Source organism: Vulpes vulpes, chromosome 2 (genome assembly GCF_048418805.1).
Source record: "Vulpes vulpes isolate BD-2025 chromosome 2, VulVul3, whole genome shotgun sequence".
Classification (NCBI taxonomy): Eukaryota; Metazoa; Chordata; class Mammalia; order Carnivora; family Canidae; genus Vulpes; species Vulpes vulpes.
Window position 1 is genome coordinate 153,723,220 of NC_132781.1, and position 273,260 is coordinate 153,996,479.

A 273,260-nucleotide genomic window follows, 5' to 3' on the forward strand; every position below is an offset into this window, starting at 1 on the left:
TAAGTTGTACATTTATGATTTAGTAAAATAATTCTAAAGGAAAAATACTAAATACTAAATATTTAAAAATATTAAAAAGTTTTAAAAATGTGTGTCAATTATACCAAATAAAAAAGTTTAAAAAAACGTTTTAAAACACTTGGTCAAACAGGACTATAGGTCACTGTGAAATAATACTTAGTTATGCATTTAACCAAAATGACAATTTGTAGGCAAATACAGAAAGTTAAATATTTGTAAAAAGCCTTAGTTCTTCTACTATCTAAAAGACTCAGGGGCCCCAGCCTGGCTGGCTCTGTTGGAAGAACATGTGACTCTTGATCTCAATGTTGGGAGTTCCAACCCCACGTTGAGTGTAGAGATTACTTTAAAAAAATATAAATAAGCTTTTAAAAAATATTGAGAAGACTCAGTTTTTTAAAAAATTCTGTATAACTACAGACCTGATAAAAGCAAAACATGAAATCTTTTTCTTTCTAGGCAATTATATAAAAGGTAAATCAAAAACTTTGTTTATAGTTTCTTATGAAGAGCAAACTAATAATCTAAGAAAACTTTGTCCTTGGGGCACCTGGCTGGCTCAGTCCATGGAGCATGCAACTCTTGGCCTCTGGGTTGTGAGTCTGAACCCTAGGTTGAGTGTAGAGATTACTTAAAAATAAAATCTTTATAAAAATTTACAAAAAAATTTTCTTAAGAGAAAACTTTGGCAGCCCAGGTGGCTCAGCGGTTTAGTGCCTGCCTTCAGCCCAGGTGTGACCCTGGAGTCCCGGGATTGAGTCCCACATTGGGCTCCCTGCATGGAGCCTGCTTCTCCCTCTGCCTGTGTCTCTGCCTCTCTTTCTCTCGTGTCTCTCATGAATAAATAAATAAATAAAATCTCTAAAAAATTTAAGATAAAACTTTGTCCTTTATTTTTTAAAAAAGATTTATTTATTTAGGAAAAGAGGGAGCATGTGCATGGGTAGTGGTGGGGAGTGGGCAGAGGGGCAGAAGGAGAAGGAGAGAGAGAGAATCTTGAAGCAGACTCCTCACTGAGTGGAGAGCCTGACTCAGGACTCAGTCTCCCAATCCTTGAGATCAGGACCTGAGTCAAAACCAAGAGTCAGATGCTCAACTGACTGAGCCACCCAGGTGCCCCAAACTTTGTCCTTTAAACGGAGAGAAAAGTCAAATTCTAATTTTGCTCTAGTATACTTTGCATATTAACTCTTTTTAAAAAGATTTTATTTACTTATTTGAGAAAGAGAGCACAAGCAGAGAGAGGAACAGAGGGAGAGGGAGAAGCAGACTCCTGGCTGAGCAGAGAGCCAGATGTGGGGCCAATACCAGGACCCCAGGATCATGACCAGAGCCAAAGGCAGATGCTTAACTGATTGAGCCACCCAGGCGCCCCTAAGTTATTCTCGAATTAATTCTAATCCTAGCCAGCTTAACCACACATTAAAATTCCCTTTCAAAGGTTCTTTTTCTAGAAACTGTCTACAACTTTCTTTTTTACACTCAGATCCTTTTTTTTTTTTTTTTTTTTTAAAGATTTATTTATTTATTCATGAGAGACACAGGCAGAGGGAGAAAGAGGCCCCTCAAGGGAGCCTGACGTGGAACCTGATCTCGGATCCCAGGATCACACCCTGAGCCAAAGGCAGACGCTCAACCGCTGAGCCACCCAGGTGTCCCTACACTCAGATCTTGATCTGTATTTTCCCTCTTTAAGTAACCAGTCCCACTGCAGGACAAAATTACTTTCTTTCCCCTCAATAAGAATCCATTTCCATTGCTCGTACCTTCTCTCACAGAAAGCATCCATTCTACTTTTCTGACAGGCAATCTGTAGGCAGATATGTTTCCCTTATTACTTTCAATAGCTTTAATTACATATATTAATTAAAATTCCTAACTCTTGGGAACTTTAAGAAGTAAATAATTATGAACTATTTTTTATACAAGCCTTCTTGTAAGGCAGACTTACAAGTACTTTTTATGATTTCTAGATATGTGCTTTTTTGATAGAAAATTTCTCAGTGTGGGGTGCCTGGGTGGCTCAGTCCATTGGACAGATTTCGGCTTGGGTATTTTGGGATGAGCACCCCATCAGGCTTCTTGTCCAGTGGGGGATCTGCTAGAGATTTTCTCTTCCTCACTGTCTGCCCCTCCCCCCCACTAAAATAAATAAATAAATAAATCTTAAAATCTTTTTTTCAGCGTGACATGAAACATGTTTGCTAATAGACATAAATATCTTCAGTTCTTCTGTAAAAGGAAGCAAAAAGTGTTAAGCTTATGTTCAGTAATTAATGTTTCAGTATTTTATCTTATTAGAAAATTATCTGGATATTCAATAAATTTAACTTACCTCATCACTTAGTTTAGCAAAATACTGAGGTCTGAGGCTACCAAAAAGATTTGGGGAAAATACCTAAAAACTTTTTACCATATTTGTATCTATTCAATTTATTTATTCTTTTTTTAAAGAATTTATTTATTTGAGAACTTGAGCAGGGAGAGGGGCATAGGGAGAGGAAAAGAGAAATCTCTCTCTTTTTTCTTAAAGATTTATTATTTATTTATTTAGGGAGAGGGAGAAGCTCAACATGGGGCTCTATCCCAGGATGCTGGGATCATGACCTGAGCCAAAAGCAAGCGTTTAACTGAATGAGCCACCCAGTCGCTCTGAGAGGGAATCTCAAACAGACTCCATGCTGAGTAGGGAGCCGGCTGTGGAGCTCAGTCCCACACCCTGATCTCACAGCTCCAGCCAAAATCAAGAGTCTGATGCTTAAATGACTGAGTCATCCAGGTACCTGCAATTTATTTATTCTTAACAATTATGTTTAGATTATCCACAAAAGCTTTGTGAGACATTAGACAAAATCAGCTATTATTCTAAGTTACTTATTTTTTTTGCTACCAGATTTTGCAACATAACGTGAACTTATTTGATTAGTAAAACTAGGTAAAATAAAAAGTTGTATGCTTGCATTATATTCGATGTTGATAACTCTAAGACATGTCCATTCTAATCAAACTAGCAACTTAAAAAAATTTTTTTATTTACTTATTCATGAGAGACACAGAGGCAGAGAGAGAAGCAGGCTCCCTCTGCGTAGCCTGATGTGGGACTCGATCCCAGCACCTCAGGATCATGCCCTGAGCCAAAGGCAGACGCTCAACCACCAAGCCACCCAGGCGTCCCTAAACCAGCAACTTTTAAACTAATTTTGAGGGACACCTGGGTGGCTTGGCGAGCCTCTGCCTTCGGCCCAGGGCATGGTCCTGGGATCCAGGGTTTGGGTCCTGCATGGGGCTCCCTATGTGGTGCCTACTTCTCCCTCTGGTCTGTGTCTCTGCCCCTCTCCCTCTGTGTGTCTCATGAATAAATAAATAAAATATTAAAAAAAACTTTCAAACTAATTTTGATACAGAAGAATATTTTCCCAGATTACATGAATCTAGAAATTCATTTGGATTAAATTTTTATTTTATTTTTGAGAGTTTTTATAAATACTAAATTTATATAAGCACCTAAGTTTCTTTAAGCTGATTAAATAGAGCTCTTTACCAACTAATTTTAGCAGTAACATTCAGCGGTATAAAATGCTGGTTCTCAAAACAAGGTTGCTACATTAAGATATTCATAAAGGCCTTTGCAAAATTAGGTTAAACCCCACTCATCTGAATATTTATCTTAAGTAAACTTTTTTAACAGTAGTAGCTAGGTACATACTCTAAGTTAGGTAGGCATGCCCTACAGTTCAAGGTTATCATACAATTTAACAAAATGTACAACCTCAAGGCTCTTTACAATTAATATAAAAACTCAAATTTTCAAACCAAAACTACTCACTTGAAAACACTCTATTAGAATGTTTACCTAAGAAATCAAATAACGGGGGATCCCTGGGTGGCTCAGCGGTTTAGCGCCTGCCTTCCGCCCAAGGCATAATCCTGGAGTCCCGGAATCCAGTCCCACGTCGGGCTCCCTGCATGGAGCCTGCTTCTCCCTCTGCCTGTGTCTCTGCCTCTCTCTCTCTCTGTGTCTCTCATAAATAAATAAATAAAATCTTAAAAAAAAAAAAAAAAAGAAATCAAATAACAAAGGGGACTTGTATCACCAATGTAAAATTTATATATATATTTTAAGATTTTATATATTTATTCATGACAGACACACACACAGAGAGAGAGAGAGAGAGAGAGAGAGGCAGAGTACATAGGAAGAGGGAAGAGAAGCAGGCTCCACGCAAAGAGCCCGATGCGGACTCGATCCGGGGACTCTGGGATCACATCCTGAGCCAAAGGCAGATGCTTAACCGTTGAGCCACCCACGCGTCCCTAAAATTTATAGTTAATTGTAGGTTCTGCCATTCTTAATTCTTTGAAATGCTAAATGTTTCAATTCATGCTTAATGATACATAAATTTTGGAATTTTAATGTTCGTTCCAAAATAGCAGAAATTGTAAAAATTGTGAATTATTGGAGAAAATACTGATATTACTTGTATATCTAATATGTAACCTTTTAAATTAGGGAATGTACATACTTTTGTGGTATAATATTAATACAATAGGGTGCCTAGCTGGCTCAGTCAGGTGAGTGTGTGACTCGGGATCTCAGGGTTGTAAGTTCGAGGCCCGCGTTGTGTATAGAGATTATGTAAAGATGTTAAAATCTTTAATATTAATATTAATACAATGATTAGTCTCTTGTAAAAGAAAAGGAAAAAACTAGTAAAATTTGTTTTGAGTTGATGCTCTCTGCTTGTGAGGATCAATTACTTAGTATTTCAAACTGTAAGGCATTGCATACTTTTCTTTAGAAGGTACAAGTTCTTCTCTGTGCCTTTATTTCTGTGGTAGAGCAATAAAAGACTGAAGAGCTTATTGATATGTTCAGGTTTATTGAATTTAAGAGTTAGTACCAAGAGCTGGAGAGTCTACTTTTTGGAGGGAAATGCTATTTAGAATATGTAGAAATAAGTGGTAACAGTTAATTTAGAAAAATTGGATAACAAATGCTTTTACTGCCCATAGTAAAGATGTCCTGTTATCCCTAAGACAAAAGGGTTCAAAAGCATGCATGTGTTTCTCATTGTCCTTGAATGCTGTCAGAAGCTCACCTTGGATCCCACTGCTGCCACCAAACCTGTTAAAAAAATTTAACGGAGTAAATCTGAAGATCTCATTGGCTTTATTAGACAATTTACAAGTATAGCAACATCTCATCTAACAGGTAGAGGGGAGTTCCAAGGAGCTGTGCAGAATGGAAGGTTTTTAAAGGCAGAGAAGGGGCAGAAAGAAAAAAAAAAAAAGAATTTATTTGCAAGGAATGCATGGTTTTAGGCCAGGTTGCCCTCCTAAGGGGAAGAGTAAAGGTTTATTATGGAGTAACCTCCTGGTGTTGACCGGGAAGTCCCAGTTGGGCTGGTTAAAAGCTATATTCCTGAGTCATTGAAACTGTCGTTAGGTATTAAGTCTTGGTTTGCTAAAATAAGGCCTTAACATTAGTGACACCATTTGGGGGCTATGATTTGCTTTCTAATAGAGTCCTATGGCATTTTATGAAATCACTTCTAGTACAGTCTTGAAGTATAGGATGTTGACACCCTCAAAGTTCTGTATGCCTATGAGGTATTGTCAAGGTACCCACAGAATGCAGGACAAAATCAAGCCGGGGCACCTGGTTGGCTCAGTCAGTTAAGTGTCCAACTCTTGATATTGGCTCAGGTCTTGATCTCACAGTTGTGAGTTTGAGCACCATGTTGGCTCCACACTGGTTGTGAAGCCTACTTAAAAAAAGAAAAAGAGGGGGATCCCTGGGTGGCTCAGAGGTTTAGTGCCTGCCTTCGGCCCAGGGCGTGATCCTGGAGTTCCGGAATCGAGTCCCACGTCGGGCTCCCTGCATGGAGCCTGCTTCTCCCTCTGCCTGTGTCTCTGCCTCTCTCTCTCTCTCTCTGTCTCTCATGAGTAAATAAAATCTTTAAAAAAAAAAAAAAGAAAGAAAAAGAAAATATAGCCAACAAAGAGGGCTGGGTGATGAAAAGATGATGAAAAGGGTGAGAAAGATCTCCTGGGTGATGGCTTCCCTGCAGTCTGCTCTTTTCCCCTTCCTGCAGATGCAGGTCAGGGGGCCTAGGAGGATGAGTCAGGCCCACCCACGGACCTCTGCAAATGCCTCTGGATGATGTAAGTGGATGCTATTGAACGCGTGAGTTCACTCCCAAGTGTAACTTTGCCCTGGCCAAACATAACACATTTATGCCTCTGGTTGTGAGATATATATCAGCCCCGGGTTGTAAAGTAAGTAAATAAAACAAACACACAAACAGGCTAATAAAATGTAAGTCAGATCCTGTCACCCCAATGCTCAGGAACCCCCCACAGACTCCCCATAGCACTAAGCATAAAATCCAAAGTCCTCACCATGGGAAGGCCACCACAGGAAACTCTGATCTTGGGACTTCTACTCTCCCCTGTGCCATCCTCAACACGCCAGCTGAGGCCCGGCTTTGTACTTGTTGCTCCCTGTGAAAATCATACAATGTGGCCTCATCGACCGTGAGGGCTTCCCCGATCACTTCATCTAAACAAGCTGCCTCCCTGCCTCCAGCGCTACTCCCTGCCTCCAGCGCTACTCCCTATTTCCTTACCCAGCTTCCTTGTGTTCACAGTATTCAAGTACATATCTTCTCCCCATTAGGAGACAAGCTTCGGGAGGCTGGGACTCTCCTGTCCTGCGTCCCTGACACCTGGAACGGGGCCAGCACACAGTAGGTGAGGTGTTCTGTAAACCCTTGTTGCAGGAGTTGACCCTGGGTGGCCTGTGACTAGGTCCTGCCCGCCTCTGCCACCCATTGCCAACGAACTCTGATCTGTCTGTCTCCAGCTCTGAGGCAGTCTCCCACCAGCTGTCAGGGTGAGAGTGGAAATTTCCACCGGAAGCCTGAGGGACAGCCACGTTCCCCAGCTGGGCTAAGAGGAGCTATTGGGAAATTTCCACAAACTGTCTCTGGCTACGTCATAAAGTGGCCAGGGAGTGCAGGGAGGGGCCAGGGGGCTCCTGAACCAGGAAGGCCATCTGGGTTTACTGTGTACCAGGAGGTGCAGCCTGCTGGGACGAGGTAGGGCTGCTGGGGCGCATCCTCCAACCCTGAAGCCAGAAGAATCATCAGTCAACGTGAAGTTCAATCCCCTTCTCTTCCAGGTGGAGGAACTGAGGCCAGAGAGGGGAAGCAATTCATCCTGGTCACAGAGGAAGTTCATGACAAACATTGGACTCACACTCACTGCACCCCCTGGGGGTTTGGCTTCCCTTCTCTTTCATTCTTGCCCTCCTGCCTTTCCCTCCCACAGTTCTCCAGCTAACCTTTCTCCAGTGCCACTGGGGCCAGGTCATTGCCACTCTGAGCAGACCCTCAGAGCTGCCTGCTTCTCCTTGCACACCCTGTCCCTGCCACAGGCCCTGCTACTCCTCTACAGCTCACCATGCCCACGCTGCCCCCACACCAATGAGATCAAGATGTCTGGGGATGGGGTACAGGCCCCAGTATATTTTAAGGATCCTGGGGTGTTCTCATTCATAGCAGGGTTTGGGAACCACTGGGTCAGCTTTCATTAATGGCACCTCCACCTCCTGTCCAGAGCCCAAGGCTGCAGATCACCTAGTGACTCTTTTCTTTTTTCCAAATTTACTTTCCAGATTCATGGGTCCCATGAGCAATCCTATGTCCCTCCTGCTCCTGCCCTTTGCCCAGACCTGGGCCCCTACTCTACCTGGATTGCCTGGGCTGACCTGCCTCACTATCACTAGGCACTCACTCAATATTTGCAGTTGATGTTGGCCAAGAGGATCCTTGGCATAAATGAAGGGAAAGGGCAGCTTAACCGACTGTGTTACCCAGGACCTCCAAATTGTTTCTCTTTTAAGAGAATGTGTCGAGGATCCCTGGGGGGCTCAGCGGTTTAGTGCTTGCCTTCAGCCCAGGGCGTGATCCTGGAGTCCCGGGATCAAGTCTCATGTTGGGCTCCCTGCATGGAGCCTGCTTCTCCCTCTGCCTGTGTCTCTGCCTCTCTCTTTGTGTGTGTCTTTCATGAATAAATAAATAAAATCTTAAAAAAAGAGAGAGAATGTGTCTTTTGGGTTCCTGGACCCAATTCCAATGTCTTTCTCTCTTTGTGTGTGTGTGTGTGTGTGTGTGTGTGTGTGTGGTGACTTCTTACACAACAACGAGCAATTCCCAGGAACCAGTAGGGTAGTGAAAATTCAACCCAATTCTGACACTATCTAACCAGAGAGAGCGTCAGATCCCACAGCTTTAGGGCTCAGTCCCACGGACTGCTCCCTTTCCTACGTCAGATGCCAGTTGCAAGCTCAGGTTGCCACCTGAACTTCTGACCAACCAGCTATAGATCAGAGGTTCCAATGACCCCCTCTTTGGGTTCAATTAATTTGCCAGCAGCTCACAGAACTCCGTTTACCAGTTTATCAAAGTATATAGATGAACACTCAAATTAAGAGATAAACAGGGCAAGGTCTGGGTAGGTCCTAGGTACAGGAGCTTCTGTTCTGTGGAGGTAGAAGTATGTCTGTCCTGTACTTTCAAGATTTTATGGAGGCTTCCTGTGGGCCTGATCAATTATTCCATTTCTAGCCCTTCTCCCCTCTCTGGGGAATGGAGGGTGGGGCTGGAAATTCCAAGCTTCTTAAAATGATTTGGTTTTCTGGTGACCAGTTCCATCCAAGAGCCATCCAGGAGCCCACCTGGAGTCCCCTCAATAGAACAAAAGATGCTCCCAATGCTTTTATCACTTAGGAATTTACAAGGGTTTAGAAGCCACCTTTCAGAGATGAGGTCAAAGATAAGTATCAGAATAAAGATGCTCTCAGTGTTCTTACTGCTTTGGATTTACAAGGGTTTCAGGAGCTCTGTGCCAGAAATGGAGCTGAAGACCAAATATATATATATCTTATAATAAATCACAATTTTGCAGTGTACCTCCTGGTCTTCAAACACAGATTCCTTATAACAAAACAATCATAAATGTCAAAAGACAAGATTGGGTACATTCAGGATGGTATGGCCATAGACATACTGGGACATTACTAGAATCTCAATCATTAACACTTATCCAGTCCATTATCATATCATATGACAATGTGTCCCAGGGTGAGGCCACTCAGGTTTGCAGGCTTTCAATTCCATCTTGTCAGGTTCCAAAAGCAGGACAGCAATACTAGTCTAGCAGGTGCCTCACCTCAGTCGCTTCCTGTTCATATAGGGTCAGGTTACACAGACCCAGAACTACATGGCCGCTTCACCACCAGGCAACACAGCTGCATTCACTGTGAGCCCCAATTTGACAGATGGGGTGAAGGCACATCTGTCCATTCAGGCCCTTAGGAATTTTGACATAAGATTAAAAGCACAGTTACTTTCTTGCTTAGGAATCAGGGGTACTTGGGTGGCTCAGTCGGTTAAGTGGCTATCTTCAGCTCAGGTCATGATTCTGGGGTCCTGGGATCAAGCCCCGCATAGGGCTCCCTTCTCCCTCTGTTGCTCCTGCTGCTTATACTCTCTCTGTGTGTCAAGTAGATAGATGATAGATAGATAGATAAACAGATATAATCCTAAAAAAAAAAAAGGAATCATCCCTGCTTCCAGCTCTGGTAGTCAAGCCCTGGCCCTATGCCCACTGTATCAAAGAGAGGGAAGAAACAGCTGAGATGATGTGGAAAGAGAGTACCAGCACCCTTTAAACCCCTTCTTGCCCAGATCTAGGAGAAAAACAGAGAAATCCATCCAGTGGGGACACTCCTTGGGTCCCTCTCATACTGTGAGCCAGCCCTTCATGGAAGCCACCCTCATTTTTTATAACCTATCTTGCAACGGCCCATATTCCAATTCTCTATCAAACTAGTACTCTGACCAGAATATCTCTCTGCCTGTTATTGGACATTATCGGCTGTAAAGTGTGTTCCTTGGTCCGAAGAAATGGTGATCAGCGTCCAAATGGGTGCACTGCCTTCTGTTTCGATTCTTTTACCGTATTCTGAGCATTTGCATCTACCACCGAGTAAGCCAAGCCTCCTTCATAGCAGCATCTATTCCTGTCAGGACCCGTCTGTAGCCCCTCCCTGCCCCACCAAGCCAGGCTGCCAGCATCACCTCCCCTGGCAGATCTGATCAGGGTCTTCCCACCAGGGAATCGCCCACACGGCCACCTGCAATCTCTGCCTCTTTGGTTGGTGGACAGGACCCCTGTGCCTCAGAGGATGCAAAGGGAGTATGTGAGATTCAGCCCATGTCTGCAGCTTCCTCAGGTCCACTCGAGCCATGGATCCAGATGGTCACCCTAGGGGAGTGCACCAAAAGAGCCACTTGGTTTTTCTTTTCTTCTTTTCTTTTTTGCCACTTGGTTTTTCTAATCACCTTTTGAACCTGGGAAGGTGGCTTTTCTGATGGGCATTGACATGTTTTACTTCAGTGGGCCTCTTAAATTCTCAGAGTGATTTTCATAGGCCTGAGCCCCCGGGGGCACCCCCTTAACGGTCCAGTTTTCCATTGCACATCTCCCCAATTCTTCCATCACTGCCAGGACCACAGCGTGTAGTTCAGTCTATTGAGCTGATTCATTCTTCCCTTCTTCCATCAGAGTCTATCTGCTGGCCTAATGAGGCAGCTTTCCAAACAGGATGCTATATATTCACCTGGGAGCTGCCATCCATAAACCAAGCAGCATTTTGTTTAATCAAGAGCTATTTGTAGGGCACTGTCCACATGGCAATAGATCCTGGCAGGTGGTTCCAAAGTTGGTCCTAGGGGAAAAGAGGCTACCCTGGTGTAGATGGTGCTTACTTGCATTCTCCCATTGGCGTGCTCCTGTAGAAACCATTTGCATTTTATTTTGGGACTCTTCTGGGCTCTGCCTTCTTTATTAGTGTTTGTCTGACCTGATATCACCCAGACATTATGAGTATCTCAGGCTTCATGATTATCTATTATCTTATCAATGTCCTGCAGTCATTGGGGTAGCTTGAATTGATGATTGATAGCAAGGTTGTAAATATCCCTGAAAGGAAAATTCTCTAATCCAAAGTCCCAGTAGTCATTGCTGGGAGGCGTCCACAAGCTTTGGACAGAAGGCCTAAGGCCGGGCTCCACAAGGGTTATCATACAGAGAATTTGTCCTTATGAGCATTCCAGAGCATCCCACACCATGTGGGCTCGGGCAATCCTACTAATCCTCATTTAATGTGACTGCTTAATATTGCTTGAAGGGCAGATTTACATGCCTTTCTGTTTTACAATCTAGATAAGGGAAATGTTCCCCAGCCAGATGCAATGTCCATTCCCAGAATATAATCAGGTGAGAAAGACATTTCACCTAAACCCTTTTTAAACATTCCCATTTTTGTAGTTTTATTGGCTATCACATTTTTCTGTCTCTCAATTTAAATGTGGCTCACACCAGGGCTTCTGGACCACAACATGTGGAGCTCCCGTGTCAAGGAGTCCTGAAAAGTTTTCTCCAACACGCCCTGACCATTTTGCCTACTTTTTGTGCAAAAGGCTTTGGGTCTCCATTGAGGGGTTGAGCCAAGGGACCTTGGCCCTTTGGCCAATCTTTAACTTTTTTTTTTAACCTTTAACTTGATTAATCTGCTTGCCCACAGCCATAAGCAAATGCGATTGCTGCTCATTGGTTTCTCATTGTAATCTCTGCCTTGAGGCTTTTATTTTTTTTTAAGATTTTATTTTTTATTATTTATTTATTCATGAGAGACACAGAGAGAGAGAGAGGAAGGCAGAGACACAGGCAGACGGAGAACCAGCCTCTACGTGGGGAGCTCGATGTGGGACTCGATCCCAGGTCCCCAAGACCACATCCTGGGCTGAAGGCAGCACTAAACCACTGAGCCACCCAGGCTGCCCTGCCTTGAGGCTTTTAATGTTTTTCCAGACTGGGATAGACTGGACTTGTTTGAAGTACCTTAATATTGAGGGACCAAGGGGGGTCTTTTTGCCCACCCAAGCTAAAAGCTTTGTTTCAACCCCATCAATGTCCAGTTTGTTCATGCCATTTGTTAATAACCATCCAAACATTTCCACCCTATGGATGAGTCCTGCAACTCTTCCCTCTCTGTTTCCTCTTCATTTTGCTTCTCTACCAAGATTCACTTTATTCACCTTTTTTTTTAAAAGATTTATTTATTGAGAGGGTGTGAGTGGGGGGAAGGGCAGAGAGAGAGAATCTCAAGCAGACTCCCTGTGGAGTGTGGAGCCTGACATGCGACTCCATGCAGGGACCCTGAGATCAAGACCTGAGCAGAAGCCAAGAGTCAGACCTTAATAGACTGAGCCACCTAGGCTTTCTTATTCTTTTCTTGTTCTTTCTTTCTTTCTTTCTTTTTCTTTCTTTCTTTCTTTCTTTCTTTCTTTCTTTCTTTCTTTCTTTCTTTTTTCTTTCTTTCTTTCTTTCTTTCTTCTTCTTTTTCTTTCTTTCTTTTCGTTCTCCTTCTCCTTTTTCTTTTCTTTCTTCTTTCTCTTTCTTTTAAAAATATTTTATTTATTTATTCATGAGACAGAGAGGCAGAGACGTAGGCAGAGAGAGAAGCAGGCTCCCTGTGAGGAGCCCAATGTAGGCCTCGATTCCAGGACCCCAGGATCACGACCTGAGCCAAAGGCAGAGTCTCCTCAACCTCTGAACCTCTGAACCACCCAGGTGTCCCTAATCACCTTATTTCTTTTTCTTTTCCTTTCTTTTTTTTTTTTTTTTTTTAAGATTTTATTCATTTATTCATGAAAGACACTGAGAGAGACACAGAGAGAGGCAGAGCGAGAAGGAGGCTCCATGCAGGGAGCCGACGTGGGACTCAATCCCGGGTCTCCAGGACCATGTGCTGGGCCGAAGGCAGCACCAAACCACTAAGCCCCCCAGGCTGTCCAATTTCTTAATGAAAATCTAAAAATTTCCATTTTGTTGAGAAGAGTCCTGGACTTTCCCTTCTCATCCTCTAATTAACCTACTGTTTTGATTAGCATCTAGAAGACCCGTAAGGGGAAGTTGAGACAGAACATTCGATAAGGCTTCATGAAGTGTTTGTCGGTTTTGCAGCAGTTAAGATTATCTGAAGTGCCCATGTGAAAGGGGCCCCCATAGCTACAGAATTCACCATGACTTGGGTAATGAGCATGTTGGGTAGGTAAATATCCAGGTGGTCCTAAGTTGTTCCCAAATGATCATGTGAAGCATGTCAGCTGCTTCATCTGGGGTATTCCACTGGCATTTATTGGGCAAGATGACAGTCTCCCTTCTCAGGGTAAACAGACCTTACAGCGGCTTGTATCCAGTCCACCAGGTTGGCTGTTCCCTCAGGAATAGCCCCCCATGTACAGCTGTCTGTCATGTTCCATACTGAGCCAAGGCGTTGCATAAACGCAACGTGCTCTCCCACTCTTCGGCATCCAAACCAGAGATACTGCCCTGAAATAAGCTACACTCATAATCCATTTTGCTAAAGCTTCCACAGGGACCCAACAGTACAGATCCACAAAACAAAGCTCTCTTTTGTACCGCACCCTCTGTTTTCAGTGGTTTCTTGGTTTTGTCCTTCCCCCACATTTGTTACCTTTTTGGTGACCCGAGGTCTGGGAGGTACTTTCTGTTGTCCTTTGTGGGAGTGGAGAAGGGTGGGGGGTCGGGGGTTGAGGCTTGTGGCCAAAGCTCAAACAACAATAACCAAAGAATATTTTGCCCTTTTTCCTATTAGTTTGCATTTCTTTAGGCATCAAGTGAGCCAACCCCTAAGGAGCTGGATCCATCTCCAAATTCCGTTGGTGACTTTTACTTTTAGTAATGGAGCAGGGCACAGCTGCAGCTCCAGCCCATGGGTGACCACGTGGCCACCCAGGAATCAAAGGTTTTTCACCCCCAGCCTTTCATCTTTCTCTTTGCAAACCACATCTTTCAAAGAGCCAGGGATGTTCTAGCAAATCCCACTTCACCACCACCAGCTCTCTTGGGCTCTTGGACCCAATTCAATTCCAATGTCTGGAGGTGGGAGGGATTTTCCACACACACCAAGCAATTCTCAGACACCAGCAGGGTGTTGAGAATTCAGCCCACTATCTACCCAGAGAGTGTATCAGACCCCACCGTTAAGGGCTCAGTCCCACAAGACTGCACCCCTCCCCCACTTCAGATGCCGGTCACAAACCCGGGTCATCACCTATGCTTTTTTTTTTTTTTTAAGATTTTATTTATTTATTCATGAGAGACAGAGAGAGAGGCAGAGACATAGACCAGCAAAATAGGTTTATTCAGAAATAACAGAGAATTTCAATTTGGGACATGCAAGCTATGGCAAAACCATAGGCAAGTTCAACAAACAAAGAGAGGAATGTTATTTTGAGAAGAAAGAGGAAGTTGAGAGGGGCTGTTTTGAACAAAAGTCCATTGGAGAAAAGCACAAGGGTAGGGAGATGACCATTTCTTATTGGCTGAGTTGCTGGGGTGGTTTCTCCCGGAGATGCGATCTTCATCTTTCCCCTTGGGGCCTGTTAATGATGATTCTTTCCCCTCCGTGATTCTTCTAGGGATGTGTAATTGGCCTGAGTGGTGGGGCTTCTCCTTCTATTTTCCTTACTCCATTTAGTGAAGTTTCCTCTTTTTTTTTTTTTTTTTTTTTTTTTAAGATTTGTTTATTGGAGAGAAAGAGAGAGAGAGAAAGAAATAGAGAATGAACAGGGGAGAGGAGAGAAGGAGACTCCCCCACTGAATAAGCAGTCCAGTGCTGGACTTGATTGATCCCAGGACCCTGAGATTATGTCCTGAGCCGAAGGCAGACACTTGACTGAGCCACCCAGGCCCCCCAAGGTTGAAGAGTCTTTCTGGAGGTGTCTTTTCCAATAGACAAACTCCCCCAGTTGCAAGCTGTGTTAAGGTCTTTGTCTAAGGGCTTCCTCTTCTATTTTTCTTAGCCCAGTAAATGAATAGGGGTGGAGAAACTAAGGAGAAAAGGGTGCATAACTCTCAAAGAGCCTAAACAAAAGGTCCAGAGACAGGAACTTGTTGAGGCTTCTCAGAGACCCCTCCATCTGAGCTGTTTTAGTGCTGCCTTCTAGCAGGGGGGGTTGAGCCCTGAGACTGTAGCTCTGGTGTCTATAAGGACAGAGAGATTCACTCCCAATCTGGAGAGTGGTTTCTCTGGGCTGAGAAAGAGGAAGGGCTGGGCAGGGCCTTAGAACCCCCACACTAGGAATTGGGAGGACGTTGGAAAGACTGGCTGGGGGGCTGAAGGTGCCCAGAGCACCAGAGTGTGTAACAATCTTTTCTCCATTGTCCTGGCCCTTTGCAATAATAGCAGAAATGGAGCGGGGGGAGGGGGGAGGTTATTTTGTTTAGGGGCCTTGATTTACCAGAGTGAAAGTTAACTTTAGCCATCTTTTTTAAAAAATCTGTTTAATATTTTTAATCATTCTATTACTTCTAAATTCTTCCACAAAAGGGCATTGCAGTTCTTCAGTTTATTGCAAACATATCTTTAAAAAAAAAAAAAAAAAGCCAACCGTAATATTGAAGCTATAATACAAATTTTTAATTACTGGCACTATACTATAAAGCAAAATGAACATTTTATTTAAGTAAAACAAGGATAATATTTCACTGGGGAATATATCCAACACATTTTCTTTCTCTATAGATCTACACCCAACGGTGGTATTTTATAGGCTAATTTCAAAACAAATGCATTTTTTAAAAAAATAAATGAAAGGCATGTTTTGCTCAGGAATACTATTTGTACACATACCATATGGGTTGTTTTTACAGCAGATACTAGTTTGTCAAACTTCAATGGCCAAACACTATGCTAGGTGGTATTATCCACCTAGTTGTTTCTTGCTGCCCTAGATAATCTGGCGGTGAGTAATATTGAGAAACCACCTTGTTGCCACCATTTCTCTTCTTATAGGTGACTCCACTGTGATAGGCATTCATCTTCTTAAGATGCAAGGCCTAGCAAAAAGCCTCCTTAATCTGTCTTTTCGCTTTGTTTACATCTTTTTCAACTCTCTTCCAGTCAATCTGCACATAGTCAGTGTGACTGGCAATCTGAAGAAGAAGAAAACCACCACCTACTGCAGTCGCTGCAAGCTTTCCAACTTTCAGGAACAAAAATCCTGCACACCAGTCAGTCACTCCACCCATTACAATCTGGGTGGCTACCGAGTATTTTTCAACCATAGGTCCGGAACTGTGGCCAAACACTCAATTCCACCAATGGTGTCTTCTTGCATACTCAGTTAAATCCAACACTTCATAAGACTCGTCATCGCTTTCATACTCTTGGGGAAGGGGGGTTCCGGGTGGCCATGATACTGGCCGCGGCCTAGCCATTTTCTTTTAAGTGACTCATCTAGAGTGCAAGTGAGCTAGTTTACTAAATTAACTAAATCTGGAGTGGACATAGTTTCTCACTTCATCTGGGTCTTTTTACTTATTTATTTTTTTAATATATATTTTTAAAGATTTTATTTATTTATTCATGATAGACAGAGAGAGAGAGAGAGAGAGAGAGAGAGAGGCAGAGACACAGGCAGAGGGAGAAGCAGGCTCCATGCAGGGAGCCCAACATGGGACTTTATCCCGGGTCTCCAGGATCAGGCCCTGGGTTGAAGGCAGTGCTGAACCGCTGAGCCACCTAGGCTGCCCCAAGGCCTGCAGGTTTTAAACACAAAACCAAAGTGTTAGGCATCCAGGTTGGATGGGGGCTGGCAGCATGGGCGGTGAAAGAATTTACTCAAGGCAGAACAAAAGAGATATAAGTTCCTTGCGTACACCGCAAGGGAGTGGTGGACATGACAGCAAAGGAGAGACTGTCTGCCAGGAGGCAGTGGTGGTGGCGAGGGGCTATAGCTACAGGGCAGAATGAGAGAGTATGGGGATGCTTGGGAATTGTCCTTCTCTGGTACCTGTGCCAAAAGTAAGTAAGTAGCTCATGGGTCAGTTAGGGCCTTGTGGCTTAATGAACTTGTTTGCATCAGCTTGGTGGTTGCTGTGCTTCCTTCTGCCTTGCTCAGGTTTCCATTGCTCAAGGCCGTTGCCTAAAAGTGGCCTCTACACACGGGTCCCAGAGGGGGTTGCCCTCAAAGCATTTTGATAACTGGGATCTCATTTCTTGCAGGGTATTTTTTGGTTTGTTTGTTTTTTTTTAATATTCTAGAGAGAAAAAAAAGGGCGGGGGTGGGGGGAAGAAAAGGAAAGAAAAGAAAAGGAAAAATTTCCAAACAACACCGTCTCAACAGAAACAGCCTGTTCCTGATTCCTGGTGGAATCACACCAAAGGCCAGCACAGTTCCAGTAGAAATTGTTCCAACAGGAATAGTGTTTTCCTGTTGGCCAGAAAAGAAGTCCGACCAAAGGCCAAAGGAGTACTCTCAGAAAGGACAAAGCCGTTAAAACATCCTGAATAGGGCAGCCCCGGTGGCTCAGAGGTTTGGTGCCGCCTTCGGCCCAGGGCCGGATCCTGGAGACTTGGGATCGAGTCCCACGTCAGGCTCCCTGCATGGAGCCTGCTTTTCCCTCTGCCAGTGTCTCTGCCTTTCTCTCTCTATGTCTGTCATGAATAAATAAAATCTTAAAAAAAAATCCTGAATAAGAGCCCTTTCTTACTCCCACTGTATGTACAGTGTATGTACAGTGTATGTACAGGAATGTTCAGCCGTAAGTAAGAAGGAGGAAGATGTTCATGGACAAACAAGCAATGGTCTCCCGGACGATTAAGGAGGAAAGGAAGGCAGCAAACGCTGAATGGTACACTGCATTTGTGTACAAGAGAGGGGATTTGTGGATGTGTGTGGAGTCAGCACATGAGAGTCCCCCAGGGAGGACTTGTGACTTTATTGGATCAAAGAAAACAGCTCCCATCATCCATTTAAACATGTCTGCAGGCTGGGTCTTCTTGTCTTGCCCTTGGTGAATCCAAGAGCATATCTCATGATGTCACTGGACACTCAGATAAAAGAAAAGTTTCCAATCTCTGTAAGTCATGAAAGAGTAAGAATCACAACTTCAGACTCCAGATTTCCTCTCCCCCTAGCCTAGGCCTGTCCCAGGGGGGAAGACAACTTCTTCCCTCTTTCTTTCCCTCCCTCTTTCTTTCCCCCTCTTGCATTATTCTCTGTTGAGAACCTGCTGTGTGTAAGGAACTGTTCTCATCCTATTTCAGATCATATGTCATGGGGTGCTGAATGCTCTGAATATATGTCATGGGGTGCTGAATGCTCTGAATGTATGTCCTGGGGTGCTGAATGCTCTGAAGGAAAATATGGCTGAGAAGGGTTCCTAAAGTCTAGGAGGATGGGTTGGAGGTAGGGTTGGGTGCCAATTTATGGAGATGGTCAGGGAAAGCTTCTCAGATAAAGTGACATTTACTTATTTTGTTTTAAGTTTTTATTTTTTAAGTAATCGCTACACTCAAAGTGGGGCTCAGACTTACAACCCCGAGATCAAGAGTCACATGCTTTACTGACTAAGCAATCGAGGCACCCCACCAGATAAGGTGACATTAAAACAAACAGGCTCAAGTCACCATGCATGGAACCGTCCACCCCTGCTGAAGCTGAAATCTGACGAGCTACTCTTGTGTTTGCCTTGCTGGGGACAGTCACTGTGGGGCCTCATCTGGGGATCCCTTGAGGAGGGCCAGCTGTTTACAACGGCTCCCCTGGTCCCAGGACACCCCAGGACACGTTCGGTCTCTATGCTGAGGCTTCCTTGCCCCTGCAGGAGACCTTCTCTGGTGGCATAGTTCTGGCCTGGAGCAGCACACACCTGCTGAGGCCTGCTTTCCTGGAAATGCATTAGCTCCCTCCCACCACTGCCCTCTGCTCTGCTTCTACTGGCAGCCTTTCCCCCTTGGGATTCTTGGGCAAAAGTCTCATACCTGGCCATGGAGTCCCAGGGGAAACCCCTCACCTCTTGGGCTGCTCTCCTTGAAGCACCCTCACCCTATCCCACCCCTCTAATCTCTGACTCCAGGATAAAGCCCTCCCACTTAGGCAAGCCTCTCCCTACCTTTCAAATGCCATCTGCTGCCCTGAGACCCCTATGCTCCAGCCCTAGAACATGATGGTTCATTCCCTACACTTACCCCACCGTTCACATCTCTGTACTTTTGCACATGCTGTTCCTACTGCCTGGAAAGTTCTTCCCCTCCTCATGGCTCAGAGAACCCTTCCTCATTCTTGTAAGGCTCACTCCAAGTGGACTCTAGGCAAAGAGTTTCTGTAGGCAATCCAAGTCCCCTGCACTGTGCCCCCACAGCAACACGCACAGGCTGAGATTGTGGTCTTGGGTCCAACCCCCTTGTTTGAATCCTGGCTTTGCTATGCGTATGAGTCAGGAATGGCTGCAATAATGCTGTGTAACAAATCACCTCAATATTCAGGGCTTACAACAAGCCTTGATTTTTCTCCTTTATTGGCAAGGGGGCGGGGGGAGTGAAGACCTGAACCAGAGAAATTGTTGGCATTTGTTGAGCAGGCACAATATGTCAGGTGCCGCGAGTACTTGACACAAAGGATTTAACTTACTCCTCACACCAACCCTATATGGAAGGTACTGACCTGTATTAAGGTGCATGAACTAGATATCCAGAGAGGCTACAGAACTTGCCTGGGATAAGTGGCAGAGCTAAAACACACTCAGGTGCTTTACCACTTGCTGCCCCCAATGAATGGATACTCTTGTTTTGGGGAAAAGATAAGAATGAGGGATCCCTGGGTGGCTCAGCGGTTTAGCACCTGCCTTCAGCCCAGGATGTGATCCTGGGGTCCCGAGATCAAGTCCCACATCGGGCTTCCTACTGGAGCCTACTTCTCCCTCTGCCTGTGTCTCTGCCTCTCTCTCTGTTTCTCTCATGAATAAATAAATGAAATCTTAAAAAAAAAAAAAAAAAGATAAGAATCAGTTCAGAATCATTCGGGGCCCACACCCTTCCTCTTACTTTGGGTGCACTGAAGCCCTTCCTGATGGCCTCCTAGCTCAGAGCCTGATTTTGAGGCCTTTTGACTCTCTAGGCCTACCCAGGAACCTGGTCTCCCTGGAGACCCCGATCCTCTGACAGCTGGATGATGCTCAGCCTGCTGGCTAGGTTCCCCACCTTCCTTTTCTAGGTCCAGACTCAAAGGATTACAGGGCTCTGGGCTCTTGGACAGTGGAGTCATTGGGCCTCCCTCAGGTGGCTGAGCTGGGGGAGGGCAGGAAAGGGAGCTGCCCTGGGGCTGTTCTCACCCTGCTTGGGCTGGAGGAGTTGGGGCACAGCAGGGGAGGGAAGGAGTCGTCCTGGTCCCACATCTTCACTCCTTGTCACCAGTACTGTGCAGCAGATAAGAGCTAGGCTGGATCCAGGCCTGCCACTAGCCAACTGGGTGGCCTTGGGCAAGCAGCATCTTCCTGAAGGAGTTTTCTCATCCACGAAATGAGATTATGAAAGAACACCCTCATGGGCGTATAGCGTGTGGAAGGGGCTTTGCCTTGGGTCAGGCACTTTTTAAATTTTAATCATTCAGCTCTCAAATATCCCTAGCCAAGTTTCAGGGTGAAGTGATTCCTGCCCACCCTCCACCACCCCCCAGCACACCTCCAGATCCATTTCTCAGAGCCTAACTGCACTGGGAGCTATGTGACCTGGAATACATTATTTCTCCCTCTGGGCCTCAGTTTTTCTGTCCATAAAATGGAGGTCATCACACTCAATTTGTAGGAAGGGATGAGGCTAAATGAGATAATATAACCGTCCTATGTTCCCTTTTTGATCCCCAGGCTCCCAATTTGTATGATGGGTCAGTAGGGTTGTCTGGCTCAGGGGAGATGGTTTGGCAACTATTTAGTGCACATAGCAAGAATTTAATAAACTGTAGCTTTAAAACTTTATTTTTTTAAAACCATTGCTTTAAAAACGTGTCCAGTACAGAGCAGGTGTTCCAAAACTGGAAGCGGAGACTAAGTCACAATCCAAGTTTTAAATTTTTATTCACTATGATAGAATATATTCCATCATATAGAATATAATTTCCATGATATCCTTACTTGTTGTCATTTCCTATCCCCTCCCTGTTCTAAATGATTGGATCCTTTATGCCACTTTTTCTAGCTACATGGATCTTAAAGATTTAACTAATTCTTAGGGTGATTATGATTATACATATTTTGTTATGCTATAACAAGGAAATATACATTCCTCTAGTATTCATTGCAGTTGACAAAGAACCTTCATACCCACTGTTTTAATTGTCCTAACAACCTGTCAGGTATTATTATTTGCATTCCAGACGTGATAAACTTGAGGCAGAGAAAAAGAGACATGCCCAAGATCACATGGTGAGCTGGGGGTGGCCCCAGGACTTGGATCCCCTCATCATGCCCACGCCCTACACAGTTTCTCTGAATGGACTTAAAGCTCCCTGAGGGCAGAGCAGTGTCCCCTCTTAGACCCTCCCCTCTCGGCTCTGCACCCATCAGGCTGCGTGTGGCCCAGATGGGGTCACAGGTCCAGAGGAGTGAACAATCCCTGCCGGGGTTTGCTGAGGGATCCTTCACCCTTTGGGTGCTCCCATCCTGGGCGGGGGATGTTACACTGGGGAGTAGAAAGGGGGGGGTTTAATAGAGGTTCAAACATCACGCCTTGCGCTGGCCAACCGGGGTAGCGGCCCACGGGGAGGGCTGGGGTGGGAACTTGAAGAAGACGGGGGTGCAGAGGCGGGGTGGGGCTCCCCAGGCCAAGAGATGAAGATGGGGGCGCCAGGCCCATCGCAAGCACAGGAGGCCTCGCGAGCCGAGGCGCGGGGACCCGACGGCTTCGGGGGGGGCGGACCCGCGGGCGCACCGGGCGCTCCGGCCACACCCGCCCGCGCCGCCACCCCGACTCCGGAGCTGGGGCTCCGCGGCGGCGGGAGCGGGGCCCGCCCAGCGGGGGGCTCGGGCGAGAGCTTCTGCTTTCCTCCGGCACGTGGGCCCCCGCACCCCCGCGGCGCGGCCCCCCGGGTGGGGACCCTCCAGGCCCCGCCCGCCGCCCCGCCCCCTGCGCGGCCCGGGGCGGGACCACCGCCGCCCCTTTATCTGCCGCAGGTCCCGGGGCGCTCACGGCCGGGATCGGAGCCGGCCGCCCCGCCGCAGGTACCGGGGTGCTCGCGGGGGGCGGGGGCGGCGCCCCGGGTGAGAGCGGGAGGCTGCGGGGGCCCGCTGGAGCCGAGCACCGGGGGCGGGGTGCGCAGGGCCACGGCGGCCTGGGCGGGCCGTGGTGGCCGCGAGCGGGAGAGGCCGGGGGCTCGCTGCTGCCGCTGCGGGCGCGTCTCGGGAGACTCCGGGGCGCGAGGGGCGCAAGTACCTGGAGCTGCGTGGTGTGAGGGAGGGGCCCCGCTTGGGGTCGCCTAGGCGGGTCGGGATGCGGAAGCCTGGCTCGGGGTCGGGGAGCAGGGAGGTTCCCCTACCCGGGAGGGGGAGGGGGCCCCCACATCGCCCCTAGCGCTTGCCCCGAGCCTGCAGGCGTTGGGGACCCCCAGAGGTCCCGGGGGCCGCCGGTGCAGGCCTGGCCTGATGAGGGGCCTGGGCAGGCCACGCCGGGGGAGGCCGAGAGTTAGAGGATCCCCAGAGCCTGGCTGCACCTGGTCGGATGGCCCCGGCAGGACCTTAGGTTTTAGCTCCTGCGGGACAGGGTTCCAGCCCCAGGCGGCAAGGGGCTTGTGCCACCTCTGAGCCTGTTGGCGAGAGGCCGCCGCACTCCAGCCTCAGTTTACCTGAGCGGAGGGGCTCTCACTGGCCGGTGGTGGAAGCTGACCCCCTTTCCCATCCCGTGTGCTGGGTGACTCCAGGCAGCTCGCCCAACCTCTCTGAGCCTGCTTTCCTCTCACTGGTTCCTCCTTGTCCTCAGCATTAGTGAGTCTCAGTTCCACAGAGGGCTCCTTTGAGTTACTGACTCTACTCTGATCACAAACGGAGGCCCAGAGCGCAGTGACAAAAAAACAAAAATGATTTCCGTTCAGTTTTGGAAGAATTGGAAGGACTTTTTTTTTTTTTTTTTTTTTTTTTTTTTTAACACATTCTGCCGAGTTGGGGAATTGGTTTGCATTGAGGGAGGTGACCCAGTTGCTGGGAGATCGGGAGGCCAGCCAGGGATGAAAACTTTGTGTAATCTGTGGCCACCCACTGGATGCCTGGGAGTTGACTGCAGCGGATGAAGTGCAAGAGCACTGGTTTGAGAGTCAGATGATGTGCCTGGCCAGTCTGCTTCTTGGGCTGTGACACCAGCTTACGTGGAGGTTCAAAGGTGATTTGAGGGAGACATGAAATGTGTGTGAAAATTCTTCGTAAACAGCAAGCCACTGTAAATTACTAATGTCAGTGCCTAATCTTATTAATAATATTTTGGGCTCTTACATGACATTGTCCTTGCAGGACCCCGCATGAACATTTATCTCTAACAACTCCTGTATTAACACAGGTCTAGTTTTGCTATTGTTGTTGTTGTTATTATTATTTTTAAGTAGGTGCCACGCCAACCTGCGGCTTGAACTCACAACCCTGAGATCAAGAGTCACAGGCTATTACCCACTGAGCCAGCCAGGCTTCCCTGCTGCCTTAACTATTATTTTTATCTGAGGTTAGACTTTGTCTTTTCTGGCAAGATAAAGTTGTCTTTAAGGGAGTGTGCTGAAAAATCAGGGCCCAGAGAAGCAACAATGGATATTTTGTGTGCCCAGATGGAGGCAAGAGAGAAAGTGGAATTATAAACAGTTAATACTCCTAATAGTTAGGAATTTTTTCCTTAAGCTATTATGCTCCAAGTGGGCAGGGTATTAATATCCTTAGTTCTTACTCTTAGATGTTAATTGTCTGGGCTATTGGTTCCATGAGGGATTTTTTTTTTTTTTTTTGAAGATTTTATTTTATTTATGAGAGGCAGAAAAAGAGAGCGAGAGGGAGAGGGAGGGAGAGAGAGAGGCAGAGACACAAGCAGGCTCCATGCAGGGAGCCGGATGCGGGACTTGATCCCGGCCTCCAGGATCCGGCCTGGGCCAAAGGTGGTGCTAAAACCACCTTTGGTTGGTTGTGCTACTGGGGCTGCCCCCTGAGGGATGTGTTTTAACTGCTTTGTTCACTGCTGAAGCTCCAACACCTGGCACACAGTAGGCCTAAAACAATTAGAATGTCTCCGGGTCTGATGGGCCCTTTGATGTTGCTGATAAATTTATTCTCTCCTTTGATATTCGGAGAAACAGGGCCAAGAGGGGTATCGAATTGTGACTTGTCCTGTGACTTGTCCGAGGTCACACAGGGAGTGAGTGGCTGAGCCAGGACTAGAACCCAACAAAAATAGCAGGGTCGTGCTGTGCCAGAGCCAACACCTTCCATTTAGAACTTTGTTTTGCTTTCACAAGAGCCCAAGGGGTAGCTATTACTCTCCTTCGATTATGAATGAGGAACTAGGCTCAGAGAGTCTAAAGGACTGGAAAGCAGAGTCACACAGCTGATGAGTTTCAGACCTGAAATCCCATCCTCACATAAAAATGGGGACCTGGCTTCTCTTGAGATAGTCTGCCGGAGGTGAGTGACACCCTCTCTTGGGGCGTCAGCTGTCTACACTTCTGCACAGTCAGCACCTGGGTGGCTTCTCTGGGGCTGGGTTTTCCCTGGCCCATAAGGCATTTCATTTGTGTGGCTGAGCCCAGTCGGGGCAGGGAGTCTGCTTCCTCCACCAGCCCTGTAGCGTTTTGCCTGCCACGTGCACTAAAGTCTATGGGATGGATATAACCCAGGGCTCTCCCACTTGGACATCTGTTTACGGCCCCATCCCCATAACCCTGTCATCTGTTTTGCCCCCAGGAGTTTAGGGGACTCTCTGACTGTATGTCAGGTGGAGACCAGGAGAGAAACTGGGGCAAGCCTTGGTTGAGGAGCTAGATGAGGAGGTTGACCTTGTGTTTAGGGAAAGAGGAATGTGAGGGGGGAAGGCAGAGGAAGACAGAGCTTCTCTGACAGGAACTCCCACTTGGGCCCTGGAGATCTCAGTTCTGAGGCTCAGCCAACCTGGAAGCCTCTCGAACCTGCAAGACCTGCCCTGGCCAGGCCACATGCCTTTTGGATCACCTGCTAGCGTGGTCCACCCCCTTTACTCTCCTCCTGGGGGATGGAGCAGCTGAAATCGAGACCCTTTCCCTGGTGGCTTCTCTTCCCAGCGCTTGTCTTGGGTCTGTGCAGCACAAGTATGAATCTTTAGGGCTCTGTGAATCTAGAGGGGTTACTCTGAATGGGCTATGCTGAGGAGAATTCAATTATTAAATAAGATCAGTGCTCCCAGAAGTTCAAACTCTAGCCAGATTTCCTGGTCCTTACATGCATCCTCGGAGAAAGGAAAACGTCACAAGAGACACAGTTAACTCAACACCCCAAATCCAGTGGAACCAGCTGTGAAGGCTAAGAAGAAGACAGTTTTTTTTGAGGATGTCAACCAAATCTCTTGGGCTGGGGGTAATTCGAATACTACTACCATTAATAATAGTTAGTTACTACTACTATTAATAACTAACAATAGTAGCATATTTATCCAGTCCCTAAACTGTGCTAAAACTTTATTCTAATGAGTTCAATCTTTACAACAATCTGTGCTGTAGATATTATAATTCCCATGAGGGAGCTAAAGATCAGAGAAGGTGAGTCACTTGTCTTAGCATGTCACAGCTAGCATGTTATGGAGACAGGCGTCAAACCTGGTTTTTCCAAATCTGAAGTCCCATCTCCTTCGTGAGCCTTTACGGTGTCTGTTTTCTCCTTTATTTCTAACTTCTTTCCATTATGATTCTTGGTGAATAGGGAACAGAAGCCAATCCAGTTTGCCTGGCCTCCATCAACCAGGCCCTGGTCACCTGGTCTCAGCCCAGCTTTGCCCTCCTTGCTGTGTGAACCTTGGGTAAGTCACAACATTTTAGCCAGCCTTGGGTTTCCCCAGATGCTTCATGTGGTGAATGCTGAGCTTCCTTCTGCAGCTGAGGCCGAGGTAGGAGGACAGTGTTTAGCTGGGGATTTGACCAGTGTGGGAATGGTGTTGCGGGGGAGGGACAGGTAGAGGTTTTCTTCAGCCCCACCCTCTGGTGACATCACATAAGACACCTCCAGTCCTTGGAAGCCCCGCCCCTAGGGACCCTCACCTGTGGAAGTGCCACCCATTGCTTGGCATCTGGTGAATTTGCCCAGTCCCACAGCGGAAGTCATCAGTCCCCAGGCTCGAAAAAAACCCCTAGGTAACCTAGGTTTGGAGGGGGCCATGGAGGGTGGCCTGAAATAGGCAGGTCCTGGCAGCCTGGAGGGGCAGATGGCTCAGAGGATTCTCTGAGGGTGGCCGGTGGATACTTACCTCCTCCTTCCAGCTCATGCTGGACCCCACATCTGTTGCTTTCCCCTGGACTCAGAGCCCCTTTCCATGGAGGCAGGAGATGGGAACCAGTTCTGAAAATAGACCTATCCAGATGGGATGGGGCCTTGGGGTGAGGTCTAAAGGAAGTAGGGAGCAGGATCTCTATCCCAGTATGTAGCCTCTGGGTTCTGTGCTTAGGCCCCAAATGTGTCTGGTGGAGGAGGAGGGCCCTGAGTAAGCTATCAGCACCTGAGGAGTAGCTGTGAGCTAGGGCTTCATTGGTAGAGAGCCAGTGGATGGCTGGTAACGTGGGGAGACTGAGGTCCCTGGATGCATGTCAGTTGCTAGAAGACTAAGGAGATAATTTGTGGAAAGGTGAACACCAATAAAAAATAAATTTATAAAAAAAATTTGTGGAAAGGGCCTTGGCTACCTGCTTTAGACTATTATTTTCTTTCTTTCTTTTTTTTTTTTTTTTTAAAGATTTTTTATTTATTCACGAGAAACAGAGAGGCAGAGACATAGGCAGAGGGAGAAGCAGGCTCCATGCAAGGAGCCTGACGTGGGACTTGATCCCAGGTCTCCAGGATCATGACCTGGGCTGAAGGCAGGGGCTAAACCACTGAGCCACCCAGGGATCCCCTAGACTATTATTTTCTAAAGTAGTTCCATGGAATACAGATTGGCATGACAGGAGGCAGGGTAGAGTGTGTGTGTATGTGTGTGTGTGTGTGTGTACACATGCATGTGTGTGTGCATATGCATCTTGGGGAAGGAGCGCCTCTAACCTCTCTGAATTTCAGTATCCTCCAAAATAAAATGGGCATAATGCCTACCTCAATAGGCTAGTTATGAGAATTAATTACAACAAGGTTATAAAAAGTGAGCATATAGTAAACACTTACATTGCAGCTGGCTTTATAATATAATTATCACCAGGAAAAGAATCCTTGGTCAGGTAGGCTTGACAAATGTGGGTTCAACAAAGTGAAGCGGCTTTCTTTGCTGCAGGACTTCTCAGAGCCTTTAATAGGCTGTTATGACTTGGGAAGTTTTGAGTGGGGTATGGAGCCTTGGACTAGATTTGATGGATCACAGGGACCCAGGAACTAGGCCACCATCACACATTATCATTCCAGGGTCTTTTCCCTTGTCGTGGAATGGGAACCTTGCTGGATTGGGCAACTCCGTAGGAGGCCTTCCTGTCTCTGGACTCTTATTTCCTATGTGTAAAACAAAGGTGCTGCATGAGACACTTTCAGAGGCCTTTTCTGGCTTCCCGAGGTTTTGAGTTGGAAGGCCAGAGTTGTAGACAAGGGTAGAGGCTCCCCAGTCTCTTGGGGAGGAGAGGGCCTCCAGAGCTGGCTCCTCCATTAGCAAGGCAGGCTAGGAGGCTGTCATGGGTGGAAGTGGCCAGCAAGGTCTGCTTTCTAGCCCTGACCTCTGCCAGGCTGTCTGGGGAATGAGAAGTGGAAGGGCCCTGCACTCCCCTGTCGGAAGCATCCCCTGTGCGTTATTGTGGTGACTTGTTTAACTACTGCCTCCTCATTGGACTAGGAGAGGCCAGAGACCAGAGCTGACTTGGGAAGTGTAACGCAGGGGGGCTTAGGGATGCAGGTCAGGCTAGGGTGAGGAGGAGGGTGGGCTGGGGGCTTGACTTGATAGTGCCTTGGCATGGCAAGCTCCCTGCGTTTACTTGGACTGTGTATAAATTATTGCGGGGGCCTTGGGGGTGATTATGGTGCTGCTGGTGGCAGAGACATGAGTGCTCTGTCCTGCCTGGATCTCCTTGCCTCTTACAGTGACTGGTGCTAAGGTATTGCGATAAATATCTGATGAAAGATGGACAGAAAAAAAAAAAAAGAAAAGAAAGATGGACAGAAAACCAGGGTGCCGAGCCAAACGAGCTTGTTGGAGGGAATTTATTGGAGGGGTGGGAGTTGTCTGGGCAGGTGCTAGTGTTTCAATAGATATTTACTTTTTTTTTTTTAAGATTTATTTATTTGAGAGAGAGAACATGAGAGAACACAGAAGGGGAGGTGGGGAGAGGGAGAAGCAGGAAGCCTGATGTGGGGCTCTAACCCAGAACCCTGGGATCATGACCTAAAACAAAGGCAGAGGCTTAACCAGCTGAGCCACCCAGCCACCCAATAGATACTTGATTTAATGAATGACACAGTGAATGATGATAAGCCTGAATTAAGCAACTGGTTTCAGACAAAAGTATCTAGAGAGTAACTATGAAATGGTTAATAGCACTTGCCACCTTGTCTTACAAAGGGCAGTTTATTTATTTATTTATTTAAGATTTATTTATTCACTTAAGATTTATTTGTTTGTTTATTTATTTATTTATGATAAACATAGAGAGAGAGAGGCAGAGACACAGGCAGAGGGAGAAGCAGGCTCCATGCCAGGAGACCGACGCAGAACTCGATCCCGGGACTCCAGGATCGCACCCTGGGCCAAAGGCAGGTGCTAAACCGCTGAGCCACCCAGGGATCCCATAAAGGGTAGTTTAGTTAAGATTGCAAACTGAGTTCAGATTGTGCCTCTGCCACTTCCTAGCTACATGGTGGGCAGGGTCCTTAATGTCTCCTTGCCTCAGTTTCTTATCTGCAAAATGGGAATAATGATAGTACCTATGTACAGGGTGTTCTGAAGTAAGTGAGTCAGTTATATATCAAGTGCTTAAAACGGTGTCTGGCACAGGGGTGCCTGGGTGGCTCTGTAGTTGAGTGTCTGCCTTTGGCTCAGGTCATGATCCCCAGGTCCTGGGATTGAGTCCTGCATTGGGCTCCCCGCAGGGAGCCTGCCTCTCCCTTTGCCTATGTCTCTGCCTCTCTCTCTGTGTCTCTTGTGAAAAACAAAAACAAAATGGTGTTTGGCGTGTAGCAAGTACTGTATAAGCATTTGCTATGATTTGTTTTCCATCGATAATCTCCACCATACCATGAAGTTCCTGGGGGCAGGGATCATTTTTTTTAAAAGGTTTTATTTATTTATTTATTCATGAGAGACACAGAGAGATAGAGAAGCAGAGACACAGGCAGAGGTAGAAGCAGGCTCCATGCAGGGAGCCTGATGCAGGATTCGTTCCTGGGACTCCAGGATTATGTCCTTAGGTGAAGGCAGATGCTCAACTGCTGAGCCACTCAGGCATCCTGGGGGCAGGGATCAAATCTTTTTCCTCTCTGCCCTTCCCTGGACCCAGCACAGGACCTGAGGCAGAGGAAGGGCTCAGTAGGTGTTTGCTAAATCAGCAAATGATTGAATGAATGAATGAATGAATGAATGAATGAGTGAATGAATGAATATGGTTTATATATATACTGTATAACCTATACAGGAAGAGTGCATGGGGGCAGTAAGGGGATCCCCCGGAGGTAGCAGTTTGAACTGGCCCTAAAGGATTTCAGTGGCAGGAAAGGAAGTTGGCAGAGGGTGTGATATTTGGGTTAGGTGGGAAATGAGGTAGGAGCAGCATCTTGAATGCCTGGGTGAGGGATTAGATTTGATTTCTTTGAAATTAGCAACCATGGGTGGGAGTGGAAAGGCTGGAGGAGGGCTCTTTAGAGTGGAGGTGTGGCTGAGGGAAAGGGCTGTTTTTATAGAATCAGTTGTTAACTGGGGACTTCAGGAAAAAAAGTGGCTTTTTGAGTTGGGGGCTTTACGGGTGTGAAGTGTTACCGAGATGTTATTGTGTTCTTTGATTCAACAAACACCGAGTGCCAGCTGCCTGCTAAGCCCCTGGGGTTCAGAAAATAATGAGACTAACTGCCTACCATTGGTGGGCTCACATGAACGATTTTAATGCCCGTGAAAAATGTTATAATGGCCAAAGGATGGGTATCTCATGGTAGGCACTCAAGTAGCAAGGTCATTGTCAGAGGTTCAGGGGGCCAGGGAAAGGATCACAGAAGAAGTGGGTTTTGAAGGAGGATTAGGAGTTTACCGAGTAGGCAAGATGAGGAAAATGTCTCAGGCAGAAGGAACAGCTTGGGTAAACCTAAGCTTGTGTAAACCTAGACTGGAGTGGAAGTGGCTGAGGTAGTGAGTCTCCTTAGTTCATCCCTCAGGCATGGATTGAGCACGTGCAGCATGCCAGGCACTGTTCTAGGCACCTGGGACGCATCAGGGAGCAGAACAGTCGTAGGGGCAGAGCTGTGATCTTCCTTAGGATGCCTCCTCTCTCCCGAAACTCAGTGTAGGGACAAAGGGGGCGGGAAGGAGGGAGTAAGAAGTGGGCTCCAGAGCCTCCCAGCTGTTGCTCATGGTGGGCGAGGGGCAAGGACACCAGTGCCCTGAGTCTGCTCTGGCCTCTCCCCCAGCTCCCTGCCTGGCCCACAGCCATGGCCACGATGGTGGCCCAGAAGCTCAGCCATCTCCTGCCCACCTTGCGGCAGGCCCACCAGGAGCCGCAGCCGTCCGGGCAGCCGGAGCCTGTCTTCACGGTGGACCGAGCCGAGGTGCCACCCCTCTTCTGGAAGCCGTACATCTACGTGGGCTACCGGCCGCTGCATCAGACCTGGCGCTTCTACTTCCGCACGCTGTTCCAGCGGCACAACGAGGCGGTGAACGTCTGGACCCACCTGCTGGCCGCCCTGGTGCTGCTGCTGCGGCTGGCCGTCTTTGCGGGGACCGTGGACTTCTGGGGAGACCCACACGCCCTGCCCCTCTTCATCATTGTCCTGGCGTCCTTCACCTACCTCTCCCTCAGTGCCTTGGCTCACCTCCTGCAGGCCAAGTCCGAGTTCTGGCATTACAGCTTCTTCTTCCTGGACTACGTGGGCGTGGCCGTGTACCAGTTTGGCAGCGCCCTGGCGCACTTCTACTACGCCATCGAGCCCGCCTGGCACGCCCAGGTGCAGACCATCTTCCTGCCCACGGCCGCCTTTCTCGCCTGGCTTTCTTGCACCGGCTCCTGCTACAACAAGTATAGCCAGAAACCTGGCCTGCTGGGCCGCACTTGCCAGGAGGTGCCCTCGGCGCTGGCCTACGCGCTGGACATCAGCCCCGTGGTGCACCGCATCCTGGTGTCCCCCGACCCCACGGCAGATGACCCAGCTCTTCTCTACCACAAGTGCCAGGTGGTCTTCTTCCTGCTGGCTGCTGCTTTCTTCTCAGCCTTCGTGCCTGAGCGCTGGTTTCCTGGCAGCTGCCACGTCTTTGGCCAGGGCCACCAGCTCTTCCACGTATTCCTGGTGCTGTGCACCCTGGCTCAGCTGGAGGCCGTGGCCCTGGACTACGAGGCCCGGCGGCCCATCTATGAGCCCCTGCACACCCGCTGGCCTCACAACTTCTCTGGCCTCTTCCTGCTCACGGTGGGCAGCAGTGTCCTGACCGCGTTCCTGCTGAGCCAGCTGGTGCGGCGCAAACTCGACCGGAAGACCCAGTGAGGGGGGTGGCGGTCGGTAGGGAGGGAGGTGTGGAGGGAGCCCAGGGGTCCGGGCTTGGCTCCAGGTGGGAATAAGGGCCTGGTAAAGTTGTTTGTGTCTGGCCTGCGGTGACTTTCTGTGAACGCCTCAGCTGCCGATGACGGTACTGGCCAGCCCTTGGATTTGGGGATTGGCTAGGGTAGGGGCTGCTGGGCTCCACTCCTGGGCCTGCCCCAGCCCTCAGCCCTGGGAGGAGAAAAGAGATAAAGATGCAGGCCCACCTGGTTTGCCTCTCCCCCCAGTGCCTCTCACCAGGGGTGAGGATCAGGGACCAGCTGGGGCAGGACCCTGGTTTGGAGCTTCCAGATTAACTGAGAGGACAGAGTGAGGGTAGAATTTAGGCCAGAACCAGGTTTGAGCTGAGAGGCAGAAGAGGGCTCAGCAGCTCCCCCTCTACCCAGATTTCATTGGTGGATAGGGAATGAATGGAGGATCTTAACATTCCTTGAGCTCCAGCCTGGAGTTTTGGAGTTCTGGAGAGTCTCCAAAGGTAGAAGATTGTGCTAGGTAGAAATGGATCCCCCCTAGTACCCACACTCAGTTACTGTCTCACTTGGGGAGCCCCCACCTTTCTAGCTCTGGCCTCTATGTCCCACACATCCTGTTCCTAGCCTCTCTCCTGGTTTCCTTGTTCTTGATTCAGTTATCCTTTCAGTGTTTCCTGGGCCTCTGCTCAGAGGCAGGCTACCAGCTGGGTCCTGTGGGTTAATGCAGGATGATGAGAGCTTTAAAATTGGAATGACCCCATCAGGGGAAGTACTGAGGAGGGAATAATCAGTGCTGCTTGCCACCTCACGAGCTTGGGTTGGAAAGTGTGAATAGGAGTTTGCAGATGAAGAGGGGGCATTCCAGTCAAAGGGAAAAGTCTATACAAAGGCCAAAGAGGTACTGAAGGGAGGAGGTCATTGGGGTTGGACATAGGGGTGGTCTGGACTCTGATATGTCCTGGATGCAATAAAGTGACTGATACAACAGCCTTTTTGCTTTTTGCCTCCTGTCCCAGAAATGGGGCCTTGGGACCTCCATGGACCTGCTCACTGTGTTGAGGAGGTTTTCCACGGGAAGCTGGGGTCCCCAGGGGTGGGAGCAGGGAGGATGAAGGCAATTCCTGTTTGGTCTTGGCCTGGGGGGTGGTTGTGGGCTTTATATACTATATATGTGAACTTTCTCTTTTTTGCAGGGAAGGGAGGCAGTTTTATACTCAATAAGTTTTAGAAGTTAAAGGAATGAAATTTTACAGAAATCCACTTTATAATTTGACAAAGATTTCATTTTTTTGGTCTTTCCTTCAATCAAGAAGGGTTTTATATGTAAACTTATAATATTGTAATATGTTAACTTGTATAATATTGCTTTTCCATTGTACATAAGTAATATATGTACAGTGAAGGAAAATTAGGAAGTACTGATAAGACAAAAACCTCAAGTGAATAAGAAATATCACTCTACTGCTAACATATCCTGTTTATAGAGGCGCCTGGGTGGCTCAGTTGGTTGAGTGCGTTGGACTCTTGATTTCAGCTCAGGTCATGATCTCAGGGTTGTGAGCTCCAGCACGATGTGGGGCTCCGCACTCAGAGGGGCATCTGCTTGAGACTCTCCAACACTGCCCCCCCTTTCTCTAAAATAAAAAAAATCTTTAAAAAATATTGTTTGCATATATAGTTTATATACATATGTAAAGAACATCAATGGGGACTGTGGCTAGGGATGGAAGGATGAGTGGGATGCCAGCACTTCTGCATTTCTGAGGAGCTTTCACAGTCTGCAAAGTGCTTTCACAAAGTTACCTCACTTGATCTTTAAAATCCAAGGTCACTCTTAAGGTGTGAAAGCAGGATTGGGAGATAGTTCTGGAAGCTGACAGGCCTGGGACTCCAGATTTTTAGTTTTCATTTTAACCTTTTTATTATTATTTATTGTAAAGATCTTTAAAATTTATTCATGAGAGACATACAGAGAGAGAGACATAGGCAGAGGGAGAAGCAGGCTCCGTGCAGGGAGATGGATGTGGGACTCCAGGTGGCACTCCGGGATCACGTCCTGAGCCGAAGGCGCTGAGCCACCCAGGCATCCCCTATTTTTTATTTTTTAAAGATTTTATTTAACAGAATGAGAGAGCACAAGCAGGGGGAGCGGGAGGGGGAGAAGCAGACTCCCCACTGAGCAGAGAGAGGAGAATGTGGGGCTTGATCCCAGGACCCTGAGATCATGACAGATACCACCCCCTCACAGAAGGCAGACACTTAACTGGCTGAGCCACCCAGGTGCCCCTTTTGTAGTGGTTTCTAAATCCTCTCCTTTGTATGTTTTATAGGTATGCTTAGGTTTTTTTGTTTTTTGTTTTTGAATTTCAAAAGTAATTCACGAACTCCAGTGCACGGTTAGTGCTGGTGACCCTGGCTTGGACTTGGCCACCGCAGCCTGGGCTCCGCCCTTTTGGGATGGCTGTAAGGATGCAGCCGGGAGACTGGAAAACCCTGAGCCCGGGGTAGTTCTGTTTACAAGAAAGTGCAACTAACTTAGCGAAAAGAAATGCATGTTCCTTGTGCATCGTCGCGAGCACGTTCACACAGCCTCGGCGCGGTAAGCAACTCCGGAACCTCTGGGAACGTGAAGACCTGGGGACACGAAAGGCGCCCCCCGGAGGAGCCGAGCGGGTGGGGCCGGGCGCGGAGACAGGGGGCGGGGCCGGGGGCCGGGGCGGGGCCGGGGGCCGGGGCGGGGCCTGCGTCGCGGGCCGCCGCGTAGCCCCGCCCCCGGCGTTGGCGCGAGATCCGAACGTCGGCGGAGGCCGTTACAGTCCTTCTGTGAGGCGGCGGGAGCGGGAGCCGGGCGAGCTGTCGGCCGGGTCGCGGCAGCGGCCATGAGGCGGAGGGGCCCCGAGGAGGAGGCCTGTGGCGTGTGGCTGGACGCGGCGGCCCTGAAGAGGCGGCGAGTGCAGGTGGGCCGCGGGCGTGAGAGGGTGTCGCCGGAGGGGTTGGGGCCTGGAGGCGTGAGAAGGCCGGTGCTGGAGGGCCGGTCGCGGGGAGGAAGGAGCGGCGTGGGGAATTCTGAGGCGAGGGGGGTTGGAGCTTGCAGAGGGGAGAGAAATGGGGTTTGGGAAGAGTGGAGGCCCCGGGGGCGGAAGGCCGGCGCGCTGTGGACGGGTGAGGATGCGACTGGGACACTAGGCTCCCGGGTGTGGGGAGAGGACGGAGAAAGAATTTGCCCTGAGGAGTGTTGTTTTTGTTTGTTTTTTAACGGACAATACTGGACATTCGGTATCTTGTTAATTTCAGTCTTACGTCATAGTGATTTGATATTTTTAAACATTAAGAAATCCACTGTGGTTGCCATGGTCACCATACAAAGTTACGATAATATTATTGACTATATTCCCTAGGCGGTACTTAGCCTCCCCGTGACTTATTTTCTAACTGGAAGTTTGTGCCTCTTAATCCTCTTCACCTGTTTCTTCCCCTCCCCAACCCCTCCCCCCGCCCCCAACAGTTTGTTTCCTATACCTGAGAGTCTGTTTCGATTTGTTATTTAGATTTTCCACATACAGGTGATGTCATCATACATTGTTTGTCTTTTCCCGTGTAACTTATCTCACTTAGCCTAATACCTACTAGGTGCATCCATGCCGTCAAGAATGGCAAGACTTCGTGCTTTATGGCTGTGTAATATTTCACTGGATATATTTACCACATCTTCTTTACCCGTCCCTCTATTGATGGACACTTGGGTCGTGTCCATATCTTGCCTCTTGTAAATAGGGGCACATATATCTCTTCCATTTGGTGTTTTCATTCTCTTCAGATAAATACCCGGAAGTGGAATTACTGGATCATATGGTATTTTTAATTTTTTGAGGATCTTCCATATTGTTTTCCATAGTTGCACCAATTTACATTTCCCAGCTAGTTTATGAGGGTTCCCTCTTCTCCACATCCTCTCCAACACTTGTTATTTTTGTCTTTTGGTTGATAGCCATTCTAAAAGGTTTGGGGTAATATCTCATTGTGGCTTTGATTTGCATTTTCCTGATGGATAGTGATGTTGAGCACCTTTTCATGTCTCAGTTGGCCATCTGGGTGTTGTCTCTGGAAGGAAGTCTTTTCAAGTCCTCTGCCCATTTTTAAATTTTTTTTTTGATATTTATATATTTTGGATGTTAACCCTTTATCAGATGTGTGATTTTCAAATATCTTCTCCCATTCAATAGGTTGTCTTTCCGTTTTGTTGATGGTTTCCTTTGCTCTGCAAAAACTTTTTAGTTTAATGTAATCCTATTTGTTATTTTAGCTTTTGTTGCCCTTGCCTGAGGAGATTGATTCAAAGAAATACTGCTAAGACTGATGTCAAAGAGCTTACTGCCCATCTTCTAAGAGTTTTATGGCTTCAGGTTTTAACATTCAAGTCTTAAATCCATTTTGAATTTATTTTTATATATGGTGTAAGATAGTTTCTTTTGCATGTAGTTTGTCCAGTTTTCCCAGAATCATTTATTGAAGAGACAAGACTGTCTTCCCCATTGTATATTCTTGCCTCCTTTGTAGTAGATTAATTGACCATATATGTGTGGGTTCATTTATCGGCCCTCAGTTCTGTTCTATTTATGTATGAGTCTGTCTTTGTGTCAGTACCATACTGTTTTGATTATTATAGCTTTGTAGTATAGTTCCAAATCAGGGAGCATGATACTTACGTAAAGCTTTGATCTTTCTCAACATTGCTTTGCCGATATGGGGTTCCATACAAATTTTAGGATAATTTTGTTCTAGTTTTGCAAAAAATGGTATTTTGATGGATTGTACTGAAATTGTAGATTGCTTTGTCTAGTATGGATGTTTTAACTATATTAATTCTTCCAGTCCATGAGCACAAAGTATCTTCCCATTTATTTGTATCATCTTCAATTTCTTTCATCCATTTCCTACAGTCTTTATAATAAAGGTCTTTCACCTCTTTCATTAAATTTATTACTATTACTAGGTATTTTATTCTTTTTGATGCAGCTGTAAATGGGATTATTTTCTTAATTTTTCTTTCTGATAGCTCATTATTAATGTAGAGAAATGCAACCCTAGTTGCATAGCTGTCGGTGGTAGTAGCTCCCTTCCTGAAACAGGTCCTCTAAATTTTTTTAGGTAGTTCGGGGAAAGTCAGCAGTTGTTCTTGAGCCTTGTGTTCCTTAAAAATGATCAGCCTAGGGCAACCCCAATGGCTTAGCGGTTTAGTGCCGCCTTCAGCCTAAGGCGTGATCCTGGAGGACTGGGATCGAGTCCCACGTCAGGCTCCATGCATGGAGTCGGCTTCTCCCTCTGCCTGTGTCTCTGCCGTGCTCTCTCTCTGTTTCTAATAAATAAATAAAATATTAAAAAAAAATGATCAGCCTAAAATAATACATATGCCAAACAGACACATTTTGGGGTGGAAAATTTCGCTCCCCTACAGTGGCTACAACCTCCTGCACAAAGTAATTGAGGGCTATTAAAAAGCATCTTACAACTAAAGTCATTTTTTGGGAAAAAGCAAATGAACCACCTGTTCCTTTAAAAAAAATTTACGTTTTTATTTGACAGAGAGAGCAAACATAAGCAAGGAGAGGGCAGAGAGAGGGGGAAAGCAGTCCCATCACTGCCCACAGCAAGGAGCCCATTGTGGGGCTCTATCCCAGAACATTGGGATCATGACCTGAGCCAAAGGCAGCCAGCCATTAGCCGACTGAGCTATGCAGGTGCCCCCCAATTTTTTTATTTTTTATTTTTTTACTTAAAAATGTTTTGGGGTAGATACATTCATCTGGTACATAATTTAAAATGTATGTCAGTGATAGGCAGCAAAATATCTCCCTAATGCTTTTATTTATTTTAAAGATTTTATTTATTCATGAGAGACAGAGAGAGAGAGAGAGAGAGAGAGAGAGGCAGAGACACAGGCAGAGGGAGAAGCAGGCTTCACCCAGGGACCCTGATGCGGGACATGATCCCCAGTCTCCAGGATTAGGCCCTGGACTGAAGGCAGCGCCAAACTGCTGAGCCACCCGGGCTGCCCTCCCTAATGATTTTAACCTTCCTTGGCCCATCTCAGAGGCCACAACTTTCTTGGGCATTCTTCCAAGGATAGTCTATGTTATGTACAAGCAAACAGTATCTATTCTTATAAATAGCATTTTCTACATTGTTCTGCAACTTGCTTTTTCTCACTTATTGCTTCTTATGTATCATTTCATATGCATCCACAAAGAACTCTTTTTCTTGCTTTTTTTTTTTTAAGATTTTATTTATTTATTTATTTTTAATTTTTATTTATTTATGATAGTCACAGAGAGAGAGAGAGAGAGAGAGAGAGAGAGAGGCAGAGACACAGGCAGAGGGAGAAGCAGGCTCCATCTCCATGCACCGGGAGCCCAATGTGGGATTCGATCCTGGGTCTCTAGGATCGCGCCCTGGGCCAAAGGCAGGCGCTAAACCGCTGCGCCACCCAGGGATCCCCAAGATTTTATTTATTAATTGAAGAGGGAGAGAGAACACAAGTTGGGGAGAGGGGCAGAGGGAGAAACAGCACTCCCCCTCCCCCAGCAGGGAGACGATTTCAGGGCTCCATCTTAAGACCTCAGGATCATAACCTGAGTCAAAGATGATTAACTGAGCCACCTAGGTGCCTCTCGCTCCCAGTGGTATCTGCTTGAGATTCTATCTCCCTCTCCCTCTGCTCCTCTCACTCATGCTTTCTCTAAAATGAATAAATAAATCTTTTTTTCTTTTTTTTAAAGATTTTATTTATTTATTCATGATAGTCACAGAGAGAGAGAGAGAGAGAGAGGCAGAGACATAGGCATAGGGAGAAGCAGGCTCCATGCACCGGGAGCCCGACGTGGGATTTGATCCCGGGACTCCAGGATCGCGCCCTGGGCCAAAGGCAGGTGCCAAACCGCTGCGCCACCCAGGGATCCCTGAATAAATAAATCTTAAAAAAAATTTTTTTAACTTTGTTAAAAATTGGTTAACTTTTTAAGGCTTTCAGCCCAGATCAGAATACTGAAGATTCTCTTTCACAGAATGTAGAAACCTGCCTTTTCCTAGAGTAGCTATCAAGTAGGCACACATATGTTTTGAGTTAATAGGCAGTTGCTAGTGGCCAGTGTTTTAGAAAATATGCCCCTTCCCACTTGATCCTAAATAGAACTGTGCTATTTTGAGGTGAGTAATGAGGTGGTTCTAGGTCTAGCTGGAAAATAGATGCTTGTGTTTGAGTGAGTTTGCTTCTCTCTTGGGTACCACAGAGGCATGGCAAGCTTGGCCTCATTACCTAGGCCTTGGTATGGAGGATACTCTATTTATTTTCATTTCAGCTTTTTTAGTAGGAGAGAAATATATGTTTGTAAAAAAAAAAATCAGTATAGAATTATACTAAATAAAAAAACAGAAGGCTTCACTGGTAGTAGCTACTTTTAACAATTTGGTATGCTTTGAGACATTTTCTATGTGTATAAATATATTTATTTCCCCCATAGATGAGATTATCTCGAGCATATTGTATTATTCACCTTTCACTAAATATATGATGGAGAACTTCCCATGTGAGACATGAGTTTTAGTATGAGTTTTTAAAAAGGCCATTTTAGTTTAAATGATTTTCAAATTTTGTATTTTAACTTTGCTACCTCTTTATTAAAACACTGAGAAATATTTCTGAGATGTTTTTCTACACAATAAAGAGGTAAAAAGGTTTAGTATGTGTTTTGTATGTTTGCTGTTTCCCAGGTGTATTGTGTTTTATTCATTCATTCATTCATTCATTCATTCATTCATGAGAGGCACACACACACATACACAGAGGCACAGACACAGGCAAAGGGAGAAGCAGGCTCCATTCCATGCAGAGAGCCTGATGTGGGACTCGATCCCCGGTCTCCAGGACCACACCCGGGACTGAAGGTGGTGCTAAGCCACTGAGCCACCCAGGCTGCCCTAAAATATCATTATAACTCAAAAATAATTTCTATTTCGTTTTCACTTGTAATGCAATTTAGTTTCTAACCCTTGAAATATATGTAGCAGAGAAGTGGGACTAACTAAGAAGGGGACAGAAATAAGAAGATAACAGAAATCTTGGCTGAGTCATGAATGGTTTCTGATAGCCTTGGCAGAATAATGAATGCCACCGTGACATTCTGCACCTTCACCAACATTCAGTCCATCAGCATTTTGGACTATGCCTTCACATGTGTTCAGAATCTCATAATTTCCTACTTCTTCTGCCACTGTTGCCTGACCCAGAATGAGAGTGACCCTTTGCTCACTGTTAATTTTAAAACTGTCTAGTGGTTTCCTATCTTCTGGTAAAAAACAGAATCTCTGAGGCCTGCAAGGCACAATTTGCCCATGTATGTTGGCCCTGTCATACATTTTAGACCTCATCTACTACTCTTCTCTCTCCCTCACTCTGCTCTTGTCATACTGGCCTTCTTGCTAGTCTTTAAGCCAAGTACACTTCTGCAGGGACCTTTGTACACCTTCTAATACATAGGGATTAAAATTGCCACATGGCTCTGCTCTTTCATTTGTTCAGATGTGAACTTATCATTGAGTCCATTTCTTAACCACCATAAAATAGCCTTTTCTTTATCCTCTACCCCCTATAGTCCCTAACACCTTAGTCTTGCTTTATTTTTCTCCATAGCCCTTTTACTATCAGGTATACTACAGACTGTATATTTACTTGTTCATTTATGGTGTTCCCCTACTGGAATGAAAGTTCCATTAGGCAGGCCTTCAAACAGTGGCACGTGGTAGGTACTCAGTACAAATTTATTGAATGAGTGAATGAATTAGTCCAACTGAGCTTTGCTTTCAGAAAACCTTTTAAATGTGGTCATAGTTGCTTATTCTGTCTTTCTCACTCTGATGAGAAGATAAGTGGGAGGACTTAGAGCTTTTTAGAGCAAAGATGGACTGGAAAAGACCTCTAGTAAAATGGCAGTTAAAGCATGTACTTAACATGGGTACTTGGGTGGTTCAGTTGGTTGGGCCTCTTGGTTTCGGCTCAGGTCATGATCTCAGGGTTGTGAGATCAAGCCCCAAATTGGACTCCTTGCTCAGCAGTCTGCTTGAGATTCTTTCTCTCTCCCTCTGCCCCCTCTCTCAAATAAATAAATCTTGAAAAAAAAAAGTGTGTACTTAACAACAAAATTATATTTAAAATATCATTATAACTCAAAAATAATTTCTATTTCTTTTTCAGTTTGTAATGCAATTTAGTTTAGGATCCTGTTAGGATCAGTACTGTAAGACTGATAAGGGTCTGTAAATGTAACTTAACAAATGTTCATCAGTATGATCTTTAGTGGCTTATGGTTTATAAAACTTTTTACATGTATTATTCACTTTCTCAGTAGCTTTGTGAGGGAGGTGAGATTAGCTCAATTTTGCAGATGGAGAAATTGAAGTTTGTAGATTTGCTTCAGATCACATCAGAGTAAGTGTAGCTTGGTCCAGTGTGGTTTTTTTCATAATGTGTAAGGTGTCTTCAAATGATAAAAAGGTGAATAATGAATAAGATAGTTCTAACTCTGGCAGCATGGGATATGATAGGTACCCAAATAACTCTTAGACTATAAGTGCCTTTAGAGGCATAAGAAAGTTCTGTGTGTTTAGAGGAAGAAGAGATTACATTTTATTATGGGTGGAGGGGTGGTGGTTTTAAAATATGTCCACAAATTTGTTGCTACACCTCTCTTTAAAAGATGGATGCTAAGTCTCCCCATCCCCAGAAGTGTGGGCCATTCTTAGTATTTATTGACTCTAATGAATAGAATGTGATGGAAGTGTTAATCTTAGAATTTCGAGGTTAGGTCAAAAACAGCATTGCAGCTTTAGCTTCATTCTCTCTTTAGGGGAAGTCAGCTGTCCTGTTGTGCAGACATGCAAGCAGCTCTATGGAGACATTCATGTGGTGAGGAACCTTACTGTGTTTGCTAACAATTGAATGAGTGTGCCACCTTGAAAGTGTATATTGCACCTTTGTTGATGCCTTAAATGCAACCTAATGAGACTGCTAGAACCACGCAGATAGGCTGCTCTCAAGTTCCTGATGCATAGAAGTTGTGAGATAATAAATGTTGTTTTACGTTGCTAAATTTTGTGGCAATTTATTAATGCAGCAGTTGAGCTAATACAGATTTTGGTTTTGGCTATGGAGTGCTACCTAACATAAACCTAAAATGGGGAAGTGGCTTTAGAAGGGGGCAATGGCAGCTGGAAGGACTCTAAAGAAAGTGCTAGTGAAAGTGTGAAGAGCCCCTCTGCCCTAAGATTTTATATATTTATTTGAGAGCGAGTGCGAGTGAGAGAGCACAAGCAGGGGAGCAGCAGAGGAAGGAGGAAAAGCAGATTCCCCACTGAGCAGGGAGCCTGTTATGGGGCTCGGTCCCAGGACCCTGAGATCATGGCCTGCTCCAAAGGCAGCCCAGCCCCTTAACCAACTGAGCCACCCAGGTGCCCCACTTGAAGATCTTTTAGGAAACTATTTCTAGAGCTAGGGTGGTCTTTGAGGAGGCAGTGGATGAGAGTTTAAAGTGAGAGGGATCCCTGGGTGGCGCAGCGGTTTGGCGCCTGCCTTTGGCCCGGGGCGCGATCCTGGAGACCCGGGATCGAATCCCACGTCGGGCTCCCGGTGCATGGAGCCTGCTTCTCCCTCTGCCTATGTCTCTGCTTCTCTCTCTCTCACTGTGTGCCTATCATAAATAAATAAAATTAAAAAAAAATTAAAAAAAAATAAAGGAAAGTGAGATAATCTTACTGGAAACTAGAGGAAAGGGGATCCTTGTTTAGTGACAGAAGATTACTATAACTATTGTTGGCTGTAGTAAGGTGGAAGGTAGAAATTGTACCTAAGGAACTGGGTGATGTGATGTAGCTAGGGAGATTTCTAGGCACTGCTGAAGGTGCTACCTGGTTTCTTCTTGCTGGTTATAGCAAAGTGCCAGAGGAGAGAGAGAAGCTAAATGAAGCCTGGTAAACAAAAAAGGAGCCTAGGCTTGCTGGTTTTGAAAATTCTTAGCCTCTTCAGGTGGTACACAGTTGACTTTACTTTGCAGGAAGTTTCCAAATTGTTAATCTCTTTACTTGTTATAGGTCTATTCAGGTACACACATGGAAAGATAGTCAATATTAAATAGTTTTTTTTTTTTTAAAGATACTCATTTATTCATTCATTCATTCATTCATTCATGAGAGACAGAGAGGTAGAGACACAGGCAGAGGGAGAAGCAGGCTCCATGCAAGGAGCCCGACCTGGGACCTGATCCCGGGTCTCCAGGATCAATCCCGGGGCTGAAGGCGGCGCTAAACCGCGGAGTCCCCCGGGCTGCCCTAAGATTTTATTTTTAAGTAATCTCTACACCCAACTCTTAAACTCACAAACCTGAGAGCAAGAGTTGTAAGCTCCAGTGACTGAGCCAGACGGGTGCCCCTTAAATACATTTTTAAACTGTGACTTTGGTCCAGTTATTTGCATCCCTTAGTATCTCCTTTTTAAAAGGACCTTTGCATTTTTCCTTTAGTTCCATTTACATTTCAGAGCCAGAAATTGGGACCGTAGTAAGTAGACGATTAGTAGAGAAAAAGTAAAAAATAGCTCTTGTTTTGAAATTGAGAGAATAGATATAATATAGGCCGATTGTGTGTATAGTTGAGCCTTGAACAAAACGAGTTTGAACTGCGTGGGTCCACTTATATGGGATTTTTTCTGGTAAATACAGTTAAGTACTGTAAACATATTTTCTCTTCCTTATGATTTTCTTAATATTTTCTCTAGCTTTATTGTAAGAATACATATAATGTACAAAGTATGTGTTTATCGAAATATGTGTTATCAACAAGGCTTTTGGTCAACAGTAGGCTATTAATAGTTAAGTTTTTGGGGAGTCAGAAGTTATATGCGGATTTTCAACTATGCATGGAGGTGGTGACCCTAACATTGTTCAAGGGTCAACTATATATTGTGTGTATGTGCACACACAGACAGTACTACTTTTCATAAAGTTGACACCCTCCAGGGGTACTTGGGGATTTGCTCCAGAGTAGAGGTTTCTATTCCATTGCATTTTATTTGAGGCTTCTACTTTCCAGTGTAAGTGAACTCTTCTTTCTTGCATGGGACCATTACCTTTCTATTGAGGGGGTCACATTTAGCTATTGCTGTATTGGAGTAGTTAAAATTGGGAGGTTTAAACAGATCTTCAATACATAATCTTATCAGGGCAAAACTGATGGCAAATGTCTGAAAACACTGTACGTGATCTTTGACATGTGTGACATCCTTTAAGAAAAATTAGCAAGAAATACCCATTTATAAGACTTACTAATGAAATGGTAATGGATGTAGACCTATCTGGTCTCCAGATTAGGAGTTGTGATACTTGGGACACCTGGTGGCTCAGCGGTTGAGCATCTATTTGCCTTTGGTTCAGGGCGTGATCCCAGAGTTCCGGGATCAAGTCCCACATCGGGCTCCCTGCATAGAGCCTGCTTCTCTCTCTGCCTATGTCTCTGCCTCTCTCTCTCCCTCCGTGTCTTTCATGAATAAATACAATCTTAAAAAAAAAAAAAAAGTTGTGATACTTAAAAGGAATTGCTTTTTTCTCCTATTCCTCTTGAGTTTTCATTAGGTTTGGATGAAAAATCAGTGCCAAGCGGTTCTAGAGAATATTCTTGCAATAAATTTAGTATTGTTAGAGTACTTTGGGAAGAAAGCCTTCAATTTTCAGTGGGTATACCACTCATCTGTGCTCTGGACCTTATGTGTGACATCAATTACAGTGACAGGAGCTCATCTTCACTTTGATCACAGTACTGGAAAAGCGTTAATGTTTTCTGAGAGCTTTGTTAATGTTGAAAATATGAGTATATATACATACACACACACACACACACACACACACATATGTGTTTTAACCAGACTGTGTCCTTCCTGTGTATCTACCTTCTTCCTAAAATATTTATTGAGTTGAGTATTAGGTGTATTAAACTAGTTCTGTGGAGGACAGGATAAAAAGTATGTGAATCAAATGTTGATACCAGGATTTTGTTAATAAGTCTTGAAATACCAAGTGATAAATGTCAAATTTAGAAAAGGAAGAGATCACTCTGTGCGAATCAGGAATGGTTGGGGCTTAGCTGAAGTAAATGTAGCATTTCAGACTTGTGTAAAAAAGGCCCTTCTGTGTGAGGCACAGAAATGAGGAAGGTAGAGGCCATAATAGGGACTGGAATGTGGATATTATGCTATAGTATACATGAAGAGGTTTTGGTAATGGAGAAAAGGGTAAACTGGAATTGTACTGTTGTGTGTAGTCTGAGAGTCAGTACTTTATAAGGTAGTAGAGAAACTACTGACACTTTGAGCAAGATGGTGTGCTCTCAGTTGTGCTACAGGGAGGTTAATCTAGATATTAGTGTGGGTGTGGGACTGATTGAAAGGCATTGAGTGGGGGCCTGACCAGTTAAGAGACTATTGTATTAGTCTAGGACTGGGCAAGAGTTTATGAAGTTCTGAACTAGGTTAGTGTGTCATTTGTTTCGCAGGTTTGGAGAGTTTGAGACAAGTTTTGGATGAATGCTTTATTTCTATTCATTCAGCAAAGCTGATTTATGTTGTTGGAGATGATGGGAATCCTGACTGTTTTTCTTGGTCAGACTTCTTAAACAGTCTTCCTTAGGGCATCCTTATTAGGTAATATCATCCTTTTAGTGTGACTTGATAAGGCATGATAGTGACTGACTGGAAAAGGTTTTCTTTGAGAGACTGAGGAGGATGGGCTATTTGGAGAAGTGGGAAGAGATGAGTATGGAACCTCAGAAGCATAAGAGAGTACAAGCTGGGTAGGGGGAGGCGTGGAGCAGAGGGAGAAGCAGACTCCCTGCAGAGCAGGGAGTCCAACAACTCGTCTTGATTTCTGGACCCTGGGATCATGACTTGAGCTGAAGGCAGACACTTAACCAACTGACCCACCAAGGTGCCTTGTCCTTAATCAGTTTTGAGGGGTTTTTTTGTGTGTGTGTGTGTGTGTGTGTGTATGGTATAATTAAGTGGTCTGGTTTCATTCTTCTGAATGTAGCTGTCTAGTTTTCCCAACACCATTTATTGAAGACACTTCTTCCCATTGCATAGTCTTGCCTCTTTTGTTGATTAATTGGCATATTTATTTCTGAGTTTTCTATTTTGTTCAGTTGACCTGTGTATCTGTTTTTATACCAGTACCATACTGTTTTGCTTACTACAACTTTGTAGTATTTGAAATCTGGAATTTTGATACTTCAGCTCTGTTTTTCTTTTTCAAGATTGCTTTGGCTATTCAGAATCCTTTGTGGTTCCGTACAAATTTTAGGATTGTTTATTCTAGTTCTATGGAAAAATACTGTTTTGTATTTTGATAGGGATTGCATTTAATTTATAGATTGCTTTGGGTAGTAGGGACATTTTGACAATATTTGTTCTTTCAGTCCATGAGCACAGAATATCTTTTCATTTGCTTGTGTTGTCTTCGATTTCTTTCATTAGAGTTTTATAGTTTTCAGAGTACATGTCTTTCATCTCCTTGGCTAAGTTTATTCCTAGATATTTTATTTTGCTGCAATTATAAATGGGATTGTTTTCTTAAGTTCTCTTTCTGCTGTTTCATTATTAGTATATAGAAATGCAGTGGGTTTCTGTACACTCATTTTTGTATTCCTTAACTTTGTTGAATTAATTTATCAGTTTTAGTTTTTTGGTGGAGTCTTTAGGGTTTTCTATATATAGTATCTTGTCATCTGCAAATAGTGAAAGTTTTACTTCTTCCTTGCCAATTTGGATGTTTTGTATTCATTTTTCTTGTCTGATTGCTGTGGCTAGGACTTCCAATACTATGTTGAATAGAAGTGGTGAGAGTGGACATCTTTCTCTTATTCCTGACCATAGGGGAAAAGCTCTCATTTTTTTTCACCATTGAGTATGATGTCAGTTGTGATTTATTCTCTTGAAGTATGTTATCTCTAAACCTACTTTGTTGAGGGTTTTTGAATAGATATTGTATTTTGTCAAATACTTTTTTGGCATTTACTGAAATGATCATTTAGTTTTTATCCTTTCTCTTATTGATGGGATAGATATGTCGATTGATTTGTGAATATTGAACCACCCTTGCATCCCAGGGATAAATCCCACTTGATTGTGGTGAGTGATTTTTTTTTTTTTTTAAATGTATTGTTGATTGGGTTTGCTAATATTTTGTTGAGGATTTTTGCCTTCATCAGAGATACTGGCCCATAGTTCTCTATTTTTGTAGTATCTTGATCTGGCTTTGATATCAGGGTAATGCTGGCTTCACAGAATGAATTTGGAAATTTCCTTCTTCTGTTTTTGGTAATAGTTTGAGAATAGTAGATACGAACTCTTTTTTTTTTTTTTAAGTGTTTGGTAGAATTCACCTGGGAAGCTGTCTCGTCCTGGACTTCTGTTTGTTGGGAACTTTTGATTACCAATTCAGTTTTACTGCTCTTAGTCTGTTCAAATTTTCTATTTCTTTGGATTCAGTTTTGGGAGGTTATCTGTTTTTAGGAATTTATTCATTTCTTTCGAGGTTGTCCTGATTGTTGGCATATAATTTTTCATAATATTCTCTTAGAATCCTTTGTATTTGTGTTGTAGGACTAGTATTCTTGTAGTCATTTAAATAACTATTATTAGTCTGTCTTTTCCCTTAAGCTGTAAGCTTTACCAGGGCAAAAACAATCTGTTTTGTTCATTAGTATATTCCAAGCACCTAGCATATAGGTGCTAAAGTATTTGCTGGCATTCTATGTTCAGGTAGTTTCACATATCTAGGATGTGTCTCATAAAATTTAGAGATTCATGTGCCTGCTTGGGCTTCCTCATGGCATGGTGGCCAGGTTCTAAGAATGAGCATCTCAAGAAAGCAAGACAAGAGTACATGGCATTTTTATGACCTAGTTTTGGAAACCATGTAATGTTACTTCTAATCACCTTTATGGGTTGGACAGTCACAAAATTCTTCCCAAGTTCAAGGTGAGGGAATATGGACTTCACAACTTGAGAGAAGTGGCAACCTCAGTTTCTCCAAATTCCAATCTCAATGTATTCATTTAATCCAGAGTACAGTGCCTGAGTACTTTGTCTGTATATTTTGGTCTGTCAAGTGATTCCAGGCAGAAAGCTAGAGTCATCGTAGGGCTCACCTCATTTGTTTTCCTTCTTTCAGAGCTCACAATCTAATGCAGTTCCTGTTGTCCACCATCTAATACCAGTTGTTCCATGTATTTTACCCAGTTTTCTAGTTTTGCATGGTTGAGGGAAAAGTTCCACACAAGTACTGCAAATCAAAGAATGAGTTTTATACCAAGGATTTTTCTTTTTTTACCCACTTAAGGTACATTTTAATTTCCAATGTAAAAATGATGTCAACTTTGGGCTAGAATTAATAATCTGAGTTCAAGTTTCAGACCTATCTCCAACTTGCAGCATGAATATTGGCAAATCTCATTCTTCTTTGGCTCTCACATAAACTGAATTGAATATAAATTACCCTGCTCTCAGGGTTACTTCTCAGGCATTCCATAATAAGTAAGTGGAAATAAAAACAAATCACACTAAATAAAGATTAGGTTATATTTATAGTCAACAAAACTTACTTCCCAAACCTTTTCTGGTACAAATTCATACTATAAAGTATAAATGGGCTATAAGTATGTAAGACTGTTGTTTCTCTGCTCTTTTTCCTAGTAATAACCAATTAGTATTGAACCTCGGGAACTGTATAAACCTTTTATGTGAATTAACTCACCAAATCTTCATAAAGCCTTATGTGATAGATACTTTACTGTTCCCGTTTCACACCTGAGAATGAGACCTAGATTAAGCAACTTGTGAGGGTCACACAATAAGTAGCAGTGGCAGAATTGGGATTGATTGGAACCCAAGCTGTGTGAGCCATGCTTTTAACCATATGTGACTATTTGAAAACCACTAAAAATGTGTCAAATGCAGATGTAGAATCATTGGTTCTCTTTAAATGTAAGAGAGAGTATCATCCCTGGAATCACTCTAACAAATCTTGTTTCTTTAGTCAGCGTGACTGATTTCTGTGGGGAAGCAGAAAGATTGTGCTATAGTTGGAATATGTGATTTCCTGAGAAAAACAAACATCATCATTGTGGCAGGAAATGGTAGATGATGATGTACAGCAAAAACTACTCAGAGAGTAGTATAGGAGTAGAATCCAAAGGATCTAGTGCGGTTCCATGAGGGTTGCACGTATATTCAATCTCTTCTGTTTGGCAGTTGTTTTGATATTAACAGATTCTATTATTCTTTTTCTCCCCCTTCTCAGACACATTTAATGAAGCCAAGCACCCAAATGCTAAAACTCTTTTCTGGAGAGAAAAAGGCTAAGATTTCTTTAACTCAAAGAATTCCACCTACAGGCATTCGGCAGACCAGCATTGCTTCCTTCTTCACCTTGCAGCCAGGTATGATGACCCGCCTGGGAATATCCAGGGAGCAAAAGGGAGTGTGTGCATTTTTCCATGCTGGAAAATTTATGAGAAGTGCGACACCAGTTAAACTTAGCTAACTTCTTAGAAGAGGATATCAAACAACAGAACATCCTCTTCTGCAAAACAATATATACATGCTTTTACCAACATTTTCTAATTCTGTGTGCTCAGTCTAATATTAAATATTTGTATTCCCTGACAGAGCAGTGAGGAGAAAGTATGCTTGGGGAGTTAGGGGATATAGGGGAGCTGACCTGCCATTAGTAGTTAGATAAATGTCTTGGATTGGCCATAATGAGCAGTCTATATAGGATTACTTGATAACATATTTCTGTATAATGCTTCTCAAATTAGAGTTCAAAGATTTTTTTTTTCTTAGAAAGGTTTGCATAAAGTTGGCTTGTGTCTCATCATCCTTTGGCAGTTCTTTGCTTACGTGTCCCTTTTCAGGGGATGAGCTGCCTCAGAGCAGGCTGGGGCTTACAGACTAGGATGTCTGCCAGTTGGAGGGTTTTGAGTGAAGAGCTCTACCTCTTGATGCGATTCCCAGGATTGCTTTGCATAAATCTTCAAAATTTACTCCCACTGCCCCAAATAGAAACTTAAAAGTAAGCACCCTTTTGCTTTAAGTAACAAGGGCAGATTTTTTGCAGGGACACTTTTGAATTGTTATTGTTTTTTTTAATAGGCTCCATGTCCACCATGGAGCCCAATATGGGGCTTGAATTCTCAACCTCAAGATCAAGACCTGAGATCAAGAGTTGGATGTGTAACCAACCAAGCCACTGGAGCACCCCTTGTAATTTCAGAATTCTAGTATATTCTATAATGTATTGAATTCTTAGGCAAAGTTGAGAAATCTTTCACAAAACAGTTTTTGTAGGATAATTCTTGTTGGAGAGGGAAAAAGGAAATCATTCAGCTTTGTAATTAGATCTTGGTATAATTTGAGGGGGAAGTGGGAAGTTCACGTTATTATTCATCCTTAAGGTAGAAGAGGATCCATTGCATGCCTGATAAAGTGGACAGGTTGGACACTAGTAGTTTCTTAATATTGTCTTTCTAGCTAGTTGCTTAGCATCTAATTGTCTTTATTCCCTTCCCCAGGCAATGTTTGCAGAGTGGAGGGTTTAATGTTCTTTGGACTGTCAATAGAGGGTTTTTTAGAGTTGGCTGGTTAATGTGATCTTAGTAACCTTACAAAAATTGTATTGTGCATACTTCTCAAAAAGGATAATATCCAGGAATCTATATTGGGCCAGGACCACTATTTAACAGAAACCATATTAAATAAAAAACAAAACACAAAACTGATGTGCCCTGTTAAACAAACCCCATAAATGAAAACACAGCTGAGAAAAGTAGGCTGTGGTTTGAGTATACCTACCATGTTTGACTTTATTAGGTCATTAGAAGCATCCGTATATTTGAGTAGCGCAGTACAAGGTCTGTGTTTTAGAAGGATCATTCTGGAGAAAGTAGAAAGTGAAAGCAGGAAGATCATGGGATGTCTGGGTGGCTCAGTCAGTTAAGCATCTGGTTTGCCTTCAGCTCAGGTCATGATCTCTGGGTCCTGGGATTGAGCCCCACATGGGGCTCCCTGCCCAGTGGGGGAGTCTGGTTCTCCACCCCGCCCCCCCCACCATGCTCTCTCTTTTCTCTCTCAAATAAATAAAATATTAAAAAAAAAAAAAAAGATCAGCTACAAAGGTGTGTGACAAGTCTAAGGCCCCTGTGCTAGATAGTGACAGTAGCTGATACTAATTTCAGAAAAAGCCAGCTAAATCCTGCTTAGGGTAGAGATTTCCTGCAGAATAATTATTCACATCTGTCTTACTAGGAAAGACAAATGGTGGTGACCAGAGGAGAGTTTCATCTCATACAGAGAGTCAGACCAACAAAGAATGTAAGAAAGATGCAGCCCATCTAGATCATCTGATCCAGGGCTTGGAGGATGATTGCATGGCACCCCCATTAGCCACTTCAACCCCTGCAGATACCCAGGAAGCTGAACTTTCTTCTCAGTCCCTCCAGGCTTCTGGCCACCACAGAATGGGAACTGCATTTTTGACTGCGCTGTCTTTGCCCCAGCCTGATACCTTAGTCTGTGCTGGGAAGAATAAAGCCTCATTCTCTTGTTCCCTCGCTCAGAACTTGGAACATTCTCACTTGCTGGACCAAAAGGAAGGAGAGAAAGACCCTTCCTGGAAAAGGGAATGGCTTCATGGATCTAATAAAAAGAACTATCAGGATGCGCAGAGACATGTTCAACCACCTAGGGGCAAGGGCCTTCAGCCCTTGGACAAGACCAAATTAGAAAAGGTGTCTGCCAAAGAAATCACCCAAACCCCCATCCTCTTTCAAAACTACAGGGATTCCTGGAATGGAGAAGACACAGATTCTGGGAAACAAAGCCCTTATCCCGTCCCTGTGTTTTCCTGGGACAGTGAAAAGAATGACAAGGACTCCTGGAGTCAGCTTTTCACTGAGGATTCTCAGGGCCAACGGGTCATTGCCCACAAGTCTAGAGCTCCTTTCCGAGATATAACTAACAACCAGCATCGGGGCTTAGGGCAGTTTCCTAACAGCTCTTGGGCTCAGTGCCAGGAGAGGCCCACTCAGTTAAATCTGCAGCCTGATTTGCTCTTTACCCAGGACTCTGAAGGTAATCAAGTTATCAGGCACCAAATCTAAATGTCTTTAAAACGGTTTGGTTCCAAAAGAAATGAGAGAGCCATAGGGAAATTTTGGGGGGTGGGGGAGACAGGGGATGAGGTTATTACTAAGCATTTTCTTTGCGTAAATAAAGCAGGTGGTGCCACTTGTTGAGAAAGTATGGATTGGCATTGTATCTCTCCCTGAGGAAGAGGTTGCTGGTAAACTTGGACAAGGCTGTTGTAATGAGCACTGAGGAGCTAGGGGAGGTACTTATCCCTTCACTAAAGAGACCTTACTCAGCCTGCAGAGCCACTCTTTGCCCTTTCAGATGCCTGACTGGAATGTTGCTTCTTATGGATGTGTGTTTTAATCTCTGGCTGTTACCTACTCAACCCTGGAACTGTTATTCTGGACATCTTTTTGAGTGATAAGGCAAAATCTCCTGGGGCCAGGTAGGATAGAGAAATAAGTAGAAAGTAGAATGATGGTAGGGGTTTTTGTTTTTGAAGTAGGCTCCATGCCCAGTGTGGAGCCCAATGTAGGGCTTGAACTCATGACATGAGATCAAGTTGGATGCCTAACTGACTGAGCCACCCAGGGTGCTACAATGGTAGGTTTTTTTAAACTGTTATTTTATTTTTGTGAGGACTTTACATTTTAAAGTCTTATACTCTATGTTTAAACATCTCCCTAAAAAAAAAAGCCTGTGCTAAAAAAAAAAAAAAAAAAAAAAAGCCTGAGCTGCCTAACAATCTAGATGTGATACCGCTCTTCTATAAAGTATAAGAGAACTCCTTTGTAAAACTATGAACCCAAATAAATGGCTATTTACAAAGCTGACTCTGATGGTAATTAAAATATTACCGTTTTATTTCTGAAAAAGCAACTTTTTAATAGTTATATGTTGTCATTGCCATAGGTCCCATCTCAACACCTGTGTTCTATTCAAGACGTTATCTACCAAGTGGCAGGTTCCCATGTTGCAGGTGTGCTACCTTATGAGGCTTAAATAGCCTCTGTGGGGCAAGTATGTAGGTTATAAGATGGAATTCCTTAAGAGTTTAGGGTAAAATCCCTACAGAAGAGGACAAGAGGCTCCCTATGGAAGTTTTATATTATCAGGCAGGACTTTATAAGGAAAGAGGGGAAGCCAGGAACCTGTTTATGAAAGTTCACATACCTTAAAATTAACAGAATCCTATACTCATGAGAGATACCAGGTAGTCACAACTCAGAGACAAACAGCACATGCAGCATCTCTCCATATCCTTCATTTAATATCAGGTAGTGCTTCAACCCAAACACACACAGGATACATACCGTAGAGAAAGGGACCTGAGGGCGTCTGAGTCATGCATGGTGTGGTAGGTACAAACCTTGGCCCAATGCAAAAGGGGCGGTCAAGGGCCTGGAAGAAGGATGGTGCTGTTTCTCCTTCCCATTTCTCTTTCCTACTGGGCTTAAAGTCAAGTCCATGGAAGAGAAAGTGTTTTCTATCAGTGGAACCCATGAGGCCCCAGGGCCTGGGAGAGTAGATTTGGTTGTACAGTATTACAAAATATATTTAAGAAAAAAACAGCCCAGGCCTCCCAGCAGCAGCCCAAGTGTCAGCTGGTCCAGAGGTCTGACCTCTACATCTAGGGAGAGGGAGGGGGGAGAGGGTGATTGTTGGGCACTGGTGTCAGTTTATGATGGAGCAGCATAAGATTCTCCCTGCCCTGTCAACACATACATTTATAGCCCCTTACCCCTCAGCCCTGCTCTGCTGCAAGGAAGCTGCTGAGAGTGACAGCTGGGCACAGAGTGTCCGTGAGACCAGTTATGGAGTCTAATGCAGTGAAGTAAGCCATTCATTTAGGACCTATTTTCACATAGAGGCAAGGAAAAACCAAACTTCTGTCTCACCATTTAGACTGAGACATTCCAACTATACATTTACCTGTAACAAGAGTCTTGGTGCAAAACAGGCCTTAGCTTTTGCTAAGGTTTGAAGCAAAGGAAGCGTGATCCAACTCTTCTCTTTCAGTCCAAGCTCCAGCTTTCAGTAAGACTGTTGCAAAAGATTTCTAACTGAGAGGCAGCCCGGTCTCTGGTGAGGAAGGCAGCTATTGAAGGAATTCCAGGAGCATGAGACTGAATTTGCAGAGCTGAGTTGTGTCAGTTTCCTTTTCTACTAATATCTTCTTCCTTCAGAGCAAACTTCCTCCTTAGGACCTCAGAGATAAGGACAGCAGGGTCTTCCTCTTTCAATAAACTCCTGTTCCTAGAGACAAAATAAAATATTAAATACCTGCTCTGTCTTTGGTAGTGTTTTGTGTCTTTGAATACACTATCTCATTTAATTCTCACAATTATAAAGTCAGTGCTATTACCACCTCTTTTTCAGATGAGGAAACTGAAACAGAAGGGTTCTATAATTTGCCAAAGTCACTAGGGTACTCAGCCAGTTAAGTAGCAAATCCAGAGTCCAAAACAAGTTAGCTAGTTTCTTAACTAGAATGCTTTACTATTTCCTGAAATGGCAATAAAATGTGGGCAAAGGAAAAGACTATCAACCTGTTAGAGCTGGCCTCTGGTGGCTAAGCTTCTGCTCCCACATTTTGGTGTGCTGTCTTTTCTGAGCATTTCCCCAGGTCACCAGGGGAAGTAACTGCGGACATGGCTATTCTGATCTTTATTATTACTGGAGAAAAGGCATGTTGAGGATTTCCCAGAACCCTGTTTGTTTGCTCAGGGGAATTCTGCGATGTTTTTAATTAGAAAAAACACAACATTTTACCCTCTTAACAAATTTCTAAGTGTATAATTATTGTCAACAATAGGTATAATCTTTTTTTTTTTTTTTTAATAAAAGGAATTTTTTTTTTTTAATCTTTTGACACCCTTCACACCTATTTCTCCCATCCCCACCCCCAGCCTCTGGCAAGCACCAATCTGTTCCTTGTATCTACACACTTGGTTTTTTGTTTTAAATTTAGATTCACATATAAGTGTTCTTACAGTTTTCGTTCTCTGGTTTATTTCACTTAGCATAATGCCCTTGAGACATTATACTGTTCAAATAGCAAGTTTTTGTTTTTGTTTTTTTAAGAGATGGAGGAGGGACAGAGGGAAAGAGATTCTTTAGGCAGGTTTCATGCTCAGCACAGGGCTCATCTCATAACCCTGAGATTATGACCTGGGCCAAAATCAAGTGTTGGGATGCTTAATCCACTGAGGCACCCAGGTGCCACACCCCACTCTGCCTGTTTTTAGAGGTGGGGGGAGAGGCAAGTGGCAAGATTTCAGTCTTTATGGCTGAATAATGTTCCATTCTGTATATACACCACAGTTACTTTATCCATTCATCCACTGGACACTTAGTTCTTTCCATATTTTAGCTATTACAAATAATGCTGCAGTTGAATATGGGGTGTGTATGTCCTCTCAAGTTAATGTTTTTGTTTTCAGATCTTAAGCAGGTTCCATACCTATTCTCAAAACCCTGAGTTCATGACTTGAGCTGAAATCAAGAGTCAGACGCTTAACCAACTGAGTCACCCAGGAGGTACCCCTCTTCAATGCATTTTGAATTAATTTTTGCATATGGTGTAAGGTAGTGGTTGAGTTTCATTCATTTGTATGTGACTGTCCAGTTTTCCCAGCATCATTTGTGGAAGAGGCTGTCTTTTCCCTACTGTATGTTCCTGGGTCCTTTATTATAAACTAACTATATATGTGTGGGTTTATTTCTGGGCTCTGTTTTGCTCCATTGATTTGTTTTTATGCCAATACCATAGTTTTAATTATTATAGTTTTGTAACAGTTTGAAACCAGCAAGTGTGATGTCTTCAGTTTTGTTCTTCTTTCTCAGGGTTGCTTTGGCTATTTGTGGTCTTTGGGATACCATACAAATTTTAAGGTTCTTTTAGTTCTGTAAAGAATGCCACTGGACTTTTGATACAATGGCATTGAATCTGTGGATTCCTTTGGGTAGTATGGGTATTTTAACTATTCTTATAATCCATGAACATGGAATATTTGTTTCTTTCCTTGATGTCTTATAGTTTTTAGTATACTTTCACTTCCTTGATTGAATTTAATCCTAGGTATTCTATTCTTTTGATGCAATTTAAATGGGATTGTTGATTTCTGTCATTAGTATATAGAAACACAACAGATTTTTACTTAAAAAAAATTTGCATCCTGCAGCATTACTGAATTCATTTATTCTATTTTTTTAGTCTTGAGTTTTCTGTATAATAACATGTAATCTGCAGGGCAGCCCCAGTGGCGCAGCGGTTTGGCGCCGCCTGTAGCCTGGGGTGTGATCCTGGAGACCTGGGATCGAGTCCCACATCGGGCTCCCTGCGTGGAGCCTGCTTCTCCCTCTGTCTGTGTCTCTGCCCCTCTCTCTCTGTGTCTATGAATAAAAAAGTAAAATCTTAAAAAAAAAAAAAATGTAATCTGCAAATGTGACAGTTTTACTTCTTCCTTTCCTATTGGGATGCCTTTTCTTTCTCTTTCTTTCTTTTTGTTTTTTTGGCTAATTGCTGGGGTTAGGACTTCCAATATTATATTAACTAAGTGGCAAGTGGGCTTTTCTTGTTCCTGATCTTAGAGGAAAAGTTTTCAGCTTTTACCACTGAGTGTGATATTAGCTGTGGGCTTGTCATATCTGGCCTTTACTTTGTTGAGGTATGCTCTGCTCCTCCTTTACCTGCTTTGTTGAAAGTTTTTATCACAAATGGATGTTGAATTTTGTTGAATGCTTTTTTTGTATCTATTGAGATATCTTCTCTATTGAGAAGAACATAGGACTTTTATACTTTGTTTTATTAATGTAGCATCACATGGATTTGCAGATGTTGGACTGTCCTCGCATTCCTTGAATAACCCCCACTTGATCATGGTGTATGATCTTTTTAAGTACTGTTGAATTCAGTTTGCTAATATTTTGTTGAGGATTTTTGCATGTATATTCATCAGGGATATTGGCCTATAATTTTATTTTCTTCTGGTGTCTTTGTATGGTTTTGGTGTAAGGATAATACTGGCCTTGTAAAATGAGTTTTGAAAGAGTCCCCTCTTTTTGTTTTTTTTCAAAGAGTTTGAGGAATAGTGGTATTCTTTTTCTTTTTAATTTTTATTTATTTATGATAGTCACAGAGAGAGACAGACAGAGAGAGAAGCAGGCTCCATGCACTGGGAGCCTGACGTGGGATTCGATCCCGGGTCTCCAGGATCGCGCCCTGGGCCAAAGGCAGGCGCCAAACCGCTGCGCCACCCAGGGATCCCTGGAATAGTGGTATTCTTTTGGAAGTGTTTGAGAAGCACTGGCATTCTTTTAACAAATGTTGGGTAGAATTCACCCAATGAAGCCATATATCTGGTCCTGGATTTTTGTTTATTGGAAGACTTTTGATTATTGATTTAATCTTACTAGTAATTGGTCTGTTCAGATTTTCTATTTCCTTATGATTCAGTCTTGGTAGATTTTTTCTAGGAATTTGTCCATTTCTTTTAGGTTGTCCCATTTGTTGGTGTATAATTTTTTTAAAAAAAATTTTATAGTAGTATCTTACTCTTTGATTTGTGGTACTAATTGTCATCTATTTCATTTTTGAGTCCTCTTTTTTTGGTGATTCTAGCTAGAGGTTTGTCAATCTTATCTTTTCATCTCTTTCATCCTTTTTATTGCTTTTCGGTCTTTATTTCATTTATTTCTGCTTGAATCTTTATTTCCTTCTAACTTTGGGTTTCAGTACTCTTTTTCTAGTTCCTTAAGGTGTTAAGTTGTGTTACTTGGGAATTTTGCTTCTTGAAACCAGCACTTACTGCCATGAACTTCCCTGTTAGAACTGCTTTTCTTGCATCTCAAAAATTTTGGTATATTTCCATTTGGATTGTGTCAAGGTATTTATCTTTCTTTGGTTTCTGCTTTGATCGCCCTCCCCAGGTTGTTCAGTAGATGTTGTTTAATCTCCACATATTTGTGAATTTTCTGGTTTTGTGTAACTGATTTGTAGTTTCATATCATTGTAGTTGGAAAAGATGCCTGATATCTTTCAGTCCTCTTAAATTTATTCACACTTATTTTGTGGATTACCATATGATCTATCCTGTTAAAGTTCCATGTGCACTTGAGAATGTATATTCTCTTGGTTTTGGAAGAAATGTTCTGTATATATCTGTTAAATCTAGCCAGTGTTTCCTTTTCTATCTGGATGATCCATTGATACAAGTGCTGTATTAAAGTCACGTCTTATACGGCTTTTCTCCCTTTATGTCTGTTAATATTTGCTTTATATATTCCTAGGTGTTTACAAATGTTACATGCTCTTGTTGGATTGACCCATTTATCATTATATAATGCTCTTTGTCCTGTTATAATCATTGTTTTTTTTGTTGTTGTTATTTTTGTTATAATCATTGTTAATTGAAGTTAACTTTTTTCTGATATAAGTATAGCTACCCCAACTTTCTTTTGGTTTCTATTTATATGGAATATTCTTTCTATCCCTTTGCATTGTTTGTGTTCTTACATCCAAGGGCGTCTCTTGTAGGCAGCATATAGGTTTTGTTTTTTAATTCATTTAGCCACTCTTTTGGAGTATTTAGTCCATTTACATTTAAAGTAGAATTATGGATAAGTATATACTTATTGTCATTTTGTAAATTGTTTTCTGGCTATTTCTGTAGTTCTCTGTTCCTTTCTTACCTTGCTCTCTTCCTTTGTCGTTTGATAATATTCTCTAATGGTATGCTTATATTCCTTTTATTCTTTTGTGTATTTATTAAAGGGTTTTGTTTTGTAGTTAAGTTTAGGCTTAAGTTGATAAAATTGTTGCCAACTTGTTTCATCACATTGAAAAGCTCATTATTTTTATCCCACCCATGTTTTTGATGTCACATTTTACATCTTTTTATCTTGTGTATATTGTAATCAGTTATTTTTACTAGTTTTGCCTTTTTAAGCATAACAATAAGTGATGAATCCACTATTTTTATTATATTTACCTTTCCAGTGAGATTTACTCTTTGATAGGTGTTCCTATTACTGGCTAACGCTCTTTTCAGCTTAAAGAGGTCATTTTAACATTTCTTGTAAGACTAATTTAGTGGTGATAAACTCCTGGCTTTTGCTTGTCTGGAAAACTCTTGAACTGAATAACTTTGGTTGGAAGGGATCTGGATTCCTTCCCCACACTAGGGACATCTTCAGCCATTCTATTTTATTTTTCTCTTAAAATATTTTATTTATTGGGAGACAGAGCCTACACACAAGTGGGGGGAAGGGCAGAGGGAGAAGCAGGCTCTCTGCTGTGCAGGGAGCCTGACACAGGGCCCAGTTCTATTGTGACCTGAGCCATAGGCAGACACTTAACTGGTTGAATCACCCAGGTTTGCCCCTCAGCCATTCTATTTTCAAATTAGATTTCTGTACCTTTCTTTCTCTTCTGGGAGCCCTATAATGAGAACATTATAGTCTGTTTGATCTTGTCCTATAAGTTCCTTAAGCTATCTTTATGGGGTTTTTTCCTCATTCTTTTTTCTCCTTGGTGCTCTGATTGGGGGAATTCTACTGCCTTGTCTTTGAGTTCAGTTATCCCTTCTGTTTCATCTAGTTTGCCCTGAACCCCTCTAGTGTATTTTTCAGTTCAGTTACTGTGTTCATCAGCTCTGTGACTTCTTCAGTGTATTTTCCATCTTTTTGTTGAAGTTTTTTGTGCATCTGTTCTCCCCAGTTTGGTGAGCATTTTTATGACCATTACTTTGAACTCTTTATTGGGCAGATTACTTATCTCTGTTAAGATTTTTTCCCTAAGGTTTTTATAAGAGATCTAGAATTCATAGTAAAATGTTCATATCACAGGGGAGCCATGGGAATAAAACCAACTCTAGATTGGGGTGGGTTTGAGTTACCTAATACATCATAAAAGATGTCCTACATAGCTGGAAAATAGGTGCCTTACTTACATACATTCTTACTGGTAGACATAAGATCAATCTGTCACATTTCTGAATCCTTGCTAATGGGGCTACTTTCTCATTTTTTCATTAAGAAAGGAGAAAAAATCCCCAGACACAAAGGTCCACACCTTGGGGGTTCTGCTTTAATAAGCTTAAAGTGTATTTATAACAAAGTTTAGCAATTCTGATGGACAGCCAGGGTTACAGTCTTAAATGCCTGAATTTGCAGTGTTTTGCATAAGGGACCACTGTACCTTAAAGCAGAAACTATAAAATTTTCCATCAAAAAAAAAAGTCTACCAGTTTGAGATACTAAAATAATTATTATGCAACCTCATTTTGCAGGGTGCGGGATGGGCATGGGGATACTTGTCACCAGTAGTATAAGGACTGAAGTCGTAACAGAAGTTTGGATGAGCCTTCTTGTAAAAAGTTAGACAACCTCAACCAAATATAAAATGTTGCTTTCCTCAAACAGGAATCCCAGGTGTTATTAAGCAAGCAAGCTCTGTGAGTGGAGTAATACACAACTACTACGGAGGACTTTACTTTGTAAATTCTTTCTACTAGATCATTGGCCGCAGGTGACTTAAATAGTAAAACAAGTCACCAGAGCTCCTTATCAGATACTTACAGATCTTGGCTCTGTTTCATCCGGTGAAAGTCCTTCAAGATCCCCATCATATCTGCAAAGCTGCTGGCCTTGGACAGAGAGACACAGTCATCCTCTTCAGATGAGCTGCAGGTAGCCTTGTGTTCTGGTTTGCAACATTCAGGGCTGGCAGAACAAAGCAGGGGGACTGATGGAAGCTCAGGGACCTCTACCTCAGTCTCCTCGGTGATGTCACTAATGACAAAGGAAGTTGTAGAGTGGAATGAGGATCCAAAACAAGGTAAGGGAGAAGAGACATTTGAACTTCCTGGAGATAAGAAATCTGGCGTTAATGAAGCCGAAGCTGAAAGAGAAAACAATAGGCATGGGTGGACATTGGGGCTAGAATACAGCAGTAATATCTTCTTTCCACAAGCAGTGTCTATCAAACATTCATTTGCTAGGCTTGATGCCATACATTCTGGGAAAGCCCAGGATGCCATCTGTGAGCCAGTGGAGGGTTCCTCCACTACCCTCCCCTCTCAGAATCTAAAGAAGATGCAAGAGCAGCACTGAGCTCTTCCAGTGTTCTGAGAGGGTAGAAAAATCCACCCCATAAAGGCTTAAGCTTCTAAAAGCTCCCATTCTGCAGTGGGCTGTGGAGTGACAGTCCTATTTCTACTAAAGCAACAGTGACGGATGGATCCAATGTGTCCTTTTCTCTAATTGGGCTAGTGCTTTTGACTGCTCCTATCTAACAGAATGGTCCCCCTAGTTTCTCAAATCTTAAGAATTTCCAAAACAAAAGATTTTCAAGTTTCATGCTTGTCTCTTGGGTGACAAAAATGTAGCCAATATATAAATGAAAAATTCAAATATAATTCCTCTATAAAGCTGCCATTTGAGGGAATTAAATATATGAAGATTACAAAGAACACTATGTAATTTTCATGTGTTCTACCAACAAGTAAGGTTTGGGAGCTAGGACTTTAAGGTGACAAGGAGTCACCTCAAAAAAGTGAGGATGGATGGAAGGAGTAGGATGATAAACCCTGGGCAGCTTGGGAGAGATCCACCTGTTGGTGTTTCATGCACTCACTAGGTCAAGGCAAACTCCCATTTCCAGTGCTTCTGCCTTAACTGCAGACAGACAGGTGGAAGGATGGAGAGGTGGTCTCTGGGAGAACAAGGAAAGGGAAGATAGGGAGATAAGAAAGCTTAAAGAGGTATCTCTCTTAATGGTGGGGAATGCTTATTTCTCACTGAAAAGGGAAGTTGCTTGAGGGCTCATGGAAGATGTGATCTTAAAGACCAATTGAAGAGGGTATTGGTTTTTGTGGCCAAGGGAGGTAATCTGCGGGGGTGGGGTGTCACAGGTTAAGCGAAGATTTTGTTCCTAATCAATCCAGTCAACCCAGAATGGCTGATGGAAACCATCCAAGGAGTATTACAGGTTAGCCAGTCCTGAGAATAGCCTGAGCCCTGGGCCTGTGTCCCCCCTGAACCATGGTCCTTGATTTCCCTACTCTTATCCTGTACCAAAAGCCAGGGGGAAAGGAAGAGTATGCTGAATTCTGGCCCTGATTTAGTGGCTCCTACCTGCATCAGCTGCCACTATTTTAGCAATCTGGCTACGTAAGTGGCTCAGCTCATCTTGCAGCTCCGTGGTACGGCTTAGGGCTGGTAGGGCTGGCTTCTTTAAGGCCAGAAGCCTTTCCTCGGACCCTCGCAGGTTGGGCACTGAGGCATTACGCTGCATGACAATCAGAGGGCTGGGCTTCCAGGTATGCCTCAGGGGCCGGGTGTCACTCCTGGACCAGAAAAAAGACAAGCATGTCAGAGCCAGCCACTGCATCCCTTCTAAAATTCCTTCACCCATTTGTACAGGAGTAACATAGCCAGGTTCTGTTCCCATTGACGAGTCCACAGCTTTTGTTCCTGTTGCCCTCGCAGCCCCTCATAAGCACTCTCCCTGGTGCCTGCCACCTCATCTGGAAGAAGCTCTCCCCATTCCCCAGCAGACCAGCTACTGCCTCAGCTACCTGACCCGGGCATATGTCTCCTCTTCATCTGCAGCAATCCAGGCGATGTCAGCCAGAGTAGGAACTGGAGGTACATCCCTCAGACACAGATCAGAGATGTTGGGCAGGGTCTACAGGGAAGCAAAATTCATCAAAAAACATTCTTGACATCATGGGAGGGGCACCTAATCCAGCCCTGGGTATCAATCAGAAAGGCTTCCTAGAGAGGGGAGAAGACAGTTCTTGGATGGAAAAAGGAAAGAGTTTGTGGGATTACAAATAGTTCACATCTGGACGGAGCTGGGTGTCAAGGGTGATTTGTTAAAAACTTTGATTCTAAGACCAATAATGAGCCACTAGAAGATTTTAAGTAAGACTCAGATTTTGAAAGATTACTCTGGCTGCTGTGTGGAACATGCATGAGAGAGTGAAGAGACCAGTTGTAAGGCTGTTAATATCCTTCATGCAAAACATGGTGGCCTAGAGCAGGGTTGGGACCTATTTTTATATGTAAAGTTTTATCAGATAGTCACACCAATCATTTATGTATCATCTGTGGTATTTTTTAAGCTGCAACTGCAGAAATGAGTAATTAAAAGTGTAGTTATGATCCCCACACTAAAATATTTACTATTGGGCTTCTTACTAACATTTACTAACTCCTGGCTGGAGCAAAGAAGTCTTCAGTGGGATTGGGGAGAGTTACCTTTCAACAGAGATGGCCACTAAGCGCATCTTGCTCTCTCCAGCTATGAGAATACAGGTATAAGGACATTAATAAGTTTCTCTTGGCCAGTTCTTTACAACACCTCCATAGCTAATTGGGATCTACACTGCTATAGCAACACTGTTTTAAGTGAACTTGGTAATACGAATATTTGAATTTAAATAAAAAGAAATGATATCAAAAGAATAAGAGGATTCCTTAAAATAGCTCCTCAACCCAGATGAACAATAACCAGGGAACAGACAAGGCTGAGTGACTTTATGTTAAATGAAAGATTAGGAGGATTCAATCATGCTATGATTATAAGAAAGTAAAAAAACAAAAAACTAAACCAAAACATTATTTTGCGTCATGACTGTGATTATATGCATTTTCCTTTCTTTTTCACTTTTCATAACTTATTTTTAAATATTTTTGTATGGGTAAATTTAAGTCATCAAGATTCTCTTTATTAAGGAAATTTACAACAGAAATCCAGGGACAAATTCTCAAAAACCCATCTATACATGAGTTAAATCGACCAGGAGTTGAGAGCTCTCTCTTTCAGATAGATAACCTGGGTCTCACAGGAGCAATGTGATGGTCCAAGGTTACGTAAGAAAGGACTTCTACTGACCCAGAAGTTATTGCTAAAATGGCCATTTTGGGGAAGCTTCCATTTGTTTTCCTTTCCAGAGTGCTGCTCCACTATGGACAATTAAATGAACACATATAAAGTATTTAGCACAGTGCCTAACACACAGCATGTGCTCAGTAAAGTTAGCTAGTATTACTAATAGTACTCCTGCATACTCCTGCTCTGTGCTCTTGATCAGTCCCTGCTCAGCAGCACCTGGTCAAAGGACTGAAGAGGCCAAGTGTGGGGACAACATCCATTGAGTCTCTCACACTCCCTAGCTATGCTTCCCTCTTTTTTTGATGTTTGAGATGGCTAGGACCATATCTTGCCCATGCCCTTTAGGCAATTATGGATAACTGGCAATCTAGGTCACAGGACAGCCACCCCACACTACAACACTTCCAACTCCATCCCTGACTCTAATACCAACTCTGATACCACTTTTGACTCCAGAATGAATTCCTACAACTTCACAACTAAGCCTTTGATACTTCATTTCTGTTTCTACCTGGGTCCATGTCTTTTCAGGCATATATTTGTTTCCACTGTGTAGGCAGAAAGCTGAAGTACTTGTGTCCCAGTTCCCAAACATACATACCTTAAACATCTAGCCTAGAGCTGGTTCTTAACCATTAGTTCTCGGAGGGAGGTAGCTGGGGCTAATAAATGCTACTTAGCTTTCTACTGCAGAAGAATGGGGCCGGATTCTGATAGACATTCGCCAGGTAAGAATCTGCAGCAGAGTGGGTGCTAAAGGCCCCTAGACACAGAGGTAAGCCTTAAGAAGTCTAGTAAAGGAGTGGCTAGACTTGGCCAGAAAGAAAAGGATCGAAGTAATGGCCTCAGGGAAACATAAAAATAGGCTGCCAAGTGATCCAGTCTTAGGGGTGGTAAGAAAAGTAGAGTTCAACTCAGAGTCACACAGGACTCAATGTCCCACATGGAGACCTGCCAGGGTTGCAGGCAAAGACCTCAGGGCACAGACACAGCTACTCTGGGAATCTGGCTCAGCAAGAGCCTTTGGCCTACTCTGATAAACTGCCTTGCAGGAGTCTGATGAAATCTTAGTCACTTAGAAGTGGCATCAAAGATGCAACCTTATTCATTTATGAACAGATTGAAGTCTGACTGTTGTGGTCATAGTTTTGTGTTCAATCAGGAAGGCACAATGACCAGTATCCACAATATGCACGTAATATATGTTTCCTGACAAAATGAAAAAGTGATCAGGAAAGTAATCAGCCTCAGCAACACCAGGTAGTCTGGGCACAGATGCAGCACCATATTCCCACAGCCTCTGAGCCTCTACACCCTACCCTTCCAGTATACTTACCTCAAAGGATGCCCGGGGACATGGCTTCAGGGGCAGGTTAGTCCCAATTCTTCTCACTACACTGCGAGCAGCCCCATGTGGCTTGTTTTGCCAGATTGGGATGGTCTAAAAGGAGAGAAACAAGAAGTCTCAGAGATGAGTCCAACTACTATTCCATGCTCACCTCGATCCCTTTAGCAGGGAAACTGAAGTCCCCAATCCCAGGGACAGGGTATGGTGTGGGGGTCCAGTCTCAGTGTGAGTGAGGGCAGGTTCCCCAGTTGCCAACCACTTATGGGGACATCTGCTGCTGCCAACGCATGGTAAATGTTGGGAGGATCCAGTAAAGGCATGAGGAATTAGTTATGTATAGGAATCATAGAAGTTTCCCACCCTTCCCTCTGCCCAGAAAAGCAGAAACACAATGACTGCTTAACTGCCCCAAAGACTATAGTTGGTTTTGCCTGTTGGGGAGCGAGTGGTGGGGATTATGTGGAAGGGTCATCACAGGGGAAAGGAATAATTAACTGGAGAGTCTCAGAATGTCCTACAGAACTTCAGCAGGCCCAGTACTCAACCCTTCCCCCACCACAGCCTGTGCCCTTACCACATTGGCTTCCATTCCTGACATTTCAACCGGCTCCTGCACTTGAAGGACAAGGCAGCCACAGGGCAGCTCCAGGGGCTTGGGGAGGCTGGAAGCGTGACTCCTTCATATCAGGCCATCTTAATGAACACCAGATTTCTTTTCCTGTGAAACAACCCCCACAGTGGAGACTCAATGGCCACCACTCAAGCGCCACAAAAACCAGGTCCTGCAGAGCCATGACTAACACCAAGGTTTCTTTGATGTTTCACAGAGGAGAAAAACAGCCCAAGAGGCTGTCCTCACCCAGCAATGGCTCCAAATTCAGACCCTTGAAGGTTCTGTTCCAGACCTGTGGCATGAGCTTGGCAAACTATGGGAGCTTCCTGATTCCTTAGGTTTCCTGAGGCATTACTTGTAGAGATGTAAATAGAACTCTCTTGGTAGTCTAAAAGCCAAATTGTTGGTACCATTTGAATCTAGCATTCATTGTTGAAGATGGGGTGTGAAAGCCCAGCATATGCCACCCAGCCTAGCACTACTGGGTCCTGGCAAAGGGGAAATGTAAAGTAGACAATAGGAGAATAAACAGCCAGTTCTTGTCAGTCTCACTCTACTGGGCTACAGGGAAAAGAGCCAGAAAATTTTATCCTGCTTAGCCGGCTACTGCTCTTATAGCCTTAAGCAAGTCCCATAACTTTTCTGAATGTTGGTTTTTCCATATGTAAAAAGAGGACAAGAGCTCCCTTCCTAGATTACCTTAAGGATCATTCAGTGAAATAGAGGATTTTAAAGTGCTTAATGAACTCCTGATTGGATTCTTCACAGCTGCTCTCGTCTGGTGAGCAGATGCAATCAATGAACTCATTCTCTTGTTCATCAAATGTAACAATACCTACTCTGTGCCAGGCCCTGAGCTGGGTACTGCAGGGGCTATGGAAGGATGCTCTCAAGGAACTCACAATATGGAAGAGAAATAGGACTTGAATACATAATTCTAGTAAAGACTGAATATCATTGTTAAGAAAGGTACACCTAAGCAGGTGGCCAGGTGGGTACAGGCCCCTGACCCCAAGGCCTCATGGCGAGTTTAAAGGGGGTAGGAAAGGATGGAAAACAGCAACAATAGCACAGGTCCCAGACAGGAAGTGAGAGGGGTGTAAAGAGGAAGAGAGAAAGGTAAACTGAGGCTCAAGTCATAAGGGCTGGGAATGCTCAGGGGAGAAGTCACTGGGGAGCCAAGGGCAGGTTCTGAACGGGATGGACTGAAAACTCCTGCAGGATTTCTCTCTCACCTGAGGGAGAGCAGTTATCACTCACTTCCCGATACAAAGGAAAAGAAGCTGGAGAGAGGAAGTGTCTAAGGTCACTAGTGGTCATGCTAGTAGAAAGCACTTCAAGTCTGGTTTAAATTGTGCTGCCGTCTGCGTGGGCTCAACTCCCTGCAGTTCAAGGCTTTTATCGAAGTCCCTCTGTGTGCCAGGCTCTGGGCTGAATGTCGGTGCCGCCACAAGCTCCACAGAACTTGTTTCTCACTCTGGACACTACAGCCACTTCCTCTCCAGACTTCCCCCCAAAGACTCAATTAGGCCTAACAACAGCCAGAGCCGTCTTTCTAGGACACACTGCTCCTGTGTTTAACACCCCCACGGCTCGCTGCAGCCCACAGGGTACCATCTAGACCGGGAATGGCCTGCAGGGCTCTCCACAATCAGCCCCACCTCACCAGACCAAACTCCAAGGCCCCCCGCACCGCTGGACAGCGCACCTCCCGGCTCCCCGGGCCCTTCAGCCCTTCAGCCGAGCGGACCGCCTCCGCCCCCATCCACACTATCCTCTCTGCCTGAAACACCAGCACCTTCTTCACAAGCTCATCACCTCTGCATTCCGACAGTCAGGTCCTTACCGCCCCCTCTCCCCCAGCGCCCCACGTTTCCTTCTGAGCCCTCACAATAGTAACCAGAACCCCGTATCTGCTGCCTGTCGCAGGGCAAAGGCTTCCCAAGGCAGCACAGTGCTTGCCTGGTCCCCGGAGCGCGAACCAACGAGAACTCCGGTTGGGCCTTCACCCCCCTCCCCCCCCCCCTCCCCGCCCCAAGGGTCCTGGGCTAGAAGACTTCCCCCAGTGCGCTGGTAATGCAGGCTGGTGCTCATCAGCCCTGCGCTCCCACGACGCCCCTTTCCAGACCGCCGTCATGGCCTGTGCACACACGCTCTCCCGCAGGAGACTCGGGGCTCCTCCAGAGCAGGGCCTGCGCTCATCCCTCCGGGGCCAGGCGCCCCGTCGAGGCCGCGGCGCTCGGTGGAACTTGGCGAGCGACAGCCTGCGTGGGCCGCTCGCGGCCGCACTGGGGGAGCCGCTGCGGGGACCTTGTCCGGGACACGCCTCCCCTTCCCCGGAACGGCCCGACCCCACGGGGCCAAGGTCGGCCAAGTCCTCGCCGCCGCCACCGGCGGCCCTCGGACCCGCAGGCCCGGGCGCTGGTCCCAGAAGGAGCGAGGCGGCCGAAGTGGCCCGGCGGGCCGCGGAGTGCAGCGGCAACGAGAAGCCTCCGCTGTCGCGCGGCCACCGAGGCCGGGAACTCCGGCGAGCAGCTACCCCCCGGGCACCGAGTCCTCCCACCCTCAGCCAAGCGAGGCGGACAACACCGGCTCCCGCGAGAACTGGCGCGGGAAGAGGAGCCGCGAGCTCCGCACAGCGCCTTGCGCTAGGCCGCGTCGACAGTCGGGCGGGCAGACCGCACTCCGCCTCCGAAGCGGCACTCGGACCTAGTCTCACCTCGGACTCCGGCTCCGGGACTCACCTCACGGCCCCTCCTACCGCAGCGGGCAGCCCAGCCTCAACCGCCCTCACTTCCGCCGACCCGCCCCCGGAAGCGATCCTTGGCGGCTGCGCACAGGGCAGTGGCCCCGCGCGCCCTCGGGAGGCGGCCTCGGGCGGGGCGGGGCGGCCTCACGGGCGGACCCGAGGAGGGGCCACGCCCACCCGCGGCCACGCCCGCGCTGGCCCGGCCTCTGGGAAAAGTTGACGGCGCCTGGAGATCCCGCGGCCGTCTGGGGCGCGTCGCCGCGGGTCTGCGCCTCGTTGCCGCTCTCCTTGGGTAGTCCTGATCCCACCTCTAGCGCCCGTTGGACCACGTCGCCCGCGCCCCAAATGGTGTGGCGTCTGCTGTCCCCTTGAGAGCGGCCCCCCTGGCGTTCCAGGCCCCCGGACCGACCCCTGGCCTTGCCTCATCTCGCCCGCTCCGCTTCTCACACTTCATGCTTCCCAGCCGAGACCTCCACCGCCTCCTGTCCACCTCTCTCCTCGGATCCTACCTTTGTAGCTGTCTCCTGCGTATCCCACACGCACAGGGCAGATTCGGTGAGACAGGCTGGCAGGCAAGAGCCCAGGGGCATTGGGAAAGGGACCCGCTTTCCTTCCGGACGCCCCGCACCGCTCCCTCTTCTTGCTTAAACCCTCACGCCCCGGTGCTCGGTGCTCGGTGCTCGTCCTGGTCTCCAAACAGCCAGGCCTGGGTCACGTGCCCTCCTCTGACCTCAGCAAACAGCCGTGCCTGCTCCCAGGCTGCGGTTCCTCGGTCTCAAAGCCTGCAAGTCCTAGCGGCCAGGGACAGGCTGTTCTCGGGGGACAGGTGTGGGCAGTCACACAGGGCCTCTTGCTTGAATGCTCTACTGTTGCCCTCTTGAAACTATATTATTATTTTACATATACGTATATGTATGTATAAATATAAAACAAGGGGCACTGCAGTTTTCATTTTGCACTGGATCCTTCAAGTTACATAGCTGTCCTGGCCAGAGACCTCAGAGTTGTCCACCCAGATCCTATCCCTGCTTAGCATCTTTCCTATCCCCATTCTTCGTCACCTTTTTTTTTTTTTTTTTTAATTTTAAAGGCTTTAAAAAAAAAGATTATTTTTTTAAGTAATCTCTACACCCAACATGGGGCTTGAACTCACAACCCTGCGATCAAGCCACATGCTCCTCCACCTGGGCCAGCTAGGCACCCCTTCTTCACTCCTTCTTATACAGGTTTTCCCTGAAATGCATTCCCTCAAAAAAAAAAAAAATCCCTAATGCCTCTTAGGCTCTGCTTCTAAGACAATGGGTAATGAACTTCAGAATCTTTCTCACCATTCTAAAAACAGTAGTAAGTTCTACTACTAGGTCTATCACAAAGTTACTTTAAGAATGTCACTCAAGGGACACCTGGGTGGCTCAGCAGTTGAGTGTCTGCCTTCGGCTCAGGGTGTGATCCTGGGATCTGAGGTCAAGTCCCACACCAGGCTCCCTATGGAGCCTGCTTCTCCCTCTGCCTGTGTCTCTCACGAATAAATAAAATCTTAAAAAAAAAAAAAAAAAAAAGAATGTCACTCAACCCCTCTAGTGACGGAAAAGATAGTCCCCAAGACTTTCCAGCCATGCTCCCTTGCCCATGTGCCAAGCCAATTCCACAGAGGATAGAACTGACCCATAACCCGCTCAAAGGAAAGGCACTGAGAACCATCCTAGTCTCTCCAATTTTATTATAGGACGAGTGGGGAGGGGAGGGGAGTACAGATGGGTAGCAGGAGGGGGCTGGAGGCCCTCCCCCACCATGAGCTTCAAGGCACAGTGGGGGACAGGAAAAGGTATGAGATGAAGATGAGAAAGCCAAAGCAATCAGTGCCTTACAAGGGACAAGGACTGCTCACTGTGGGGCAGGCCCTCCTGGACCTGCACGAGGGGAAGAGCCTGCTGGGCATCGAAGCAGAGTCTCTGCTGCCTCTGTGTGGCTCATGGGACTGGCTGTGGCCACCCATGCCTGGAAGCGCAGAGACAGACCTAGGTGCCCTCCCTCCAGTAAGGGGAGTGGAAGCACAGCCTCCCAGAAGGACACGAACTTGGCTGAGCTTGCTGGCTTGAACCTCATTTGGTCTGGAGATCAGAGGGGAGTGAGGCATTTTGGTCTGAAAGGCTTTCTTTTTTCACCTCAGTTAAAATGGGCAGGGGAGGGATCTGGGGGTGCAGTGCAAACCAAACCACTCCAAAATCAACTCTGCCACTTAGTGACCTTGGGCACGTCCCTTCACTTCCCTGAGACTCAGTTTCTTCATCCGCAAAATGGGAACAATTAATATCTGCCTCACAGGTTTGTTGTGAGGATTAAATGAGAAAACACAAGTAATGTTACCAGAGTGCCCCAGATAGAAAAGGCTCAGTATGGATACTTCAGTGGCAGGCAGGAGAACTCAGGGTGGGAGGCCTGGGAGTGTGTCTGAGGAAAGGTCTGCCTTCCCCTCCCAGGTTTAAGAGAGAGCCCCTGTGGGGCAGGCCTTGGGGAGCAGGCTTGGCTCCAAGGCTTTCATGAAGGCCCAAGGATCTCTCATGGGCCTGAGTGGAAGACAAGGAGAGGGTTGGGGGTACACTGACCTTTTTTAAAAAGCTGGAAGAAAAGAGAGGAATATTTCTTCCCGTAGGTGCAGCTGCAAAGACATCAAGCTGGACCCATCTAGGATTTCAGATCCAGCCATCATGGGGCTGCTGCTGCGGGAAGACACTGCCCCTTCTTTCTCCTCAGTGTCAGGGTTATCAAAAATACCTACAAACTGTGAGAAACTTCACATAAAAACACTGTTCTGCATGTATAAAAAAAAGACTGGCTGTGGCTGTGGTCAGGGCTGAGGACGTAGATCAAGGCCTTCAGGGAGGCCAAGGAGGGCCAATAGCCACTTGGGGGGTGGGCAAGCTGGTCTGGGCTGCCCTGACAGCAGGGCCAGCCCTGGCTCTGGGGGAGGCTGTGTTCTTTGGCTGAGCTACACTTCTGTGGGTCTGAGGGGCAGGAGGCTGGCTCTACTAGTCCTGTGACCCTTGGTGGGGTAGGTGGTGGGGGTGCCTTGGCCCTGGGCCTCAGGAACCCCTCGGTGAACTCTCTTGCTAAGAGCAGAAGCCTACTTCACAGTGAACCTCTCCAGGCAGCTGGCCTCCAGCAAGTCCTGAAACAGGTGCTGGGTCCTACTGTTAGGCTGGATTGAGTGGTCTGGGGAGTTCCTAGGTACAGGGAACTCTCCTGAAGGAGGGTTTTGCCTTGAGCCTCCAGAAGGCGGTCTCCAGCTGAAGCTGACCCCACTGGGGACAACAGGCAGAAGAGGGCAGCCGGGAAGAAGGCTCTGAACAAGAGTGCTTCCCTGGCAACCCCTCCTTAGCCCCTAGTCCAGGGTTTCTTGATGTTTCTTTTGGGAGGGGGTAAATGTAAGGAGAGAGAGGTGGCCCTGTCTTCCTAGCACCACTCCTCACTGACCTTCACCCCACAGGTACCTGAACTATGTGCCTGAGTGAGTGAGGTCCAGGGAGATGACCTGAGGCCCCGTTTCTGGTGTCCTGAGCAGCTTCCAGAACCATGTGGGTAGTCCTCCCATCACCAAGGCGAAGTAGGGGGCTACCCTTCATTGCCCTCAGATCCCACATGCAGCCTGGGAGTGGCAGGGGTATGAGGACTGCTGGCTCTGCGCCTGCGGGGTCGGTGCTCGGCACTGGGGGCCCTTCCTCCAGCCCCCCACCTCGAGCCTGGCCTCTCAGGGACGGGACACTAGTCCTGGAGGAGGGGCAGGCCACGCCGAAGGCCCTCCTTCAGGAACTGCATGTAGGTGGCCGTGGACGGGTCTTCGAAGGTGGACGAGAAGCTGAAGACGTTGTTCTCAACATCCTCGGGCTTCATGGAGGTGATATCCAAGAAGTAGTTGGCGTTGATGTGGTGGACCTGGGAGAGGGGCTGGGTGAGGACAGCAGTGGGCCCCTGCGCGGCCTGTCTGCTCCTGCCCTCTTGGGGGAAGGGGCCAACTCGGGCCTCAGACTGTCCTCGCTCGAGGCAGATGGCAGACAGGCGGGACAGAACCCGGCCCAGGGCCCGGCCCTTCCCGTCTCCCGCCTCTGGGCACCCAGGGCCCTCTGCCTGCAGAGCTCCTCTGCGCCTCACCCACTGGCGAGAACCCAACGCCTCCCCCCTCGCCCTACTCCCCCAGCCCCTCTTCTCTGTTCCCGTGACCCTTGAACTCCACACTCCCCTCCGCCGTGAAGCCCACCTACCCCATGCCAGCTTCCCCCGCAGGCCGCTCAGCTCCTTAAGGGTAAGTGCCCAGGACACGGGCCAAGAAACAAATGGCCGAGTGGGACAGCGCAGTTCCCAGGCCAAGTTCTGTCCGCCCCGCTCCCTATGCCGGGGCCCCGCCAGGGCTGGCTCCACCGAGCTGAGCGCCAGGGCACCGGTGCCCCTCTCCCTGGCCGCCCTCAGCTCTGCCCCCCCCCTGCCCCCCTGCTCAAGAGCCTGGGGAAGCTGACTACCCTTCCTGGCCTTCAGTCCCATATGTACCGTCCCTGGGGACAGGAAGGGTCAGGGGCATGAGACGGGCTCGCCGGTGGGCCTGGCTTCAAAACCAGCTGCACTTCTTAGCGGTGCAACTTTCCCCAAGTCTCTGGCCTGTTTTGAGCCTCGGTTTCCTTGTTTGTAAAATCAGCCCTTGTGATTTGTCCATCTCCCAAAACTGTGCAAGGCCCTGAGAGAACGTGTGTGAGTGCTCATAGCGCCCCTCCCCGGGGAGAGGTAGGGTCCTGCACCCTAGCACGGCTGCCCCTGGTGCCCCTCTGCTTTGCCACAAGGCCTGGCCCCTCCTTCCTCCTTCCATCCCTGAGCTGGCCACAGCGGTCCAGGGAGAGCATTCCCTTCCAGGCCGGGTTCCTGTCCGTTCTGCTGCTAGCTTGTGCTCACTGCTGCCCAGTCCCCAAAGAGCTGTTGGGGTCCCCCTTCTAGTAGGAGAGAGTGCCAGCCCGTGTGAGGCCAGCAGGGTGGGCACGACAGTTGCTATTTTAGAGATGGGGACAGCTGAGGCTCAGACTGGCTGGGAGAGTGGCAGGAAGTCGTGGAGCCAGCCCCGAAGCACGATGAGGTCTCTACGTGGTGCCCCACGCTGCCTGCCGGGCCCAGGTGGGTGCAGGGGCCGGGGGCTGCCTACCACAGTCCCGTTGGGCAGACAAATCATCATCTCCACGGGGAAGCTGTACTTCTCCAGGTGCAGGCCGGCTAGCTTCTTGTGGGCTGGGTTCTCCTGGCTGTTCTGTGGGGACAGGTGACACACCCGCTGCCTCAGCCTCTGGCCCCGTCCCCCGGGCTCCCATGGGGCTCTTCCCTCCCACCTGCCACTCACCTGCAGGTCTTCTAGCTCCCTCACCAGGGACCAAGTGCTGATGAAGCTCTCGTTGAGGAGGGCGAGGATGGGCGAACTTTCCAGGACAGTCTCCCGGAGAGTCCGCCCTGAACCTGTTCAGGGAACAGCAAGGCCGGAAGGGTGAGAGGCACCCCCACATGTCTTACTGGGTCTTCTATCGGCGATAAGCCTCCTGGGCGGCCGCACGGTCTGTGCGCGCCAGTAGGATAAGATTCAAGGAGCCTGCCACAGAGTAGGTGCTGAATGGAGGGGGGCTGTAATTACAATCGTGATGTACTGGGGTCCTAGGCTGAGATGGGGCCGGGCTGGTGTCGGGTGGGGGAGACAGACAAATGACAGCCTCGGCCCAGAGACCCTCGGCCAGGGACAACGACAGCCCCTTAAAGCCGCTAAATTCTGGAGCCCAGGGCCTTTGCACAGACTTTTCTACCTAAAACACCTCTCCTCCTGTCACCTGATGAGCTTCTACTCCTTCAAAGTCTCAGCCTCCAGTCACTATCTCTGAGAAGTCTTCCCTGAGCCCCCAGTTACAGAGTCTGTGCCACCCTGGACCTTGCCCTGTGTGACACTAACCACATTTGTCCTTCCACACACGCTGTGCTCCCCAAGGATGGGACCACATCCCATCTTTGGGACTGACTTCTGACTTGGAAGACCCCCAGCACCTGGCATACGGCACGATGTTTGCTGATTGGATGAGGGCAGGCGCACTGTTGTACTCATCTTTATATCTGTTGTCAGACACCCAAAATCTTTGGGGGAATCTTCTGAATAAGTGAATGTGTGGCTGGCCCCTGGCACTGTTTCCTCTCTGAGCTGTGTGCAACACTTCACAAGCACAGGCACTTTTACCACCATTTTCACAGATCTGGGAGGGAAGTATGTTACCCCTCCTCCACTGTCGAGAACACCAAGGCTCAGGGAGGGAAGTCACTTAGCCGAGGTCTCCACGATGAAAATGACTGAGCTGGACTCTTCCTGCTGTGAACAGCAGCTTCTTCTGAGTTCAGCACAGAACTCTCCTAAGCCCCCTGTGCTCCAACAGGACAGTCCTGTTGGCCTCAGGGCCTCCTGCACCCTACGAGGTGTAATGTCTCCCCCTATCCTCTCAGCCTGGTGGGGTCTCCCTCACCTCAGCAGGACTGGTCATCCAGGGCCCCCCACAGCAGAATTGAGTGCACCAGCTTGTTCTTGGCCTTGGCTTGGTCGAAGGCCTCGGTGAATGGCAGATAGGTGACCTGGGGTGAAGGGGAGACAGAGAGAAGCTACTGGGTGCGGCTAGGGTCCTATTCAGGAGCTGTGTGTGATGTGTGTGTTTGTGCTGTGTGTGTGTGTGTGTATGTGCACGTACAAGAAAGGGTGTTGCTGGGCCAGAGCATGCCTCCTGCCAAGTTCTGAATGGCACAAGAGAGGCCCCACTGGTGCGGGCCAGGCCTGCAGGGAGGTGGCCTCAGCAGCAAGCCCTGTACCCAGACTGGAGTCTAGCGCCCACCCACTGTTCCCCCGACCCCACCTTCTTGAAGGGGTACATGGCCACCTCCAGGCGCCGGGCAGCCTCCTCCCAGCTCAGCTCCTGCTGCCACTTGATCTCCTCAAACACAAACTGGAGGGGCTCCCCCGAGGGTGGGCGGCTGTCGATCATGTTGCCGTCCTCATCCAGGATCATGGAGGGCACCGACGGGCCTGTGGCCTCCAGCTCCATCTGGGCCAGGGGTCAGTGGGGGATGACATCAGTGAGGGTGTCTCAGAGATGGGCAAGAATCCTTAAGAGACCCTCAAAGGTACACCACCCATTGCAAAGGTAGAGAAACTGAGGCCCAAGGAAGGGCAGGGCCTGGTCAAGGCTGCAGTGAGTCTGGGACAGAGCCAGTGTCCAACCAGGGCTCCTTCTACCACAGGAAGCAGTCTGAGGGCCAATGGCAGCTGTTGGGTTTTCTGTGCAGGATCAGGTGTTTTTCCAGAATCTGGCTTTGGGGACAGTTGGCCTCAGCTCACCAGGACCTCTGTCCTTCACCCTGGCCTGCCTGAGGCTCTTTGCCCCGCAGACAAATCCTGCGTCCAGACCCGGGTAGGGACCACTCGTGTGCTCACCTGGGGGATGTAGCCAATGTCCACCTCCATGTTGCTGCTCTCGCTGGCCCCATACAGCCACTCCATGTCCACATTCAGAGACCTGGGGACAGGGAGACGGTGATCAGGGCAAAACATCCCCATCACCCAGGCCCAGGTCAAACTTTCTCTCTGAGGGCACACAACCTCCCCATTTTACATATGAGAACACCGAGGCATGGCAAGGTGAACCCAAATTCCTGGGGCCACTGGGATTCTGACTGCAGAGCCCGGGTCCTTTTCTGTCCCTGGGCTGCCTCTTCGGAAGTCACTGCAACCACATCACGCTCCACTGACCCAGCCCTTTACGGTTCACACAGGGCTTTACATCCGTGTCTCATGCGCTTCCCACGGTTCTTTGAGGCAGAAAGATCATCAGTGCCTCCCCCAGGACACAGAGAGGGGCAGGAGTGAAGGCCTGGCCCCTGCTCCCTCTCAGGCAGGGAGCGGGGCCCCACCAGGTGCCGTCTGCAGATCGGCCACACGAGGGCGCCCCAGGACCGGCAACTAAGCACCTTGGGCGGGGTGAGCAGGGTGGCCAGGTCCTGAGACACAGGCTCAGGAGCAGCTGGTCCTGGGGCTGGTCGTTTGCCCCTGCCCTGTTTGCCATCCAGGAACCCCTCCTCCATCCCTGGGGTGGAGGCAGATGTGTCATGGGCTGAGCCTGTGCAGGGGTGAGGGGCGTGGGGGGCGCCTGCTTGCTAGGGAGAGGGAGAGGAAACCACTCCTGCTCCTGGGAGCAACTTTCTCTCCCCAGGCTAACCCAACCATCCCTTCCCTGGTGCTCAAGAGTCATCCTCCCAACCAGCTGATGAGGAAACTGAGACTCAGAGACAGCCAAGGCCTTGTCCACAGCCACGCAGTTCAGAGGTGCCATGGTGGAGACTTAACTATGGGACTCCCAGCTCCCAGCCAAGGTCTTGTCCCTGTCCCTGTCCTGGGTCACTCAGACCCACTATGCAACCACTTGCTATGAGGGAGGAATCTGGAAAGACGTGTAGCCAGGCCTTCTAGGTCCCCTGTTCCCCTGACAAGAGGCTGACACTGAGCAGGTTGGGCACGCAGCCAGGCAACTGGCATGGAGCCCTCCCGAAAGGCCCCTTCCCTCTGCCCTTCAGGGCCTGTGGTGGCAGGGGAGGGTCTGCTGGACTTTCCATGTGCTGCTCCCTTTGCCTGGCTAACCCTCCTAACCCCCCAGGTTTCTGCATAGATGTCTCTTCTTCTGGGAAGGCTTCTTGGACCCAGACCAGCCAAGTGCCTCCCCACCTACCAGCCCTCCCCTTGGGTGACAGGTGCAGGCTGTGGCTATGGGTCTGTGGGTGGTCTGTCAGCAGTACGAGGGTGTAAGGCTCCAGCTCTGGGGAGGGTCTGGTGGCTGCTGCACCGGGTCCCTGGCACAGAGCTGGCGGTCTAGGCCAGCTGGGACACGGTTGCCAGATGATGAATGGACCCACCTGTGCTGACCTCAGGTGGCCTCCTCCTGGGTCAGCTCCAGGCCCCTCCCAAGAGAAGTGGCTCTGGGGATTAAAGGCAGGGCAGAGAGAAGGGGCCTTTGGGCCCCAGCGCCTGAGCTTCTGGAGCTGGGGGGTGGAGTGGGGTGCAGGGCCGGGCTGGGGCCAAGGCTCCTACCTGTGGTTGGGCACAAAGAGCCGGAAGTCTCGGATGTGAGTGGCATCTTTGGAGAGGATGATGTGGCCGGTGAACTGGCCAGGTGAGAACCAGAAGGGGAAGTCAGGCGGCTCGCTCAGCTGGAACTCGGCATGGATCCTGGGGGGAAGGCAGCCAGGTTGGGAGCAGCCCCCTGCTGAGCCATGGCCCACCCTGCTGCTTTCATGCCAAAGCTGGGGAACCCTTGGCCAGACTCTCGTGCTGAGGACGACGGGCTGGGCAAGGGGAGGAAGGAGAACATGGGGGCAAGGAGAAGCTGCGAGGCCCTCAGAGCGCTGCCTGTCCCCAGGGCCTGGTTCACACATGGCTTTCTCCAGAGGCCTTGCCTGGCCAACCTTCCTCTGAGCCCTCACAGCCTCCACAGGGTGTGTGTGACCTGGTGTTACAGCTCTCACACGTCCCCTCTGGGTGGGTAACAGTCACAGCCACCATCCTCATGCTAAGCATGTTCCATGCTCCCCTTGCTCCCAGGAGGAAGTCACCACCACCCCACCCACAGATGAGGAAACTGAGGCCCAGATAGCCAACGTTGCTTGCCCAAGACCAGGGGGTGGTACGTGGTAGCACTGGGGGCTTCCAGGCAGGCCCTGGCCTCACGGTGCTGTGCCCTTCCATGTTTCCCTGGGGTCCCCGGCGCTGAGAGGCCTGGGGCGGGGGGGGGGGGGGGCTCTGAGGAGTACGCACCGGAACATCACAGTGTAGTAGAAGTCGCTGATGGCTGTCAGGCAGGCAACAGCCCCCTGAGGGGCAAAGCGGGTCTTCACAAAGGGCCGAGGGTGGAACATGCTCAGGAGCCGGTGGATGATGACCTGGGGCGGGGGAGGGCAGGGAAGACCCGAGCTGGCCTGTTGGGTCCCGGCCCCCTGGGAGAGCTGTTCTGGGCCTGCAGGCCCGGGGCCCGAGAGGGGGTGGGCAGAGGCAGGCAGGAGAGCAGGTGGGTGCCTGGCCCTGGGGGTCCGGGTGCAGAGCAGACGCAGGGGGGCCGTGCTGGGGCCCCAGGGCTCACCAGGGGCAGCCCTCACCTCTTTGCCCTTGGGCGGTGGCGGGTAGAAGCGGTTGTTGGACAAATAGCCGGTGAAGACGCTCAGTTCGCTGGGGATGATCCACCAGGGCTCTCCCAGCGCCACTTGGCCCCGCGGCGGGAGGAAGGGCCGGAAGTGGCGGGCAGCAAACACTGCGCTTGGCAGGGCTGCGGTGGTCCAGTTGCGGAGGCCGGACAGGGCCAGGCGGGAGACCTGGGCAGGGGAAGGCCGAAACTCTAGGGTGCTGAGAACCACGTGGGGGGCCCCATCCCGTGGGTGGATGCAGGTCTCCCTTGAGCCCCGAGCCAGCCCACAAGCTAAGGGAGCAGAAAGACCCAAGGGTGCTTCTGTCCGGTGATGGCCACAGGCCTGGCACTATGTCGCCAGAGCCAAGGTGCACGCCACCGCCTCTGCCCCCAGCCCAAGAAGCAGCGCCTCCTTGGCCCACTCAGGCCCAGCCCAGGCTGACACGGTGTGGGGGGCTCTGAGCAGGGCTCTGCCTGCCGCTTCCCTCCCTGGTCAAGCCCACTCGCACGGTTCCAGGTTCACGGGCGCCTGGTCCTCCCTCCCTCCTTCACGTCAGCCAGCAGCCCTGAGTGCCACCACCTGCCACCCCCTCCACCAGCCTTCCTTCTCCTTAGACTTCTCTCCAAGTCTCCTCCTGGGGCTAATGTCCTACTGAGGGAACTGAGGTTTTGGGGAAAAATCTGAGGAGAAAAGTGGTAACCACCTCTTGGGGGAAATTTCTGGGGTAAAGAGCAGGATGTGACCTCAGAGAAGGAGAAGGAAAGTCATCCCCAGAGAGCACCCACTTCTAGGGTAGCCTGGACCTCGCTGGTCCGGACCTGGCCTGCCTGGCGTCCCTCAGCTGTTTCCCGGTCTGTAGGGCAACCTCTCTGTCTGGTGAGCTGACACGGATGAGGGTGAGACTGTGTAGACCTGTCTGTCTGCACACGTGGAGCACGAAGCCAGGACCCGGGGCACGGCCTCTGGTAAAAAGCTTCACCTTCAGCAGCCGCTCCCTGCCCCCCTGCACCACAGGCAGGGGGCCCAGCCACCAGGAGAGCAAGGGCCTGGCACCTTCGGGGGCGCTCTAGAATAGCATCAGGTTCCCTCTCTATCTACCCCCCCCCCCAGTGGTGGGGGGCCAGGCGCACTGGGAGGAGTAGGCTCTCAGAGCTACCCCCCAACAGGGCTGACGGCGCAGGGCCGGCTGTGCTGGGCCAGCCTGAGCCACCTGCCTGCCAGGTCCTGCCCACAGGCTGGCAGCCTGCAGGGGAGCCCCCCTCGAAGGGGAGCCTGCGCTCTGTGGGGCGCTGTCCTGACCCGTCCTCCCTGTAAGTGCGGCTGGGCCCTGGCACCCCGCCAGTCCCGCGGGGTTCTTACTGCTTGGTGGGGGACTCGTCTATTCAGACAACTGCAACCACCTGCTGTCACTGCTGACGTTCCCTACCCAGGTCGTTCCCTACCCAGGTCGTGTGGGGAAGGCCAAACCTGTTTCCAACTCGCTTCCTGGACTGTCTCTCGGGACATCCTCTGGCGCCGCAATCTCAGTGTGTCCAGACTGACCTCGTTTGCTCCTCAGCAGACCCATTCCCCACTCTGGGCCCCATGGGGCAAGCGGCCCACCCCACACTTGGTCACCATCCAGAAGCCTGAGTCCCTCCCCCTCCTTCCACTAGTAGCCATGGCCTGTCTTCCTTCCTTTCCCGGCATCCTCTAGGCCGTCCTTCCTCTCCATCACCACCGCCTCCCTGGCCTACCTCCTCGTCCCTCCCGAGAACTGGTCTTCTTGTCTCCCGTTTCTCCCCAGCCCCCAAGCGTCTGACGAGGGAACCCTCCCATTTAGAATCCGCTCTGGTAATTTGCCGCTGCAGCAGGAAGGCCAAAGTCAGGAGACCAGGCCCTCCGCAGTCTGGCGACTTCCCTTCCAGCCCCTTTGACTGGGACGCCCCTGCCCGTGTCCCACGTGCTCTGGGTCCAGTTGCACCAGCGCTCTGGCCTCACGACTGGCCTGGCACTTCCAGCCTCCAGACCTTTGTTCATGCTGAGGTGGCACTTCAGGGGAGATGGAAAGGCCAAGTAGGTACGGGCCGGGCCAAGAGGAAAAGTTGCTTCTGGCAGAGGGAACAGCGTGTGAGAAGGCTCACGGCTGGAAGAAAGCCTGGACATCTGGAGGAGCTGGAACAGCGTGAGCTGACGAAGGAGGGCGGGAAGGGCAGACAGGCTGTGCGATGCCTGGGTGCCAGGACGGGCTGGAGACCTGGGCCACGGGGCCTCAGGCCAGGGTGAGGCGGCTCAGGATAGCATTTGTCAGGTGCCCTTCCCCCACCAATGACCCCCTGCCCCTCAGGTCTGGTTGATCAGAGTTCAGCAGAGCAGCTGTCAGGTGCCAGGGGCCTGAGGGAGCACAGAGGTATGAGTCACAGGACTTGCCCTCGAGAAACTCACAGCCTGGGGAATAAAACTGACTTGCAGAGGGTAATGAGCCTACGTGAGGCACCTGCCTCACCACCGGCTCCGGGGCACGTATTGCCTCCTCTGACCAGGTCCTTCTAGCCCTGCCTCCCCTGGCGGAGCCCCCTCCTCCTGCTGTCTCTATCAGATGGCACTGCCTCCAGGAAGCCAGCCCAGATCCCATCTGGGTTAGGGGCTCATGCTTATCCCTCCTGCACCAGACTGTGTCTTCGGCAACAGGGTCAGCATCACACTCGCCTCTGGACCCCTCAGGGCCTGGCACCCTGGGGGCACAGAGGGCAGCTGATGAAGGAAGGAAGGAAAGAAGGAAAGGTAAACAGAGCACAGACCTATTCTCAGGAGGTGAGTGAGCACAGTCATGTATCCGTGGTCCCACCTGTGGGCAGCCTCCACTGCCCCCCATTCAGACTCACCCCCAGGAACCCATCTTTGCTCTTGGTCATAGACTCTGGGATCAGAGGCTGGAATCGGGCTTCTATGGTGAGCGTCTCCTCACTGGGGTCAAGGGGCAGCTCCTCCTCTTCATAGCTGGCCGCAGGAGTTGACCCTAGGAGACAGAGTTGCTGGAGACGGGGCCTGCCCTCAGGCTGCAGGGCCTCTCTTCTCTGAGAAAGTCCAGCCCCCATCTTACCCCTTCCCCTCTACTGGAAGGTGATTTAAGGGAGCCAGGCTACAGCTGGAGTAACAGTTAACAATTATCTAAGTAGCAACCAATAAGTATCACATTTTAGTTTCACAGTAGTCCTGAGAGGCAGAGAGTAACATTTTTACCAGTTCCATTTTACGCATAAGAAAGTGGAGGCTCAGAGAGGTGCAGTCACTGCCCGAAGGTCACACAGCTTGGTAGTGAGGGAATCAGGATTCAAACCCAGGCTTGTTTTACTCTAAACCCACAATCAACCATGACCCTCTTCCGAGGGCACTGTGATTTCAGGGATTCTGTTCCCTTAAAGGCTCAGGACCCCAATGCCCTGGATTCAAATCCCACTCCTCACCAGCTGTGTGATGTTTGGCCAGTGGCTTGTTATGAGGATTGGATGAGAGAATCCACGTAGTGTTAGCACCAGGTCTGGTGGAGTGAACCTGTGATAACTTCAGCTGTGTGACTAGTACTGGAGGATTCAGGATCAGGGAGCCATGGAGCTAGGGCTCAGACTAAATTCTTCTGACTCCACCCTGTGCTCTTCCCACCAGGCCAGGCTGGCTGGTTGTCCCACTTCCCTTGGTTCTGTGAGCTCAGTCGGAGATGAACTTGGTGCAGGGCCCGCCAAAGGCAGCATCTGGGCACGCAGCTGCCTCTCCCAGTGGCCGGGATCCCAGCACCAGAGAGAAGCTGCTGTCTGGGGCTCAGAGAGGAGAACCCACCAGCTGGGCCTGGTCAGCCCAGCTCCAGGCTGAGGTCAGTCCCCTTTCCTAGATGATCTGGGGCAAATCACTCAGCCCCTCTGGTTTTCCTATGTGGGAAATCAAAACCATGCTGCCCTGCGTGTCCCTGTCAGGGGGGGTGTCATGAAGAAATGAACGCTTGTCAGAGAGTCACTCAGAACAAGGAATGAAAGCAAGAAACAGAACCATTTTCGACACCACCTTTGGGGTCATAAGCTCTGAGATAGATTGCAATGCCCTCAAGAACACCAGTTTGGAAGAGAGGAGACTCGCTTGTCCCTGATTTTTTGGGTACCCCGTTTCCCCAGCTGTGCAAGGAGGGGCTGGAGTGCCAGTGGCCGAACTTGATTTCTCAGGTCTTTTCCTGCTGGAGGTAGGCCAGGACTGAGACCTTTCAGTGTGGAGGGAGTCACGACGAATTTGTAGGGAGAAATGAAGCCTATTTCAAGAGGGGCGACTGACGGAAGGGAGGGGCCCTCCAAGGAGTGAGGCAGTGGCAGGGCTCATCATGCCTGCTGTCCCTGGGCAGGTTCGTGGGACAGAGATGACGTGTGGCATCTGCTGGCGAACTGACTGACAGGCCAACTGGAAGCATTTGGAGCAATTCTTCAACGGGAATCGGTCAGATTCATTTGGGATGCCTTTTTGTTTATTTATTTTTAAGATTTTATTTATTTATTCATGAGAGACACAGAGAGAGAGAGAGAGGCATAGACACAGGCAGAGAGAGAAGCAGGCTCCATGCAGGGAGCCCAACGTGGGACTTGATCCCGGGACTCCAGGATCACGCCCTGGGGGGAAGGCAGGCGCTAAACCACTGAGCCACCCAAGGATCCCTGGGATGCCTTTTTAAACTACACATACCCACTGAGTCAGAATCCTAAGGGGCAGAGTCAGGAAGCTGCCCTTTTAATCGGGACGCCCCTGATTAAAGCCCTGTTCTGGAGGATCACAGTTATTTCTGCATTTGTAAGCCAATGCAGCAAAACTTTCCAAAGAGCAATCTGCAAACCTCAGAGGAAGGGAACAATTGGAATGTGCAAGCTTATGAGTCTGCCTTGCTTTTTCGATTATTTTGCTCTTATCACAGATAACTATTAATAACAGTGTCCAGCCTGTTATGGTCTTTTAGTTTTTTTTCATAAAAAAGTTTTATTTCCTGACTTATAAGTAACTCATGACAGACAATTTGTAAATCTTTTATGGTATAAAGAAAATTAAACACTCATAACTGTACCAACTAGACATACTGTTCCTGTTTCCTGCATAGATTTGATGTTTTGGGCTCTGTTTTATTTTATGTTTTGTTTTCCCAAAACAGTTTTGCACTCCTAGTGGCCTAAGTGGTAAGGGTGGTGGTGGGGGGGGATATCTTCCCCTGATGGAGAAAAAGATTTATGTGAAAAAAATTAAAAGCGCCCTCAAGCCCAGCAAGCTTGTCCAACAAGTCATTATGAAGGAACTCACTCTCTCTGTCCAGAAAAGAGGACAAGGAAGCGGCCGTGTGGATGCTCAGAGAAGTGTTTGCGGAATAAGAGGTCAAAGCAAATCCACACGAGGTCGACCTGTTTACCTCTCCATCTGCTTTCACAGCAGAACTGAATGCCACTGAGAGGCACTGACCCATGTCTGCTCCAGCAAATTCACATTTTTCATCTGACCCTCCTCCTCTGGCAGGGACTGTGGTCATGGGCCAGCAAGTGGTCGACCTACCCGACCCAGCCTGAGACACGGAAAGCCCATCACTGTGCTCTGGTGCTCACTCACCTGAGAGCAGCTGGCATCTCTTCTTTGCCTTTCCCATCTATTGACCTACTTACACCTGGCAATTTTGATAACAAGATCCCAAGTTCAAGAAATGTCACAAGAAGTTGGAGAGAGAGAAAAAAAAAAAAAAAGAAGTTGGAGAGAAATCGACAGAGACTGGGGTGCTGGTGAGACAGTGAGAGAAGCATTTAGTAATTCATTAGAATAGCTCAGCATCTCATCTTTATAAGAAAAAAATCACTGATTACAACTAGGTAAAAATGGGTCGCCAGGATGGGCTAGGAATCTGATAACACCTACGCAGAATTTACTAATTAGTAATAGTAGTAAGAGCTCCTGTCTACTGATCAGCTACTGTATACTGGTCACTCTGCAGATACTCTCCAATCCTCAAACCTGTGAACTGGTGCAGGATCTGGAGCCAGATGGCCCGAGTTCTAATCCTAGTTCTGCTCCTCCCTGTGCCTCAGTCTCCTGAACTATAAACAGGAGAATTATGACTGCGCTATTTCACAGGACACTGTGAAAATTAAAGAGATAACTCACGTGAAGTGCTTAAAATCATGTCTAGGGGTGGTCAGGGAATGTCACCTAGTATTTGCGCTTGAGAACTTGAGAACATGCGCAGGTGGTGGTGCCAGAGCAGCTCACCCAAACTGCCAGCTAGAAAGGGTCAAAGCCCCAGGGCTGCCAGGAACGCCCATCTCCCTCTCCAGGTGGCCCTCCTGCTCAGGGCAGACACAGTGGCTGAGAAGCTAGGGGCCATGCCTGGGGTGCCCCCCTCTCCGGACCCCAGCCTCTCCTGGTACCTGTCAGTTTCTCAGCAATGGGCTTGAACTCCTCGGGGCTGATGTACATATCCCGGTCTGTGTCCAAGGAGGAAAAGAGAAAGAGGCCTTCTGTCCCCAGGGCCTTCAGCGCTGACTCCTGCTTGGGAGGAAAGGACTCCATGGAGCACCATTTGGATACCAGCTGGGGTCCCAAACAGGCGGAGGGGGCAGCTCCCACCACCTTCTTCCTGAGTTCTCACAACACTTGGTCCACCCATCCAAATGTCACCTCTGCATCATCCCAGAGCCCCAGGCCCCCAGCCTGTCCCTGCTGGTCCCTGCTTCACTCTGCTCCTTTGTCCACTGTCCACTACCCCAAGGCTGCCCGACGTGGGACTATCTGGTCCCATCCCCATTTCACATTCTTTCCCCTGTGTCCTCTCCTGTCCCCTCAGCACTGTCCCAGCACACTCCCCGGGGCCACCACCAGGCCCTCTCCCCCCCACCCCACCCCCGTCCCAGCTTCAGTCCCAGGGTCCAAGTCACCCGTCTGGACCGTCTGGACCGCCCCTCCGTCTGCCCCAGGCCCTGCCTCGCACTCCCTGCAGCGGACCTGCCACCCCCAGACCCTTTCCCTCCCTTTCCTGTCACCCTCCCCGGCCCACCCGTCCTGACCGTCCATCCCGCCTCTACCCTCAACCTGTGCCTCCCCCTCCCCTTCCTTCTTCCTCCCAGCCCCTCCCCTGCCCCGCCCCCTCCCCTGCCCCCTCCGAGCCCCCCAGACACCCGCCCCTCCCAGCCCCCTCCCCCGCCCCCTCCCAGCCCCCCCGCTCCTCCGAGCCCCTCCCCCTCCCCTCTCCCCCCGCCCTCTCCCCCGCCCCCTCCGAGCCCCCCAGCCCCCACCTCCGAGCCCCTCCGAGCCCCCCGCCGCCCCGACCCCCAGAGCCCAGGCGCTCGGCCGTCCCTGCGCCCTCCCTTCCCCGCGGGCCGGACCTGCCGGGCGGCGGCCTGGGCCTGGCTGTGCTGCGCGTAGGCCCGGGCGGCGGCGGCGGCGGCGGCGGCGGCCAGCAGGGCCCCGAGCAGCGCCAGGGCGCGGGCGCGGCGGGGTGCGGGCGGCGGCGCGGCGGGGCCGGGGCCGGGGCGGGGGTCGGGGCCGGGGCCGGGGCCGGGCGGCGGGCGCTCGCTGTGCAGGGCCCGGCCCATGGCGGCGGCGGCGGCGGGGCGGGCTCGGCGGCGTCAGCGGGCGCCCAGCGAGGCGGGGAGGGGGGGGGGGACTCCGGGCCGCCCGCCCCCCGGCCCTGCCGCGCGTCGGCTCCCGAGCGGCTTCGAGGGCCTCCCGGTGCCCTCGGGCGGCCGACGAGAGCGAGGCCCCCGCCCCCCCGCCTCCGCGTCTGCAGGCGCCGAACCCGAGGCCTCGCTGCTCCGCCGCCTGCCGGGCGGGAGCTGCCCCCCCCGCCCCCCGCCCCGGCCGCCCGGGCCCGCGACCCCGGAGCCTGAGCTGCCGGCGGAATTGCTCGGCCTCGGGTGAGGCGGCGGCGAGGCCCTGCGGGGACGCGGTGCGGGACCCACCCGGGCTGGCGGCCTGGAGGGCGCGACCCGGCACACCCGCACCCGCACCGCACCCGCACCCCACCGCACCCGCACCCGCACCGCACCCGCACCGCACCCGCACCCGCACCGCACCGCACCCGCACCGCACCCGCACCCGCACCACACCCGCACCCGCACCACACCCGCACCACACCGCACCCGCACGGCCGCAGGAGCGAGCCTTCTAGGAACAGCTCCCCGCACCGCACCCGCACCGCACCCGCACCCGCACCACACCCACACCCGCACCCGCACCGCACCCGCACCGCACCCGCACCGCACCGCACCCGCAAGGCCGCAGGAGCGAGCCTTCTAGGAACAGCTCCCCGCACCCGCACCCGCACCCGCACCGCACCCGCACCGCACCGCACCCGCACCGCACCCGCACCGCACCGCACCCGCACGGCCGCAGGAGCGAGCCTTCTAGGAACAGCTCCCGGCCAGCCCGAGGACGACCGCAGCGATCGGAGCGCGTGGAGTTTGAAGAAACAAATCCTTTGGGTCTGTCACTACCTTTGGTTCCTGCGTCCGAGGCCTTGGTTCCCCCAGGGCCGCCTCCATCGTTTGAAGGTCCCCGGGAGCTGGGGGCGGCCCTGCCTCTCCCAGGAGGGGGCACTGAGCGGAGCCCGGGCGCCCAGGGAGCAGCGGCCCCTCCTGGGAGGTCACCGCCAACCCTGGCCCGGGTGCACCTGCCGGTCCGAGGTGTTGGAGGGGCTCAGCAGGTGTCGGGCACCACCATGACCTGGACCCAGTGTTGGGTGCTTTATGCTCTTATTTGTTCTCGAGCAATCCCGTGAGGTGAGCATCATTTGCCTCGTTTTTAAAATTTTTTTTTTATTTATTTATGATAGTCAGAGAGAGAGAGGCAGAGACATAGGCAGAGGGAGAACCAGGCTCCATGCACTGGGAGCCCGACGTGGGATTCGATCCCGGGTCTCCAGGATCGCGCCCTGGGCCAAAGGCAGGCGCCAAACCGCTGCGCCACCCAGGGATCCCTGCCTCGTTTTTAAATTAAGGGGCCGGAGTTTACGCACCCAGGTCTGTCTGAGTCCACATCCCATGCCCTGCTGCCCCCCCAGGGACTGGCCCAGCTGGCTGCTTGGGGGTGAGGACTTCCTTCCATCACCACTTCTGCGCTTCATGGATAACCAGCCACGACAGCACCCTGTGGGCAGGGCCCCAACTTCCCGGAGCCCACAGAGGACCTGACACATGGTAGGCACTCCAGCATCTTCCGGATGAGCGACTCCCAGGGATCGAGACTGGCGGGCTCTGGACCTAGCTTTTGTCCAGTGCTCTGGCCCCAGAGCCTTGGGGGACCCACTGAGGACCTGACATCTGCTGTTGGCTTCTGAAGGCTTCTGCTACTTCCAACTCATTACCACTAATGTTTGGGGACACCCTGCGTATGACAGATGCTATTAGAAAACCAAATTCTCTATCAGGAAGCAAAGTTAACAGAGCACAAAGCAGGTTAGGAGGGGAAGATTGATGAGTCAAGGCCCCTGGAAAATAAATGAGGGAAGTTTTCTTTGCCAGAATGATTTTATTTATTACACTTGGCTTTTGTTAAAGACACAGATACCCCCACTGGTCTCTGTGGCCCAGGGCTGGGGACATGGGCTGCTGGGTTTGGGAGGGAGCTAGAGGAGGAGTGGGTTTCTAAGACTTAGGCCAGTGAGCCTCTGGGAAAAGGATCAGTCTTGGGACCCAGGTCTGGGAAGACAGCTCTGGGCTTTGGCCATGGAGCAGGACTAGGTGTCCCACTGGTGGAACTTTGTCTCCAAACCAAGGACTTGGGCAAGGCAAGCCCTTGAGAAACTGAGCCAGCAGGATAGCTCTGCTCAGTGGTGGCCCTACAAGGGGTTTTTAGTACCTTGTCTCTGAGCCCTGACTCTGAGCAAGGGTAGTATTTGGGGTAGCAGCAAATGGTAAGTGCATCAAAATAAGTGGCATGTTGGCCATGTCCTTGAGGAGCTCCCAGGTTAGCAGGGAAATCATTCCTACGCTCATTCAACAAATATTTATGGTGGGTCTTCTGTGCTTGGTTCTGGGCATAGGGGATCCACCAGAAAAGAAAAACAGCATCTCTGCTCTTCTAGACAAGTCAGTGGATACTGTGACACCTGTCCCCAGATGTAAGTGGCCCAAGACAGAGGGATATATGCAAAGGAGGGTCCCTGTGACTGTCAAGAGGGGCGAGAAGAGACTTCATGGAGTGAAAGTCTAGCCAGGCCTGAGTTCAGGAGGTCACCAGTCAGAGCACCAGGGGAAGATCATTCCAGGGGCAGAAGAGCAGAGGCAAAGGCCTGGTAGCATGAAAATCAATGCAAGTCTATGGCATTATGAGGATTTGAGTGGCGGGGGGACCCCAAGGTAGTGTGAAGGGAGAGGAAGCTGGAAGGACAGGCTGGCACTCTGAGCAACTGGTGAGAAGCTTGGACTCTGTCCTCAAGATAACAGAGTGACCCCAAGAGCGGGACGTTCAGCCACGGAGGTGCCCATCAGACTTGACTGCTGAGGGAGGGTCCTTACCCTCCCTGCTCTGTCCCTGAGGCAGAGGAGCTTTGGCTTCCACACTTGCCCCCCTGCACCGCGGGGATTGGTGCCGACACCCCAGGCGCTCCATCTGGGGCCTGGGTCACTGTCTCCCACCCTGGCCTGTTCTCTCTCTCCCTCTCTCCTTCTCTCTCCTCCCCCCCCCCCACACCCCTGCCTGCCCTCCAGTAGCACCCTCTCTGCTTCAGCCTGCTGTCTCCCTGGGGCACACTCGCTGCAGAGGGGCCTGTGCTGTTCTCCAGGGAGATCAGATTAGGGTTTCCTCCTCCAGCTCCAGGAGGATGATGATCTGGGGTTCCAGGAGGAGGAAAGCCATCTGGTGCGGGGTTTTGTGTTTCTCCTCTATCTCTAGGAACCTGGGCAGGCCGGGGGACGGGGGGAGTTATTTGCTCTAAACCCAACTCCTAACGTGTTGGTGGCCAATGACAGGACCAGCATTCAGTCTGGGGGCAAAAGGAGGCTTCTGGTGCTGCTATAGGAGTAGCTTTGCCTGCCTGGGCCACGTGGGCCCCTTAACAAGCTGTGGACCTACTGTGTGCTGGGAACTCGCCTAGGTTCCTGGAACAGAGGAGTGGAGTCAGGCGAGGCACTTCCTCTTTTGGAGCTAAATATTCCAGCAGGAGGAGAGAGGTGATAATACACAGAGGAGATAATTTTGGATGGTGGTAACTGTGAAGGGGTGAGACAAGGTGGCACAGAGTGGTGCAGGCTGGGGGCAGGCAGCCCAAGGAGGTAATGGTTTCTCCCCTGCAGCCCGAATGGGGAGAAGAGGCCAGCTCCTGAGGAGCAGAAGGGAGCACGTTCCAGGCAGAGGTGCAAGTGCAGAGGTCCTGGGGTGGAAGCAGACTGGGTGTGTTGGGGACACCCGATGAGGGCAGGGCGGGCTGTGTGCAGTGACACAGGGAGGGCTGCTGACAGCCGGGCCCCGTCCCCAGGGCCCTTGTGGGCCATGGCAACAAGCTGCGGTTAGATATGATGGGCACCCATCGTATGGGTTTTAAGCAGGGGAGTGACATGTCACTTGTTTTTACTTTTATCATTTTTTAAAAGGTTTTATTTATTTATTCATGATAGAGAGAGAGAGAGAGAGAGAGAGAGGCAGGGACACAGGCAGAGGGAGAAGCAGGCTCCATGCCAGGAGCCCGACGCGGGACTCCATCCCGGGACTCCAGGATCACACCCTGGGCCAGAGGCAGGTGCCAAACCGCTGAGCCACCCAGGGATCCCCACTTTTATCATTTTTTAATTAAGCCTTTTAATCCCAGTGTAGTTACCTGATTTGTCTTTATTTTATTTTTAAAGATTTCATTCATTTGAGAGACTGAGCAAGCATGAGTGGGAGGCAGAGACATAGGCAGAGGGAGAAGCAGACTCCCCAATGAGCAGGGAGCCCGATGCGGGGCTCCATGTGGGGCTAGATCCCAGGACCCCGGGATCATGATCTGAGCTGAAGGCAGACACCCAACAGCCACCCAGGTGCCCCCAGATTTGTCTTTAGCAAGACCTTTCTAATAGCCAAAAAGGAGAGACAACCCAAATTTCCTCTGATGAATGGATAAACAAAATGTGGCAGATCCGCACAATGGATGTTTTTTGACAATAAAAAGGAACGAAGCCCTGCTAGGAAGAAGCCAGACACCAAGACCGCACATACATTGTAGGATTCCGCTTATATGGAAGGTCCGGGAAGGCCGATCTGCAGACAGAAAGTAGATTAGTGGTTGCCTGGGACTGGAGTGGGGGTCGGGAGTGTCTGCTAATGGGCACAAGGCTTCTTTTTGGGGTATAAATGTTCTAAAATTAAATGATGATTAGTACAAACCTGTGTACATACTATGAAAACATGAACTGTACACTCTAAATGGTTGAATTTATGGGATATAAATTATGTCCCCCCATGAAGTTGAGACTTTTTTAAGAGCTTTCTGGTTTCTGGGTCGAGACCAGACTGAGGGAAGCAGGAGCAGACAGAGGGAGTGAGGAGGCTGCATCAGTCTTGCAGCCCAAAGACGTTGGGGGGCCCCGGGCCGGGTGGCCCACAGCACGAGTTGGGGCGACAGTGGTGTGGTTCCCGAGGTGGGAAAGCCTGGGAGGCCCAGGCTGCTGCGTGGACATGACCCCGAGCCGCCACGTGGAGCGCAGTGTCGGGGAGGCAGTGTGTGCAGGAGTCTGCAGCTGTGAGCTATAGGGACCATAAACTCGCGAGTCACCAGCCTATAAATGACACTAAAGCCACAGGATTCAATGAGATCATTGAGGGAGAGAAAAGAGGCCTTTGGTGTGCGTGGCCTCGGCGGCTGGTATGTGGCCACAGATGTGGCCGTGCCTCCGAGTGCTGAGGGGCTTTGGCTGGATTCACAGGCACAGGGCTGGTGAAAAGAGATTAATTGTGGGGGTCATGACAGTCGTTGGCTAGGCTCTCATCCTGTCCAGGCAGGGAGATTTATTCCCTGGGGTCACGAAAGGCCCCCAGGGCTCTGTCCACACGGGTGGCTGTGTTCCCAGCACGTGGACACAGGGGCCCTGGGTGGTCTGGCCCGGCTGCCACTGGAGTCCTTGGCAGCCCAGCGGTTCTGATGCACAGCCTGGGTCGAGAATCACCAGGCTGGTACGAGTACTGGCTGAGTCTCTCTGGGTGGGTGGGAGTTTTGGAGCGCTGGGCACTGAATGCCAAATCCAGAAGAGTTTTTCCGTATTATAAGAACACCCTTCCTCCAGTCCTGTCACTCATTCAGGACTGGAGGCTGAGGCTCTCAAATGCAAAGACAGCTGCATTTCATGCAAGCCACAAAAAAATGAGTTGGACATTTGGGGGCCTTCAAATGGTTAGTCTCGGGCACAGAAGATGGTGCTGAGTCAACTGCCCCGAACTCTGCTCCTCTTGTCTGCTCTGCACTGTGGCCAGGGCCACGGACAGAACAGGGATCGGGGTGATCGAGCACCTGGTCTGCGGGAACTGAGGGGGCCCGAGGCTGGGGGCTGCTCTGTTTGAAAAGCAGCAGAGTTCTGGGGGACCTGGGGGGAGCTGGTCACCTGCCACGGGAAAGGCACATCTCAGGGTGCCTCTAGGTGCTTACTTGCACACTTCACCCACAAAGGGGTAGAAGAGGGCTTTATAATGACCAGACAGAGAAGCCTAAGAGCCCTTGTATATAGGACACAAGTTGTTTTAAGTTGTGTCGTGAATTTGAGGTAGAAAATTCAGTGGAAGGTCTATAATCTGAAGACTAAGGGAATTCAAAGGCCACATGCCTGAAACCAGTGGGTGGTGGAAGAGGCCAGCACGGGGGCGGCAGGTATTGGTAGACAGCAGGAGGGAGCTCTCTGGGTACTGGGACTGGCCTCTATCTTGATGGCGGGGAGGCTGCATGAATGTGTACATAGGTGAACATTCCAGAAGCTGTACACATGACACATTAGTGACCTTTACACATGTGACTGTCTACACCATACTTCAGTCAAAAAGTTTTCTTAAGGGGCACCTGGGGTAAGCGTCAGACTCCTGATCTCGGCTCAGGTCTTGATCTCAGGGTCGTTGAATTCAAGCCCTCCTTTGGGCTCCATGTGGGGTGTGGAGCCTACTTAAAAAAAAAAGTTTTTTATTTTTATGTATTTATTTTTTTTAGATTTATTTATTTGACAGAGAGAGAGAGAGAGAGAGAGAGTGCAGTGGGGAGAGAGAGTCCCAAGCAGACCCTGAGCAAAGTGAGGAACCCGATTTGGGTTCTGAACCAAGAGTTGGAGGCTCAACCAACTAAGCAGCCAGGTGCCCCCCAGAAAAGATCTTTAAAAAACAAAAAGGTTCATTTGGGGGCACCTGGGTTGCTTAGTCTGCTGAGTGACCACTCGATTTCAGCTCAGGTCATGATCTCAGGGTTGTGGGATTGAGCCTCATGTGGGGCTCCCGTCGGCAAGGAAGGCAAGCAGTCTGCTTGTCCCTCTCGGTCCCCCTGTAGCCACCCCCCCCACTTGTGCTTGGGTGCATGCTCTCTTTCTTTCTCAAATGAATAAATAAAATTTTCACAAAAAAAAAAAGGGTTCATTTAGAGAGGCTCAAGGAAAAATGGGACTAATTTAAAACATTGGAGCCATGGGGAAAAAATAGTCAAATGAAGGAAGACACAGTGATTGAGCTGGAGGAAGGAAAGGTTTCCTTAAAAGAAAGATCAAGGAAAAAAAAAAATCAAGGATGTGGAGACAAAGATGAAAGAGAGGAGGCAGACAGACAGCTCCTGACCTCTGGAAGATGGTGAGATTAGAAGGTTGGACTTGTTTGTTCTTCAGCAGAAAGGGTCCTAGAGAGATTTCACTGAGGGAAGCTGGTACGTCAGGGAACAGGTCAGAGGTCTTCCCTGGGGAGGGTAGACGGGATCCTCAAAGCCACAGAGGGTGGTGGCACTCAGGGTGGCCCCCTGGGGATCAGGGGAGCTTTGGACAGGGAAGGGGCCAAGGCCACATGGCGACTATAGGTGGGGGTGCCTCATGCTGGGAGAATGTGTGAAGTCACTTGCTCTACGGCCAGTGCCGGAAAGGTGACACGGCAGAGGGGAGGGGGTGCAACCAGGGGTCACAGGGAGAGCCAGGCCTGTGCAGGACACTCCACGGAAGGCCATCTCCTGGCTGGAACTGCTCATGCAGCACTCACTGGCATCCTGCCTGCCACAGATCCAGAAGATTCCAAGGAGAAAAGAGAAGGCCCCGGAGCCAGAAAACAGCCTCGGTTCCACACACGCTAGCGAAGGAGAAGGGCCATCTGAGGAAGCAGCTTCAATTTTCAAAAGCACAGCTGGACGTGCTTGGCGAGAGCGAGGAAACACGGGGGAGTGGAAGCTGCCGGAACAAGGGTCAAAGGAGAGGCTCTGGGGCCTTGAAGTCTCCCATGTCCTCCCCATGGAAGAGTCCAGAGCGCCATGGAAACACATGGCAGGAGGCCCTTGCCTCTCTGGCACTCCGGGGGGACAGTTTCAGAAGCTTCTGCTTAGGAACCTGAGAATGGTCTCCGCTGGGACCCATGTGAGGGGAAGATGAATCTGAGGCCTCGCCCCTCAGAAGGCAGAGGAAACTTCCAAAAATGCAAAGTAGGTCATCTCGTGGCCCTGCTTTAGCCTCTTCCTAGCTTCTTGTTGCTCAGATTAAAATCAGACTCTGCCCCCGGCCCTCTAGGCCCTGCAGGATGGAGGCCGGTCCATCCGACTTGCTCCGACCCATGGCTCTCAGGGCCGCCAGTGCGTCCTCCTACCTCTGAGCCTTTGCACCCGCTGTTCCCACTGCCTGGAATGGTCTGTCCCACAGGTCCGCTCCCTGGGGGCATCCCTGACCACCCCGTCTCCTGTGCCTCCCCCCATCACTCTATGTCCCCTGCCTGTGGCCCCCCAGCACTTACCTCCATCTGCACCCATATTACTTCTGTGCTACCCCCCACCCTCACCCCCGCCACTGGCCTGGAAGCCCCCTCCTCCCCGGGGGCAGAGACGTTGTCTCTGTCTTATCTAAGCTTATGGTTACAGCACCTTGCCCATTGCCCCGGCAGAGATGGTTAATGGCCATGTGTGGAATTACAAAGCCTAGAGGGTTCTGGAACGGTGGCCTAGGCAGCAAGGAGCCCCATAACCTGTGAGGGTCTGCGGAGGGCGGCGCTGAGAACTTGCATTTCTACCAAGCTCCCAGGAGCTGCTGGTGCCTTGGACCTGGCTTCCATCCTCTGAGAACCACGGATCTAATGGTTGCCCCGCCCTGGATCATTCTGTGGGCCAAAGCAGAACCACCTGCCCGGGGTCTCAGGGGAACTCCCAAGGGACCAGTGCCTGGTGGCAAGGGGCTCCTTAGGGTCAGGGCAGGAGGGTCACCTGCCGCGCCTCTCTTCCAAAGTTGTAGGAAGCTTTCCCCAGGGATGTCCTCAAGAGGAGAGACCACCGGGGCCTCCCCCATCGCCACCCCTCACCTCCCGCCCTGGCAACCAGGGGGCCTCTGCTAAGATCTGGACAAGCTCCCAGCATGTTCCTTCAGCCCTCTGCCCCTGCCTGAGCAGCAACCCCATCCCATCCCTGCCACCACCACCAACCAGGAAGCCCCTGGATCCTCACTCCAGTTTCCCAGTTTCATAGATTCAGGGCTAAGGGCAAAATGCTTGCTCAATGTGAAAAGCAGCAGATTTATTGCTTTGAGATCTTGGGTTGTCTCCTGGGCCTGGTTGATGTAGTTTCCTCGGAGTTTCAGAGCGTTTTGTTTAAAAAGAAGAATTTTTGACAGCAGCTTTTTCTAGTTTACAGAGAGCATTCACATAATAGCAGTCACAACCATTACTGTATGTATTGAGTTACTACACTGGGGAGCTCAATTAACCCCCAAATCACCCTCCCTTTCCACAGAGACAGGCGGTGGCTCAGAGAGGTTAAGGGGCTTGCCCAAGGTCACACAGCCCAGGGACAGGGCAGGTCCACGGTTTGCCCTCTGGTGTCCTGCCTTTCTTGTCTTCCACTTGACTCAATGCCTGCAGATCCGCAGATACACAGTGGGTGAGAACAAAACAAAACAAAACCAGAGACTGTTGTGGAAAGCAGAGGCTGGAATGAGTATAAAAATAACCAGGAATGTTCAAGGGAACCCTCGCCTCCCCACTCAATATCTTTTGTTCTAAGATGATATTTGTAATGCTGCAGGGAGGTGGTGGAGGGGCCAGTGGGGCAGGGAGTCAGTGAGCAGAGGCCTGGCTTTCTAGGTCCTAGGACTGAACTGTCCAAAACTGGTGCCCAGTAACCACACATGGCCGTTTAAATGTAATTAAGATGAAAATAAAGTTTTAGATTTTATTTTAGTTATTATTTATTTATTTAGTTCCTCAGTTGCACTCGCCACATTTGGAGTGCTCAATATCCACCTGTGGCCACCCTATTGGACAGCACGGAGGTAGACTATTTCCATCACCATGGAAAGTTCTACCGGACAGCGTTGTTCTCAGCCCCCAGCAAGCCTGCTCCTGTCTTGTCCAGACTGTGCTGGAGGGGCAGGGGGGCCGGTGATGCAGGAGACAGAGCTTCCTCTGCTGTCAGGGTACCACTAGATGCCAGGCCAACACCTGAGCCCCTCACTCTGGGGAGGTTACAAAATCCATGGATGCAAATACATTAAAAAAAAAAAAGATTTATTTATTTGACAGCAAGAGAGAGAGAGAGAGAGCAGGGGAGGGGCAGGGGGAGAGGGAGAGAATCTCAAGCAGACTCCACGCTGAGCACAGAGCCTGACGGGTGCTCCATCTCACAACCCTGAGATCGTGACCTGAGCTGAAACCAAGGGTCAGGTGCTTAACCAACCGTACTGCTCAGGCGCCCCCTCCGTGGATGCAAATAGAGGGCAGACACCAAAGGAGTGGCCGTTAGCTGAAGCCTTGCTACTCAGTGTGGTCTGAGGCCCGGCAGCACCGGCATCTCTTGGGAGCTTGTTAGAAGTGCAGTATCTTGGGCTCGCGCCTGACCCGCTGAATATGAATCTGCATTTTAACGAGATCCCCAGGTGATTCAGGTGCACATTCAAGTTCGAAAAGCTCTGTCTTAAGAGGCAGGAGGAGCAGGATCAAAATATTGTTCCAAATATAGGGAACCAAACAGATATTTTTAGATACAAAAAAAGAGCATCAGCACCCCCCCCCCGCCCCGCCACTAGCGTATGATTAAGCTTTAGTCACAGAGGGCTGAGCGTCTCTGTGCCCCTTAATCGATGAGCATATTTCCAAGGACAGAGCCCCAGTGGGGTAGCTGGAGCTGGCCCTTCCCCGTCTACCCACCTACCCAAACCTCGAAGAGGTCCCCTCCCCAAAGCAAAGGAGGCAGAGGTGAGATTCCTAGCCTGGGTCTCAAGGATGCTGCCTTCAAATCAGATTTTCTGTTTTTGCTTTTTTTTCCAGTGCATTTTTTTTTTAAAGATTTTATTTATTTGAAGGAGAGAGAGAGAGAGAGAGAGAACACAGAGGGAGAGGGAGAAGCAGACTCCTGATGAGCAGGGAGCCCGACCCGGGGGCTCGATCCCAGGTCCCTGGGATCACGGCCTGAGCTAAAGGCAGACTCTTCAGCGACTGAGCCACCCAGGCGCCCCGGTGCATCTGGTTTTTGAACTTTGCAAATTGCCAGGGACACAATGATGTACAAAGCGTCTAAACAAACGCAGTCGTTTAAAGAAGCAACTGTAGGTCCTGCTTCTCAGGGCTGTGGTGCTCTGCAGGACTCCGCGCCCACCCGGAGCCAGGTGCTAATGAAGCTTTCTGGGCAGGAACCAGCGGTGAGCCCTGAAGAAAACAGGTGCAAAAGGTGGTTCCATCGACGGGGCTTCCAAAGAGCCCGGCAGCAGGCTGACCCCCGGCTGGGGAGGGAGGGTTTGCTGCCAGGTCTGCTTCCAGAACCGTGTCTGTTGCTTCCCCTTCCCCGTGGCTGACTCATCCCTTAATGTTCTCTCCTCTCAGCCTACCCTGGGTCTTATTTTTATCCCCGGAATGGAGTTAGGTTGCCAAAAGGATGAGATTTCTCCACCTGCAACGGCCCTCCTGGAGGATGAGTTTTAAAATATTCATTTTTACAACTTGCCCCCAGCGATAATGCAGAAGACAGAACGCTGGTGGCCGGAGGGGGGCGGGGACAGCAACACGGCCCCGGTCGGGGAGCCTGGGGCCTGGGGGAGCTGCCAAGCGGCTCTGCCATGGAGACAGGTTCCAGGGTTGACTGAGGAGCCAGTGAGACCGGAAAGAGGACCGGTCAAATATGCTTTCATAACTCTTTATAATACTGGGGGAAAAAAAATCAAAGCAGAAGCTGCGAACAGTCCTGCTGTTTTGCCTTCACCAGCGCATGGCTTCATGATTTGGGTAGCAAACCTCATTTTCTTCTCTGGGGAACAGCCCACCGGGCATCGCGGGGGGGGTGGGGGGGGGCGATGTGGAGGGGGGGTCCTGGCGGGTTTGTCAGTCAAGACGCCCTGCCCACCCATGGGAGCATATGACCCAGCTAGGCCAATAGGAAGCCCACTTCTTTGAAGGGGACAGTAGGATCTGGGAACGTTGGAATTCACCTGTCCTGATGAAGTCCTGGGGACACTGGCCCCTTGGGTCTTGCAGCTTGGATTCCTGGCCACATCCTCTTCCTAGTCCTTCTTGCGATCTGACTGTTCACTCTCCTGAGATCCCATGAGGCACCTCAAGGCCTTTCAAGATTTTTTTTCTTTTCTCTTTCCTTTTTCTGTAATTTTTCTTTTTCACTTAAGGTACACAGAGTTGGCTTCTACTATTTGTGCCCGAGAGCCCAAACTCTCACAAACCCAAATGCCCAGAAATAGGGGCTTAGATCCCAAAAGCATGATACAGCACACGATGGAATACTCCACAGCCAGGTACAGTGATAAACTTGTATTTGTTGACATGGAAAGATCTTCACAATATATGGTTAAGAGCAAAAGCAGATTATAGTAAAACAGTATGCAGAGAATGATACCATGTTTGCAAAATATATTCTGTACATTCATAGAAAAAGATCTAGAAGAAAATATAACCGTAGTCATTCTGGAGGGTAGGGTGGTGGATGGTTTTTCTTTCTGCTTAGCATGAAGATCTCTAACCTCTCCACAAAGCTCGTACAGTGGGTTTTTCCGTTTTGTTTTTTTAAAAAAGGGGCACAGGCGGGTCTCCAGAACTACACTTTCCTAATGCCAGACAAAAGTGATTTCCTGGGTTCAGACTGGGACTTATTCACCAAACACCAGGGTTCCTGCCTTGGGGACAGCTCATCCATAGCCCTGACTACTGCTTAAGAAGATGCTGGAAGCTTCTGCCTCTCCAGAACGAGGAAGAAGTACTTCCCACACTGCCAGGGCATGAGTGGATCCTGCTTATTTTTACAGCAACCCTGAGAGGTGAAGGTTCCTCCCTCTGTGATGGAAGAGTGACCTGAGAGGTGAGGTGACCTATCCAGGGTCCCACTGAGGGGCCTGAAAGCCAGGTCACTTGGCCTAGGGCTCCAATACCCCAGGGGCTACTCAAGTTTCTAACAGCCAAAGTGAGGCAGCTGAGCACGGGGGAGGGCTCAGAATGATCCTGTGTGGTCAGCTGTATGGACGAGTTGCAAAGGGGAAGAAACGCTCTCCCTTCCCTCTTGCCTGGACACCCTGCTCTGCATAATGGCTTCAAGGTTTTGGGCCTCAGGGTGGGTGGGGGGAGCAGATGATGTCACTGGGGAGAGAAGGTTTGTGGGATACACCTCCCGCTGCTCCTTCTTATCTTCTAGGCCTCAGCTTGAAAGTCAGCTGCTCAGAGAGGCTCTCTTCGATGCCCTAAGGTGGGTCCTGGCCAACAGTGTCTCGGCCGCACATCTCCTTTGTAGCATTTCGTACAACTGGCAGTCATGTAACTTATCTGTCGGTTTACTTTATGGTCTTTCCCCCACTTGACTCTACGCTCCCTGAGGGCAGGGCTTATGACTGTTTCACTCACAGCTGCGTCCCTGGCATCTCACCCAGTGTCTGGTCTCCTATGGGCACTCACCACTATCTGCTGAATGTGAACAGATGGACACACGACTGGGGTAGTGAGCAAACTGTGGGGGCTGGGCTCACGTCTGTGTCTGCTGGCTGCGTGACCACAGGCAAGTTGCTGGCCCTCTCTGGGCCTCTTCCAAGCCTTGACCTAAGTATAAACATCCAACTCCATTTAAAGGATTGGCTTCACCCTTTCTGAATTTTTAAGACCAATTTAAGGGAAGGCAATAGAAGTGGGAGTCTTTACCAAATTGTATGTTAAATCAACTGCTGGTTGATTGTTTTTTTCTGATGATATCATGACCACGCTTTTCCCAGGAGTCACTGATGTGCAATGAGCCCAATCGTATTTCTTATTCAATAAACTCTTTTATTGTAAGTTTACAGATTTTTCCATTACAATAATGAAAATAGCACTAGTGATTTGTTAACACTTAGGCCCAAATCAAAAGGGAATGCCTCCTCAAATTATAAGGTAATGCCACATAGTTGAACGTATAGTAAATGTTGGGTAAAAGGTATTTAAAATATAGAAAATGGGGTCAAGGTTTGAGTGTGCAAACACCTTAAGGTTTAGTTTATCAAGATGCTGCTGCTTTCAAAAGCACACGATTTTGAAACTATATTTATAATTTGTGATAAAACACAACTGCAGAGAAAAGGCAAAATCAAGCAAAACAAACACTCCCCGAATGAGAGGAAGTGAATCAAAGGCATGGGGACAATATGCAAACCTTCATTCACTGGGCCCTGGAATGGCAAGGGAGTGGGTTTCATAGAAATTCTCCATAGAAAGGAAAGTCTGGGCCTGGGGTGACATTGCTGCGTCTCCAAGTCCTGTCTCCTCACAGAGGAAAAGAAGTTGCTCGTCCGACACATCTGCCCTGGGTCTGCCTGGAATGGGGCCTATGTTCCCAATCCCTTTGAGAATAGTCCCGCATCCTGAAAAGGCAAGGCAGCCCTCGGGCCCCGGTGCGGCAGGGAGACGGGTCAGGGTCAGCCCCCAGCCCTGCTGGAGCTGTCCGAGTGGTTCACAGGGAGGGGGTGGGCCTCTGTGTTGAACACCCAGTCTTCCAGGGAGAGCATGTCATCTTCAGAGAACAGAAGATAGAGATACCTGTGACCCCGGGCAGGGAGGGAAGCAAGACAGAGCTGTCAGTGCTCTGGGGAACCCTGGTCAACGACAAACCTCAGAGGCCTCTGCCATGGGCTGTGCTGAAGGCTGCAGGGAGGTTTGAGATCCCAAGTGTACTTGCAGGGCTGGTCCCAGGGAAGAACCTGTGGATGCTGGGGAGAGGACTGAGATTTGGGGCCATTGGACCCGGTTTATTTTTTTCAGACCCGGTTTAGCACTGGTTCTGCCCCTGCCCTCACTCGGTTACTGCATACCCATCTGGCTTCACTCAGATACTCTCCCCACCTGTGCGAGAGGCCTGCAGACCCCCTTAGGGCCTAGATTCTTCCTTCTTTTCACAGTGGCCTGAGTACTGCACCAGTCCAAACTCTTGGGCTGCTCCCTGATGTGCCCCCCAGGAGACTCTACACTCAGTAGATGTTCACGTGCTAAAATGAACAGGGAGCTGGGACTCCAGAGCTCCAACTTCCCAAGCCGCAGGAACGGGACCGTTCCAATCCACGGTAAAGGGTTAACCACCAAGGGGGCTGCTATGGGGAACAGCAAGGAAATGGGGTGGCTGACTTCCACCCCCAAAAAGCAAGGGAACAGTGCCACAGCAAGCCGGTAGAGGGAAGGCCTACCCCAGTGACCCCCATCACTGTTGTTCTCCCCATTTTACAGCAGAGAACCAAGGGACCCGAGGAGACCGGCTACAGAAGTGGACTTAGCACGCCGCTAGTCCTTGCAGGCAGAGTGTTGTCCAGACAGCCCTCTGAGGCAGTGCACTATGGGGGTGTAACCCGGGATCCCAGGCGCCCCCCACCCCTCGTGGGCACCCTCCGTGAGGGCAGAATTTGTTGGTAAAGGGAGGAACTGCTGACCCCACGCCTCACCCTCCTTCTCCCTCCACCCCTAAGAAAGTCCCAGTTTCCCTCTGGAAAGAACACTAGCCAAGCCCCAACTCACTTTAGTGTCTCCGCGAGAAAGAAAGTCTGCTGCTTGTTGTCGTGGTTGGGGATGCTACTGTACACGTCTTGGATTCCAGAGAAACCAGCGTCCGTTCGACAGTATTTCTCCAAGGCCTGAAGAAAAGGGAGCAGCTTTGGTGCAGGGAGAGGAGAGGTCCTGCCCCAAGACTCGTGCGTGCCCAGGTCCTGGACGGGCAGGCCCCGGACCACTTGGCGGGGACCCCTGGCATTTGTGGCAATGGAAAGCCAAATTATTTTTCAGGGCTCAGCCGCCCTGCCCCCGGGGCTGACGACCTAAGCCCACTGGCTGCCTGCTCCAGCTCTTCTCCTGGTCTCTGAACTTGGGGGGTGCTGTTTCTGCCCTTCGGGTAACCAGGCTGCTCTAACGACTCACCCACAGAGGTGGACAGAGGAAGGCAGCGGAGGGCTGGGACTCGGGGACTGGGCTTAGCACACCCTGGGGATTCCCTCTGGAGATACGGTCCCTGGTCGTGGAGGCCACAGGCTGTCTGCCTTTTGTATATAAAGCAGTTTGAACCCACTGAGGGCCTGTGGGCTGGGCCCAGGAGCACAAAACACTCGGCTTTCACTGGTCAAGAGCCAGGGCCTTCAGGAAAACAGGCCGATTCTGGCCAATGAACCAGGTAGGTGAACCCGAGCGGCGCCCTGTGCCCTCCCTGCCTATGACCCTCTGGGCATGGTTCTCCCTAGGACAGTCTGTGCCTCTGAGAGCAGGCCCTCAGGGAAGCTGGGAAGAGGGGGGCACAGAGAAGGCTTAGCCTCCATCAAGAGACATCCTTCTGGGCTCTCCATACCTGCCTTTGACACCTACCCCAAAGAGGGCCATGAGGTCTCCTGCTGGGTGGTTGGGGACAAGCGGGCTAGTGGAGGAGACATGGGTGTTGGGGAGCAGAGCCCAGAGAAAGAGGGGGAGTTGCCCAGGGCGGGGCTGGCTTTGGGCAGAGGAAGGAGGTGATCTGCTGGCCTGGCAGCCCATTCTTGGCTGAGGGGAGGAATCTAAAGTCATCTTCTCAGGCTTCAGGGTCAGACAGCAGTGACCACGTGTGCGCTGGGCCCCTCTGGCTGCCGCCCTGCCTCTAGCCATCTAAGCGTGCGGGCCCTGGAGCCTGGGCCCCAAAGGCTGTGGGCGCACAGAACCCCCTTCACAAGTTCCTGGCCTGCTTTTGCCCAGATGGGGACTCTTGGCTCTGCAACCGCACCTTGACCCTTTGCACTCGGGACCTTAGCCAGATGCCAACCTGGTTTGACCTTCTTCTCAGTGCTCGAGCTAGGGGGTGCTGGATCCTGACTGAATTCTTGGGGCACTGGTCACCCAGTCAACCACCCCCCTCCCGCCCCAACCGGCCCACTCACCATCACCACTTCCCAGCCCCACTCCCTGTAGATGGGGTTGTGGGTCTGTCGCCACAGGTACATGTAGCTCTCCACCACCTCGGGCCGCAGGATATAGTAGCTCTCGCTCAGCTGTGTGGCCACTGCCTCTCTGCCGGAGTTAAACCAGAAGGCCTCGGGCCCCAGTTTGGTATCTGTGGGGAGGACCAACCAGAGGGCCTGGGTCAGACCTCCCACCTCCTGCTTTTCAGGATCCAGCTGCCTCAGGAGTGATCTCAGTGGCCTGCAACCACTGGCAGGGTGACTGGTACAGGCTGGGCCCTGCCTACACTGCATGATAGGGCTGAGCCTGGCAAATGCACAGTTACCCGCTTGGCCTAGGCAGGCCAAAGCAAGACCCCTGAGGCCTCAAACATTTGGCAGTTTTAGAATCTGAGAGTCCAAATGAGCTATCCAGCAATCTGGGGAGAAAAAGTTTTGGGTGATGCTCCCCAACTGTGCTTTGAAGACAATTAGCTCTGTAAGATGTTAACCAGCCAAGAAAGGATTTCAGATTTAAGTACTTTTGGGGAACAGTAGGTCAAATAAAGTGAAATAGTCTCATCAGATCCTTTGACGTGCTGATATGCAAACAGACCCCTTTCTTAGGAACGAAGAACCTTCCAGAGCTGACAGGCTGGGATGCTGCTGAGGTGGAAACAAGGAAGAACTGCCCAGAAGGCACATATTCAGGCAGAAGCAGCTAGATAAAGAGGGCTTGATGAGGTCTGCATTTTGTTTCTGTCACTGTTTGGTTTGTTTGTTTTTGGACAGTTTGGTAGCCATTCCTATTTTCTGGAGGATCATAATTATAACTGCCGCAACGGCCACCACCTCTGATTTCAAGGACTGTGCTTTGTGCTTTAGATACATTATTTTGATCCTTAAAAAATGTAGTTTGTTTGTTTTGCTAAAGGTAGATGTTATTGTCCCTCTCAGGCATATGGAAACTGAGGGTCAGAGAGGCTAAGTAATTTGTCCAAGGTAACACAGCGAGCTATGACTGAGCTGGGATGTGACCCTGGATGCATCTGATGCCCTCTCCCTAGACTGTGCTCTTGCTCTTTCCCTTCTAGGTCCCAGACTCTAAGACCCCAAGATGAGGCTAGATGGGTCAGATCCTCCTCCATCTTAGTGCCTGCACCCCCTGTCTGGGTCAGCAGAGTGCCCGGCTCTGGTCCTAGGTGTGCCTTCCTCTTCCCATCAGGTCAGGACCCTGGGAGGCCCTGGGTTGTTTTTTCTCAAGAGGACTGGAGCTTTGCAGGACATCCCACTCTTCCATGGATAGCTCTACATAGAACCCAATTAGCCAGACCCTGACCCCTTCGATTTCTCAGATGCTTGCAGCTGCTCCTGGCTGCTAGCTGAGTCATTTTGCCAAGCGGCTGACGGGGTGGGGGCACGGGCGCCCGCTGTGGCTGCCCCTGGACGGGCAGGGTGGCTGGAACAGCATGCTCTATTAAGTGGATGTCTTTATGGTCTGGGTTGATTGTCCCAGACAAATAGTGAGCTTTTTATTATTCCTGAGATTTCCTATTTGTTTACGGCCCCGGCTCTTTAAAGGGAATTGCAGACCCATTGTAAGGACCCATTGAGAATCTGTGGCTTCATGAAAACAGCTCTGGGAGATCTGGACTCGCCGGGGGGGGGGGGGGGGGGGTGTCACAGACACATTTCGAGCTAACACATGCCTTCCATGCTGGGGCTGAAGGCGGCCAGCAATGTGCTTTCTAGGGGACCCGGTATCTCATCCGGGAGACCTGTGTTATTTATCCCGTTGAACCGATGAGAAAACGCAGGCCATCCCGCTGGTGAGTAGTAGAGTGGCACTTGAGCCAGGAATATTTATGGCAAATTTTAGGTCCTCTCCTCCAACTGAGACTGGGATTAAATTAGAGCAGTGGACACCTCTCAGGGCCCTGGGGGATGGATTTTTTTGAGGGGCATTGTTTAGAGAGGCAATGCACAAGGAGGAGCTGGGCATCAGAAGACCTGGGTTCTAGCCCTGGCTTAGCTACTCATCATGCACAATGTGACTTTGGTGAAGTCACTTCCCCGTTCTGGACTGACTCAGTTTCCCCATATGTAAGAGCGGGAGCTGGGCTCTTGTTCTACAACATGACTTCTGACTCTAGCATTCGACAAGTCTGTAATGGCTGTTAGGTGGGGATGGTCAAGAAGCTCTTGAACTTTCTGGTGGTCTGGTGGTCAAGACGGGGATAAACAGGGTGGGGCCAGGGTAAGACCCCCTAAGTGGAGGGGTGCTGGGGAGGAAAGGCAGAGGTACATTCAGGGGTAAGGGCTCAGGGCGAAGGAATCTGCTAGGCTCAGGAAGCCTGGAGGACCCTCTGCTGTGTGCCCCTCACATAGGACCTTGGCAAGTCCTCTCTGGGCCTCAGTTTATCTGTGTTGTGCGGTTCGGCGATGATGCACATCCAGTGCTGAACAACATTTGGCACAGATGCTTAATACGTCACCCCTGTTTTCCTTTTAACTTAGGGTACAGTCTCAGTGCATAGGCAGCACGTCCCTCATACAAATTCTACATAACTCCCAAGGTGAGACCGCCCTAAGATTGTGTATTCCCTTCACTCACTGCCACTCCGCTGGTTTTTCTGGTTCTTCCTGGTGTCTAGCCTCAGTGTCTCTTGCTGCCCCTTCCCCCTGCAGGGTTACCTGAGCGGGCGTATGACTCGTGGCACGTCTTGGTGATCTGGGCTGCGAGTTCTCGGTAGTGGGCCCTCTTTTCTTCCTTGGCATCCTCAGCGCCGAGGGCGATCATGCCCCCAGAGAAACAGGCCAGGTGCCCCATCTTGTGGTCCAGAATCCCCCCTCGCCACTCAGCAATGTAGGTCAGCCCCCCAGGAGAGACATTCAGCAAGTAGGTCTCTATTGCCTGGGAGCAAGGTGGGAGTTGGGCAGGGGGAAGGGGCGTAGGAAGGGGGACAGAGAAGGGAGGGGAGAGGACGGAAAAATGAACATTTTGCAGACAGCAGTGAACGCAGCTCTGCTGAGCCCTCCATCCCAGGCAAAGGAGGTCCTTGACCTTGGCCGGCAGCTGGCAGTGGCCCCTGATGGGGCCTCTAGGAGGTTTAGCCACTCACCTGGCTGAAGCCTGGTGCCTGCTGGGGGCCTGGACACAAGACAACTCCTCAGAATGAGTCTCTCATTTAGACTTTTAAAAAAATTATTTTTAAGTCATTTCTACACCCGGTGTGGGGCTCAAACTCACAACCCTGAGATCAAGAGTTACATGCTCTACCAACTGAGCCAGCCAGGCGCTCCTCTTAAACTTTTAATCTCCTATGTACAAAGATTTTAAAAAATCTTTAAAAATTCTTATCCATCCTCCACTATATCCTCTGTTGGGGAATCTTAACCTGAAGCCCAGTTGGCCTGTGGATGGGTTCCAGGGGGTCCTGAGGCCACTCAAATTGTATGTGACACTTTTGTGTATGTGCATTTTCATGGGAAGAGGGCCCATATATTTTATCTGATTCTCAAAAAGGACCTACAGAAAGTTAAGGGCTGCTCTCTGCAAGCCCTTATCATACACCTAGTTTAATGACCACAACAAGCCAAGCACATGGCTCTAATGTCCTCTACAGACAAAGGGGTCGAGGGGCTCGTCCCAGGTTACCCAGCCACGCTGGGATTAAGACGAGGATCCCAGATACCCAGGCTGCTCTTCTAGTACCTGACAGCTGCTCCTCCTGGTGCCAAGGGGCTTTGAGAACCCCCATCCTCAACTTCCGTGGGAGATGATACTGCTGGTAAAGACTCCAAGGAGGCTGGGGGATGCAGGTGTCAGGCCATGGTGCCCCCGACTCCCTGCTGTTAGTCCCTGGGAGCCCTGGAGACAGAGGCAGTGCCTGTGGACGCTGGTCCAGGGCTGGGCCTCTGGGGCCCTGGCCGGTATCTTCCTGCATTCTTGCCCCTCCCACCTATTCTCTAGGGGTCTCTGTTCTCTGTAAATAATGGGCCTAAAGTTTAACCTGATACCACAGGCAGGGTGCCCAGGAGCAGATTCCTTGAGTTCAAATCCCACCTCTGTCAGTTCCAAGCTGTGTGACTTTGGGCAAGTTCTATATGCTCTCTGTGCCTCAATTGCCAAATAAATGTATGAAATGGGGATGTGAGCATAAACCACCTCACAGGATTGTGAGGCTCAAGGGGATGTGTGTGTAGAGCTCAGCACACTTGCTGGGGGAGAGAGTCCTCAGTGTGTGTTGGCAATATATTCCAGTTCCTCTCCAGTCTGTCCCCTGCCCCAGGCCTCTTTTTCACTCACACCTTCCCCCTCCCTGTGAGTATTCGAGTATGCTAGGAGTGCCTCCTCTGTGCCCCTGTCGGTGGTTCGGTGCAGGGGATGAAGCCCCTGAAGACACACAGCCTGGGCCCTGCCTTGGGGAGCTCATCTGTTTGTAGAGATTCCCCAAAAAATCAAATACATGTGGGAATTATGATTTGGGGTCAGTATTTTGAAAGAAACACGTTCCACCTCAACTCTGCTACTCCATCCTCCACAACGTGCTGCCCCAGACCGAGCCACTGCTGCCCCTGTACTCGCCTCCCCTCTTATCTTTCTACATGGTGCTGTCCCCACTTTGTGCATCCATATCTGTGTGTGTTCTGGGGCAACTCTGTCTCTCTTCCAGGACTCTGAGTGCCTTGTGACAGCAGAGGCCACCACCACCAATCTTCAGCCAGGGGCAGGCATACAGATGGTGCTCAAACAATACTGGCTCTTGGATCTGTTTGTTCCTTTCCCCCTCCTGAAAGGTCCCGGCTGGTGGGCTGGCTGCTGTACGGTCTCTGAGCAGCAGATGGGGAAGCTCTGATGATGACATGCCAGGGCACCTGCACCATGGTGGGAGGAGCTCTGGGGGGTCTGGGCAGCTGCCCACTACTGGGTTGGCTCTGCTCTGTGCAGGGCCCAGGCTCCTAGGCAGAGCTGGGTCCATGTGGGTGTGGAGGAGGGGTGGCAGGCTAGTCTAGGGTGCAGAGATCTGGTTCAGTCACCCTTTGTCGACACCTGGGGGAGAGTCCATGAAGCCTCATGTGGTAGCACAGAAACTGCCCCTTCAAGACTGGCACCCATAGGTTATTTCCATTTTGAGTTAACCCCAAGCAAAGTAATCATGGTAAAGAGGAAATGACAGGCCAGTCTCTCTGTGAGGATAAACTGAGATAAGCAGATAGGTACAAAGATTTAAAAAAAACCAAGGCTTTCTAAAACTCTAAGCAACACACAAGATGGCACAGGCTGGCCACTGACTGGTTAGGTTTAAATGGTACAGGAGGCAAGCAGAACTGAGGGAGAATACAGAGAACTGGGCTTGAATCCCAGCTCTGCAATGTGAGAGTTGGGTGGTTCTGGGCAAATTATTTCACTTTTCTGAAGACTCCCTCTCCTCATTTGTCAAATGGGAATAACTCCTGGGATAACCATGAGGTTTTATTCAAAGACTCTGGCATCCTTTGCTTCCTGGAGAGGATCCCATCTGTCCACTCCCCAGAGGGATTTCAGGCAAGCCAGGTTCCTTTGCAGGTGGCAGGAGCACTGGACCTGGAGTCAGTCAGATCTGTGTTTGCACCCTGGCTGCCATGTGACCTCAGGTTCTCACCTTTAAGATGGGGCTAAGTAAGACAAGGCAGTCTGTGCACTTGGCCTGGAGGAGGCCACAGTGACAGATGCTTTCCCGTAGCCCTCAGGGCTGTGCGTGGTCAGCTTGTCTGAATCATCCTCACCCACCCTCTGCTGGACAGCAGCTAACCCCCTGGGGCAGCTTTCAAGGCTGTTTCTTGGGCCCCTGCCCAGAGGTTCTGATGTATCCTTGTTAGGGTGCAGCCTGAGCAATGGGATTTTACAGCTCCTCCCAGTGATTTTTAACGTGTGGACAAGGTTGAGAATTACCAGAATACTCTTCAAAGCCCTAAACTTGCCAGAGGCCCAGTCTTTACCCAGGGTCAGAGACACTCCAGGCTATTCGCTGGGGATATCAAATGAGGGGAGCAAAGCCAAGTTCTCTCCTGTTCAATCAAGTAGTTTCCATAAAGCTTCCAGTTTGCTTAAATAATTCATGGCCATTTCTTCCCTTGAAGCCTCAACCACAGTGTGCCCTGAGGGCAAGGAACCAGGCTGCCTGCTAACTTCATGTTTACCCTGCAAGGAATGGCAGAAAGTGCAGAAAGGCCTTTCCAGGCAGCATACCCCATGCAGGCAGAACACTGATCCTCTGACAGCAGATGCTGGCTGTGGTCTAAGCTCAGCCAAAGCCGAAGCCGGGGCTAAGACTCAGACTGAGATGGGACTATAGTCCCAGCAGCTGTTTCATGACCAAGGTCCTGGTGCTGGGGAGCTAGGTGGGGAAAACTCATCCCCACGTCCACAGTTTAAAAGGTCCATGGCTGTGGAGGCCTGTTTCAATGTGCTTCCCTTGGGCATGACCATTCCTGGCCAGATTCATGCAGTCAGAGGGTAGAGTTCATCTATCCAACTGTTCATACCCATCCATCCTGTCCATCCTTCCACCTGCCTATCTACCTATCTACTCATCTATCCTCTACCTACCTCCCCATCCATCCTCCCACCCACATCCACCCATCTATCCATCCACCATATCCACCCACCTGTCCATACTTCTATCTACTCATCCATCCTCTACCTACCTACCTATCCATCCTTCCACTCACACATCCACCTACGCATCCCTCTATAACATCCACCCATCTACTTATCCATCTATCCTTTCACCTATCCATCCTTTCACCTGCCTATCTACCTATCCACCCATCTATCCTCTACCTACCTACCCATCCATCCTTCTACCCACACATCCACCCACCCATCTCTATGCAACCACCCATGCATCCACCCACTGATCCACCCATCCACTCATCCATCCATCCATCCACTCACCTACCCATCCATTCATCTATCCATCCACCCACCTGTCCCTTCAGCAATTGTATGTTCATTTGTTCACAAAATATCGTATACTTCCTATGTAGTAAGCACAGTTTTAGGAGTGAGGCAGACAGGGTGAATGACTAGACAAGCTCCTTGCTTCTCAATAACTCACATTCTTTTTGGGGAAGGCAGACAATGAACAAGTAAACAAGTGCATATGAAGGCAAAGAAGAGTAAGTCTATAGTATGTGACAGAGAGAGACTGTGAAAGGCCAGTTTCCGTGGCATTTGGCTTGACCAACAAATGGGACCCACCATTTGAATGCTATTCTAGGTAGAGAGGACAGCAAGTACAAAAGCCCTGAGGTGGGAATGAATCTGGTATGTCTGAGGAAGACTGGGGACCAGAGCTGAAAGTAAAGGGGAAAGAGTTCAAGGTGATTGGTAGGTCTCCATCAGGTGGGCAAAGGTGAGGAGTCTAGCTTATTCTAAGTATGACGGGGAGCCAGTGAGGTAGGAACATGAATTTCCAGTTCTTCTGACTGCTGTGTGGAGGGAGAACCAATGTAAAAGGGGATGGGAGCAAGAAGTCAAGTTTAGGGGGCACACGACCTCAGGCCATGGTGGTAGCAGAGCAGATACAAACTGTTTGACTTACTTTATGGGGAAACTGAGGCCCAGAGCCTACCCAGTGCCCTTTCCTTAGTTGGGCTCAGAAGTATCTACTGATGGGCTGCTGGGATTCCATAGCCCCCTTTTCCATAGCTTGGGCTAACCAACTTCTTCTTCCATCCTAAAGTCCCCCTTTCTTTGGAGAGACTCATCTCAGCCTACCATCCTTTGTTCAGTTCACACCCTGGATACATACCAGCAGTGGTGAGGGACAGTGAGGGGACACGGGGACGGGGTTAGAAGATCTGGCTCTGGCTCCAGCTCTGTGCTGTGTGGCTTTGAGCAAGTGCCTTCCCCTCTCTGGGCCTTGGTTTCCATCCACATAAAGAGAAGGAGCAGAACTGGATGCTCCGCTGAGGGAGGCCCCTCCCCACCTGGACATGCCAATTACATCACCTCTGGTTCTGCAGGAAGATGGCTGAGGGTCTTGCTTTGGCAGCCTCATCTGTGGGCTCCCAGGCCAGTGTCTGGCTGTGTTCTGGGCTCTGACACACTCACGGAAGCCCAGACACCACGATTTCTGAATCAGACTGCTTCCTGTGAGACCTCGGACAAATGGCTTTACCTCTTTGAGTGTGGGTTTTGCATCTGTAAAACGAGGATGCTAACACGGCCCTAATTTCAAGGCATTTGAGAAGAGTCACAAGCTGGGTGTGCAAAGCACCTGGCTGGGGAGGAGACCATCTTGTTTCTCTGGCCAGCTCGCCACGGGGGAGGGGTGGCAAGCCCCTGGCACTCAGGGATCTGTGCCCGATGGTGAATGACCAACCGCCCGTGAAGAATGAGGTGCCTGTCTTACCTCCAAGGCTTCGTAGTACATCTCTTTAGCTTCCACATCTGTCTTGGCCGACATCAACCAGGATTTGATCAAATATTCATAAAAACTGTCCCCAAGTCCTCCAACCGAGACGTGGTCTGTGAGGAAAGAGGACAGGAACATTATCTCCAACTGCTGAGGCTGCCAGGAGGGCCTCACCGAGGGGACACCCGGGTGGCGAGTCTCGTCCACTGGCCTCAGTGGTCCCCCAGGGCCATGTGCGGGTAGGGAGCAAGCCTCTGACCAGCAGCCTTTGAGCCCTGAAGGAACAGGGGTAGAAAGGAAGACCCAGCCTGGTTCCCTGGCCCGGGAACCCAGGGCCATCCTGAGCAAGATCATCTGGCACACAGGCGCACAGGCTCACTCGGGTGTATAAATCACGTCGCTTTAGCAGGCCAAGGACGGCAGGGCCTCTGGTTATTAACTGTAAATGAGTTGCATTTCTCTAAAAAGATAATCTGGTGGCAGGGAGTTCAGAGATTTTTATTACCCGGTGACAAACATGGTAATTAATGCTGGGCAGGTTCATAAAAGGCCACGGAAAGGAGGAACGAAGAGTCTTAATTTAGTCAGAATACAAAGCCACTTGGAAACACTGAGCTTCAGTTGAGCAGATTGGGATAAATGGAGTTTCCCAGGGGTGGGGGGAGGGGAGCCTTGGGTCTGAGGAGCCCCTCTTTGCCCCGGTGGCATCTACCTCAAGTTGCCCTCGGAGCAGGACTGGCTGACTCCACCCAGGGCTATCCTGGGAGAAAGATGGGTCAACCAGGAACACTGAACCAGTGAAGCAAGACACAGAAAACGCTCCACTCACATGCTTTAAAAATTAACAACAGCGAAATGTAAAGGCATTTAATAGATAAAACCAAGAGCAAACTTCAGTTCCCCGTTAAGATACGCTTCAGCAGGAGACAGGAAGGAAAATGGGGGGGGAGATTCAGGTGGGGTGGGGGTGATGGGGAGGGTATTCCCAGCTCCTCTGGAGAAAGTGGGGAGAGGAAAAGAGGAGGAGGGAAGGTGGGTGGGGGGTGGAGGGAAGAGAGAAAGGAAAAGAATCCATCAAAAGCTATCATTTCTCCAGAGTCTACTGTGGGCCAGGAGCTTTACTGTACTACCTATAACAATCTCCCAAGAACCCTGCCAGGTAAGCACTGCCGGCCCCTTTCCTGGGTGGGAAAACCCTGGGGGAGCCTACATAGTTCCTCCAAGGCCACCAAGGTGGCGGAGCCCTCGCTTTCTGCAGCTTTACAGCCAACCAGAGCATGGAAACACGCTTCTTGTGTGCCCAGAGACAGAGAGGATGAGTGTGAAGAGAAAGGGACCAAAACTCAGAGGGTAAAGACAGGTGGGGACCAGGAAAGTGGGCTGAGAGGAATACCCAGAGTACACCAGCCTTCCTGGCTCCCTCCAGCCCCATAAACAAATCATGTCCCCGCGAGGGTCAGGATTTGCAAAAACTGGAACAGATCAGGGAAATCCTGAGCCTTGGGGAGGAATGGGAGGGGGGTCAGTGTGGGCTGGACCTTACTGCGTGAAGAGGCACTCACTAGCACAGCACATCCCTGACCACCCATGGCTACACGGAGGCCACAGCTTGGGACACACCACCAAGGGAGGCTCAGGGGCAGGCTTGGCCCAGCATGTTGACGGAACAGAAGTCTGTGCCGAGCAGGGGTTGGGGAGGCTGGAAGTCAAACCAGGTCAGCCTCTGTGTAGGGCCTTTCCACAGCTCCCAGCCCACAGAAGAGGCACAAAGGCACACAGCCAGAGGCACTGTCCTCTCCATACTCTTCCAGGCCTGCCTCCTGTCACCGTTCCCCCCACTATTCCAGATACTCCTAGCTCCCTGGATCCCCACATTATCTCTCCCCTGTGGTGACCCCTCCACCAGGAATACCCCTTCCCCTCCTTGCATAGCTACCACTTCCTCACTGCTACACCCCAGCTCAGGCATCTCCTCCTCAGAAAGGCTTTTCTGTGTTCTCAGAAACCTGCTCACAGTCCTTCCCTACAGGGTGACCCCAAGGAGTGAGATAAGGCCCCATGGTGCCTCATGTGGGGAGTGCTCCGTGGTAGCCCATCCTTCCATTGCTGGGTAGTGTGCTTTGCCCCTGGCGGCTCCCCAAATTGTGTGATAAGTCTCTACTTCTGGGTCCACCTCCCCCACCAGGCTGTGGGCTCTTTATGAGGAGGGGCCACATAAGATTCACATTTTATGCCTGGTGACTATATGGCACACGGTGGACATCCAGTAAGTCCTGAATGAAAGAAAGGAAGATCGGTTTGAGCTGTGCTGGGAAGGACCTCGAATGCCAAGCCACAGTTTGGACTTCATCATGCAATTGTAGTGTGGCTGAGGGCACCATGGGGCAGGTATGTGCACGATTGGGGAGCCAGGCCCCCAGGGGTTCCATAGGGGTTTGAGACATGGTATCTCCTTGGGGATATATGCAAAGTGTCCCAGGGGCCTCGATCGAAGTGAACAAGTCTCATTTGGAGGTCCTACTGCTTTCTAGCTAGTGTGTGTCCCTGGTGTCCTACTCCAGCACTGCATGGTACATGGGAGCCCAGAGTGGGACTCGGAAGACCCAGATCTGCCATGAGATTAGGAGAAGCCATTTTCACCTCTGGGCCTCCATCTTTTGGTCAATAAAATGCAAAAGAGGAACATGAATTGGTGTCCACGAGCCTGAGCAGAGATGGGCCTTGCTGCTTCCTGAGCACGTCAATACTGTCGTCACGCTTGGCAGCAAGAGGTGGTCACCATACAAGCTGGGGAGCTGGCTGGTAGGAAAGGAGTACGAACCGGGTGGAGGTTGCCACGCTGGGGCTGACAGGCAGCTCACACTGCGGTCCCCACTGGGGAGACCCTGGACTTGCCGCGCCCTCCTGCTGAGCAAAGTGTGGGATTCAGACAGCTGACCAGGCAGACAGGCCACTCCGGGCCCAAGCTGAAGGGCAGGCAGCTCTCTGAGCTCTAACTGGCTCTGTGAGGACGGATCTTGTCTGCACTTGGTGCCAACAGGAGTCTGCTAGACTCGTCCTGGCTGTGAAGTCCTAGTCCCTGCCGCCAGCCTGCCCACCCCCCACCCCCCCAGCGTTATCCTGCAGCTCAGCTTCCAGCAGGAGTGGGGAGAAGCCAGAGCAGGGCCTGGAACTAGGACACAGCTCCAACTCCTCCTCCCCAAGCTGCAGTTTCTGTGGTTATCCATGGGCTACCCAGAGGATTCAAGGAGAGAAACGAAGGCGAGCACACTTAGCTTACGCAAGTTGGAAATGTAATCGTCTGTTGGAAAAATACACAATTACCAAAAAACCCCGGTGAAATCACAGAGAGCCTGAGATGAGTAGGGCTGCCAGAGCCGGGGGGGAAGGCAGGCGGGCGCCCGGATAAGCTGGGCCCTCTAGCCTTCCCTCTGTTCTTCAGCAGGCCTCAGATTCATATTTTACTAACATGAAACAATTTTCCGTATGTGACCAACTTTGCCCAGCCCGGCAACTCCTGGCGCCTCAAGTTATGCTTCTCGGCAGGGGAATCCCTGGAATTTCCCCAGGTAGCTGTTCAGACCGGGGAACCATGCCTTCTCCCTCTCGGTGGGCTTCTGCTGAGCTGTCCTGGAGCAGCTCAGGCCAGCAGTGGGTAGTTTAGCTCTTTACCCAGTCAGGCCTTGCAAATAGAACCAGTAACGGTTATTGAACTGTCTTCCTGTGGTCATAATCTGTAATTCGAACCTTCATTTCCTCCCTGCACTTTTGGATTTGGCAGTGTGTTTTTGGTAAAAATATTTTGTATTTCTCTAAGTGGTTTTTGCAGGAGGCCACTTGGGGGGTGAGGTCATCATTGGGGAAGATTCCTGGGTCATATTTTCTGGGCCTCCTGGACTTGCAATCACAGAGGCCCAGGGTTGCAAGAATGAGGCCTCTGCAGTTTCTCCCCTGCGTCCCCGCAGGCTGGCCAGACCTCCGGGCCCTGCCTGCATACTTTTACTGATGGCCACCCGTTACCTTTTGGCACAACACATATCATCTCTGGAAGATGAACTAAAGTCCGTTTCCCGCAGCTTCTATTTTCCCACATTCCTCCATGGTGCACAAAACAGATATCTCAAGCTCTTCTCCCATTTGCAGGAGATGAAACCAAGGCTCAGAGAAAGTGAATTTCCCGCAGCCATGCAGGAATTAGTTTCAAGTACTTTGCTCCTGAGCCCTTGCTGATGTTGTAACAACTAGGGCTGGAGGCAGTGGAAAGGGAGTGGGGTCCTTGTTTCAGCAAAAGTAGTGGGGGTGGGGGGTGGGGATGGGGGCTCTCTGGGAAGCCTCTAAAGGCAGGGCCTAAGGAACTTGCCACCACCAATTTGTGCTGTGACCGCATGATCAGGACCTCTTGGTGGAGGAGCAATCCCAGGGTCCTGGGAGGCTTTTCAACACCCTCCAGGCTGCACATCCCCCCAAACCCCATTCTGTTTCGGTGGGTAGAGCTGGGGGCTGTAAATGAGGCTCCACGGTGACCCTCACCCATCTGGTTGAGGCACAAGCTTCTGAACAGAGTACAGCAGGAATCCCAGGACCAGTCCTGGTAGGTGTAAGATACAGCAGTAAATTCATGATTTTTGTATTGCTATATAGTCAGGCTGTGCTTAAGAATTAAAAAAAAAAAAAAAAAAAAAGGATTAAAATTGGAGGTGGAGCACCAGGTTGGGGGCTGGGAGAGGATGCACAGTCTTTCCTGGGGCCACTTCTGGAGTAGGCAGATGGTTCTATGTGGAACGCCCGCACAAGTTTGGGGGTGACCAGAGAGACTTCAGTGGTGCCCTAAGAGATGGAAGCCTGGAGATGCGGAGTGTGCAGGGGTTGCAGAAGGTGGGTGGCTGCCACCACACACGTCACACAATAGCACACACAACACAATGACAGTGAAGGCTCGCTCCCCACGATGCCTGGCAGGATGGGTGGTGCCCTGGGGCATGGGGCAGATGCCTCACTGGCCTGCGGCTCTGATAAATGTGTCCCTCCTCACTTGGCCAGGTGCCTGGCACCGGAGGCTGGTGGCAATCAGGCTGGCTGGGGGGTAGCATCTCTATACTCACGTTGCATCCAGTTCCCGCTCACTGGGCTGAGGAAGTTGGGGTAGAGGCCAAAGGGCTTGTTGATCTTCCTGAGGACCTTTCGGATGTTCCTGACCTGCCAAGAAATGGACACCAGATGCACCTTCACTTTCTGGAAGAAGCCAGCAACTCTCAGCCACCGCCAATGTGTGGTAGTGTGTTTGGATCCAAGAGGAAACCACTCAGACGAGGCAGGAGGGAGAGCTGCATTACCAACAGCAGGCCCTGGCCTGGAGGTGGCGTGAGAGGCATGGGACATGGCTGGACACGGCCTTGGGTGGGAATGGGGCGGGGTGGCTGGCCATCACCTCTGCACTGACCACTCTATCTGGGGACCTGCTAGGCCCCCATGTCCCCCTTGCTTCAGCCCTTCCTCACTGTGCATTGCTTTGGGGGATGGACCTTTTCTGAGGGTGTTGGTTCCTATAAGCAACAGTAGTTCATTTGTAATTGCTTGGTCAAACTGCCTTTTCAATAGGTCAGAAATGGGGACACCTGGGTTGCTCAGTGGTTGAGCATCTGCCTTTGGCTCAAGGCATGATCCTGCAGTCCCAGGATCGAGTCCCACATCCGGCTTCCTGCATGGAGCCTGCTTCTCCCTCTGCCTCTCTGCCCCTCTCTCCCTGTCTCTGTGTCTCTCATGCATAAATAAATAAAATCTTTAAAAAAAACAACAACAACAGGTCAGAAATGGTCAATACTGGCAATTTCATAGGGTTCAGCCTTGGAATATTTTATTGTATTGGACACCTTTGGAACCATTCCAGAGGAAAGGCCTGGGCTCCTCGACACCCCCTGCCCTCATATGCACCTCAGGCTGTTAACAACAACAGTAACAGTTGTTAACTTTTCTCGGACCTCCCAAGCCAGACCCATTACATACATCACCTCCGACCCTTAGAACAACCCATGTGGTATTATCTCTGTGTATCAGGTGACAAACCCGAATCTCAGAGTTTCAGTGGCTTGCCCCTGGTCACTCAGCTCATAAGCACCAGAGCCAGGACACGAGGTAGGTCTTGGCTGACTACACAGAGTAGCCCTTGTGTCCAACACAGGTCAGACAGGGCAGGGACCTCGCAGTAACACATAGCAGAGGCTGCCCCGGCTGGAGCAAGAAGATGCTAGATTTGCAACCTTTGAGGCTACAAAGGACGAGAAGCGGGAAGGCATTTTATCCCTTGGGGTCTGCTCTCTGGCAGTACATGAAATCCTGCCAGCACAGAATCCACCAGAACAGAGAGGCCCTCGGGGATGGTACTATATCATGCTTGTAGATTTATCTACAAGGCTAGAGGCAGGGAGAGCAGCCTTTTTAGCTGTCAGACCTTTCTTTCCAGGGGACAGCACTTTGCTTTACCACATGAGATTTCATATCCATTTATGTTAACAGAGTCCATTATAGGGGACAGGAATGTGCTTGTACCTGAGTTATTCTCAACTATCCTGGTGGTGAGCAGTGAAGCAGGCTAAATTAGCTCCCCTGGAGGGTACGGGTGCTTCTAGAATTTGGGCCAATTTGTTGACTGCCAATAATCACCTCTGTGGGAGGCATGACTGGGGGATGAAAATAGCCGGAGAATGTAAATGCAGAGACACACTGAGAGAAAGACAGGCAGATGGACTTGAGGGGAAAAGCCTGAAGCCTGCTATACTAATCTCGTCTTGAAGAACGTGGGCTTCAGAGTCAGAAAGTCCTGGGCTTGAATCCTTGCTTTATCACTTACCAGCTGGATGACCCAGGACAGAGTCTCAGTTTCCTCCTCTGTAAAATGTGGATAAAAGGAAGACCCCCCTCAGGGTTTGGAGGGATGGTTAGAGATACAATGCACAATGCATAGCAGGTGCTCAGGTGGACTTTGTCCAGACTAGCCAGGGACTAGAGGAGCTCCCTGTCCCACTCCACGTCAGCCAGTCACAACCTTCCCAGAGGAGTTTGACTCAAGAGCATGGGGGAGGGAGGACTTGGAGGAAATAAGACCTTTCAGGAAAAGGGACTGAACTTATTCCACGAACTTTCAAGGTGGGGTGTCACAGGATGCCAGAGTCCTCCCCGTACAAGAGAAAGCTTCTGAAGGCAGGTCTGACATGACAGCCTATTTAAGGGGGGTAGAGAACCCCAACACAGAGAAGTGATCAAGGGACTGAAGAGCTCTTCTTGAGCTTCCCAAGAGTGCTCAGGGGGATTCCCACACTGAATAAACAGTGCTCTTGGGATTCCTTGGTGGCTCAGCGGTTTGGCGCCTGCCTTGGGCCCAGGGCATGATCCTGGGGTCCTGGGATCAAGTCCCACACCAGGGTCCCTGCATGCTTCTCCCTTTGCCTGTGTCTCTGCCTCTCTCTCTCTCTCTGCGTCTCTTGTGAATAAATAAATAAATTTAAAAAAATAAGCAGTGCTCTTAAATCTGGCATCAAAAAGCATATGGGTACTTGTTATAAATGCAGATTCCCGGGCCTGGGCACAGCCCAGAGGTAGGTTTCCTACAGGTACACTTTGAGGTTGGCTGGTGGACACAAGACTGGGAGCTGCTGGGTGGTGTGAATCTATGATCTTCTGGCTCCCTGGGCACCCCAAGAGTCTAACATTCAGAAAATGGAAGGCTTTGGGAACGGGAGGCCTACAAAGGGTTCTTCTAAGAGGGAGGATTTCATCTCCCTAGGCAGGACTCAGGAAGGAACACTTGCTGATGGAGCCTGGGCGCCATCTGAGAGGGGTGTGTATACCCTTCCCTTCCTTGGGTTTCGGGTTAGACCCCGGGAGACAGCTCCAGACAGTGGGACTGCCAAGGGCTGTAATGTGGAGGAGCTGCTTCTTCTGAAGGGCTTCACAGAGGTGCAGAGTGGGCAGCTTTCAGGCTGGCGGACAGCCTGGATGCTAGCTCTGGGCACCCCTCGCGGCCTTAGCCAGCTCCGTAACAATGAGGAAGGACAGACGTGTGCCTCTGCTGTAGAGTGAAATCGCTTTGCCAGCCTGCTGACAACATGAGCTAGGCGGGCATCTGGAAGGAAAAGGCAGCCGATCTCACATGAAAAAGTTAACTGTCTCTGGAAAGGGGACTTTTGCACCTGGTGGCCAATTCCTGCCAATACGAGCTGGTGCCTGGATTTCGGTTCTTGCACTCTCTCCAGATTTCACATATGCGTGGTTGCCACCCAGCTGACACCCGCCGGTGAAAAGCTCGCGAAAACCTCTCGCTGGCAGTCTCATCTCCTCCCTGCCCTGGTAGGACCCCGATTACTCCCTGTGCTCACCTTCCTTGCCACCTGGCTTCAAGCACTCTCACAGCTTCCACAAGCAGCTACTGGCTGTATCAGTGGTGGCTGGAGGCCCCCCTCTGCTGATGGGGGACCCCACTCCCCCCCCCCCCCTCAGTGGGCAGAAGAGGGAGGAGCTGTTTGGGGGTGGGGGATTCAGGGAGAACACTTGCCTTTTCTGCGAAGACCTGGTTGCCAGAGAGCTCGGTGAGGTGTAAGAACTCCAAGTGCAGGGATCCAAACTCAGCCAGGATGCTGCTGCTCCCTGCCATGGCCCAGCCCCAGCTCCTGTTGGAGCCGCTGTGGAAAGACAGAAGCACCCCATCACCTGTCTGCTGGGGGGGCTGCTTAGTGGGGGGAGCACACACTACGACGTGCCAGGCCCTGTCCTGGGAGCTGTGGCTTCTGATCTCCCTTTTTCCTCCCTGTTAATAGGGAGGCAGCACTGCTAATAGCCCCATTTTGCTGATGAGGACACTGAGGGCAGTGAAGTGACTTGCTGAGGGTGACTTGAACCCAGGCCTGTCCACCCACACTATTCTTTGTTTCTATCATCAAGCGGCCCCTGTGAGATGTGTGGGCTCAAGGATGATGGCAGAGCTGCCTTGGTGACCAAGACCCAGCACTCAAGTTAGGCTAAATTTACAGGGGATATCACCAACGCACAGGGACCTTAAAGACCCCACAGAACACTTTCTGCTTCACAGTCAATGGCACTGCGTGTGGAGGGTAAACTGCTGTGGGGGGTCCGAATGGGGGCAGATGAAAGGTGGGGACCCCACCTGGCCTTTCCCTCTCCCCACACTGTCAGTGCTGCCCAAAGACCCACAATGGCCCCTCCCGGAATTCTGTGGAACCCACACCTGACAGGCAGGTGGCTCTGGTATGACCATAGGTCTGGAGCTGCTGGACCCCTGGGAGGCTCAAGGTTTAGGAATAAAAGATACAGGGCCTCTCGGAGCAAAGGGCTTCTCAGCTGTCAATCATGAATGTCTCATGAACATCTCAGACCGATCCTCACTGGAGAGGCTCAGTCCTGCTTCCAGGTACTGGGTGCTTCCAAGGAGGAAGAGCGCAGAGGTGGGGTCGCAGGTTGTCCTCCTATCTGCCCCTCTCACAGATGAGGAAAACAAGGCCTGGGGCGGTGACGCCACCCACCCGCCATCACACAGCACGTGGAGCAGCTGGGACCCAAGGCAGGCCTGACGCCAGGGCTTGTGCTAACCACTGTGTGGTCTGCCTCTCTTTTAATTACATAATAATAAGCAAGGATGCTGCCTTTTCAGGTGTTTTTACTTCAATCTCTGTAGCCAGGGGGCCAGGATCAAGTTTGAGAGGCCCAGGGCACACCATCCCCACCTTCTGCACCTAAGTTCATGCATCATTAAACTGGGCAAGAGTGAATGGTCCTGGTCTCTGTTCCTAGGGCTTTTGTGGGATGAAGAGGGAAGAGAAAAGTGCAGAACAGAGGTAGCCTGGGGCTAGATGCTTCCTCTCCCCGTGCCTCAGTCTCCTCATATATATCATGATGATCTTTCCTGTGGGACATTTAGGACAACCAGGGGGAAAGGTAGGGGCAGAGCAGGGTGGAGTGGCCCCCTCTATCTGTAAGGGCTCTAAGGAGCAGGCTGAGGGGGCTGGCTCTGCCCTGGCAACTGGGAAGCCCCTCCACTTCCCTGCTGGGATAGCTCTGCCTCCCTAGGAACTGGTTTCTGCCTGTCCATCTGCCCGGGACAGAACGAAGGGAGGCAGGCGTGGGCAAAGGCAGGTCAGGGAGGTCACAGTTTGCCATCTGAGGGGCACCCCTTTCCTTGGGGCGGGTTGGGGCTCTCCTGAGGCTACCCCTCTCCTCTCTCAGCTCCATTATCTGGCCTGAATAAAGTTTCTAACGTCAAACTCATCAGTCTCAACTTCTAGAAATAGATGGGAGGAATCAAGTTTTAGATCTTATGGAGCAAGTGGCCTCGATAAACAGAGATAACCACTGGCCCCTTCTTCCTGTCTCCACCTTTTTGGGTATTTCCCTGACTTGAGGGGCATGGGCAGGTGGGGAGGGATGGGCAGAGAGAGGAGACTTGGCTCCTAGATAATAAATAAAACGGCTTCTGTTTTTTGAGCCACTCAGATACCAGGCACTGGGTCAAGCTGTTTGCATCTTGACTTCATTTAAAGCCCACAGGTAAAGCATCATTCATTCCAATATACAAAGAGGAAACTGAGGCTCAGGGAGGGAAGTTATTGGAAGGTCGGAGCTGGGAGGTGGTGGAGGCTGGATTCAGACTGGGCTCTGCACATCCCCTAGCAGTCTCCCACCCAGATGGCCCCACATCCCCCCAGAGGGAAAGTGAAAGTGTCCCCTTCTCTGTCCCTCTTCCCCCCGCACCCCGCAACCCCCAAGCCAAGAGAGACTTCTCTCTCCGGCTATCTCAGTGGGAGCCGTGGGTACCCATGGAGGGTTTCCTGAATAATGGATGCTTCCTGCCCTCATAGCAATTCAAGGTCAAAACAGCCACCAGTCACCCACCTGAGTCTTTTGCTCAGAGAGTCTTTTGCTCTCGTTTTCCCCCACATGAGCCTCTCCTTCCTCTTCCCTCCCTCCCGAGTGGGCTTCCTGCAGTGGAGCCAGCCTGGCAGACAGGCAGACCAGCGCTGGGCAGACGCTGGCAGTGGGCGGGCACCTTCCCTCTCCCGCCCGTCTTCAGATGCTGGCTCCCGGGGCAGCCCGGCCGGGCGACTTCGAGCAGGTCAGCTGATCTCTCTAGCCCTGTTTCCTCATCTGTTAAATAACTGTACCCACACCTCCCAGGGCTATCGTGAGGTATAAATTAGGCATGTAATAACTGTCATTTTTAACATTATGCAATTATGCAATCTAAATCATGTATTTATAGTGTATTAAAATTATCGTTTGAGTTATTGAGCTCCTGATGGGTGCCAGACAGCTGTAGTATCTTATTTTATCTTCACGTCCAACTCTGGAGGTAGATACCATGATTCTAATTTCACAGGTGAAGATGCTCAGACTCAGAGAGGGGGAGACACTTCTCCGAGGTCACACAGCAAGTGATGGAACTGGTAGAACTGAATCTGAATCCAAATCTTAGGTACTTTGTGTCCCAAACGCATCTGTTCTGGGCAGCATCCAGAGACCAGGAGGTCTTTTGATCAGCCCTGTGAGGCAGTGGGCTCATGGAAGCTCTGCCCTCTGCCCCCCTCCCAGTCTTTTAGGCCTGCGATTGGATCTGCGACCTGTTGTCACTTGTGTGTGTGTGGCTCCAAGTGTGTGACTCAGGCCAACATGTGTATCTCAGCCTGATTTGAGTGGGTGGCAATCAGGTGTGTAGGCATGTGTGAGGCTGCGTGTGTGAGAGAGATTAATCCTTGGACTGGCCACTGCCACTCTCTCAGATTCAGTGGTCCTCCCAGATCACAGGTCACAGTTGTCCCTGCCTCTGCCTCCCAGACAGAAGGAGCAGTCACGCTCACTTTGGGGCAGGGCCTAGTTATCTAGCCCTCCCGCTGGGACCCAGTCTGGCCCTTCTTCTTAGAGCTGCCCACAGGGAGCCCTGCCGGGAGCAGGGGCAGCAGAGGTGTGTGGCCCAGCTCCGAGCAGCAGGCCCTCTCCAAAGAGCAAACTCAGAGCCACTGGGGCCACAAACATCCCTGATATTCCCCTGGGTGGAACAGGGTGGCATTTTTTAGCAACAGACTCTCTTACCCAGAAAATGAAAGGGAGGTGTTGCCAGGAAATATGCATATACATACATATGTATACAGCACTGGCAGTATGCAAATAGCCTAAAAATAAATGCATTTTCTTAATCAGAAATGTCAGGATCTGTGTCGCATCCAGTCTAGGCTCTGAGGGACAGGGATAGGGCAGGCAGCCAGGGCTGTGCTTGCAGGCCTTGGGGGTGGGCAGTGCCCTGCACAGAGTGGGGAAGGATGAGCCAAGGTCCTATCCTAGACTCCAGGCAGTGAGGCCCGAGAAACCAGCCCTGGGTGAGAGAGCAACACAGATATGGTGTGTGTGTGTGTCTCGGCTCCGTGATGGCTGGCTGTGTTTCTCCAGGATCAGTGTTTGTGGGAGAGGAATCTGAGCAGAGATCCAAATGTCCGGCTCTGAGAAGTCAACCCTGGCACCGAGAATGGATTTGATTGGCCCTGGGGGCCTGTCTGTGGCCTCTGGTGAGATTTGTGTGAGGCCACACCCTAGGAATGCTCTCCCAGCACAGACTGTAAGGGAAGTGGCAAATCCCCTCTCCCCTGCGAGGCCCCCAGCAGGGCAGGCCGACCCACTCTAGGACAGAGAGAAACTGAGGCACTGGACCAGAGCCCAGGGCCCCTGCCTCCCTGCCAGGCAGCTTGCAGGAGCTACTGTTGGATCCAGAATCCTGACATAAGATGTCACTTTAGGAGATGGAACAGAGAAGTCTGGTGAGAGGGAAATATTACAGCCTTCCTCCCAGACTTGGGGTGTCGGAGAGCCTCAAGTAAGGCCCCAGGGAGCTCCTGGGCACTGGGGCAGCAGGGTTCCTGTCTGAGGGAGGGCCAGGCAGGCATTAAGAGCAGAGCTTTCAATCTGTAACAAAACTGGTTTAAATCTTAGCCCTGGTTACCTATTAGCTATAAGGCTTTGGGCAAGTTACTTCATCTCTCCAAGACTCTGTTTGAATAATGGGGATAACATAAATATCTACCCTCAAAGGGTCTGCTGTGAGGAATACCTGGTGAGGCAATGTATGGAAACCCTTAGCACAATGCCAGGGCCATAGAACTGCTCAGTAAGGGGTAGGCACAGAGTCATTGCTAATCCTTTATCCTGCACACAGTACCTAGCACGGTTATTTATTGAAGGAATGAGCAAAGAACTGGACATGGATCCTGTCATCCAGAAGCTCCCAGGCCAGCAGGGACTATGAAGAGGCACATGACGAGGCCATAAGGAAGCAGATGAAGTGCCTGCAGGCTGGGAGAGGCTAAAACGCTTCTGGCTTGGCGGCACAGGTGGCAGGTGAGCTGGCCTTTGCCAACCAGGGAAGCCGTCTGAGGAAGGCGACCAGTGGAAGAACAGAGTGAGGAAAGGCAAGACAACGGGGCATTGAGGGTCCCCAGGAGCAAGACTCATGCTTTATAAAGACTCAGAGATCGGGAAGCTGGCTGGCCATTAGTTCTCTGGACTCTGACCCCATCCCTTCCCCAATCTGGGTCTCAATCGCCGCATCTGGAAAATGAGTGGATACAAACACACTCCTATTCCCACAACAGGGAAGTGCAGCCACGCCGGGGGCAGGGAAGCCCCCACAGGCTTTGGAGCTGGATTCAGTGGCAGCCCCAGCTCCATGCTTCTCTCATTGCATCGCCCAGGGTCCCTTCCACTCTGACATTCTGTGACTTAGTGACTACCCAGAAAGTCTCCAGTTCATACACTGAATTAAGCTGTAGATGAGGAAGGGAAACCATGGAAGGAGCCAATAAGAATCAATGTTTTAAAACCAAGTCAGTAGAAAGAAGCATTGCCAGTCCATGGTTTCTTTGATTTGTGGAACCACATGGGAGTTCTCTGATCTTATCTAACACTTTTGATATAATCCACATTTTCTGCAGTAAGAATTTACTATTTTTAAAGAGGGGAATATTCCAATAAGTATTATTAAAAACAGAGTTGCAAGTTCTGGGTTTGTGTCCTGGAATGGTCAGTTACTGGCTTACGTGACCTTGGCCAAGGCCTTTTCTCCTTGGAGTCCAAGCCTCCGTGGGCTAGACGCCCCCAGAAGCCCCTCTGGGTTCTGATACTGGGTTCTGGAGACCCAGCCCAGTGGTCCCTCTGTTCAGGGTCTTGAGACCTCCTAGCAGCTTGGGGTACCTTGTCGTGGTGGGAGGGTGTGATGTACCTACTGGCTCCTGACCCTAGCTGGGCACACCTGTAGGGCTATGAGTCAAGGCAGCATTGGGGGACAATCACTTCTCACCTAGGGAAGATCAGGCCTTATGAATCCCAAGCTGCAGATGTGATGTTTGTTTGGTGACAAACATCAGCCCTGGAGAGCCCGAGGCTAAGACTAGTCTCCACTGTGCCACTGGCTTGCTTTGATTCCCAAGGCAGGTCCTGTCCTCTCCCTGTGCCTCAATTTCCACAGATGCAGCCAAAGCCACAAGTGGGAAACCAGAAGATATCTTACCTTTTGAAGTTTACAACACCTTTTGGGATTCCCGTGGGGGTGTTGAAGGCTGGTAGGAGTTTCTCTCCCAGCTTGATGGCCTTTACTCGGAACACCTGTAAAGGAAGCAGCACAGGGCATCATGAACCAGCCCGGGTGGGCACCATCCCTGCCCCAAGCTGCTCCTGCTGGGGGTAACCCAGGAGCTGTGGGCCCAAAGAGGGAAGGGGTGCTGCGTCAGGTTCTGGACTCTATAGACATTCCTGGAGACGTGGCCTTAGTGGAGGTACCTCCTCTGAGCGTCATGCCCTTCTCACTCAAAAAATAAGACCAATACTGCCTCCTTCGGAGGCTGCTGGGAGGAGGGATGACAATTAGGTAATAGCTGTAGAGCCCAAATGACAGTGTCAGGACTATGACAAAGGCTCCATGATTCTAGTTGTGCTTTGGGATGGCCACCGGTAGGATGAAGCAGCCAGGGCAGTGATCACCAACGGCTGGTGCCTGCCCACACCACAGGACCAGGATGCCACAGGCAGGGCATGTGGAAGCACACTTGACAGAGTGGGAAGATCACTGGACTGGGAGCCCTGCCTGGCCCCCGGTTCCAGTCCTTCTCTCTTGGCTTGGCTGCTGCTGTGTGCTTCTCAGCAAAGCACTGCTACCCCATGTGCAAAACCAGAGGAAGGGCCTTTCTCCCTTGACATTCTGAATCTACCCACCATCCCATTTTACAGATGGGAGTGAGCAGAGAAGGTGAATGGTTAAACTCCTAACTTGATGGCCAAGGAGCCATAAGGAGGCCCCAGGCCTCAGGGCCCTGTGGAAAGCTCTGACTCCCTCACACTGTTCTAATTCTCTCTCTCTCTCTCTCTCTCTTTTTTTTTTTTTTTTAAAGATTTTATTTATTTATTCATGAGAGACACAGAGAAGAGAGGCAGAGACACAGGTAGAGGGAGAAGCAGGCTCCCTGTGGGGAGCTTAATACAGAACTTGATCCCAGGATCTAAGTCAAAGGCAGACGCTCAACCACTGAGCCACCCAGGTGCCCTGTTCTAATTCAAAAGCACCTGTGTTTGAGTTCTTTCCAGTTTTTGGATGGATGCTTGTATTGCGATGTATTTCCCCCTCAGGACTGCTTTTGCTGTATCCCAAAGATTTTGAACGGCTGTGTGGAGGTTCCTCAAAGAGTTAAAAATAGACCTGCCCTACGACCCAGCAATTACACTGTTGGGGATTTACCCCAAAGATACAGATGCAATGAAACGCCAGGACACCTGCACCCTGATGTTTCTAGCAGCAATGTCCACAATAGCCAAACTGTGGAAGGAGCCTCGGTGTCCATCAAAAGATGAATGGATAAAGAAGATGTGGTTTATGTATACAATGGAATATTCCTCAGCCATTAGAAACGACAAATACCCACTATTTGCTTCAACGTGGATGGAACTGGAGTGAAGTAAGTCAATCGGAGAAGGACAAACATTATATGTTCTCATTCATTTGGGGAATATAAATAATAGTGAAAGGGAATAGAGGGGAAGGGAGAAGAAATAGGTAGGAAATATCAGAAAGGGAGACAGAACATGGAAGACTCCTAACTCTGGGAAACGAACTAGGGGTGGTGAAAGGGGAGGAAGGTGGGGGGGTGGGGGTGACTGGGTGGCGGGCACTGAGGGGGGCACTTGACAGGGTGAGCACTGGGTATTATTCTGTATGTTGGCAAATTGAACACCAATAAAAAATAAATTTATTATTAAAAAAAAAACAAAAAAACAAAAGCACCTGTGACCTTCTGACGCTGTGGTTTCCCTCTTAGGAATCTATTCTAAGGAAATAAGTCATCAAGGATGTAAAAATTTAACTTTATGGCTATTTATTCCAGTGTTGTTTGTAACAGTGGAAAAACAGAGATATTCTAAATATCAAACAATAGGGAAGTGATTAAATTAGGATTATTCATGCAACACAATACCATGCAGCCACTGGAATGATGTAGAAGACTAATAGCAAAGAAAGGGTTTGTAGTTTGTTAAAAGAAAAATATATTTTGATATAGTGCAATCAACTTTAGTAAAAATTATATGCACGCTGGATGCGTGAGGAAAGGTTGGGAAGTAAATACAGCAAAATATTAACAATGCTCTCCTAGGGGTGTGGAGTAGGCTTATGGAGGAATTTTGTTTTCTGCATTTGGCTTCTCTCTCTGTGCTATTTTTATAATAAAAGCAAACCCACAGTAAATACATATATATATATATATTTTTAAGATTTTATTTATTTATTAGAAATAGAGAGAGGCCAAGACACAGGCAGAGGGAGAAGCAGGCTCCATGCAGAGAGCCTGACATGGGACTCCATCCCAGGGCCTCCAGGATCATGCCCTGGGCCGAAGGTGGTGCTAAACCACTAAGCCATCAGGGCTGCCCCCTCAGAGTAAATATTATTTATTTTTTAAAACATGAGATATAAGTTCCTTAGCAACTGTTCCAGGTCAAACAACACACATTTCCTTTCACTTCCGAGCTCACGGGGGAGCCAGTTTGCTGACCTCCCGAGTGCTGCCAAACAAAGTCTTCTTGAGTCCCCTGACCCCGAGATGTGCAGCTGAACTGCCAAGGCAGCCGTGGAGGGACTGCAGCAGGGAGGGCTTCCCTGTACCACCTGGGATGGGGCTGCGAGGCCTCTGAGGGCAGCTGTGGTTCTCGCCCAAGAGGGGAGGGAGTGAGATGGGAAGAACCGCACCTGGGGCCTGGCAGGGATGGAGGAGAGAAGAGGACAGTGTCCACTGTCCCAGAAATGGGCCCGGGGGCCACCTGCATCTGAGGCCCTGCAGGAGCTTGTCTAGAAGCCAGATTCCAAAGCCTTGCCCCAGAGCCACTGGCTTAGCAACAACAAAGGGCCCTTATTTGAAGCTCCTGATACTGTCACTTGACTCAGAGGAGGCTGAGTGCAGAGGCGCAGAGGAAACCCCTGGCACCTGAACCCAGTGCTGAGGATCCAGGCAGCTGACCTGCTGCCCTCTGCCCTGAGGACTCCTAGCTAAATCTTCTTCAAGGCTCTTAGGAATGTCCATGTCTCTACCCTTGGAAAGCCCTCCTGCTGGCGGGCCCTGCAGGGTTTCAACCACACCAGGAAGGATGCTGAATGAGTATGTGTGGACAAGAGTGGTATCACCAGGAACAGAAGAATATAAGTCCTACTTATTCTCTTGGAAATGAGTAGGTGTGGAACAGATTCTGAACCCAATTCCACTATGTGTGTGTGTGTGTGGGAGAGTTTCCCTATGCCACCGAGCAATTCGCCAGACACCAGCTGGGTGCCCTATAATTCAACTCAGTTCTGACGCTATCTTCCTGGAGATAGCATCAGATTCCACAGTTTGAGGATTCAGTCCTACAAGACGGCCACGGCCCCTCCCCTCTCCCACTTCAAACACCAGTCCTGAGTCTGGCTGGTTACCTGGGCTTCTGATCAATGGTCTATAAATCAGAGGTTCTCGCAAACCCCTCTGTGGGTTTAATTTGCTAGAGTGGTTCACAGAACTCAGGAAACATATTACTTACTGGATTACAGGTTTATTATAAAAGGAAACAGCTCAGCAACAGCCAGACGGAAGAGATGCCTAAAGCAAGGTATGTGGCAAGGGGCACAGAGGAGCTTCCACGCTTTCTCCAGGTATGGCGCTTTCCCCACATCTTCTGGTGCTCCGCCACCCTGGAAGCTCTGTGGCCCAGTTCCTTTTGGGGTTTTATGGAGGCTTCATTACATGGGCACGACTAATTAAACCACAGCCAATTGACTCCTGATTCAACACTGAGTCCCTCTCCCTTCCCTGGAAGTCAGGGTGGTGGAACTGAAAATAACTACCCTCTCACCTTGTGGTTGGTTCTCCTGACAACCAGCCTGTATCCTCAGGTGGGGTCCAAGTCACCCAATTACCATAACAAAAGACACATTTATTGCTCTCAGCGTTTAGGAAATTCCCAGGGTTTTAGGAGGTCTGCCAGAAATGGGATGAAGACCAAATATATATTACTTATTATAAATCACAGCGTATCACTGTGCCAGGTGTCTTATCTACAGGACCTTCAATCCCTGCAACAGTGTGTGTGGGCGAGGTGTTGACCACTTTGAGGAGGATACAACTGAGTCCCAGAGAAGCAATCTGCCCAAGGTTGTGGGGCTATTAAGTGATACCAAACTGCCTTTCCAACAGAGATGTGGCTACAGACAGCCATGGTAAGCAACAGTCAGGGGCCCAGAGGTTCCAGAACCAAGGTGAGAGAAACTTAGCAAGAATTATATTTTGTAGAGTGTTAAGTCCTCTGGGCTGGGAGTGAGGGCCCAGGTTCAAATCTTCCCACTTTGCAGCTGTGTGACCTCATGTGAGCTACATATGGTCCCTGACCTTCATCTACACAATGGAACTGTGCATGTGCCCTGGATGCTTCACAGGGTTCTTCTAGAAATCAGGTAAGAGGATGTATGAGTGAATGTGCTACATAAACTGTGAAGAGCTATGCAAAGGTCACCTGGTGTGGCTGTCATCACGCCTGCCATTCTCATGGGCGATTTGTAGGAATGGCCTACCCAGCGGGGGAGTCTCCTCCCATAGGTTCCGTCTGCAGCAAAGAAACGCCTGGCCCAGGAAGGGGCTTGGGGTCTCAGGCACCATTCCACAAACATTTGTAGGAAATTTGAAGAATCCTAAGACCTAGTCCACAGGCACCCAGTGTGTGTGAGATGGAGGACAGAAAAGGGGGAGGCCTTGGTCCAGTGTGGCTGAGCCCTGGGGACCCAACCCAGCCTTCAGGGACTGCGCCCTGGGCAAGTTCCTTCTAAGTCTCAATTCCCGCATCTGCTAGTAGGTGAAGATCTCACCAAATGGGGGTGTTTGGGACCAATGAGACAGAGCCCATGGGGTATGGTCTCTGCCCTGCAGAGGTGCTAGCGACAGAGAGGGATCAGCAGGGGCTGGAGGACAGAGTTGGGCCTGTCTGGTCAGGGATTCAGAGCTTTGTGGGGCTCCCTGGGCTTTGTGAAGGATTTTTAAATCCCAGGTGCTCCTGTCCATGCCCCATTGTCCAGTCTCTTTCCTAGAGGGTCAGAATGATGATCCTTCTGGTGATATTGGGAAACTGAAGTAACCCATGAAGGATGCTTTTTAGGCTCCTCTTCCTGTCTATCCCTGCTAGCACCTGCACCCTGCTTTACACACACCTTACGGTATACATGATGTAGCCCTCCTTGTAAGGATCAAGGACTCAGTGATTCCTTTGGAGTCTTCTAGCATAAGAGATACCATCTAAGGAATGACTGCGCAAGAATGACCAGGTGAGGCTGCCCCGTGTGTAATCTAGATACTGATACTAGACATCTCAATGCCATGGCTCCCTGGCTCCAAGGAATAAGTGACTTATGCAGGGCCCCTGGACCCTCGTCCTTGTTCTGACCAGCTCCCAGATGCCCGAGAGAACATGTACATCAGACCACAATCCTCAATAGAACACTCAGCTCCCAAGCAAAGAAGAGACTTATTTTCCTTTTCCTTTCCGAGTCTCCCAGATGCTCTGTCTGTACCTGCACTCTCTCTATGTCTTCAACAAACTCTGCTCTCACTTCCTCTTGGCTCACGTTTGATTTCTATCCTGCATGAAGCTAAGGGCCCCCCTGGGGGCCCTCCCTTCCTCTGGGTCCTCAGACCCAGCCAGACTAGATCACTAGATAGCCAAGGCCTCAAACAAGTTCTCAGAATCACAGATAGCCTCAAAGGAGGGAGGAATGGGGGTCAAGCATCAGGGCTGAAGGGCGCCAGCTCCTCCCTCAGTCGCTGGCCCCCAAATAGACCTCCTGTGAGCCCAGAGCTGCAGGACTCCCTCCCCCACCCCCACAACCTGTGGCCACCTCCCATGGCCAGGAGTGGCAGGGAGGCTGGCTAAGTACTCAAACCAACAGGGTGCCTTTTTCTGCTCCATGTCCTAGGGTTTTCAAATGAAATCCAGGCATTATGTGGCTCAAAGCCAAGGGCTCCCAACTACAATTATTTGGGGACAAATTGCCACAAGTGGTAATCTCTGTTGAAGAGAGGAGGCTGCTGGAGAGGCCCGAAGTGGCTGGGGAGGGAGAGCACGCTCCTGTTGTTCCGAACCCCTGCGGCTGCAGCCTTAAACTGCAGGGGAGCAGAAATGACCTCCTCAGACAACAAGCGCTGGGAGTTAGCAGGGGTTTTTCTCGGGGTGGGCAGAGCAGGGAGAGGTGCAGGGAAGGGAAAGGGCCAAAGCCAAGGTGTCTAGCCCTAGAGCAGGGGCTGTGCTGAGCAGCGTGGCCCTCTGGATAATGGGGAACACCAATGAGGGAGGACCCATGTCCTGGGGACCTGGTCAACCTCACACCCAAATACTTGGGCTGTGTTGCACGTTCATGGGGGTGGACGATGCGATGAAGAGCCTCTCATTTCTGCAGAGTTCTGTGGTCTTCAAAATTTTCTTGCAGCATGGAGAATATGGGCTTTGGAGCTGGTCAGCTCAGCGTCAAACCTCATCCCTCCCATCCCATTTCCCAAGAGCTCTGTGAGCCCATCCCCATGGTGGGGAAGGAAGCAAGGCCCAGGGGTGGGAGAGGCCTAGCTCAAGGTCACAGGCAGGGGTGGTGTGGGTAAGACCCAGGTTTTCTGACTCCATGCCCAGGGCTCTGCCCTCCCCACACTTTTCAGCCCTCCTGCTGGAAGCCAACACAGCTTGCTGGGGCCGGAGTCCCTTGCACTTCGCACACGTGACCAGCAGTGGCTGCCCCTTCTCCCTGTTGCCCCTTGAGACCAGTGCTCCTTCCTGGAGCAGTGAAGGCTGGTGGCTGGGCCAGACAGGCAGCAGTGGGGTGGCTGTGGAGCAGGACAAGGCCAAGGGCCCCCAGGGGTGGAAATCACGAAACAATGGTCTTGGCTTTATCAATTCTGAAAACCAACATCTGCAAAAACCAGTCCAGCAGCTCTACAAGCCCGTGCTCAGCCCAGAGCTTGCTGGGTGGCTGTGCAAGGAGCTGCATGGATGGTAGGAAGAGACTAGTGGTCGTCCTTAGAGAATTTACTACCAACTGTGGGAGCCAGTGGGGCTCACTTGGGCAGCAGAATGGAAGCAGCAGACTGAAGATGAGGAAGAGCCTGCAGGTGGCACCGTGGAGGCTGGGTGGACATGGGTAGCCCTGGAGCAAATCCCCTTGAATCCCTGGTTCCTCACTGGTGAAATGAGGGAGTGGGGTTGCATATTCTCCAGAGCTGCCTCACACCTGAAGGGTTCAGGGGCGTCACAGGGCCAACTTACCTCTTCTCCAGTCAGGTAGAAGGCTGAGAGGAGTCCTCCAATGTACCGGATGTTCACCTCAAACAAAGATGCTTCTCCACTCTGCAGGGCGGCAGGAAAGAGGAGGGTGGGGGTAGGGTGAGAGGACACTTGTGAGAAGACTGCAAGGCTCCCAGGGACAGCTAGGCCCTTGAGACAGGTCACTCCAGCCACAGCCCCCTACCCCGATGATCTGGCCACACTGGTGCTGGGTGCTGAGCTCCAGGGCCTTGCCTAGCAGGCCCGGATATGCTGGGTGCTGGTTTTCAGAGCAGAAGTTGAGAGGGATCAGCACCTGCTTGGCAGGCCACTACAGCACGTTGACAGCATTACAAATAAACGCTGGGTTTGGCTTCCTTCCCTAGCCCTTGCCCGAGGCCATGGGAGCAAAGTTATGCCTGGCTGCTCTCCAAGGAGCTCAAGAACTTGGTGGGGAGCCGCTGGCTGAAGCTTAGCCTGAGGGGAGGCAAACTCTAAGCCAGCCACCTCCCCTTCCTGAGGGAACTTCCTGGCTTAGCAGTGGGGGGGTGGGGGGGGCGCCTTCCTTGGGGTGACATGACAGGGCAAAGGGAAGGTTCTCCGAGGAGGTTCTGGGGCAAACGGGACAAAGCTGAGGCTGAGATGGAGGGATGCCAGGCAGACATTTGCAGGTAACCAGCAATCCTCAGCCTCAGCTCTGCAGCCCTTAGGACAAGTCCACACTTGCCTTAATCAGGGTTTTCTTTCTTAGGTCTGAACTGCAAATCAGTGGTGTTGAGCCATCACTCCAAGGACCAGATCTAGGTTAAAATCCCACCTAGGCCTCTTACTTGGCTTTGGGACTTCAGGCAAGATCTCTAGCTTTTGTCGGCCCGAGGCTCTTCATCCTGAGCAGGGCGGCTGTGAGGCGCTGAGGGGTACAGGTGAGATGCTGGCCCAGCACCCAGCCCCGCCCTCCCTGGCACCCTGTGCGGCTTCCTAAAGGTGTGTGCGATTACTTCTCCTGCGCCCAGTGATCCCCACATCACAGTCTTTTATTCCTGACCACAACGACCGTCCCTTCAAGTGGCAGAGTCTTTCCACTGACAGAGCACCGCAAAGCTATTCATTCTTGTAGCCTACAGTGCTCAGTGAGGTCATCATTCCATTTTCCAGGTGAGAAAGCCAAGGCCCAAAGAGGGGATGTGACCCCATCTTGCTTTCTTCCAAGGACCCTCCCTAACCTGCCACAGCCTGCTCCTGCTCGAATGTCCCCAGGCTCCCCTGGACCTGCCAGCTCCTGGAACCACAGTAGCTGCCAGATGCTCATTCTCTATCCACATCTGCACAGGGGCAAGGTGGGCCTGTGAAGACACCCCTTCCTTCTCCCACCTTGGCCTTTCTCTCATTCAATATGGCAGGAAACAGAAGGATTCTAAGCTTCCTCACACAGACTACCAGGCCTAACATGCCTCAAAACAATGGTGTTGATGAGAGGGAGGAAACCACCTTACATCCGTATCAGACCTGATAGTGTTATAATGCTTGTTCACGGTAGTTAATCCTCACAACTAGCCTGTGAATTAGGCATTGTCCTTGTCACTGTCCTCCAGATGCTCCCCATCCTCCTACCTATCTCTAGAGGGCAGCTGAGGGTGGGGTAGGGGCTCCAGGTTAAAGCAGCTCTGAGCAGATAAGCCACTCCTCCCCTCCACATTTACTTCCTCTGCTGCACCTGTTCTGTGTGACAGCTCAGCCCTCAAAGGGACCTCCGGGGTGCCTGGCACCTCAGGGAGGGGGAGGAGGGGTCGCTGGCTGTCTTCCCTCCCAGGGGAGAACAGGCTGATAAATACTCATGGGCTGGCCCAGGCTGGAGTGATCCCCTACCTTGAGGCTGGCCTCGGCAGAGGGGACTACGCAGAGTGCACAGAGCCCCGGTTCCGGGACTGCTCTGCTGTGCAGTGTGGGGCCAGAGTCTCTGGGTCTCAGAAGTGATAGGGTGGAGCTGCCCACTCACCTTCTTGGCCCCTTTTGGCTCTAACAACCCAAGGGTCTCTGACTCACCACATTCAGGTGGAAGTTCTCTTCAACCCAGGCCTTGGCCTCCTGGAACTCCTCCTGCAGCTCCATGAGGTAGAGGGTGTCAAGGGAGTCAATGATGGTTGCCCCACTGAGGCCTCCTGTAGGCACAGAGATTGAAGGCATGACCCAGGCTCGTTCATGTCCTCTCCATCCCCAGCAACACAAGCCACCATTCCCTAGGCCCCCTGTAAAGGCCTGGGCAAGCTGGCAGGCCAAGGATGGCCCAGGGACAATCCAGGGAGACCCGAGGGCCACCAGTCTTCGAAGGGGAGTCCAGGGGCAAGTGTCCCTCTCTCCGCCCACCCCGGGCTGCTTCCTCCTCAGGGCAGCAGACAGTGGGCAGCTGGCTGGGACACTGAGTTCACAGGCCAAACCCACTTCCCAGGCCTTAGTCCACTCACATCTGCCAGCAAGTCAACCATCCTTGCCAGCCAGGCACCCACCACTTTTCTGTGACACTGTGGAGAGGGTGAACTGGCATTTGGTTTACAAAATCTTAATATGCCAGTCCTCTGACTTTTCAATTCCATTCTTTGTTTTATTCTAAGACCAAAAAAAAAAAAAAAAGATGTTCACAAATATTTATCCAGGAAGGGATTTATTGTAGTACTGTGTATAATGGAGAAAAGTTGGGGGAAAAATCTCTAAATCCAACAATAGGGGGTTAATTATATAAAATGTAGCTCAAACATAAAATAGGACACTATGCAGTCATCCATGCAGGTGAGGTAGACCTGTGCTTATTGGGATCTGTTAAATGAGAAAATGTAGGTTGCAAAAAAAGAGGAAAAAGCACAATATAATTTCTTTATCGTATGCCAAATGTCGATGAGCTTGCACAGAACTAAGTCTGGCAGGATGTGATTCAATGGTTATCTCCAAGTGCTGGGATTATAGGTGCTTTTTGATTTCTTCAGCTTATGGATTATTTTTATAACCAGAAATGTATTTCTATTTGGAAAAAAAAAAAAAAAAGAAAAAAAAGTTTGGGCAAAGAAACCAAACAAAGGCACAAAGCTAAGATTTTGTGGCCGCTCTGGGATGGTGAGTACAGAAAGCATGAGCTAAGAGACCCGGGCCCTCCACAGGGCCTTAGACTCTTGTCCTGGGAATAAGGGCTGAGATAATGGTGCAAAATATCACAGCTTTCCACAACCTGGGCTGGGCAGGAGAGTGATGAGGAAGGCCTCTCCATGTGGCACAACCAGGGCCTGAGTGCAAAATACTGTGAAGGGGGGAAGGAGGGAGAAAGAGATGTGCCTGGGAGCTATCAGGAGAGCTTCCTGGAAGAGGTAGCCACCTTCCATCAACTCCTTAAAACTATAGGTAGCAGCAATTTCCTTTAGACACCAGCATGAAGCTTAAGAGGACTGATTGTTTCTTCAGTGTCCTCCTTGCAGAGGCTCAAAAAGCAGTGAGAACCACAGCCTCCACCTTCCCCCAGCAGAGCTCTGGAGCTCGCTAATAGTGCTGAGCCCCTCTAGGGTCTGAAGCATAAGCTTGGGCTTTGTAGGTACCCCTTTCATTCAGAGTTAGCATCTAATCTCCTTAATTAGTGCTTTCCTTACTGCTGCTTGTGTTGACTTTGCAGGCAAAGACTCCCGAAACTCAAACTTGCCTCTCTATGCTAGGCAAGGTCTGATAAAGGGCATGGCCTGGAAAAATGATAGGAGTGAAATCAGGAGAAACTGGGAGAAGGATAAGGCTGGAGGTTTTATTTTTCAAGGTTTTATTTATTTATTTGAAAAAGAGAGAAAGAGAATGCATGTACAAATGGAGGGAGAAGCAGAGGCTGAACAGGGAGCCTGATGCAGGGCTGGATCCCAGGACCCTGAGATCATGACCTGAGCTGATGGCAGATGCTTCACTGACAGAGCCACCTAGGTGTCCCACAAGGCTGGAGGTTTTAGAATCCACTTCCAGAAGCAGGGACATCCCAATCCAGAGTCAGGCATCCCAGGATGGTTCCAGTATTGAGGTTGAAGTGAATTTCCAGAATGTCAACCCCTCCTTCACTGAAGGATTTGTTAGGAAAACACTCAAAGCCAAACACAGTTGATCTTTCCTGGTTTATGCTGGCTGCTTCCCCTGTGCGGGCCAAAGGCTGAATGGGAAGGCTTTCCTGTGAGGTAAACAGGTAGTGAGGCACAGAAACACTGATGTGCCATAGATGCTGAGATACACCTGGCCACCGTGTGCCCACCTGGTGTCTGTCTTCTTGGCTCTGACGCCTATAAACAAGGCCTCACACTTGATGTTTTAAGGGCCTGGAGGGATTTTTTTTTAAAGATTTTATTTATTTATTCATGAGAGACACAGAGAGAACCAGAGACATAGGCAGAGGGAGAAGCAGGCTCCCTGCAGGGACAGGGAACCTGATGCAGGACTTGATCCCAGGACCCTGGGATCACGACCTGAGCCAAAGGTAGACACTCAACCACTGAGCCACCCACGTGTCCCCGAGGGGATTTTTAAGATCCCATTGCCTTGCCCCTAAATTTCATAGAGGACCCCCAGAGAGGGGTTGGGATGTGCCCAGGATTAGACCAAAGGAGGAGAAGAACCCAAGTTCTCTCAATGCCCTGTCAAAACAGTCGGATCTGATTGCTAACCCTGCCCCACCCGCAAGGGGCAGGAGGCTGCTGTGACCAGTGAAGGCTTGAAGAGAAGCCCAAGGCCAGGGGAGACATGGCCCAGAGTATCTGATTTCTGAATCCAAGTATCTGATTTCCGAATCCCGCCCTCAGCTGCCTGGTGTTTTCACCCCACGCACCCTTCTTCCCTGGGCTGAGCCTGAGCCCGGAGGCCCCAGGGCCTAGGCTGGGCCAGGAGGGCAGCCAGGGCTCCTGGCGACAGCTCTCCTCCCAGATGCCTCCGAGGCACCGCTGAGAAGCCGCACTGAGAGATTTCTTGGCAGGGTTCCGCCCTGCTCTTGGGTTCCTCCATCGCTCCTGGGTTGGTCCCCCACCCCGGCCCCCACCTACCACGCAGCTGGGCAGCCGGCCAGCAAGGCACTTATTGGAAAGCCTTTCACTTCAGGCCAGAGGTTACCCAGGGGCCAGGCTGACCGAGAGAGAAGGCCCGATCCTGAACTGAACTCTACCTGTACCTGCAGCCAGCCTGGGGCGGGGGACACGTGGACACACGGATGGACACACACACACACACACACACACACACACACACACACACCCTTCTTCAGTGAACAGGCACAGGATCTGTACTCACAGACCCAAAGGGGGACAAAAAGTCAAGCAGCCAGCTTGGAAGCTCCACTGAGCTTGGCCCTGAGGCAGCTTCCAGGTTGGCTCACTCTCCCACCTCCAGCTTTGAACCCTCGCTGTGCACAAAGGATCGCCCCCGCCCTTCCTGCGGGGCAGGAGACAGTGAGGTGTGTTCCAGAACACAGCCCTGGGTCCAAACCCCAGCTTGGGCCAGCAACGTATCTGCTCTAAGCGTCAAAAGTTCTCATCTGTAAAGTGAGGTAAGACCACTGGGTTAGGTCCTGGGGAGCCACTGCAGGTCCCTGAGCTGGGATAAATGCATCACAGACGTGCCCGGCCGTTCTGACAAAGACCCCTGTATGTGCCTGGCACAGAGCAAGTGCCTGCTAAATCAGTTCATTGTTCTTAGTTCTGGGGTCCCGTAACCTACTTTGAAACACTGGCCTAGGTCAGGGAGATGTGGGTTTAAGTTCTGGTTCCGTCACGTACTAGCTGTGCGCCAAGGCAAGTCACCGTATCTTTCAGAGTCTCATGTTCATCTTCAAAGTGGGGATGACAGCAGGGCCTACTTCATAAGGCTGTAGGGAGGGCTAAATGGGGCAGTGGACGGGAAGAAGCTGGTGCCAATGCTGGGTACATGTTAGCTCACCCCAACACACAGAAGCGTGGCCCTCCTTGCCCCCAACTGGCCCTGGGCAGCCCCTCCGCAAGTCTTCTGGGGTCACCAAGGCCTTAGGGAGCTCTTGCATCAATGGCCCCTCCCACACTGGCAGTGTGGCATGAGACCTTTGGCCCAACTTAACGAAGTGTCACTGGGTCCCATCTGTGTCTGCTGCTGAGGCCATCAACACCCCTGATCCGGGTGTGCACCTCACCTCTCAAAGGGTCTTCCTGCCTCTGGGACGCCTGCCCTTTCCCTCAAACTTACCCTGCACACTCTTGCCTAACCTGTCTTCCTAAAACCAGATCCAACTGTGTCCCTCCTCAGCTCAGGAAGCTGCAGTGGTTTCCAAGTACCCATGCAACAAGGGAAGGGGTGAAGCTTCTGGGTCTGACGCCAAAAGACCTGGCTAATCTCATCTCCCATCAGGCTATGCTTCCTGGACACGTGCTGCACGCTCCTGCATTCATACCTTTATGTCTGTGCTCTCCTCTGCCAAAAAACCTGTTCTGTGCATCTGGGAATACTCAAAGCCCACAGGTTCTCAAAGGTCTGCCTCTCACTGGCAGCCTTCCCTGATTGCACCCAGCCAACCTCCTCCTGCCGAGGGAGCTCCCAATCATGCACCTACCACTCCTGCCCTGCCTGCATGGTGGGCTTTTGCTCACCTTCCAACAAACTGTGAGCTCCTTGAGGTCAAAGGTTCCCACTGCCTCCCTGTACCTCGTTTCCAAACAGCCCTGAAGGCCAGAGCCCCCAGCCCAAGTGGGCCACTCACATTCCCTGTGGCCTCTTTAGGTGCCCCAATTTCTGTGACTCTTCTGTGGACTGCTAGGAACTGCGACCCCCTCCCTCCTCCTCCTGGGGCAATCTAAAACCTGCTTGGTGCCACCCTGCTCAGGAAGCAACTCTCATCACCACCACTGTGGTCTACATGAGGTTCTTTCTGCCCTCCCCTGACCCTCCTCTCCTGAGAAAACTTCACCAACTCCTCCAGGGCCCATGCCGTAGGCCCCTATTCTCTGCGTCCCCATCTCCAGGACAAGTGCTGCCCCACTCTTCCCTCACCACTGTGTAGACTGTCAGTCTACACGTCTCCGTCCCTCTGTAAGAGCAGGGCTCTGGTCTGCATCAGACTAGCCACCAGGCTGTTCTGTCTCTGACGGCCACCCTCACTCTCCCGGGCATCGCGTGCACTCTGAGCCGACACTGGCCTTCAGGATGCCACTCTTCCTCTTGCCTTTCCTTCTACCCCTGCCACTAAGCCTTCCCAGGCTCCTCTGCGGCTTCCTCCTGTTCTCCAGATCTCTCTGGAAAGGCTCTGTTGTTGGGTCTCTCCTCTTCTCTGTCCTCTCCATTCCCTCAGTGACTCATTACCGGGACTCCCAGATGCCAACTCCCAGCCTCCCCTCTCCCATAGCCCCTGCTTGTATTGCCACTGGGAGGTCACAGGTGGTTCACATTTAACCTGCTTGCCCAAATCTGTTCCTCAACCACAGAGGTTAATGCCAAGCCCTCCTACCAAGAGTGGTGCCCTTGCCTCTGCATTTCTCCTCCCCACATCCCATCCTACAGCGAATCCTGGTCCAGACTCCACCCACTTCTCACCTCTGTGCTCCCACCTTGGTCCAGCCACCTTCTTCTCTTGGATTTATTCCAAGAGCCTCCTAACTGGCTCCTGGGCTTCTACCCTTGCACTCCCCACCCACACCTCCACCTGTCTGTCCTCAATGTGGCAGCCAGAAGGATCCTGTGAAAATGCCAGTCCTCACGTGCCACCCCTCTGCTCAAAGGCCTCCCATGGCTCCCATGGGACTCAGAGACCCTGTGATCTGGCCCTGGCTTCCTCTCAGCTTTGTCTCCCCCCCTCCCCCCCACTCCTATCGTGTACTGCTCCTAGAGCCCTCCAAGTCTGCTCTGTGTTAGGCTCAGCAGTTTCCATCACTCCCTCCATTGCTTCTCCCTCACCTCTTTATCCTCCTCAGGACCTTTATCTCAAGACATTATATGTGGACCTATTTCCTTGTTACTGTTTTCTCCTAAAGGAGCACAGGCTTCTGGAGGCGAGAGTCCTGTTTTGTTCACTGCTGTCTTCTCCTGCCTCGAACACTTTCCAGCATTTGTGAATAAAAGGTCCTTTACCCTGGGTGGGGAGGGTTTGGAGCGAGTTGTGGCTCATTCACAGTTCCCAGGGCCTAGCTACGGTCTGGCACCCAGAAGTGTAAAAGGTAAATGTGTTGGGTTCAACAGACTGAGTCCACCAAGCAGGTGTCTGTGGTGACCACACTCAAGGCAGGTTAGCTGTCTGTTCCAGGGGCTCATGCCAGTGACAGAGGAGAGCCTGTCACCAGGCTGAGGCCAGATCAGCCACGGTGGCTGACTGCATGTGCACCACGGTCCTGTGTGAAGCTATTTGTCATGCGTGGGTCAGTTTCTACAAGAGACTGGACCCCAGCTCCTGTCACCTCCTCCCCCGGGGCTGCCTGGGTTTGTAACCCCTCTCTTGACTCTGCCGTATGATGAGGTTTTTATGTAAGGTTACATTAGCAAAGAGAAATGGGTCAGGCTGGCCAACATAAGCTCCAGGAAGAACATTTAGAAGGAAAAAAAAAATCACCCAAAACATAGCCTATTACCACAGTATCCCCAGAGCCATACTCAGGCGGTTGCATTTAATTTGATGACATAATCCACAGAGACTTTCTTAATCTGTAAAGAAACAACGCAAGTGTTTCTTTCTCAGCTTCCAAAGAAACCAGCGTGGCTGCTCTTACTTCCCAAACTCGGCTGACACAGTGTGTCCCACCCCAGGAGAGGGACTCCTCCCACGGCTCCTCTCCTTCAATCGGGTTGCACCTTTGTCCAACAGAATAAACCAGAAGGGATGATGCGCTAGTTTCTAGGCCCAGACTTTAAGACACCGACAGTTTCCAGTTCCTGTCCCTTGGAATGCTGGCACCTGGAGCCAGTCACCATACAGTGAGGAAGGGCCAGGCAGCCAGAGAGAAAATACGCGGAGAGGCCGCGTGTAAGGTTTCTGACCGCCAGCCCCTCTGAGCCCCCAGCCAACAGCCAGCGTCAGCCCCACACATGTGAATTAAAAAGCTTTCAGGTGGTTCCAGCCATCAAGTTACTCTTCGAGCCTTTCCAGCTGAGGGCGCAGACATGGTGGTAAAGGGATAAGCTGCCCTCATTGTGCCCTGTTTGAGTTCCTGACCCCCTGAATCTGTGAGCATAGTAAGGTAATTGTTTTAAGCCACCGAGTTTTGGAGTAATTTGTTACGCAGGAGTAGCAACTGGAATGTTCCGTTACGGGGGTTTCTAGGATGATTGCAGTGATGCCCCCACTACCCCAAAGCACATTGGTTAAAACCGCACCATCTTGTATGGTGAGATCTTCTGGGCACATGAAATCCTTTTAGGGATAGGACCTCTGCATTTCTTTCAGGTCTGGGGCAGGTTTTTTTTTTTTCTTCCCTCCAGTAATATTTTTCTTGAATCTTCCCATGATGGCTATTTCCTGATCACATGAAGTTGTGTTCAGAGGATGTGTGTTTCCAGGCAAAGGTTTCTTAGAGCCTCTTAAGAGACCAAGGATATTTTTTAGGAACTATTCCTGGCACTCAACAGAATGCTCTTACTAGAGGTGCTTCAATAAAAGATGATCAGATCTGACCGTGCTATTGCCCCAGTCACATTCAGATCACTGGGCACGGGGTGCTGGGTGCCTGTGGGCCAGGCCTTGGCAGCCTCTCCAGCCGCTCTGCTGCTCCCCATGCATGTGATGCTCTATCCAGAGGAGGTCACTAGTAGCTCCCCAGGGTGACTGCTGACATGGGTCCCTACACCTGGTATACCTTCCCTTTCCGAACTGGTTTGGTGAACACCTACGCTTTTATCCTGGCCTTGGCTTGAGCCTCCTGTCTTCGCTTTAAGAATTCCTGAACCACCGGGATGCCTGGGTGGCTCAGTGATTGAGCATCTGCCTTTAGTTGAGGGCGTGATCCCAGAGTCCCAGGATAAAGCCCTACATTGGGCTTCCCATGGGGAGCCTGCTTCTCCCTCTGCCTATGTCTCTGCCTCTCTCTCTCTGTCTCTCATGAATAAAATCTTTTTTTAAAAAAAGAATTTCTGAAAAAAATAAAAAAAATAAAAAAATAAAAAAGAATTTCTGAACCACCAAGCAGACCTGACTGTTCCTCCTATGACAGCCTGCCCCATTCCACTGCAGGTGCCTTGGTCGCAACACTGGTCCCACCACATAGCAAGTGCCTGTGCATCCCAGGGGTGGTGGCCGGAGCTGACTTCTCCCAGAGGCCTTGGCATCCATCTGCAGCCCAGGCACAGAGAAGGTGTGAATGAATGAATGGCTGGTGGAAATGCTGACAGCACTTTCCTGGAGATCCCCAAACACTTGACAAGGCCTTTGGCCTTGGAAAAAACACACTCTACACCACAGTGGCCAGCTATCCAAGGAAAACACTGTTGCAGGGACAAAATGGGTGGTGGCAAATGTCACAGCCCTGGTGGAACTAATGGCTTCCTCCAGCCTTTGCAAACAGATGCCACGCTTTGCTGCCAGAGCTAACTGGAGAATGTTTGCTGTGGCCGACCGCTGAATGAGGCTCAATGTGACCAATGACCAGACACAGTTCACTGAAATGCTCTCCTGGACAGGACTCCCCATTGGAAAACAGGGCAGGTTTTAAAAATGTTAAGGTTGTATTTGTTTTTAAGTCAGAGCTGAAAGTGCTGTCTGACTGGGAAATGTGTATTTTAAAACTTCCTCAGACAGTGCTGGGGATCAAATTTGGAATTGCTTTTTAACTCAGAATGTCTCTGAGAGAAGAAAAGGCAATGGAGGAATTGGAGTCCAGGGTGCTACGATGATACTTCCAAAGTCACACAGTGGCTGAGCCGCTCAGGGCAGAGCTGTAACCAGGCACCACTTTCCAGACCATGCGATCTTGTAGGCTTGGTTCTAATCCTAGCTTAGTCCCTTCCCAGCTGTGTGATCTTGGGAAACTGACTTGACCTCAGAAAAATGGGATGATAAGGTTTTCTTTTTAGAAAGGTGTGGCCAATTCAGACAAATGTATACAAGGGAATTTGATAGACCCAGCGCACCATCCCTTAGGTGCTCAATGCAGAGGAGGCCATATTGGGGCTGGCAAAGCTAAGATCCCTTGGCCTCTTTGGCCCTGAGGAAAGAATAGCATGGCTTTCGTGCCAGCCAGGCAGGAGGCATGAGCCCTCAGGAAGGCAGGATGGAGCAGGGCAGGCTGTGGCATTCTCAACACACTTCTTACCTCACTGAGCAGGGAAAGAAAAGCCAGAGTCTTCTGGTGCTCACCCCTAGAGATACTAGAGTCCAGCTGCAGCCCTGCGCAGCTCCTGAGTCCCTCCATAAATTGGCTTCTACCTGGCTTTTACCTGTAAGAGGATTACGCAGTACCCACCCTCTGCCTCCATGGGAGAAGCAAACATCCCCAGCCCATCAACCTTGGTCGTGTCCAAGTAATTTGCTTTGGTTTCATGATGGGTGGGGAATTAAACTGTGCCCGTGATTTTAGGCTTGCCTATGAAACTTGCCGATGGATTAGCGGACATGACTTGAATGGGGGTTTGAAATAAGCCTGCATGGTTGGGCTTGCCCTCCTGTGCGCCCACCTTTCACTGTGAGAAGAACAAATCTCAAACAGCCGCTAGTCCAAGAACAGTGAGAGACAGGCAGAGCGGACTGGATCCAGCTGAGCACAGCCTAGAGAAAATGAACTCCAGCCTATCTGCAACCGCATGAATAAGAAATAAATGCTTGGGCAGCCCGGGTGGCTCAGTGGTTTAGTGCCGCCTTCAGCCCAGGGCCTGATCCTGGACACCCGGGATTGAGTCCCGTGTCAGGCTCCCTGCACAGAGCCTGCTTCTCCCTCTGCCTGTGTCTCCTGTCTCTCTCTCTCTCTCTCTTATTTATTTAATTAAATAAAATCTTTTAAAAAAAAATGCTCATTGTTATCTGCCACCATTGTCCACAGCATTATTTTGGAAGAGGCCGAGTGATCCAGTGCCCTTCCAGCCCTATTTCTTACTAGTCTTTTTATATTCTCTACATTCCAGCTAGACTACTGATTCTCTGTGGTCCCTTCTTTCTAGGCTTCCAGCCCATTACTCAAGCTGTTATCCCTGCTTGGAACACCTCCTCTTACCCCAGATGTCTCTACACATTTCTGAATCCAATGTCTACTTTAAGTTCTAGAGAGAATGCTGTTGCCCCCAGGAAGGCATCCCTGATTTCCCCCCATCTGGACCTGGGGTCTTGCTTCTCTGAACTCTTATTAAAAGAATTTCTTTCCACTTTCATTATGGTAATCTGTGTCATCTGTGTCCTTTTCTCAAGTCCAACCCTGGGCAGTGAGTGTCTTTGGGGTTGAATTTAAGCCTGGTTAATCTAAGCTGGACCAGGCCCCACAGAGCCATGGCACCTCCGAATTTGCTGAAGAAATGGATGCCATCCTCCTATGGCCTCATTCCCAGGTTAGGAAGCCTTCCTGATAGTCAGTGGCCCTCACCAGAAGCTGCTCCTGTGTGGTGTGAGGCACTGGGGGGCAGAGACCAATCCCATGACACCCTGAGGTCTTGGCCAAGGGCTGGCCCTCCACTAAGGTTTGCTTGTGCAATGTGGAGTTCTCCTCAATGCCAACCACCAACCCCTTCCTCATCAGAGGTAAACAGAAATAACTGCAGCTAGCACTGGCCAAGCGCTTGCTTCATGTCAGGCATCATGCTATACGTTTCATAAACATCTTTTTTTAAACCTCGTGACAACTCTGTTACTGTCCCTCCTTTACAGATGAAGATCAAGGCTTCAAGGAATTAAGGTGCTCGCTCAGGATTTATTTATTCACCCCAAACCACATTTCTGAATGCTCAGGATGTGCCTGGTAGGGAAGCACAGTGGGAAGCACACAGTCCTGATCCCCATGCTCAGGGAGCTGCAGGTCTGGTGGGGGAGGATTGCACCAACCAGGCGTCACACAGACAACATCCAGTTACAAAGTAATGCCTGTGATAAAGGAAGAGAGGACAGGATCTGAGGCCAGAACAGGGGTGGCATTTGAGCTGAGGCCTGAAGGAAGCACAGGACAAAAGAGGGGGTGGGGCATGAGAGGTAGAATGCACAGCAAAGAGAAGAGCCGCAGGTGGGGGGAGTCTTGACGTGTTTGTGGAGCAGAGGAGAGGTCACATGCAGTGAGGAAGAAGGGCAGTAGTGGGAGCGAGGGGGTGGGGCCAGGCTACACAGACCCCGGGACTCAGGAAGAGGCCTGGATGGCTTAGGGACCTGATCCTCTGCTGCTGTGTGCAGAGTGGCTGGGAGGGCGACCCAGCGGGGATCCCTCTTGGTTAGCGAGCACCCACTAGTCACTTGTGGGCGGGTAGCAGAATGGCAGGGAGCACCTGGGCCCATGCTCTGAGACTGTCGGAGGGCCGCTGGCAATGCCCCCAAGCTGGGGGGCAGCTGTTCACCAGTCCAGTAACAAGAAGAATTAACCCTGAGTGCAGGGCAATGTCAGCCAGTGGCCTCATGTCAGCCCCATCAGGGGAGTCCCCAGCTGTCCTCCCAGGCCCAGAAGCGCAGGGTCACAATGCCATCTTGGATATATATTGTGGCCACACAGAGCTATGCATTGATTGTGGCAAACACATCCTGGGGACCAGAGCCAAGAGACGCAGATGCGTAGCTCTGATAACAAGATGAAGGATGATTTTTGGAAAAGGGAAACGAAAGGAAATCAAAGAGGCCCTATTCACCCCAAGAAATAGACACGTGGTAGAGGCAGTGCTGGGAGAGCCTGGTACGTACGGAGCTAAGCTCCAGGGCGGCATCCTCCACTTGCTGGGATGGCTGAGCTGGCAGGGAATGGGCTAGAAGAAGGGTTGAGCTTGGAGCCACACTTACTGGCTGCCTCAGTTTCCTCATCTGTACAACAGCAGCAACAATAACTCTACTGTGCAGAACCATCCCAAGGGTGAGTGATCACACAGTGCGTGTAAAATGCTGGAGTCACAGCTGCCCACATGGGTCCCAGCAGAGACAAAGTAACAGCTATCAGCCCGTATAGAGGTGGACACCCTGCTGCTGAGCACCCGCAGGCAGCACCTCTTTCAAGCCTCTGACCACCCTACAAGGAAGGAAGAGTTCATGTCCCCCTTCCACAGATGGGGAAACCAACGTTTCGAGTTGTCATGAGAATTTCCAGAGGATGATGAAGGGTGGAATCAGGGTTCAACTCAGGCCGTCTGCTTTGGAGACTCTGTGCTGCATTGCTGTGCCAACCCGGCTAGGTCTGAGAGGATCCCAGGAAGGTGCTCATTACTGTTAAGACTCCCAGTCCCCCTCCTCACCTGTGGGCTGGAGCGATGCCCCAGAGGTGCTAGGCACTGCCCATTTTTTTGTGTGTGAAGAGCTGGGTGCCTCTCCCTGCAGGAGCCCTGCCCTGACACAGATCAGCCTGGCACCCTTTCCTCCATGAAGCCTTCTCAGGTCCCTCTAGGGATGACGCTTTCTCCCTGCCCCATTATGGGTCTCACCACTAATCAGCTACCCCAGGCTGACTCACAGGAGGATCTGTGATTGTCTGTGTCTGTCTCTCTGACAGGCCGAAGCCCCGGAAGGCAGAGATCCTGACCATATTCACCATAGGAGTCATCAAAGAGTCCAGTATAATGCTGGGCACTCAGGATGTTCTGTGTAAATATGGACTGAGTTAACCTGGAGAACTGAGAAGGAGCCAGAGTGAGCATGACCAGAGGCCTGACCAGGTGACCCTCTCCCTCTGGAGCCTTTGATGGGCCCACCTGATTCACTCCCAGCATCCAAGGAAGAGGAGGGGACCGACTCGCCCCACTTTATTGACCAGGCACCTTCCCTTTCTTCGTTCCATAGGCTCCTTCTAGAATCTAACAGAAGCCACACCACCCCCTCTCCTTAACTGAAAAGATACTGTACACATTTTACACAAAAAGTAATGCAGGCTTCCCCCTGCCAGACTTATCTAATGTTACCACCTAATGAGGTGAGGGGCACAGATTTTTATTTCCTACAAAGGATGGGTGAGAAAATTATTTTGGAGTAAGGCAGGTATAGAGTCAAATCTTACCTTGGCTATTCCTAGCTGTGTGACCTCTGGTTAGCTACTTCACCCACGTGAGCCTCAACATCCTCATCTGTGAAATGGGGATAATGTCAGATAACACACATCACTAGAGAGACGGGCATTAGTGGGTATACAGGGAGAGGTTTTTTTTTTTTCTTTAAATATAAATGGGCTGTAGGGGGTGCCTGTGAGTCACCCTTCATTTGATGGAATTTGGTGTTTTTAGAGGCAGTAGCGATAATGGAAAAAGCACAGGTTTCCCGTCAAAATGTTTGAGGCTTGGCTCCTATATTACCAGCTCTGTGGCCGTAACCAAGTCACTTAACCTCTCTGGGCCGTGAGTCTACATCTGTCAAAAGGGACTGATAATACCCTGGTTTGAAGGTGTGGGCAACTTGGATAAGGCATAGAGCCTGGCAGAAAGGGGGAGGAGGAGGGGGAAGGTCTGTGCACGGCTGAGTAGGGAGAGGCCCCTCACCCCGTCTGCCCACACCCACCTACTCTGCATGCCTGGTGTGACAGCCCTGCGTAAAAACTGCCTCTGTTTTGGATCTTGGGGCCAAAGCAATTCGCAAATGCAGCAAATACGCCAAGCCCAGAAGACAGCTCTCCCTGCTTCAGAGAAAACACATAGTTCAATTTCCTAAAGATCAAATCCCAGGAGCCTTTCAAGGCTTTCCTCGAAGAGAGCAGTTCTGGGAACTCGGGAGGTGCCACCCTTGTGCGACTGAACAATTAAAGCCTGGAGTATTTGTCATTTTCAGCAAAGGTTTGTGAGAATGACCGAGAAAATGGAAAAAATCTGATTTCAGCGGCATGGTTTTCAGAAATATATGGTAATCCATTTTTGTCAAACCGCAGAAGGCACAGCTCAAATCATTAAAAAGCCATCGTACTTAATCATGCAAAGAGAAGGCTGGTCTATGTCTCTCAGATCATTTTCAAATGGTTTCAGGTTAACTTTCAAAAACTGACAGGCAAGCAGGGAGGGGATTATGACAGACAATAACTTGAGGAATTTCTGGTTCTGCTTCTCAGTGGAGGGCGAGGGATTTATTTGAGAGAAAATCGCCACCCAGACTTCGACATGGTGGTGAGGAAGATTCCAGAATGGATCGGCCATGACTTGCGCCAGCAGGATGTCTGCAGCCGCCTTCTCAGAAAGACAGCGGATTCATGGCCAACTATTAAGTAAATGAACAATGATGGTATATTGTGACAGGTGCTAATAAAAGGCAGGAGTTTAGCCAGTGGTTGTGTCAGCTGTGAGCACATGTACCTGGCTTTGGAATCTGCCTGCCACTTACTGGCTGCGTGACCTCACTCAAGTTCCTGTCTCTCTCGGAGACTCCTCGTCCCTACAATGGGATGCCCGTCTCAGGGGCTTGGCAGGCTGTGAACGAGTTAATTCCTATAAAGCCTTTTATACAGTGCCTGGCACACAGTAAACCGTTAGTGAAAGCTGGCTAAGCAGCTAGCTCACTCTGCTGAATGGGGCCTCCTAGACAACCTTTGATTTGGATCAGGAAGGATGAGTAGAAGTCTGCAGGGTGAAAAACTGGAGGAAAGACACTCAGGCAGAGGGCAGAGGATGTGAAAAGGCCCCATAGTAAGAGGCTGGTCGGGGGGAGCACAGCATGGTGGGGGGGGGGCGTGGAGAGGGAAACGCTGTAAGCTAACGTGGAGCCTTCCTGTGGCGGCCTGTGAATGCCAGACCAAAGGGCTTGGACTCTCGAGAGGGCTGTGGGGAGCCACAGAGGTGTGTCAGCAGGGCAGGCCCTTGGCAGCTGTGTGGATTCGAAGCTAACTGAAGGGCCATGGGGAGGCGGTGGAAAAGGCTGGGACAGTGCAGTCCAGGCTCCTTGCAGGGTCAGGGACATCCTGAGTCTTCTTCCAGTCTTGGTCCATGTTGGGCTCTTGCTGACCTCTATGTGACCACTCTCCCATCAAACTCTGATCCAGTGTCCCCAACCTCTGTTCCAGGAAAACACTGTGTCCTAGACCCAGCAAAGATCACACTCCCCTTCACTGGTGCAGAGCTACCATGGGGAAACTGCTGCTTAGTAGGAAATTGTATGTCCCACCCTTCTGCATTTAGGTGGGGCTGTATGACCAAGTTCTGGCCAATGGAATGTGGGCAAAAATTACATACACCACTCTGAGGCTGCCTCCTTCACCTGTGGGATGCTCCGTGGCCAAGGTAACCTTGGGAGTAACAACCTGAAGGTGATGAGCCTCCATCACCCTGGGTCCCCATGTGATCCTGAGGAACAGAGCCCCTTCCTCTTTCCATCAATTTGACTTTACATGAGCAAGAAATAAATGCCTCTTGCCTCAATCCATTGAGCTCTCTGTGTTTATTTATTACAGCAGCTAGCATTACCTTAAATAAATATATGCACTAAATGGAATGATCTTGGACACGTTATTTTGCTTCTCTGAGCCTCAGTTTCTCCCATGTAGATTATTATGAAGGTCCAACAGGACAAAAAAATGTGAGTGCTGCTTTGCAAGTAGGGAAGTACTACAGAGGTGCCCCTCATTGCTGGTGTTATTGGCTTCTGTCTCTCCAAGAGCCTGAAGGCGAGGGGACTTTGCACAGACCCTGCTGAAGCAGAAGAAATGTAGCCAGGAGTTTGGGGAAGCTCTAGGGAAGGGGTCAAGGTCCACTAGGTTTTAGTTCTGTCCTGCACCAGAGATGATCCCCAAATAGCCGAGCGCCCCAGGGGAGAGGGCTGGAGCCTGGCTTCCATCTCCTGGCAGCCCCCCTGGGAAGAAGTCAGCCCAGCCTTCTGATGACTTGTTCCAGCCTCTCACAACTCATTAGCAGGAAATTGCATGCCCTGCCAAGAAGATGCACGCCTGATTTTTCAGACATGTCAGGTAGACACTGTTATCAAAACCCTGTCATGTCTCCACACAGCCCCCACAGTCTCCTGCTCTGGTGTCTTCCTGCCAGGCTCTGTGCTCAGGACACATGCTTGCTGCCTTTGAAGATCTGAGAACCCTGTGTGGCTGAAAGTTCTGCCAGCCAGTCTGGCTGGGACCCAAGGCTCCGGATAGAAGCCCGCATCGGTAGCTAAGGCTCCCTGTCTATCCCGCTCCTCCTAAGCAGTCCCGTACTCCCAGCCCAGACTGATGCTGAGACCCACAGATGACAGGAGAAAGGCCTGAGTAATATGTGATATGATGAGCTGGATCTGGCCATCCCCAACTTTAGCAGGACCCTGGTTATTGCATGTCCTTTGGCTGAGGGGGCCTCCTCTTGCACAGCCTGAGGCAGGGGCCCTGCTGCCTGTTTCTAGGGTAGGTGGGTGCAGACCAGACCATCTCCACCTCCTGTGTTCTCACCGAGGCCCATTTGCTGGCTCTGGCTGGGGGCTCCGAGGAACTCTCAAATCACCTAACAGAGTAAAACCCCTCCATGCCCTGGACTAGGCTCCACGGAGAGACAGAGAAGAGATGACAGGGACAAAAGCATTCATTTTCAAACTCTTCACACACAGCAATGCACCTGCTTGATCCTTCCACCCCACGGGGTGCCATCGCCCTGATTTCCCTGAGGAGGAAACAGGCCCATGGAGATTAACAACTGGCATGCAAGGCTACTCAGTCCACTGGGCAGCAATGTGAGCTGGGTCTTGCAGCCCCCGCCATAGCCACAGCCACCTGTTTGTTGTGTCCTGCATGCTGAGTGCCAAACCGAACATTTTATTCAGCTCCACGGCTGAGGAGGTTATGTTCTCTCCAGTGCCAGATGACAAGGTTGAGGCTTAGCGAGGTTGAGCAACTTGTCCAAGGTCACACAGCACATCAGCTGGAACCACAGTGTCAGCGCTCTTACCCTACACTAGTTGTTTCCCCAGGGAGAAGGGTTCCACCTGGGGAAGGCAGGGAAAGAGGCTGTGAGGTCCTATCAAGTGACAGAGCAGGATAGAGAATTGTACCCATTCTGTTACACACACAAGTGCGTACGGAGCAGACAGGGTGGTAGATAGCAGGTGGGTGCCCCAGAGTGAGGTGCAGCCTGGGAACTTCTGTTAGCTCGCGGTCCTCCTCAGCTGAATTCTCTTCTGTAAGGACAGCTGAGGGTTAAGGTAAAGAGGAACCAGGTAGGTGCAGGTGTGGTGACTCAGCCTCTTCTTGGCCCTGGTAGCAGAGGGTCCTCCCTCCCTTTCTCCAGGTAACCTCTCCACCTTACCACATTCCAGACATGCTTTGATCTCAGGCAGAGAGCCAAGGAAACCAGTGACCACTGATCTGAACACTTAGAGCTTTTGAAAAAGTGAAGACTTATTAGGAGGGGCCCTGAAGCAACAGTTACAGCCCAAGCAGCATTAGGAAGGCCCCCATGTCTGCAGTCTTCCCATTGTAGGTGTTTGGCCAAGCAGCTGGCCTCTAACTGGGGAAAAATTAGAGAGGAAGACAAACTATGAAAGACTCCTAACTCTGGGAAACAAGGGTTGCAAAAGGGGAGGAGGGGAGGGGACAGGGTAACTGGATGACAGGCATTAAGGAGGGCACGTGATGTGATGAGCACTGGGTATATTCTACTATATATTGGCAAACTGAATTTAAATTTAAAAAATAGAAAAAAAAAAGAAATAAAACTAGGTGTTTTTCTGAAAATAAATAATAAATAAATAAATAAATGGCCCTTGGTGGACCTGGTCCTGCCTACCTGGGTTGCTCATTACCCACGTTTCCATTTCATGCTGCAGTCATACAATTCAATGTGCCATACCACCAAGCCTTTGCCCAGGCTGGACCTTCTGCCCGAGAATTCCTTCCTTTCCCCTGCTCTCCTATCTTAAGTTCTAGGTAATGCACATCTGTGGTTCTCAATTGCCCTGAATCCATCCCTCAGGTTTCAGATTATTCAGTCTCCCTCAAAAGTCATGTATTTTAAATTTTCTATTAAAACAAACACTTTAGGAGAATCCTAGTACTCCTAGCAGGGAGAGAGGAACTGAAAAGTGAAATGACCCAAGGACACCCCACACACCTGTGCTCTCGGAGGCCTTAGCACAGCCTACGAGGCCCTTGGTGACCTTGCTCTAGTTGCCTCTGCATGTCCTCCTGAGCTCTTACACTGCCATACCCTTGCATATGCTGTGCCTTCCACCTACAATGCCGTTTTAGTCCTTCCTGCCCAGGAAGTCCAGCTCAATGTTACTGGCTCTATGAAGCTCCAGAGGTAGAATCAGGAGCTCCTTTGTGCTCCCTCAATGTTTTCGGCCCAGCTCAATGTTACTGGCTCTATGAAGCTCCAGAGGTAGAATCAGGAGCTCCTTTGTGCTCCCTACACTTTGCACATCACAATTATGTGTAGATCCTTCCCTGTAGACTATTTTGGGGCAAGGGACAGCACTAGCTCACCTGTGCATCTCTAGCAGCAGCCCAGGACTGGCCTAGAAATGCCAAATGAATGAATGAATGAATGAGCCTCTTTTACTGAGATGCCAAGATGACTAATTCCTTACCTCCTGTGGGCTTCCCCTCTCTGGTCACAAGAGGTGCAAACTGTGCTGTCTTCACACCACATTGGTATTGACCAGAGTTAGGCTTTAATGGTACTTTGACAAAAGGCAGTGCCTATGTTCATTTTCCTTGGCTAATTACATTTCCCAATTGAAACACTTATCTCTGGGTTGGTGTTAAAGACATAATCAGTTTCTAGAATGGATTAAAAAGAGGTGAGAAGCAAGAAAATAATTAAGCCAACTTCTGATTGAATCAAATAATTAAGCAGATTAAATCGGTTGCCTGTGATCTACAGCCCCAGCCTATGCCTGGGGAGTACATCTCTCTATCGGAGAGATAATTTCTGATTGTTTTAGAGATGGAGAGCCTATCTCCCAAGTAGTAAGCAAAGGAATGACTCTGTCAACTGAATACAGATCAGGGTGGCAGGACCCCAGGTTCCCAGTTTAGGTAACGTACTCTGGGTTTAGTAGAAAACTCAAGAGTAGGGGCACTCTGCTCCAGAGCCAGGCTTAGACAACTATGGCAGAGAGGCTTCATCAATGGCCCCAGTTCCTCATTCCATGTTGTGTTGGCACCCTTTGCCTCTCTGAGTGTCTGACCCTGTCCTTTTACTCTGGCCTCAGCTATGCAACTAGCTTTAACCAATGACAGCAAAAGAGGCTTGAAGAAGTACTTGCGTGTTTTCTCTTGCTTTCTTGCCCCTTGGCCATTGCCATGAGACCATTCCTGGAGTATCCTGCTGAAAATGGAAGACAAATGGAACAGAGCTGAGTTGCCTAGTTGTCCCAGTCAAAGTTCTCCTAGACCACACTCAGCTGCCCCCAGACACGAGGGTGAGCCCATTAAGATGCAGTCACTGAGCTGGCTCAGCCAGAAGCAGCTGAACTCTGAGAACCCTCATGCTAAATAAACACTTTTTGTTGCATGCCAGTGAGGTCTGTCCAAGTTTGTTAGGCAGCATCACCGTGGCAATACATAACTGATACAGTTGATGATGCTGAGGCTCAGCGGACCACACAATTAGCAGTGCAAGAGATTGTGGTTAAAGACAATGGGCTAGGTAAATGCATTAACCTCTATTTCTCCTATGAAACTCCACTAAAACAACAGTGTGAGAATGTTTTAAGGTATCAATCCACAAGGACAAAGCAAAGAGAGAAAAAGACAACAGCAACAAAGTTTTGGCAGCTGGAAAGGAGAGAGATGCATACATAACACTGACAGCAAAGCCAAGAAAGCCGAAGCTAAGCCATGATGCTGAAAGCAAACAAGCACCAGGTCTATATCAACAACCCCAATGGCTCTGGAATTGGTGACATCAGGCATCTCTAGAAGTGAAATAACAGGAGGATTTGTTTAAAGTCAGCTTAAAGGCAGTAAGACCCCTAGCCTCCCCATAGCCAAGAACATATCCCCTTCTCACTCCAGCAAAACTAGAGCTTGAATCATGAGAGGGAGTAGGACAGAGGTCCTCTGGACTGTGTGATACCTGGAAGAGGCACAGAGCCCCTTCCTGAGAGCATGAGGTTAGGTGAAGGTTTCTGGACTATCCCACTGTTCCTTAGCCCTCTTACCCACATGACTCTCAACAAGCTAGAACCAGGAGTCCACCCTCTAGGTAGGTGAATAGAAACACCCCTCTGCAGAGTCTGACTAGCTCTAGAAAGCAAGAACCTATATCAAGAGGTCCCCTGTCAGATCACCCTATAATGAGTCATCGGCCAATAAAGCCCAGTCACCACACTGGAGCTTCAACCATCTTGTTTTCCTCCCCACACTTAACATGAGCACACAACAAGGGATCCCCAAACATTTGTGGAAAAACTAATATGTGAGCTAGATGTACATACATATATAAGCAAACAGGAAAAGTAAATTTAGGGGACACAGAGGCTCTGCAGGAGGAAGGAAACTACACAGAATAATATCCTCAGAGAGACAGGTTGCATCCATGAGATAAGACAGGTATATTCAAAGTAGAACATTCATAAAATAAGACAGAATTCTTGGAATTAATACACAGTTTGACAATAGAACTAAAAAGCCAATAGAAGAGCTGGAATATAAACTTGAGGAAATTTCCCAGAGTAGAACTAAAAAAAGTTTTTTAAGTGGTGAAAGGGGGAAAAAGACAGAAAATAGAAGAAAAATAAGTTTAGAGGACCAACTCAGGAAGCCTAACATCAAAATTACAGGAGTTTCAGAAATGGAGAAAATGGAGAGAAGAAAATAATCAAAGAAATAGTTCAAGAAAACGTCCCAGAACCAAAGGATATGGTTTGCATATTGAGAAGGTCCACTGATTTCCCAGCATAATGGCTAAAAAGAGATTCACACCAAGACATGTCATCATGAAATTTCAAAACATGATCAGGTGTCAGAATGACATTAGACTTCTCATCAGGAGTGCTAGGAGCCAGAAACAAGGAACCCATTTCAAAATTCTGAGTGAAAATGACTTTCATTTTGCAATTCTTTACTTAGCCCCTTAGCAATTAAGCACGAGAGTAGAGAATGGAGTCATTTTCTAATTTTAAAAGTTTCAAATATTTTGGGATCCCTGGGTGGTGCAGCGGTTTGGTGCCTGCCTTTGGCCCAGGGCGCGATCCTGGAGACCCGGGATCGAGTCCCACGTCGGGCTCCCAGTGCATGGAGCCTGCTTCTCCTTCTGCCTGTGTCTCTGCCTCTCTCTCTCTCTCTATGTGTGACTATCATAAATAAATTTAAAAAAAAGTTTCAAATATTTTACCCTCTCAATTCTCCCCAATGCACTCTTGTCCAGGAAACTACCGGATGGTGTAAACCAAGAAAGATAAAGACAAGGGATCCAGAAAGTTGGGGTCTTCAAAACAAGAAGGACTCACAGATAACAACATACTTAGCAGTGAAAGGGTGAAAGCCCCCCATCTCCAGGATCAAGAACAAAGACTACTTAACATTGTAGTGAAAATTCTAGACAGGGCAGTTAGGCAAGGGAGAGAAACAAAAGGCATCCACATTGGAAAGGAATAAGTAAAACTATCTGTGTGCAGAGGACTAATCTTACATGTAAGAAATCCTAAGGAACTGGGGCACCTGGGTGGTGCAGGCAGTTAACTCTTGGTTTTGGCTCAGGTGGAGGTCTTGGGGTGGCGAGATCAAGCCCTGTATTAGGCTCTGCACTCATCAAGGAGTGCTTGGGACTGTCTCTCCATCTCCCTCTGCTCCTCCCAAATAAATAAATAAACAAATCTTTTTTAAAAAATCCTAAGCAATTTTAAAATCCTAAATAATTAAATAAGCAGATTAAATCGGTTGCCTGTGATCTATGGTCCCAGCCTGTGCCTGGGGGGTACATCTATCAGAGAGATCATTTCTGATTTAGAGATGGAGAGCATTTCTCCAAAGCAGTAAGCAAAGGAATAAACTAGGTAAGCAATGCTGTAAAATATATCAATATACAAAAATCAAATGTATTTTTATAAAATAGCAATGAAAATTAAGAAAATGATTCCACTTACAATGGTACCAAAAAGAATAAGATATTAGGTATACATTTAATAAAAGAATTTCAAGGGGATCCCTGGGTGGCTCAGCGGTTTGGCGCCTGCCTTCATCCCAGGGAGTGGTCCTGGAGTCCTGGGATCTAGTCCCACGTCGGGCTTCCTGCATGGAGCCTGCTTCTCCCTCTGCCTGTGTCTTTGCCTCTCTCTCTCTCTGTGTCTCTCATGAATAAATAAATAAAATCTTAAAAAAAAAAAAAAAAAAGAATTTCAAGACCTATACACTAAAATCTGGAAAACACTGCTGAAAGAAATTAAAGAAAATCTAAATAAGCGGAAAGATGTTCCAGATTTGTGAATTAGAAGACTTTAGTAATATCAAATGGCAATACTCCCCAAATCAATTCAATGTAACTCCTATCAAATCTCAGTTGGCTTTTTTTTTTTTTTTTGTAGAAGTTGACAAGCAGATGTTAAAACTCATATAGAAGTACAAGCACTCTTACAAGGAAAAGCCGAACAATAGCCCAAACAATCTTGAACAAGAACAAGGTTGGAACACTCCCATTTCCTGTTTTAAAAACTACAAAGTTGTAATAATCAAGACAGTGTGATAATGGCATAAGGACAGGTATAGAGATCAATGGAATAGAGCTGATAGTCCGGAAATAAAATCTTACATTATGGTCAACTGCCTTTCGACAAGGATGCTAACACCATTCAATAGAGAAAGAATAGTCTTTTCAAAAAGTAGTGCTGGGACAATATCCACACATAAAAGAATGAAGTTGGACTCCTACCTCACACCATACATGTAAAGCAACTCAAAATAGATCACAGTTCTAAAATAAGGGCTAATATGAAACACTTTTAGAAGAACACAGGAGTTCGTGACCTTGGGTTAAGCAATGGTTTCTTAGATATGACATCTCAAAAGTCCAAAGAAAAAACAGGTAACTTGGACTACAATCAATTTAAAAGTTTTGTTGAAAACAAAAGTCAAAGGAGCACCTGGGTGGTTCAGTGGGTTAAACATCTGCCTTTGGCTCAGGTCATGATCCCAGGGTCCTGGGATCGAGCCCTCGTTGGGCTCCCTGCTGAGCCTGGTTCTTCCTTTCTTCCTCAGTCATGCTGTCTCTCTCTTGCTATCTCAGACTCTGTCTCTCTCTCTCAAATAAATAAATAAAATCTTAAAAAGAAAAGAAAAATATACCACCAAGAAAGTGAAAGACAACCTAAAAAATGGAAGGAAATATTTGCAAACTATATCCAAAAAGGACTGGTATCTGGAATATAGAAAGGACTCTTACAACTCAACAATAAAAAGATAAATTACTCAATTAAAATGTGGGCAAAGGATTTGAATATGTATCTCTCCAAAGAAGATATACAAATGATCAATAAGCACACAAAAAGATGCTCAACAATATTAGGTGTTAAGGGAATGCAAATCCAAACCACTATGAGACCACTTCATACCTACTAGGATCGCTATTATAAAAAGGATGATAGACCGTAACAGGTGTCAGTCATCATCTCTGATGAGAAATCAGAACCCTCATACACTGCTGGTGGCAATGTAAAATAGAGCAGGTTCCTTAGAAAACAATTTGGCAGTTTCTCAAAAAGTTCAACAAAGAGGCCTCAAATGACCCAGCAATTCCACTCTGAGGCACACACATTCAAATAAATAAAAACATTCATTGACACAAAAATTTGTACATGAAGGTTCACAGCAGCATTATTCATAGCAGCCAAAAGATGGAAACAACCCAAATGTCCATCAGCTGATTAATGCATATTTAAAATGCACTATATCCTTCATGAAATATTATTCAGCAATAAATGGAAAGTGATGCATGGTCCAACACAGATGAACCTTGAAAACATTATGCTCAGTGAAAGAAGATGCAAAAGACCAAAGATTATATGGTTCCATTTTTATGAAATGTCCAAAAAAGGCCACTGTACAGAGATAGGGACTGTAGCTGAGGGTGGGAATAGGCACAAGGTTTCTTTTTAGGTGTTGAAAATGTAAAATTAGATTGTGGTACTGTTTATACAGCTCTGTAAATATAATGAAATTCACTGGATTTCACCTAAAAAAATGGGTGACTTATGGCATGTGACTATATGTCAACATTAACTATTAAAAAATAAAAACAGGAGAGGCCAAAAGATCCCCAGAGAGAGAGAGAAAGAAAGAGAGACAGAGAGACAGAGAGCATGAGAGAGAGCCGCTGTACAGCAGGACTGAGAGTCAAGTCTCCAGAATGGAGCAGGTTGGAGGCTTGGGGGGACTTCTTCAAGAGGAAGAAATCAGTGCCATACCTAATGCACTTGAACATGCTGAGAGGAATCCACATAGTAGGGAGAAGGTGGACATGGGGTGGTAACTGTGACAAACTAAGCAGCAAACAGGTGGGACAATTACAAACTGCAGAGAAAACAGTTACGTAGGAAAGAGAAAGAACTCACACTGTATCAGGATCAGCAATGATGATGTTAAACTGAAGAATAGACTGAACAATCAATGTTTTGTTAATATTCTATAATAAAAGGAATAGATAATGGAGAGAGAGAGAGAGAGAGAGAAAGAGAGAGAGTGTGTGTGTGTAAATAAAGCAACAATGAGGGCAGCCCTGGTGGCGCAGCAGTTTAGTGCCCAGGGCATGATCCTGGAGACCCGGGATCGAGTCCCACGTCAGGCTCTCTGCATGGAGCCTGCTTCTCCCTCTGCCTGTGTCTCTGCCTCTCTCTCTCTGCATCCCTATGAATAAGTAAATAAAATCTTTTTTTTTTTTAAAAGCAACAATGGGATATCAATACATCTCCACCAGAATAGCTAACATTTTTTTTTTAAAGGCTGACAATACCAAGTGTTGACAAGGATGTGGAACAATGAACTGGTGGGATGGAAAATGGTACAGCTACTTTGAGAAAGAGTCTGGCAGTTCCTTACAAAGTTGAACATGTACTTCATCGAATGCCCAGCAGTTCTTTTCCTGAGTATATTATACACAAGAGAAATTAAAATATACATCTGCACAACCACCAGTACACGAAGCTACAAAGCAGTATTTGTAATAGCTCCAAACTGGAAATAATCCAAATGCCCACCAGCTGGTGACTGGATAAACCAACTGTGGGACACCTACACAGTGGAACATGGTTGAACAATAAAAAGGAGCAAACTACTGACAGATACAACAATGTGGATGAACCTCAAAAACATCATGTTAAGTGAAAAAGCAAGACACAAGAGTATATGTTCATTTTATATTTAATATTATATTATGGTTTTACTTGTAAGAAACTCCAGAAGGTTCAAACGAATCTATATTGACAGCAAGTAGATCAGTGATTGCCTGAGCCAGAAGTTAAGGAAATAAGAACTGCGATGGGGCATGAGGGAACTTTAAGAGGTAAAAAATGTTCTGTATCTTGATGTTGGCGGTGATTAAAAGCATCTGTAAATGCACTCAACTGTATGCTTACAATGGGTACATTTTATTGTGTGAAATTATCCCTCATTATAATTAGTAAGTGGGGGTGGGGGGATAAAAGGATAGAACTATTTAATTGGGGTTAAAACCAAGGAGACCTCCTAGAGGAGGTGGTATGTAAGCTTGGTTTTTTAAAAATACATTTGAGAGACATCCAGAAGAAAGAGCAGGGACCCCTGTGCAGAAGGAAGTGTGGCTGAGTCTGTTAGCTGCTCCCTAATGTCCACTGTTCCTTGATTTCCAGAGAAACAGAAGCCACAGCTTTGGCTGAGCACGGGGCCGTGAGAATAAACACTAGGTCTTCAACCTCCCTGGCTGCTTGCTACATGCAGGCATGCGTGCACAAAGGGATGTAAGTGGGAGCGGTGGGTGCAACTCCTGGAGAATATGTATGAAGGGTGGCAACATTCCTTCTCTTCCTTGTTTTTCCTTCCTGCTTACTGGGATGTGGACATGATGACTAGAGCCCAAGCAGCTACCCTGGATCACAAGGAAGAGGCACCAGTGGGGAGGAAGGGATGAACTGGAGTTCCTGTGAGAGAGTGGAGCTACTATACCAGTCCTAGACTGACTATCCAGACTTGTAGGAGAGAAGTAATTCAATTCTGTTTAAGTCACTGCTATTTTAGGTTTTCTTTTAGCTCCAATAGAATCCATTCTAAGTAATAAAATGAGCAAAGGCATAACAGCGAAGTGCTCTTCTTCTGGTGCTATAGACTCCCCCAGACACCATGAGTAGACCAATCCTACACTGCTTGGGGGGCAGGGCCCTGGTGCTCCTCATCATTCTGTTTCCAGGGCTGGCACACAGCAGGTGCTCGGGAAAACATCAAGTTGGCTAGAAGACCATGATTCAAGTTCCAGGATGATGTTATAGACTGAACGTCTGTGTCTCCCCAAAATTCATGTTGAAACCCTAACCCCTAAATGATGGCATTTGGAGATGAGGCCTTTGGGAGATAATTAGAGTTACAAGGTCATGAAGGTGGGACCCTCTAATGTGATTAGCGTCCTGATAACAAGAGATGCCAGAGAGCACGCTGTCCTTCTGCCTCTCTCCCCTGACATATACACAAAGAAATCATGTGAGATGTCAGCACACAGCGTGACGGCAGCAGCCTACAAGCCAAGAGAAGAGGTGTCAGAGTGAAGCTCATGTTGCTGGCATCTTGATCTAGGACTTCTAGACTCCAGAACTGCAAGAAATAAATTTCTGTTGTTGAAGCCACCAGTCTATGGTATGTTTTGACAGCAGCCTAAGTTAACTAACATACATCAGACAGATTGAGCTTGTTTTCTGCAGGCAGGGCGTGGGCCCTCCTGTTCACCATGGAACCCTTGTACCTACCTCCAGAAGATGTGCTGTGGGATCTCAGGTATTTGTGGAGGGAAAGAATCAAAAGCTGATGTAGCAGAAGCCTGAGGTTTCAAAGGTCAGTATCCACGCATTCTTTCTTATATCTCCTTCTGCGGGCAGCCCAGGTCACTCAGCAGTTTAGCGCTGCCTTCAGCCCAGGGCCTGATACTGGAGACCCAGGATCGAGTCCCACGTCAGGCTCCCTGCATGGAGCCTGCTTCTCCCTCTGCCTGTGTCTCTGCATCTCTCTCTCTCTCTCTCATATGAATAAATAAATAATCTTAAAAAAAATCTCCTTCTGGCTACTTCCTCTCTTCCCTCACTCCTAGTCCAGGTCCTTCTTGGGGTGGGACTGTCCAGACCCTGAGCAATGAGGATGAGCATATGATCCAGACCTCAGCCAATCCACACCTTTCACTTCTCTGGAAATAAGCATAAGGTAGGGACAGACAGAGCCCTGGGCCCAACTAGAGCTTATCAGAGCTAATCTTGGGATTTTGACTGAAACAATTAAGAAAATGACACTTTTATGCTGTGCACAAATTGGGCAGATGGAAGCTAAAGTAGCTGTAGCCAAATTGGTATCATCAAGGAAGAGCCAACCTGAGCCAACTCAGAGAAAGTAGATCACACGACAGAGAAAGAGAAACCAAGTCTTATTGACCTCATCTGATGCCTGGATCAAGCTGTGCCTGAAGTTCAATCTTAGTGATTTCAATAAAGTGATCTAGTAAATTCCTTTAGGCTTAAACCAAATGGGCTTGAGTCTTTGTTTTTTGCAACTCAGAGAGTCCAAACTAACACAGTCGACTCTGAGGGTCAATGTCACCCTTAAAATACATCATCTTGGGAATAGTGTTGTGTTCTAATATGGGTACCAGGGCACCACCAGGTTGTTGAATTAACTCTACTTCCTTTTGAGTGTAGCTGACTCTCAGAACTCAAACAAGGCCTTGTTGATTCTACCTGGTATGTGACACTGTAAACCAACCTCACGTTATCAGCATTGTAAAAATTCCCCTATAAAAACACAGGAGTCTAAAATGTTAATCTGGGAATTAGTGGACATTTATCTTCTTTTGGATCAGTATAATTTCCTCCCATTTTTTTTATCTGCTTTCTGAGCCACCTCATTTATCTAAGCTTTCAAAAGCTCATGCAAAACACATAATGCACTTCAGCTACAAAAAATCAATGCTTGAGGACGTGTTTTAACCAGGATTGCTACAGAAATTCTTATACTGCTTTTCTTAGGCCTTACTATCAAAATTTTTACTCATGAGTAGAGCCAGAATAGTTCTACTTATCAACAAAACTTTTCCCTAGTTATCAAATCGGGGCGGGGGGGGGGGGGGAAGTAATTTTAAAAATATATTCTTTTTTATTTTTAAGGGGAAGGAGATTTATATTGGTTTGAGTTTCAAACAACCCTCTTTCCCCCCCAACCACCCGAGACGACTGACTGACTTTAATTAAAGACCATTTACCCTGGGAATGGATTGCTTGCTGCAATTTGTACTGAAGAGACACATTTGCAGACAAATGGATTGCAGTCCTTAGATTTTGCTCCAACGACAAAAGAAGTGATTATGTTCCCCCATCACTTCCTCTCTCTGAAGAATTCTATTAAGAGAATAATTTGAATGGACTCTCTGCTACTCTGCATTTTTAAGTGTGATCTATTTCAGGACCACCAACATTACCCGCCCTGCCCCCCTTTTAAAAATGAGTGATATTTAAGGAAAAATGCCAACTGGGTGTATATTTGAGGAGGGGTTCTGGGAAACACAAAGGTTTGTATAACTCCCTCTGAAGCCCCAATTGCTTGCAAGTGCTGAGTAACCTGTAGCCTTGGTTTGAGGCTGCAAATAGCAGACAGAGACAGTCCTAGAGCACAGGAGGAGACTAATCAAATTCACACGCAGGCTCTGGACACCTTGTTCTATTTTTCCATCTCCTGGCTGCCCAGTGCTGGAGGGGTTTGGTTAGGGCTAACTCCAGAGTCATGGAGTTTAAATGGAACTGTTGGGCCCTAAGGGCTCCTGCTCTGGATATAGTCTAAAAAGAGACCCAGGGATCTGCCTCAGAATCAGGCGGAAGGAAGTCCAAACTGTAGGGAGCTCTCTGGTTCTATGTTAAAAACAAGTCCAGGGGTGCCTTCTCTGTGATTCCATAAACACTTATGACTGCTGCATCATAATGCTTTATGTGTCTGTTATGCTAAAGGCCTGAGGGTGTCTCGAAAGCAGGAGCTAGTCTACATCCTCAGGGCTTAGCTCAGCAGCTGGCACATAGGTCGTGCTCAAGAAATGCAGAAAGAGTAGCTGAGTAAAAACATGTCTTTAATTCTGTCCATTTAGATCTGAGCTCTGTACCAACAATGACTGGGTGCCTGGTCAATTTATCCCAAATCCAGGAAAGGTGCATCCAGCCTGGGCCTGAGATGATGGGAATCCTACCTTTTTTCCCCCTCACAGTGACCCAGGAGTGTTGTGCAGGAAGGGATTTGAGTATGGTGCATTTCAAAAGCACTCCTGATTCTCCACCCTTCCCTGGACCCATACCTTTAGCATCGTGACTTAGCAGCTGCTCCCATCAACAGATGGAGTCTATTTCCTCAGCCCTTGTATCTAGGCTGGGCTTTTAACTTGCTTGACCAACAGAATGTGAAGAAAATACGAGTGTGCCAGTTCTGAGCCAGGGTCTTAAGAGGATATACATGCTTCCACCTGTTCTTTCAGACCCTTGTCTCTACCATGAGAAGTCTGGGTCCACATGCAACAAAGCTAGGTCTTCCAATCAAGGCCATCCTAGACCAACTGGCCCCCAGGTGACCTACCAGATGACTACAGACACATGAGAAATAATAAATGGTTTTTGTTTTAAATCACTCAGTTGTGGGATCGCTCATTAAACAGCAGTAGAAAGGAGGCCCAGAGAAAGGAGAGATCTTCCCTAAAACCCCATCTCTCAGGGACAAGAATCCAAGTATGGGAACCACTCACCCAGGATCTTGCAACTCTACTGAACACTGATCTTTCTTCAAGAAGCCATATATTTCTAAGTCATTAACCTTCAGGATCTGAACAAAGGGTAGGAGCAGGTACATGAAAGTCATCAGCACCCATGTAGAGGCAAAGCAGCTATTAGATCCTGGCTTGCTACCTTTGAGGTTCTAGCATCATGCTCCTAGAAACCCACTGGGTTCCTGTGCATTGTAACCACATGCTCTCCCATGAAAACCAAACTACAAGGGCCTTTTCTCAATTTGCAAAAAATTACAGGAATCAATAAGATTTTAAATATTAAAAGTAATCTCTGAAAGGCACTTAGAACCGCATTTGACACACGGTAAATGTTCAATAAATGTTAGCTATTATTATTAAGTTCTCGTCTCACAAATTGTTCTTAAACCTTTGGTGCCTGCTAGCATTTGTCAGCCAGCAGGCAGAAGGAATGAATAATAACAGGCAGTGTTAACATCTGTTGAGTACCTGTATAGACCAGGCCTATGACATTCCTCATTGCAAGTGCCAACCCCATCTTATAGTTGAGGAAACCAAGACTTAGTGGGACAGATTTGCCCCAGGTTAATAAAGCTGGGGAGTGGGGCGGGGGAGGAGTCACCCCAGCTGTCTGATGCAAGCCTGTGGGAACACAGACCATGATCACTCATCTCTGTTCTCTCTAGTGCTTACCCTAGAATGGAGATTGAACAAAAGTGCAGAACTAATAAATACATAAATTTCAAGAGGTCCAAAGAGGACAGTGTCCCCGTCCCTCTTCTAGAGGGGCTAAAATGTAAAAGACTGATAATATTAAGCATTGGTAAAGATGTGGAGCAACTAGAACTCTCATGCACCATCTCCCCCACCCTCTACCCCCTCACCATCTCCCAGGCTCTTATACTTGAAAGGACATTTGTTGTAACCAAGAGGCAGGGAAAGCAACTGTGTCTGACTGATGAACACAACTGGAGGCCTTATGGAGCTGTGGTTTATATCCATGGATTTTAGAGATGGAGTGGACAAGAAATATCTGTGAGCCTTTAGAGCAGTAGTGTGATCCTGCAGTGTTACTTTCTCTAGGACTCATTCACTGCTTCTATAGACTTTACTGAGGACTTGCTATATGCTGGCATTGAGACCCTGGCACAGCTGCTAAAATGACTGCAATGTAAGTAGATGGTCCTACTGGACTTTTCTAAACTCAACCAGCTTGCCTGGTCTTTGGTCACGGCCTCTAAAGGCTTCATCAGGTCCCTAGGTGTTCCTGCTCTTCAAGAGCAGGAAATGTCACTTACCATCCAAGCCTCACCAGCTTAGAATAACCAGAGCTATAGGGACTTTTGTTTCTCAAGTGGGAAAGCCTGTTCCCACCCTGGCACATGGAAGCCTAGGGTACTTTCCCTATTAAAGGGTATATCAATGGACTGAGTATTTGTGTTCTCCCAAATTTCTTATGTTGAAATCTTAACTCCCAATGTGACGTTATTTGGAGGTGAGGCCTTTGGAAAGTGATTAGGTCATGAGGGTGGACCCTTCATGAATGGGATTAGTGCCCTTAGAAAGGGACCCCCAGAGCTCTCGCCCCTTCTACCGTGTGAGGACCCAGAGAGCAGATAGCTGTTTATGAACCAGGATGTCAGTCATTAAGTAGACAATGAATCTGCTGGTGCTTTAATCTTGGACTTCCCAGCCTCCAGAACTGTGAGAAATAAATGGTTTGCCCTTTAAGCTATCCAGTCTGTGGTATTTTTGTTGCAGCAGCCCCAAATGGCAGGTGCCATTTGGTGAAGACAAGATGATCATCTGTCCAGGCCAGTCCTCCCTTGCTTCATGCCCTGGGGTCACTCAGTCCAGTGGTCACTGGCTGTTTCAGCTGTGCAGATCGATAGATTCCCACTCTACCAGGCCCAGAAAAAGGCAAATAAGCCCCATCTGGAGCTGAATATGAAATTCACCGGGGACTTACTCAGATACTTTCCAAGATAGTGGCCCGTTGGTACTACTGACTTGAGATGGAACTCCCAGGCCTCAGGTTCTAAGATCACATATGCAGTTGTCCCATATTTTGTATTTAAAAAATACTGTCATATGATTCCTCTTATTTAATCCTTCTAACCCTAATCCTTTGAGGCTGGCCAGACTTAGGAAATAGTCCACTGAGGTTTGAGAGGTGAATTCCTTGCCTAGGTTCACACAGGCTTCTGGCCTGACTTATCCAGTGCTCTTTCCACACTGTATCTCGTATCATCTCATAAACAAGGTGTGGTGCAAGCTTTTGTGTGTCCTCTTCCCACAACGAGGTGAAATGGTACAATGGCCATTTTACAGGTGAAGAAACAAATCCAAGGAAGCTGAGTGGCTTGCCCAATGTGATGATAATAACAAATGGCAAAGCAAAATTCAAACCCATGTTTTGGATTTCCCACAATAGCCAGCAGAGACCTAGAAACAGAGTTTATTGGGGTCTCAGTCTGATGAGTGACAACAAAGCAGTAGGATATAATACTGCATGATTTAGGCACTGGCTCCTGAAAGCAACTCTCAGATAGGGGGCTAGTGCTATCTGAGGCTGGGCAGCACCAGGGACTTTGCACTAGCTTGTCAAAAGGGCCACCATGAGTCACTTGTGTCATTCCAGTGCTTTGTGTAGTTGTTGTTGTTGTTGTTGTTTTAATAAACCATGTAAGTTTTGAGGTCAAATAAGATGAGATTGTCATTTTAGAAAGACGCAAGGCTGCCCTGGAATCATGACTCTAGTATATCTTATTATCCTAGGCCACACTCTTGGATTCTGTCCCCAAATACTTATTTTGGCTGGAGAACTTTCACCCCTCTGTGCTTTGGGGTGCAAGTTAGTGTTACCAGCCCCAGGGCAACAGGAAGAACCCAACTGAGGTGCACAGTGTAGGGGTCACCACTTCCGGGGACACCTGTTCCATCAACTGAGCTCTGGCCCATGACAGTTTGCAGCTTCTGGGTGGTTCACAGAGAGAGGAACAAGAATGGCCTCTCCTCCAAGCCATTTCGAGAGTTCTGACCGGTCTGTCCAGTCATTTGCGGATGGGGAACAGGGGCCAGAGCCCACACTGGGGGCACTAGGGCAGGGCCTGGAGGCACCTCCTTTCTCCTCCCCGCCCCACCTTGGTTTCCCCACACCTGCATTTTAACTGTTTGCATCTGTCTTCCCCATGAGATTATGAGCAATGTAAGGGCAGGGCCCAGGTCTGCCTTCTCTCTGAAATCTCCGTGTCTAATCCAGTATTTGGAACTCTGCAGGAGTTCAACAATGGCTTGTTGAATAAACAAGTGAAAGAACGAATGAATGGTAAGTCCTGTCCAGTGACTGTTTCCATGTTCCAGGGGTTCTGAGGGGGACGGCTGTGCTGATGAGGAGGAGGAGGAAGAAGAGGTGAACCTGTTCAAGGTTATATAGCAGAGCCTGGGCAGCCAGAGCAGACACTGACCTTTGCAACTTCAAAAGCCTGCGGTGGCTTTTCCCAGTTGACCTATACCCTTTTGAAGACCTCAAACGCATTTTCTCCTCTAGATCATGTTACTTCAGAGGCAAACCAATTCTCTGGTTAAGTAAAAAGAATGTGAGCAGATTATCCACTGATTGTCATCCCCCCAGGGGTTTTACAGATAAAGCCCCCCAATTTGAGCTCTGCAAGAACACTGATGGGCCCAGTGGCAGCGGGATGGGAGATTCAGGGGCCAGAGCTTTGAGCAGCCTGATTTTCGTGCTTTGGAAATCTCTGCCGTTGTATGATAGCTTTTCTATATTGGCATTTCCGCTCCTTGGGTTTTAAAGAATGAGAAATCTGTGGCTGATCACATATTCAGCAACCAAGTACACTTATTCGAAGACCTAAATTGCAGAAATAACTCATGTGATTATTTGAATGAATATGAGTCTAGATCATCAAGCTCAATCTATGGATAAATCAAGAAGAGCTAGCTGGGCTGCAGGGGGTGGAGGGCAAGCCTTCCCTGTCAGGCTCTTCTGCCGGGCCAAGACACACTTGCCCTGCAAGACAGCCAAGGTGGGAATCCTTCAACCTCTGCTGCTTGGAGATGCTGTGCCTTGATTTGCCCATGTGCCGTGACCAGCTACACCCCATGCCCCAGCTCCAGGGAAGAACCTCAGGATCTGAGGCAGCTAGAATTTGGTTATCCTCAAAGGGATGAGTCAGGCAAAGTGAAGGTCGTGAGAAGAGCACCCTGGTCTCACCTCAGGGCCATAAGGCTGTCCTAGTGCTCACTGGTGAGTTCTCCAAAACTGGTTTCATCTTCTGGGCTCTGGCCTTGGACTTGTTCAGTCTAGCAGCAAACCTCCAAGGCCCCCAGCCTGGAATCTGCCTCTTACTCACACCCTTCTTTCCCCAGTATACTTCCTGCCGAGGGCTTAGACTTCCTTTCGTGTGCCTAACTGTCCCAGAGTGGTCTGTGAGGACTCCCCTCAGCCAGAGCCCAGCTCCTGTGAGGAACCTGCTCTAGGAAGAGCCGAGGCCCTCCCAGGACAGCTGGCTCAGCAGAGCCAAGTCCCCAGGCTGGCCATGCTTGCAGAGTTGTGCAGAGATACTCCCTTCTTCCCTAACATGGGCCTCTAAGTTCCTTCAACTGGCCCTGGATGGTTCTCTACAAGGCATTTCCCAGGGACTGAGAACCACATCTAGGTCACAATGGCACCACCAATCCTTCTTTTCCTGTTCCTATCATGTGACTGTGGGTGTGAGAAAACTCCGAGAGGCCAGGCCTCAGGCAAGGTAAGGTGGTCACAGAGCTTGGGGGAAAGATATAGGGGACAGGCACTCTTACATCACAGAGTGGTAGGCTGAGCAGATCTAATATTTTGTATCAGAAACTTCTGGGGTCAGAGAGCTTGGCTTCTAATCTTGGCTCTGTGATTTGCCTGCTGCGTGATCCTGACCAAGGGATATAACCTCTCTTGGCCTCAGTGTCCTCATCTGTAAAATGAGAATGTTTCTGTACAGAATAATTTCTAGATTTCAATAAATAATACATGTAAAGTGCTCAGCAGAGTGGCATGTGGTAAGTGGTTGAACATATTAGCTAGTCCTGTTCTAAAATCTCACCCTAACATTAGGACATGTATGTAAAGATTAGCAAGCTGAATTAGGAAACTCATTTTACCAGTGCTTAGAATGGCAAAAACTCAGAAATAACCTAAATGTCTGGTAAGAGGAATAAGAAAAAAAAAATGTATATGTGTGTGTATGTATGCATTTACATATATAAATGCATATGTGTGTGAATACACACATATATAGTCCATCCATACAACAGAATACCACGTAGCTAGCCATTAAATATGGCAATAGAGATGTCTGTTTAGTGTTTAACAGCCTGAAAATGTGATCACAAAATACTAAGTGAAAAAACATCACAAGCCAATGTTTATCATATGATACTATTTATGTAAAAATACATATTTATATATATTCCTTTTCACGGGAACGTATCTGAAGAGACCCATGAAACTAGAGTGTCTGGGTGGCAGGACTTCAGGAACTTTACTTTCGGGTTCTTATAATTCTTCATTTCTCTACAATGGGCATGTATTACATTTATCGTTTTTCCAAAAAAAAAAAAGGAAAAAGGAAAAAATAGATTAGTAACTGTAAAGGTAGAAAAGGATTTTCACACTCAGATAATTCCAACATGGATAAAGGGATCTGTTCCAACTTCATCACTTTCTAGCTAAGAAGAGACACCTAGAACGGCAGCCTTAAGAAAAGGGAAAATTCCACGTTTCAAGGTTTAGTGTCTGAGAACAGTAGCTTAAAAATGAAAGTATCTCCGGACGCCTGGGTGGCTCAGTGATTGAGCATCTGACTTAGGCTCAGGTCATGATTCTGAGGTCCTGGGATCAAGTCCCACGTCGGGCTTCTTGTAGGGAGCCTGCTTCTCCGTCTGCCTGTGTCTCTGCCTCTCTCTGTGTCTCTCATGAATAAATAAATAAAATCTTAAAACATGAAAGTGTCTCCAGCCATCCCTCCCCATCACTCCATCCTGTGGGGCAGCAACCCTGACGGTCAGCAACAAAGCAGACAGGAAACGGGCCTTCCTCTCAGGGAACACGAAATCAGGGTATCAGAATGACAACAAATTTCTACTCTGCATTGCCAAGAGACCCTTCCCGCTGAGATGAGGAAATTTGGGGCACAAATCATCTTACTGGAAGGAGGAGGGACATTTTCACAGGATCAGCTGGAGGTCGGGGAAAACTGCAAAGTCTAACCATTCTTCATGTCATAACTTCGTCAGCTGTGCTCAAGTTGACAAGATGCTTACCCAGCACCTCAAGACATATGCCAAATTGAAGTCGGTGAATGTGCAAGCTATAATAACTACTGAGATTCTTCAGCAAGCTCGTGCCCAGAGGCCAGCTGGCCTCTGCCCCCCACACCAGGGGCTGCACAGCCCTGCTGCCCTGGGATGGGGGCTCCAGGATGGGAGTCAGACTGATTTATCTGCGCACCCATTTCCGGCACCTGTACTGTGAGTGGCCGGTGCAGGCACCAGACGTAAGGGTCAGTGCCTTCAGGAGCGGTTTCTACTGCAGAGCGTGTTCTTCAAAGAGAAAAGCAGGAATCCAATTTACCGCACAAAGGGATCATGGGAGGCTGGAGGCAGGAAGGAAGATAAAGGGGATGGCCGACACAGAGGCCGTGGTGCCGCTCAGCTGCGGGAGGGACGGAGGGGCCGAGATTTCCTATGTTCCTGGCTGGGTCCTACCACCAGAGAAGGAGTGGGGATATGCTGAAGGGTAAGGAGCAAGGTCAGCGTGCCAGGTGGGGGCTGCAGGTGGGCTGGGCATTACACTGAGCTCCAGCAGGGAAAGGGGACATTTAGGGCCCACCGGCGTCCAAGAAGATGGGCCATTTGCGATAATAAAGTTCCTTTGAGGCATTCTTATCAAAAGCATCCAAAATCCTCTCCCAGGCAATGCAGGAGAGTTACACCAAGACCATCCCATGTTACCTGAGGGTAGGATTAGTACCCAGGTACCACATGGCTGGAAGGTACCCTCTTTACACAATTGCTCTGCCCGCCATTTGCAAATGCCATGTTCATCAAACATCTGCTGAATGAAGACCCCCTAGACATGCTGGACTCACTCACACAGTGGCCCAGGCCCCCACAGTGTCCTGCTGAACAGGTGGCTTACCCCATCCGATAGTGTGGGAGCCCAAGTCCACGGCAGACTCAGCACCCACGGGGGCTCACCCTTGCCAAGGGCATCACCTGGGCTAACAGGGCTATGGGTGAAGGACCAATCACTTCAGGAATGACAGACTTTGGGCCCAGCAGGGTCCTGTGGTTCCTAACTCAGGCTGTGCATCAGAACCACCGACAGATTCTGTTTTTAACACAGATCCCTGAGCCAGCGACAGACTCTACCGAACCAGAATTTCTGGGGATGGAACCTGGAAATCCATGTTTGCTAATGTCCGGTGGCTGGTTGTGATGTCTTCCCCGACTTAAGAGCCATAAATTGGCCTAAGCTACCCATTTCACAGAGAGTGATACTATATCCCAGGGAGGGGTAGGAAAAATGCATTGCCCAAGGTCACAGAGACAATTATTACTTCCCTGGACAGCTTTGACAATACCAATGGTAAAGATGATGATGATGATGATAATAATGATGGCAGCCATTACTATTTATTGGTGCTACTCTGAGCCCTTCACATATATTAATTGAATTCTCACAACCACTCTATGAAATAGGTACTATTATTCCTGTTTTCCTAGGTGGCACAGAGATGTTAATTGACTTGTCCTAGGTCACACAGCTAGGAAATGGAGCCAAAGCCCTTTGTTCCTTTCTGGTTGGCAAACCTGCCTCAAGTCACCAGGATCCTGCCTCAGGGGTTTTGCTTCCTCTCCAGTTCATAGATTGAGCTGCAGGCTCTGGGATGTTTCTGGGGAATGGTCTCAGCTTTGCAAACTGACCTCTGGAGCTGGGAGGAGTCCAGAGGATATATCTCATTTGCCAAGGGACCTGCTTTTGTACATACACCCTGGTCTGGGCAGGGTTGATGTCTGTGAAGTTCAAGGCCCTTTAGATAGAGCCATGCTGCCAGTGGCAGGAACGACCCCACTGCTGGATGTGGGCAGTAACAGGAGAGGCAGCTTTTCCCAGTCCAGCCCCTGTGACACCCTCTTAGACTCCGGTGAGTGTCGGGTAATAGCCTCATCTGGGGTGTCTGGGATTTTACCCTCCTTGATTTGGGGAAGATAAGTAAGAGGGATGGAATGGACAAAGGTTCAGCAGTGTCAAGGGAAGAATGTCACAGCCCCCTTCTAACCAATGAACACACATGGACCCTTCTTTGACATTCACCATTACCTCTGGATACCGCAAAAGTACCGTCGGGTTCTGTGCCATACCAGGGATGCTCAAGGCAAGTTATGTGGGAGATCCTGGCTGGTGGGGGGTTCACAGTTTCAGAGGCAGAGGAAACCAGACGTGCAGGCTCTGGAGGTAGACAAGCCTGGGTTTGAACTGCCACTCTGGCTCTTTGCAGGCTTGGACAAGTTACTTCTCTCGAAGTCTCAGTTTGCTCGTCAGCACAACACCTACTTCAAAGAGGTACCGAGGGGAATAAATGAAACTCACGAGAAGGTAGCTGCACAAGCAGGTGGGCAGATCCGCCCTCCTTGCCCCATACTAACGGAGACAAAGAACCTGAGTTGTTTACGTGCCAATTTTTGCAACAAGAAGGAAGGAATCCTTCCCACCAAGTCAGAGTGGTAGCAGACTTTCTCCCTCCCTCCCTCCCTCCCTCCCACCAGCAAAGGACACAGAAGCAGGGTAGCATTACACTTTTGTGGGACCTACCTCTGTAAAAATATATATGTTAAAAATGATCTTTCACAATTGCATTTGTATAAAAATGAATATAACCCAGGCTGGATTCATTATTATATTCATTTTTGTCTTTTGATTTTAAAGGAAAATTACAGTACTTGTGTGAGTTGTAGGCACTATGTCTAATGAAGAAGTCAGCCCTGCATGGGGGCATTTTGAGCACCTGGCTGGGTACTGGAGGCCAGGACTAGGTCTCTTCCCTCCAAATGTGCTTCCTCCCACATCACCAATTGCTCCTGCCTCTGTCAAAGCCCTACCCAGCATCACCTCCTAGGCCTGGCCCGTGCTGTTTCTCCACCTGTAACAGAGATTTCACTGATGTTTGGCAAAGTCTACCCCCTGAGCAACCCTGGCACCCAAGCATCTGCCCCCTCCCATACGACTCCTCTTGGATGCACCATCTTTGTGGATTGTCCGCAATGAAATGTGGGGAACTTTATGGGAACTTTTAGAAGAATTCCTGGAACTTGCTCAGCAGCTCTTCTTGGGTACCGTTGTTCTCTCTTGCAGCAGTGTCACTTAGGCACGTGCTCTGCCTGGCAGCACAGGCGGATCGCCTTTGTCTTCTCTCCAATGAGCTCATGGCATCTTGCTCATTTTGCACCCTCTTCCCCGCTCCATACCCAGCTGGGAGCCTGGCACACAGTAGGTACTCAATACAAAGTTGCAGAATTGAATTAAAACTTAAATAACTCAAACTCTCCATGTCCCCAACAGCACTATCCATTACTTGTTGCAAAACAACATCCAGATGCATTTCTGGGCAACTGCTATTTCAGGAAGTGTTATTTGGGGAGCCGAGCCCTGCTGGCTGGGTAAGAAGCAGGCAGAGGGCCTCCGCCATGGTGGCTCCCTTCCTCCCTGTCCTAATCATTTGCTTGGCCATCGGCAGGATTAGACAACAGCAATTATCCCCACATGGTCTATTCCCAGAATTCAAAGTTATTGGGGGAGAAAATGCAATTGTGCTTTTATCCAGTCATTAAAAAACAAAACAAGAGCAGTGGATTTCAAACTGCCTTTCAGATTTGATGAAAAGGAAAACAAACTTGAGCATTAGCCCTAAATTGTGCTGACAACACACTTCCGGGTTTCTTTGTCCTCCTTCACGTTCTCTTCAGAAGTTTTCAACAATTCCTATTGATCCCTGAGCGGTTCTCATGCCTGGGGAGAGCAGCCAGTGTGTGCAGAGGGGAACTGATCTGCCTGAGAGGCCCCGGGGGTTGGAGGAGGAGGAAGGGGGTGGGGAGACGGTGGGGAAGTGAAGTCTTGGCTCCTCCGGCCCAGAGAAACGGTCATTCCTGGGTCCCCGCTTGTGACCAGAGCCGCACCTCTACCCCCATCACTGAACCCACTGCCCACTTGGCCACACCATACTTCCATCAGTCAGGGTCAAACACACCCAAAAGTAGTCAAATCACCTGCTATTTTAGGACCTTGAAGTAACAGGAGAGTCCACATGCCAGAAGCCCACACTGTAGGAGGGGGAAATGAGCTGAGAGAATAGGTCTTGCCTAGGTCACAGAGCAGACTGGTGGCTGGGAAGCCATCAGAAGCCAGATCTCCTGGTTCTGAAGCTCAGAATGGGGAGAAAACACAAGGGAGCAACATTCATAGGACCCCGTTTTATGCCAACACTGTTTGCATATGGTCTCTTACCATACCCCCACCTGCTCTAGCCACACCAAAAATCTTTTAGACCTCCAGGGGCAGGGCCTCATGTGACCTCCCCTCTAGGCTGTTGTACTTGTGTTTCTGTGTGCATGACCCCTCTCTTATGCTTCTTCCTTCATGCTTCTAGTCTCAGGGTAGAGGCCACCTCCTCCAGGAAACCTTTTTGAAACCCATCCCTCCGAGAATGAATCAAAGAGCCCTTGGTGTGAGTGTGGACCTCAAAGCCTGGGAGATCTACACGGGTATCTCTCTGTCTTGCTTCCTGCTGTTTCCCCTCCATGTCTAGGAGAGTGTCTAGCACACTATGGGCACTGAACAATAATGAATAGATAAAGAAGTGGTCTCATATGATCCCAGTAACAATCTTATGAGAAGATGTCAATCTCCCCATTCCACAGGAGAGAAAATTGAGGCTCAGAAAAGAAATGTGACCCCTGCCAAGTGAGTTGGTAGAGCCAGGATTTGGAGAATCCAAGTCTTCTGACCCCAGGTCAATACTTTATTTCGACCCCCTTCCTGATATATAGTAACTGAACTAAAGACGGTCTAGTTCACACCATTTTGGACCTATGCGTTACAGCTGGGGTGGGATGGGGAGTGGAGAGGTCACCCAATGGCACTGGGAGACAGTGTGGGGAGAGGATGGTGAAGGAAGATTCTGCTAACTACTCCTTCTGCTACAAGGAACACTTGAGGCAGGCAGCCTAGGAGCTCCAATTAACCTCTAGGTTAAGACAGGAAGAAAAGAGACCTTTCCACACCAGGGCCAAGCAGGCAGTGCAGAGCAGCTCAGCTCCAGAGAGCACATGCCTGGGAAGCTGGGGCTTTGAACAAGGGGTGGGGTGTCTGGATTAAGAGGGAAGTATCATTCAATAGGAGGCAATAATTCAGCATACTGCAAGAAGACCAATTGGTTTATCCATGTTGCAAAACTGGCAGCATCCAACTAAACTCAACATACTAATACCGTATAACCCAGCAATTCAAATCCTGTGTCGATCCCAACATAAGTGACTGCTTGTTTCCACCAAAAAGCATGTACAAAAGTGTTTATAACCCTCAAATACTCCTGATGGGAATGTAAAATGGTGCAGCCACTGTGGAAAACAGTCTGGCAGTTCTTCAGAAGTTGACACATAGAGTCATATGACCCAGCAAGTCCACTGCTAGACAAATACCCAAGAGAAATGAAAACCCACATCCACCCAAAAACTTGCACATGAATGTTCGTAGCAGCATTATTTGGAACAGCAAAAAAAACAAAAACAAAAACACAAAACTCACACAATCCAAATGTCCATTAACTGCTTAAAGGATAAATAAATGTGGTATTTTCACACGATGGGATATTATTTGGCAATACTTCCCGGGGAAATGAGGTACAAGTACAAGCCACCGTGAGGATGAACCTTGAAAAATTAGTCCTGATGAAAGAAGTCAATCACAAAAAAACAGGTATTATATATGATCTCCTTCATATGAAACGTCCAGAATAAGCAAATCTCTGTAGGGACAAAGAGGAGATAAGTGGTTGCCTTGGGCTGGCAGGGGAGGGAGAGTTGGAGAGACTGACAGCCAATGGGTTTGGGGTTTGCTTGCAGTTGCCACAAACCGGCAACAACAATGTCCAACAACAGTAGAATGGGTAGATAAACTTGAAAAGGAATGAACTACTCTTTATGATATAATTATGAGTGAAAAGCAGCAAAACCATAAAAGAGTATATATAGTCTGGTGTGAAATCTTAAAGCAGACAAAACTAATCTAAGATGATAGAAGTCAGAATAGTGGTGGCCCTTGGTGGGGGGGGGGGGGGGTTACTGACTGGGAGGGGCCGGAGGGGACCTTGTGGCATACAGGAAACGCCACCTTGATCTGCGGAGTAGTTACAGGCTGCACCCGTAAGTAAAATTCATTAGGATGTGCACTTAACATTTGTGCCTTCTGCTGCATTTAAGGTAGAAGTTACGGGTCAATGTTTACAAAGTAATTTTAAAAAAAGGCAGAGGCTCAAGTAAAAAGACCAAGGCTCAAGTCCTGGCTGTCAGGCCTCTGTGAGAGTCTGTGTCCCTCTGCATGCCTCCTTCCCCATCCTCCAGACATCGGACCAGATGGTTTCAAAGAATCCAACTGGCACCGACAGTCTGAGATTTCTGCGAATTCACATACCTATTTGTCAGTGAGTTTGTTGGGAAATTTGGCAAGTGCTTGCCATCAATGCGGTGTGAAGAAAAGGGGGCTGGCTGTCTGCTGTGGGCTCAGCCTTGTTTCCAAGGAAGGCAAGGTCTTTGGAAAGTGGGTGGGAACACCCCGCCTCCAGGAGGGAATGTCACTTTCAATATGAATCATCTTAGGCATCCAGCAACTTGCTCTGGGAATAGATACCCTGACTCACTTCTCCGACAGGAACAAGACTTGCTACTAAAATTTCAGATTTCAAGAGAACCAGCACAGCCCAAATAGCCTCTCAGAGGCGGAAAAAAAAAAAAAAAGAAAAAAGAAAGAAAGAAAAGAAAAAAGAAATCAGCCTAGTAACCAACCAGGAATCAGAGAGGGGCTGGGCGTCTGTACTGAAGACCCGAGGAGCCCCAAAGGAGGCCGCCCGCCGGCTCACACGGCTGCTGGCGCCAGGGCAGGGACCGGGACCCAAGGCTCCCTGACCTTGAGTTTTCTTTTTTACAACAACCTGCTACTATATTTTTTAGAGAAATAAATTATGCTCTGTGCTGGTGGGAAGCCTTTTAAACAAAAAGAAAAAGAAAACGGCCAAGATGCATCTTAATGAGAAAGTGCTTGGGAAAAAAAAAAATCTTTTGGGGGAGGAGAGTGCAGAGCACCATGGCCCGAATGGTCAGCTGCATGGGAGAGTGGAAAGCCAGCAGGCTAATTCAGAGGTGAGCGCTTTGCTTGGATAATTACCCAGTGTGACCTGAGGGACTTTCTGGTCTTTAGGAGGTAGCTGTGAAATCATGGATGTGTCATTCAAGGCCACAGGACAACATCATCCCCCCCAACAGAACCGCAGCATCTGACCAGCAACTGTCCGTGGTGCCTACCCTTCACGTGTGGGGTTAATACTTTCATCCCATTACCCTCCTTGTGCTAAAAGCCCATCTGCCAGTGACCGGCGCTTCTAATCCATTTCCTCTGCACTCTGACAGCCCCCAGCCTCCGGATGGAGCAGCCACGGCTCCCAAAACATGTGACTACCCGGAAGGTTTGCTTGCTGCCCTTACGCCTGACCTGTTCTATGCAAGGAATTGCAACATCACCACTTCCGACGCAGATGACAGCTCTTTCTCAAAACAAACTCAAAGCCTGGGTCAGGAATGTGCACCAGAGCCTGCGAAAAATCAGTGAGCAACACGGCCTGATAATGATTTTCCAAGAATTATGGATACTGAGTGTTTTCGTATTTCAGAAAAACAAAAAACAAAAACAAACAAACTCATAAAAGTGGATATAGTATTTTTCAGCCAGAGAAGTCAACGTGTTCTGTTACCCAACAGCAGGGGAAGAGGATAGGGGACCAGGGAGGGTGTGCGTACATGCCAGGCAGAGTACTGGGGCGACCTAACCCTGCCGCCACCTCCATAGGTGAGTAAACTGAGGTTCAGAGAATTTTGTGACTTGCCCAATTTCATTCAGTTGGTAAATGCGGAGGACTTGAAACCAGGCCTACCTCTAAAGTCAAAATGCTGCCTCCCAGAAACAACCTCAGAGATTCGTGGAAACATGGAGTTCTGTGGAAAACTGCAGAAGCAGGTGGTTTTAGCAAACTGTCTCTCTGGCAAAGTGTGCAGTTCCCTAGGCAGCCATACTGGTAGAGTAACTCTCACCCCCCACAAAAAGATCCAGTAAGACTGGGGTGTGTGTGTGGGAGACTGTGAACATTTTGCAGAAGGTACTACTAAGTCACACACCAAAAAGCAATTGTAAAAGTGACATCTTGGGACCTGGATTTATTCCCTCTTCAACATCATATTTGCTCCGTTACAAGGCAAAGATGATTTTTTTTTTCTCTGCCAAGGCCAAACATTCCCAGCCTGTGATCTGAAAATCATGCTGTGTTCATTTTGCCTCTTAACTCACCCAAAGCCATAAATCATCCCTCGAAATGGGGATTTGGTTGGCAGTTCTATCGGGGATTCACAAGGCAGAGGCGGAATCCAATTTGGGGCTCTCACGGTCATCCTGAGCCGGCTAGGAGCAGGGGGACATTGCTCTTGGCCATGCGAGTGCCTCCATGCTCCATGGAGAAGAGGCCCAAGAAACAAATCTGCTGACCAAGCAGGACCGTTGCTCTGATGGGGTTAGTCTGCTGATTCTAAATGCACTTGTGACAGAGGACGAGGTCAAGGCAGCTGACGAGAATAAGAGAAAGAGAGAGCAAAGCAGGATCCAGCCCTTTTCCACCCAACCAAGGACAAGGGGAGAAGGGAAAACAGGGCAGGCAGAGACAGCAGTGGGCGATTCATTCATTCCAACATATTTACTGAGAGCCTACTACGTGTTATGTGCCAGACACTGTTTCTTTCTTCCGAATATAATGATTTTCACAAGTACTTTTTAACAAATAGAAAAATTATGGAAGCAGCTGAGGGTTAACGAGTGTGCATTGGCAGGGACGTGTAGACACATGGACTTCATCTAATCTCCACCACTGCTGGGGGAAGTAGGTATTATCTTCATTGTACAGATGGAGAAACTGAGGTACAGAGATTAAGAAACTTGCCTACGGTCATATGACTAATAAGTGGCAGAGCCAGGATTCAAACTCAGGCAGGTGTAGTTCTCAAGTCCCAGTTCCCTCAGCTCATCATGCTGATGGCCAATGGCATGTTTTGCAATTCTGTGTTTTCAGGTTCTCCGGAAAGGATAAGACATTTTCCTATGCTGGGAGAAAAGAGGAACATCTGCATCTTTTTTTCCAAGCCCTGAATACTCAACCAATGTCCACTAACTACTGATGCCTGGAGATGGGTGGCTGCAGACCCTGGCCATGAAGTACATGTCCTCCTCAGCTTCCATCAGGGTAAGGGAGAAGATGTACCAGCTTGGATTCCCCCAACTCAGATGAAGGAGTGGGACTTGCCTTCGAAGAGGCCTCTCTGGTGGCACCCTCCCAAGACTCTGTGCCCATGCTGATGTTCCCAGCTGCCAAGGGAAGATGAAGTTATCATGGCTCACTCTGACTTCTTGGGAGGATTAGTGCTCGTTAAGCGCCTCAAGGCTGGCAGCTGGCACCAGTGCAAGGTGTCACTTACTACTGCCCAGAAACTCTCATCCTGGCAGGAGGCTCATTTATTCCATGGCCTTGAACCTTAACCTTCCCCTGTCTCTTCCCTGTTAAAAATTTCTCTGTAAGCTGCTTAAACGAAGAAGTGAACCTGACACTGCCTGCCAGTGGGCTGCTCAGCCATGAGCTCTGCCATGGGCACTCAAGGGCTGGGGAAACAGGGCAGGAGGGATCAGGGCTTAGGAAGCCCTGGAGCCCTCACATGGGTCCCTGGGTCTAAGGTCTCGGATATGCTCCAGTCAAAATGGGAGCGGCACACACTGTCCTAAGAGCCTTATGTCATCCTCATAGCAGCTGACCTGAAGAATGCCAGACATGAATATGAGTGCTTCTCATGTCTTAACTCCTTTCATTCTCAAAACAATCCTGTGAGTGGGTAGTATTGTTGTGTCAACTTTACAGCTGGGACAGAGGTCCAGAAAGGTTAAGAAACTTACCCAAGGTCACAAAGCTAATAAGTGGCACAGCAGCATGCAAATGCAACCCCTCTGGCCCCGAGCCCATGCTAGCTTATTTAATATCCTCCAAAATCATAGCAGCAGTCCTTTTTACAGGTAAGGAAGGCCTTTGTGCACTGAGCCACTGTGCTTTGTGGCACTGCCGGCTGCTGCAGAGCAGCTGGTTCCTCTCCCTCCCCTCCCTGAATGGGTTCTTCAAGTGGCAGACTTACCTCTGTGACTTATTAGCAATCAGAACACTACCATCGAGTGCCTGCTCTGAGCCTGACTCAGGGCTAGGCCTCTGTCCATCTCCAGTTATCACCAAGGCCCCAAGAGGCCAGGGACTCTGTCCCACTCCGCAGTCTGAGGCCACACAGCTAAGTGGCAACACAGAGGTTCTATTCAGGCCTGCTGAGATCCAAAGCCACACTCTTTCCACCACCTGGCTGGACACTAACAGGGACATTTGAGTGTCCTCTTAGAGGAAGGGGAAATAGGCAGATATCTGCCATGGCCTGGGCCACAAGGCAAGGAGCAGGCTGTGTCCTTGCTCACAGCACTGGGGTCTTAGGAACGTTTTCTGACAGGACCTGCTGAGCTGGATGTTAGTAAAAAGGAAGCCACTTTGACACTGAATTGCTAAGGATACAAAAGCTGGCTTGAGAGACACCTCACTCAGCAGTCTTGCTCTGAGTGAGAACAGATTCGGGGAAGGGGAGTATGGGCAGCTGGGAGGGGAACTCAATTTGGTGAAATGCTGCACAGGAGACGGACTCAGCATCTGATGTCACTGCAAAGACAGGCACTGGTGTGAACTCATTACTCTTCCTGCAGCCCAGGAGGGGGACTGCAAGAGCCCATGTCCAAACAGCTCAGCCAGGTGGGGCAGGGTGGGCACTGCTGTCACCTGACCTTCCTGGCAGGGCTCAGCTTACAGTAAAGTCACTGAAGATGGCAGTGGCCAGAGCCCAGCAACGATGCCACCTAGCAGCCCACACGAGTCCAGAAAAAGAAGTGGTAGGGTGACAAGCATTCTAACTTAGGCCAATTCACCTTCTTCTATTTTTGGGAATAGTCTGGCTTCAAAGCCTCTCATGGATCCACCCCAAACTAGAACCTCCTCCTCTGGGTACATTCCCATAAGCCTCTGTCTCCTGAGACAAATTTGTGGTAATCACAGTCAGATATACTACCTATTAAGCAGGTTCTTTGTGTCAGGCAGGTCCTGGGTTGGGGTCTGATGTTTTCATTAGTACCACTGTGCAGAAAAACTCAGGCTCACAGAGAAATAACTTGCCTAAGGTCATACAACCAAGAAGTGGTACAAAAGCATTTGTTGAATGAAAGCATAAACCAAGACCAGCTCTCGCTGCACATCCTCCTTTCCCAGGGGCCAGCCACCCACTGCGACCTCTTTGCTAGCTCCAGAGGAAAGACACTGCTTCGCTGTGGGGACTATTGCAGGCACTGGATCGATGGGCACCCAGGGGAGTGGCTGCTCTGGGAGACGGGCATCCAGGGGAGTGGCTGCTCTGGGAGACAGACACCCAAGGGACCTCAGGACCTCCCATGGGCTCGCCAGGGCAACTGCTGACTGCATGTATTATTCTGTAAATGGCAAAGCACTCACACAGACTTGGCCCTTTGAATGTTCATATTTGCTCTCACAGCAGTCCAGTATGAAGGACAAATGAGCTGAGGGGACCTGAGACATTATGTGACTCAAACCTAGCCACACAGGTACTCCAGGACAGAGTGAGGACTTGCGCCCAGGTCTTTTGACTCAAGGACCAACTTACTTTCCGCCATTCTAGCTGCCCACTCTCCATCAGGGCTGATGATTGAAAAGGCACTGAGAGTTGAGGTGCAAATGACAGCCCTGAGGAATTTTGCACAATGGGACTTGGCTTAGCTCAATCCTACCTACAGTGTTCCCATGGTACTTCCTCTGTCCCTGTGGATGGTCTGAGCAACAGCTATGCCCATGCTGTGTAGTTTCAGAAATTAGCCTCCCTCACTCCCACCAATTCCCTGAATATTTGTAAATTGTTAGAGGGAAGGAGAGGGAAAGCCTCCATGGCTCCATCCTGGATTTACACTAGTCACCAAAGCTCCAACAACTGTGGTGAGACCCACACTGGCCCCCTTTCCCCAGGGCTGATGTGGGATGTTGGGGGAAGGTCTGAGTTCCAAGGCAGGGGAGACAGGAAGGCCCCTGAACAGAAATCCACACATTTCATATACGAGGTTAAAGAAACATCTGTCTTCCTCCCTTCTGATTCAGGAGTCCTCCTAGGAATCTATCCTAAGACAACATTTTATGCACAAAGATGACAACTGGTGAAATATCTTTAATAGCAAAAAATTGGAAACGACTTCTGCCCAACATTAGCAGAATGGTTAAATGAATTATGGCACATCCATGCAATAATTGCAACCATTAAAAACATTCTTTATGACAAAATTTGGACAAGTTAGGGAAACACTTATGATGTAACATTAAGCCAAAAGGAGGGAGGGAGAGAGAGAAAGAGAGAGAGAGACAGGACATAAAATTGTATATAGAAGAAAAAAGCAAAGAGAAGATTGGAAAGAAATGAACTAAGATGCTAGGAGAGGCTGCATCTATGTGGCAGAATGAGTTATTTTTTGTCTGTTTTCCATTTTTTTAACAAAGATTTATTTATCTATTCATCACACACACACACACACACACACACACAGAGGCAGAGACACAGGCAGAGGGAGAAGCAGGCTCCTCGCAGGGAGCCTGATGCGGGACTCGATCCCAGATCTCAGGATCACGACCCAAGCCAAAGGCAGTCGCCCAACCACTGAGCCACCCAGGTGTCCCTGCTTTCCACTTTTTGATACTTTTTCTTTTCCCCTACATTCCTGCGATAATCAGAAAAATGAAAGAAGCTTCCCAAACTCTCTCTCTCTATCACACACTGCCCCCCCCCCAACCCCCGGGAGTGAATTCTCACACATCCAGAAAGAATGTGATGCAGATTGGTTAGAGGGAAGAAGGCAGGTTCTCTGTGTTCCTTTTCCCATAATGTAGGCACTTCTCTTAAGATCATACACATGGGATCCCTTTAACCTGCCTTCAAGATTTTCCTAGGGCTTTTCATCTGACTTGGTTCTTTGGTTCTGGACCTCAGGAGTGAGGAACACAGTGGGTGAATTTCTGTCTCCAGCCCTGGACAGCTCTGGTCTCTGAGGGAAGCAGCAAGCCAGGCCGCCTCCAGCATCTTTTCTGGAGAAAGGCCTGCAGAGAGTAGAGCTGGCGACTTGGAAGGGTGTTAAATTTGGAATGTGAGGCCGTGCCCACAAGAAGGCACTCTGCAGACTCTCCAGCTGAGAGAGGCTTTCCGAATTAGGAGAACCCATGGCTGAAGAGGGAAGAGACACGAGCTAGTGAGACTGAAGGTCACATGCAAGCTACTGACACGAGGCCACACCTGTGCTACTCCCTGACGTGCGACAGTACTGTCCGTCTACGAGGTGAGCGTGCAAGATGCACCTGCAGGACCCTAAAGGCAGTGCATGCACCCACCTCATCAGAAACATGTTCTGTTTCTCTACGAGACCACCCAAGATCATCTTACAGCTACACCTGGAGGAGTGGATTTAAATCCAGTCCTCTGTGTCCTTCAGAGCACCAAACCTGTTCCTTGGAAGCAGGTCTCTGTTCCTTACCATCTCTAGTCACATGTCCAAGTGTGTTTGCTCTAAAACACAGATGCTAAGTGCATACAAAGAGTGTAAAGTGAGAGGGAAGTGTGTTGGCTTCCCCCAAATCTAGAAGGCTCGAAAGCCTGAGCAGCCCAGAAGGAGCTCAGACTCAGAAGCCACTGGGTCTGGGGAAATAGGGCGGGCGGGGAGTGGGGGGGCTGCAGGGCACAATAGCCCAAACTGAATTCCACTCAGCCACCAGGGGGACTCACCAAACATGTTGCCCTCGTAGCCGTCTCTTGTGAGTGGCCGGAGCTCATTTTTCCCCATTGCATAAAGCTTGTAGCTCTGCCAGGCGAACTGCATCATCTGCAAGAAAAAGCAGGAAACAGAACCTGAGCATGGCAATTGCCAACCATGTACACTGGCCACCTGGCTTTGCCCTCTGCAACAGGATTTGAAACCACATTTAAAAAGTAATCTTCGTGGGATCCCTGGGCTGCTCAGCAGTTTAGTACCTGCCTTCGGCTCAGGGTATGATCCTGGAGTCCCAGGATCGAGTCCCATATCAGGCTCCCTGCATGGAGCCTGCTTCTCCCTCTGCCTGTGTCTCTACCTCTTTCTCTCTGTCTCTGTGTCTCTCATGAATAAATAAATAAAATCTTAAAAAAAAAAATCTTCCAAACTGAGGAAGATGACTTCCTTTCACATAGTTCTATTCATAGTCAGGGCTGCCTGGAAGGCCATTCTCCTCAGACGACCCCAGTAGCCCAAAGTCTTCCCACAGATTCCTTAGAGAAGACACAGAAAACATTAAATATATTCTAGCCATCCTTCGGTGCCAAAGTGAAAAGCCACCTTTTCCATGAAGCCTTCCTGCTTTGCTCCAGCAAAGCGATTCTCTGAAAGGAAGGAAACAACTTACTGAGTGATGCCTGGTATAATCTAATAAAGCAATCCCCTGAGCTAGCAACTGTTGACTCCATCCTACAAGGCAAAGACATCAGGTAACTTGTCCAAGGTTACCTAGAGTCAGTGAGAATGCTGGGAACCAAACCCATCCCCTGTGGTTCCGAAGCCTTAGGTCTGTCCCCAAAGCCTTGTTCTGCCCCCTAAAGTCACCACAAGGCTCTATGAACTTTTCTAACACTTGGCTTGACTCACTCTTGCCATCCTGAGCTCCCTAGCACTCGAGCTGGTCACTTACCATTTTTGTTTCCCTGGCTGGGAACCCATAAGCGCCTTGAAGCCAGCCACTATACATGCCTCAGTTTCTCCTACAGCAACCAGTACAGGGCTTGGCATGTGTAGGGGGCAATACATATCAACTTTGTCACCCAGTCTGGACATGAGTTCTTACTCATTAAGGTAACCATGTCATTCCCTAGGGAACATTGTTCAAGCACCTTGGAATGCAAGCTGACAGTGTATCCTCAGCTCTGCTTCTCTGTCCCCCAGGCTCTCCCTTATTTGCCTTTATGGTGCTGCTTTTTTGCCTCTACATGGCTGGCTGCTTGGGTGACAGCAGGGCAGAGGAAGAAGCCGGGGCAGGAAGCAGAGGCACAGCTAAGAGCCCAGTGTGTGGGGAGGCAGCTGGTGTGGAACAAAGAACTCAGGCTTCTGAGGCCAGACTGTCTGGGTTCTCATTTTACCTCTGCTTTGACTCTAGCAAGTGACCAAACATCTCTGTGCCTCAGTGGGCTTCTTTTTGAAATGGGAATGACAAGTGCTATTTTGCTGAAAGACTTAATCTCTAACCCTGAAAGGTTTGCATGAAAGAAAGTACTTGGGAAATGCCCAGTTTCTGACCTGCCATGGCACGTGATCACCAAACACTAGTCCTCTGCCCTCCTGAGCTGCTAAAATCCCCATCTGGTGCCCCAAGCCACAGCCACCACCTCTCCTCCCAACCATCCTTAATTCTCAAACCTTGCGAGCATCACCTAGAGAGCTCTGTAGGCCCCATCCTTGAGTTTCTGATTCAGCAGGTCTGGGGTGGACCCAAGAATTTGCTTTTCTAACGAGTTCCCATATGCTGCTGGTCCACAGGCCACCCCTGAGAGCCACAAGTCTGGTCCATGTGTTTATTTCTATTTCTCACCTCACCTCCAGATGCTGTACCTTTCTACTTTTCTCCTTCTATCTCCCAGCCTACCTTCCTGCCTCAGCTTCCTCTTTCTGGACGTCTCCACCCTCATCCTCCACGCTCTGCCATTCCAGGTGCCAAGGCTTAGAAGTGGTCTCTTCCAGACGCATCTGGACCATAATTTCTGTGTTTGCCACTGTGGCCCAAATATACAGGCCAGGAGAGCAGATGTGACTAGTCTATGGCCCACACTTCCCGTGAAATAGCAGAATGATCCCACAGCACCTCTCCGTTTCATAGATGTTCATACTGAGGCTCAGAGATGGAAGTGGTCAGGGTGGCACAGCTGGCAGGGCTGGAATCCGCCTCTTTCAACTCCCAGGCTGGCTGACCCTATCCTCGTGCCCAGCCTGATATATGGCTTCCCATGTGACACACATGCAAATGTCATGGTAACGCATGCCAAGCACTTGGCAAGCGCTTTGAGTCCTGGTTCCATTCCTGTTATTTTCTACTTATCCTGAATTGGCAATAACAGAAACTAATTGCTGGGTATGACTGCTTAAGGGAGACTGGCCTCCTCCCTCAGTCTCTCTTATCTGGAGGCCTCCTCAGTTAAGTCGGTGTGAGCTGAGGAAGCGGAGGGTAGCAGGAGGCTGGTAAAACAAAAATGACAACAGGAAAGCAGGAGCAGAGGTCTGGATGGGGAGGTTGACACCCTCCCCTCAAAACCCCTCCTGCTTAAGAGAATCGAGAGAGAGAGAGAGAGAGAGAGAGAGAGAGAGGAGTGGGTGTACCAGAGTAATTAGGAGAATCATAGGTATCTGCATGTTCCCAGAGGAGCTGCCACTGCAGGGATGTGGAGACGTTTGGAACAGGGCCCGTTATCTCAGTCACCCCACATCAGTGGATAGGAGCGAAGGCACAAATCATCCCTATGCCACTGGGGATGAGATTCAGAAGGCAACCAGCATGGATCTCAGCCCACTCTCTGCTTTCTCTCTCTCCCTCTCATACACACAACACGTACAAAGACACACTGGTGTCTTCCATCTGGGGTCACAAGTGGCTCAACCTGGGCACTGGATTAGCAGGGGACAGGAAAAGACGCCCAGCCAGGCAGTCTTTACTTCTCTTCCTAGAGCACCGCAAGCAAGCACCGACCCAGGGTCTTGTCCTGCGCTCAGCTATGGTTTGGGCTACAGCCACAGTGGGACCGCTACCCCGGCCCCACCTTCTATTTCCCTGCCAAATGCTTATCTTCCTTCACATCCCGGTTGAAACAGCACTTTTGGAGGAAGCCTCCTCCCCATTCATGCCTAAGTCAGGCCCCTACTCTTTCCCCACATTCCTGATGCTATGGCCCACAGCAGCCTGCAGTCAAGCTTTTATACAGTCCCCCCCAAAACTCCTAGTCGTTGCTGCATGTCTCGCAACTCATCCAGGGACTGGCACATAATAGGGGCTCACTAAATATTTGCTGAATGACCATTAAGAATTAAGAAAACCGCTGTAGAGCTTAACGCATGATTGGCAGACTGGTGGACTACAGATGTCATGGGTAAGATAGGTCATGTCAGAAGGGAGGGGCTTCTAAACACCAGAGGCACTCAGAAGAGGGCAAGTGTGTGTCTCAAGTAGATAACCAAGCGTCCTCATGGACACAGGACTGTGAGGGACACAAGAAGAGGATGAACCACAGAAAGACTACCTCACTCCAGAGCTGGTAATACATGCCTTGGCTGACCCCTGGACTGGGCTTTAGAGATGGACTGTCCTTGGCTTCATGTTAGGCAGGTCTAAGACCTCAAAGGTCATCTAGACTACCTCCTGCCCCACACAAGTTCCTTAATAAAAGATTAACTAATGCCTCTTTGAACACCTGCAGGGATGGGGTGCTCACCACTTTACCAGGCAGAGCTCATTTGACTATAGTTTCTTTTTTTTTTCTTTTTAAAGATTTTATTTATTTATTTATTTATTTATTTATTTATTTATTTATTTATTTGAGACACAGAGAGAGAGGCAGGCAGAGACACAGGAAGAGGGAGAAGGAGGCTCCATGCAGGGAGCCCGACGTGGGACTCGATCCCAGGTCTCCAGGATCACTCCCTGGGCCAAAGGCAGATGCCAAACTGCTGAGCCACCCAGGCGTCCCTGACTATAGTTTCACAAAATTCTTCCTTAATCAGTCCAAATCATAATGTTTTTCCAGGGTGCCCCGAGGCTTGTTGCCCATTTGTTATGGTTCGCTATACTTTTGTTAATGAGCAGAAACCAAAGTGCAGACTCTCCCTGGTTACATCTGGACCAGATCCTGTGGGCGTGGACTTGCCATTTGTCCCTGATAATTTTATCTTGTAGGACTCTGCCTACCATTCTGTGCTGTCAGGATCTTTCTGGAACCACATCTTATCATTCAACATGCGTGCATCTGCCTGCTTTGGGTAATCTGCAAACTTGATAGGACTGCCATCTGTGTCTCCCCCCACCGAGTTTTGGACAGAAACATTGAGCAGGGGGGCTGAGAACAGCATTGGGGAAACCACAGCAGGGGCCTTTCTCCTGGATGTTGCATCTTTCTTTGAGTGTCATCTGTCAGCAAGTGAGGAACCTACCAATCAATACAACCCCCATGTCTCCATTTTTGTACACAAAGATGTTGTTTCAGCCCTGTGAAGGACAGGGCTGAAACACAGAAACATTCCCCCAGCATAGCTAGTACAGAAAATAATTAATTGCTGCATTTTTTTAAAAGGAAAATCAGGGGTTAGACTGGCACGATTTGCTCTTAGAGAACCCATTTTGGTTCCTACAAATCATCATTTTTTGTTCTAAATGCTTGCAAATCACTAACTTAAAACCCTATCAGGGCCTCTTAGGAGGCTATAATCAAAAAGATGGACAATAATAAATGTTGGCCATAATGAGGAGGAACTAGAACCCTCATACATTGTTGGTGGGAATGAAAATGGTGCATTTGCTTTGGAAAAAAAGTTTGGCAAAAAAAGTTAAATAGAGAGTTACCATGTGACCCAGCAACTCCACTCCTAGGTGTGGACCTGTCCAGAAAAGAACTAACAGCTGGCCGAAGGCTTCCATTCCTAGAAAGGCCTGCTTGCCAGACTGATCCTCAGCTGATGTCTAGGAATGAGGATTTCATGAGTATTCTCACCATCCTCTAACTGGTGAGGGTGGTTTCCTGTCCTTAGAATGTATAAACAATCTCTGATGCTGAATACCTGGCTTTCCTTCTGGGAGTCTAGAATTTTTGTATGTGCTAAAATGGTACCTATGTGACCAGCCCCCAATAAAAACCTCAGGCCCTGAGTCTCTAACGAGCTTCCCTGATAAATAACACCTCACATGTGCTGTCATAACTCAGTGCTAGAAGAATTCGGCATACCCTATGTGATCCCGCTGGGAGAGGACTCTGGGAAGCTCTGCCTGGTTTCCTTTGGGCTTCCCTGCATGTACTTTTTCCCTTTGCTGATTTTTCTCTGTGTCCTTTTGCTACAATAAAAAAAAATCACAGCTAGAAGTAGGACTCAGTGCTGAGTCTTTTGAGCCCTCCTGGTGAATCACTGAACCTAGGGGTCCCCCTGACACATCTCCTAGAAAATAAAAAATGTAAGTCCACACAAAAACTGGTACACAAATACACACAGCAACACTCTTTACAATAGCAGAAAAGTGAAAAACAGCCCGAAAGTTCATTGACTGACAAATGAATCAACAAAACGTTAGACCATATATATGCCATGGAATATTACTCAGCCATAAAAAACAATGAAGTACTGACACAACTACAGCATGGAAGAACCTTGGAGGCCAGGCACAAAAGGCCACATAGTATAGGATCCTATTTCTATGAAATGCCCAGAACAGCCAAATCTATGCCAACAGAAAGTAGGTTAGTAGTTACCAGGGACTTGGGAGAAGACAACGTGGGGAATGAAACCTTTTTGGGATGATGAAAAAAAAAATTTTTTTTAATTTTTTTTAAAGATTTTATTTATTTATTCATGAGAGACACAGAGAGAGAAGCAGAGACACAGGCAGAGGGAGAAGCAGAGTCCATGTGGAGAGCCTGATGCAGAACTCGATTCCAGGACCCTGGAATCACCATCTGAGCTGAAGGCAGATGCTCAATCCCTAAGCCACTCAGGTGTCCTGATGAAAATGTTTTATAATTGATGATGAGGACTGCACAACTCTGTGGATATATTAAAAACCACTGAATTTTAACACTTTCAAAAAAGGTGCATTTTATGGTACATGAATTGTATTTCAATAAAGTTATTTATATTTAAAAAAACTATTAGTAGAGACAAAAAGGTGTCATTTGCCAGTGGATATGACACACCAGGGCATGCCTTCATTTCGGTGATATTCCTGCCAAAAACACAAACCTAAACCGAATCATGAGGAAGGATCACACAAACTGAAATCAGGGGACCATGTACAATGTAAATGGTCTTCACTCTTCAAAAACATCAATGTTGCTCGTGAAAGAAAAGGAAAGACTGAGTAGGATCGAAGGAGACTAGAGAGATGTGAACTAAATGCCATCCATAAACTTGAGTGTGATCCTGGAGCAGAAATAACAACGATTATTATTATTATTTCTATGAAGACCACTGTCAAGACAACTGACAAAATTTGAATGGAGTGTAGGAATCAGATGGTAGTGTTACATCAGTGTGAATTTTCTCTCTTAACGGTTTTACTGTGGTTATATAGGAAATGGCACTAAGGTTTTGGAAATACACAATGAAATATTTAACGGTTAGGGGCATTATGTTTGCAACTTCCTCTCAAATGGTGCAGAAAACTGTGTGTGTGTGGCGAGAGAAAAAAAAAGCAAAAGGTAAAATGTTAATATTGGAGGACTCCAAGTGAGGGTTAAATATGAAATCTTTGTTAGATTTTTGTAACTTTTCTACAAATCTAAATTTATTATTTCTTTAAATCCATTGAGGGGTTACCCAGGGGGCTCAGTTCATAGATGCTTGTTTGCAGGGTTGTGAGTTCAAGCCCCACATTGGGCACAGAGCCTACTTTTTAAAAAAAGTTAAAAAGTCCATAAGGAAACTTTGTTGGAAGTTGATGCCATTTTCACTCAAATGTCTATATTACAGAATTATGTTTCCCTTAACTTTTATAAATTATATCAGAACGTGCCGGTCTCCCTGCAGGTCCTTGGGCCACAGTTCCCACAAAGGCCCTGCTGGGTGCTCAAGGCACCCTCTCTGGGCCTGTCCTGCCAGCTCTTGTCCAAAGATGGAGCAAATGAGGAGCTAGCAATTTTGGTTTCTCCTTTTATAATTACATTACCATGTTTAAATGAGGTGCCCATCCTTACTCTGTTCTTTCTGCTCCACAAATAAAGTCTCCTTTTGTGGTTCTGAGCATTTCCCAGAAGTCCAGCTCAGTCCAGGTCTCAGCCCCCTGTCCAGTCTCCCACATCTAGATCACTCCTTTCCCTCAAGCTCTGTTCTGTGCCCCCTATCTCCCTCCTTCTGCACATGACTTTAAAATAGTTTTAAAAATAAAGTTGATCTATCTTTTAATGTATTCAACATATACATGCACATTGTAGAAATGGAGAAAGCAAGCCACCACCCATTATTTAAATACTATAACCACCATTCCCATTTCGATGTCTTTCTTTCCATTCTTTTTCCATTCATCTCTGCTTCTTTCAGGAAGGGTGACATAAACATTTTCCATTTCATTACAAAGGCTTTGCAAACAATATTTTCAATAGCTATACATAGCCTAGCAAGTAAGTCCAGCATCATTTACTTAACCTTCCTACCATATAATCCGACATTTCAGTGATTTCTACTTTGTGGCTATTGTAAATAATTCCATAATGAACATCTCTGTGCACACTTCTTTTTCTACACTTCGGCTAAGTTATTTAGGCCAGAGCCTCTAAGAAATTGCTGGGAAAAAATTAAAAGTTATTAATATGTAGGTTCCCTTTTAAAGAATAAATCCAGACAGCTCATTTTGCCCATCAATATGCAAAACTTGGTGAAAAATATATAACAAGTCTGTGTGTGACAATACAGTAATGCAGTTCACTTGGATGAAATAAAACTAAATAACAGTCATTTATATTTGTGTGGCTCTTTGCACACTTTATCTCATTTGATTTGGGTAGTTCAGTGGGCTTGACAGGATAGGCCATTATTCTCATTTAGCAATAATCATGCAAGAGCTCAATAAAGTAGGAAATGTAAAGTATTAAACAGATTTTAAAAACTGTTTCCAAATGCACAGTGACATACAAAAATCCTACTTGTATAATATTAAGTGAAAAATCAGGGTGCCAAATCATATAGTGTGAAACTTACTGGGCCATCTATGAGTATTTTAAAGATGAAGAAGAAGAAAAAAAAAAAAAAAAGAATGGGAAGGAAATACACCAAAATGCTGACAGTGGTTATTTCTGATAGTGAGAAGCTTAGTGATTGTTATTTTTTCTACTAATAGATTTATATTTTCTGGGTTTTCTATAATAGTATCTAGAAATTTTTATAATGTGGAAATTAAAGGTTGTTAGAATGAAAAACATAAGGGAGAAATGATATGATGCTACTCCTAAGTCAAAAGGGAGTGCTTGGGTGATTGGCCATGGGTTGGATCGGATGGAGCCAGGTTTGACAAAGAGAAGGCCTTTACAGCTGGGAGTCAGAGAGAAGGCCAACCAGCAAGAAAAACAAGATAAATAGAAACACATAGCCAGAATCTCAGCGTCCAACAGAATCTGAGTGCCAAAGACATTATCTGTTCCCGAAGCCACATTTTATAAGAACTACGTGAGGCTCAGACTGGGGAAGTGATTTGCCATGGTCAGGACACAGAAGTGAACAGCACAGGGATGGTCCTGTCTCCAAGAAAGGGGGCCAGGACAGTGACGCAGCTGACTGGAGCAGAGACAGCCTGAGCCATGGCAAGAGGAATTTGGGATGGCCTTAAGAACGTGACTATAAGAATCAAGAGACATGAGAACTAAATACCAAGAGAAATTATACCTCTGCCCCCACTGGGTTCCAGAAATACACAACAGGCAGTCATCGTTTGCGTGTGCATGTGTGCATGTCCGTGCTGGAGACAGAAGGCAGCTCTAGATGGTCTCTAGAAGCCCCTCCCTTCCAGCAGCCTGTGATTTATAAATTCAAAGAACACCTAACAATAGACCACAAAGCCTTCCTTTCGCTGAGTCCTGCAAAGGCAGAAAACAAAGCTCCAATGATAGAGAGACACAGGCAGAGCAATGGGAGCTGAATTCTAAGACATCCCTTCAGTTCCCTCTCAGACAAAAGACATTCTTATCCACCTGAACAAATTATAATGACATGAAATCTTAAAATGAAAAATATTTACTAGTCTGGAATAGACATTATTATTTTGTTTAAGATGTTCTTTCTACCTGTCTCAGAGCTCTAGAATTCTCTCCTGAGAAAAGTGACTGGAATCTATTACCCATAGATGCCCAGCCTGGCTCAAGAGCCCCAGAACAATGGACCCAAGAGAGAAAGGATGTATTTGAGGACGGGAGGAAATGGGAGTAACTGGCAGTCTGCCTCCAGAGTAGAAAACTAAGAGAAAGTTTGTGTTAGAAAGTTCTTTCGGGGGGCAACAGAGGAGGATGGAGTAATCACTGAAATGGTGTGACATTCCCCTTTTTAAAGAAAACCCACACACAAATGATCAGGCCTGGCAGTGACCCAGAACCATCGTCACAACTTCTCAAGGCTGCCAAGAAGGGAAATGGATTTTCCCAGTCATTAAAGACAAGTGCTCTCACACCATGACTCTCAGCCTTACTGGCGACTCCCAGCAGTGACACCTGGCCCCATCGGCAGGGGCTGAGTGGGAAAGGATTTGGTCTCTAATGATCCTGGGATCTAATGACCCACACAGATAAGGAGATGAGAATGCTGGGTTGATTTTTTTTTCCTTCCCTTCCAGCACAGTCCAGGCAAACAGCTGACAGCTTGGTCCCTAAAAACCATCCATACTGGATTCCTCAATCTATCCCCATCTATCAGAGCCCCACAGCATGATCTGATTGGGGACTGTTAATGAGACATCCACGAATACACACAGCCTCTGGTCTAGTTCAGAAGCTGGATATAGGTGGGATTTGGTTGTGCTAAGGGGTGGAGGGATCAAGGAGTGGAGTGGGGAATATAAGGGGAGTTGCTGCCTCCAACCCTTTCACTTTTGGGTTTGCTGGAGATTTTGAAAGGCAAATGTAGGAAATGAAAATGTGGTATCACTCCCCACCTATCTGAGGTCCAGACAACTCTCCCACATCCTGCCCATGGGGATGCAAACCTGAGCAGTCTCGGAAATCCTACCTCATCTGTAGCTGTTCTAAGGCACCATGGTTGACAGTGTGGGCCCTGGAAGCAGACAAACTCTTGCTGCTCAAAGTGTGGTCCAGGGACCAGAAGCTGGGCATACCCACGGAGCATGTTAGGAATGCAGCATCCTGGGCTCTGCTACTGAATGGCTATGGGGCCTTGAGTGAGTACCTTAACCTCTCTGAGCCTCAGTTTCCACATCTATAAAATAAGGACAGGAATATTTAACCCTTATAATAACCCTGAGAGTAAATAAGATAACCTATGTAAAGTGTTTAGCACAGCAGCTAGTATATAATATGTGCTCAGGGGATCCCTGGGTGGCGCAGCGGTTTGGCGCCTGCCTTTGGCCCAGGGCGCGATCCTGGAGACCCGGGATCGGATCCCACGTCGGGCTACCGGTGCATGGAGCCTGCTTCTCCCTCTGCCTATGTCTCTGCCTCTCTCTCTCTGTGTGACTATCATAAATAAAGAAAAAAATAATAATAATATGTGCTCAATAAAAAGCAGCCATAGGATCATCACTACCCTATTAATTTACCTACTAACTATCCCTCCATTCTTTTTTCCCTGCACCACCACTCTAAACCAAACTACTCCTCATCTCTCCATGGGACTCCTAAAGTGGCTCCCAACTGGCCTATAGGAGTCTTCTCTTGCCTCCTACACCATTGTCCACTCTGCAGCCAGGTTGATCATTCAAAATGCAAATATATTTCTATCTCTACCCCACCCCCAAAACACACTTAGAACATGTCTATCAGGTATAACGATCAAACTCCATAAGGCCCATCAAGCCCTGTGGAGTCCCACCCACTCAGGCCTCCAGCCTCAGCTTATCCTCCCTAGCACTGGCCTAGCCATACCTGCTTCCCCTCTCAGTTCCTCAAAGAATCACACCTCTTCCTGCCACAGGGTCTTTGCACACGACAGCACCTGTCCTTGGGCCACTCTCTTCTTTATGCATAGCAAATTCCACTCATCTTTCAGATCTCAGTCCTAGGGTATCCTAGCCTACTGGACCAAGTCAAATTCCCCTATTATAAAAGATCACCAAAGTCAGACTTTTACATTAATTGTATGAGTGATTAATTTGTATCTATTTCTTTCCACCAGAACGCAGGCTCCATTGCTCACTATAGCTCCCTAGCCCCTAGCAGAGTGGCCCGCACATAGAGGCCCTCTGTAAATACATGTTGAAGAAATGTCTAAGGATGATGACAACACAGGGGGAGCTCCCTGGGCTGCTCATGTCATAAAGACCGTGCAGAAAAGGCAATGCCGAGACAGGAACGTTGACTGCCCAGTGGCTTTGACCCAGCAAGGATTTACCAAAGGCCCAACAAGGGAAGAGCTCCAACTGGGAGGCCACAAGGGATAGCAAGAATGGGCAAGACACCTTCCTACGAGATACCATTATGATCTTGGTATAGAGTCAGCAGTCGGACAAAAGCAGCTGATGGATAAGATCACAAGCGAATCTGAGCTCTGCCACTGCACTGAGATTGGCTCTCCGCCTGAAAAATGAAGGCTCCTCCCCACTTCCCTATTCTGTCAGAAGCTGGGTATGGTGGGGAGGGACAGGGAGATGGGGCATGGAGAACAGAGATGAATGACAACAAGGAAGATCTCAGCTCATCTGTGAGTGAACTTCCAGAGGGAAATTTTTCAAGGCCCTCTGAAGGATTTTAGCATAAAAACCACCTATACGCAGGTGGTTCTGCTATCTCCAAAGTGCTTTCCCTTCTTCATCTGAGCCTTACAGTCACCTGTGAGCGAGGCAGGGTGGGTGTCATCACCCCCACTTTACAAAGAAAGAAACTGCACTTCTGCATACATACATTTATGGAGCATATGCCATGTGCCAGGCAATGAGGAGGGCTTTTGTATACCTTAGCATGTGCAGTTTTCACCACGGCTCTGAAAGGCACTTTCGAGGAGGTAGCAAGGTACAGGAGCTAAGAGCCTGGCTTTGGATCCCAGCTCTTCCCAAAGCTGTGTGTCCTTAGACAAGATACTTAACCTCTCTGTGCCTTGATGATCTCATCTGTTTAAAAATAATGATACTGTTATGCTTATCCAGTGTTTTCCATGAGTCACCAGTTATTCATGTATATGTCAATTCATTTAATCTTTATGCTAATCTTAGTGTATCATTGCTCCCATTCTCATATAAGGAAACTGAGGCACATGACCAAGTGTCACAGCAAGTCAATGGCAGGGCTAGGTTTCAAACCCAGGCCATCTGTGCTCTTGGCCACAGTACTCCACTGCTTCTCATAGAATGGAGTCCTCAATTGCATCACTGCCTTGCATGGGTGCCCCAAGAGTTAATTACGACACGAGGCACTCAGCATAGTGCCTGGCACAGAGAAAACTCCTGGTAAGCATGAGCACTTTGATTGCCTGCTGTGGGTTCCACGTGTATCATTTTCCTACATCCTCCTGAAAGTGCAGAGTCGTCTTCCCCACACCGCACGTCCGTCCGGTAAGTTTGTCGCTGACATCTCTGACACACACCTGTAATTCACCTCCTTCCCCACCTCCCTTCCCAGTCCACTGTCGCTGAATGTCAGCCAGTCTCCCTGCATCCTCTCTTGCCCCACTTCCCCGATCCTTTCTCCAACTGCTGGAGCTGATCCTTTACAAATGTAAACCATTAAATGCCACTCTTCTGGGTAAGTGCCTTGGAGAGTCTCCCAAGGCTCCATGCCTGAAAGGCCTGCTCTGGCCTCTCCTCAGACCCCTTCTCAATCTCTGGATAATATTCAGACGCATACAGCCCTTTCCTGCCTCGGGTAGGCAAATAATGGCCTCCAGAGGTACCATGTCCTAGTCCCCAGAGCCTGAGTATGTGTGATAGAATGGAATCAAGGGTTCAGATGAAACTAAAATTGCTGATCAGCTGACCTTGAGATGGGGAGATTAGCCTGGATTATCCAGGTGGGTTAACGTACTCACAAGGGTCCTCAGAATTAAAGGAGGGAGCTAGGAGAGTCACTGTCCAAGCAGTGAAATATGAAAAAGACCCTACTGGCCTTTGCTGGCTTCGAAGACAGCAGAAGATGCCACAAGCCACAGAATTTAGGTGCCTCCTGAAAGCTGGAAAAGGCAAGGGGGCGGATTCTCCCCCAGAGCCTCCAGAAAGGACCTTAGCCTGATCAACACTTTGGTTTTAACCCAATGAGACACATTTTGAACTTCTGACCTCCAAATATATTTATTTATTAGCAAATAAATTTGTATTGCTTCAAGTCCCTGAGTTTGTGTGATTTGGTACTGTATAGGAAACTAATCACTACCTCAGGGCCTTTGCATTTCCCACTGAAAAAACTGAATGAGCAAACCGCCAAATCTCCAAATGCGTTTTCCACTTTACCATAGCCCTTTTTCTGCATAAGGACTTCTGATATTCTGGAGCATAGGTTCTTCCAGCATTCTGGAATTCACTATTCTCCTTCAGCCCTTTGTTACCCTTCAATGACAATACTTAACAATTCAGCAGGGTCACAATTTCTTTCAAGTCTGTCTCCCCTGCCCTTAAGCTCTGTGACCTATTCATCAAAACATCCTCAACACCCAGCACAGAGGCTGGCCAAACAGAGGAAGTCAAACAGCACGTCAGTAATAATAACGGCTGTATGCATTACCTCTGTTATCCAGTAACGGACATGCGCTGAGCGTTTACTGTGTGCTAAGCACTGGGCTAGGTCCTTCACGAGCATTTCATCGGATACCAACCCTGCAAGGTGGGCTATCATTATTAACCCTACCTTACAGGATAAGTCCTGGGTGTTAGCTAACTTGCCTAAGGACACAGAACAAACACTGGCAGAGCCAGGCCATGGATGCAACAGGACAACCCAGAAGCCTGCACTGTTAACCAAACAGCACACTGCTTCCCACCCAACAACCCTTCCAGATGAGATCAACGTTTCCTTTTCCCAGCATCTGGGACTATGCAGAGTGGCAGAGGTGGTGTTTGAAGTGGGGCCTGGCTGATTCAAAAGACCGTGTGTCCCTTCCATCTCACCAGGCTGCTCCACTGTCTAATGAGTGAATGAACAAAACATCAACCCAGCACCTCTGGACGGCATGTGGCACATAGAGAATCAAAACGAGGACCAGCCTGCTGCCTCATGCCTGGGCTAAATAGCCCATCCTAAGGTCTGTCTGTTTCTCTTTGAAAACAAGAAACATTCACATTCCCAGTTCCTGAAGGCTCAGGCTGCTAGAAGAAATGGATGACCTGCTTTAAAGCTGCTCCAGCAGAGGCTAGAGCCTCTGGAAACATGAAAGAGGCAGAACCAGTTCTTTTGCCTAAATGTTAAGAGTTTTGTAAAAAGAAAGAAAAACAGATTTAAGGAAAATGCCGAAGTGAGAACTGCACAGATCTTAAGTGGAGCAGGCAGAGAAGTAATCCCATCACCAGGTCTCCTGGGGAGGTGACACTATCTGAAATCTGGAGGTTTGGCCTTGATAACCACTTTGTAAAGACTGCTAGTGGCACCTCAGTGACAGCAAGGAGTCCAAGTGACCTATTGCAGGAACTTTGGGGTTCAGAGGCAGGCCTGCATCTGAGGACAACAAAAGCTCCATGAGGACAGGAGTCTTGTTTTCTAGTTGTTGATGCCCCACTTGAGGACAAGCTTTGGGTATAGAATCCTTGGGGCCCTCTCCTTAACTCATCCATGTAGAACCACATGGAACTGCCTACATTCTCAAGTGATTCTCCTTGGAGCCCATAGAGGATCAGTACTGTTCTCCTTGGAGATCCCAATCCTAGACTCAAGAAGGAGGCCTGAGAACCACTAGACACAGACAGTGAAGGGCCTTGTTTCCTGTCCAATAAAATGGTTTCAATCAAGGCTTGGAGAGTGAGCCAGTATTTACTATGCACTTCCACATACCAGTCTCTGCACTGGATATTATCACATGCTTTATCTCATTTAATCCTCCATGGCTACTCTGGGAAGCAGGTATTATGCCCATTTGATAGACAAGGAAACTGAGTTCCACAGTTATTGGTCAAACCTAGGTCTGATTCCAACCTTTGCCTCTTCCTGTTCTTTTCTCAACCTCCTCTCTCCTGACACCACTCAGAAAATATGTATAGAGCCACTACTATGTCCCCTGTGTTCCTTCCATGATGGCTCATACCCCCATGTGGGGAAATAGACAATAAGAGGGAAGCAAACAAGCTGGGTAGTTCTAAATGGCGCTAAAGACTATGAAAAAACCAAGAAGGGGAGGGAAGAGAGGGTGACTGAGAGGGCAGGGAGGACAGAGGAAGCCTCCCAAGATGGTAACTGAGCTGAGATCTTAATTACTGTCTGAAAAACAAAGCTCCTCCTGTTTTCCATGTGTAGCCTGAGAAATGCACTTGACTTTTCTCTTTATTCCTCCTAGGTCTCCATCAGCAGATTCCAAAGTACATATTTGGCTAAGAAAGGCTTGTAAAACCTACTGATAAGGTTACCTGCTCAGCCCAGGAGACAGAATTCCAAAGCAGTAAACAGACCTGCTCAACCTTATAAACACAGTAGAAGATGACTCGGGTCTTCGAGCTCATTCATCCTACCAAGCCAAGTAGCTGCCACCCCATAAGCTCTCTGAGTGTGCATTAATCAGACAGCTCAACATAGGTTTTCTTTTCATTTCTCTAGGTCTGTGATGATGGATGACGTTGGGTGGTACTTCTGGATGCATAATAAGGGGGTTGGTGGTGTTTTCTCACTCCTACAAGACTGAAATTCATGGGACACAGGACATTTTCCTTGACAGCGCAGATCTGAAATGCTGTGTTCTTGAAAGGATTATTGCAGTCCTATTATAAAAGATAACCTAATCACACGGGATAGAGTGATTTGATTTCAAGCAATTTGATTTCAAAACCCTGAAATAGAATACCAAAGAATAATTAACTAAGAAAACCAAAAAATGCTAATTTTGATGAGCTAATGGGACAGACTAGGATAGAGAGAGAAAACGCAGATCTTTGAGTTCCACAAATTCTTGAATTGTTTGAACGATCAGAATCAAAGCTCACCATAGGCCTTCAGCTGGCTGGATTTGTAGCTTTCTCCGCCCTTAAATCCACACATACCAAATAACTGAATGCACCTGCCCTGCTCTGCTGTTCTGGCTTCTAACAGGAGCAGGATTTTCTCTTGCCTAAGCTGCCTCCCGATCTGGACTTCCTGCTGGGGCCTGTAAACCTGCTGCCCGAAGGTGGCAGCTCCTGCCGAGCAGGCAAAACAGACCCTTTCACAGGAGGGAGACAAGCAGACTGATGGCCCGTGACAGGTGATTTGATGAAACCTTCACAAAATTCCTCTTCCCTGTATTTGCTTTGGAGGTACAACTCTGGGTGATGGTGGCTCACTGAGCTCTTTCATAAATCTCAAAGACAGGCCCTTTCAGACATTCCCTACAAAAGAAAGGCCTTGGTGAGATTTCTGTCACTGACAGCCATGTATTCTGTAAAAAAGGAAAAACTATCATGTTTTCCCAATTCTGAGCCCAGTGGCTGGAAAAAAAAGCGTTGCATAAAACGATATCAGTTCAGCAGACAGAGGCAGGGGTGGGGTGGGAGTGGGGGCGTAGGGCGGGGGAGGGGTCTTCTGCAGCTGCTATTAATAAAATAACAAGTCTTGGGTGTCTTTTCTAAGGAGGGTGGCTTCTACTCAACCTGCTGGCTGAGAAGCTGCTCTTTTTGTGTCTCTTTCTAGGCAAAAGGAAGAAATTCCTCTTATTTTCACTGTGGACTTGATGTTCTATTTATGCACCTGAGAAAGATGTAACTGTTCACTCTCAGATCTGACTGGGCCTGGCTGGTACTGCTTAAAATGAATTACAAGGATGAGCTTCATTATTTGGAATCCAAGGGCCCCCTCACAAATAGAAGTCGCTAAGTGAGAAAGCTTCATTCCAGGACAGGAAGACAGAAGCGGGCCAGGGATGGAAGTGATGCAAAAGAGAGAACATCAGTGCAAAAATGCTTTTTGAGTGATTAGCTGTGGCTATTTAAGCCATTAAAAGTTTAAACCCTCTTGAGGTCAGGGAAAGAACCAGAGGAAATCAGAGGCACATTTTCTCTCTTGATAAACCCAGCAAAATTTTAAAATGCAAAGCATCTCTAAACAGCTATTTGATTAGGTTTTTTTTCACGAGGCTATGATAATTAGCAAATGCCTCGGAGATGAGATTTAAATATGCCAATCAGTCCATCTCAAGAGTTTAGCAGAAACAACGTGGAATGTAATTATCTTTAAGCGATAACCACTTTTGTGGGGTTACAGCCTTAACTGGAGATCTGAAACCCAACACATGACCTCTCCCCAAGCCCAGAACAGCTGCTTTCCCACTTAAAAAAAAAAAAATAGCAATGCCAAGTGTTATCTGAAAATCCCACCAGTGTGACCTTTAGGGAGAAGGATTTTGAGTACTTCTGGTGATAACTCTGCCACTGTTTCTCCCACTAATGGGGCATTTTCAAAACCAGCAGGGTGATGGAGATAGCCTGACTTCACAGAGGTGCAAACAGACTACCTGCAACATCTAATGCCCTATTTTCTCCATCAGTGATCGTTTCTTGGGTTGGAAATCATCAAAAACTTAAAGATTCACAACATCTCACATCTCACACAGTCCACAGGGATGTGCAAAATGGGTCCCGCAGTAGAGATTGGTCTGTAATGGGACAGAACGTTATCTGAAAGAGGAGAACAGAATGCAGTTAACTGTTTAGAAATGTTTTTCTGTCTTGCTACTGAGGAACGCTGCATCATAAAGAACTACTCTGGGTAAAATGGAGTCTTTTCAAAGATCCAGGCTGTCATCAGACCAGGTCCATTTTTTCTTGCCAGATACTGGGCTCCACTATCTCTCAAAATAGCTTTTTATAATATGGTGATGGCAAAGTGGCTAAGAAAGAGGAAGGTTTCACTTCTTCAACCTGTAACTACAGAAACATGTGTGTCTTGGGCACAAAGGGACGTTACCAGGCAACGTGACAGAAATGAATAACATTGATAATCAATCCCATAGTAATAGCTTTTATAATTAAAGATTACTCCAAGTACAATAGATTCTAACACAATGGGAATAACGGAAACACGGCCATCTCTCTGCCTCTTTGTGAGCAACTGTCCTCTGGCCTACATGTGGACCCTACGCATCCATGGAATGGGCAAAGTCTGTTAATTAACCACCTGCCATTGTTGGTGGCCATAACTCTAACCAGGCCAGAACTTTCTTCACTAAGTTCTTACAAGTGATAATGAAATCCGCCAGCCTTGCTTGTGGGGTCTGATCACAACTGAGCAGTACATACATATGTTGGCATGTCTAACAGTGATGGATTCTCAAAGAACCGCTGGCTGGTGCCTGGGCTGCCAGCACTCTAATCATGAGATAAGTATCTCCTTATGTGAGTGCCTTGAGTCACAGCCCCTGCCCCATGAGCCTTCACCTTTTCTTTTAATCGAACCACGTTTTGCAATTTCAGCTCCATCTATCAGGTACTTCCATTGTCTGCTAATAGGGTTTACAGAATCCTATTCCCCAGTCTATAGCCAGAGCCAAGAAATCTTCCGTCATTCCTGTAAGTCCAAGAACGTTTCAGATGCTCTATAAACTGAACTTGAACTTCGTCCACCATCGGCTGCCGACCTGAGAACTTGCCAGCAAGGGCTTTAATTCATAATTAGATGTTGGCTAGACAAATTACCTGCCAATGGTACCTTTGCCTACCACTATTGCATGAGAGAATAATGTTCAATGTGGGGATACATGGAAAGAGAGAGCTCTCCTGGGAGGAAGTGTTTTTGTAAAATCTATTTCCTTGACAACTGTTTTCCAAGCAAATGTTAGTACTGTAGGGTTTTTTTTCCCATGGTTTTGAAATATTCTGGTGTCTAAAAATCAACATTGTCAAACGCCCTAATGTGAAAAATAGGGATCAAAACAGAAGCAAAAAAAAACAAATAAATAAGCCTCTAGAGCTGAACATTTTAAAGGCCAGGGATTCACACCACTTTTTGTATACGGGTAGGTGGGTGGGTGGATAGGTGGGTGGAGGGAGACAATAATGAGCAGAATATGGGCAGCATTTAGAGGTAACACTAGGGATAACCTAGTTACTTAACACAGTTGACTAAGGAGAAGAATGTGGAGGATAGCCTGCCACGTGGGGCCCCTCTACCCAGAACTGGAAGACTAACTTGGACTCTATGGGGAGTGCAGCCTAGTCCCTGACCATCCCTTTCTGTGGGTTAAAGAAGCTCCAAGAACAATCCAATCAGCCTCAGGATTAGGTTATGTTCCTTTAGAATCACACCATCTCTGATTCTCTGAGACAGACCCAATTTCAAATATTCTGTCCCATTATCAGACAATGTGTCAGACACCATGTTCTAAGTTTTTATTTGGAAAATGGTTTTACAGAGTTGGTGGGCCTCCAGGTGTGGACAGAACCACATTCATAGGGCCAGGACAGAGCAATGGTGTTGAGAGTGCTACCATTCTCTGCTCAAGCTGACCCTTCTCCCCCTGAGGACTTCAATGGAATTATTAGTTCAACTCTAAACAGACCATGGCAAATCAGGATACTTTTTAACATAACCATTCACCTACACAATATTCCACATCAAGTACAGTCTCTATGCTAAGAACCATACTATATAATGGGGGCTCAAAGGAACAGGATAAGTGTCTACTATGGCAAATAATTTTTTATTTTTATTTTTTTAAAGATTTTATTTATTTATTCACAGAGACAGAGAGAGAGAATGAGAGGTAGAGACACAGGCAGAGGGAGAAGCAGGCTCCATGCAAAGAGCCTGACATGGACTCGATCCAGAGTCTCCAGGATCTAGCCCCGGGCTGCAGGCTAAACTGCTGCGCCACCGGGGCTGCCCGGCAAATAATTTGTTAAAGCAGGTTCTTGAGTTGGGGTTTATGGATGGAATTGGAATCTATGAACCCCTTGAAACTATACATAAAACTTTTTTTGTGCATGTCTGCACATACCATTCACATTATTCTGTTGGGGGGAGGGTTTATGCTTTTTATCAGATAAGCATAGGGGTCTGTGACTCAAGACAGGTTAAGGATCACAGAAAAGCTACAATGCAAACTGCTGTGTTCTATCACCAAAATCCACCCTCAGAGGAGGGGTAAGGATAGGCTATGCAACAGAGGTGATGTTTGGGTAAGGTCTTGGAAAATGCAAGGGCTTGGCTTCACCTGCCTAGAGTCAAAGAAGGAAGGCTGCATCCTTCCAGCTCAAGCCTCTCTTCCTCCCTCCCCCAACACCAATCTCCCTCCTCTATGCTTGTTCCTCCCTTCATCCACTTACTCATCAAGTTTCTCCCAAGCACCTACTTATGCCAGGCCCTGTGAGCAAGACAGAGCTGGGTCCCTGCCCTCTTGGGGCTGACATTCTTGTAAGAAAGACATCAGTCAAACAGAGATACATCATTACAAACTAAGATCAATGCTAAGTGGGGGGGGAACAGAGAAAGAGAATGGCTGTCTGTGGGGGCCTGATTTCAGAGAGATGGGCAAGGTTTCTATGTTCACTGGCCAGCAATCTGGATTATAAACTGCCCGACAAGTTTGAAAATCCTCAAGGGGAAAGACCATGGATCATCTGGCACGACAGCTCACTGAGCTTGCAAGCACCTGGCACTGGGTAGCACATGTATTTGCTGAACAAACAGATGAGTGAATCAGCAGGCTATCCTGTGTTTTTATATTAAATATTTTTCAGACCTTTCAGGTACACAGGTCTAATCTGAGATCTCCTTCAAGCCCACAGCACAGACAATAGCTAAAAAAGCATCCAACTTGGAGGATACATCCCATTTCACAAACTCTCAAGAAATGGATTTTGCTTCCCTCTTATTGGCTTTCTCCCACAAAGCTACTTCAGTATCCAATCCTGGGCCCTCATTCAAGTTCCAAGCTGTTCACACATGACTCTCCTCACACTCTGTCCTGGAGCTGAGGCTCATCCCCATCAGTGAAAGGTTAAAAAGGCAGAGCTCACCCTCCATGGGGAAGATCAGGACACAGAGGATGGGGAACTTGTGCCTCAAAGCAGGGAAGAGTTTGAAAATGCATACTATTGAGTTGACATTTATTTTGTTTGTCTGTTTTGTTCACTTCTGGCGCATGGTGTGCACTCAATATTTATTTGCTAAATGAACCAGTGAATGAAAGGGAACTTGGACATGCCCGTCAAAGGCAGGCAGGTGGCAAAATACACAGGACATGCGGCAGAGCTTTACAATGGTGTACGATGTGGCAAATGTGTCATTCCCACAGGAGCTCTGGCTGGTATTTTCATTTACCTTTAAAAGTAAGACAAAAATGAAGTAACAAAAAACAGACCAGAATTCCATTTGTTTGTCAATGACAGCAGCAGATTCTTTGTTGAATTTGGTGGTAGTTTTTGAAAACTGGAAAACTGTTATTTTCAATTCTTTGTGCTATTTAAAATGATACACATTAAGTTTACTCTGCACTATTAAAATTTTCTCCACCACTTTCCTAAGTCTAGACAATCATCAGAACAATAAATCAAGTCCTGATTTACAGCGTTTGCTAGTTTCTGTGGCATGAACATTTCTACCATGGCCTATTTCAAGCTACCAACATGATACTAGGAAATCTCTTCCTAGTATTTTTTTTTTTTCAGGAACAATAAATTAGGACTTCATGTTGCTATCATTTGGCATGACACAATCAGGCATTTTCTTTTTCTTTTTTTCTCTTTTTAAATATAAGGCAACTTGCCAACACATAATTTAAAAACTGGTCTTCAGTCACATTGCTTCAGATCACTAGAGAATTTCTGGCTAAAGGACAGTGGATAGTATAGTAAACAAAACCCCAAATCTTAAATAAGAACATCAGCTAACAGTCCCCAGAGACAAGAGGAAAGGTAAGGGCTTATTTGGTTTAAAAAGGAAAAGAAAAAAAAAAAGATCCCAACTATGTATCTTTAACAGAAGGGTGCAAAAAATTACAAAACGATCTAAATTTAAAGTTACAGAAAAGTTTAAATTTCTAGCCAACTATTTGCCACTTGGGATTGAGACACATGGAGCATGGGGTTAAGGATGGGCAAGGGCGGGAGGGGCTGTTTTTCCATGTAGATCCACCTCCAGCTGTTAGAACCATGCTCATTTGGTAAAGGAAGAATTCAAAGAGCTTAAGGCTTTGTGTTTTTTTTTTTTCTTTCTTTCTTTCTTCATTAAACTGGGGCTGCAATAGGAGGTGACTAGAGGGTGAATGTACCTGTGGGGCCGCTCACGAAACGCTACTCAAACCCACACTACATTCATACAGAAACAGGACATTTAAAACTTACAGTGTAGAGCAGCAAAGCACCATTACATACAGATAGAGTAGACCCATAGAACCTCAAGATGGATAAATAATGTAAATTAATTAGGAAGTGAGGAATTTGAAAATTGGCTACCTTTGCTTTTAATATACTTTGATTGTAAATTTATATAATTAATTTTTAAGTAATGGATGTTTTTAACAATTAGCTCCCAAAATTTCTGAAAATTTAACAATGGCTCCCTTGATTCATCTCTGGCACATCACTGAGTACATCCTACAGACAGACCAAACCCTACTTTGGGATGATAGGAGATTTAGCTGCAATAGACTTACCCAAGACTCTGCTATCATGTTTATATAACATGTCAGTTTTGTCATAAAAAAATTCTTTTGAATTATACTTTGGACCTGCTAATCCCTCTGGATTTAGGGTTTCTAAAAAGTATGCTGCAGCCCTACCCCAGGCCTACTCACTTCCTCAGAGGGAAGGGTGCCGCCTCTTGGAGAGCTCAAAAAAGATGTAGCTGGTACTGTGCTTTTTAGATAGTGCAGTGCCGATTATAGAAAACTGTGGCCTGAGGATCAAGCAGAAGCTCTGGCAGGTCAGCCAGAGGACAGGTAATTCTATGTCTGAGGCAGGGGTGGGAGGGCAGGGCTGGGCGTGCTGAAGAAGTAGAACCACAAGCTTTGTTGACTCCCTGGGGCTTGGGGAGTGGGGAAGGTCACAGAAGACAAGGGCTCTGGAACAAAATGGTCCTGACTTTGAAGGCTAAGACAATAAGAAACCCCCTCCCCACCCCAAGTTCCTGAATCACATCTGAGCTCTAGCTGGTAGCGGCTGTAATGAAACCAGGGACCATCCAGGCAAGTGAGCGACTTCACAGCTCAAGTCCTTTGTCAGGTGCTGGGAGTGAGCACCCTGGGCCTTACAATGGCCTCCTGCTCTTCCTGACATTTCTCCCCTGGTCAGTGGGCTCAGGAACAATGCATGCAAGGGAGAGGCAGACAGGACCAGCATGGTTGGTGATGCTGCTGGCCAAGCCTGGAAGATGCAGACTGTAGGTGACATGTGGAAGCAGTATGGCTCCTCTCCACTTCTTACAGTCTGTAGAGATTCAGTCTGATGGAATGGGTAGACTGAGGGTGAGCCAGGGAAAAGAGGGGCTGCAAGGGTCTGGGGAGGGACTCAGAGGGCCCAGCCCAGCATCCTTCCCCAGGGACACTGGCATGTGGGAAGCGCAGGGCTGGTGCTGGCACAGAAAGTAGAGAGCACAACCCAGGACCCCAAGTCCTGCTAACTCTTCTGTTTACCACACCATCTTGCACAAGCCCTCCTTGTGGGCCTCGGGTTCCTCATCCAGGAAAGACAGCAACTGTGAGAATGATTTCAAAGATCAAAGGAGAGAAAGAGAAGGGGCTACAGAAGCTGTAATGGGCTGAGTCGATGGGAGGGATCTCAGAAGAGGAAGAACTTTCAGAGGCAGGTCTGGAGGAGCAGCAGGTGTCTCTACTGGGCTCACTCCATCCCCTAGGCCAATCTCCTTCAGTTCCATGAAACCTCCAGCAGGGGCCCCTCCCCACTCATGCAGCCCTTACAGCCTACAGTTTGTGCATTCTATGATTAAGGGCAGGATGGGGTAACCAAGGGTCCCAATATAGATTCACATTCTGGCTCTGTCACTTCCTGACTGTGTAACTCTGGGCATGTGGCTTCACAACCCTGGGCCTCAGCTTCCTCAACTGTAACACAAGGAGAACTATTACCTCTATTCCCTAGAACCATTGTGAAGATGAGTCACCTAAGGAAAGGTAGCCCTCCCCTCACACATACACTCTGGTAGTAGTCACTGAGTTGTGGCTTTAGATGTCTAACACTTACCAGGCCACCCAGAGGGAGACCAGGTGTTCTTAGAGAGCAGGGGTATGGTCTCACTTAGACCATTCAAGGCCTGCGGGACTGGGAAGTGGGCACAGAGAACAGGGAGGAACACAGCAGGGGCCTAGCTATAAATGCTCCCTAAGAGGGTGAGCCCTCCAAGTGGGCAGATGTCCAGTTGGTGGGTCAGGCTCCATGGTTATCCACAGCCTAGAGCTCATTTCCCTGATCACACTACAGGGTGGATGGTTCATCATGCAAGTTGTATGGGTATTTTTATTCTAGTAAGGATGATGTATAAAAGGCAGTGGTAGCCGGTGATAACTTACTGAGGCCAAAGCCCCCACGAGTAACAGTAAGAAGGTTACCAAGCTCCCTGGTCCCGCCTTGTTTTTCTATGGCTTTTACTACATCAACTTCTTTTCTGTGTGTTTGTCAAAGGGCAGCCCCCAAGTCCCCGAATGGGACATAAATAGAACAGATGTACAACGAGCTACTATATTCTCAGCACTGGGAATGTAAGGCCCTTAGCCTTAAGCTGACAGATGAGTAGGAAATTATTTCTTGCTGAAGAATAATGAAGACCATAAATTTCTTTGTGTATGGATGATTCACAGGAAGGTAAGCACCTCCAACCAAAAACGGAAGGCGCCACCTCGTCAAGCCTTGGGGCCTTGCTTCATCACTTTGTTCCTATGCTCTGAGCAGCCCCCCACCCATCCTGACCCCTGCCCTGAGAACCACTGCTCCTCCTTCTCCCCAACCTCTGGAAAAAGGTACATGTGGAGGGTGGCCTTCTCCATCTGTATGGTCCCTCACTCCTAGAAAAGGACACAGAACTGTCCAGCTAGGTAATGATATCCAGGACCATGCCAGGCTTTCACTTAGAAGGCTGAGTGAGGGCCCTGGGATCCACTGTCCATCTGGATCCATGCACAAGACCTTTCCTCTGCTTGGTTAAGACCCAAGTTGGCTTCTCGATCCCCCTCTCTCTACCTGCTCTTTGACTCTTTCCTGATCAATGAATCTGAAGAGCAAGACATCAGCATGGGCCTGACCAAACAAGTGTCTTCTACTTCCATTTTCCACTTCTAGCAGCACCTTCAAAGGAACCACTACAATTAAGCAGACAGAAGCACAGCCTGACATTTAGCAGAGACATATACATGGGATTACCTGCAGAGAGCAGAGACCCAGAAAGAATTCAACACTCAGGTTTATTTATTCCAAATACGAAGCTGACCCTATAATACTGGGTAAGTATTTCAGCTAACACTTTGAAGAAGCAATCTTAAACTGGCGAGTCTCTAGACCCGGAAAAGGTGCCAAACATACCTGTGGCTATATTATGAAATGATATCTTTTAGAAGGACATGATGATCCCTACCTAAGACACACATCAGCTTTGCAGACAATTCTTTGGAGACACACCCACCACCCTGTCCCCTCGGGAAGATGAAGCCGCTCATGAGGATCCCCAGTCCAGGCCCCAGCCCCAGCTCCTACCTCCAGCTCCAGGGTAAGGGATAGGACACCTGATCAGAAGGCATTTAAAGGAAACGCACATGGTAGTCACACCACAGGCTCAAGGATAAGTTTTGTTGTGTTTGTTTTTAAGTCAAACTGCAATAGGAGAAATTGAGATTTCAGGTTAAGAGTGAATGTCTTTACATTGTTCTATTAACCACTAGCACAAATCCCTAATAGAAAACTGGCATTTTCCAGAGGGTTTTAAGAAGCCAAAGATTTAGGGACGCCTGGGTGGCTCAGTGGCTGAGCGTCTGCCTTTGGCTCAGGGCATGATCCTGGGGTCCTAGGATCAAATCCTACACTGGGCTCCCCAAAAGAAGCCTGCTTCTCCCTCTGCCTATGTCTCTGTCTCTCTGTGTCTCTTATAAAATAAATAAAATCTTAAAAAAATATAAGATAAAATAAAAATAAAAAGGCAAAGATTTCAACTGACAGACTTGGAAGTCAGTACTCCTGATCTGAGGCCGACAACAGACCCAAGGAGACAAACCCAGGAGTTGAAAAAAGGATGTGAGAAGAAGAAAAGACCACTTTTTAACCAGCGATGCTCTGCCCCATACATTGATCATCTTCTGTTCCCAAGGGTCAGGGGAAAGAGCCAGAGCATAGTTTTCCATTTGTATTTGTCAAACTCAGCTCACTCCCTTGAAGTCAAGAAAAGAGATTTTAACTATGATTAGCAGTCAGCTCCGAGTAAAACTAGTCATTTGGTATTTTGAGAGGATCCGAGAACTTAATTATGGAGGGGAGGATAGGGTCATTTCCTCAGCTTGCCCACACCTTTCAGGAGTGATATTTGCCTTGGAAGAGCAGCATTAGGTTCCCTCCCTATGCTCCACGAAACACAGGAGCTGAGTGCGAGGGTGCAGCAGGAGGGAGATCTAGTTTGGGCCCCACATTTTATAGATGAAACTCAGACCAGAGAAGTTACAGAACTTGCCCAAGATCACAGAGTGAATTAATTCCTTAACCCATGACCTCTGACGATGAAGGAGGTTGGAGCCCTCAATCAGAAAGATATGCTTTAAGTTTTGTTTTCTTTTTGAAATAGCGTAGCTCAACAAGACGGTTTATTTCAAACCAATAAGGCCTGGCTTTGTTTTAAGCCACTTCAATTATCAGAGGACAGCATGTGTTCTGGTGAACTCCGCAGCACTTTGGAACCACAGAAAATTTACAGCCTAAACGTGAGCAGATTACGTTCCACAGCATCTGCCATAAAGTCAGGCTTCCCAATGCAGCCACACACAGATTAAAAGCTTGCTACGCATAAAGAAAGGACAATTTATTTAGAGGCAAGAAAAGCTGCTGCAGCAGTGGTTAGGTCCTGGGACTTGGGAGAACTTGGGAGTGAGTATCCACCCACCCCATGGGACAGAACTTCCTTAATGCAGAGTCTAGATCCAGTTCAATGGTCCCCCCAAAATAAAAGTCAGAGTCATTTTCTTTTTACAAAGCCTTACCTTCTGGAAGGAGTCAGGTGCCTCATGAATCAGTATAACACAGCTTGGGATCTCTTAAGATAACAATCTCTGCATTAGACCTGGAAGTCTTAGATAGGTCCTCATCTGGAAAGGCAATCTCTAGTGTCCCTGAGCGCAAGGAATGAAAACTAAGGTTCAGAGGGACTAATGTGTCCACAGTTGCACAGCACATCAATAAGAGATAAATGATCCTAGGTTCTTGGGCTGGCGGACAGGAAAGGATAAAGGACTCAGGCTGATCTGAGTGAGGCTGCTCCCTACAATTCTTGTCTCCTCATCCAGCTGAGAATCAATCAGGGTTTCTCAACCTCAGCACTACTGACACTTTGAGCTGGATAATTCTCCTTATGTGTGTCCTGTGGCCCTTCATTAATAATTCTTCATTATCCAGCCCAAAGTGGATAACGGGGGACTGTCCTGTGCATTGTCAATGTTTTGGGATATCCCTGGCCTCTACCCACTGCAAAGCCATCCTTAGTTGTGACAATCAAAAATATCTCCAGACATTGCCAAATGTCACCTGTGGTTGGGGCTTGAGGTAGCATGTGGTACAATCACCCCAGTTGAGAACCACTAAAATAGATAAGATAGCGAGTTTCAGGGGCAATCCCTACACTGTCTTCCCAGATATACCTCATCCCTTGGCCCCCAAGCAAGAGCTGGGCCACTCAGCAAATTTCCTGCTGGAGCCAGACTTAAGGGAAACAGGCCAGTCACAGCAGCCTAGTTCTAGGGAAAGCAGTTTAGCACCAATACCCCCTCCAACATGGCCCCTAGCCCAGGACACTGATAGCTGTTGGGTGCAAGAGAGTTCAGAAAAATTAGGGCATCTGTAGAGCTCCCACCTTAGAAGCCAGAAGACTGCATCCAGGGCAGGGGACAGGACATTGATTAGAAGGCATTTAAAGGAAAGACACAGTAGTCACACCAACACGCAAAGAATAAGGTTTCCTAAATAGGCCTCTTAGAGAGCTAGGTCATAACCAGCAGCGCTGGGAGACTTTCAGGGGTCTCAGCAGAGAAGTTACAATGGAAGGTAATACTGATTAAACACCTACTATGTGCCAGGCACTCTGCTAAGCTAAGCACTTTATGCACATTCCAACCTCAAGGACAGTCCCATGAACACTCGTGAGGACAAAGAAACTGAGGCAGCAGTTAAACGACTTCCTTGATGTGTCCTGTGGCCCTTGCATATCTATGGGAGGACACGCCCAAGCTCTGCTTCATGGCAGCACCTCATGAGGCTCTGGCCCTGGCTCATAAGACCCACCAAGGCAGGGGCAAAGATGGCACGGCTCAAGGCAGGCAGCAGCTCCTGGCTTTGCTGAACGGCCACCCGCCAAGTGCTGCCGGCAATCCAGGCCCGTGCCGGCGCGGGTGCTGGGGGCCTTCCAGCCTGTGGGGCAGGAAAGGCGGACGCCAGCTGGAACAGAACTTGAGAACACATTAGCAGAGTCTCACTTCCCAGGAGAGCGCGCCACACTGAACAGACTTCTTTGGCAGCAAGTAGTACTTGCAAGAGTCCCAGTGTCACTTAGAGAAGCCATTTGTTTCCCAACAGCCACCAGGAAGGCAGCAGCTGTCCTGCGGCAGGAGTCCTTGGCACTGCCCAAACCTCTTGCCAGGGGCCACACAGGCCTTTCAGCCCTGACGTGTGGAGCGAAGACTCCTTGGCTCCGTGGGCGGTAGAGTGTCCACCAGTGTCCTTGGGAAGCGCCTGGAGGCCCTGGGGTCAGCCACTCAGACTCAGGCGTCAGGAGCTGCTAAAGGGCCAAATTGGAAAGATGAAGCACTTGGCTTTGGGTAGCCATTGCCGGGAAGCAGGGTGCACCCTCCGGGTCCCCAAACTACTCAGCAATGCCTGCTCAGGCCAGTCTCAGGCCACAAGCAGGCAGGAAGAGTGTCTTCCTCCCCCTCAGGACCTACCCCAGCACTGATGGGGGACCACATGCTAACATGTCTCAGATGAAACAGGACTTCACTGCTTTTCTAAATCCCACAATCTAGTAGCCTGAGGAAACGCCTGAAATAAACCGGATATTACTCCCAATACACAGATTTTCCCCCAGGGAACATCTCTCTTTCACTGACAGCTGACCTCAGACCCCAGCCAGGGTGAATTAGAGTACACTCTACCACACCAGAAGGATCAGCCTGTGGTTAAAGGGTGAGGGTGCTAATTCTGGGCAACCCACCCAGGGACGAGAGCCAGAGAACACACGGTAGCCTCTCCTTGCTGAGAGCATCTTACTTGAAGATACGGAATTTTGCCCTGGGTCACAGCCCCGCAGACACAGAAGGGTCAGGCACTGCCTTCGGGAGCATTGTCCACAGTGCTGGGCACGCACTGCCCTTTCCACCCATTGGGAGGCTGCTCACAAGTGACAAGGCAGAACAGACATAGGAATCTGTCCAACTCAGACGATTTGTAGGGCAACAAGCAGCCTGGAGCAACCCTGCTGGCCCCAGGAAGGCAGTGAGCTTGGAGAGGAGCTTAAAGTACAGCTGAATAGCCAAGCGTGCTCAAGGTCTAGGCCTGGAAGAACCAAGAACCCTGTCACCTCTCCACCTTGGCAGTTTGTCCTTCTGGCCAGCTGGGCCCAGTTACCAATGGATGTGTCTGGCAAGGGCTAGTCTGTGCTTTCCTCTGGGACACTCTAGAAGACTCAGCAGTGGCAAGGCCCCTGGTTCTTGGCATCGCTGATTTCTAGCATGTTTGCTCATTAGTTGGTGGACTCCACTCTGAGTGCCCAGAACCAAGCTTCCCTCCTCAACGCCTCCCGTGGTCATCATCACCTTTCTCCCTTTCCCCTAATCTAATCACCTCCAGTTCTCTTCTGAGGGGGTTCTTATTTACTAAAAGAACAAGTTGAAAAAGAAGTTTAGAAATAAGCTTGGATAAGAGCAATAAAGCTTCCCTTTAGCCTTTGCCATTAGAACTGATTTGAAATAGGAGAGCCAGATTTTCCAGGTGAGAATTACAGGGTTTGTGGATTAGGGAAACAACCAAGTCTCCTTAGTTTTCTTCTATAAGAACTAAATTGATATTTACTTGCACATGCCAAGAGCAAAAAGGGGCAGTGAGCTCTCCTAACAGACATTTACACATTCAAGTATGGCAGATTTATCAGAGTCTAAAACAGCAGAAGGAAAGTTTGGAATATTCAATGTCAGAGATAACTTCTATATTGCCCCAAATAGAGTTTTCTACTGTTAAAAGTTCCTGTCCCTTGCTGGAGGGGAGATCTGGTTAAGCCACAGGGTTAAGCAGGCAATGTCTGACCTGGTCTCTCTAGGAGGAGATCATGAGCTCCCAAAACAGACCCCAAAATAAGCTCAGAACAAGCTCAGAAGCAACTACAGAAGTAGCCTGGAGCAGTGGTTGCCTGCAGAGGTAGACAAGTTTCTTAGAGGTCCCCGCACAAGCACTGGGCAGTGACTTGGTAACAAAAGGCTCTGAACTCCTACAGAGTTTCTGGCTGGATCCCCCTCAGCTCTTGGTTCAGGCTTACATATGATTAACAAGGTCATGGTCAGCAAGGAGCCAACTGACTCTTCATCCAACCCTTGACAGCAGGAGAAATAAATGCTGGGTAAGAAACAAGGCTGAGAACCTCATTTATAAAAGCAAGAAGAACAATCTGTCTCATGGCAGGAAAAACCTGCTTCACACCCAAGGTAAGTAGAGACACAATAGGCTCTCTTCAGGAATGCAGATCTGAGTACTTGGGGGTTGGTAGCATGCATACCCTCAGCTTTCTAAGTCAGAAGCTGGTTCTATCCCACCACTTTGGCAACTTGGCTTGGCTAGTAGCAAAAGGTCTTTTGGGAGCTGGTACAGCCATGAGCAAGATGGGGCATCCTAGGATTTTCAACATTAAAAGCAACAAGGCTGGGGCAGCCCGGGTGGCTCAGCAGTTTAGCGCTGCCTTCAGCCCAGGGGGTGATTCTGGAGACCCGGATAGAGTCCCACATTGGGCTCCTTGCATGGAGCCTGCTTCTCCCTCTGCCTGTGTCTCTGCCTCTCTCTCTCTCTGTGTGTCTCTCATGAATAAATAAATTAAATCTTTAAAAATAAATAAATAAATAAAAGCAACAAGGCTGGAATATGTTCAACCTCTGCAGTTCACCTTACTATTTTGGACAGGAACCAGATGTTTCTATCAGATGCAAGACAGCTGGAGAAGGGCAACAAGCAGGCTCTTAGAACCCAAGGGGGACTTCTTGGGTTCTCAGTCCAGCGTTCTGGGAGCCTCTAGCCCAAGAGCCACATGTATGTTCAATGCCAGGAACAGAAACATGCATACGGGTGAACTGGCCTCAGAGCCCTGACAATCTTACCTGTGAAATGATAGCAAAGCCTCACAGGCCAAAGAACCCTGCAGGATCGATGAAGAAAGACTACAGGACAGAGATGAAAACAGGGCAAGACGAGGCAGAGACAGGAAGACATTCCATCAGACTTAGGGTCTTAGGCTTCTTCTCTATCTTTCCCTCACTCTGTGGATTCACATCACTACTAGGAAAATATTTGGGATTTCTGACATTCAAAAGGTGCCTTAGTATTAGCATGCTCTGCATGCTGTCATATGGTACATTTGTCACAAAGACAAAAACCGAAGCTCAGGACTCTGGTGGAAAACGTAGACCCACTCAGCCTGCACGTTCTACAAAGAAACTGGTGCCAAGAGCTCCTCTGAGACTTGAGTGCTCTTGAATGGCATGTGCTAGACGGTCCAGGAAGGTGCACTTTCTAAGCTAGGTGAAAACTCAAATCAGGAGTCCTGGCACCCTTCCTGGGATGTGCCTGGCATAGAGGTTAAGAACAACGCTTGTGGAATTCCTGAGGAAATGCAGCGTGCTGATTTGGCTTCCACCTTTAGGTTGTTGACAGGAAGTAGGAGACAGGTAGTCAGGGAAGAATGACAGTTTGGGGATTCATGTGATGACAATTAGCCAAGTTCTGCTCTGCTTCTCTTTACAAAGAAAACTTCCCTCCTCTTTGCTCTTGGAATGCCATGTTAGAAGAGAGACATTTCCATGGCAACCTCATACACATTTAGTGATGTGTCACTAAATTTGTATGTGCACAAAGGCACATTAGGAGACTTTTTGAATGTGGCAAGAGAAATAGATTTTCATAATTGAATGTTGCCCTCAAGAAGAGTTTACCATTTGCTGAAAGCTGGGGCTGCAGCAGGAGATGCTAACTCTCTGCCTCATCAGAACTGAAGCTCGACCCAAAAATCTCAGCTGACTTGAGCTGAGGGCTGTCTCTTTGGGAGGCTGCTGCCCAGAAAGGGGCTCAGGCAGATGGGGGCACAGCCGGGGGCCAAGATGGCCTTGGCAAAGACGGAGAAAACAGATCTATCTCACGTCTGACCAGAGCCTGGGGAGAAAGAAAGCTACGTGTATAAGAAACAGACATGACCCTGATCCTTTCCCAGGTTCTCAGCACCTCGTGACCCCAAGACTATCATCTGTTCTAACAAAGAGCACGTTGGAAAAGATGAGCACCAATATCAGATCGTTCCCCTCAAGAAGTGGAACACAAGAAAAAGAATGCTGAGTCTCCAGCCAGAAGTCCCAGGTGTGTGTCCTAGTTCTGCCTCTTACTAATCATGGAACTCCGAAAGCCATTCTTTTTCTAAGCCTCAATCTGTAAACTGGGAATAAGCTTCCCGATTACCAGATGCTTCCAGGAGGCAGTGAATGTAGAAGCATCGCTAGGAAACTGTAACACTGATAAATCATAACACTGTTCTTACGGTGGCACTGACTCGGCCCTTATACGCCGAAAGAGGCCTCTGCAACATGCAATCTCCCAGAGCTTGGGTATGGTGAAGGGGCCACCTCACCCTGTGCTGAGCTGGGTTGCTGTAGGTTTGTGGTGGCCTAGCCCCTGGACTTCCCAGAAGCTGGCACAGTAAGGGTTTGTGAAAGGACAGCCCCGTGGCACCTGCCCCAGCCCAGAGGCTGCTATTGTCTTTTCCGGTCCTCCCCAGTCCCACCACACCTACTCGGTCCTAAGCCAATCAGTACAGCAGCCAGAAGGCCCGGGCATTGCATCTTTTATACATTTAACTCACAAATATTTGGTTCTACCTATCTGCCACCTCCAATCTCTTTATTTTCCCTATTACTCTTTTCTCAAGCAAACTAGACTTTGACCTCCACTGCCCCTAGGAAAGAGAAGCCACCACTGGAGAGCAAATAAAAGAAGCTAAATTTTGGCTTGTGAGCTTCCAAGGGCCAGGGTCTTGGCTATGAGAGATTTTCAAGGATACTTTTGACCTCCTGTCATCTCACATGTTTGATTCAGAACTAACCCCAACCAGAAGGCAACCAGCTGCCTCTGCCTCAGGAAAGGGGCATTGCTTTAGAGTAAAACCTGGTCCCTTGGGGATCCCTGGGTGGCGCAGCGGTTTGGCGCCTGCCTTTGGCCCAGGGCGCGATCCTGGAGACCCGGGATCGAATCCCACATCGGGCTCCCGGTGCATGGAGCCTGCTTCTCCCTCTGCCCGTGTCTCTGCCTCTTTCTCTCTCTCTGTGACTATCATAAATAAAAATAAATAAATAAATAAATAAATAAATAAATAAATAAATAAATAAAAACAAACCTGGTCCTTCCACACTGGAACCCAGTGAAATGCCCCCATCCCCCATCACACACTCCTACCACTGATCCATGGGCTAGGCCTAGATCACTAACCAGATTCTCCCGGGTGAGGCCATCCTCTGCCACCATCCCAGGCTCAGTGTCTAACATCTCACACCCACAAACACGGCCCAGATCAGCCCTCCCAAGCTGACCACATGGCCCTTCCCTGCCCAAGTCACTGCCCCTTGCACTTCCTGTCACACACTGCCACCAAACGAGAGAGGCTCGACCACCCCTGAAGGTTGGCCCCTAAACTACCCAGGTATGCTATGAACTACGTCCAAGTTCCCCAGGCCCTGTGTCCCTTCCCTGCTCCTTCCTGATGCCACTGGTCCCAACTGCTCTGCACTGAAGCTCACCCCACATAATAACATTTTTGGTTTATGCCAGCAGGCCTGGCACACTGGGCTCCAAAAATCACTCCCTCCCCTCATACTGCCGACAAGAACATAAGACAGTATAGCCACAGTGTAAGTTTGTGGAAGTTCCTCAGTACATTAAACATAGAATTATCATGTGACCCAGGAATTCTACTCCTAGGTATGTACCCAAAAGATCTGAAGACCTAAGTTCACCCCAAAAACATGTACACAGAGGTTCATAGCAGCATTGTTCATAAGAGCCAAAAGGCAGAATTATCCCTATGTCCATCGACAGGTGAATGGATAAACAAAATACGGTGTGCTCATACGAGGAAAGATTATTCAGAAACGAATAAAAGAATGAAAAGGATGCATGCCACCACATGGATGAACCTTGACATCATAAGGCTGCACAGTGTATGATTACACTTACATAAACTATCCTGAATAGAAAAATCCGTACAGACAGAAAGCAGGTTAATGGTTTCCAGGGACTGAGGTTGGGGAGGAAATGGGGAAGGGCTGCTCAAAGGGTTTAGAGTTTCCACTTGGGAGTGATGAAAAACTTCTGGAACTAGCCAGTGGTGATAATCACGTAACATTGTGAATGTACTTCATGCTACCGAATTGTAGAGTTTAATGTGATTAAAACAAAGTTTTATGTTACGTGTATTTTACCCACAATTTTTTTTAAAGTCACCTCATAACCATCTGTGCAGTTCCGTGGTACCACCCAGGCACCTCTGTAGCCTTGCTAATCTAAGGCTTTGTAGCCTCCAGAGCTGGCTGTGGGACTGGAATGGGGTGCTGGCTTGGGGCAGAAGGTCCAGGCCCAATAGGGGGGTGGCACTGCACAGATGTACAGAGTCAGGAAGTTGGATGCTTTTCAACGTAGCTGGTGGGGCTGCTCCAAGGTCCTCTGCCAACATCAATAAACCCTGTAAGAACGAGCAGGGATGAAAGAACAAGAACTCATTTAAGCTTTTGTCTCCTCCCTGAGGAGACTGAGCAACCCAACACAGGCTGTTGTTGAAAATACAGGGACACAGGGGAGAGACACCACAGGCATCTCAGTCCTGCAATGATAAACTGGAATGGACTAGCACTGGCCACGTCTCACCTGTTATCCCAGGGGAACAAACGGACCCAAATATTCCTACTTCAAGATGTTCATACCACTACAGGATAACTTAGAGCAATCCTGGCAAGATAGAAAAAGCTGAGACTACCTCATTGCCTCAAGGCAGGGACTGCTCTGGCACAAGAGCCTCCAGGATTTCTTCTAGACACAGTCCAGCTGAGGAGCCTGTTTTCAATCCTGAGCTGGGGCCAGAAAGCAGGGCAGCTTCTGCAGTTCACATTTCATAAGAAAATCCTGAAGGGTGTCCAGGGTGAGAGAAGGCAGTCCCATTAGGGATCCTCACCATTCTATGGTTAGTGGCTTGGTTTCAAGAGAATCCTTCCCCTGTAGTGGAGGGTTCCAGTCACAGGCTGAGAAGAATGTGCTGGTATCTCTTTGGCCACTGCCTGCTTGTGGGCAGTGGGAAAAGACAAAATATGTCTTCACTATTCCAGTATCTTCCTTTCCTGGACAGCAATGAAGATTAAACTATGCCTTCTCCCTCCACACGTGGCCTCCTCCTACTGATGAGCTGGCCTGAGAATCTTCAGGTGCACACACCCTATTTCCAGAAAGGAGGTAGAGGAATGGGTCTACATGCTCGGCTGAGACAAGGAGTAAGGTCGCTCAGCACCAGGCCAGAAGAGTCCACGCAGAGCATCCAGCTCCTAGCAGAGGTCTGAAGGTGAGTCCTGATAAACCATCAGGAAAACAAAGGGGACAGACAGACTCTAATCCTTGATGCCACCAAGGAAGGCCAACTGAAGCATCAGTGGCCAGTGAAGTCAATGCTCTGTGGCTGGGCAGGGGTGAGGAGAAGAGGAAACGAAGGGCAGGCCCCTCAGGAGAGGACACGGCACAGCAAGCCTGCCTGAGCCTGGGAGCAGCTCCCAGGGCTTGGTGGGCAGGCAGGTGTGGCAGAGAACCAGCTGGAAAAAGGAGGCTGGATGTGGCTCTCTTGGTCCCTCTGCCACCGACTCTACCTTCTCCCCAAATCTCTGTTTCTTCAACACTGGTGCTCCTGAGGTTTTCCTTGAATGGCTCTGCACTCCAACTTTCAACCCCTGTCATGCCACACTGTGACTTCTACATCGGCATCTTCTGTGCCATCACCCCCAGTCCCACACCCATATTTCCAACCACCTACTGGGTGTGTCCACCTCTTGATTCACAAGCCTATCATTTTATCATGCCTGAAGTTCAACTCCTCTCCCCTCCCAGGTTTTCTCACAGTCTCTCCTACATCCCCATCTACCCCCGACAGAAACTTTGGTATTCCAAATTTCACCTCCTACATCCACACCTCTGACCCCTCCCCAGATCCAGCATGTGGAGCAGCCTGCTATCCCACAAGCCCACTACTCCTCGTATTCTCCACATTTGCCTGAAATGCTGTCCTTTCCCCCAAGCTGATGTCAAATTAATGGGACTCCCCAGTCCTTTGTTCACCCCTTTTACTTGGGCACCTCCATGGTGCTACAACTGTATACACATCCACTGCATCCCTGCTAGATGCTCTACTCCTGAGGGTAGAGCTGCATCTCTGCACCCTCAGCATCCTAGGCACTGCCTGGTGTGTGGTAAGAACAAGGTAAGTTCTGTGAAAGAGTTGCACTGAACAAAACAGATCAGCAGCAGGTAGTTAATATTCCTCTCACTGCATATCAGTTCAACTACATTATTTCATAAAGTCTGGGTTGGACCTGTTTGACAACTAGATTTCCAACACGAATCAGCTCAGCAAATTCTGGCAGTCACATAAAGGCAGTTTCTAGAACAAAAAAGATATGGGGGGAAAAACCTAGCAGCTAATAAAAAGGGAGGATTGAGAATTGCATCAAGAGAGGAGGGGAGGTCGGGCCCTGAAATGCCCAGTCCCTCTCCAACCTAGGAATGGCATTCACCCAGGAGAACTGGCAGAGATGGACCTGTGCAAAAATGCCTCAGCATCTAATTAAACATTTTAGACTCCACCGCACACGAGAAGGAAACCTACGTCCCCCACGGAACCCTGACAAATGAGTCGTTTCCAACCAATCTATCACCATAGCATCTGGGTACCTCGGAAGATGAAAATAAGACCAATACATAAATGAAAACCAATATACAAACAATCATGTCCCCACACAGGCCTCCGCGAAGCCGCAGCCACAGCCATCTGCCAAGTTCCATCCCCGTCACCACTTCCTGCAGCCAGAGGCCTCTGAGTAAGCATGGTTTAATATAAGATCTAACAACAGAAGGAAATGTCTTCTCTGAAGTCTGTGTCTCCATTAATGCTCTTATGCTCAAATGCCCACCCCTGGAAGCTGGAATGAAATAAGTTTGGGACAAATAGGACTTGCTTTATATGCTGCTTCAGCCAAAGAATTTGCTAGAAATAGTTGGGACAGATTGAAGAAAGAGGGCAATCTGGCCCAGGTGGAGAATTCTAAGGTTTCTTGCATGGAAACAGAGCTCTCAAGAGGACTGTCAGGAAGCCACTGGGAGGACGCTCACACTGATTTGTAGCTATTCTCACCTTGTGCAGCTTCCACCAGAGGAGGCCTGGGTAGAGCTGATCTGATAACCCAGGACAGCAATTCTCAGGTTAAGTCACATCTAGCACCTGGCAGAGCAGCAATGGTCCGGAACTGCAGACCCGGCTGCTGGGAGTCTGAACACTGGGGGCTGGTTCAGCTTTTCACTCCTTCAATACCTTCTTTTTCCTGAGCATCTGATACTTGATTTTAAGGCTCAAAAAGCAATGTGAAAAGGTTGCTGTTAACTGGCAAGCAGCAGAGCAGCTGTTCACAGGAGGGTGGCAGTCTTTTGGGAAATCTACTTCTGGACAAATATTTTCATACCAGATGTTTATGCCCTACCTGCTTCCCCAAAAAGGATTTTGGAGGGATGGGCAAATATTATGCAGCTAGGCAATGTTTCCCTCCTTCTATGCATCTATATATGGTGGGAGGTGATTCAGACACGTGACAATATTACACTATAAAATTCCTTCAAGCCAGAGCTTCATCTTTGCCTTTCTTTCAGCTCATATAGGCTTCAGTATATAACTGAAGCTAAATAGATAGTTGGTGTTTTCAATGCTTTTCCTTAAAGTTTTAATAAATTCATGGCTTCTCTTGGTCATGTTAACAGTATATGCTCCTCACCCTGGAAAACTCAGTTTTAATTGAGTCGTTTCTCCAGCTCATTCTTCCCTTATCCAATCCTGGCCTAAGACTGCATAAATATAGAAAATTTCCAACCTCTTCCATATGTGGGTAAAAGGGAAATAAAGCCAGAAAGGAGACACAGCCTACATGAAGACAAAATTGTCATAGGTGTGTTCTAAAGCATGGCTGTACGTTAGCACCACCTGGAAGTTTTTAAAAATCCCAATGCTCAGGCTACACCCCACCCAGACCAATTAAATCAAACTCTCTGGAGGAGGAACTTGGATGTCAGTATTTACTAAAATCCCCGATGGGATTCCAGACTATAATAAAGGTTAGAATCCCTGTTCTAAAGATTCACCAGGCCAGTTCTTTTGATACCTACCAAGACTGACAATTTCTACTTTATTCCACCCCAAAGTGAAAGCTCTTCCTCTAAATTATCACCCACAAGCCTTTAAATGATGTAACAGAATGAATGTCAACCAAAGTGGCAGGAGAGGAGGTTTATACCATGTATCAGTGTTTAAACTGGCAGGGTCTAGAGGTGGTGATTGCCTTTTCAGTGTCTCCATTCTCTCAGCTATAAAATGGGATTATAGTCCATGCCCCATATGCCACAGGCTGTGCTGGGGATCAGCTACTCTTAATGGGATGCTAGGGCTCTACTAAAAATACCACACACAGGAGTTTTTGATCTCATCTCTCCAGGAGGAGGTGGGAATCATCTCAGCCCTAACCCACTCCCCTCCAAAGCAGACCCCCTGGAGATTCTCCCTGGGGATTTAGATGCCAGTAGGTGGTACAGAGGCCAGAGTGTCAGAAACCCTTTTTATAACATGCACAAAGACTTCAAATACCAGGGTTGGCAACCTGGAATTCTGCTCCCACCGGTGCCAAATTTAAGAGCACTTTACTCAGAGCACAGAGAATCTTATTACACTTTAATTCAGTGCCTCATCACAGGAAATATCTAATATTGTTTGTCACCCTCAGCCCCATCTGGGCTGATACTACTCTGGTACCATTCTTAGCTGCTCAAGGATCAATAACCAGACAGACCTCCTAGCATGATGATAAGGCAGCTATTCTACAATACCACCTCTGAAAGCACATCAATGTGAAGTCTCTGTCCCTTACACATAATTATACATCCAAGAAGACCTGTATCTGAAACCACTAGCTAAGTCTCTAGACAGATTTTTCGTGCTAAAGATGAAGCTTTCTCTATAAAGGGTCTCCTTATACTGCAAAATATCAGTGTTGGTTACATTTTGTAGAGTGCTCTCTAAAAGGTCCAGTTCTGAAACCAAGAAACCAAAGTCTTCTTTCCCCCACTGATTCTTGTAATTAAAAACCAAGACTACTCCAGAGCTCTGTAAGGTATGTGATAGACATGGAGAATGGCTTCTGGGAGAGCTGGAAAGGAGAAAGATTTGCTGATTCAGGTCAAGAACACAAGTACAGAAAAAACAAAAATGGTGCTGAAATGTCTTCCCAGGAGATCAGCATTTACTTGGCAAAGTTTAGGCTTAACCTCTGAAAAGCTCACTCCAGGAGTGAAAATGGAGGAGAGGGATCTTAAATAAGTGGTTTGTGACTTTTATTCAATGCCCCACTCATTCCAAAGGAGATAAAGTTAAAAGTAGCCTTTGCCATAGGTACTATCCTTATTCCACATTGAGCTTTCTTGAATAAGGGGAAGTAAGAGGTCAGATCTCACAGAGTGCACCTCGGAAATCCTTCAACCATGTGTATTTAGCTTTATTCTGATTAGCAATTCAGTAATGTGGTCTGTGTGAACAGTTTTGTTTTGTTTTGTTTTTAACGTGAGCATTTATAAAATAAGGTTTAAAAAGTAGTCATTAGACTTAAGGTAAGGAGCCCAGAGAAAATATTTGACAGGTTAAAAATCCTGGAAGAAAGTGACACAAATGGAAGCTGCTTGAACCTTGCAGATACTGACAAATATTTCTTCTAACATCTAAAAAGAGAGGAGCAAAAAAATGCACAAATAATTGAAGATCTTATCAACCAAAAATCAGGAGCCCTTTGAGAATTGTGGTCTTTACTTAGAATATAGATCCAATACAAAATTATGTTTCATGTACCCTATGACAATTACAAAAAATAAATAAGAATCTTTAAATATCTAAACTACACTAAAATATGTATATTAGAGTTCACACACTTGGTTCAGGAGTCTTTAGAAACCTACTCAAAGTGTTCATTTGTACCTTACATATAATGCTAATTTACAGAAGCCAGAGTGAATGGTTTCCTGGTCAAGTACAGGTAAGAAAATCACAAAATAGGAAGAGCAGAAAATAAAGCAGCCAGTGCATATATCCTGACAGCTACAAGAAATGACAGCTTAACAGAGAGAAGAAAAACTGCATAAAAGCAGAGGAAGCAAGAATCTTAAAAAAGTAAGATTCACAATGTTTAGTACAGAATTTAAAAAAATGAGTAGATACATGAAGATGTTAAAAAAAAATGTGAACTGGGAGATAAAACAGTCAATAAATAAAGGCCCAAAGATAACAAAGATTTTGGAAATAGCAAAAAAGACCTTTTGAAGAACTATTATAAATATGCCTTACAATTTAAAGAAAAATATGGAAACAATAAATGAAAAGATGGGAAATATCACAGAAACAAAAACAATGGAAAAGGTCCAGATGGAAATTCTAGAAGTAAAAAAAATACCCAAAACAAAAAATTTACTAGGTAGGCTTAACAACTGATTGGACACTACAGAAAAGCTCAGCAAACGTGAGGATATGTTCATATAAACTATATCAAAGCACAGAGAGAAAGATTGAAAAGAAAATGAAGAGGTTCAGTGACCTGTAAAAAAAATAGCAAGCAATCTAACTCATATATAACTGGAGTTCTAAAAGAAACTTCCCCAAAAGATTGGGGCAGAAAAAAATACTGAAGAAATATGAGCCCCAAATTTTCCAAACCTGATGAAAAAATATCAACCCACAGACAGAAGAAGCTTAACAAACCCTAAGAAAAATAACAATGACATCCATATCTAGGCACATCATAGTTAAATTGCTGAAAATGAAAGATAACATCTGGCCAGCCCTGGTGGCACAGCGGTTTAGCCCTGCAGCCTGGGGTGTGATCCTGGAGACCTGGGATCGAGTCCCGCGTCGGGCTTCCTGCATGGAGCCTGCTTCTCCCTCTGCCTGTGTCTCTGCCTCTCTCTCTCTCTCTCTCTCTCTCTCTGTGTGTGTGTGTGTGTGTGTTTCTATGAATAAATAAACAAAATCTTAAAAAAAAAAGAAAGATAACATCTTAGTAGCATGCAAAGGGAAGAGAAAGACATACACAGAGGAATATACTCTAACCTTTCATCAGAAACAATGAAAGCTACAAGACAATGGGTCTTTCATTAAGGAGAAATAAAAGTCCACTTAAAATTCTATATCCAGCAAAAATATCCTTTTATTTTTTTTTAAGATTTTATTTATTTATTAGAGAGAGAGAGAGACAGAGAGACAGAGAGACAGAGACGCAGAGACACAGGCAGAGGGAGAAGCAGGCTCCATGCACCAGGAGCCCGATGTGGGACTCGATCCCGGGTCTCCAGGATCACGCCCTGGGCTGAAGGCAGCACTAAACTGCTAAGCCACTGGGGCTGCCCCCAAAATAGCCTTTTAAAATGAAGGCAAAATAGAGACAAAAGCTGTGAGAATTTGTGATCAGCAAACCTACACTACAAGAAATATTAAGAATGATTTTTCAGGCTGAAGGTGAAATCGCACCAGAAGAAACTCAGACATACAAGAAAGAATGAAAAACACTATAAATGGTAAGTACGTGCATGATTTAAAAGACTCTATTAATTTATTTAAGAAAACTGACTGAAGGGGGATCCCTGGGTGGCTCAGTGGTTTAGCACCTGCCTTTGGCTCAGGGCATGATCCTGGACTCCAGGATCGAGTCCCACATCAGGCTCCCTGTAGGGAGCCTGCTTCTCTCTCTTCCTCTCTCTCTGCCTCTCTCTCTCTGTGTCTCTCATGAATAAATTAATAAAATCTTAAGAAAAATTAATAAATGAATTCAATAAGGTCACATGATATAAAGTCTATATGCTAAAATCTCTTGTATTTCTATGTACTAGCAATAAAAACTTTAAAATAAAAATTTTAAGATTATCATTTACAACAGCATAAAAACTATAAAATATTTAGAAATACAGTTAATAAAAGATGTTCAAGTCCTCTACATTGAAAACTACAAAACACTGTTTGGAGAAATTAACGAAAATCTAAATAAATGGAAAGAGATACCACATTCAGGAATAAAGACTCAATACCATTAAGGTATAAGTTCTCTCCAATTTGACTTACATATTCAAAGCAAACCCAATCCAACTCCCACAGCTCACAGGATTTTTCACAGAAACTGACAATCTTGTTCTCAAATGTATGCAGAAATGCAAAGGATCTATAATAGCCAGTTTTGAAAAATAAAGTTCAAAGATAGAGGATCTGCTTTTAAGACTTATTACAAGGCTACACCATCAAGATAGTATGAATTGGCATAAAGATAAATCATAAAAGAGTCCAGAAACAGAACCATATATATATAAACAGAACCATATATATATACATATTTGGCTGATTAATCTAATATGGCATTAAAGCAATTCAATAGGTAAAGGAAAGACTTTTTAACAAAAAGTACTAAGTAACTCGACTAAATGTAAAATTATGACTCTTTATTCCTACCTCACACCACACACAAAAGCTCATTGAAGTAGATGGGAGACCTCAATGTAAAAACTTAAATGATAAAGCTTCTTGATTTAAAAGGAGACTATTTTCAGGACCATGGGGAAGGCAAAAGTTTTTTTTTTTTTTCTAAGTAGACACAGAAAGCACTAACCATAAAAGAAAATATTAAAACACTGACCATCAAAATTTTAAACTTCTGCTCTTTGAATAATACCACAAGAAAATGCAAGGACAAACCACAGACTGGGAGCAAATATTTATAAAATGTATATCTGACTTATATCCAGAATATATAAAGAATTTCTATATTCAAGATGATATAAACAGCCCCACTAATTAAAAAGGGGCATAAGATTTGAATAGACACTTAAAGGAAGATACAGAAACAGTAAAGAAACACATGAAAAGATGTTAAATATCAACAGTAGGGAATCAAAAATTTAAAAAATGAAATATTACTACATGTTACACAGAATGGCTAAACTTAAGGTGGACAACAGCAAGTGTTGACAAAAATGCAGAATTCTTGCACATTGCTGATGGAAGTATAAAATGGCCTTAACTACTTGGGAAAAGTGTTTCCAGTTTTTTTTATAAAGTTAAACATATGTCTACTCTATGAAACAGCAATTCTACTCCCATGTATTTACGTAAAATGGAAACATGTCTATACAAAGACTTATTTGTAAAATATTTATAGCAGCTTTATTCATAATAGCCAAACACTAGAAACAACTAAAAAGTCCACAACAGGTGATAGATAAACATATTGTAGCATATTTATGCAACAGAATATGTCTTAACAATAAAAAGGAATGAAGTATGAATATACAAATGGATGAATTCCAAAAACATCCTTGGTGAAAGAAGCCTTGCACAAAAGGGCATATGTCATACTACTTTGAGGTTCCAGAACAATAGGCAAAACGCATTTCTAGTGATCAACTAAAATAGTAGATGGGAGGTGGATGATAGGAGAATGCCTGGGAAGGAGCAGAGGGATTTGAGGTGATGGAAATGTCCCATACCTATTTGTGCTTTACATGGTTTTCTGCATTTGTTAAAATGTGGCAAACTGTATATTTAAGATCTCTGTGTTTTCTATATGTAAACTATACTTAAATAAGTAGGCGGTTCCTGTATAGCAGGATTGTTGTAAAAAAAAAAAAAAAAAGACAAGAACACAAGGGAGAGGCGTTGAGAGGCCAATAGACTTATCTATACAACTCAGTAGGCCTTACAGATTCAAAGCAAACCCAATCCAACTCCCACAGCTCACAGGATTTTTCACAGAAACTGACAATCTTGTTCTTAAATGTATGCAGAAATGCAAAGGATCTATAATAGCCAAACCACTGCTGTACTGCACAGTGGATTTTCTGGTGATCACCAGAAGGAAGGGAGGTGGCAGGAGGGGAAGGAGGGGACGTGGAAGGAGGAGAGAGAAATCTCCTATTATTCAGCCCCTGAAAATGGTTGCTATTTCGTGAAAACTACTTGCCTGTAAGGTTCACCTATGGAGCAGCTGACACCCAGAACACACCAGATAAAAGCACAATTATTGCTCATCAACTAAGGAGAACACTAACCAGTATGCCAAAGTTTCGTCTTATAAGTTACTGCTAACAGCATTGTCCTAAAACATGTGGACAACTGCCCTGGTTTTAGCCTTTAATTAATGAAAATGCAGAGTTAAGAGACATATTCAGACCTCCTTGTGAGTAAGAGCTATTCTGCCTGCCTGCCAAGTTTGGGGAGCTCTCAGCCCAAATCTTAGAAAACACCCTTTTCGAATAAAGGGGAAAGGAGAAAAAATAAGTGGGAAATATCAGAAAGGGAGACAGAACATGGAAGACTCCCAACTCTGGGAAACGAACTAGGGATGGTGGAAGGGGAGGAGGGCGGGGGGTGGGGTGACTGGGTGGCGGGCACTGAGGTGGGCACTTGACGGGATGAGCACTGGGTGTTATTCTGTATGTTGGCAAATTGAACACCAATAAAAAATAAATTTATTATTTAAAAAAAAAGAAAACACCCTTTTCAGGGAAGAAAACGCCTATAGCTGGGCCACCACACACACACTGAGCCCACAGCCTATAGCTGTGGTCTCCACAGCTTCTGTTCTCTTTGGGGGTGGAAGTGCCAAAAAGCAGGACTAACTTCCAGTGATCTCAGCCACATCAACTCTGCATTTAAAAGAACCAAAACTGGGGCACCTGGCTGGGTCAGTCGGAGGAGCATGTGACTTTTGATCTCAGAGTCCTGAGTTCAAGCCCCACACTGGGTGTGGAGCCTACTTAAAAAAACAAAAATAAAAGAATAAAAGAACCAAAACTATGATGCCTTAGCTATTAACTAGCCCCTAGAGCTGAATGGGGGGAAAGAAGAGGGATTTAGACTCTTGACTTTCAGAATTCTTTTGAAGGATCTCAAATTTGGTGTCTTGTCATCAACTGCTATGAGAATACAGAGCTAAGAAAGTCTGTTGTTTCTTTTCTCCAAATCATGCACACTTGTGTGTGTAAGTTCTTAGCCCTGGTGGGGGAGGGGGAGTAGTTGGAAGTCAAGAACCAGGGTTTGCTCTTTGAATGAGCTTACTCTTTCTGGCCTGCAGATATACAGACTGGAATAATAATAATAATCATCTTTGATTCATGGCATTCATCCCTACTCCACGCATGGTCTCTCTTTTATTTTATTTTTTGGGGGTTAGGGGGAGGAGAGAGGGAGAGAGAAGGAGAGGGAGGGAAAGGGAGAGGGGAGGAGGAGGGAGAGGGAGAGAGGGTTAGGGTGAGGGTGAGAGAGAGAGAGAGAGAGAGAGAACTCCAAGCAGGCTTCATGCCCAGTGCAGAGACGGATGCGGGGCTGCATCTCATAACCCTGAGATCAGGACCTAAGCTGAAATAAAGAGTCGGACATTTAACCGACTGAGCCACCCGGGTGCTCCTGGTCCCTCTTTTAAAGCAGTATAATAAATACCCATGAATTCACCTGAAGCAACCACTCTCGTGAATCTTGCCCATCATTCCCTTACTAAGGGAATGGAAAGCAAGGCAGGGAGAGAATTTCCTAAAGCTCTCACCATCTCCCTTAACACAGACTCAACTTAGGATACAGGAAGACCAGAAGCAGTACCCACAAGACCTGGTGCCCACTGAGATAATCAAACTGCTTCCCTGAATGGGCCTTTCCAATTTGTGAGGCTGATTTATTTTTTTCAATAAGAGAAAAGATGTAAGTCCCTTTAAGCAAAGTATGCCTGATATATATCACAATATTTATTTTTGGTAGAGTAATGGATCAGTCTTCGGGGAAAGCTAGAGAAAAAGCATTTCTTGAGCTCAGATGTAAATCAGTCACTCTGAAAACCTCAGGGGAATCTATATTCTTACCCCTCTGCTAACTACAGTGTGAAATAAACAGCTGACTTTTAAAAGTCACTGTTTCTAGACCTAATACTAACAATAGAGTTAAGGATGTGAGGCCCAAAAAGCAATTGCTCCTGGAATGTCTGCATCTAACTCCCCAAAATGATAGTACAACTCAAAATGAAAGAGATCTACCCAACCTACAGGTGTTAAGCTGTAGGGGACAAGTTCTAAGCTTTACACGCAGGACTCAGTTCAAGGAGGAAAGATGAAGTGTGGCTGGGCTTAGGATCTCCCCAAGGGAGGTAAGGGTCTCCCAAGGGACCTATTCAGTTATGACAGGCCAGTCTTCCTATCCACATTTAATGTATCATAGAGCAGGACAAGAGTGAAACTGAAGGACAGGGGGAGAAAAAGATCTTCGATGAATCGGCAACTTAGAGCTCTTCAAAGGAAAGCTATTTAAATCTAAGGTGTTCCTAATATTAATTATCCTGAACATCTCACAGCCTCAGATTCACATGCTACAAAGAACACAAAGCCTTTTAATTTTCCTACCTATCCATGGCACTAGTGGTGATAAATCAAATATACAGAGAAACCACACATGACTAACGAACCGGCCCATTAATGGCGAGCAAAGATCATTTGCCAAGATGACTTATTCAGACATAGCCACATATCATAACCAGCAATATCCTGGAGACTTAACGCAGCAGGCATAGAAAGCAAGAGCTGGGGCACTCCCTGCCAAGTCTCGGGCACTCCAGAGCGACTCGGGCATCCTCCAAATGCCTGCTATCCAGGCATGAAAAGATTTTATTCACGACTGCCACCTCCCCACTCTCTTCAAGGTAGACTCACAATTGGAAAAATACTGCAACTTCTAAAAGGCCTCTCGGGTCATGGAGTTGCTGAGTCCCCAACCTCGCTATGGACCCTCCTCTGACACTCTGAGAATTCCAGATACTCTGAGGAAGAAGAGCCAGCCTCTTTCACCAGCAACCTTAACTGTTAGTTTACAGATCTTTATTGTAGGCACTCACTCAAGCCACTGAGCTCCAACTAGGTATCCGACCCTATTGTAGGTGCCTGGGCAGATCCATAAATAAACCAGTAAAGAGGCAGGAGTGAGGGAAAGAGAAGAGTCCCCTAAATGTTAGTCCCTTTGTTTTACCACAAAAACAGTCCCAGTGATAGGATTTTTTTTCTTTGAGGTCAGAGTTAATGGTGTGGCTAGGACTCGAACCCAGGTTGGGTTCTTAGTGGGACTGCCACATACAGTGCTGCATAGGGGTCTGGGCAGAGCGGACAGGAATGAAATTCAATCCATGTTCTGTATATGGGCCAGGGTGAGTCTCATTCCAGTACTATATTCTCACTATCCCAGACTGCCCAATTCCCTTTGATAAAAGCCCCCTTCACTGGAAGGGACAACTGGGGTTCCCCCGATCAGCAACCAACCACCATCAGCAGAACCCAGGAAAGTTTAAATGCTTTCACTGGGATGTAACCCTGACAAGCTCTTGTCATGAGTGAGAAAGGTCTGTTGAACTTGAATTTGTAAGGAATCCACCAATGGTGAAGTCCCCTATACTTAACAATTATGACAATAATTTCCTATATTATCATCAGATCTGAAAGGGAAAGCTGCTAGCAAGGTGTATTAGATTCTTGCCGACTCCTTTATTGTTCATGATCCCAACCTGAGGATCTGTCATTGTTCAATTCCATCTTTAAAGTTCCATATAGGTGATGGGCGCAATTAACTTAATCAACTCTATGAATATCTACTCTTGATTGAGTGCCAGGGATACAACAGTGAATACCACCACCACTGTCAACTACAACACACCATTGTCTCTGACTTCACGGAATTCACGAATTGAATACAGAGCTGGGCAAAGTCCAATAAGGAGTCCCTGGCCTGCTCAGGGGCCAGGTCTGGAAGCAAGAGTGTACGTGACCAGTATATTCACCCCTCCCTCACTCCATTTCACAGAAGGAAAAATAAGGTCCGGGAGGGAAAGCAGGTGGCTTGCCCAAAGTCAGACAGTTGATCGTTGAACTGAGACTTGAACCCACAGTCTCCGGCTTTCCCCTTTCCACCACATTGCCTCCTCCAAGGTTCTAAGGCTACAGAATGAAGAAAAATAGTTGGTTCTACTGATAGGTTGTTTCCTGATGCTTGTACACCCACAACATGCCGCTTCAACCCACCTTATCAGCACAGACCTCATGCCCATGTTCATCTCTCAAACCAGAATGTTTATAAATATACTTCATTGATCTAGAGAGACTGGGTGTCCAGTCTTCATTCACTCCCATTTATCACCCTCTCTGGGTCTCTCTTGACTTTTACTTTCACTTTAAAAACCTCATCTTATAAGAACAGAGCCCTTTTTATCTGATGCTAGCTCCCCCTCTGCTCCTGGGGTCTAATCAATCCATGTCTGGAAATAAACAAGCCAGAGAGGGAAGCAACAGTCCCTTTTATGAAAACAGGCACCTTTCTAAAATGATCTACCCCTGGGCATGGCACAGATAGAAATTTAAATGAGAAGGAAATAAAGACATCCTCCAGCCATAGTCCTATGCATTCCTTATCAGGCAGGACACCAGGGAAGGTAGCTCTGTGTTAACAGCTAGACCAAAAACTCTGCCTCACATTTTTAGGTTGTTTGGAGAGGCAGGGGTCCAAACTCAAGAAACCTAAAGAGACAACAGGCTTCAAAATATAATCATGTATATATAGTTCAGCCGCCTTCATTCTGAAGAGCTTAAGGTCTCCAAGATAGTAAGAGAGGGCTCATTGAACACCAACTGCAGGTACATGCAAGCAGGCCTCCAGCTACTACCAGGGGTGCTCAGAGATGCCAGACTGAATGATCCAGACATCTAGCAACCATCGCAGACCTTCACCCATCATGTTATTCTACACCCACCTGCAGAGCAGAAGTCTCCACACCTCCCACCACCCCCAGGCTGCTGCAGCCTGCAGCCTCAGCCAGCAAGGGAGCCTGTCTATGTATAGAGGGGCAGAACCAAGTCCCCACTAGCCAGCCCACCCTTCTTACCCTGATTCCCAATCCCAAGCTTTCAGAAATAGGTTACTTATCTAGATACAAATGCAGAAAGCACCTCTTCTGAAGAGGATAGTAGTTAATTCTTAATTGTTTGGGGGATCCTTTTGAAAATCTGATGGCAGCTCTGGACGCTTCATGAAAAATTGCATGCATGTAGTTTATATATAACTCCACTGGGCTTTACTGCTCTCCGGTTAGGTATAAAAAGACGGAAAAGGCTAATGTGCCCAGAGCCAGCTTTGAGAAAGGGAGCTGTGGGTGGTTCAGGTAAGTAGTAAAAAACACAGTTCTTAACCAAAAAGGGAGAAATGATGTCCCTTCCTTAGCTACTGCAAGTTCCAGCCTTTAATTAACCTTTGAGATTTCAACAAGAATTTGGAAACTGAGAGCACACACATGCACACACACAAAAAACAAAGATGCATCTTTGTGGATTCCTATCTTGACGTCACAAAATGTCCTGTGATTGCTAGTTAAGATAACATCTCCCAGCAGGGTTTATGGTGGAAGGACTGAGTATCAGCAGAGGTAAGAAGTGGGGCAGAGGTAGACCCTGGGATGGAGGACAGTCCAGACAAGGACTGTCCACTGGCTCTGAGTAGATCCAGGCAGGGCAGCTGCTGACCCTTGCTGCCTCCTCCCCTTGGAAATCAGACCTGCGACTCCTTTGCAGCAAGCCAAAAAGTCCAGACAGAAACAGCCCTTTCCTTCTGGGCCTGCGGGGGGGAGTGGGGCGAGCATCCTCTCATTTCTAGGGAGGAGACCCTGGCCCACTGCTTGCCCATAGCCCCCTCGTGGCCCGAGGGTGTCACTGCAGCCCCCTCTGCATTGCTGGGCAAAAACCTCTAATAGTGGTAGAGCAGAATATTTAGTTACCGGTGGCCGCTTGGCAACAGTCTTCAAGCCATGGTGAGGCTGCATTTGCTTTTGGTTTCTTAAACTAAGACCAAGATCCACACTCAAAGCGATCCTTCTAAACACACCCCCCTCCCTTACAGTCCCTACAGGGAGCAAGTCAAAGACCTGCTTCATTAAACCAATAACCTCGGAGCTCCTGTAACATGACCACTGCCTTATTGATTACTCTTTCCTGCATCACATGCGATCCTGTACAATTGTTCCAGACCTCAACAGAAATGGTTAGCCAGAATGCACAACACCCCCTGGCTTGTAGGTTGCTAGCTTCTAGATGACAAAAAAAAAAAAAAAAAAAACTTGCAGGACACCAAATACCACCCTCTCTCCACGCCCCCAAATCCTGGATTTCCAGAGAGCAGACCCTACAGGGGTTGGGAGGAAGCGAGGACTTAAGAACACACAGCGAGAAAGAATGTGGCCCTTGGCCCTGTGCAAGCAGAGAGGGTGTCCATTAAGGACCCTCCCTAGCAACTCCACAAAGGGACAGCATGCAGCCCACCTGGGTCGGGGACTTGACTGAAAAGACCAGGGTCTGGGGGTGCCGAGCGCGAGAACGGATCCGGGGGTTCGGCTCCCACCTGTCAGGGGTGGGGAATGATGAACTGAACCCAACAGCGGGAAGGAGCCCACGGAGAAGGTGGAAAGTTTGAGAGGAGGGAGGAGGGAGGAGGGCGCAGCGTGCCGAGGGCCTAGAGCAGCAGTGCAGGAGCCAGACGCGACTGGGGCCCCGGGAAGCCGAGAGAAGCACCGAGGGTCTCTCCCTTCTGGGGAGGGGGCGGGGAGGACAGCCCTTACCTCCTTGATCTTCTCCCGCCGGGCCCGAACCAGGCTCTGGGGCTCCTCGCTCTCGTCCACCCGCGTCCCCAGGACCGGGTGGCGCAGGCGGCTCCGGAACGCGCCGAAGTCAAAGCTAAACGGGGCGCCCCCGTCGCCGCGGGCCACCGTGGCCGCCTCCCGAGCCCCGGTGGGGCGGGTGCGCCGCGGCCACGCTTTCCGGCGGCGGGGACTGGCCTGGCTGCTGGCGTCGGCCTCGCCCGGGGCGGGCGCGGCGGGGGCCGGGTTGGGAGGCGACTCCGGCTCGCGGGCCGGCGGGTGGCCGGCGACTTCGGCCACCGCCTCCAGGCCGGGCTGCTGGGTCCGGGGCGCCAGGAAGAGGCGCTTGAGGCGGGAGGAGTTGGGCAGCAGGAAGAGGGCCCCGAAGCACAGGGTGACGAGCCCCGAGAGGAAGAGGAGGAAGACGAACTTCTGCGGCAGCCGCAGCCCCCACGGGGAGGCCGGGACGAAGACAGGCACTTTCCTCGCGAGCATCGTGGCCTGGCGCGGGGCCGGGGCCGGGGCCGGGGCCGGTCAGCTGCGGCCGGGCCCCGGGGCCCTCGGCGGGCAGGCCCCGGCCAGCAGGCGCTCGGGCGCGCGGAGGTCGTCGGCGGGCGCCGCCGCCGTGAGGGTCCCGCGGACTTTGGCCGCTTCGGGGGATGCCCCTGAAGTTCAGGGAGTTGCGGGCGAGCGTCCCCCGCGCCGAGGCGGGGGCGCAACGGCGTCGGCGGGGCCCGGGCCCGCAACGGCCGGCCGTGCGCCCCCGCCTCCGCCCCGGCGCCGCGCAGCCCCTCCCGGCAGCGGCCGGAGCCCGCGGGGCCCGCGCCTTCCCGCGCCGCGGCCGCCGCCGTCACATGCCGTCCGCGGCGCCCGGGCCGCCCGCGCGGAGGGGCCCCCGCAGGCCTCGCCCCCGCGCCCGGCGCCCCGCAGCCCCTCGACCCAAAGTTTCGGCCCCAAGAGCAGTTTCCAGGGCGCGCGGGCTCAGGCGCCAGGCGGCGGCGGGGCTGGCGTGGCGGCGCGGCCGGAGAGCGCGCACCGCCGGCGGGGGTCGCGACGGCGCCGGGTCGGCCCCCGGGGCACGTCCACAACTTCGCTCGGCCGCGGAGCGGGGGCCGCAGCGGGGGCCGGCACTTCTGCGCCTGCCGGGCCCCCGCGAGCCGAGGGATGCTCGAGCCGCGGCCCCGAGCCGGACGCCGTCCGCCACCAGCCGCGGCGGGGCGGCCGCAGCTGCGCCCGGGAGTGCGGGCTCCCGCCCCGCCAACTCGGGAGGGCTCGGCGACCCGCGGCGATCACCTGTTCCCGGCCCCCGCCGGCCCCGCGGGGCGCGCAGCCCCGGCTGCACCGCTCTCGCCGCAGCCCGCGTCCTCGCGGCGGCCGCTCCACACGGGCCGCCGCCGCCGCAGGCTCCGCCGCCGCCGCCGCCGCCGCCGCCGAGCCTGCGCCCCGCACCCGCGCGCACCGCCCGGACGCCGCCGCCGCCGCCGCCGCAGCTCCGGCTTTCACTGAGACGGCGCCCGCGGCCCCGCCTCCCGGGCCACGCCCTCGGGCCACGCCCACTGCGCGCGCCCCGCGGGCCTCCTCCGCCGCGGCGCCGCGGCCGAGCCAATGGCCTCGCGTCCGTGGGCAGGGAGCGCGGGAGCCGAGCGCGGGTGGGCAGAGGCGACGGGACTCCAGGCCACGCCCCCTCCCGCGGCCCGCGCCGCGCGCTGCCCCCATCCCGCCGGCGCCAATGGTCCAGCTGCGCGGAGTGGGCGGGGGCGGCTGCAGAGCGGAGCCAGGTCATTGGCTGCCTCGGAGAGGGATCCCCGCCGGGCTGCAGTCGCCCATTGGTTAGTGGCCCGCGTTCGCCGGCCTGGGAGCGACCGCGAGCGCCCCCCGGGCCGCCCCCGGGTGGGGTCGGAGGCTCGGCCAGCCTGAGGGCTCTGGCCATTGTTCGGTGACCTCTGTCACCCCTCCGCGCCGGTCCAGGGGTCCCCAGAGCTTCCCGGGAGGGGGCCGTGGTGGTGCAGCTGGGGCAGGCTGCGGGCCGGGAGGTGGCTGGAGCCAAGCCGCGGACCTGCGGCTGCGGTTGGACCAGGCTAAGGCATGTTTCCACCGGAGCCCCACCGACCACTGCTCTGCCTGCCTTTTCCCACAGCCGCAAACCAGGCTAGGGGCCCCGAAGGTGGGGGCGGGGGGGGATGCGAGGGGAGGACAGAGAAGAGAGAACCTGGTCTTGCGTACAGACCACATACATACCTCATGTGACATGCGTACCTCGATGCCTGTGCGTGTTCGCAAGTGTGCTCCTGTGCATAGATACATCCGTGCTCAGGGACTGCATGAGAGTGAGTACTTGCACACATACGCTTAATTCGGGTATGCCCACCAAGTGACTATACCAGAGCGTACAGACATCTGCTGTACACATCAGTACATATTGACGTGCACGCACATACCCACTGCCCCACAACAGGTCCCAAAACATGCACAGGCCTATATATTCCCAGACACGTGTGTGGCTCTACCCCAAGGTCCTCCCTCCCTCGCGCCTTCCTCTTCGGACTTAAGCCTCTCCGTGCCTTCCTTTCCTATTAAACCTAACCCAGGGCAAAGCAACATTGTGCTGTGTGGGTCTTTCATGCAAAACACTTTATAGAGACAAATAACAGCAGAGGGAGAGACAAATTAAGAGGTGTAATAGGCAAGAGGGAAAATATCTGCTTTCAGCTGCAATTTAAAATGAAATGCAGCGTTGACGAGACAGAAAATACTGCAGGGAGGCCTTTACGGATAGAAAAAGCCGCCCAGGCGGGCTCTCACCTCATAAATCTTGCTTCTTCCCTGAGGCCTGCTAGGATGGGCCACTGGGACTCAGACATCCTTCTACCTCTGGCTGGCCACAGACAGCAGACCCCCCCCCCCCCCGATATTTAAATACCCTTGGCATGTAAAACTTCTTTCACTTGAAAGTAAAAGACTGTTCTGGGTAACAGGTGCAAATATGTTGGTCACTGGAGATGAATCGTCCCTCCCATTCCCACAAGTTGCACCCAGCTTAAATACAAAATTCTAATTCAAATGTTTCAATCTCTTATGAGTTTGATTGGCAGGAGTCAGTTCCCTGGAACCAGCTACAAACATCAGAGACAGACATGACCCACTGAGATGCAGGAGCCCAGATACCGTACCTGGCCTGGCCTAATTCCCGTCCTCACTGCCCAAGCATCGCCTTGCTGGATCCCACCCCAGGAAGAGGCAGGCTTGTCTTTGGAGAACCAGGAACCCAGCATTCGTTAGAGGCACCCCAGATTGCTCTACGTTGAAAGGGTAAAGGAATCACTGTTCAGTCCCCTGAGAAGGTAGGATCCAGGGAAGGGGAGGAAGGCAAGGCTGAGTGTTAGAAGGTTGTGCCTCTTTGAATGGGATGCTCAGTGGGATTGTGACACCCAGATCAGCCTCCCATATGCTGGTGAGCCAGGGTGGAAAGTGGAGCTGCAACAAAACTGGCGCATTCCACAGACCCAGCTATAAAAACCAGAGCCCAGAGAGGACAACTGCATTTCAGACTGATATCTTGTCGGTGGCTACACTGAGTTGGTGACCTTTTACAGTCTCCCTAGAGTGCTCACTGAAACCCTGCAGGTTTCATCCCAGCTTCTGTAGACCTCACATATAGCATGGCTCTTTTATCACTGGGTTTTGCTATTCATATGCTGTTCTACAGCAGACACTTCCTCATGGCAGGGACCGTGGCTTGTTCACCTCTCGAACTGCCCTAGGTCTTAATTACAATGCCTTGCACAAGGGCGCTGTGTTTGTTGAACAACCAATGAATACATGAGTGAGTGGATGCCCATTTCACGGATGAGGAAATCGAAGCTCAGGGAAAGGGATAATGATGAACTAACATTTTCTGTGTGCCAAATACATATTGCTTCGTTTACTTTTCAGAACACTCTTATGTGGTGGATTTTATTAATAGCCTCATTTTATAGATAAGAAGACTAAGGCTAGAGAGATGTAGGATAAGTTAACCAGTATCTTTCTCAGTTTAATTTAAAAAACTCAAATGAGCCAGGGGACAAAAATGAGTAGCCATTTAAAAAATCTATTCTGTCAACAAACATTTGTTGAAATTAGATGCTAGGTATTTCACTAGTCTCAGGTTGGACACAAGACAAACAAAGCATGGTCTTTGCCATTCTTGATTCATTCTTTCAGTAAAGAACTATTTATTGAGGGGCGCCTGGGTGGCTCAACCACCCACTTAACCTGGGTGGTTAAGTGTCTGCCTCTAGCTCAGATCAGGATCCCAGGTCCTGGGATCAAGTCCCACGTCAGGCTCCCTGCTCAGTGGGGAGTTTGCTTCTCCTTTTGCCCCTCCCTCGACTTGCAAGCTCTCTCTGTCTCTCTCTCAAATAAATAAGATCTTTTTAAAAAAAAAAAAAAAAAAAGAACTATTTCTTGAGCATCTACAGTTACCAAGTTCAGAGGGGCTGGGGATAACGGCCCTAAATAAGGCAGATGTGAAGCCTATCTTCAGGAAACTTCTTGTCTAAAAGCCAACAGGGACCAATTTAGCCTGTCAGGGAGGACCACAGGTCACTGGTCTACTTGCTTCATGTCTCATTCTATCAGACCCTCCTGATGGCTCTCTCTGAAGTAGGCTTTGAAATCCGAGTTTAACAGATGGAGAAACCGAGGCTCAAGGGTGTGGCAGGACTTCTCCAAAGCCACACAGGAAATGATTTGCAAATATGACAGAAAGCCAGAATCCATCTACTCCCAGAATCTATGCTCCTTCTGTTAATAATATTAATAATAACTAAGATTAATGAGACACTCATTATGCACCAAGCCCTTATAATAGCATGTTATAGAAGCTCACTTATTTGATCCTTACACCACTCCACGAGACAGGTACTATTATTACTGACATTCTACAGAAGAGGAAACCAAAGGACAGAAATTAAAGAATTTGCCCAGTGTCCCACATCTGAGAAGTGGCAGAGGGAGGATTTGAACCCTATCAGACGGCTCCAGAACACTTTATGTCTCTCAAGTCTATTGCTCTCCATCTTCTAATGCCATGATAGCAGGTGCTGTAGGGAATCAGAGCAGAGCGCTGGCCTCAGGTGAAATTCTCACAGGCTTGTTGGGAGGGTTGCATGAGCTCATTACATCATTCAACAAGTACCTATAAAGTGCCTGCTATGTTCCAGGCAATATACAAGGCTTTAGGGATATAATGGTGAGCAAAAATAGACACATTGTTCTCATTTGTGGAGCTTACAGTCTCAAGGGGAAGAGGAGTTTCAACAAATAAGCAATCTCCACAAATATGTACAGAGGCTGAGATGACAGTGAACAAAGAGAGAAATGCTGCAGGAGGAATGTGGAACAATGAATCTGGTCTAGACTGAGTTTGGGTTAAAAGTGGTCAGGGAACACTTCCCCTCAGGCTGAACAGAGTGACATAAGCAATGAGGGATGGTAAGAATACATGGCTGATGGGGACAACAAGTGCAAAGGCCCTGGGGTGGAAGGAACACGGTGCTTTGAGAACAGAAAAGCCAGTAAGTCTAGAGTAGAGAGAGTGATGAGGGGAATGACAGGTAACATCGCTGAATGATTTAGGGCAGGAGTAGGAGTGTGTGTGTAGAGGTAGGTGGGAGGGTAGATTCAGATTAACATTTTTAAAAGGCTACTCTAGCTGCAATGTGGGCAATAGAATGGAAGGCAGGAGTGAACAAAGTAGATGCCTTTCAGAGGATATTGCAATAGTCTATGATGCCTTGGTCTGGGGAAGAGTCACCGGGACTGCAGGATCCAAATCATATTTAGAACCCAAAATCAATAGGACTTGGTGAATACTTGAAATAGGACATTGATGGAGAGGGAGACATCTGCACAGATTCCCAGGTCTCTAACTTGCCCCGGAGGCAAGTTTGTTGGGATGGGAGCAGTGAACCAGGCTGCGAGAGGCTGCCCTTCCGTTCATCAAGAAGGTGTGGGCAGTTGTGTGGAATCTGAATCTCAAGCGGTCATTAGTCCCATTCAGAATCGAAGACTAGAGATAAAGCCAAGCTTGAGCCAATAGATAATCATCAGGCAGGTTCCTTAATGGCCTCCAGATAAATTGAACCCTGGGCAGGAGAGACACTGATGACTGGGGCCCTGCCCAGTGAGAGCACACCCCATCAGTCTCGAGATAAAAGGCCCCACGGCTGGGCTCACTCCAGGAGGCTACAAGACCTAGTCAATACCTCACTGTGCAGTGGAGGCTGATTTCAGTCAAAGAGGCCTGAACACCTGCCCTCCTGGATCTTAAAAGAAAGTCATGAAATTTCCTTTCACCTCATCTTACCTGAGTCCCCAACCCTGCATCAGAGGTCACCCAGTCAGTTAAGAGCAAGAATCCTCAACTGGGAGCAATGGTGCCCCAGGGAACATTTGGCAAAGTCTAGAGATAATTTTGGTTGTCACAATTGGGAGAGGAGTGGGACGCCTGGGTGGCTCAGCGGTTTAGTGCTCGCCTTCAGCCCAGGGCATGATCTTGGAGTCCTGGGATCGAGTCCCATCTCGGGCTCCCTGCTTGGATCCTGCTTCTCCCTCTGCCTGTGTCTCTGCCTCTCTCTGTGTGTCTCTTATGAATAAATAACTAAAATCTTAAAAAAAAAAAAAAAACAATTGGGAGAGGAGTGCTACTGGCATCTAGTGGATAAGGTCAAGGATGCTATTAAATATCTTACAATGTCCAGGGCACCCCCCACACAATAAGGAACTGTCCAGCCACAAATGTCAACAGTGTCAAGGGTGAGAAATCCTGGCTTAATGCCAAGGCTTTGAAGTTAGAGTGGCTTGGCTTTGCCACGCATTGACCAGTTGATCTCAGGCTACTTGTCCGACCTCTCAGAGCCTCGAATTTTCCATCTGTCAAGGCGGGGGAGCGGTGGCGGTGGCAATAGTGATACATACCTTAGGAAGTTGATATGAGAATTAAGTGGGATAGCTGACCATAAAGAGCCTGAAGCAAATGTCAGGCTCATCCTCCAAGTGAGCAGAAGCTGAGCTGGATTTATTCTTGATCTCCCTCCCAAACCCAAGTCCTCACTATGCTAGAGGAAGGAAAACAGAGTGGTAAGAACAAACCCCTGGAGTCAGAGTACCAGTTTTGAGTCTAAACTCAGTCTCCTACCAGCATTGAAGACCTTGGGCAAATTGCCCACCTCTTGATTCCCCGGTTTCGTCATCTGTGAAATGGACGTGATCAGAGTCCACATCACCCACCACATATGGGGTTATGAGGACTACAGGAGCTAAGTTTCCAGGAGGGAAGCTCCATTTTCACTCTGTCCATGGTCTCTATGAGAACTCTCATTTGTGAAGTGATGATTAAATTAGACAGGTTTCATTTCAGATGAAAGTTCTATTGTGCTAAGCACTACACAGCAAGCCCCTCCTCTCTAGGGGTTTCTACATCATCCAGTTCAATGGTAGAATGTTGCAGATGTGGAATCTAAGGATCAAAGCATGTAAGTAAGTACTTGTAGCTAGAGGCAGAGCAAGTGCTGGATCTTAGTACTTGAGAATATCAGCTGAGGCCACTTTCACAAGCATAGTACACAGTGGTCAGGGCTTCTCCTGCAATCTAGGATTACATTTACCTTGTTGAACACTGTGAAAATTAAATTAAATAATCCACGTTAATTCTTTAGCAGAGCATCAAGCATATAGCAGGAGCTGAATGTTAGTTATTATTTATGATACTGGCACTTTTTAAAGAGCATATAAAATAAATATCTGAGTCTCCAAAAGCTTACATCAAGCCCCGTAAAGCTAGAAATGAAATAGTATTGTTGAAGTGTAACCCTGGAAAAAAAATAATAAATAAAATAAAATGTAACCCTGGAATAATTTAGTCATCTGGTTCCACTTGCTAATATTAGACAGTTTTTGTTTGTTTTCTTTTTAAAAAAGATTTTATTTATTTATTCATAAGGGACACACAGAGAGAGGCAAAAAGATAGGCAGAGGGAGAAGCAGGCTCCCCGCAAAGAGCCCAATGCAGGACTTGATCCCAAGATCCTGGGATCACAACCTGAGCCAAAAGCAGACGGTTAACCACTGAGCCACCCAGGTGCTCCTGTCTGTCTGTTTTCTAGTGTCCATGGGTTGGTTATTGAAGCTCCAGATTCCAGGAAGGATCTCAAAGCGTCTGCTCCTATGGTGTTAGGATGGTAAGAAGGGCCCAAGGCATCAGGCAGGTATGTTGCTGGGTGAAGACCACATGGATCAAACAATTCTGGGAAGTATGCTTAAACCTTATCTATTATGCCATTCAAGTGTTTTCTAAAACCAAGTCAATAAGGCAGACTGACAAAATAACTATGGTTATAGCCTTGCTTCTTTTAGACCCACATATGAATTCAAGTCCTGCCTCTTAGTGACGATGTAACCTTGAGCAGGTCATCTCATCTATTTCTGCCTCAATTTCCCTGGCTACAAAATAGCAATGATGTTAGTACTGAATTCAATATACATTAAACTTTTATATTATTCAAAGGAATAGAAAATAGCAAGTTTAGGATTCAAGGTTGATAAACAAAAAAAGAAAGACTGGAGTTTGAAGAGAGAATCCCACCAGTTATCTTACTTGTCCCATGTCCCAGCTCTGCCGGTTGATTGGATGAGCTGAACAGATCACTGAACCAATTTCTTCATCCATAAAGGGGACCCATAATACCCTATATGAGATAACCAAAGGGCAAGCACTTTGTTAGTAAGAAAGCACAAGAGACATGTTGTGGCTACAATCTGTCTTCAGAAAGAATTTTCGTCATTCCACAAATACTTCTTGAGCCTCACCATAATTTAAAAGCTTTGCGATTCCCTCTATTTCCTATTTTGTTCCAGTTGACTTCTTCTACTATTCTATTCTTTATATTAAAAAAAATTAAAAAGCTGATAGCAACTGAGTTGGTCATTTGCCCTGTTTGCCAAATATTTCTGGATGTCTGCCTTTGGGGCACATGGTAGAAATGCCCCACCCCTTTGCAGTTGAATGGAGCCATGTGACTAGTCCTGGCCAATGAGTTGTAAGCAGAAATGACAGGTGTCACTTCTAGGCCAGGGCATTTAACTGCCAGAGCCATATCCTCCAGAGCTATGGCTTTCCCTCTAGCAAGGTGACTTACAGCGCTCGAGATGGCCGCTGCACCACCAGCCAGAGTCCCTGCATGATTATGATGAGCAGAACCCTCTGCACATCTGCATTGGCATGAAGCTTAGATGAAAAATTAATACGTGCTGTGTCAAGCCACTGAGACCACAGGGCTTTAAAAAGGGTTTTTAACTTAAAAAATCTTTTAAGGTAAAACTAACTTTAATAATATATTATCTTTAATCCAAAATACCTAAAATGTTACCATTTCAATTATTATTTTAAAACCAGTAATAAAATACGTTACATTCTTTTTTACATATCAAGTCTTCATGGTCTAGCGTGTATTTTACGTTTATAGCACATTTCAAGTGCGCCATAAGCCCCATGTGCCCAGTGGCTATGGGACTGGACAGCACAGCTGTAATGGCTAATGATCCTCATTTTGAAGCACACTATCCTAAGGCATCCTGAATACATGAATCTTCATCCTAGTCCAGAGGATCTTTAGGAAAGGAAATCCAGTGTTCCATCAAGTAGGCTGTGGCGAGATTTCAGGTACGTTTTTCCTCATTTAGCGTGCAGTGGGGGTATTACAACTCCCTGCCACTTCCCTCCCTTTTGCTAATTCCCTCACCCTTACTCTCCTGAAAAGGGGGGAAAAACAGGGGTATTTTCAAGTGGTCCAGCTTGACGGTAAAGAGAAAACTTGACTACTTAAAATGTTCTCAGTACCCACGGTATTCCAGAAGTAGAGAGTCCCTAAGCCCCGGGTAAGGATGGGGGAGCAGTCAGGGCACTTTCTTCTCCACAGGATGTGGATCTTAGGCTTCGGGATCATGAGGGAGGGGAGGTGGACATAGGAGAAGGGTGGGGGGGAACTAAAGCATTGGAACTTGACCTCATATCCTGGGGTGGAGAGAATTCCTTCTGACTTTGCATATTGGCTTGGAACTGACGCTCAAGGATCAAGGGCTGCAGGTAAGTGTTAATTGCTTTTCTTATTAATTTGTTATTATATGTGTGTGCTATTGTTGCTATACTGCACCCACTGCTTGGGAAATGTGCTTTTTCAATTTACCAGTGTGTCAGGAGCATTTTCCCATGAAATTAAATATTCTTCTATCTCGTCATTTCTGGCAGCCAGAGAGCGTTTCTTAAATGGGTATACCGTAATTTATTTACCCAACCTGCAATCGTTGGACATTAAGGTCATTTCCAATTGTTAATTGCGTTTGACAACAGCTTATGGCTCTCAGACTGCCTCGGCTCCTGCAGAAGGTGCGGGCAGAGGACAGCGCAGATGGAGGAAGGCACGATCACCCCCAAAGCCTCCTTCTGGCAAACTGGGGTTCTATCACAGAAGAGGCCAATACCTGAGGGGGCTGGGTGGGGAGGGCACAGCCTTCTCCGGGCATTGCCAGGGGAGCTGTGTAGGATGAAAAGAATGTTGGCGACAGAGGGTCCTGGGAGCTACTGGGTCCTGCCACTTGTTAGCTCTGTAGGCACCGTCACCGAGCCTCTCTTCCCTCCCTGGGAAAATGAGGGTAATAACTGGCCCCTTGGTATTGTTGTGAAGATTAAATTAGGCCAACTATGAGTTCTGGTTAAATAAGACAGATGGAGCACACGGACGCCCAGCTCGGCTCCCTCCTGACTCTCCACTAACATGAAGGCAAAAGGGATTTTTTTTCCAAGGCATAAAACCACAAGGATAATTAGCACAGAAGAGATAACATTACCAGAATTTGGGGGTCAGAAAAGCAGTTCAATGGGTTGTGACTTAGAGGAATCAAGGACCCTGAGCCCCTAAGCTGCCGATGGGGAAAGCTGGAAGTAACCCCATTTATGCTAGAGAATGCCCCCCAAAGGCTCAGTGATGACCCACAGAGTCCAAGGTGGGGAGGAGCTAAAAACAGGCCCTTCCTTGCCTTCCCCTGTACCCAGTCACTGCTTCTGGACAGAAAACCAGGAGCCAGGGCCTGAGAACAGGTGGGAGAAAGGCTGTCCCTCCCGTGGGCACAGCCCACTCTGTGCTAGGCCCCAGGTGCCCCTGGCGACAGAGAATAGGCAGCCCCAGAAGTGCACAGCAGGAGCGGACCCTCCTGGGAGAAGGCCTCGGCAGGACCCAGCAGAAAGGCCAGCTTGCGCTGGTGAGTCAGAGATAAAGGTCAAAGGGGACTGGAACGGGAGTCTGGTCGGCTGCCCCAACTGCCCACGTTAAGACGAGGCCTCTGGGGGCACCTGGGTGGCTCAGTGGTTGAGCATCTGCCTTTAGCTCAGGTTGTGATCCTGAGGTCCTGGGATCGAGTCCCACATCAGGCTTCCCGTGGGGTGTCTGCTTCTCCCTCTGCCTATGTCTCTGCCTCTCTCTGTGTCTCTCTCTGCATGTCTCTCATGAATAAATAAAATCTTTTTTAAAAAAATAAGGGCTCTGAAGCCCAAAAGGAAGGGTCTTGCCCCAAACCCACACACTGTAGCCTATCCCTACCCACGTCCCCGGCCCCAGCTCTCTCTGTGCTTCCCTTTCTTCACTCTGGCAGACAGTGGCTCCTCCAGGCTCTCTCCAGGTGCTCGCTCTTCAGCCTGTTGCTCAGGTAAGTGTAGGGAGTATCCTGCTCAGCCAGTAGCTGCACCCAGGATCCCCAGCTTGGGTCTCTCTCACTCCATCAGGCCACTCCCCTCCCCCCTGGCAGCAACCACCCCCACCCCTTCCAGGAAATCACCCCTGAGTGCTCTTCTCAGAAACTCCTACTCCTAATCCAATGTCACACAAAGTACTAGCTGATATGGCTTCAACCCTCCCAGAGGGAGATGTGCTTTCGTAACCATCTGAAAAGAAACAAGTTTCCAAAGATGAAAAGGATTGTAACTATAATGGTGGAAACCTGTAGGCAGTGCGGCCAATCAGGCGGACAAAGGAGCCCTGCTCAAACCATACTTGTAGGTAGTCATGTCAAATGGGCTAAGGGAAAATAGAGGAAAGGGAATTCCTTGACCTGTCCGCTCACCTAGAGTCAAAAGCCTTTGGCAGAGGCAGGGAAGGCTCATATGTCCTCAGGATAGAGACAAAGCAGATGAGGGCGTATGAGGGTTTAGCGTATAAAAATGCAGGAAGTCCAGTTACATTTGAATTTCTGATGAGCAGCAAACGATTTCTGTTTGTTTTTTTTTTTCTTCAAGTTTACTCATTTAAATCCTCTCTCTGCCCAACACGGGGCTCAAACTCATGACCCTGAGATCAAGAGCCATACATTCCTCCGATCAAGCCAGCCAGATGCCCCTAACAGGTCATTTCTACTCTAAGGATGCTCCATGCAATATCTAGGACATACAAATACTAACAGATTATGCACTAATTTGTCTGGAATTCAAATTTAATGAGGCTTTTTTGAACGAGAGGAAAAGAAGCTCCATTTCTCGATGGGGAATAACTGGTGGCCCTCTTTGATCCACCACAGCCAGGCTCAGCTTCTGATCACAGAAGCCGCTCCAGTTCATTTAAGCAGAAAGGATCTTAATACAGGGGAAAGGTGCGTACAGCACTGCAGGGAGAGCTGGAGAGGCTGGTTCTTGGCTGAGCTTTCAGAAATGATCCCCAGAATGACATTGTAGCCTCTGCCATGACCAAAGAGCTGGGGATCAGGATGCTGGCACCACCACCATTGGCTCCAGGAGTAAACTTTGCCCTGATCCCCTCTCTGAGAGAATGGGTGCCCCAAGATCTTCAATGATCGCAAACGAGGGTCTAAACACTGGGCACTCTGCAATGGCTCTTACAGGACAAGTCTCATCACCTCTAAGTCTCCTCGTCTGAAAATCAGAGAGGCATGGCTGCCCTATGGTGTTAACATCCGTAGTGCATCTGAGTGATAGGACCTAAATCACATCTGGAGGATTGGCTTCAGAAGTCTTGCTTCTTGGTCTTTCTAGTATGGGAAGGCACACTACAAAAGAGGCTAAGCAAGCTGGGCTACAGTATCTATACCATCCTGAGCCTTCTTTCAAACCCTAAGAATCACTCTGCTTCCCCTTGCCACAGGGTCTTTTTTTTTTTTTTAAGATTTTATTTATTCATGAGAGAGAGAGAGAGAGAGAGAGAGAGAGGCAGAGACACAGGCAGAGGGAGAAGCAGGCTCCATGCAGGGAGCCCAAAGTGGGACTTGATCCCGGGTCTCCAGGATCAGGCCCTGGGCTGAAGCCGGTGCTAAACCACTGAGCCACCCGGGCTGTCCTTTTTTTTTTTTTTTTCCCCCACAGAGTCTTTGTACATGCTGTTTTCTTCTGCCCACAATCCTCTTTCCTCTTCTCTTCTTCTCTTCCTGTCTATCTCCTACCTTCTACCTCCTATCTTCTCTGATCTTCCTATTATTTTATATCTCCATCTTATGGATGAGGAAAGTGAGGCCCAATGAAGTTAAATGACTTGCCCAAGCACACCAGTAAACAGGGCAGTGGAATTTGAACTCAGGCAGCCTGGCTCCAGAGACTGCTCTTAACAGCTGCATTATGTCATGCAAAGACAAATTCACCTGTGTTAAAGGCCAGGGGCAGGGCATACCAACCACCCTGTAAATAAACAGGGATGATGCTTTAGCAAATGTTGACAAGCCCAGAGAACTCTGAGAGTGATGGGCAGTACAGGTAGAAGGTCTCAGGACAAGGTCGCATGCTGTGGAGTTTGGCCCCTAGCTCCCAGAGAACATCAATAGGCTGAGTTTCAAATACAGCTGAGCTAGAGGAGTCCACAAAACCCTGACACTGCTACCCTTCACTAGGGAGCAGAGAGCAATCCGCACTGTGTATCAAGGGAGAAAAGAATCTCATGTCTCTCCCAAGAGGGATTATCAATTTCAGCAGCAAAACCCACAATCACAGTGAACAAAGTGTGCTCAGTTCTCATAACTTTAATAGGCAGAATTTTGTAGAGCAAAGAGACAGCTGTTAAGGAGAGAGAGCCATCATAAAGGAAGGACTTAGGGTATAATTGGTGCCCCTGCTTGCCTGGGCACCAAGCCCAGTGAAGGGAGCCCCTGGGCAGCCAGGGCCCAGTGAAGGGAGTAGAGGAGTCCAGAGGATCACATTTGGTTTTTTAAAATGTAATACGTCCTCAGTCCATAAGCAGCAAATGGGATCACGTGCCCTCCCTAAGCTAGGTCTGAAAATTCTTGGGGCAAAAGAATGACGTTTCTTCTTCTCTAGGCACCACAACTCAAGTCCCTGTAAAGTCAGCAGATGCTCGGCAAAGGAAAAAGACAAGACCAGGAAAGCCTGGTTAGCAAGCCAGCTCTGCCACTTACCTGCTATAAGACTTTGGGCAAGAACATTTCCCCTCTCTGAACCTGTTCCTTGCCCATGAAATGAGGATATTGGATGAGAATGAAGGATTTAAACTTTGTTTCTTAGCACTAGAAAGCTGTGTTTGAAAAAAAAATCTTACGGGGTACCTGGGCAGCTCAGTTGAGGAAGTGTCCGACTCTTGATCTCAGCTCAGGCCTTGCTCTCGGGGTTGTGCATTCAAGCCTCGCTTAAAAAGAAAAAACTTACATAGACTTACATAGTTCTGTCCTTTGGGGAATAGGGATGTAGAGACTAAGAGACCAGATCACTTACAAACCCCACTTCTGTGAAGCCCAAGTCCTTGAGTGGAAAGCCACTCAAGGAAATGATGTCTTAGGATACCTCAAGCCCTGCCATTTTTGAAATCCATGGATATTAGTGGGAACTAAAGGATTTAGCTTGGGAGAGAAAAGTTTCCTAGTACTCTGACTGGCTCACCCCATGACTCGGCCCACTCTGGACCCTGGCTTTCCCATCTAGAAGCTGGAAGCTTTGGGTTCAGTGGTCTCTGCAGTCCCTTTCAGTTTTGACAATCCAGGACACCGCCCTAGTCTGGTTATCATACATAAGACCCTTGGTGGGGAATAGTGTATGAGGGGAAGATTTTGAGGACAACAAGAATAAGATGATTTTCAGAAATTCTGTTTAGGGACAACCCAAGAGGCAGCTCAGGGAAAATTGAAGCTTGTGAGAGGCAATGAACCCTGAGTCATGGCCATGGTTTCTATTTTAGGAAGAACAGAGCCAGGAGTTAACACAGTGTGGGATTTAATGTGTAGGATATATAAATAGATGGAAGGTTAGGTGGATGGGTGAATGGTTGGAAGGTTGAGCAGATGGATGGATGGATGGATGGATGGATGGATGGATGGATGGATAGTAGCTGGATAGGTAGACAAAGGAATGGATGGGGAATGCTCATTAGAGTATTTGGATAGAGGGGGTGGGTGCATATATTTGGTAGACGAGACAGGTGCATATATTTAGGGAGATGGAAGACAGGTGAGCAAGTGGCATAAGTAAATGGGATCTGTGAGTGGGGAAGCAGACACAAAAAGGTAGGTGGCCATAGAGGCAGGCAGGTAAATGCCCAGGCAATTGGATGGATGGGCAGGTTTTCCAATGTAGGAAGGCCCAGGGGATAAAATTTGATTGATCGATTTGTTCAGCTTTCTTGGCCATTTACTCCATTTTCTCTTCCATACACCCAGTTGGTCAAAGACACCTGAAACGTTTACAGGGAGTTTCTCAATGTGTGGAAATTGTACCAGTGGGTCGTGCATGAAATTATTTTATTCTGTTATAAAATAATCTTAGAAGAAATCCAGACACAGCTTAAAGTAACACGGAATCACATGGTAAGGAAGATATTCCCTTTCACTCCTCTTTCCATAACGTCAAGAAGAAAATCCCACCTGGTGCTATTGTGTCTTTAGCACCTTGCTGATTCTTTAATCTCCCTTTTTAATAAGAGAAGGGAGACTTTGGGATCAGAGCCGTAGGCAGGTGATGGAATGTAACAATATTCCATTTTCATTAGGTTTGGTTTTACTGTCACTTTGTATATTTGACACAAATTAGGGTTGTGTTACAAAGGGTTTCCCTTGTAAATGAATGCATATGCATAAAGTGAGTTGGTTGCATGTAAAATATTATGTGAACAGTGTTGATCACTGGGGCAAGAGATGCTGGGTACGGTGAGAAAACACTGGTTTGTAGAAGTACGAACTGGTTACGTCATTCTAGGCTTAGTGTCTGTTCCAGATCCTTCATGAGGGGAGCCTGCCTAGCCCACCACCCAGCCTCTACTGCATCTCTTCTCCCCTCCTCACTCTGGTCCAGTCCCCCCAAATTTCTTTATCATCTTCCAACTTGCCAGGTTCCCTCTTGCTTTCGGGCTTTTGAACCCGTACATCTCTCTGCCCAGAACTCACTCCTCCTCCTTCCCCTCACTTGGAGGATCCCCACTCAGCCAGAGGTCCTGCTCGGATGCAGCCTCCTGCAGGAAGCCTTTGCTCACCCTCCCACAGGGTTATGCACTGTCCCCAATGCCGCCTGCGTGCCCCTGCCAGACCCCCCCGCCCCAGCCTGTGGTGGAAAAACTGCCTGGTTAGCTGCCAGGGGTGCCTACTGGGAGGGGAGCTGGTTGAGGACAGGGACTGTCCGGGTCACCCCTCACTTATTTGTTCGTTTTACCGAGTGCCCATTCAAGTGCCAGGCACTGTTCTAGCAGATACACCAGTAAAGGGGACAGAAAAAGTCCCGGTCCTCATTCAGGAGGGGGGGGTTGGACACATAGAAATAATTATGTTTTAAAAGTGTGTCTATTATATATATGATTTAAGGTTGTAATAAGCCCCTTCAATAAAGGAAAACAGAGTTAGGGAATTAAGAGGGGGAGAGAGAAACAGTGATGGGCACAGGAGGTGCTATTTTAGGTTGGGGATCAGGAAAAGCTTCTCTGAGGAGGCATCATTTGCACAGAAATCTGCAGGAAATGAGGGGAAGATGGACAATGGCAAGTGGGAGGACCCTGAGGTACCAACAAACTGTGGTGTGTTTCGGGAACACCTAAGGGGCAGGAGCAGCTGGAGCAGCGTGAGCTTCCAGGAAGCCCGGACTGTGGCCCCCACTCTGCGACTTGGGGAGCCGCTGCCCGAGGAATGAGGCTGCCTTGAGCAAACAGAAGGATGCCTTCCTGCACGTCAACCTGCCCTGAGCCCTGCCGGAGAGGCCGCCAACATTTGTGCAGGTACTTCCTGTTAACATTTACCTTGACTGAATGTTTATTAATCGGGTCTATTAATAGACTTTTTTTTTTTTTGCCCTTCCTAAGAAATAACTCCTGGAAGAAGCATTTTCCCCTCAATTATCCTCTACTTTGCATGATGCTTCAGGTTTGTAAATTGCTTTTCTGTCCCTATTTATTGATCCATGTGCTTATTTATCCATATGGCACACAGACAATTTAGTGAGCAGGGAACAAGACAGACTCCGCTTCTACCCCCACAAGGCATGGATCGTTGATGAGAAACAAGTCTGGGGGGCTCTGGCGGGGTCCACCTTCCCTCTCCCTTTTGGTAGCTTAGCAGAGAGCTGGCGTGGCTGGACCAGGCCAGTCCGTCAGGAGCAGCCAACATCAGCTTTGGCAATATCAGTGCTCCCGCGTGCCGAGACCTTCGGGGCTCTCCCCGAGTCCTTGGGGTGCAGCTCCCATCCACACATCCCTTGACATATTTCTTGTGACTTAAAGAAATTGCCTGCCCACTTCCCCCTCTTGACCCAACTGTGTGGGGTACGTCCTTTCTCCTGGAGATTGTTGCAACGTCCAGCCCACTGGCTGTGGTGGGCCCCTCTCTGCTGGAACACTGGCCACGGTGAGGACCACGCTGAGGATGCTGAGAGTTTGAGGGGCTGCTGATGTGAAATCACTTCTCTGCCTCTCGGTTCTTCCCTGGTGATCTCAGCCTGCACAAGTGATGCTGGTGCTGTGTCCGTGCCCCCTTGCAAGACAACTCTAGTGGAAGGAGACAGGAAACAGGTGAGTGCCCTAAGTTATTCTGAGCTTTACAAAGGAGATGACCAGGTTCCCTGGGAGTAATTTAGGACTCAGTCTGGTCAAAGGAGATGACCAGACTTCCTGGGAGTGTCACAGGCTGGATTCTCTGGAGGCAGTTTAGACGGAGGCTAAATAAGCACGTAGGTGCTTATTAGGGAATGTTCTGGGAGGGAAAGGAAACTGGAGGCAGGAAGGGGAGACCTCAGTACTGGTCCATGGACCTCAGCTGCCCCTAGGGGAGCACTGGAGGGAGGACATTCCTTCAGACTTGTCCTGAGTTGGTTGGGATGGCTGGGAGGAGTTCTTTGATCCTCTTCCCTGACAGTGGTCATTGAGCAGTTGTCAGACACAGGCAGCCCTGAATAGGGTGGTGGCCCAAGGACGCAGGCTGTCTGCAGGTAGCACATGAGACCCAAGGATGCCAAGCCTTTCACTGGAGGGCGATCCTCATGGTGCATCTCATGTCCACCACAAGGAGCTTCAGGAAGACTTCCTAGAGGAGGGGGCACCTTGGGGATGCAGGGGTGAGCAAGGAAAGAATAGCTGTTCAGGCAAGGGGGACCTAAGGACAAGATGGAGAACAGGGTTAAAACAAGCTACATAACCCTTGAGAAAAACAGTGAGTCCATTGTAAGATCAAGAAACAACTTCGCTGAGGCCAGGGGACTCACCTGAAATAAGGTGATGACAAATGATAGAGCCCAGATTAGAATCGGAGCCGTGGATCCTGATCCCAGAGGCCTCCCATACCCCACTCCCATCTGGAGGCCAATCCTCGCCACTCTTTTCTCATCTCTGAGATGGCCACCGTCATTCTTTGTTCTCCCCTCCGTACCTGCGCACACAGGCCCCACAGCTCTGCTCAGTGAAACGCTAATACACCCTCTAGTTCCAGCACAGATCCTGCCGTCTGAAGGGATCCTAGGTCCCGCCTGGGTTAGGTTTCCGGTCAAGGGTTGACTTTGTTTGGAAATTCGAGATCGGTCTGTGGTCACGGTCACAGTTCAGCCAAGGACAGAGGTCAGGACTGAAGTTAGGGCTGGATAATGATTGAATTTCTGACCAGAGCCAAAAGTTAGTTGGGGATTAGGTTTAGAGCTTAATCTTTTTTTTTTTAAATAAAATATTGTATTTATTTACTCATGAGAGACACAGAGTGAGAGAAAGAGAGAGAGAGGCAGAGTCACAGGCAGAGGGAGAAGCAGGCTCCATGCAGGGAGCCCGACGTGGGACTCAATCCCGGGTCTCTGGGATCACACCCTGGGCCCAAGGCAGGTGCTAAACCGCTGAACCACCCAGGGATCCCCTCTAGAGCTTAATCTATAGTAAGGACTCAACCTGGAACCAGGGTCAGGGAATGGTCTGGAATTGGGCCAGAGCTCAGCTTGGAGCTGGAGTCAAAGAACAGTTTGGAAAAAAGATGAGGGTTCAGTTTTAGAATAAGATCAGGGCCCAGTCTGGAACCAGGACCAGCGCTCAGTCTAGGGACTAAGATCGGGGTTCAACACGGAGGTTGGGGCAAGGCTCAGCCTAGGGGCAGGTTTTGGGTCTTGGCCTGGAAACAGTCAGAGTGAAGCCTTGGGCTGAGGCTCAGGGGTGTGAACTTGTGTCTGAGATGGCTGAGGACTGTCAGGCCTGACTGCCCAGCCTCGCAGGCCTGGAGCCCGAGGCCTGCCCAGGGTGGGAACAGGCAGGAGAAGCGCAGTTGGGAGTGAGGGTAGACACACCCTGCCCTCAGCCCAGCTGCAGCTCCACCCCTGCTGCAGTGCAGTGCTCCAGATCCCCTAACTCATCGCCTCCCTCTCAGCCCCCTCGGCCCAGCATTTGCAAGCATATGTGTGTGTGTGTGTGTGTGTGTGTGTGTGTGTGTGTGTGTGTGTGTGAGAGAGAGAGAGAAAGGGATCCAGGTATGAGGCCCTTGGGGATGCCGTGGCACTGCTAAAGTCTGGTGTTTGCAGGGAACGGTCTGCACAGATCAGACGGGGCCTCAGGGAAATCAGAGTTAGCTCCCAGGAAGGCGCAGAGGTGGGTGCGTGGAGGAGGAGGTGGCTCAGGCTGCACTCCCCCCAGCCTATTATGAGAGCCTCAGTGTCACCAGCCTACACAAATCTGGGCCTCTGCATCAACCCGGGAGTCCTCTGGGACTGGCCCTACCCAGACCCCTGGGAGGATGATGACCAGGTGTAGAGAAAAGAGCCCTGGGCTGGATTTGGGGGGCCTGGGCGCCACTGCCTTGCTTCCCTTCTCTGAGCCATCTGTAAACTGGAGACAAAATAAAGAAGGGCGAGTATTTGACAAGCAAGGAAACTGACAGTCCAAGAGGGGAGGGTCTGATCCTGGCTCACACAGCCGAGTGGGGGACAGTGCGGGGGCCAGAACCCAGGCCTTCTAGCACCAAAGCCCTTACGTCTCTTGCCAACCTGGCCTCTTCTGTCTCTGAGACTCACCAACACCCTGCTCATATCCCACCCTGTGCAGGGAAGGTGGTGTAAGGGAAGGAACGGGCAGGGTGCAGGACAGACACCCCGCTCGCATCTCCCTTTTCAAGCAGGGACCCCTCCCAACTAAGCCTGTGGGAGAGGCCCCAGGAACATCATACATGATTATGGGCATAAGAAGGTCCCTGCTAGGAGGCGAGGTTGGCATCTCCCTCTTGGCTGGTAGACTTGTTCTGGGCCCACCTGAGCAGGACAGGAAAGAAGCAGAGAGAAACGGCAGGTTGGAAAGAACTGGCAATGGGACAGCCTGCATACTTGCCGTTTGCTGGGGGTCAGGAGATGTCACGGAAAGGAGCTGGGCTTGTGCCACTTTTGTTCCCCGTCCGGGAGGGCATTCTACCACTCAAGGGCTCTGAAACAGGAACCGTGGAGCAGACTGTTGCAGGCAAGAGCTGGGAGAGGAGGTGATGGAGGAGCTAGATAGCCACATCGGGGGACTGTGGAGGCCAGGGCTCCCGTAGGACCCCCAAAGTACACACTCGGGTGCCCAGCAGAGAGCCAGGACCCAGACACCTGCCATGCTGAGGGCATCAGTGGCCAGAGGGATCCTCACAGGGAGGATCCTGGCCATGGTGGACAAGGAGATGGTGTCTCTTGAGCCCTGTCCTTCAGCCACTACATCTATGCCTTTAAAACAGAAATGGGGGTGGGGGGCACCTGGGTGGCTCAGTTGGTTAAGCGTCTGCATCAGCTCAGGTCTTGATCTCAGGGTCCTGGCACTGCACCCCCCAGCTCATGCTTTCTCTCTCTCTCTCTCTTTCTTTCTCAAATTAAAAAAAAGAAAAAACAACCCAAACCAGAGAGGGGGAACCAAGCCCCTGCTACAACACGAACACACGTCAAAACCATTATGCTGAGCAAAACAAGTCAGATGCAAAAGGCCACATATTGTACGATTCCATATATATGAAACGTCCAGAACAGGCAAATCCACAGATGGAATGTAGATTGGCAGTTGGCTAAGCTGGGTGGCCAGTAGTGGAGGATGGGGTGGAGGGTTTCGTTCTTTCTTTCTTTCTTCTCTTTCTTTCTTTCTTTCTTTCTTTCTTTCTTTCTTTCTGTGGAGGGTTTCTACTGGAGAGGGGATTTCTTTTTGGGGTGATGAAAATATTCGAAAGCAGATCGTAATGCTGATGGCACAACCCTGTGACTATACTAAAACCCATCCACGTGTGCACTTTAAATGGGTGAATTGTACGTTATGTGAATTATATATCTCAATACTGCTGTTATTTAAAAATGGAGGTGCATTTATTTGGAGGTGACAAAAACGTTCTGGAGATGGACAGTGGTGATGGCTCCACAACACTGAGTGTGCTTAATGCTACGGGGCTGTACACTCACACGTGGCTAAGATGATACATTTTATGTCATGTATATTGGACCACAACTTAAAAAAATATAAAAATTTAAATTTAAATTTGAAAATAAAGGAAGGGGGGGAAGTATCCCAGAACAAGACTATGTACTCCCAGATGCTCCAAGATCCTAGAGACCAGAGAACCCACGCTGCACACACACACACACACTCACACACACTCACACACACACTCCAAGCCCCACAAGTCTGTCATTGGGAGACAAAGGAAGGGAAAGCTTTGAATTGCCCCTGGGATTAGGATCTCAAACAGATGGCTGTGTAATAACAGTGTGACCGTGACACCCTGGGATCTGCCACTGAACAGTTGGGGCCAGTGACTGGAGAAAAATGAAACCGTTTCCTGTTAATACCCTTATACTCAGGGAGCTCATTAAACTGGCTACAGATGCTCAGTGTCAGCTCCCCACGGAGCATATACTCCTTGAAGGTGGGGACCACTGGGTCTGGCTCGTGCCCGGGGCCCAGCACAGAGCAGGACACATCACGGGTCTTCAGTCAACGTCTGGGGAAAGAATGAAAAGCCTCCCCCATTAGAGAAGACACTGAGGCCTGGGGAGGCCTTGGCCCTGCCTGGGACCACACAGCCAGGGAAACGTGGCAGCCAGGACCAGAACTCAGATTTCATGTCCTGCGGCCCAGGCCCATGATGAGCTGGATTCCACGGACGGCCACTCCTCCAGCTGTGCACATCTGTTGGCCTCAGTGGGATGAGGCAATCACCCAGGAGCCTGGCCAAGGACTCAAACATACAGGACAGAACAACAGAAGGCACTTCCAATGGGTGGGGTTGGCCCAGCGCAGAGCCTGGGGCCCCACAGGGCCATCTCCTCCTGCCTGGCTCTGCATTCCCGAGGCCCCACCTCATGCTGTCACCCTAATTCCTACTGTCTGGGAGGCGGGAGTCCTGGGATACTGTCCTGGTCAGTTGCTTTCTGAAGGATGAACTCAGGAGGTCCCTGTCCCTCTCTGGGCCTCAGTCTCCCCTTTGAGGGGGTAATCGGGTTCCATCCGGTTCTGTTGGTTCCAGTCTGGATGGCTTTGCAGCAGACTGACCTCTCAGAACACTCAGCCCTGCCTAGTCTGAGGGAAGAGACATCCCGCCCTTAGATGCCCCAGTCCAGCCCTGCACACACAACCTCCTGATATGCTGAAAGACGTGGCATGCCCCTCGAAGGATCCCCCCATTTGAGGAGGGACCTCAGATTCAGAAACTCCTAGCCTGATGGGAGAGACCTGGGCCACCAGCAGGAGGCCCCTGTGTCAATACTTGGGCTCTGGCTGGCTTCTATTTTTTTTTTTTTAAAGATGTAGTTATTTGTTTGTTGGTTTATTTCTTTATTTAGAAAGAGTGCAAGCAGGAGGAGGGGCAGAGAGAGAGAGAGAGAGAATCTCCAGCAGACTGCGAGCTGAGCACCAAGGCCAATGTGGGGCTCGATCCCACGGCCCTGACATCACGACCTGAGCTGAAATCAAGAGTTGGACGCTTCACCAGTGGGGCCACCCAGGCGCCCCTTCTATTTTTCAGGTACCCTGTCCTCTTCCCACTCCAAGGCTTAGGGACTCAGAATGCAGGGTCTCTCTCTCTCAGCTTACACAGCAGCGGGTGCCAGCTTCACGACAGACTGCCCCTGTGCTGACACCTGTCAGAAAACACGTGCTCCGGATATGCCATTTGCTTTGTGAGACAAGCTCAATGGCTCAGCTGCGTCTGTCACAGTCCCCGGGATGGCGCCACCCGGGTCCAGGACCTGGCCCAGGCAGGCCAACAGCAGCAGTGTCTAGAATCAGGAAGGGCTCAGACGGGACAGGCTCCTGCTGCCTGCGTGAGACCCAAAGACCGCGGTGGCCTAAATTCCAGACAACCCCTCCGGAAGCCTGGCTCCGAGCCGGCTGGCATCCGTGGTGCACAGCCTGGTCCTCACGGGACCCCAGCCCCCCCAAAAATGTCTGGGTTTCTTACTGATGAAGAAACTCCGAGCTCGGTTCCCCAGCTGTACAACGTGGTTGATAAAAGTAACGCCCTTCCAAAGAGAATTGCGAGTGATCGCATCGAGGAGAGGCAGGCAAACGTGAGCCCGGGGGCAGCCCGAGGGGCGCAGCGGTTTAGCATCGCCTTCGGCCCGGGGCGCGAGCCTGGAGACTCGGGATCGAGTCCCGCGTCGGGCTCCCTGCATGGAGCCTGCTTCTCCCTCTGCCTGTGTCTCTGCCTCTCTCTCTCCCTCCCTCTCTCTCTCTCTGTCTCTAATAAATAAATAAAATCTTAAAAAAAAAATGTTAACCCGGTTCCTAGCCAAGGGCAGCCTCTGCTGTCTGCGGGGCTTTCTGGCTTATCCCCGCTGCTCAGCATGCAAACCCTTTTCTTGTTTGTGGGACTGGGTCCTGGAGTGAGCCTCCCAGGGAGGCAGCTGGCCTCCTAGTGCGGAGGCTGAGCCTCGCGGGGTGGGCCGGGAGGGAGGCTGCCCCGCCTTCAGGGACGCCCGCGGGGCTGCAGAGGGCAGTGGAGGTCATGCATGTGGGACAGCAGCTGGGCCCAGGCCGTGACGCCCAGCGGTGGCGGCCCCGACAGCGGCACCAGAGGCGCACACGTCCTCTAGGAAACCCCCGATGCGCCCCGGGCTGCCAGCCGCCTGCCACATCGGCCCTTCCCGGGGCCGCCTTGGCTCCTCCAACAGGCTCCTGTCCTGCTTCCATTAGTGAGCGTCAGTTTCCATTGTTTTCAACCAGGGAACCTGACTGGTTTGGAGATTGGTCTGAGGGGCTGGGTTTCAGACAACACACCCTCAGGGAAATGGGGGAAATAATTATCTGGTCTAGCCAGGGGCTGAAGGTAGCGAAAATCCAGTTAGTATCCAGGGATGGGAGTCTAGCAGGCTGTGGTATGTAGTGGTGAAACAGCTAATTAAATTAAATTAATGAATTACATTATGGCCTGTGGCCATCTGGAAAAAAGTGCCATTGAAGGCAAAGCTTGGAGGGCCTGAATTGCTGCTGCCATTGAACACATGAATGGCACGAAGATTTTAAAGATCGGGTGGCTGCTTCCATGACACTGGACAATTAAAAGAATAACAGCTTTAATCCCTAAATTCTTGGCTCAAGGCATGGACTGGAGCCTAGGAACTTTTTTACAGCTGAGCTAGAAATTCTCTTATCTTTTACTGCAGCAGGATTAAGTTGGAGGAAAACTAAATGCAAACGTGATCCTTTATGCTGGCGGCTGAGCTCCCAGCCTCCTCTTCCTCCGCTGCATTAATGCTGATAGGTCAAGGCTGCTCCTGGGTCCTCTTCGCTTCTCACTCCGCAGCCTGCAGCCCGTGGGGGTGCATTTGGCTGCAAGTAACTGAACACCCAGGGTAGGTGGGTCCCCGGGCGGGGCACAGCTCCCCGCAGTGCCCGGTGCCCGCAGAGGTGCCACTGCTTTTCTCGCAGCTCCACCTTCCTCAGGGCCGGATGGCTTATGCTGGCTTGCAAGAGCTGTGTGCGCTCTACCCGCCTTCGGTGGGGCCCTGTTGGCACCCTGCGACTGACCACAGGGATCCCCGGTGGCGCAGCGGTTCAGCGACTGCCTTTGGCCCAGGGCATGATCCTGGAGTCCTGGGATCTAGTCCCATGTCGGGCTCCCTGCATGGAGCCTGCTTCTCCCTCTGCCTGTGTCTCTGAGTCTCTCTCTGTGTCTCTCATGAATAAATAAATAAAATCTCAAAAAAAAAAGAAAGAAAGAAATTGACCACAGAGGGGATATTTACACGATTGAAATCAGCAAATGCTACAAATCAGCACCTTCTTTCTCTAAGTTAGAGGCGGTATGCGGGCACACAACTGGCTTCCTGCTAGGTCTGGTCCCCTAAGGGGTGGCAGTGGGGCCACCTGCTTCTTTCTGTATGTGCCAAAGAGGGACAGGGGGAGTGACACAAGGAGGGAGAGGGGGAGGATCTCTCTCCCCTGACCGTGGAACCAGGTTGGCTTTGCAGCCTCACTGGGCGCCAGCACCAGGTGGCAGCTATGACCCCATCGGCTGAGTCTCAGCAGATCCCTCTCTGGAGCTGGAGTGTGGGGTCAGCTGCCCTGAAGAGCATGTGCTGTGGGGAGGGCAGATCTCTGAACAAAATGAGTCCTTCGGGGAATGAGGAAAGGAGAGAATGGGGAGCACAAGTACCCACCACATCGTCTTAGGGTGCCCCCCACCCCCTACCCCGTGGCTTCACTGGCCACTACCAGGGCTAGTTCGGCCCAGACTCGTGTAACTCATCACCACTGGGCATCTCCCCTTGGACGGTGACAGCAAAGATGCCACCAGCCGAAGCACACAGCGTTGGCCATGCGCCTACCGGCCACTGTTCTGAGTCCTTTACACGTATCATCAGCTCATCTAACCGCAGAGGAGCCTTTATGGGGTAGGTGCCATTGTCGCCCCGTCCACAGAGGAGGAAAACGAGGCTCAGGGGGATGGCATAACTTGCCAGGGGCCACAGTGGTGGCATTGGGATGGGGAACCAGCCACCCGGCTCCAGGTCCTGGCTCCAGAACTCCACCCCGCCCGCCCGCCCTCCCCGCAGCAGCCTCGAGCTCATGGCCTTCTCTCCAAACCTGCTTAGAGCCCTTCCCCTCCTTGTCAACTCCAAGTCAAGGTCCAGGTGTCGCCAAAGCCATCCCTGTTCTGGAAAGCTTTTCTAACCCCACGCCGGGCTAACACTCTCTCTGCAGCTGGCACAGTGACCTCTGTCTCCGGGTCCCAGCCCCTGGCACTGGCTTCTGGTCTGTTTCCCTGGAAGGCAGGAAATGGGTGCTGCGCGGCCCCGGTCCCCACATGCCCGGGCCTCAGGGCAGACCTGGCGCCCAGTGCGCGCCCCTCCCCCGCGGCTGGTCCCTTCCCTACTTCGCAGGCAGGTGTTCCCGCCGCCCTGCCGCCTCCCCCTCCCCGCCGGGCTACTTCACACGCTCAGCACGGATTTCCCCACCTCCGCTCCTCAGCCTCCTTCCTGCTTTACTCTTTTATTAAGATTCTAATTAAATAATTCTAATGAAATGTAATGAGCTGAATCGACAAACTTACTGCGATAAAACAGCATTCGAGACATTCTCTCTCCTGCTCTTTCTTGGGCAGCAGAGGCTGGGTGGCCCTGGGGCCTACTGCGGGGAGGGTGGGGTGGGCGGCCTGGCACCGACCCAGGCGCGCAGGACATCACCGAAGGCCACAATCCCGGGCCTGGGGTCCCCCTGCCCAGCCAAGGCCTCCCTGACTGAGCCACCCGTGGGCGCCACCCTGTCTGTCCTAAGACCCCGAGCCCTGGCCTGGACCCCGCCAGCCGGCCCTTTTCCAGCCTGCGCCCCAGGCCAGCCCCCCAAGGCCTCCGCCTCACGGCCCCACATGGTCTTCTCCACACCAGGGGGGCAACTGAGGCTCCAGACCCATTCATCAGGGTGTGCTAAGCGCATGGACATCTGTGGCCCCTTCAGCCCCGCTCTCTGAAGAGGAAGAAAGGCCCGGGCCTGCGTGTGGCCCCTGTCTCCAGTGTGGCCTCAGACAAGTTTCATCCCTCCTCTGGGCCGCAGCCCAGTTCCTGCCAAACTTCAGGCTGATGCTGGCGTGAGGGCACCGGTGACAGGGAGACAGCGCCCGTGTGCTGAGTTGGGCCTGGCCTCAAACCCTGGCCCTTCCTGCCTCCGTGACCCGAGGCAAGTCAGTTCATCTCTCTGAGCCTGTCTCCTCCTCTGTAGGAGGGGACCAATGTCACCTACTCTGCAGAGCTGTCATGGAAATTACATTAAAACAAAAATAAGAGGATCCCTGGGTGGCCCAGCGGTTGAGCCCCTGCCTTCAGCCCGGGGCGTGATCCTGGAGTCCTGGGATCGAGTCCCACGTCGGGCTCCCTGCATGGAGCCTGCTTCTCCCTCTGCCTGTGTCTCTGCCTCTCTCTCTGTCTCTGTGTGTCTCTCATGAATAAATAAATAAAATCTTAAAAAAAAAAAAGGGCACAGACTAAGTACTTGATAAATCATGACCACGGATTATCCCAATCCATGTTCCCTTCCCTATAGCAACCCTGGGGACTGAGAGCTGAGGTGGGGGTGTTAGAGCTTCCAGAATCTTCCAAACCTGATGCCCCCTTGCCTTCCCACTGTGGGTTAGACCAGAGCAATTGGCCAGTGTGGGGACACAGTGCCCTGGTGGCCTCAGGCGGGACTGTACATCCTCCACCTCCAGGCCCTGCCCAGGTGCAGCCCCCGCACCTGCAAGCTCCCTCCGCACCTGATCTCACAACGTCCCTGCAGGGAAGGCAGAGATCCACCTGGTCCTGTTCCACAGACAAAGAATCAAGCTCAGGAAGGAGGACAGTGTTTTGCTCAAGGCCTGGAACCCAGGACCCTAGTGAGCCACTAACTGCCATGTCCCCCTCCAAGCACCACATGGCCCAGGCCTTGAGACCCAACAGCCCTGGAGGCAGGCGGGGGTGCAGAGGAAGCTGGAAGAGTCCGCAGAGCAAAGCTGAGGAGCAGGGCCCTGGCTCCTGGACTGTTCCGGGCGTACCCGGCCCCGGCTCGGCTGCAGGCAGAGCAACACTGACCTGGGTTCGAGTGCCGACACTGCACTCACTTGATGTGTCACCACGGGTGGCACCTCGAGACGGGGGATAGGTCGAGGGAGGGGGGTAGGGTGTGTGATCCTGAGACGAAAACAGAAGGCATGTGACAGCTAGACACAGCGGTCACTGTGGATGCTCCCGGGGTGCTCTAGCAAAGCACCGCAAACTCAGTTACTTAGAACAGGAATGTATTGTCCCACGGTTCCGGAGGCCAGAAGACCGTGCTCCCTCTGTCGCCTGCAGGGGAAGGATGGTGACTGCCCTGGAGGTCCCCAGGACATGGCATCACGGCTCCAGTCGTCATGCGGCGCTGTCCCTGGGGCTCCTCCCTCAGTCCTTTGTGCCTGTCCTGTCCTGTCCAGATGCCCCTTTCATGTCAGTCACAGTCGATCAGAGCCCACCCACGTGACCTTGTTTAAATTCGATTACTTCTGTGAAGACTCTAGCTCCCGATCAGGCCACAATCTGGAGTGGGGTTGGAGCTTCCACGTATCTTTCTGGGAGGACGCACGTCAACTCATAACGGGATGCGAGGCTCTTTTGTGCACATCTGATCCTGACAGGCGGGCCAGGGTGAGTGTCCTCGTGTCAGCTGAGGACACATGGAGGCTCGGGGAGGGGAAGTGACCAGTACAAGGTCACACAGCCCAGGAGTCATGGAGCTGGGATCGGAACTGTGGTCCCCCGGGTCTGGTGCTTTTCCACTCCCCTCTTTAAATTTAAAATGAGAAAAGAGAGTCTGGAGCTTTCCTTCGGGGTCAGCAATTGGATCCTGAGTAGCCATTTGGCAACAATAGTAACACCATTGACCAAACACCGACCAGGAGTCAGGCACCCTGCTTTCTACTCATCGTCTCACACTGTTGCCTTTACAGCCAGACTTCCCAGCCTGAACCCTGGCTCTGCCCATTCCCAGCGGAGTGACAGGACAAATAACTTCACCTCCCCAGGCCTCAGTTTCCTCTTCTGTAAAATGGGGACAGTAGCCATTGCAGAGGATTAGTGTAAGGACCAAATGAGGTGCTCCATGGGAAGCACCTAGCACAGTGCCTGGCACACAGTGATGCTCACTTAAGCTCCAGAATAACACCAGGAGGTGGGTCCCCCCCCTTAATCTGCAGATGGGGTCACTGACCGAGGGCATGAAGTAGGAAGTGGCAGAAATGGGGTTTGAGGGGCGCCTGGATGGCTCAGTCAGTGGAGCATCTGCCTTCAGCTCAGGTCATGATCCCAGGATCCTGGGATGGAGCCCCATGTCAGGGTCCCTGCTCAGCGGAGAGTCTGCTTTTCCCTCTCCCTCTGGTCCTCTCCCCTCTGTGTATTCTCTCAAATAAATAAATGTTAAAACAAGTAAATAAATGGAAAAGAAATGGGGTTTGAACCCAGGTCCCTCTGACTCTGGGCCCTTTCCACGGTACTAAAGACCAGGCTTCTCCTGAAGGCTCAGGCTCAGGAATCTGGCTGTTACTGTAGGCTGGCAGGGCCCCAACAGCACACCATCTTCCTCACTAGGTGGAGAGAGCCCTGATCCAACGGGGTCACCGCGGAGTGAGGGGGTCTCTGGGTTTAAATCACTGTGGCTGGGAGTCCTCCCTGCTTCAGCTGTCAGAGACCCCCAGGGGACAGACCCTCAAGTCCCCAAGAAGCACACATACACTCTGCGGGGGTCCCAGGGGCCACCTGTTTTGCTTCACTATAAAAACTAGAGCTGAGCTCTGTGGAATGCCAAGCAAGGGGGGGGTCCCAGTGACTGAGCCCAAATCCGAGACCTTCCCCACTGCTGCCCCCTACAGACAAGCAGGGATCCACACATATGCACAAAGGAATACACTTGCGTGCTCACCCCTGAACTCCCACCTTCCCAGGCTCATGTTCAGGGATGTGCCCCTGGGACGCGCGCGCACACACACACACACGCACACACACACACACACACGCACAGACCCGCTGAGCCAACATGCACTCGCTCCGCACACCCCAGGTCAGGACACCGTGTGCCTTGAGACGCTCGCTGCACCACAGCCCGGTGGCTGGCAGGGACTTAGAGATGCAAGTCCCGCCCATCAGGTCAGGACGCACCAACTCAGGACCCAGACCCGCGGCAACCCGCAGTGTCACTGACGCGCAGATCTGGGTCCCTGACCAGGCGCATGGTGGTGTCCTCCTGCTGGAAACCAGAGAGGGAGGAAATGCTGTTCCCTTTCCAGGCTTCCGCTTGCACTTTCCTAGCCCCGAGCCTGCTTCTCTCGGGCCGACCTCGAGGACTGCGGTTCCCTTCCTGCCCCCAGGTCTGTGCGTCCCCCGTCCCCCCATCTCTCTGCAGGCTGCTCTCTCCGCACAGAACCTTCTGACCGTCTTGCTCAGAGCCAGTCCAAGGCCTCCGCCGTGGCCGAGCTCTCAGACCTGCTCTCAGACCTCGCTTCCCAGCTCTGCTCTCCCGCCTCTGATCCTGCCCCTCCTGGTCCCGCCGCATCCCAGGCATCTGCCGGCCTCGGGGTTTGCACTTGCTTCGACGCTGACACTCTCCTCGAAGAGCCCTGTGTCCGGCTCCCTCCTAACTGTGGGGTCCCTGCCCACCTGCGTACAGCAGCACCGCCCACCGTGTAGCTCTGTCCCCTCCCCCGGCTTTTTTTCCTTCATGGCACTCAGCACGGGCGGGGGGGGGAGGATGTCGCAGTATCCCCTCTCCCGTAGCAGAATGTCAGCTCCACGAGGATGGGACGTTTGTCATCGTTTCCTGCCATGTTCCAACCACCTAGAACCCTGCCTGGCATATGGTGGGTGATCAGTCAGTGTGTGTGAAAGGAATAAGCCTTGATCCCTGAAAGCTCCGAGGGCGAGGGCGGGCTCCTCCCCAGACAGCCCTGGGGCACAGTCCCGGTTCTGTCATTTATCAGGTCACTTCGCCTCTCAGGGCTCTCCTGAGGATTAGGATGCTACCTGGCAGGTGGTGGGTGTGGCAGGGAGGTTTGCTCTGGACTGTCCCCTGCCCCCCACCGGAGTGCGGGGTGGGGCATCCAGAGGGTCTGGTGGCCCTTCTCTTCCGTGTCCTCTTGTGTCTCAGGGCTGGAGGCCTATAAACCATATTCCCACCTCCCTGTGGGCAGACTCCCCAGCAGCCTCTGCCTATGAGGCCTGGTCACATGGGAGCTGTAGGAGCGTGGGCCCCGTGATCCCTCAACCCCAACCTCCGCTGAGTCCCCGAAGCTTTGCAGGGCCCCCCTTCCCTCCCCTAGCTCTGCCAGTAGTTCTGGGAACTGAATCTCTTTATCAAGGGATTTATTTTCTACTCAAAACTGCTGAGGTGGAATGCTTCCTTGACCGAATCCCAAATGGACAAGAACGTCTCCGGAGTTTTCCCAGAGGGCACACTTTGAGGTGGGGACAAGCCGGAGTGTGCGCTGGAGCGGCATCGGGACTCATCTCCTCCCAAACTTTGCCACCGGGAAAGGGGGGGTGGCCTCTCCCTGGGGGTGAAGCCGGTCCCACGCCTGCCTGGCCCCGCCCCGCCAACAGAGCAGCCATCACGGTGACCAGGACGCGTGACCAGGACACGAGCGTCCCCCGTGGCTGGGGTTTTGGGCACCTTCCGGATATGAAGTGTCTGTTAGCTCATCCTCTCCTCCCGGCGCCCCGGCTTGGACTCTACCGGCATCGTCCTACTTACCCGGGAGGAAACCCAGGCCCAGCCTAGGAAGTCGGGTGCGCAGCTTAGTGGCACAGCTGCTCTCGGTCCTTCCAGGCCCGAGGAGGGGGCTCGAGGCAGATGATGAGCTGACGGTCGTTCCGCGCCTGGGCTCACCAGACCCCTTCTCCAGCCCTTCTTGCAATCCTTCCCGCTTCCCACGAGCCCTCGGACCCCAAGCTCCTGGCCCTTTGCAGCAAGTGCGGGGAAGGGACTTCGCTTTCCCTCCGTCTGGGTGGAGGACCGAGCACGGGCCGTGGAGAAGACGATGGCTGCAATCGCAGCCCCGCTCACCTGCCCACACAGCCTGGGGGCGTCCTGTCCCCCGGGGCCTCAGCGTCCCAGCTGTAGATGGTGGGTGGGCCCAGGACCACTAGGGGCTCTTCTGACACTAACATTCTAGAATCCTGCTTTAAAGACATTTTGAGGGGGTCCCTGGGGGGTGGGGGCTCAGTGGTTTGGCGCCCACCTACGGCCTAGGGCATGATCTTGGGGTCCCGGGATGGAGTCCCACATCGGGCTCCCTGCATGGAGCCTGCTTCTCCCTCTGCCTGTGTCTCTGCCTCTGTGTGTCTCTTATGAATAAATAAATAAATAATTTTTTAAAAAATAAAAAAATAAAGGCATTTTGAAAACCAAGATCTTTGGTCAGGGCAGAGAAGTAAGACCACACGTTTTACCGAACCTGGCTGGGCCGTGCGGCGGAGACCTAGAGCACCAAGCCCAGGGGAACCGGGGGAGTTTGCCATAGGATGGGTTTGCCCCCAGGACACATGCCCTGCAAAGGGGATCATCGTGCCACAGAGGCTGGTCTTGCCTACTGACCCGGGTGCTCTCGGCGGGTTCTCAGCTGACTTCAGTCACTGACGGCCACCCTGTGCCAGGTGCACGCTGGGCCCTGGTGTCACAGGCGTCTCAAACACAGGCCCTGGTGGCCCAGAGCTCAGGGAAACGAGAGCAGTCTCCAACCTCTGTACTCTCCCTTGCTGGCTTCCTCAGCTTGGACTTCCAACGTGCCCCTGGTGTGATGCGAACCTACCTCGTGCCCGGCTCTCCAGGGCACCGTGACCCACAACCCCTGGGCTGCAAAGAGATCAGGACAGGCCCTCGAGGTCCCACCCCATGCGGGAGCTCAGCAGGTGCAATCAGAATTGTTGCTTGGCAACCGGGACTTGTGACACAGCTCACATCTGTCCTGGCTGGAAGCAAAGGCGCCAACCTGATCCAGCACCTATGTGCTGGGTGCTCAGCTCAGCTCCTAAGCAAGCAGGGTATGTCCAAATGTCCCAAGTGACCCACACAGAGGCAGAGCCATGCCTGGACAGTGGAGAACACACAGGCTTTGAATGCCAGGCCTGCCTCTTACCATCTGTGGGAGGCTGGCAGGTCACGTAAGCTCTGCGAGTCCCAATTTCATTGTCTCTAAAATGGGCCTATAATGCCTACTAGCGCAGTCACTGTGCAGCAGCTTCAACTAGCTAACGTGTGCAGGTGCTGCCAGTGTCCCGGAGATGTGTTCCCCTTCCTGGCACCTCTGAGGCTGCCATTCACCACCAGCAACACAGAGTCCACCCCCACAGGAAACCTTGCCTCTCTGAGACCCTAAAGCTCTACTCTGGCCACCCCTTCCTTGCTTGCCACAGGCTGGGCCATGTCTACTGGGGGCAACCCAGGGCACTGATGGGATATCTGCCCTTCCAAGACCTCAACTGGGCATGTCCAGAGCAGCAGCCCCAAAGAGCAGCTTCCTAGTTAGGGGCAGTAAGGATGTGTTTGGAGCAGTCTGGAAGATGGCCTCTGCTTTAGGTGCCTCGTGTCGCCCAGGCTCTGCTACTCTGCCCAGGGAGACACCCAAAGGCCGGCAGCTCTCATCTCTCCCATGGGTAGCACAGCTCGGATTTGTCCTTCACTCCAGAGTGGTTAGTGCTGTGGAAATAAAGCAGCACTGGAGTCACACAGACTGGGGTTTGAATCCCAGGTTTGCTCCTTATCAGCTGGAAGATTTGGTCAATTCACTCACCCTCCCTGACCCTCCGTTGTCTCATCTTGAAAATGGGCCTAGGACCACCCACCTCCTAACACAGTTGTTAAACTATTATCACCGGTATTAGGTGTTAAGGACCTAACAGGGCCTGGCATGTATTAAGCACTAGAGAAATGTCCACGTCCTAACCGATGAACAGGCCACCTGTTGTGATCCATATCCGTGGGATGGGAGGAGGAGGAAGGCCAGACCCCAAGCCAGAACCCAGGGCACAGAATCCACCCCGCTGCCCTCTCTGGGCTTGTTGAGAAGTCCTCGGAGAGATTTCAATGGGATGGTGTCTCCTCCTGGGAGAGAAGACCTCAACATCCACCCAGTGAAGCTGAAGGTCACGTCAAATCTGAAAGGCGACTTTGTTCTTCTTGGCTTCATCTGTTATGCATGAAAGAACAGACGGCGGGTGCTCAGGATTCATAATTTGAGACATCCGGAGACTAAAGACATTGGCCAGATTTAAACCGAAAGATGAACTTGTTGGGTGTCTTTTCAGATTATGGGAGAAGAAGAAAGGAGAGAATTACTTAGTCATCTATGATCCACTCAGAATTCACAGTGAGTCTGCCTGACATCAGAGGGCTCCGCCTCTGGGTTCCGGATATTTTAAGTATCACTGTTAAAAGGGACAAGGAGATAAATGTTGGAAGAGACCCCCCCACTGGAGCCTGGAGAGAGAGGTCTTTCTGTGGCAGGAACCGTGGGGCTGACGAGGCCTTGGGCATCATGAGCACAGGTGCGGCTCCAGGGAGGTCAGGATGTGGTGGGGTCAAGGGTCACACAGATCTGAGTCTGGCCAAGGGCTCTGCAGAGTGCGGGCCCGTGACTGCCTTCCTCCCTAGCCTTGGCGCTGCAGCAGTAAAAGGAGCTAAAAGCACTGGGCTCAGATGAGATCAAGTCCAGCACAGCCCCAGGTACATAGCAAGAGCTCAGTTAACGGGAGCTCCCTTTATTGTCAATTTTACTTTGACGTCCTTAAATGTATTGGGTCCAAATGCCTTTTGCTCTGAGATATACTTTGAACCATCTCAGTAGCCACCAATGACATAATGGTTACCCCCGAGTCTCACAGAACCCAGGGAGGTGGGAGGGTGGAGCCTGCTGCAGCCTTTTCCCAAATAGGAAAGAAGTGACTAATCCAGGGTCACAGCCTGAGTGAGGCCTTGGGTTTCCCCAGTCACCAAAACACTTCCCACCATCCCCTGCCCCCTCCCCCAGGCCCCCGCTGGTCCCCAGTCACACCAAAGCCGCACGTCTGGAGTCCACTTGGATCCACTGTGGACTGCCAACTGCAGCGTTAGAGTCCCAGGCCCAGTCTGTGTTTAGCTCATAGTGTGCCAAAGGAATGCACATCGGGGGCCCAGGTGAGAATGTGATGGAAGTGATGGACATCCTCCCCGAGAAAAATGCACATGCGGACACACACCTAATCATATGCACAATCCATGGACTCACAGACCCCTGGCCAGGCAGCCCTGACCTGGGTTCCTGCTGCACTG

The 273,260-nt window shown here is 49.0% G+C and overlaps 5 protein-coding genes and 1 long non-coding RNA gene across 16 annotated transcripts; 2 read left to right on the top strand and 4 right to left on the bottom strand.

The window, feature by feature from the left end:
* The first annotated feature begins 21,959 nt into the window (after positions 1–21,959).
* On the top strand, positions 21,960–32,825 carry PAQR7 (progestin and adipoQ receptor family member 7). 3 transcript variants are annotated; one of them, XM_072750701.1, is made up of 3 exons: positions 21,960–22,179; positions 25,873–25,969; positions 30,745–32,825. In XM_072750701.1, the coding sequence occupies exon 3, from the start codon at positions 30,766–30,768 to the stop codon at positions 31,810–31,812; it is 1,047 nt and encodes a 348-aa protein (XP_072606802.1). In that variant the 5' UTR covers positions 21,960–22,179; positions 25,873–25,969; positions 30,745–30,765; the 3' UTR covers positions 31,813–32,825. The 3 variants fall into 3 exon arrangements, with proteins under 3 accessions (XP_072606802.1, XP_072606803.1, XP_072606804.1); XM_072750702.1 differs by lacking the exon at positions 21,960–22,179 and adding an exon at positions 23,191–23,329; XM_072750703.1 differs by lacking the exon at positions 21,960–22,179 and adding an exon at positions 23,757–25,530.
* A 1,746-nt stretch (positions 32,826–34,571) lies between these two features.
* On the top strand, positions 34,572–52,906 carry AUNIP (aurora kinase A and ninein interacting protein). The gene is made up of 3 exons (XM_026014334.2): positions 34,572–34,795; positions 49,232–49,370; positions 51,238–52,906. The coding sequence occupies exons 1-3, from the start codon at positions 34,718–34,720 to the stop codon at positions 52,089–52,091; spliced, it is 1,071 nt and encodes a 356-aa protein (XP_025870119.2). The 5' UTR covers positions 34,572–34,717; the 3' UTR covers positions 52,092–52,906.
* On the bottom strand, positions 48,497–69,398 carry MTFR1L (mitochondrial fission regulator 1 like). Of its 9 annotated transcripts, XR_012000095.1 has the most exons (9): positions 68,645–68,763; positions 65,887–66,030; positions 65,301–65,405; positions 62,643–62,752; positions 62,200–62,411; positions 60,643–60,964; positions 53,995–54,318; positions 50,785–50,866; positions 48,497–49,430 (listed from the first exon to the last, which is right to left on the bottom strand). XR_012000095.1 is itself a non-coding variant. In XM_026014333.2 (7 exons), the coding sequence occupies exons 2-7, from the start codon at positions 65,908–65,910 to the stop codon at positions 54,213–54,215; spliced, it is 879 nt and encodes a 292-aa protein (XP_025870118.1). In that variant the 5' UTR covers positions 65,911–66,030; positions 69,184–69,398; the 3' UTR covers positions 53,314–54,212. The 9 variants fall into 9 exon arrangements, 5 of the variants coding, with proteins under 5 accessions (XP_025870118.1, XP_072606806.1, XP_025870116.1 ...); XR_012000096.1 differs by having other exon boundaries at positions 48,497–50,866; positions 68,670–68,800; XR_012000094.1 differs by having other exon boundaries at positions 48,497–50,866.
* A 979-nt stretch (positions 69,399–70,377) lies between these two features.
* Positions 70,378–86,551, bottom strand: SELENON (selenoprotein N). The gene is made up of 12 exons (XM_072750707.1): positions 86,263–86,551; positions 85,309–85,426; positions 81,760–81,893; positions 78,869–79,081; positions 78,531–78,655; positions 77,808–77,945; positions 76,161–76,242; positions 75,583–75,771; positions 75,202–75,307; positions 74,049–74,161; positions 73,857–73,958; positions 70,378–72,607 (listed from the first exon to the last, which is right to left on the bottom strand). The coding sequence occupies exons 1-12, from the start codon at positions 86,470–86,472 to the stop codon at positions 72,437–72,439; spliced, it is 1,701 nt and encodes a 566-aa protein (XP_072606808.1). The 5' UTR covers positions 86,473–86,551; the 3' UTR covers positions 70,378–72,436.
* Positions 86,552–100,279: 13,728 nt separating this feature from the next.
* MAN1C1 (mannosidase alpha class 1C member 1) lies at positions 100,280–238,167 on the bottom strand. Its single transcript, XM_026014387.2, has 12 exons — positions 237,514–238,167; positions 185,847–185,943; positions 135,690–135,805; positions 133,650–133,730; positions 126,352–126,446; positions 120,343–120,469; positions 116,897–116,990; positions 111,792–111,907; positions 106,084–106,303; positions 103,390–103,562; positions 102,014–102,129; positions 100,280–101,047 (listed from the first exon to the last, which is right to left on the bottom strand). The coding sequence occupies exons 1-12, from the start codon at positions 238,024–238,026 to the stop codon at positions 100,927–100,929; spliced, it is 1,869 nt and encodes a 622-aa protein (XP_025870172.2). The 5' UTR covers positions 238,027–238,167; the 3' UTR covers positions 100,280–100,926.
* A 15,379-nt stretch (positions 238,168–253,546) lies between these two features.
* On the bottom strand, positions 253,547–256,635 carry LOC140597982 (uncharacterized). The gene is made up of 2 exons (XR_012000099.1): positions 256,247–256,635; positions 253,547–255,533 (listed from the first exon to the last, which is right to left on the bottom strand). It is a non-coding gene; the product is annotated as an uncharacterized lncRNA (long non-coding RNA).
* Positions 256,636–273,260: the final 16,625 nt, after the last annotated feature.

Excerpts from the sequence above, each read along its gene's own strand:
- PAQR7 (XM_072750701.1), top strand. The coding sequence starts at position 30,766 with ATGGCCACGATGGTGGCCCAGAAGCTCAGCCATCTCCTGCCCACCTTG.
- AUNIP (XM_026014334.2), top strand. The coding sequence starts at position 34,718 with ATGAGGCGGAGGGGCCCCGAGGAGGAGGCCTGTGGCGTGTGGCTGGAC. Across the intron at positions 34,796-49,231 it reads TGAAGAGGCGGCGAGTGCAG|ACACATTTAATGAAGCCAAG; the intron begins GTGGGCCGCGGG and ends CCCCCTTCTCAG. Across the intron at positions 49,371-51,237 it reads CTTCTTCACCTTGCAGCCAG|GAAAGACAAATGGTGGTGAC; the intron begins GTATGATGACCC and ends CTGTCTTACTAG.
- MTFR1L (XM_026014333.2), bottom strand. The coding sequence starts at position 65,910 with ATGTCAGGAATGGAAGCCAATGTG. Across the intron at positions 65,406-65,886 it reads CAGGAATGGAAGCCAATGTG|ACCATCCCAATCTGGCAAAA; the intron begins GTAAGGGCACAG and ends CTCTCCTTTTAG. Across the intron at positions 60,965-62,199 it reads AATAGTGGCAGCTGATGCAG|CTTCGGCTTCATTAACGCCA; the intron begins GTAGGAGCCACT and ends TTTCTCTTTCAG.
- MAN1C1 (XM_026014387.2), bottom strand. The coding sequence starts at position 238,026 with ATGCTCGCGAGGAAAGTGCCTGTCTTCGTCCCGGCCTCCCCGTGGGGG. Across the intron at positions 135,806-185,846 it reads CTACGAGGGCAACATGTTTG|GAGGCCTCAGTGGGGCAACC; the intron begins GTGAGTCCCCCT and ends CTGTGCCTACAG. Across the intron at positions 102,130-103,389 it reads GGGGCTGGGAAGTGGTGATG|GCCTTGGAGAAATACTGTCG; the intron begins GTGAGTGGGCCG and ends CCTTTTCTTCAG.